We start from the raw sequence: 277,822 nt of genomic DNA, 5'->3' as shown, positions 1-277,822 counted from the left end.
CGCACCTGTAAAAAATGCCTTTTCAAAATTTTTGCCAAAAATGGATGTGGCAAAATGAAAATTGCTGCACGTCCATTTTGGATCTGAGACCTTACCGCCAGCCATTTACCTAGCAGTAAGGTCTCACGCGGTGACCGGACAGTAATGGTCTATACGTGTAAAATGCCGATTACCACCCGCACGCTAGAAAATAAAAATTTTTACACACTGATGCTTACCACCCAGTTAGCATGTGAGACCTTACCACTAAGTCAATGGGTGTCATAAGGTCTCAGGCCGAAAATGGATGCTCGCTGGTTTAAATTTTGCCGCATGCCCATTTTCGGCCACAAAAAAATACTTTTTTTCCAGGCACGCTGAAAAATGGACCCGTGCACATCCAAAACATACGCCTACACCAACACAGCCCACTTTTCAGTGCACCTTGGTAAAAGGGCCCCTAAATAAATTTAATAATAAAACTAAATCAAAGTAAAAATTATGTATTTATTTACTTTATCTATTTTTGGCTTTGTTTACTAAGAGGCATGTTTACTAAGGTGCGTGAAGAAAAATAGCGCGTATGTAGGTAGTGCATTTGATGCACGTTAATGCCAAGAACAACGCATACTGGCAATAGCGCATGGGGGTGCTAGTATGGTGGTGATGCGTTGATGGTGGCATTACTGACATTGGCGTGTTAAACCATGTGTGTGTCAGTAAAGCATGTCAAATATATCAACGTGTGTTAATGTAGAAAAGTATTCTTGGAGAGGAACTGGTGTGCTAGGAAAGCTGTGAGATAGGAGTGAATGCTCTATGGGTGGCATCCTGTCACCCAGGGTTCGTTTTACAAAGCTGTGGCAAAAGGGGCCCTGCACTGGTGTCAGCACCTGTTTTTGTCGTGCGCTGAGGCCCCCTGTTACTGCATCAGGTAAAAGGAAAGTTTTACTATTTTTTTTAATGTCTGTGCAGCAAGTGACTCAGTTGCCGTTTGGCCATTGTGAGGGGGAGGGGGCATATACTGCCACCCATTGAGGTGGTAGTAGGTAAGGTCTCCTGTGCTAAGCTGCTAATGTGTGTGTTTTCTATCTACATGTATACTGTAGTACTTTGAACCATCCCCTACTCTTCCTTTGCATGTTGGATGTAGACCTGAGTTGAGATAGTGATGGAGGTGGGGATGGATGCACTGCATTATACCTTTGACCCCCCCCTACATTGTGATCCAATAATTAGATATATTTATATCACTGTCTCTGGGATATATTTCTACACAGGATGGAAGAGACTTGAGTGCGAGAACTGATACTCAGGGATGCAGGGGTCACATGTATGAATATAAGTGCATGCAATGCTGACATAACTGACATAGCTCATTCATGGATATTTCTGGTACATAGTATGTCTGCAGCACAGGCCACATTGCATCACTCTACTGTTGCCTACTACACTGGAGATCTGTGAGCTGACCTGTTCTGCACTCTCATATGGTTCCACAGTAGCTGGCTATTGGCCTTCTCCCGTACATACCTCCCTCCACCCCATTTGTGCAATCACTCTAGTGCCATACTCATCACAACCCGATAGTCATATTTGAGCCTCTTTGTAAAGTGGACATGGAATATCATTTTCACACACCTACACAGGCTGACGCTGCATAGCCAGTCATATCAATAAAAACCCAAGGAAGGGTTGTGGGCTATTGGGGAGGTCTACATCTTGTTTATTGGGACACATTCAAATGCCACATTATTCCTGGCCTAACCTGCCAATGCCTCAAACTCCTGCCAAGCAGTAGGGGGCTACTCGTGATCTTTGCACAGTTGGTAAGTTATGTACATTCTTAACCATCTGGTGTGTGAGTGAAATGTACTAGCAATGTTATATTACATCAACAGGTCAAGGGTGTGAAAACCTGGATAGTCCACATGTAACCTGAGAAATAGTGTGGCTTTTGCAGTGGAAAATACCAACAGTTGTACACTGTAGGAACCGCCAGCCCACTTCAAGATAGATGTCTGCATTTGTATGGTGTTACAAGCTGAGACCTAACCTAGATTTAGCTGTCATGGGACTAGCCCAGCATAGGGAGCTGCTACCTCAGGAGGTCTATGATCCTTGAGTGTCTACCACTACAGCAATGCAATTAGCATTGGTATGCTGAGTATAGGATAACCTCTGGACTCACACTGTCCCCAGTGAGTTGCAGATAACCTCAACAAGTCTAGTACTGCATAGAGGACATCAGACTGGCATTGCACACAGTTGGCTGATGCCACACTGGACAAAATGTGTCCCTGAGGTGCAGAGAGGGCCACAGGATGCCAACTATCCCACCCAATGTGTGAGACTTGTCAGTCTTTTCCCTACATCATGTTCTGCACAACATGAGCCTACCATATGTTAAAAGGGCCTGAGTACAGAAGACACTGTTACATACCACAGTGCTTTTCCCTGCAGCACTTGCCATTCCTATATTCACATATATATTTGGGTGACAAAACTGAGGCAGAGCTCACAGTTGCCATCACCGTCTGACCGGGGTAGACCAGCCATCACTAAGCAGGGAGGGAAGCATACTGAAAGCACCTCTGCCCTTCCCACCTTATTGATATGTGGCAGTAAGGGCTTCTGCCACTAATGGCCACTCACAAATGTGCAAATAGCCACACTGGTAGACATATTTGCCACACATAGTCATTTGCATGCCATGCAACAGAGTAGTATGGAGCCAGACATTGATCCAAGTAACAGCCAGTCTGTAAGTTACCTTATGGACACAAAATATGTATATTGTTTCTGCCAATTGGTGTTCATAAGAAGGAAAGATAATGGCAATTTGTAACTTGAATGATGTCCTATGTGATTTCTGTGCAAGGACTATATTATCAGACTGGGGGTCTGTGGTACACAACTGATGCCCTAATGATCAGAAGCAAAGGCAAGCGGTAGAGGCCAATAGTGCCATAGTAACACCCACTTGTGCTTCTGCACAATGATCACAGCCAACAAGCAAGTGTAACAATACATTCACCAGCTCTGACTGCAATGAGCATTGCTTGCTATACAAGGTATTACTTAGTCCTCCCCAATGCTCAATGGGCAGAGTGCCAAATATTGGGACTGCTCCCACAGCAAACCCTACACCAGCTCAGAGCTGGCATTAGGGTTTACAGAGCATTGGGGAGGGATGGGGAGCCCTGCACAGCATAAATTTGCATGAATGCAAAACAAACCCCTATAACAATAGTGGCCCTGATGGCTAGTGCCCCCCAACCCCCCTGACACAGCAACAGGAGGTTTGGGGGACATCAAGCCTCTGCCCCCCCCCCCCCACAAGGGTCCATGGGAGGCTAGAGATTGGGTGGATCTCCAGCCACCCTCACTCCCCCAACATCCAAAAAAGAAGCTCTGGTGCTCCAGGTGAGCTGCCACCCCAATCCCCATCCTCCCTGGTGGTCTAGCTGAGCCCTCCTGTCCCAGTACCTTTTAGTTGAAGGAGAAAGTAGCACACCCCCGCCTCATTCAGCGCCTCTTTCAAAATTGTGCCACCCTGCCCTTCACAGTGCATCCTGGGATCCACAGGCTGCACTTTCCCTACCATATAGGGAAGGCTTTCCCAGCACATTCCAGGATGCATTGGGAGGGCATGGCAGTGTCATGATGAAGGGGGCATTGGATAAGGAGGGAGTGTGGTACTTTCTCCACTACAAAGGTACCAGGGCGGCGAGGAGGGCTCAGAACACCAGGGGGGATGGTGGTTGGGGTGGCAAGCCAACTGGGGCACCAGGGCTTATTATTTGGGTGTTGTGGGAGGGTTAGGGGGGCTTGATATTCCCCCGATCTCCAGCCTCCTGGACCCTCATGTTGGGGTGGGGGGCTGGTCGTCCACCAGACCTCCTGCCCCCATGTCACTGTCCTGGAGAGGGGGGGGGGTTTGAAGGTTGGGGGGCAGTAGGTCACCAGGCTGGACCTGTAAACCAAGTGTAGCAGGATTGCTCAGGCACAGTCCTCCTGCACATGTACACTTATGATCCTAAATGATAATGTGCATGCTACTACTTTTGCTCATAGAACCATTATAGCCCCTGCACTGTCCCAGCGTTTCATGCACTGCTTGTAACAACACGGGACATTTCATCATTGAGTCCTGAGAGTCTATACTTGATGTGACTTTTGGGACACCAGCAATCCAGCCTTTACCTCTTTCATGGTGCATTCTAATTGTGTGCATATCGAACATTCCATCACTATTATGCTTACATTGTATTTGCATCTCTGTTATTTGACTTCCCCTGCTGTTAAATGTGTATACATAGGATAAAGTGTCATAGCAGTCCTATTCTTTGGTTTCACTTTGCTCTATTAAATTCATGCAAGGGGAGCAGACTCAGTATTTTTTCACAGAGAGGGTGGTGGATATGTGGATGCCCTCCCGCGGGAGGTGGTGGAGATGAAAACAGTAATGGAATTCAAACATGCATGGGATAAACACGAAGGAATCCTATTTAGAAGGAATGGTTCTGTGGAATCTTAGTAGAGATTGTGTGGCGACGCCAGTAATTGGAAACAAAGTGGGAGCTGGGCAGACTTCTACGGTGTACGCCCTGATCGTGACTGAATAGAAAGGGATGGAATGGAGTGTACATTTTAAGGGGCTTCGATGTTAGCTTCAGAACTTAGGGCTAGATGCACTAAACCTTAACGACCCTCTAACGAAGGAAATTCCTAACCATTGCATGCGTTAAAGGCCTTTTTCCTAGGAAGCAAGCAGCTAACGAAAACGGAATGCAAAGGAGAAACTACCATTGAAATGTGGACAATTCAGAATGCACTAACCATACCAACGATTGCAATGAATCATTTACCGTCAGAAATTTTACGTGCGCTCAGACCTGTCGTTAAGGCCTGAGCTATCATCGCCCCGCTGCCCCCTGCACCATCAAAATCCAAGCCAGCATGTTTAAAAAGAAAAGTGAGATACAAACACGTGGCTCTCCGCTTTCCCCTGCATCATTACAAAACAAAACATACTGCTTCTCCCTGCAGCTTTGAAAATTAACACTCTGCTATCCCCTGAAGCCAATTTTCCCAGTACTGTAAACAAGCTGCAAAGAGGTCTTTTGTTACAAAAGGGGATTTACGAGGGTTGTTCTTTTTAGAGTTATCTTCAACTGCACTCTTCTGCTAGATCAGACAGCTAAAAGACTTGCAGGTCGGGATCCCCCCCTCGCACGCCCCAGTCTGACGTAAGCAACCTATGTAGGTTTAATAGGTTTGTGGCTGCTCTGCGCATGCTTAAGGAGCAAATTAACGACGGGGATTACGAGCGCTTGATACATTGTACTTTTCAATACCGCACCGAACATTTCTGAGCTGTTTTTTTTGTGCATTCTTCGTTGTTTCAAATTCATTAAGCACTTTTACGATTTAGATTTTTTTAAACGTTTGGTTGATGCATCTAGCCCTTAGTACAGGAGCAAGACTGAGCAGACTTCTAAGGTCTGTGCCCTGAGAAAGGCAAGGACAAATCAAACTCAGGTATACATAAAGTATCACATACCATGTTAATCTTGTTGGGCAGACTGGATGGACCGTACAGGTAAAGACCTTTATCTGCCGTCATTTACTATATTAAAGCTTTCCTCTTTCCTTGTATTAATGTTTGTACTTATTCATTTTCAAGCTGTGAACAGGACTGTATATTGGATGTTTATTGTACCTGCTGAACACCAACTTGGGTGAATTTCTGTGTAAGTGGGGGGGGGGGGGGAATAATCCCTTCCACCCCCCCCCCCAAGAAAACACACACACCATGGTCAAAAGTGACAATCCAATCACTATGTCCCTCACTAGTAAATGCACCCTTTAATGTAGTGCAATTATACAATGGAGCCACAATGACACTTGTAGGCCACAACCTACCTCACGCTTCATGGAGCCCTTCCAATTAAAATGGATCCACCACCTCCTGTGGTACATACCTTAAGATGACTCCTTTTGCCTTTATTCTAATATTATTCACTACTTTAAAAGCAAACAACACTCATACAGTGAGAGCCCCAAGGAGTTGGATTTGAACCTAGTATGCTAAGCTCAGAGACCAGTGCATTATCCATTAAGCCACAGTTGCAGTACCAAATTGCAGCACTGATGAATGTAGTGCAAACAGATACTGGAGGGTCATGGGCCATGCAATGCTGCAAAGGTACGTTAGATTCCCACTTTGTTCTTGTAATCGTGCTCAAGGTACTATTTTTCCATTTCAATTACTCCCCTCCCCCCCCCCCCCCCCCCCCCCCATATATGATGTGGACACCACTGCACGTTAATTCATGCTGAAGAGATATGAGGTTGTACTACAGTACACATATTGTTTTGGAAGAGACAGATTGTAGTTTTAGGTTTGTGCAGACCTCTGCAGTCCAGAACAGTGTTTGACCTTTTAATATAAGATATTCTGTCGACCGCATACAACTTATTCGACAAAGGTTGTAAAACTGGGTTTTGTATAAAGCTGCTGTACATGAGAGATGATTCATTCCAAGTACTCTACACCTTAAATATCTGATTTTCTATCCTTACAACAGCAAAGACAGTGAAAACACAGCCCAATCTACCTTGAGATTCCAAACCATGAAGTAGGGATGATAACGCAGATGCCCTATTAGGCTACTGCAAAGTATATGTGTGAGGTAGGCCATGGTTCACAGAAACATTATAAAGCTGTATCTTTACTACAAGGTGGCCTACATTACTTTTATTAGTGCTGAGCCTAGTCTAGATCACTGACTTAAGTGCATGCTGCTGGAAGTTGTGATTGTGGGTTTGAGGCTGCTGAATTTGGCCCTAGAAGAATCACACAGGGATTGTCTTGTAATCATAATATGGGTTAGTATAACATTTTAATGCTGGTACATAGCACCTCACCTACTCCCAAGGGCATGACTTACCAAGCTGGCTGTTTGTGTCCAAACCTGATGGACTGTGCAGAAACCTGTGGGCCGTGTGCTGTAACAATATGTGTGAAAGCTAGTGACCCTTCAATTGTACACTTTCACAATAATGAAGTGCCGTGACTAGGGTTACCATATGGCTCCAGAAAAAGGAGTATACCTGTTCAATGGCTATATCAAAAAATCAACTCTTCAACGGTCCCACTGTCATACAAATGCAGAACGATATAAAGGTTAAGGGATCCAACTTCCTACTCATATATTTCTTTCAAACAATAGCTTCAACGTTACACTGTCAGAGCTGGCGCTAGATTAGATCGTAGGGGAGGTTCTTGAGACAGCTCCTATTAGAGCGAAACATGCATGTCGGGCAGTAGAGCCCCTGGATCTGATTCTTGAGATAAGTTTCATTATTAAGTATAAGAATGAAAAGAAAAGTTTATTTATAATATATTAGTTGGGTGTACCGATGACGAAGTTTGCGTCGTTGATACTGCCATATGAATTTTAGTGTTGGCAGTAGACGCTACTGAGGTACCCTAAGAAATGAATGCTGATTGAAGAAGAGGGAATGTGTAACGTTGAAGCTATTGTTTGAAAGAAATATATGAGTAGGAAGTTGGATCCCATAACCTTTATATCGTTCCAGAAAAAGGAGGACAGATTGAGCCAGTCTGGGTTTTACTTCCATTGCTTTCAATGCCATGACAGTGGTTCAAGTGAGGGTAACGGCTCAGATCACCATGTTGTGGGGACAAAGGGAATGGTGTGAGAATTACTTGCTTGCATTTTTATACAATTCATGGCCGTGATTTGAGAAATGTTGTGGCTTACTGGATATATATATGTACCTGGTGGGCCTACTTGACTGGTGGCAGCCTAGGTTAGACCGTTACACGTTTCAGATGTCAGGAACCACAAAGGTGCAGGCGTTCTGCTGCTAGTGTGGGGATACCACATGAAAGAGTTCCAACAATATACAAACGCCATACAGTACACCCATAGAAGCCAACTTTTCAAAATGATTGGGGGTGCTGAAATGTTTTTGGTTTTTTTTACAAGTGGTGCATTCCCCCCCCCCCCCCCACCCTCTCCATTCATATCCAGCAGTTCTCCTCTCTCCCTTGCCCTCTCCTCCATTCATATCAGCAATTCTCCTCTCTCTCCTCCTCTCCCCTCTCATTCATGTCCAGTGACTTCTCCTTTCTCCCCTGCCCTCCATCCATGTCCAACAAGTCTCATCTCTCCCCTGTCCTCTCTTCCATGTCCAGCAATTTCTCCTCTCTCCCCTCCCCTCCATGTCCAGTAACTTGCCTCAAACACCACCTAACCCTTTTTAGCCCCCCTTTCCTCCGAGTTCCAGTCCCATCCCCAGCCTGACCCCTTCTCCCACAACAGTCCCACCCTCATTTCCTGTTTCTGTGAGGGCGGGACCAGAGCTGAGAGAGAAGGGAAGGCTGAAGCCGAGCCTGCTCACCTTTCACTGCTGCCGGGACCCGAGGTAAGATGAGTTTAAATTCTGGGCAGCAGGATGGTGAGGACAGAGGACTGTTGAGGGAGAAGAGGGCGGGCAGGTCGCGCTGGCTGGGGTTGGAACCGGAACTTCCAACAGTGGGTTAAAATATTGGGGGTGCTCGAGCACCCACAGAGTCGGCACCTATGAGTACACCCAGGCCCTGATGTGAGCTACCTTCTCCATTGGCACATCATTTCTATTCACCCTCTCTTCTGTAGCTGACATGAGCCCTATATGGTGGCCACTGCGTTTTACCCACTGGAGGGAAACATATTAGGAAAGGGCCACAGGAGCATTGGATGGGGTGGAACTGGCAAAACTGAAGTACTGACAGGTGCAGAAATGCGATGTGTGCTACACCAGCTGTAGTCACATGCCCTTTATCATATACACATAAGCATCGCCATGCTGGGACAGACCAAGGGTCCATCAAGCCCAGCACCTTGTCACCGACAGCAGCCAAAAGAACAAGCAATTTGTCCCTCCCATCCTAGAAATAGTGTATTATTCCCTCGTCTATTCAATAACATTCTATGGCCTTTTCCGCCAGGAAGCTATCCAATCCTTTTTTGAAGTCCGCTAAGTTAACCGCCTTAACCACTTTTTCCGGCTACAAATTCCAGAGTTTAACTACGCGTTGAGTGAAGAAAAATTTCCTCCGATTCATTTTAAATTTACGACACTGCAGCTTCATCGCATGCCCCCTTGTCCTAGTATTTTTGGAAAGCATAAACAGACACTCCACATCGACCCATTCCATTCCACTCATCATCCTATAGACCTCAATCATATCTCCCCTCAGCCGCCTTTTCTCCAAGCTGAAAAACCCCAGCCTCTTCAGCCTTTCCTCATAGAGAAGCCTTCCCATTCCCTGTATCATCTTTGTCGCCCTTCTCTGCACCTTTTCCAATTCCACTAAATCTTTTTTGAGGTGCGGCGACCAAAATTGAACACAATACTTGAGGTGCGGTCGCACCATGGAGCGATACAATGGCAGAATAATAACCTTATTTTTGTTTTCAATCCCTTTCCTAATGATACCCAACATTCTATTTGCTTTCCTAGCCGCTAAGCCACAGCAGCACATTGAGCAGAAGTTTTCAACGTATCATCAACGATGGCACCTAGATCCCTTTCTTGGTCCTCTTTCCCACATGCATCACTTTGCACTTGTTCACATTAAACGTTATCTGCCATTTAGACGCCCAGTCTCATAAGGTCCTCCTGTAGTTTTTCACAATCTTTCCGCAATTTGATGACTTTGAATAACTTTGTGTCATTGGCAAATTTGATTACCTCACTAGTTACCCCCATCTCTAAGTCATTTATGAATCTGTTAAAAAGCAGATGGCCCAGTACAGATCCCTGAGGGACCCCACTAACTACATTTCTCCGTTGCGAATATTGACCTTTAAATCCTACTCTTTGTTTCCTATCTTTCAACCAGTTTTTAATCCACAGTAAGACACTACCTCAGATCCCATGTCCCTCTAATTTCCTCTGTAGTCTTTCATGAGGGACTTTATCAAACGCCTTCTGAAATTCTAGATACACAATATCAACTGACTCACCTTTATCCACATGTTTGTTTACCCCTTCAAAGAAATGCAGCAGATTGGTGAGGCAAGACTTCCCTTCAGTAAATCCATGTTGACTTTGTCCCATTAGTCCATGCTATTTTGTGAGGAGGCGTGGCCAGTGCTCATCAGCCAGCATGCACCTATCATCACACAATGCCCAATAGCCAGTACAGTGGGACGTGACCCTTTACCGTCTAGTGTGTGGTAGGACAGAGGGACAAACACAGTATTAGCCACATAGTAATTTGTACATTATGCGCAGGCATTGCTGACAGCAGCAATACATTCATCATTTGATCAGTGGAGGAGTGGGCTAGTGGTTAGGGTGGTGGACTCTGGTCCTGGGGAACTGAGGAACTGAGTTCAATTCCCACTTCAGGCACAGGCAACTCCTTGTGACTCTGGGCAAGTCACTTAACCCTCCACTGCACCAGGTACAAATAAGTACCTGTATATAATATGTAAGCTGCATTGAGCCTGCCATGAGTGGGAAAGCGCAGGGAACAAATGTAACTAAAAAATAAATCACCAAAGGGGAAACTGCTGTAGGCATGTGGCAATCCCATACACCCAGAATATTGCAGAACACCTCTTTCTCCCAGCTTGTGGGCCCTTTTACAAAGCAGCAGTAAACCCAATGAAGCCTTACCACTTGCTACAACTTAAGTACCACCAGACTACCGCAGCAGCCTGCAGTTGCTACCCCCAGCGCGTGCGTGTTTTAAGATCAAATTACACAGTACATTGAGATATTTAAATAGTACATTTCAACAAGGAGGTTTTTTCAGCCAATGAAGACCTCACCCCGTAGATCAGAACGTAATAAATTATGGACCAGGGATACAGAGGCTTTTTCCTCCATCACATAGTGATAATTATTGCCACATTGTTTGCAACCACCGTTTGAATATTAAGTAATGCTTGTATTAAATATTGTGGTTGAGTCCCATTGGTAATCTGGAAATGCAACATGATATTCTACCAGACCACAGGATCTCAAACCTGTCCTAGGGGAGAACCAGGCAGTTGGGTTGTTGGGATTGGCTACATGAACAGCCATGAGTTTAATTTGTATGCCTAGGAGACATTACATAAACATTGAAGTGATTAGTTCTTAAGATGCTGACATCCAAACTAACTGGAGTTTCCCCAGGATAGGTTGAAGATGATCTGTACATTATATGTGAATATGTCAAAAGGATCTAGCAATTAAGTAGGACGCAGGTGAGAAATAGAGGGTTACAGGTGTACAAGAAGGGGATCCTATCTACTATATTCACAGTCTACAGGTTCACAAAGTAGATTCAAACACATTCCTTTCCTGGACCTAAAGGAGCATGTAGAACATGGTATCAGGTACTGTGTCTGAGCCTACCTGTCCCCACGCCCCAACTAACGTGCAACTGTCTGCTAGTCAAACAAGTGAAATATAAAATACAGTCCTCAATAAGTCACAAATGTCCCTGACTCTATGTCCTCTTTGTACAGTACTTAAAACCCTGTTAAGTGATGTTAGTGAGGTGACACAAAGGGTGCCTATCAGCCATAGTAGACAGATACCCAGGCCAGTATTCCCAATGGAATGAGCCCACCCTGCCATAATTGGTATGCTATATTAGCTTCCTCTGGTCACAAAGATCAGAGGCCTCATTATCAAGGTGTAGTGGAGTGTACCTGCTCACCTTCAACAAAGGGTAGTTGCTATACACTTTGACATTAAAGGAGAGTGGAATATGTGAACCACCACTAGTCCTTCACATGTATCGGCTTACCAGGTAAATATCCATATGCTGCATCATCTAAAACAACTATATAATGTGGTTTCAGGTTCTCTGTGGCCTTAAGCACCTTCTGAGGTCACTACCTCAACTTTGCCAAGGAGTTGGAAACACATTGCTGGCTTGGGGGGGGGGGGGGGGGGAGTGTTCTTTATAACCAGTTAGGCCTCTGGATCATTGGCCAAGAGCTATCTCTGAAAAAAAAAGCCATTTGCACCAGTAGAAATATAACTATTTCTAGGATTGATCTTATTCCCTATTGCTTCTTGCTGGCCTGGCACTGCAACAAATGGTGCTTAAATGAGTGAGTGATCAGGCATCATATCAGGTGCTTTCCTTTGTCAATGTGATTCATTTTGTTATAGAGAACTACCGTGTTCCCTATGAAGTTCACTATATTAGGACTGTAGTAGAGTGAAATTGAGGTTTCTCCTTTTGATGATGAATAAGAAAAAAAAGCATGTCAAAGCTACATTGCTGGGCATAATGTGCATTCATATCTAGTAAGAAACAATAATTATTTAATAACCATTAACCCTTTCCCTTGTCTTTTAAGGGGTCTATTTATTAAGATGCACTGTAAGGAATAATGTATGTTATGTGCAAAATAAGCTTTATTTCTAGCAGATAACACATGTTAACACAAAATAAATTTCAACAATGTGTGTTAAATAATAATGAGCTGCAGAGCATATAAATGCATATAAAGCAGTTCTTTATTACGCATAATGAATAATGCAGCTCAAGTTAAACTTTTACAAACTGCATTACTGATTTAAAGTTAACAACAACTCAAGAGAGATTGCTAACTTCCCTTCAGAAGCATCTGTTTCTAACATACGAGTCAATTTTCCTGGGTGTTCTCTCAAATGTTCTGGTAAAAAGAAACTAATAACTGTAAGCCATTAAAAGCGCACTCACCCCCCCCCCCCCCCCCGAACAACCCCTGTCTCCCAGTACCCAATTCCAATATCCAGGTTCTAGATTGAGGCATGAGCTGCCCTTCATGATAATCATTATCATTAATTTTGATATAATTTAGTGGATAAATCCCTTCAAAATGGTTTACAGCATAATAAAACAATAAATCAGAAAAATAAAGAAAAGCAAGACACAAAAGTTTACAGATTGTAGCACTGTTCATCCAATACCCTCTTAAGGAATAAATCCTTACGAACCAACTTTATTTGTTCCAATTTCAATAACATACCAAACATATTACAACTGTATTGTATTTCTTTTGTCATACAATAATATCACTTGATATATAAATTAATTCTCACATCTAAAATCCCCTCTCACCTTTCCTCTTCCCCCCCCCCCCCCCCCCCCCCACAACATCCCTCAAACCATCATTGTATCCTGGGAAGTTATATCATTTTTCCAACTGTCATAAATCTAGCTATGAGTTCATGAATGAACTCTTGTGTTAGTTGTCAATGTCTTTGGGAGCTCTACAAACTATATGAGTCCCATATTTTATGATAATGCAAAATCCTACCATATTTTCTAGCACTCAACTTAGACATTAAACATGTATAGTCTAACTTTAAGAGAACCGCCTCCACTGGTGGGGTGCATGGTTGTTTCCAACATTTTGCTAATGTAATCTTTGCAGCAGTAAAGAGGTGAGTTTCCAGCTTATGGGTCTCTTTCAAAATTCCACCCACTTTATGATGAAGCAAACTACCCTCTGGATTGTGGAGATATCATATCATGCCTGTAAGATGGTGTCCAACATAGTTGAAAAGGAGGCATGGCCATGGATGTGGAATGGGTGGGTTGTGGGTGTATTTAAAATCTATGCATGTTATAGAATATACCCACTCCATGCCTAATTTAGACACAGGATTTACACCAGGTTTTACTTAGCATAATTGGCCGCAACTAAATTTAGTCATGTGGACCAGCACTCAGCATATTCTATAAACCACATGGAAATTTAGGCTTATTCTATAAAGTATGCCTAAATATGCTTAAGCAAATTTAATTTTGCTGCCAAAATTTTAGGCATGATATATGGAATCTAGTCCTGCATGACAATGGCAGGGTATCAGGATTCAAGCTAAATATGGATGTCTAAAATTTTAAACATTAATATAGAAAGACTGCAGTCCAACAACTACTACACCTTTTTCCATTTTATTGGGCACAGAAATGCTATTTGGGCATTTAATTGTTTCACCTTCAAAATTACACAAGCTTAACTTCCTACCAAATTTGACTGACTGTACATTTGTCCTTTAGATTGTAAGCTCCTTTGAGCAGGGACTGTCCTTCTATGTTAAATTGTACAGCGCTGAGTAACCCTAGTAGCGCTTTAGAAATGTCAAGTAGTAGTAGTACTTCTGGAACTAGAGCACTGTGAAGGCTTAAATCTATCCTGCTTGGAACGGATTAATGCCCTAAAAATGATTGTGCTATCAAAATTGTTATATTTCTTCATGGTTATTCCTGTTGTTATTTATCTAAGGGCTGTTTTCACTTATTATATAGAAAAGCTTTTCTTTATATTTGGAAAAGAAAAGCCAACCAGGGTGAATAGAGTCATACTCCATCAGATAAAACAGGGTGAGGCGTGGGGGTCCCTGGCCCTGCACTTTGCCCTTTCTCATGTAGAAGCACAGCTCCAGATTATAGCTGAATGGCTGCAGGGATTCCAGAAACAATGGAGTCATAGAACAGAACATCATCAGGGAGATACCCCTGTGGGTGCTACCATAGTTGCCTATGCAAAAGCTGTGAAGGTTTTTACCCCACATACCCATTTATGTGAGAGACCTCCTTAGCCACACGGCTTGACAGCGAACTAAGTTTTTTACTTATTGAAGACATTTTCTATCTACTCCTATTATATATGCCCAGGGTTTCTACCTGGGACAAGAAGATATATTTGCCAGATGGACTACAGCTTTATTATGCACCTTGGGGCAAGTACGGGAGGAGGAGGGACTATTAATCTTGGATGATCTTAAGGAAGAATATGGGGTTGACACAGCATGAGGCTTTTCAATAACAACAATTAAGAGGGCCCAAGAGGATCTGCGATTAGGAGATACTGCTCTAGAAAAGGTGATCCGTATGGGCATGGGTAGAGGGGGAATAAGTAGAATATATATAGCTCTACTAGCCCAGTGTACGTCGGTGTCTTTTTATATTAATAGATAGGAAAAGGAATTAGCACATTAGTTTAAAGATCAGGTTAAGATGTTTAATTCTTTGCTTAAGGTATCAGTGACAATTAGCATGATTGAAAATGGCTACAAAATGTTTTACCAGTGGTACTACACCCCGGTTCATTTAGTCAAGATTTATAAAATTAATATAAACAGTTGTTGGCAGAACTGTGGAGAGTGAGGCACTTTTCTGCATATATTTTTATTTATTTGTTGCATTTGTATCCCACATTTTCCCACCCACTTGCAGGCTCAATGTGGCTTACATTATGCCGTAGTGGCGATCGCCATTTCCAGAGTGAGAAATACAAAGTGGTATTGCATTAGAGTTCATAAATGATAGAGTAAATTATAGAGTAAGTTAGACAGTAACTTATAGAGTAAGTTAAACAATCAAATATAGAAAGTTCATTCCAGCATGAGAAATAAAGTGGTAGTGCGTTAACATTCATTAGTGACAGAGTGGCTGAAGCAATCAAGTGTAGAGAGTTCGGTTTTGTCTAGTTTTGGTAGAGTTTCATTGTCAAGTATTTAGGATGGATCCTTGTGGTATGCCTTTTTGAAAAGGTTGGTTTTCAGTAGTTTTCGGAAGATTGTTAAGTCGTGCATTGTTTTTATGACATTTGGTAGTGTGTTCCATATTTGCGTGCTTATGTATGAGAAGCTAGATGCATATGTTGATTTATATTTAAGTCCTTTGCAACTGGGGTAGTGGAGATTCAGGAATGTGTGTGCTGACCTTTTTGTGTTCCTGGTTGGTAAGTCTATAAGGTCTGACATATAGACCGGGGTCTCACTGTGAATGATTTTATGGACCAGGGTGCAGATTTTGAATGCAATTTGTTCTTTTAGTGGGAACCAGTGTAGTTTTTCTCTTAGGGGTTTGGCGCTTTCATATTTCGTTTTTCCAAATATGACTCTGGCTGCTGTGTTTTGGGCAGTGTGGAGTTTCTTAATGATTTGCTCTTTGCATCCGGCATAGATGGTGTTGCAGTAATCTAGGTGGCTTAGTACCATTGATTGTACCAGGCTGCGGAATATTTCCCTTGGGAAGAAAGGTTTAACTCTTTTGAGTTTCCACATTGAGTGGAACATTTTCTTTGTTATATTTTTCACATGGCTTTCTAGTGTGAGATTTCGGTCAATTGTAACTCCGAGAATTTTCAGGCTGTCCGAAACAGGAAGGGTGTAATCTGGGGTGTATATAGTGGTGGGTTTGTTCGTGTTATATTGTGATGAGAGGATGAGACATTGTGTTTTTTTCTGCGTTTAGCTTTAGTTGGAATGCATCTGCCCATGAATTCATTATTTGGAGGCTGTGTTTGATTTCATTTGTGATTTCTGTTAGATCATGTTTGAACGAGATGTAGATCGTGACATTGTCTACGTAGATGTAAGGATTGAGGCCTTGGTTGGATAGTGATTTGGCTAGGGGTGTCATCATTAGGTTAAAAAGGGTTGGTGAGAGTGGTGATCCTTGGGGTACTCCGCATTCAGGTTTCCATGGTGATGATATATTCAAATTTGATATCACTTGGTATGTTCCTGCGCTTAGGAGGCCATTGATCCATCTAAATACGCTTCCTCCGATCCCGAAGTATTCTAGGATGTTCAATAGTATTTTGTGGCTAACCATGTCGAACGCGCTGGACATGTTCAATTGTAGGAGGAGTACACTATTGCCAGTTGCAATTGTTGGTTTGAATTTGGTTAGGAGAGTGATTAGTACTGTTTCGGTGATGTGGTTGGATCGAAATCCTGATTGTGATTCATGTAGTATTGAGAATTTGTTTAGGTAGTCGGTGAGTTGGTTGGTTACCATACTTTCCATTAGTTTGACTGCCAGAGGGATAGATGCTACCGGGCGGTAGTTGGTTATGTCATTTGCTTTTTTCTTTGAATCTTTAGGTATTGGAGTGAGAAGTATATTTCCTTAATCCTTAGGGAAGAATCCATGTTGTAACATGTAGTTTAGGTGTGACGTGAGGTCTGTTATGAAGCGTTGAGGGGCGGATTTTATTAGGTTGTTGGGACATATGTCCAGTTTGCAGTGGGATTTGGCAAACCTGTTGATTCCTTGGGTGACGGTTTCGTCGGTCAGTAGATCAAAGTTTGTCCAGATTCGGTCTGCTGGGTATTCATTGGGTATTAGGTCTAGGCAGTCAATGAATTTTTCGTGGTCGGTGGTATTAAGTGGTAACGTGAATCGTAGTTTTATAATTTTCTCATTGAAATATTTAGCAAGGTTGTCTGCTGATCGGGTGTCTGTGTTGGTTGTGGTAACCGGTGTAGTGTCTAGTAGTTTGTTCACGAGTTGGAAAGGTTTATGTGTGTCTTTGTAGTCTGGCCCTATTTTGGTTTTGTAGTATGACCTTTTGGTTTGTCTTATTGTATATTTGTATTTTCTTTGCATTTGTTTCCATGTGTTAAGTGTGTATTCATCTTTCATTTTTTTCCATGCTTGTTCAAGGCTCCTAGCTTGTGTTTTTAATTTTTTTCAGTTCTTCATTGAACCATGGTACCGAGATGTGTTGTTGTGAGGTTCTTGTTTGTAATGGTGCAATTTTGTCTAATGTGCTCCTGCATCTGTTGTCCCAATTTAGGAGGTAGTATTTAGAGTCTGTTTGTGCTATCCATTCATTCTTGTAGATCTGTTGCCAGAATGTAACAGGGTCAATTTGGCCTCTCGTGGTGAAGGTTGTGCATTCTTGCTTGTGGTATGAGCCTTTTTTTCACCATTGTAGGGCAAGGTTTAGTTTGTGGTGGTCTGACCATGGTATGTCTGTCCATTTTGTGTCTGTTAGTATTAGGTTTAAATCTGAGGACAGTTTGTGTGTCCTTTAACATGGGTTGCTTGCATATTAGGCCAGTTGAGGTACCATAGTTGGAGGAAATCCTTGCATTCATGTGCATTGGTTGTGTTAGGGTCTTCTAGGTATAGGTTTATGTCCCCTATTATAAGTAGAGTTAGATACACAGGTATTCGATATGAAATCCATGAAGTGTGGTTGGTATTATTGCCAGTTACCTGGTGGTCTATAAAACAAGACAACGTTTAGGTGGTCAAGCAAGGTAGTACAGTGGATTCTAACTGAGGCGATTTCAAGTTGTGGTGTTATAGACTCGGCTGTTGTTACGGTGAAGTGGGATCTATAGATTAGTGCAATGCCTCCTCCTCTTTTTTTTTTTTTTCTTGTCCAGTGAGTGATTTTGTAGCCTGGGGGACAAAGATCTAAAATTCTGGGGTCCTTCTGATCGTGGATCCAGGTTTTGCTGATGAATAGTAGATCGAGGTTGTCTGCCGTGATCCAATCTGTTATTATTGTTGTTTTGTTGACTACTGATCTGGCATTTATGTATCCCGCTTGAATTGTTTGGTAGGGGTCAGCTGGGTTTGAGGTTGTGTTGATTTTCGTTAGTTGTCTATTCTCCTGTAGTGTGGGTTTATTGTGTCCTTTCTTTCCTTTGTATTGATTTTGTCCGCGTATGGTAATTCTTCCATTGTTTTGGTGGTTGTTATTCTGGTGAGGTGTATTGTATCTGGGTAGTCTGTTGAGATTGTGTAATGTGGGAATGTTGTTGGTGTTCATGAGGGGGGTGGTTAGTGTGTGGTGAATTAGGGATAGTGAGTAAATTATTAGGAGCAGTTTGGTGGTGTTCATTTTGGTATTATTTCGCTTTGGGCTGTTAGATGATAGGGTATGATGGTTGTGATGTTGGTCCTTGTTCATAGGATGGCGTTTGTGTGGTTTGGAGTGGGTTTGTTATTTTGTGGTGATGTTGAGCAGGTTGACTGATTAAGATTAACTGATTTACTCACAGTTCGATGTGCGGTCCTAGAGCTGTATCAATGGTCAGGTGTAGTGATCTCCAGGGTAAGCAGATAGCTGAGCAGGTAGGGGCAGTTCAGGGTTAGGATGAGCAGATAGTCGGGCAGGTAGGGGCAGTTCAGGGCTAGGGTCGTCCTCGGCATCTGTCCCAACATTGGATCACATGCTTATTCATGCATTTAGTTGTTTAGGGTTGTGTTGGTGTTAGCTCAGGGTCGAGCACTGTCCCTCTCCCTTCCTTGAGTTTATGCACAGTCAGATGTACAGGAGTGATGCCAGGGTGTAGAGACTCTGTGGTTCTGGATGCTGTGTCTGTGGTTTGGGTGGGGGTTAAGGGAGACCCCAGGTTCTGTCAGATGTGTGGAGGAGTTTCCTCAGGGCAGGATCTCTTTGAATACTGAGAGCTGTGGCAGCGGAGGAGGTAGGGTTCTGCTTAAATATTTCCTGTAGCGACAATAGGAGCTGAGGAGAGGCAGTAGTTTTGGCTGTGCCTCGTGCTCCGGGCCTCGGCAGATGGCCTCAATCTCCTCCACCACATTGCTTCCGCTTCTTCACTCCCCCTGCATCTCCAGTCAACCCGGGTCACGGGTGCCGTCAGCCAAATCCTTGGTGGTCCTAACAGTCTCGTTCAGGTCGGACATGATCACTTGATCCCGTGCTGCTGGCCAGGGTCAGGTAGACAGGCGGTGAAGTGGTAGTGCCTGGCGCAGGGCCGGAATCGTGGGGCCGGATGGAGCACAGCATGGAGCGAGCTGGTCTTTTCACTTCATTCTGGATGGGCAGGCGGGTGTGGAGGAGGGCTGGTTGGGCGAATGCCGCTCCGGGGTAGTTAGGGAATGGAGGTGGTCGCTTATCAGGCTTCGGCTGCTTCTAGTGTCGCTGCAGGACCGCTCTTGTGCCGAAGCTGAGTTATGGTTAGGTCGCAATCGTGGTCACCGGCTCAGACTGGCTCGTTCACCTCCCTTACCGCAGTCGGACTGACAGGCGGGTTCAATTTCAGGTGGCCAGTCAGGCGGGAGGTAGAAATGGGCTGTGATTGCCATCAGGTAGGCCTTGCGTGGTCCTCTGAGGGGAGAGGTTCGCTTGCCTCTCCCTGCTCCAGAGGTACGGCGGTGTCACCCGATGATTCCACCCGTTTTTCACTGGTCAGAATGTTTATGATTGCCGCTTTGCTGCTCGCCCCCTGGCTTTGTTTCACCAGGTCCAGGTCCTGAGCCTGGGGCCTGGAGCTCATTCAGATGCGACTAGTCCGGTTGCCATTATATGGTGGAACTGCCCAGTAGTGCAATTTTTTTGAATAGACAGTTTTGGAATATGTGACTTAGAATTTACATGCACCATGTTACAGAATACGCTTAGCAAGTACTGCGTGTAAATTCTAATTAATACCAATTAGTACAAATTGGTTAACATGCAATTATCAGCACTGATTAGCTTGTTAACCAATTAGCTTCTGTGCATTTTTATGGAATATGCATTGATTTTCACACAGAAATCGTGGTGCGATATATAGAATCCAGGGACAGTGCCTCAACCACATAAGCAAGGGACATCTCTGGGTTTCTTAAAGTTAACAAGATAGCATCTGTGAACAATAAAATTTTATGAGTTTGTTCACCATATCTTATGTGTTGTATGTCCGGTGAAGGTCTTAATTGAGCTAAGGGCTTGATGGACAGGGCAAATAGTAGGGGAAATAAGGTACATCCCTGATGGGTGCTCTGAAGTAGTTCAAAAGCATCAGTGTAGTTACCATTAATTTTCAAGGATGCTAGGGGCATTTTGTATAGAGACTGAACCCGATGCAGAGAAGGGCCTGTAATGCCCAACTTACCTAAGACCGCAAGCATATAGGACCAGCTGACTCTATTGAAAACCTTTCTTTACATTAAGTAAAAGTATCAATGATGGGTTCCTTGTGCCCCTAGCCTGTTCCACTAAGTGAAGTTCTCTACAAATATTATCAAAAGTTTTTCTTCCCATAATAAAAAGCCAGTTGGATTAAAATGAACTAAATTAGAAAAAGCCTTTTGAAACCAAGCTGCTGAAACCTTTGTAAAGATTTCATAATCTGTGCCTAGCAGTGAGATGGGTTGATATGAATCACATAAAAGCAGGTCTTTCTCAGGCTTAGGTATAGTAGTGAACTTTGCAAGGCACCAGGAATGAGGCAACTCTGTATGTTCATCAATAGAATTATAAACCCAAACCTGCACTAGAACAGGGACCAATATTTTACACAGACACTTATAAAACTTATTACCAAAGCCATCCAATCCTGGCACCCTGCCATTTGGTAATTCTTTTATTAGAGCCCAAAGCACCTCTTCTAAGACAATTGAGGCCAACAGTAAATCATTCCCTGAGGGGGAGAGAGAAGGCAACTCAATTTTGGAGAGAAAATAAGATATTGCTATCTCAGTGGGTTTCATCTCAGGTGTGTACAATTTAGTTTAAAAAGTCACAAATTCTTGCTGAATAGCCAGGTTATCTACCTGACATTGACCTTTAGAATCTTGGATCGCAAAAATGGAGTTATGCAACTGTTGTCTATGTAGATTATAGGCTAATACTAGCTCTGTTATTAAATTCAAAATACTCTTGTTTAACAGAATTTAATGTCTCTAATATCATTAAACTGAAGCTCATGAAGTTGTAACTGAAGTTCTCTTTGAATCTGACTTCCTTTTTCCCTTTTTACTGGAGGCCTCTAGAGCAGATACCTTGGCCCTTAACTTTTGTTCTTTCATCCTTTTTGATTTATTCATTCAGGGCTGCAGGGAAATAATATGGCCTCTTATTACTATTTTTATTAGCAAACCTTTTTTTTATTGAAAATGTCAATAAACACTCAACTGAACAATCCGAATTCTAAATTTTGATTTTAAACTCAACCAATCCCACCTGTACATCCCCGTCCCTTCAAATCCCCTCCCTCATCTTGACCTTAATGGTCACATTATGGAAAACAGTAACAAGGCAATATCCAACATTGATCAAGACCCTCAAGCGCCGTACGATACCCAAATCCACAATCTCCTCCCTTTATCCCCAACCTCCCACTATCCCTATAACCCCAACTTAGAATCGAACTATTAAAAAAACCCCACAACTTTATCAACTATCCTTTCCAGAAAGCCAGAAGTCAAAAGTTGGATGATTCAATTGCCTAGGAGGTGGTCCAGCCCCTGATACCAGAAACAAGAAAAGGTCTGTACTCTTATAACTCTCTCCTCAGTCAAAACAGACTGATTTTAACAGAGATCGTCTTCTGGGTTTCTGCCATTAAAAAAAAAAAAAATGTACACATCCTACATTGGAGTCCCTGGTGTGAGTCTGGCCAACATTCCAATAAAATTTAGAGGGAGTTCATAACAAAATTCCGGGCTCTGGGAGATAATGAGAAAAGATATGGATCCCATATAGACAAAAATTTATTTTTCCATTTTAATGATGTGCCTACGTGAAGGTTTTCCAGGAACATATGGTGATGGAGCATATTGCACCAACCCCAGTAAGAAGGAGCCTCTGGTACTGTCCATACTTTCAAAATAGATTTTTTTTGCCTAATAAAGCCACTTTACGAATAATGAGATGGTGGCCCCCGCTCTTCAAACAAAAAAACTTCTTGGTGGTCCAATAGGAGACCCACCGTGGATAGCAGAATAGAAGAACCTAGCAGGCCCTCCAGAAAGTGAACTATCCATCACCAAAAATACAGGATAACCATGCATTCCCAGAAAGCATGAATGAAAGAAAGAATTATGTAAATTACTGCATTTATGGCACACAGGAGAATCAGTGCCACCCACATGAAACAATTGAGTTTGTGAAAAATATACCCTGTATACAATTCAAAACCGGCATTCCCATAGATCAGCCAAAAGAGTCAGCTGTGGAATTTGTGATATCCAGAGAGATATATCTAATGACTCCGGAGATCTGTGTAAATCTGTTGCCCATTTAGCTTGAATATGTGCTAAGGATTTTTGCAAGGGAACTTGTAATGGAAGTACTGAGACCAATAAACGGTTCCTGTCTTCTCAGCACAAGAAAGACTGCACGTTCAAAGCATGACCTTTAGCTAATGCTGTCTGTTACAGAGATATTATTTAGTGGTATAATTGATTGTATGCAAAGTAGTGTCCAATTTGTGTAAGGTCCCTCCTCTTAAATTTGGTAATGGCAAAAGTGATCTATCGGGTGAAAGCACGATAGAGATATCTGATGCCCAAATCCCCCCCCCCCCTTAAAGGCAGCATTATCAAAAACTATATGTTTACTTCTCATGTATTTCCACTATTCGTGATGTATTGTAAGCCACATTGAGCCTGCAAAGAGGTGGGAAAATATGGGATACAAATGCAATAAATAAATAAATAAATAATGTGCTCTCTCCAATCTTATGGTAGCAGGAGCCACTGATGTATCAGCATCAGAAAGTAGTGTACTCACAATTTGCTGCACTACTGATTCACAATTTATATAGTCTGTAGTTTCTGGAACCCCCCCATAAAGCGCAGGTTGTGTTGCCTGCTGCAATTCTCCAAATCTTCAACTTTGTTCAATAGAAACTGATCAGTAGTTTTACATTCCTGTAGAGAGAAATTCAGGGTAATGACAGATTCCATATGCTGCTCCAAACGAGCTTCTTTATTGAATAGTCTACGGCCCAGTTCCGCTATTTCTCCACGGAGATCTGCAGCCAATGTACTTAGTTCAGTCCGAACCTCTTTCAAATCAGTTTTAATTTCCTGAAGGAGAACTCAAAATTCCATAAGCAGACCTCCATCCATTGTATGATCTGGTGATAATTCCATTGTAGGAGGCTGCATCACTGGTAGGCCCTGCTGACCACCAGTCTCCTCCATCTTAACTTTATCGCAACTTGCAGCTCTAGCAGGATGGTATGCAAAATCTTGCAATATATGATGAGAGGAGAGTGAAATACTCATGTCTCCATGTTCTTCAAATGTTTCTCTATAAGATTAACAATCTCCGTATATGCAGAACTGCCCAAATGGAGGAGATTTATGTTGAAGTTGAATCATGCTATGCAAGGATAAAAGCTCTGCCAACCATCTTGGTCAGTGATGTCACTTCCTCCGTGGAAAAAAGGTTTTCAAACCTTTGCTGAAGGATAACACTAAGCAATTTGGAGTAAAAATAAATAGAGCCTAGCTCCCAATCCAGCCCCACCCCTGATCCCATATAGAAAAATGATAATTGTACTGCAACAGCACCTACCAGGGTTTGGTAGTGGGGGCAGAAATCATTCTTGATCACTCCTGCCCAGTGACCGTCTTAAAAAAATAAAGTCTTAAGACTCAAGCATAGCAAAATAAGGGAGCATTCCTTTCTTCCTCTAGAAGGAACCTGAACCCTAACCACTACCCTAATGCTAAACCTAAATCTAGCATTAACTGCAACCTAACCCAAAACTTTACTTAAATTTTAACCCTAATCATAAATTGAACTGCAAACGTAACCCTAACCATAATGCTAACCTTGAACTTATCTATAACTGCAACTTTAGCCCTAACCTTAACACTCAACCTAACTGCAACTCTAATCCTAAATGCAAACTTAACCCCAATAACAACTTTAACTCTAACTAAACAAAAAATTAACATTAACCCTATCTCTAACTGCAAACCACATCCTCATCCTAACCCTAACTAAAACCACAACATTAAACTTACAACATATCCTAACTGCAATCTTAATCCAACTTTAAATGCAGCACTAAACCTAATGGCAACTTTAAAGCTAACACTACTTAAGGACTACATATATAAATTACTATAGGAAATTACAGGACAATCCTCATATAATTAATTCCTTAACCTTCAACAACTAAAAACAAACAAACAAACAAACAAACAAACAAACAAACTTAAGTAACATTATCTGGCCAAACAGGTTTGTCCTGGAGGAAAGTATCTAAATGAGTAGTATCTGAAAAAAAAAAACCATATCTATTATTCTCAAGCGTGACAAAGCATTTGCAGGGAAATCTAAGGAAAAATGTAGCTCCAACTAGAGAATGACATGGAGATGGGGACCCACAGTAACCGTGGGGATGGGGACAGAGCCCGCGGGGATGGGGATAGATCCTGTGGGGACGGGGACAGATCCCACAGGGACGGGGCGGGGATGGGGACAAACTTTGTCCCCGTATCACTTTCTACTTTGAAGCCTGTTAATCAACTGGACTGTTATTTATGTTTGATTGATGCAGACAATAATATTTTTTCTATTTGTAATTTAAACACAACAGTTACACAGCATATTGTTCCTTTTTATACTTTAATAAAAGATTTAAATATAAAATCATAAGTGTTCGAGGCTTCTGCAGATGAGAACAGAGCTGACAGGGATGGGGACAAAACCTGTGGGGATGGGTTGGGGATAGAGACAGAACCCACGGGGATGGGGCGGGGCAAATTTTATCCCCGTGTCATTCTCTAGCTCCAACTGCTAAAATCTTCAGGGGTTTTCAACCCAGTCCTTGGGGCACACTTAGTCAGTCGGGGTTTTCAGGATATATTGATTTCAATGGGGATATCCTGAAAATCCCGACTAGCTGGAGGTAGTGATTACAAATTTATCCCATGCATATTCATTGTGGATATTCTGAAAGCCTGATTGGCTGGGTGTGTCCCGAGGACTGGGTTGAGAACCCCTGCCCTAATCCTAACTACAATCCAAATTCTAAACCTAAATCTATCCTTAACTGCAAACTTAACCTTAACAGTAACCTTAAATCTAATGCTAACCCTTATTGAAACACTAACTTATACCATAAACATAACCTTTATTTCAATGCAAGCCCTTACTATTAACCTTTGCTTGCAACCCTAACAGAGCCTTTACCATTTTCCCTATCATCAATGTAAGCAAATCTCTAACCCTAACTGCAACCATAACCCTATCCTCAGCCCTAACTTTAACACTAAGCCTAAACCAATCTTCAACCTAACCCTAATCGCAATCCTCAGGCAAACCACAAACCTAACCCCATATCTACGGGGGTAATTTTATAAAGTTATTTTCATGCAAATGTTACCTGTTATAAAATTTCAGTGGGTGCAAAAGTACATGCATTGGAGTGATGTATGCACTTTATATGTAGATGATAAAATATGCTGTCAAGCAGGTGTAAATGTCCGTATCTTGAATGTAGGCATGATTTCTGCTGCTTCTGTTAGTATTTTGTAAAGACATATAGAGGCATATTTTCAAAGCACTTAGACTAATGAAGTTACGTGTGGCACCCCCTTATAAAATTACTCTCCATATGCAGCACTAACTCAATCCCTAACCTTATTCCTAATCTTAACTTAAACCCTAGCCACAACTGCAACTCTAACTCTTCCTCCAACCCTGTGGTCATCAGAAAACCTAATTTTGAAGCTTGATTGTGGAAAGCTTTGAAAGGAGTTTAAACTAAATGCATTGTTCTAGCCATTTGAGGCATACTAATTGTGCAGAGGCTAATGGAAAGGAGCCCTAGCCAAGGAGCAAAGTTCTGTTCAGTGCCAAGACCCCTTACTTATAAGGAAACTGCAGATTAGCTGGATGATGTAACAGCAGGGGAGCCCACCCTGGAAAAGCATAAGAGCTAAGAATTCTGCTCAGAGTCTACTAGAAATGCCATTAGAACATCAGCAAAATGGAAGAGACAGTGGGATGCAATGAGGAGAGAAAGCCCAGTGGTCTGCTTGCCCCCCAAGAATTGAGAGTAATGATGAAATCTGCAAGGATGGTTTTAGGGCCATGCCAATCTCCTTGCCTGTTCCTTTTTTGCTTATACCTGCAGTAATTACATTGAATGCTGTATGGACAACAGTTCTAACTCTATATGTTTATTAGGATTTGCTATACCACCTTTCATAATAGGACATCAAAGAAGTTTGAAATAAAAAAATAGAGGAGAAGGGGTTGGTTGGGGGGGGAAGTTTGTATAAAACAAGTTATGATTATTGCGTTTCTGTAACAATGTGATATCTTTTTGTTGCAATAAAAATGATTTACCATAAAAAAAAAAAAATAGAGGAAACTGGAACTTCATAAAATTGACAGGATTACATTATAGTGTAGAGCAGAGAGAGAGAGAGAGAAGAAAGGAAGACAGACATAACAGGACCACTTACCATGATGGTTTAAGGGCCTTTTTACTAAGGTTTGGTAGACCTAATGCAGGCCTACCACATGCTAAAAGGGCACTACTGAAAATATTTTTTATTTTCCTGTGCGGGAGGCATGCCCTTGGGCCGAGAGTAGGCATGACTGCACTAATCAGGTAGCACGGGCACATTACTGTGTGAAACCAAATCAGCACGGGAGTAGCGCAGGAGCCCTTACCACCTCCTAAATAGGTAATAGTCATGTGCTAATGAGGAAATTAGTGTGTGGCCATTACAAGAAAATATGACAAGGTGGCCATTTCCATGCAAAGAAGTAGTGAGACCAGCAAAGCACCTCCAATAACATCAGGAAGACGGAGATACAGTAGAAAAACTCTCTCTTCCTGTTATTGGAGGTGCTTTGCTGGTCTCACTACTCCTTTGCGTGGACTCATTCATAATGGGCCACAGTCTCCTGTGGCTCTCCTTTTCTCAAGGTGGCCATTTTACCAGCACACTAAAAGTGGCTGCAGCACATAGAAAACTCACACGCTGACACTAGCGCTGGCCACTTTTTAATGTGGCTTGGTAAAAGGACCCCTTAGTATTATATTGCTAGGGTTTGTTTGTTTTTTTTTGTGAGATGGCTGATTCCATTGTATGGGAATGGTGCTTCAATATTGTGTTTTCAATCCCTAGGGGACAGGCAGGTTCCCTGGAGTCCTGCAGAACTTGCCTGTTCTGTTTGTATACAAATAAAATACAAAGAAGTAGATCTTCAAATCTGTGTCCCAAAGTTATTGAATGCGTAACTAATGGTTGCTCTAGTACCTTCTTTTTAAAGCACTCTTGTGTTCAATAATCCTGGTGTTGAATTTCCTCTATTTTACCTATGTATACTAAACCATACGGACATAGAACTGCATAGATCACATTCTTAGTTTTTGCAATTTGAAAACTCTAAAAGTTGTACTGTTTTGTTTGAAGAGGGAACATGGAAGACTTTAGTCTTCGTATTAACCTTGCAGACTGAACAGGAACCACAGGGATAATGTCCTGTACGTAAATGTCTTAATGATTCAATGTCCTTATGTAGTGTGGATGGAACTAACCTGTCCTTCAAGATTTCTTTCACGCTTACATGCTACAAGAAGTTCCTTACTGGCAAAGGAAGGAACCCCTTGTAACAAATGCCAATGTTTCCTTAAGATTTTTACTATCGAATTGGACATATGGTTGAAGGGTAACATACATACTTATCTTGTCATTGTTTCTTTTTTTAGCTGGTTGCAATAATGTGTCCCTAGACCACTCTGATTTGAAACCCTTTATTGATATACTTCAATGGGTAGCCTTTCTCTTGGAATCATCTCGTCATGTCAATAGACCTAAGTTGGTATGGGCGTGGATCAGAACACAATCTGCTTAGTCATAAATATTGACTGTATGGTAGATTTTTCTTTAATGACGAGCTATGGCAACTAGTATAATTCAAAAATTTGTTGACATCCGTTGGTTTGCGATAAATATCTGTTATAAATCAATCGCCTTTGATACCGATATCCAAAAAAGGTATAGTCTTCTTACTGTAATTCATTTGGAACTTGAGATTAGAATCCAAGGTGTTTAACCATAGGAAAGGCCTCCAGGTTACTCATCGTCCCCTTCCAAATTACAAAAATATCATCTATATATTGCTTCCAAAGATAGATATTATCTACATAAATATGGTCTAAAAGGTACTTCTCCTCAAAATTACCTACATATAAGTTAGCTATAGAGGGTGCAAACTTTGCCCCCATAGCGGTACCTTTGACTTGCTGATAAAAACTACCATTAAATGCAAAAAAATTCTTTGTTAATGCAATAGTTGCCAATTCTACTATAAAATCAGTGGGTATGCGATGATAAAAGTCTCTATTTGCAATGGTTCTCCTAATGATTTCTATAGATTCAAACTGAGGTATATTCATGTAAAGGCTATATGCATGCTGGATGGAGGAGGCAAGAGAAAGAAAGATACTGGTCAGAGGAGTGAAAATAAGAGAAAAGGTGCTGTACAGAAAGGTGGAAAGAGAAAGAGAAGGTGCTGGAAGAAAGGGGGCAGGGCACATTAGCAAAAACTGAGGAATAACAGGATGAAGAATGTGAGGGCTGGGGTGAGATGAAAAGCTGTAGGTAGATGTGGTAAAATATTGAAAACTGAATAGTATGAATAAATGAAATCTGAGCAGATAGACATGCAGAAAAAATAAATAAAGGAAAGCTGAAAGGAAAAGATTTAAGTCAAAGATGCATATAGGAGAGGAAGTGACAAAAACAGGAAGGAAGAGAAGTGGATGATGGACTGGAGATCTTATAAAGAAAGTTAAAGACAGAGGAAAGCAGAAACTGGAGACTGAAACACACGATTGGAAAAGACAAAACAAACATAGAAAGAATTTTATTAAGTCAGTGAATGGAAAATGTCAATTTTACAGTAAATTTACACGACTTTCTTTATATTTTACAGACCATATGGTGCTGTTTCTATTTCTCTAGTGTTGCATTGCATGCAAAATATGGCTTCTTGGAGTTTAAAATTTTGTCTATGTACTTATATTTTAACTTTGTGCTCACTTACTGTATCTGGCAAAGGTCTATTTCTGTTCAATGTTTAAGACCGATGCCAGGTACTCTGTTTACATGGAGTTTCTATTTCAGCATCTCTAATAATTCAGCTTGTTCAGTTTCCCAATAAACATATTGAAGTTGTAGGTCAAACTGCAATATTTACTGTGTTGCATTTTTCTAGGTAGGGTCCTTGTTCTGTTACTTCTGTAAGTTACTGGTTTTATGGTAAAGTAGATTAGTTCTGTATGTCCTGAGCGATTTTTGTACGGTTTGTATTACAGGTTCTTCATAATATGCTTGTGACTGGAAAGGGTCTATATTACACCAAAATCAACTTGTTTTGTATGGCAAGTTCCTGGGGAAATGCCTTTTCTGCTTTGCATCCATTCTTAGAGAAGGAGCTATGGGAGGTTTCTGTGGATGTAAAAAATATGTTTAACAGCTTCAGGACTGGTCTTAGCAATTGCGGGGCCCTGTGCAGACCAGTTCGGTGGGGCCCCCTGCCCCTTATCGACAAGATGTGTTTTAAAATTTTTTTATTTTAAATAAAGACAAATCAAGCAAAACTTGTACAGAAAAACTAATTCAAATAAGCACAATGCTATCATAGGAAACCTTTGGGTTTAAAAAGCGAAACCATGTGCATGTAAGGACTAGATAAATGAATTAAAACAAATGCCCTTTATATGTTATACTGGTAGCAATAATAAAACAGTGATGAAGCATTCACATAGCAAGCAGCCTGAGCCAACAGATTTATTTTCCACTTGATTTGTTAGCTCCATTATAATTTTCCCAACCTTCTTCTCGTCAATATAAACCATGGTAATCACCATGGTCTTTGATTGCTAAAGAGACAAGTCCACTTTCGCTTCTGGTATAAATCTAGAACTTCCACTTTTCCAGACAATATTATAAAATTCAGCAAACATTGTATACCTCAATTACTCAGTTAAGAAAACCTATTGTTCTCATCAGACAGCCTGAAAATCCTCGGTGTCACAATAGACCACTACCTAACACTAGAGAACCAAGTGGCATCCACAACGAAGAAAATGTTTCACGCAATGCGGAAACTCAAACGCGTGAACAATACTTCCCGAGGGAAACATTTTGCAAGCTGATACAATCAATGGTACTAAGCCATTTAGACTACAGCAATGGAATCTATGCAGGATGTAATGAACAAACCTTAAAGAGACTCCAGACCGCTCAGAATACGGCAGCCAGATTTATCTTCGGAAAAACCCGATACGATAGCGCAAAACCCCTCCGCGAAAAACTACACTGGCCCCCAATTAAAGAACGCATTGCTTTCAAGATCTGCACAATGGTTCGCAAGATTATCTACAGTGAAGCCCCGGGATACATGACAGACTTGATCGACCTACCTACGAGATACACATCCGAATCATCACGAACGTACCTAAACCTGCACTACCCAAGCTGTAAAGGACTCAAATACGTATCAACCTACGCAACCAACTTTTCCTACATAAGCATCCAATTGTGGAACACATTACCAAAAGAGGTTGACAATCACTGAAGAAAACAAACCTCCGCAATGGTAAAACCAAGAGAAAGGCACAGCAAAGGTGACAAGGTGGATGATGTCGATAAAACTACTACTGGACTCGAAAAAAGTTCACAGCAAGAGTTTACTGATAAAGACTGGACTCGACACGAATCGTGTTTTGGCCGCTCTGGCCATATGGAGCCTGCATGGCTACAACTGGAACAGGACTTATTGCTCCTCTTACTATGAAAAATGTCATTGTGCCAAAGACTTCCAAAAACATTCAGGATCACACCATCTTACAATCCACTATCTTAGTCTTAACCCATGTTGATAGAAACAGTGCTGTTCCTATTGCCCATTCTCATTTTATGCCATTGTGGAATAAGCCTGCTATTAAACTAATTCTTGCAGATGTTGGACTGGATAACAAAGAATAAACTGCATAAAGGATATTATGCAAGAGAGAGAGTCCAGCTTTTATAATTATTTTTGGGCCATAGAAGCTGAAGTCACATGGTGTATAGAACTTTTGCGTTCCAAGACGTATGAAGAGAGACTTGCTGACCTGAACATGTATACCCTGGAGGAAAGGAGGAACAGGGGTGATATGATACAGACGTTCAAATATTTGAAAGGTATTAATCCGCAAACAAATCTTTTCCGGAGATGGGAAGGCGGTAGAACGAGAGGACATGAAATGAGGTTGAAGGGGGGCAGACTCAGGAAAGATGTCAGGAAGTATTTTTTCACAGAGAGGGTGGTGGATGCTTGGAATGCCCTCCCGCAGGAGGTGGTGGAGATGAAAACGGTAACGGAATTCAAACATGGATGGGGTATGCATAAAGGAATCCTGTGCAGAAGGAATGGATCCTCAGAAGCTTAGCCAAAATTGGGTGGCGGAGCAGGTAGGTGAAAGAGGGGTTGGTGGTTGGGAGGCCAGGCTAGCGGAGGGCAGACTTATACGGTCTGTCCAGAGCCAGTGATGGGAGGCAGGACTGGTGGTTGGGAGGCGGGAAGTACTGCTGGGCAGACTTGTACGGTCTGTGCCCTGAATAAGGCAGGTACAAATCAAGGTAAGGTATACACACATGAGTTTGTCTTGTTGGGCAGACTGGATGGACCATGCAGGTCTTTTTCTGCCGTCATCTACTATGTTACTATGTTATTACAGTCTTTTGCTGAATTACTTAAGAATTATGGTCTACCTTTCTTTGCTTGTTATAAATGGATACAGCTCAGATATGTTCTAAAGCATATACTCAGAATAAAGTGAGTGCCCAGGAGCCTATGCTTTTTTCATTATGTGCACAAATACAGGTACTGAAACATGAAGCATCCCATTGGTACAAGATTATTACAATGGAAAACAAAGAAAAAAACCTACAGGACTTGAAATCAGTATGGGCCACTGAACTAAACACTGATATAACAGAACAACAATGGAAATATTGATGTACCTGATCTGCCTCTATATCACAAGCTATGTTCTACATTGGACACAGATGCATTTGGACACCTATTAAAATTCACAGAATGTACTCGAACAACTCCAATAAATGTTGGTCATGCCAAACAAATACAGCCAAGGTTTTTGCGGCGGTGGTGGTTCAGCTGGCAGGGGTTGGGGATCCCTGCCAGCCAAGATGCAAATGTGCCCCCCACTTTGGGCTCTGGCTCCCTACCACCTCGAGGTCTGGCTACGGGCCTGGCATGGCCACCTGTCAAAATTAATTAAAGATCCACTAACGCTTGACAAATGCTAGTGAGGTATACTACTTCCTCCCCTTGAGATCTCTTCATTACTCTATTTTCTTCGTTTGGCTTCTCTTGGTGCAATTTCAATCTACCTACTTTTGATTCAAGAAATTGCTTTTTTCAATAAAGCGAAGATACTTATCTGTAGCAGGTATTCTCCAAGGACAGCAGGCTTCATATTTTCATGTGTGGGTAAGATGCTGCTCTGCATTGTCCGGTCCTAACATTGTTTAAAAAAAAAAAAAAAGAGCTTTAGTGAAGCACGAGCCGCGCTCCACAGTGCATGTGCAAGTGCCTTCCTGCCTACTGAGGAAACGCGGTCCTCTCAGTTTAATTTCAAAGCAAAGGAATAAAAATAAAATAATAGAGACAATTCCAAGGGGAGGTGGGCAGGATTGTGAGAATATGAAACCTGCTGTACTCAGAGAATACCTGCTACAGGTAAGTATCTTCATTTTCTCCAAGGACAAGCAGGCTTGCATATTCTCATGTGAGAGGAATCCTTAGCATCCAGGCTCACCCAAAACAATGGCGAGGACATAACACAGATTAACCTGAAACTATATACAATCTGAATGAGAGTGCAGCCTGGAACAATATAAAATGGGCCTAGGAGGGTGGAGTTGGATTCTAGATCCTGAATGCCCAAACTGACTGTCATGCTGGACATCCTGCTCAAGGTAGTAGTGAGATGTAAATGTGTGGACTGAAGAGAACGTTGCAGCCTTGCAAATTTCTTCAATGGCGGCTGACCTCAAGTGAGCCACCGTCGCAGCCATGGCTCTGACATTATGAGCCATGATGTGACCCTCCAAGGCCAGCCCAGCCTGGGCATAAGTGAAGGAAATGCAATCTGCCAGCCAAATTGCGATGGTGTGTTTCCCGATGGCGACCCCAATCCTGTTGGAATCAAAAGAAACAAAAAGCTGGGTGGACTGTCTTTGGGACCTTGTCCGCTCCATGTAGTAGGCCAATGCTCTCTTGCAGTCCAAGGTGTGAAAGCTGCTTTCGCCAGGATGGGCACGAGGTTGGGGAAAATATGTTGGCAAGACAATCGACTGATTCAGATGGAACTCTTACAAGACTTTCGGTAGGAACTTAGGGTGCATATGGAGGACTATTCTGTTGTGATGAAACTTAGTATAAGGTGCATCCACTACTAAGGCCTGAAGCTCACTGACCTTGAGAGCTGAAGTAACAGCCACCAAGAAAACGACCTTCCAGGTCAAATACATCAGATGGCAGGAATTCAGTGTCTCGAAACGAGGTTTCATCAGCTGGGTGAGAATGATGTTGAGATCCCATAACACTGGCAGAGGTTTGACAGGGGGCTTTGACAAAAGCAAACATCTAATAAAGCGAACTAAAGACTGTTCAGAGATGGGCTTACCTTCTACACATCAATAAGCACTAATTGCACTAAGGTGAACCCTTACTGAGTTGGTCTTGAGACCAGACTCTGACAAGTGTAGAAGGTATTCAAGCAGGGTCTGTGTCGGACAAGTAAGGGGGATCTAGGGCCCTGCTCTTACACCAGATGGCAAACCTCCTCCATTTAAAAGAGTAACACCTCTTAATGGAATCTTTCCTGGAAGCCAGCAAGACCCGGAAGACACCCTCCAAAAGACCCAAGGACGTGAATTCTAAGCTCTAAACATCCAAGCTATAAGAGCCAGAGACTGGAGGTTGGGATGTAGAAGTGATCTCTTGTTCTGAGTGATGAGGGTCGGAAAACACTCCAATCTCCATGGTTCTTCGGGGGATAATTCCAGAAGAAGAGGGAACCAATAAGGCGCCATCAGAATCATGGATCGGTGGTCTTGCTTGAGTTTCAACAGTCTTTCCTTCTAGAGGTATCGGAGAATAAGCATACAGGAGACCTGTCCCCCAATTGAGGAGGAAGGCATCCGGAGCTTGTCTGCCTTGGCCTGAAGCCTGGAACAGAACTGAGGGACCTTGTGATTGATCTAAGTGGCAAAAAGATCTACCGAGGGGGTGCCCCATGCTCGGAAGATCTTGCGGGCTATGCCCATGTGAAGAGACCACTCGTGTGGTTGCATTATCCTGCTCAGTCTGTCAGCTAGGGTGTTGTTTGCACCTACCAGATAAGTGGCTCGGAGAAACATGCCGTGAAGGTGAGCCCAATACCACATCCGGACAGCCTCCAGACACAGAGGGCGTGATCTGGTGCCCCCCTGCTTGTTGATGTAATACATTGCAACCTGATTGTTTGAATGAGAATGATTTGATGGGACAGCCGATCTCTGAAAGCCTTTACAGCATTCCAGACCGAAGCTCCAGGAGGTTGATTTGAAGATTGGTTTCCGGAAAGGACCAAGTTCCTTGACTGTGGAGCCCATCTACATGAGCTCCCCATCCCAGGGGAGATGCATTCATCGTCACCACTTTTGCGGCTGAGGAATTTGAAGTGGAAGTCCCAGAGTCAAATTGGATCAAACTGTCCACCATTGAAGAGCGCGAACAAGCTCTGGGGACACTTGGATGACATCTTCCAGACTTCCCGAGACTTAACACCACTGAGAAGCTTGTCCATTGAGCTGATCTCCTATCGAGATGTGTCATGGGTGTTAAACATTGTGGAAACCATGTGGCCCAGCAATCTCAACATTGGCCGAGCTGTGACCTGCCGAGAGGCTCAAACCTTGGAGGCCAGCAAGACAAGGTTGTCTGCTCTGGCCTCCAGGAGGAAGGCTCAAATCTTCTGCATGTCGAGCAGGGCTCCTATGAATTCCAATCTCTGGACAGGGTGGAGATGGGACTTGGGGTAATTTAAAACAAACCGTTGTAGCTCAAGCACCCGAAGAGTCATCCGCATGGACTCCCGAGCACTATCCTCTGAGGTGCTCTTCACCAGCCAATTGTCAAGATAAGGGAACACATGGACTCCCAGTCTGCTCAGCAATGCTGCGATTACCGTTAGACTCTTGGTGAAAACCCTGGGAGCTGATGCGAGGCTAAAAGGCAACACGCGGTACTGAAAGTGATGTGTTCCCAGCCGAAATTGAAGATACTTTTGGTGAGCAGGAAGTATCAGGATATGAGTGTATGTATCCTTTAAGTCGAGAGCATAGCCAATTGGTTTTCCTGAATCAGTGGGAGAAGGGTGCCCAGGGAAACCATCCTGAACTTTTCCCGGACTAGAAATTTGTTCAGGGCCCTTAGGTCTAGAATGGGATGCATCCCCTGTTTTCTTCTGCACAAGTACCTGGAATAGAATTCCTGCCGTTCTGTCCTGGTGGAATGAGTTTAATCGCATGGGCCTTCAGAAGGGTGGAGAGATCCTCTTCAAGTACCTGCTTGTGCTGAGAGCTGAACAAATGAGCTCTATGTGGGCAATAATGCCAATTGAGGGTGTATCTGATACGGACTAAAGAACCCACTGGTTGGAGGTTATGAGGCCACCTATGGTGAAAAAATGTTAACCTCCCCCACAACTGGCAAGTCACTTTTATTGCGACTATGCTCTGCTGGAGTCAGTTAAAAACTCATCCCTTGCTTTGACTGGGGAACAGCAGGAGCCTTAGGCGAACGCTGTTGACGAGAATGAGCATGCTGGGGCTGTGCCTGGGCAGGCTGATGAGCCGAAGGAGTGTACCTACGCCTAGAGTAGTAGTAGGGGGCAATCCTTGACTTGCCAAAATACCTCCTAGATGAGGAGGCGGATGCAGGTGTCCGGCGGGAGACAGAAGAGATAGTATTTGTGTGTTTCGTAATCTGGTCAGTGACCTCTTCAACCTCCTCTCCAAAAAGATTATCCCCCTGGCAAGGGACATCCACCAACCTCTGCTGAAATTCATAGCATATTAGATAATTGTTCAATTGCTCTTTTAGTTTCATTAGACTTGGCAGCATTCGATTTGGTCAATCATTCTCTCTTATTGCATAGATTGTCTTCTAGAGGTATTTCAGGTAAAGTTTTTCATTTCCCCATGATCCTTCTTTCTCAGTTACTAAATTGTCCTGTAATGTCCACTTTCCTATTATCTTGTGGTGTTCCTCAAGCATCCATTCTGTCACCTCCTTTGGTTAACAGCTTTCTGAGTCTTTTGGCAACTTTTAATCTTCTGGTATGTCTACATATGTTTATGCAGATGATATTCTTTTGACCTATTACACTAATGAAGCCTCGATTGATCGCCATTCTTTTTTTTTGTATAATCTGTTTATTGGAATCCAGAACAATTTACACAATGCAAAACAAAACCAAGTAATAAACAACATAGGCTGGATAAAATTTTATATATATACCTATTTTCATTACACCTTACCCCCCCTGCCATCCCTTCCTTCTACTCCCCCCTTGTACCCACCCTCTATCCCACCCAGACCTACCCGAACCCGTTAAACCTAACAATTCAAAATTTTACTTCTGGCTACTGGAGTGAGAGTATCCCAAAATGGAGACCAAGACTTGCAGAATATGTCGCCTCTCTTCGAAGCTAGATCTCTGATTCCTCTCTTGTCCAGTGAACAGCACTGAATCATGGCCATCCTCCAATGTGCCACACTTGGACCTTCAACCTCCAACCACTGTTGAAGTATGGTGCGCTTTGCCACTAAGGTAGCAAATTTCAAGAATGATTTGTACCCTGGTAGTGCCGGCCGCTGCATCTTGAAGATATCAAATAGTAGATCTGGGGATGGACTCCATTTGCAGGACCACATCCGTGAGACATGTAAACACAGTGACTTCCAAAAAAATTGAATTCGCGGGCAATTCCAGTACATGTGGCCCAAGTCGGCACCACCCCTCCCACACTTCGAGCAGTTGTCTGATTGATCTCCATTCTCTACAGGTTTGTCTTGATAGTGTAGCTAACTGGTTAAAAGATAATCAACTAATCCTCAAAGCGGAAAAAACCACAACATGCTGGATTATAGATCATAATCCTCCACCATCTCTAATTCCAACTATTTTTGGAAAGCAGACATTTCCAATTAAGTCATTTCATTACTTAGGTGTTGGAATAAAACTCTCATTTAACATTTTTTTTCAGCAAATATCTTTGGTTTTAAAATCAGGTTTTTGGGGGGGATGAGCTGAAGCTCAGAGAACAAGTACATGGAGAAGGAGAGTGAATGTATGATACAACATGGTGTGTTAGTGGAAGGATGAGCTGTGTAGGAGGAGGTAGGAAATATGAGGAACGGAACTAAGTTGTGGGGGGATGAGCATGAGTGCATGGGAAAGGGTTTTGCAGAATTTCCAAACATACTAGGCTTACTGAAAAAAATAAAAAGCTAGAAAGCACTAGACTACAGTTGAGAAGATCCCAGTTGGGAAGGAAAGATTAAAAAAAAAATATCTGGCGGGTAAACTGTATAGAAAGCATGCACTAATTTTATTAGCAAGGACTCATTGTCTGGCATTGCTAGATTTTTGATGCATATCAATATTTAGACTGTACCTGTTTTAAAATAACAGAAGATAATGAAAAATTACATGTAGTGCACTTAGGGGTCCTTTTAGCAAATGGTGGTAAAAGGGGCTCTGCAGTGGTGTCAGTGCATGGGTTTGCCACATGCTGAGACTCTCTTTTACTGCCACCAGAGTAAGATGATTTTTTTTCCAGAGGGACATGGCTGTGTGCTCATTAGCAAGTGGCCATTTCCTAGGGAAGCCCTTACTGCCTTCTATTTAGGAGGCGGTAGGGACTCCACTGGGCATACGTTCTAGAACATACAAAAGTATTTTCTAGTGCCATATGGCCAATTTGGCATGTGGTGGTACAGCTACCGCTGCTTCATAAATGGGCCCCCTAGCTCTTAACTAGAAAATGCCATAGGCATGAGGGAATTTACACAATTTGGCACTAAAAGAATGTTTTATACCCAAGATTCCAGAATCTTAGGAATAACATTAAATACATTACCATGATCCCAAAATATAAAGGTATACACATTTTTGGAGGTTTTACCAAATTTTCAAATGATAAAAACAAAAAACTTAAAAATGCATGTTTGCTAACATTCTGGTTAGAATTGTTGCAGTATATTTGCTTCTTTCTGTATTCCACTAGAATATTTTTACTGAATGTAATCCACTTTGATGGTCTAACCCTAAGCGCATAATCAAAATAAACGAAACAAAACCTTGAAACTGGTTGAAATACAGATAAGCCCTTGCAAATTTAGAAAAATGCTCTTTTTAATCAAATTTGCCAAGAAAGCATTCTTAAAATTCAGATTTTTTTCCTTTGTTAAATAACACCACACACTTTATTTTCTTATTTAAGCAATGTCTCACTGGTAGCAAGTCCAGAGAGAAAGTCTTTATTGACCAAAATATAATGCCACAACAGATAATGTTCTTAAACAGAGAAATGCCCGAGTCAAACTATAGCGTAATAAACTGCAATATGCACAGAAAAACATAGGCTGTTAAGGGTTAATTTCTCATTTATTGAAAAGTACACAAATATACAGTTTTCTTTTAATCAAGCATTTGTGAAGCTTGTCTGATTCGGACAAATGGACTCAACAAAAAACCTTAGATTGCCAGTCATTGTAAAAGTTTGCATTTCTACAAATGTGTTCAATTTCTCCATGTACATTTCCAACATATCATTGCTTGTATACCCTTTATGCCCAACACAACAAGAAATGCTGTTATACAGCATACCAGTTAGAAGTAATATGACAATACAAATAGAATGTCTTCTTTTGGAAAATAATAGTTTCATGAAAATGTTATAACACACATACACATTTAAAGCTCAAGTGCTTTACAGAGTGTTGAGATGTTTCTAAATGTAATAGGAGATCCTTGCTCCACTTGAACATAAGTAATAAGCTCTAAATAAATCATTACACAACATTTAATTTCATATGACACTTCCTTCTTTTTAATTCTCCAGGTTTTAAATCACTGTTTTTTGATGGATCATGTCAGAGTGCTGTAAGGTTCATGAACGCGTTCTTTGGGTTTGATGATCCAAATATAAATATTAAATAGGGTGGCAGGATATTATGTTTTCAATGTGCTGGTATTCCACAAAGCCTCTTAAAACAAAAATATTCTATGTCTCCCCCAAAACAAGGCTACCCTGACAGACCTGAAGATGTTTATGGCAGGACTACCAGAGGTATATGTAGAAATCATCCTTAACAGAAGTGTCCAAAACTTTGGTGCCCTTTTACTAAGCTGCGTGAAGCAGCAAATGTGGGTTTTACCGTAAAGATTAGCACAAATGCATGCTGTCTTCTGTGCTAAAAAGCAGAGCATGTAGTACAAATCCCGCAGTTACTGTCACCTCAAGAGGAGGCAGTAGGTGCAGCTACACTACTGGCAATCTGTTAATGCAGCCGCTGTAACTTAAGTGCCATGGTGCTGCTCCCCCTGTCCTTCCAATTGCCCGTGACACCTCTGATCCCATTCTCACAGTCACAACTCCTTTCCAATCCTGTCAAAAATTCTGCCCGAGAACATGCCCCATCTTTCTAGAGTCAGACTCTGCCTCCTGGGACAAATCCAGGGGTCTCTATGGTGGTCAAGTGGTACCTGGGCAGCTGCCACCCAGGAATGCACTAGGATCCCAAAATTTTGCTATTACCCCCAGTGGACATCTTGTGGTACTACTGCAGTACTGTGAGATATGGCCACTGGCGGTAATGGTGGCCATTTTGGATCTCAGTGCAGCTTGGGAGGCAGCAGAGCATCTCTACTGCTGCCGGAGTACCAATGGATCACCATGGAGATCCCAAGATAGGTCCTGGGGAGGGGTGAAACTCAGGGTCTGGGAGGGAGGGCAGGATCAGGAGTGATACGAGGAGGGGGAGGGGGTCACCACTATGGCAATGGCACTAACATTTTTCTTCTGGGACCACACCACATTACATGGTGCACCCACGCCAATCTGCCACTGCATGTAATCCAGTGCCATGTCAGGCAGTAAGCATCTGCTCTGGGAGGTAAATGAAGACAAGATATTGGACATACTCCAACATTTTCTGCAAAGGCTTTGCATTTACCACACTATTTTTGATGTTAACATGTGGAAAGTACAGAACTTACCACACTTTAGTAAAAGGGCCCCTTTAAATTTTAATACACATTAAAACCAGCAAATTGCAATATTTAAAAGATCCCATGTTTGGGTGTAGTTTGAGTGTCCAACAATATTGGTGCCAATTCAAACTATACATGAAACCAATATGTAGTTGTATATTCTGGCTTTATTTGATAGAAAAGACTACATTGGTCATTTTCAATATGTGACTTTCTAGCAAGTGAAGGAGACCACCTGGAGAACAATATGAGAATTTTATGTCAGGGATGTACATATCCAATCCCCAAGGTCTGCAAAACAGTATGGCTCTCAGGAAAGCCAAAACACAAAATGTACATGATTTCTGAACCAAATGTATGCAAATATATCTGAACATTTATTGTGGACATGCTGAAAAATCAGACCATTTTGCAACCATTGAGGGTTGGCACTTCATAACTAGAGTTCTGCTACAATGGAAAAGAAGAGAGCATATTTGGATATTTAAGGGTTAAGGAAATAATTTTCAGACCTCAGATATATTTGTTAAAAAAAAAAAAAGTGAAACATTTCTCAACACACAGTATTGCATAATTGTAACTTCTATACCAACTATATCAAATAAAGAGAAATACATGTTCCCTGACAAAAAAAAAAAAAGAATTAAATAAGCATATCTATGAAAATATACATATTATAAAAACAAAACAAAACCCATTTAGGGGCCCTTTAACAAGCACAGTAACTATTAGCACATAGCTATAGGAAAAGTTACTATTCTGGCATGACAATATGTGCTAATTCACACCATAAGTTATGGGGCAGGAAATGGGAGGTGTTACGGCAAGAAAATAAGCGTGGGCGGTGTATTGCAGTTAACACACGTATCTGTTTCATCTGACCTTTCAGTGTCTGGGAGAAGGGTTGTAGAGCAATTGCCCTTTTACCATGCTATTTTTTTTCAAGATACCTTTGTATGAATGTCCTGCTTTCCTATTTGATACTGCTCAGTTTCATTTTCTGTTATTTTTGTTTTACCTTGAGAACTGCTTTGATCTGTCTGCCAGTGAAGGTGGTATATCAAATCTGTAATAAATTAAACTCTTATAAACTAATATACTTACTGCATAGTATAGATTTTTTTTTCTGTCTACTAACTACCCCTCCCCCCCCCCCTACAATGCCACGCTAGTGGCTGCCGGTGCATTAATGCCGACGAAGTCCTTTTACATTGCCGTGTGGCTTTGTAAAAGGCGGGGGGATATATGAGAAGATACTGGAAATATCCTAAATAGTTACGCACATGCTTTTTACCTACTGCATGTTAAGTACAAAACTTTACTGTACTTAAGAGGGCCCCTTAATGGAAATACACAACAGCTTTAATATGGCTTAATAAAATCAACATGCAAATACAATATTGCACAATTTTTTTTTGTTATGCATAGGTAATTGACGCTTGAATATTTAAGAAATAAATGTGTAAACCAAAGACACTGTAGGTATCATATAAAACATGGATTGATATTTACCCAATTTGTTGTCAAAGCAACCACAGCTCAGAACAATGTCCGAGAAACCTGTCATATTTACTTGTTTGGCTGCTAATATTAATGATAACCATTGTTACAACTGTTAGCAAACTAGCTAAAAATACACATTCATTCTAATTTAACAAATGCAAAATATTTAAAATCTAATGTCATTTACTTATAATTTTACATAATTTCAAAACTATTTCTGACAGATTATAGAGTTCGCTAATGGATTTAGTGCTCACTAATCATTAGCGTGTGCTAAATGCTAAGACACCCATAGGAATATAATGGGCTGCATGGCACACCTTAGTAAAAGGAGCCTCTAGTATCCTATTGCTCCATCTTTTTTAATTTCCTTTGGGTAAAGTAAATGTACTAGAGGGCATGAATGAAAATCCTTGCTTAAAACCCCCCCTACCACAAAATATCATGCAAAACCAAGCAGTACTATTTTCACTAAAAGTTCGGGACCCACATGTGGTTCTTCAGGGACTTCAGTGTTATTCTTCTCTACCATACTTAAATATGTTATTGAATCCAAATGGAGACAAGTACATTTTTGGGGCTATGAGAACATGACAATGGTGATTGCTTGAGAACCAACATACGAGTAACATTACAGTACGGCTTCTGAGAGGTTGTCCCTTTTCAGTTAATAAGCAAGAAAGATTTTAGATTATTTCCAGTCAAGTACCAATATTTTTATTGGTATTTTTAAACAGTTTAATAACTCTTGCATTATTTTAGAAAAGACTATTTGCTAGCTAAACAAACCCTTTGTTCTCAATGCAACAAAGCAACAGACTTGCTTGAAAATTTGATCCTGCTGCTTACATACTCCTGCTTTGAAAAAAAGATTCTCTTAAAATTCGAGGTACGCCTTACCTTCCTTGTTCATTCCGTGTACAAGACAAGAGTTTTTGCTACTGGCATAGTAATATCCAATATTTAACAGCACACCATCACAAAAATTTGGACAGCACTCCCCACCTGGATAAATATACTTTTATTGGAGTCAAATAACAACCCTGAAAACAAACACCTGTGAGGAAATTACCTTTTGCAACCTTAGAAAGATGTGCCTAAGAATATTTAATGATGGATAATTAAAAACCTTTTGGTAAAAATATGCACAGCACATTCTGAACATTTTTATACACTTTTTCATACTGAGTGCATCCTATTCTTTTAATTTCTATTGATTGCACTTTTGTCAGTGTACCTGGTAATCTGCCTTGCACAAAAACATTCATTTCTATATATGCTTCATTAGTCATTGCACTTACAAAGCAAACCCCCATCTAACTCAATGGCCTCATTTGTTACAAAAGTCCCTTCTCTCATTCTTAATACATATCATTACAAATGGCTTGTCTTCTATACATCTAAAAATACAAGCACCAAACACCCTGGAAGTAGAAATAATTTCTACAATGGTCATACAAAAGCTGAAAGATGTGTATTAATGCTAACTGGTGCTATACCTTTAGCTCTTCAGAACTGAAAATAGCTACTGGCAGTGATGGATTTAACCTTTCAGCTGTACCTAGGTAGATGGACAGCTGGCTGCCTCCTTCCTACTGGGGAAGGGAAGATGTCCATTCAAAATCACAAGATGTGGCAGCCTCACAACAGTTCCCCTAATTGCTACATTAACCAGCCAGTGAGGCAGCCTGCCTAAAATAAGAATAGGCCACAAAAGCACCAATTCCAGCGACAGGAGTACACTTTTGGTAGTGGGGTAGCTGCCTCTAGGCAGTGGCTTATTCTGTCAGTTGGAAAATCTATCGCTGTTTACTGGGCCAAGTATAAAAGTTTAGCATTAAGTGGATCCTTAAGTTCTGCAAATATGCCACTGCATGTGAGGACCTAGCAGGTGAAGTCTGTTGACTGAAGAAATCTAGAAGCTGTATTATACTTCCATACAGGAATAAAGATCAGTCTTGTAGTTGACAAATCTGTGCTTTAAGGATCTAATACTTTATAAATTCTAACTTTGGTTTCTCTGTTCCTCAACTTCCTTCCCAGCACTGTCCTCATTATCTTCTTCTCCCTTTTCCTTCTTGAATTATATCCAATATTCCTGATTTCACTTTCACTTTTTACTACATGCCCACCCCTTCTACAACTTTCTTGTTACATTACAGTAACCCAATAACTTTTCCCAGGCTTTGTTCTTGCATTTGTTCAACTAGATGTCAGGTAACCTCTCACTATGATCTCTTTTAAGGTGCTGACTTTTGGTGAGGATGTGCAAACTGGTGGTGGCAGACCACCTATCAAAGCTGGAAGACTCTGGTTCCTCCTCAGTCCACCCATCAAGCTGCTTCCTGTTCCAAGAAAAACAGTAGAATCCTGCTTTTGTAGTTCAGTTTCCAATGTCTGACCCTTGTTGTGCTCTCCAGAATCAGGTGGTTTTACTACCCTGGCAATCCCCAGTCTCTTCAACCTTTCCACAAGATTCATCTTTAGCTTCCCTAAGTCAGGAGGGTTACGGACGGTTTTCATTCCATACATTTCCTGTAGAAATGTCTCAGCTGGTCGAGAGGCTAGAAAATTCTCAGAAAGAGTTGATCGTGACTCAAAAGGCAAAGGAGATGAGCAAGGAGAGAGGGAGGGCGAATTTGGTGGTGTGGAGGGAATGGTAAAGGTCCTTGATGCCCGCTGAAACAGTGGTTTCTCAAATGTGGGGTTGCTGTAGACCTTGGCCGAGATTCCCTGTTCCTGTAAGAGTTTGGTTAAATTAGTGGTGCTACTAGAAGTGGGAGTGAAATCTCTTCTGTCGGTGAAGGATTCTCCAAGGCTAAATCTGCAGGACATTGCAGGAGAGCTCACGACTGTACTGGTAATGCAGCCACTGTTATTTCCAAAGGACACTGGATTATACATGGAGCTGTAAATTAAAAACAGAAAAAAAAAAACAAAAAAGACTAATACATAAGTGAATCCTACTCATATCAGAGGGCAGTAATGGTGAGCCGATGACACAAAATAAACTTTTTAGCCATGATCTCTGAGGGATTTGGAGGGGTGATTCTGTAAAGACACATAGGAGCTTGTGTCTATATAAAACAGGTGCTACAAACATAACAGAAAAATCTACATAAACTCAAAACTTCAGTACAAGTCAGAATCAGTATTTAGAGGGTGTGTGTACTGTTTTAGTTGTCTTTTCACTTGTGGTGCAGCAGCACAGTTTTGATAATTGAAGTGACAACATTCACTCAATATGTTGTTTCTCAAACACTGAGTACCCCGTGAGTATGTGATGAAGCTGACCGAATTCATTATTTGGAATCTCCAGCTGCTTCATTGCTATTTGATCAAACCTGACACTGATTCTTTAATACCCTGTATACTGGTCAAACCACCTTCAACTAATTCAGAATGCTTCAGCCTGACTGATAGAAGGCTGCAAGCGGCATGACCATATCACACCCTTCCTGCAAAAACTACACTGGCTACCAGTAACTTACAGGGTTAAATTTAAAACTCTGATTTTCAAAGTCCCTCAGAATAAGTTAGACCTCTACATACATTTGAGACTTCTAAGGTCCTCTCAAGGAGCATCACTATCTGTACCTTCATCAAAAGAAATTGTACAATGTGGCACCTGCCAGTGAGCCTTTTCAGGAGTAGCCCCCACACTTGGGAACTTATTTCCAGAAGGACTACATTTAACTTGAGACTACCTCTACTTTAGGAAGCAGGTTGACAGCCCGGCTCTTCTCAGAAGCCATTAATACATAGGGTGACTGACTATACATCCATTCCACACCTGGACTAGCTTGCTGCACACCCTGTAACTTAGACCAGCTCCTCAGATCTTGTTTACCATACAAAGACTTTGCCTTGAGTTTAACCACCCATCTATTTATTCCAATAGACTATGCACAACCCATCTTGTCCCCATCTATACATCTGCACTTGGCATTAGCATCATATCTATGATATTTGAATGCTCTATTGCGTTGCTTATTATGAGTTTCATTGGTATTATGGTGTTATTGTATTATATCTATATTAAAATATTCTTCCATGCTGTCTATTATGGTATTATTTGAATTGTACTGATCATATTTTCAAGTTTACCTCATTTATTGTATTTATGTTTATATTTGTTCATTTTACTATTATGTTCAGAGATGGGTAGTAACAAAGTACTTGTGCTTTGTTACAGAACTGAAGTACAACTGGCAGTACTATTACTTGTAACGAGTTAGAAGTAAAAAATGTATTGCAAAAAAAATGAGTTACATTTAAGCTGTACTTTTGTACTTGGTAACAAAGCACAAACTTGGAAAGTAGTTTAAAAAAATATTTTCCACCCCTCTGCTTCTCCTCCTCTACAGGCTTTCCAAGTGATGTCAGATGCAGCTTGCAGCTGATTGGCCTTAAACTTACAAAACGAAAGTTCAGGCACAATCAGATGCAAGCTAGGGTCTGTCATCACCTGGAAACCCCAGTCCCCGCCCTCTACACCTGCCCAGAACAGCTGTTGATTGGCTATTTGTTGTCAGGCTCAGCTGCCTCCCCAATCTGAGCTGTGCCTTCACTGCATGCAGGGCCCGCTCCCTCTCCCCTCCTATTCACCATGGCCCCGCAGCACAGTCTTGCTCCCTCCCTCCCATTGCACCTCTACTGGGCTCGCACTAAAACTACCATGGAAACACACAGGCTTTCTGCAGTGCCGTTAGTGCGTCCTGCACCAAGCCTGCCTCCTCTGATATAAAATTCCAGGTCCGGTACAGGAAGCACTAGTGGCGCTGCAGAGAGAACATGGCAGTTTATTAGTGAGGGCCTGGCAGAGGTGCAAAGCCGGGGGGGGGGGGGGGGGGGGGGGGGGGGGGGGGAGAGAGATGGGACTATACTACTACTACTAATTGACATTTCTAAAGCGCTACTAGGGTTACGCAGCGCTGTACAATTTAAACATGGAAGGACAGTCCCTGCTCAAGGAGCTTACAATCTAAAAGACAGGTGTACAAGCTAGAAGACAGGTGTACAATCTAAAGACAATCTAAATAAAATGGGGGGAGAGAAAGAGGTATGGGCTGGACGGGAGAGAGAAATTGGGCAAGACTGAATAGGTGGGGAGGGAGAGAAAAACAAGGCAAGACTGGATGAGAGGGAGGGAGGGAGTGACAGAGAGATGGGGCGATACTGAATAAGGGGGGGGGGTGTGAGAGACAGAAAGCTATGGGTTGGGGACAGTGAGAGAAATTTGGCAAGACTGGATAGGTAGGGACATAGAAGTCAACTTTTCAAAATGATTGGGGGTGCTAAACCCAATAGAAATTATCCCTTCCTGGGCACAGTCAAATTGTTCAATATTGTGGGTGCTGAAGCACCCACAGAGTTGGAACACATCAATACTGGAGTTATAGTGGAAGAGGTGAAGACAGAAAGCAAATGGGCAGAAGAACATAAATACACATGGACAGGAGACCCTTGAAAAGAGTTAAAAGAAAAAAGAAAAGTAGCAACCAGAGACAGGGACCAACACAATTAGAAACATTAAATGGGTAGACAGCACAGATAAAAAAAATGGGAAAATTAGGTTCTTACCGTGATAATTTTCTTTCCTTTAGTCATAGCAGATGCAGCCATTACAGATGGGTTGTATCCATCAACCAGCAGAGGGAGATAGAGAGCACACTTTTTTCAGTGCCTCATACCAGCTTGCTCCACTGTCTCTCTTCAGTATTTGAAGCTTCCAAAGCAGTATGGCAAACCGCAATGGGAATAACATAAGCTTTCCTCACAGCGAATGATGGCCCTACAACAAAGGGCATTAACTCAGAATGGAGGGAATGAAACATCCTCCCGGAGGGCATAAACTCATCCTCCACTGAGACGTAACTGGAGGGAATAACTCATCCTCCAAAACATGAAACTGGAGGGAATTAAGTCATCCTCCTTTAATTGAACAAGAATCCCGAAGACTGTTTTCCGACTTTCTCCCAAGGACGGAATCTCCAGGAAACACGAACAGAACCTGAAATAGATTTACAGCAGATAGCATCAGACAGGGAGGGATCATGGCTGCATCTGCTATGACTAAAGGAAAGAAAATTATCACGGTAAGAACCTAATTTTCCCTTCCTTGTCATCAAGCAGATGCAGCCATTACAGATGGGATGTATCAAAGCAATCCCTAGATAGGGTGGGAACAAGCCACACCACACGCCAGCACTTGCGCTCCAAAATGTGCGTCCCTCCTGGCAGCCACATCCAGCCTGTAATGTCGGGCAAAAGATAGCTTAGAAGCCCATGTTGCTGCACTACAAATCTCTTGAAGAGAGAGTGCTCCAGTTTCAGCCCAAGAGGAGGAAATTCCTCTAGTGGAATGCACCTTAAAGGCATCAGGCGGAGGCCGGCCAGCAAGCAAATAAGCTGAAAAGATAGATTCTTTAAGCCAGCGGGCAATAGTGGCTTTAGACACTGGAGACCCTCTGCGAGGACCTGATAGCAAAACAAACAGATGATCAGAGGTCCTGAAAGAGTTAGTAACTCGCAGATACTGCAGCAGAGTCCTGCGCAAGTCCAACAGGTGCAATGCCCAAAAGATTCTGGAAACTCCTCCTTGACAAAGGAGGGCAAGAAAATAGGTTGGTTTAGGTTGAAAGCTGAAACCACCTTAGGCAAGAAGGAAGGCACGGTCCGAACCGTGACCCCGGACTCTGAAAACTGCAGAAAAGGGTCTCTACAGGACAGCGCCTGGAGCTCTGACACCCGTCTCGCCGAAGTAATGGCCACTAACAGGACGGCCTTCAGTGTCAAATCTTTCTCTGAAGCACGCCGAAAGCGGTTCAAAAGGGAGCACCCTGAAGGGCCTTCAGCACTAGCCCCAGGTTCCAAGCTGGACAAGGTGCACGCACGGGAGGACGGAGCCGAAGCACCCCTCTAAGAAAACCGTGCCACATCCGGATGAGCAGCTAAAGACACGCCTTCAACCTTGCCACGCAGGGAGGCCAATGCTTCCACTTGCACCCGCAGGGAATTATAGGCCAAGCCTTTTTGTACACCATCCTGCAAAAAGTCCAGAATCGGCGAGACAGGAGCCCGCAGGGGTGTGATCTCTGTGGAAGCACACCAGACTTCAAACTGGCACCAAATCCTGACATAAGCCACGGAAGTGGAACGCTTGCGGGCTTGCAGGAGAGTGGTAATTACTTTATTGGAATAGCCTCTGCCTCTCAATTGCGCCCTCTCAATCGCCAGGCCATAAGACCAAATCAGCCGGCGTCCTCCATGGTCACCGGACCCTGTGACAACAGGTTGGGAACCAGAGGTAACTGAAGGGGACCTCCACGAGCATCTGTCGGAGGTCCGCATACCAAGGCCTCCTGGGCCAATCCGGGGCGACGAGAACCACTTCTCCTGATGCAGCCGAATCCGCAGGAGCACTCGCCCTATCAAGGCCACGGAGGAACACATAGAGTAGGCCCGGAGGCCAGGATTGAGCCAAGGCATCCAACCCCGCCGCGCGAGGATCTCTTCGTCTGCTGAAGAAGCACGGGACTTTGGCATTGGACCTTGTCGCCATTAGATCCATCACGGCCTTGCCCCACTTGGCACATATCTGCAGGAACACTTCGTCTGCAAGTTCCCACTCCGCTGGATCGATCTGATGCCTGCTTAGATAATTGGCTTGCACGTTGCTCTGACCTGCAATGTGAGCTGCCGACAGAAACTGTAGATGCAGCTCGGCCCAGTGGCAAATTTTTCGGCCTGCGTGGCTAGAGCTCTGCACTGAGTGCCGCCTTGTCGATTTATGTAGGCCACTGCTGTCGTGTTGTCAGACATCACTCTGACAGCCAATCCTTCCAGGGTCACTTGAAAGGCCAGAAGCGCCTGAAACTTTCAAAGGTCCCTCGGGGTCAGCCCATTGAGCCGAAAGGTAAAATTATGTATCATACCTGATAATTTTCTTTCCATTAATCATAGCTGATCAATCCATAGACTGGTGGGTTGTGTCCATCTACCAGCAGGTGGAGATAGAGAGCAATCCTTTTGCCTCCCTATATGTGGTCATGTGCTGCCGGAAACTCCTCAGTATGTCGATATCAAAGCTCCATCCGCAGGACTCAGCACTTAGAGAATTACACCCACAAAGGGACACTCTGCCCAGCTCACCACCGCCGAAACGGGGGAGGGGAATTAACCCAGCTCATCCCCACACAAGTGGGGGAGGGGAATCCGTCCAGCTCATCCCCGCGGAAGCGGGGGAGGGACACCACACCCGCCGATGCAGGGGGATCTGGCTTATCCTGCAACCGCAACCGCGGGAGGAGCTGACTGACCCTAACACCGCCGAAGCGGGAGGGGTACAAAGCTGCCCTACAGCCGCACGAAGCGGGAGGGAGTGCCGGCAGAATTTAAATCTCAATCCAGCCCCGTAAAACGGAGGGGAGAGGAATGCAGCAGCTCACTGTAACACAAACTCGTCTCAACTCTTGAAGAATCCAAGTGAAAAAATAACTTGAACACGAAGTCTTCCTGAATAGGAACTGAAGACTAAACTTGAATCTGAAATGCAACCAGAATATAAACAGTACAGATATCTGGGAGGGACTATGGATTGATCAGCTATGATTAATGGAAAGAAAATTATCAGGTATGATACATAATTTTACCTTCCATATCATCATGCTGATCAATCCATAGACTGGTGGGTTGTGTCCATCTACCAGCAGGTGGAGATGGACACAACCCACCAGTCTATGGATTGATCAGCTTGATGATATGGAATAAGCTCTTGGATGGAGTCATGCAAAGGAAAGGCTCGAGCAGGCTTTTTGGTACTAGCCATCCTAGGATTCACAGAGGAGGCTGTGCCACTGGCAGGGTCCTCAATAGAGAGAGCCTGCAGGGCATCAGAAATAAGCGCTGGCAGCTCATCACGGTGGAAAATCTTCACCGCGGAGGGATCGTCCAGATCCTGAGTCACTTCTGCACCAGACTCTGGCTCCTCAGACCATGAAGGCCTGCCAGAGTCCTCCGAATCCTTGCAGCCCGACCACAGGGGGGAAAAAAGGAGGTGCAGCACTCTCTGAAGGGGAATGAGCCCTTCTGTGCTTCATATTCTGCCAATTATCAGTGAATAACGCCTCAGAGGGCATACCCAGGCTAGAATCCACCGGGGGGGGCATTAGAAGAGGCCCGTGCCGGGCTTTGTGGGAGAGCTCTTTTAAGCATGTATGCTTTATGCATTAATAAGACAAAATCAGGGGAGAAAAACCCACCATGGGCACCCGGATCTCTGCCGGGGTTAGTAGCTCCCATATCAGCCTCACTCCGAGGCCTCCCCCTGGGCTCAGGACTCTCCGTCTCAGCGGACGTCGCGCCATGTGGTAAATTAAAAATGGCGCCCGCTGCCAGCTCAGAGCGCGAAGAATCGTTGCTTGCCATGCTCGGGCCGGCTCTAACGTCTGTACAGCACGATTTACAGAGCCCCGCTGCTGATCTGCGCTTGCCACACTTGGAACAGCGCTTTACTGTCTCTGCAGCCATCGCCGAAAACGGCGGTAAAATTCAAAATGGCGGTTCGCGCCAAAATCGCCCCGATCGCGGGCCCACCCCAGAGGAGTCAGAAAACACTCTTACCTCACTGGACCGAGTATCACAGCTCCGGTCCCACAGAAAAAGGCAAGGAAAAACGTCTGTTCCAGTGTCTAAGCGCCAAAGCACGACGCGACTTTTTTTTTTTTTTTAAAACACTGTGAGAAAAGCAGAGGTAAATAGAACTCCGGAGGATCAGGTGAGTGGGAAAGGCAGGGAAAGGGCGAACCTATGTGCCTGCATCCACTGTTGGTGGGGAAGGACAGGGAAAGCTAAGCAATGTGTCCACATCCACGGAGGTATGGGTAGGCAGGGAAAGGGCGAACCTATGTGCCTTTAAAGTGAAGCTGCTATAGCCTCCAACACCCCTGCTAACAACTGGCAAAAGCACAGGAGCAACCTCCAGGCAGATTTTAGATGGCGCTCGAAGAAGCTGCAGCCACACTGCTAGGGGAGATAGAGAATACTGAAGAGAGGCAGTAGAGCAAGCTGGTATGAGGCACTGAAAAAAGTGTGCTCTCTATCTCCCTCTGCTGGTTGATGGACACAACCCATCTGTAATGGCTGCATCTGCTTGATGACAAGGAATCTTTTATTTTTAATCTAGGATGAAGTAATGCAGTAGCCGTGTTAGTTCACTTTAAAAGTTAATTAATTAAAAAAAGAAAAGACAACACCTTTATTATTGGACTACATACATTTTTTGACTAACTTTTGGAGATCAAAACCTACTTCTTCTGGTCAGGACAGTATACTGCTGTAATAGTATTTTTGTCCTGACTTAATGAAGGAGGTTTTCGCTTCCAAAAACTAGTAAAAAATGTAACTAGTCCAATAAACAAGTATCACCTTATTTTCTGTTTTATGTGTTAATTTTTAATTTAGCAATTGGAATATGTAAGTTTTTGAAATTTAAATCTTTTCTCTTCATATTTTGCACTGTACAAAGGGATGTGTCATTGTTTTGTTTCTTTGGGTTTTCCCTGTGTGCAGAGTATGGCTTCCTGGGAGTTCAGTTTAATTTTTCTCTACGTTTCTATTTTTAGTTTGTGGTTATTTATTCTATACTTCATGAGGGGCTACCTCTGTTCATATTTGAAAAAGGCCGGGTATTCTAGCAGCATCAAATGTCTATGTAGGAATAATTTGTACTAATTCAGCTTGTTTTGTTTTCCAATAGGTGTATTAAATGTTCTTCTGCCCATTGTTTTTTTTTTTTCTGGGAAAGACCTTATGTGACTTCTGGAAATTGGCTTGTAAACATACTAGATTATGTGGTCCAACTTTTAAGAATATTTGTTACTTTGTAGTAAAAAAAAAGTAGTTTTAAGAGCTGTACTTTATTAGTTTTTTTTTTACTTGAGTATTTTTTTTTTTTATAAGATTTTCTACTTTTACTTCACTACTTTTGAAGTCAGTACTTCACTTTTTACTTAAGTACTTTTAAAAAGTAAAACCTATTTCTGGTTTCGTTATTATCAAAATTGTAAGTTTCATGTTAAACTGGACCTGCTGTACACTGCCTTGGGTGAATTTGTTCATATAGGCAGTTAATAAATCCAAATAAATAAGCCAAAATTCATACAGCAGAGAACGAAGACACTGCAGACAAAGAAATCTGTGGGAAAGCTCAGTATAATGCTGAGATGTTTTCTGTGGGTATCTGCTGAAGGTGCTCATAGATTGCCCATAGAAAACGTATAAATTATTTTCAACGTTTTTTATTGATGACTTCACAACAGTATATTCATTACATATCCAGCTATACAAAGCAATGGCCGCATCAGATCTGATACATTGTCCATATGGTGAGATTTGTCATCATCTTTTCCATTTCCACTAGTATAAATTAAAAGGAAGAAACTCTTTTCTCTCTATTTGCTAAAGAACTTTGCAAGGCCAGATTAAATAATCTGTGCTGGAATGCAGCCAGGTTAATGAGATTAACCTTTTGAAAATATTGTTTCTAGGGATTAAGTAGTTTCTGTATGACAAGGTAGCCGTCTCCAGTGTTGTGAGCAAACAGTTCTTACCTGGGGGTAACCTGAGTGACATCAGACGGATGCAGGATCCTGCAGTTGGTAAAGGTGAATGTAGAGTTTGTAAAGGACAGACACTTCCCTGGGTGTGAAGCTGAAAAATAAAAGATTCAATTAAACTGGAACAGTCATCAGCAATCACACAAAAAACTATGAGTGAGTCTACCTTCTTCTCTTTCATTCTATGCAGCAGATTGTCTAGAAGCAAATAGCACAAAGCATAATCTCTGGATTGGATAGGAGACATGATGAAAAATATACTGGGGGTGACATTCAAAAGATCTGTCTAGTTAACTTAAACTGGATAAATATTTATTTTTGAATTTCTCACCCTGACCACAGGGTAGCTTTTGGCTAAAGCTAAAAGCTTTCCAGCAAAGAGGACAAAAATTAACCAAAGAGCATCACTTGGTAGCCCTATCTGTTTTTCCAGTTAAATCTGATTTAACAGCTGTGCTATAGCTAACTGGGGGGGGGGGGGGGGGGGGGGCTTTTACTAAGCTGTAGTAAAAGGGGCCCTGTGCTAGCGGCGGTGGCCATTTTTGCTGCATGCTGTGGCCCCTTTTACCACAGCAGGTAAAAAGTCCAAAGACAGAAATGGCCATGCAGTAAGTTCACATTTGTCGCATGACCATTTTGGAGGGAGCAGTTACCGCTACCCACTGAGGTGGCAATAAGGGCTACCATGCTAACCCGGCAGTGACCGCTGCCCAATTACTGAAAATGCCACATGCTCGTTGGGGGGGGGGGGGGGGGGGGGGGGGGGGTAGAAGAACCACAGGTGCCTGCATTGGGCCAGCAGTAGTTCGTGATTGCTGCGCAACAACCCTTTAGTAAAAGGGCCCCGAGATAACTTATTGAAAACCTAAGACTTTTTTTTTTTTTAATTTAAATATCTTTACCCAGATAAGTAATTAGATTATTTTTAACTAAATAAGCCCTGCTGAATATTGGCCCCACAAAGTCCAAATGATGAATTAAGAAACACCATGGAGCCCTTTCACTAAGCTGCGCTAAAAGTGGCCTGCACTATTTTTAGCACGTGGGTTTCCCATGCACAAGGCCACTTTTAGCACAGCTGTAAAATGGCCACAATTTCTTTTTCCCCATGAATGGCCACACACTAATTTCCCAATTAGCACGTGGCCCAACTAGCACAGTAGCTCTTACCACCACATATTTTGTAGGCAGTAGGTGCTCCTGCGCTAATTGGTCAGTGCATGCCAATGCCCTCATGCTAACCGATTAGCACAGTGCATGCCTACTCTCTGCCTCCAAAATTCCTCTCCCGGCTAAAAAAAATAAAATCAACTTTTTAGCACTTGGGAAGCGCATGCCAATTCCAAAACTACCGTGGGACACCTGATGCTTATAGCAGCTTAGTAAAAGGACCCCTATATGAAGTGATTTCCAAAGCTAGAATGTTACACCAGGAATTCATGCAGAACAAGATTAAAAACAACTGCCATTCTGGGTCAAATCAAAGGTCCATCAAGCCCAGTATCATGCTTCCAACAGCGGCCAATCCAGGTCACAAGTAGGTACCTGGCGGAAACCAATTAGTAGCAACATTCTATGTCCAGTCCTGGGGCAAGCAGCGGCTGCCACCATGTTCATCTCAAAAACCTTAACAGTCTGTGAACTTTTCATCTAGGAACTCATCTACACATTTTACCACATTCTCTGACAATGAATTCCAGACCATAATCAGGAACTGAACAAAACCATTTTGCAATTTTTAAAAAATGTGCTACTTAGTAACTTCATGGCAGGCCCCCTAGTCCTTGTACTTTTGTAAGAGTAAAATAAACGATTCATGTCTACCCGTTCCACTCTGCTCAGAATTTTGTAGACCTCTATCATACCTCCCCCTCAGCTGTCTCTTCTCCAAGCTGAAAAGCCTTAATTTCTTTAGCTTTTCCTCACAGGGAAGTTGTTCCATCCCCTTACTAATTTGGTCACTTTTTCTCTTTACTAATCTACTAATCTGGTTATACTTTGAGATGTGGTGACCAGAGCAGCAAAACATTATCAGTTTTATTCTCCATTCCTTTTCTAATAATTTCTAACATTCTATTTGCTTTCTTGGCCACCGTTACTGCACACTTAGCATAGAATATCAACATATTGTCCATGATGCCTAGATCCTTCTCCTGGATGGTGAATCCTAATGAGGAACCTTGCATTAAGAGAAAAAAGAAAAAAAAAGTATTTCCGGAGAGAAGCATAAGTTTAATGCAATCAATGAAAGGAAGCACAAACCATAAGAAACTATAGTCAGACATTGGCGATTCATCTTACCAGTGCTTGGCACGGTGGCTGGTGTAATGGTTGGCAAGAAAATCCCAACTGTTGGCTTTGGCACAGAGGCTTTCCCTTCCTCCAGAAAAGAGGACTGTTGCACCTCAAATGATATACCTTCTTCCTCCTCATCTTCTTCCAAGTCCCAGAGATGGCAGACAGTATCCTCAGGAAGAGATGTGAAGCCCTTCGTCACTACACCAGGTCGTGGATCTAGAAGGGTTCCCAGGTTAGGCTGAGCAAGCTGCTGCCAGTGGTGGAGAGTCTGAGATCCTGGTGAGTCAAAGCAGGTAACTCAAAGTTCTGAAGTGTAGTCTTTGTTAAAATGTGGCTCTTACTCTAAGAAATGTCAAGTGTGATTAAATATAAGTATATTCAGGACACATTTCTGGAGAAACTAAGTTCCAATAGCAGCCTTTCTGAAGACAGATTTCATGCTTTGAAGTAGCATCGCTGCAATAGAAGGGTGCAATTTGTGGGTTTGGCTAACTTAATTGCCCATCCTAAGAATCACCAAATTAGGTGGCATGACCACAGAAAAATTCGATCTTTCACTGTTTGTAATTATATTTGTTACACTGTTCTTCAGACTCCCGAAACCACTTGCTGTTAATAAAGGAAGGTGAAATTTTGTGTATTCTAGAACTTTAAAGGTCTTCTTTAACATAGCAATTGCTGGAACTGTTTAAAAAGACAAATCTAGACGATCACCAGATGTACACAAAATGGAGGAACATTAAAGACCAAACTGCTGGTAGGCACTGTACTGCTATAGGTAGAATTCTCCAATGGATCCAAGAGATCACCTAATCTGTCACTAGTTAAGGGTAACTGTAGCACCCAGGACTGCCCAATGATAGGGGCTGCTTGCAGTTTCAGCCTCCCCTTGCAAGTCCTTCCTCTGACCCTGCACAGGTTCATTGTTTCTCTATCGCACATCCTCTCCGCCTGCACTCCTCAAAATGCACAGCGTATGGCTGGCAGAAGCAGCGGTGTAAGCAGGCTGTCTCCGGCCAGCCCCATCAGAGTCTTTCCTCTGCTGCATCCTGTCCACAGGAAGCTACATCAGAGAGGACAGCAGAGCAAAGGCCTCAGTGGGGCCGGCTGATGACAGTTTGTATAAACCACTGCATGTTTCAAGGATTGCTGGGGGAAGGTGGGGTAAGGAAAGAGATGCTGGATCTGGGGGTGGGGGGAGGGATAGAAACTGGACCAATGGAAGGAGGGAGAGAGAGATGCCACACCAGGGGGGGAAGTGTACAGAATAGGAAGAGTGGGGACAAGCTACACATGGGAAGGCATAGAAGAGATACTTGGTATAGAGGGAGTACAGGGACAAGGACATAGATGGGGGATGCTGGAGACAAGTGGATAGGGACACAGAAAGGGATGTTGAATATGGGAGGATAGAGGACACACAGGGCACATGCTGAACACTGGGGAAGGATACGGACAGAGACACAAAGGGGAGAATGCAGAGAAAAGATGGATGTTGGACATAGAAGAAATGTGAAAAGGACAGGAGACCCTGGAAAGAGAAAAGCAAAAGAGACACTGGGACCAAAGCAATGCTTGGACAACAAATATAGAAACAGATTTTTAAATTAATTGTAATACGTCAGCTTTGGGAAATGTGCATCTTTCATTTTTTGCATTTCGTTTATATTACTGTGACAAGTTTTCTATAAAGGTCTGGAATGTGTTTGCTTTTTACGGGGTTTGTTTACTGGAACTCTGAAGGGATTCCTCCTCCCTCTACCCTACAGTCCTCACTACTCTGAGGCCCATTCGGTCCTAGATATACCACAAACAGTATCTTGTTAATGTCTTCAAACCCTTGTACATTTTTCACATTTTGCTGTCTGGAACACACAATGCATTAAAGCAAATGTTTAATTCATCTATACAACAAGACTATACATTTTCAATAGGAAATAATAGAAAATCATCAAAATGTAATTAAGAAAAAGAAACCAAAAAGGTTTCATTACAGAGATCTTCACACTGTTTGACTCAGTACTTGGTGGAAGCCCCTTCTGTAGCAAAAGCCATGAATTGTTTAAGATAGGCATATGTCAGTTTTGCCCAGTGAGACAGTGCCATTTTTGCCATTCTTCATGGCAGAATAGCTCAAGCTCCTTTAAGTAGGTGGAGGATTGTCTGTGGACTGCAGTTTTCAAGTTTTGCTACAGATTTTCTATTGGATTCAGGTCTAGGCTTTGATTGGGCCACTTGAGGATTCACTTTTCTCCTGCTGAGTCACTCCACTGCTTTGTGCCTAGGGCAGTGTCTTACTGAAAAGTGTCTTCTTCCCTGTCCCACGGTAGGCTGGACAAAGGTTTCCTCCAGGATCTGCCTGTACTTTGAACCATCTATTTTTCCCTCAGTCTTCACAAGCTCCCTTTATTCTTGCTGTTGCAACATATTCCCACAACATAATGCTACCACCACAATTTACTACATGGATGGTATTAGCAAGGTAATGCCCTGTGTTTTAAGCCATACATTACTTAGCATTGGGACCACAAAGTTCCACTTTGGTCTCGGACAATAAAACCTTATCTCACATGAATGTATTGTTCCCTAAATGTTTCTCTGCACTCACTATGTGGCATATGCATTTTCTTCAATAGAGGCTTCCTCGTAAATCATTGCAAATTATTAATTTGATATACTGCGTCTCACAGAAGCATTAAGTGGCTTACAATAAAAATACAGTTATTGTCAACAGATATTCATACTCACATCCCCAACAAAAATTAAAATACAATTAAATATTTATAAAATCAGTTTACAAGTAACTCCCATATAGGCCATATCTATGGAGTAATCTTGAAACTGTTAGACTCGGTAAAATGTCGACCGTTCAAGAGACCTCTATCTGTTTAAAAATAATCTTAGGCCTCACACTGACTTTCTTTAGCAGTTTCCTTAAAAACAGCTATGGACTTTGGAGGGATAGCCATTATCACTTTACAGCAGGAGTTCTTAATCCAATCCTTGGAACAAACCTAGCCAGTCAGGTTTTCAGTATATCCACAATAAATATGCATAAAATAAATTTGCATACAATGGAGGCAGTGCATGCAAATTTATCTCGTCCATATTCTTTGTGGGTATCCTGAAAACTTGACTGGCTAGGTGTATCCCAAGGACTGGGTTGAGAACCCCTACTTTATAGTGATGGACCTGATAGTGCCTCAAGGTACATAAAGCATAGATTGGGGGAAACAACGAACACTGTCTTCTCCCAATCTGTACCTTTGAATAACATTATCCCAGGTCATATTGGTAGTTTCATAGCTGACATGTTTAGACCTTTACTTCAGATTTATTTCATACAACAGAAGTACATAAGTAATGCCACACTGGGAAAAGACCAAGGGTCCATCAAGCTCAGCATCCTGTCCACGAAAGCGGCCAATCCAGGCCAAGGGCACCTGCAAAGCTTCCCAAACGTACAAACATTCTATACATGTTATTCCTGGAATTGTGGATTTTTCCCAAGTCCATTTAGTAACGGTTTATGGACTTGTCCTTTAGGAAACCGTCTAACCCTTTTTAAAAGTCTGCCAAGCTAACCGCCTTCACCAAGTTCTCCAGCAAAGAATTCCAGAGTTTAATTACGCGTTGGGTGAAGAAAAAGTTTCTCTGATTTGTTTTAAATTTACTACACTGTAGTTTCATCGCATGCCCCCTAGTCTTAGTATTTTTGGAAAGCATGAACAGACGCTTCACATCCACCTGTTCCACTCCACTCATTATTTTATATACCTCTATCATGTCTCCCCTCCAAGCTGAAAAGCCCTAGCCTCCTTAGTCTTTCTTCATAGGGAAGTCGTCTCCCACCCCCACTATCATTTTAGTCGCCCTTCGCTGCACCTTTTCCAATTCCACTATATCTTTCTTGAAATGCGGCGACCAGAATTGAACACAATACTCAAGGTGCGGTCGCACCATGGAGCAATATAACGGCATTATAACATCCTCATACCTGTTTTCCATACCTTTCCTAATACCCAACATTCTATTCGCTTTCCGAGCCGCAGCAGCACACTGAGCAGAAGGTTTCAGTGTATTATCGACGACGACACCCAGATCCCTTTCTTGGTCCGTAACTCCTAATGTGGAACCTTGCATGACGTAGCTATAATTCGGGTTCTTTTCTCCCACATGCATCACCTTGCATTTGCTCACATTAAACGTCATCTGCCATTTAGCCGCCCAGTCTCCCAATCTCGTAAGGTCCTTCTGTAATTTTTCACAATCCTGTCTTGAGTTAACGACTTTGAATAACTTTGTGTCATCAGCAAATTTAATTACCTCGCTAGCTACTCCCATCTCTAAATCATTTATAAATATATTAAAAAGCAGCGGTCATAGCACAGACCCCTGAGGAACCCCATATTAATTTTTTTAAAATTAATAATTTTAACACCCACTAACTACCCTTCTCCATTGTGAATACTGCCCACTTAACCCCACTCTCTGTTTCCTATCCTTCAACCAGTTTTTAATCCACAATAGGACTTTTCCTCCTATCCCATGATTCTTCATCCAGGAGCATTTGAATCAGCTCAGCTACTAAGGCTGTTCACAGTTGGGCTCTAACTTATTATGAATCTTGTTAAGGCAATTTTTGAAAACAGAGCTAATTTGGGTTTGCTATGATGAAAGATGTACAGACGTTTTTGGCTCTTTATTCTATAGCTGTTGAAGGTGCAGAGAGTAGGTTGTGTCTCTCAGTGAAATAAACTCCTATTTTAATGCAGTTTGAATTCTGTTTTTTAAACCACCAAATGTGAAAAATGTACATGTGAAGACTGACATGACACTGTTTTAAACTACCCTTAATGGTCCATTTATTACAGAAGCTACAGTGCCAATGTTCCAACCAAAGGAAGAGACAGAAAAACATCAATAATGCTTCTCCAGCGAATAGCAAATGGATCTTACATTATACACAAAATCATCACACTTTTTCCAGACTGCATATTTTGAAATAATAAAAACAAGATCCCATGAGCATTTCCAAAATCTCAGCTCTAATAATATGCAGGGATATTGAATTGATTGAAATTTTACTGAAAAGTTATGTACTTAATTTAAATTCAAGGTTCAGTATCTGTTCCTGCATACAATGGTCAGCCTAGAAAACCTGGATTTCAGAAATGTCTCATGCTAGCTGTATATGACATGGAGATGCCGGTGGCAAAAGAATGCTTTCTAAAGGAAAAACGGTGAACCACCTCTGGTTTTACGTTAGTTCTGAAAGCTTTATATGGAGAAGATTAAAGTAAGTTTAGGAGACAGAGAAATTTAAACCTCTTCACAACTCCTTCTTTGACTGTGTACAAATGATACTGCATTCTGGCATGGGGGAAGCTTAGCAAAACCTTGCTCTTTGGAAAGAATTCCAATAGCTTTCAATTTACCTTCGAGGGGTTTAACAATCTGCAATTTCTCTGGCAGGAGAGAACGGAGACAGCTGGAGGACCCAGAGAAATCTGTAAATTCTGACTGGTGGGTTGCCAAAGAGAGGAAGCTTCCTGTTGGTGAGTTACAGCCACTGCTGTCATCCTTTTGGTCCTCAAGTAGCTTCAGCTTGCGTTCCCGCTCATCCTCAAAGAACTGCTTCTCGCATAGGTAGTTTTGTTGGCGGAGGCACAGCCTATGCAAGGCCATTGCCAAATCATTGCCTTCAGGTATCCTTGGCTGACCCTGATTTAAGGGGTCTCTGTAGCACATAAGTAAAAACAAATCTTCAACATATATACATATTTACAACGGAAAACCACCATCTCCACAGAAGAACGGGTTTAGCAAAATAGAATTCCCTTTAAAGCAGTTATTTCAAATTACGGGCTAAAAGATGACTAGATTTGAAATGATAGTTAAAATACAAATCACAATCAAGTTTTGTACAAATCTTTTTATAATAAACCCTTTTTTGAAGGGAAGAGCTCCGAGGATTAATCAAACAGAATTAACTTTCATGCTTCTAATATCAACTTCACGCATCAGTCTGAAATACCTTTTACTGAAAGTATGCTCAAATTATTTAAGCTTATTAAACAACAAAAAAGCCCTCTCAAAGAATCAGTGCACATAAATCAAGACACATCCAAAGCTGGCTAGCATTTTGCTACTGCTTCTTTAGCGATGTCAGTATTTGGATATACATCAAATTCAGTCTCAAAACTTTTACATCATGACAAATTATAGAGGACTGTTTTGTAAAGTGGAAGCCATGGGTAAAAAGCAAGATCCTTTCTAAAGAGAGAGATGACTGCTTGTCACAATGTTGAAATTGGAGGCTGAATTTGATGAATAGCCAGATATTAAAGTTACACCCAACGAAGCTGTAGCCAATATTGGATGTGTCTGGATTTATGTGTAAAGGCTCTAGTCAAAAGAGAGAGCAGAATGAGCAGCAATCAGAAAGAACCATTTTAACGAGTACATTTGTAAAGTTCAAGGGAAATCAAGCTTGTCAAGCAGCTTTTGTTTGTGTGTGTGTGCATTTGCTAGGTGAACTAAGGCTAGTGAGATGGAAGTAGAAGCTGGTTAAGGTTTAGAAAAAGCAGCACACAAACAGCAACACAGCAGTTTCCTCTCAAACAATCATGAAATGAAAACTAATCTTAAATGTAATCTGTTTGCATTTACAGATCACCTTTTATCCAAATAAGATGCCAACAAACTTTCCAAGGACAGCTCTTCCAAAATACACAGTTTGCTACCTCAGACTATCTATCTGGCAACTAATTTTTTTTTACATCTGATCTGCATTGTAAGTGGAAAAATGTCTTAAGATTTCAAAGCAATTACAGGGCGATAAGATAAATTACCCTAATGTTGTACAAAAGGACAATGGCAGTGCTATGATCTAGCAATGTGATTCTCTAATCATTACAAACCAACCTAGGTTCAATACCTGGGGCAAGTCTTCCATTCCAACCACTGCAGAAAAATGATACCTAGTGGCTGGACACAGGGCTGCAGGACTCCAGAATATAGTCCCACCCCAAGGGCTGTTCTACAATTACTGGACAGACAAGTAGGGAGGAAATATAAAATAAGGGAAAACTCTTACTACTACTACTCATTTCTATAGTGCTACTAGACGTACGCAGCGCTGTACATCCGGGAGAAGCAAATGAAAGTTATCATGTGCAACTCAGCCCCAATACTTTTCATCTCCCTGTCCTCCCCCCCCCCCAAACAAAAAATATCACCTACCCACCTCTATCAAGCATATTTATCCACAGCTTGAACTGAGGGGATCCAAGGAACATTGTTTTCTTGTAAATGGAATTTAAAAAAAAGAAAAGAAAATTCTCTTTGCTATATAAAGACCTCAGTGATACAGAACAGCATGCTTGTGAGATTTTTAAAATCTGTCCTGGACTTGCAAGGATGGTCAAGAGATGCTGCATTCACCATGTCTCAGACTGCTTTTTTTTTTTTTTTTATCTCCCTTTCCTCCCAGAGCCTCTTGAGAGCATGGCTACCTGTTGCAGAACATCAGAGGACAAATGTCTGCACACAAATGCCCACACACAAATTTACACTAAACCAAAAAAAGATATTAATACGCGTGTATGCTCTAGGCATGTATCCACATTTTATAAAACAATCATGTACATTGCAACTTCATCTCTGCTCTATCCAAACTATGCCCCTGCGGACACCTCTGTGAATATCTCCTAAAGCAAAGTTACTTACCAGCAGCAGGTGTTTTCCAAGGACACTTATCACCCCCCACCACCCTTCCTCCTAGCACGGGGGTGCATGGAGCAGAGCTGTTGGCTCTGCCGGTTCCCTGCCCTGGAACAGGAAGAAACATCAGAGGGGGAAAAGGACTGGCAGAGCCGACAGCCGTGCGAGTGCTCCGTGCACCCCCTTTGCTGCTTGCCTCTGGGGTGGACCACCCCCACCGTCCCACCTTTGGTATGCTATTGGTGCGGACGCTGCCCAGCACAACCTGTCTTTAAGAGGCTTTTAGCAGAAGACCCACCTTGTGTGTGTGAGTGCCTTCTCAATGTCTGTGGTCCGGGAAAAAAAATGGACCAGGGATGATGTTTGCGTTAATCCAGAGAATCAATTGTGCATTACTTCTGAGTATTCCAGTTTTAATAGCAACGTCGTTTTTCTATCTTCCCACCAAGACCCGCTACCAGCATTGACCGATTTCAACTTAATCAGCCCGAGCTGGGATATAGGTAACACTTGCAGCATTCTAAGACTCCTGAGGCAGGCCCTTTGGCCAAAACACGCCTGTGTCAAGTCTGTACATTGATCAATAAACTCTTTATTCAAGAGCATTGTCCAATCCTCTTTGAATCACCTTTGCTGTGCTCTGTTATCACCCATCTGTGGTAAGCTCATGACCTGCTTGTCCTCAGAGAAAGCAATCTTTACACACCTGAAAAGTTTTATAAAATTGCCTTCTAAATATATACATATAATAATGATGTTCTATTAATTATGGTGGACAGGAAAAACAGCCTTTTTCTTTTGACTTGGCAGTTTCTTCCTGCTGCTTTGTACTTCCATCAACACTGAAACCAAGACTAAGATCTGAATCACTGAAGTCTGGAAACAGGATTTGATGTACACCCAGATATTAAATTATCCCTGAAGAAGCTGTAGTGAAATGCTGGCCAACACTGGATGTGTCTGGAATTTCACACACTGAAGCCTTAACACTTTAAAAATCAAGACCATAGCAAAGTTGACCCTAAAGTAACTAGAAGCCAATGTAGCATTTCACTTTTACTAGTAGAATACCGATTTTGTCCATGATTCAAAATTAAATTAATTTTTTCCTACTTTGACAGTTCCTTCTCCTCCTTCAAGCTGCTCTTTTGATTCTTCTGCTTCTCCTCTAGCTGTACACCAGATTCAAAAGGTTTTGCTGTCATAACAACACCTGAACGATTAGAACCTGGGATGGGACGTGGAGGAGGAAATGAGGCAGAGCGACTCCGAACAGCATCATTGGCAACTTTAACGGTATCAAAAACTCGTTTTTGCTGGTTCCTGGAAGACAGAAGAATTATATTAAAAAGATACCATAAAGAAAAAAACTTGAAAGAACAGATATTGGTGTGCTTTCTTAACAATTACTACTAATTGAATCAAGCTGGGAGAAATGTAAGTCACTTAAATGAATCATGTCAACAATTTAGATTTTGGTAATAGGACCAACTGCGCAGCTTGACAGCAGTGCCACTACATGAGACCAGACTGTACTCATGTACAGTGGGTCTCAAGTGAATTATTGATATAGATTTTTGGGAGGGGGGAAGAGAGGTGAACAAACCCCTAATTAAACTTGACTGTTGTGAGAATATACATATGTCTTCTACTTAGTGGGCATACAAACAGCAATTTTCAAAGATTTTCTTGCAAGTAAATTCAACTTCCAATTGGTATTTGCTGTCCACATCCCCCAGTACCTTCAACAGAAACCTCATGTGGGTTTCCCTTTGAAAATATGTTTGCAGTCCTACAGGTAGAGCTTAAAAAGTGCCCTAATTATTTACACCCAGGGTTGCCAGGTGGAAAATTTTTTTCCCACCCAATCCAGCCTAAAAACAGCCCAAAACCCGCCCAAACTCAAACCCCGCCCCTGACACCCCACCCCCGCGTCATCACCCCGCCCCTGCCGTCATCAACCCCGCCTCACCTGTCATCGGCCCCGCCCAGAACGTCACTAACCCCGTCCACAAAGTCACTAACCCCGCCCCCGCGGCCGAAAAAACCGCCCGAAAACCGCGAAAAAGAAAAAAAAAAAAGAAGCCCAAAAAACCGCGACCCGCCGCGGGCAAAAATTTCCCGCGGCGGGTCGCGGAAAACCGCCCAATTGGCCGGTAAAACCGCCCACCTGGCAACACTGTTTACACCGTGAGGAGTACTACTAAGTAATATATCTCACTGGCTTTTGTCAATCAGACAGCCAATCAGAAGTGACCACACGCCCAAGCCATGCCCCTATGATGATATCGGATGTGATATCGTAGCCCCACCAGTTTGGAATAACCCAGTCCCAAACCCCACCTTTTTACATAATCCTGCCCCAAACCCACCCCTTTGGTGATGTCATGGGAAGTGACATCATAGCCATGCTCCTTTCCCCAAGATGGTGGCTACTATGTCACTTTGTTTCCACTATTGGCCGCAATCTTGGATGGGGGTCACATAATGGGAAGTGATGTCGAAAAACTCAGACACCACCCCCTACAGCCTTGGAGGAATATAAGCAGCTTTACATTTTTCTCACAGGAAAGAAAATAGGCATTTTTAGCCCTGGGCTCACCGTTTTCTTTTTCTCTTTCAAAAGGATAACTTGTGCTGCTGTACAAAGCTTCGTCTCACAAGTCCTACTTTTTCAAGAGATCGTTACATCTCTGTATGAGCTGTTTGCTTTGTAAGCATGTTCTTGTCTAAGGTCAATCAGTCTATAGCTTTCCCCGCAACCCCTCCCTTTCCCTAGCCATCAACCCAATTTTGTCGGCAACTTCTCTCAACCCCCCTTTCCCCTTCCAAATCATCCTACATAGAAAGAACTAATGTGAACCTGCTGTGCTGTTCCTCTCTGCTTTTCAAGAGATCGTAACAGTTCAGTGTGAGCTAATTTGCTTTTTAAGACCACATGCCCCCTAAAAACAAACAAAAAAAGAAACAGCTGCTGTTTTCTAGTTTGGAAGTTAAGTTGGTGGTTACAGCATAACTGGGGAGAAAAGTTAGAGATAAGCAAACTTTTTCCTTTTTAAATGCTTTATTTTGCTTTAGTAGTGTTAACATAAGAAACGCACAAGTTTTTTTTTGTAAAAGTTAAGTAAAGCACCAGAAACAGCAATGAAAACAGTGGCAGAACAAATGCTTTTTATACAGGGATTGCTATGCCCTAACAGTATTCACCTAGGAAGCACACAATGTTTAAAAAAAAGTTAAGTAAAGCATATGCAAAGAGCATGGACATAATTAGCAGCATATTAAAATTTTGAATCAAGACCCGTTTATCATACACGACCCTTTGAATTTTTTTTTTTTTTTTAAGTACACAAGATTCAATGAGCCATGATCTCTTGAAAAAGCAGGACGGTTGCGGTCTCTTGAAAAGCAGGGAGAAACAGCACAACAGATTCACACTAGTTCTTTCTTTTTTTAATTTGTATGAAGTCTTTATTGGTCAAATAAAGAAAAGATATCAACACAATAGCTCTGTGAGCGACTAAAACATTTCAATGTTACATTTGGTATGCCAACAGTCAAACTTGTCCAATACACACTAGTTCTTTCTACGGATGGCGCCTTAGAAGGGGAAAGGGGGGTTTTAGAGAGTCTGTAGACAAAATTGGGCTGATGGCTAAGGAAAGGGAGGGGTTGCAGGGGAGGCTACAGACTGATTGATCTTACACAGACAAGAATAGTGTGCTTGTAAAGCAAACAGCTCACACAGAGATTTAATGATCTCTTCAAAAAGCAGGACTGTGAGAGAAGGCTTTGTACAGCACACTAGTTCTTCCTGTCATTCTTAAAAGCAGATGGACCTAACTCAATCCAGCTTAAAATAAACACAAGGTATCCTTTTGAAAGAAAAATGAAAATGGCGAGTCTGGGGCTAAAATCTATTTTCTTTCCTGTGAGAAAAACGTTAAGCTGCGCACATTCCTCCAAGGCTGTGAGGCGGGGGGGGGGGGGGGGGGGGGGTGTCATTTCCCATCACATAACCCCATCCACAATAGGGACCAAGGATAATATTCTAAGTTATTCTGAGCTGTCAGCAGAATAACTCTGAATATATCCTTGGTCCCTATTGTGGACGTTTATTTGATCCAAAGATTCGTCATTCTATGGACTACAACTGCTCTGGTTGATATATCCAGTTGAAGAATTCTTTAAGGCACCGCAGCTTTGCCGCACTTGAACATTGGATTTATAAGCACAGGAGAGTTTGTGATATCCCTCTGGAGACTTTGCGGTTAAAGATCTCCAAAATTAACATACTGGTGAACATTTGAAAATCGATGTATTTAATATAAGCAGGGAGACTGTACACTGTGAAGCATAATAATAAAATCCGGAGTGGATTTATGGCAATAGGGGGTTTTAAGCAAAGTTTGTAATAAATAATGCACAATTTTGTGATATATGTTGTTTAGTATTTTATTCTTTTTTTGATTGAATGACATAAAAATGGGACCACAAATTTTTAAATCGGATACTGACTTTGTTTAAAAATGGAACATGATTCTAAACCATTGCTCTTTGGATCGGATGCTGTTTATTATAGAAAAGAGTAAGAAAGAATTACAGTAAGAAAGAGCAAAAATGGAGGAGGAAATAGTATGTTTAAAATCAGCTCTTGGATTGGAAACTTTCGAGAAACAATTTCAAGATACTACAGTTAGTGCCTTGTTTATTAAGGTGCACTAGCAGTTTTAGTGCACGCTAAATGCTAGATACACCCATAAATTCCTATGTGTCTCTCTAGCGTTTAGCATATGCTAAAAACACTAGCATGCCTACAGCGCGGCTTAGTAAATAGGGCCCTTAATGTGGATAAATACAAAGAGTATCTTAAAAATACAGAAAAGGAAAAAATTTACAAGGGACAATAAGGACTATAGTTATAACCAAGTTTATCATTGGATGTACACTGAGTCCAAAACTTCATCGTGTAAAAAAGTAAATTTTACTGTCTCTACATCATCTTCAGGGTCATTAGATGAATGTAATTCTAGGAAGGATTTTTTGGAGAGAGAAAAATCCTATCGCAGAAGAGGGAGATTCAATCAAAATCAGCAGGACAACTGACCAAACACCATATTGCAAGGGAAAAAGAAGAAATAGTGTTCAATCTGTCAACCAGAAACTTGACGTCTGCTGAATATTTATTGTTATTGAAGACTATCATTTGTACCAAGCAATACATTTGATATGTTTCAACTGGATTTAGAAGGATTTGTTAGAACATTGCTTATTCACAAAAAATATTTTCAGTGACCATCTTCTGCAGACAGATCTATCTTTAAGAAAAAATCTACATGGACACCAACAGGTCCTTTGGTTGCCACATTCAAACGATTACTATTGCAGAATGTTTCAAAGTAATGTGTTAATACAAAAATATACAACTTGACCAAAGAAAAACGAATAGCTTTGGAAAGTTTAAATACTGGCCCCTCAATTATTATTCGACATGTGGACAAAGGAAGTGTATTTTGAAGAGGAGATAAACCGTCAACTTAGAGATGTCATTACATAAAGATTCCCTTAAGCCTCCAAGTCATCCAATAGTTTCTTCCTGTAATTCGGTATTGGAACAGTTATCGAAATTCATTGATTGGTTTTTAAAACTATTGGTAGCAAACAGTAATTGATTTGAGAAACCACCCATGTTTTTGAACATTCAAGAAACTATCCCTAAAGAGGATTTTCCATTTACAATGGTTACCATGAACATGGTACCTTTATATACTTTATTACCACAAATAGATTGTTTAGAAATCATATCAACAGCTTTGGAGACAAGACCTAGACCCCTTTTAATTCCAACAAGTTTTTAAAGACCTACAGAAGAAGTTGCACTTACTTACAATTTTTTTTCTGTTTAAAGAAAAGTTCTATTTGCAAAAGAAGGGAGTTGCAATGGGAGCAACTTTTGCTCTGTCGGTGGCATGCCTCTACATGATTTATTTTGAACAACAATGGTTGCAAAGAAATAGATGGTCAACTTTGATCTACAAATGGTATTGATACATAGAAGTATTTCTTCTATGGAAAGGAAACATTATCAACTTGAAGAATTTGAGTGACATCATCAAATAACATCAAATTTACGAAGTAATCTTCAAATCAAATACTGAATTTTTTTGATGCTTCCACTTAACAAGAAACTGAATGCTTCTTTACTGTAATATTCACTCAAACCACTGACAGGAATTCATTATTGCAACCTGATAATTGTCATTCGATGTCATTAAAAACAAGTCTTCCTTTTTTCACAATATTTAAGACACCGACACATTGTATAGATACTAAAGAGAATAAAGAGAAATCTACAAATTTAAATACCAAATTAATGCAGCATGGTTATCCTAAAAAGATTTTAAAACAAGCTAAATATAATCATAGAGAATTACTGCTAGCACCTAAAGATAATCAAAACAAGGAACAAAAAAAGAAACTTGTGTTATGCGCTTTACACAGGGAACCATGCAAGCTGCTCATATATTGCGGAAACACTGATGCAGAGTGCAAACATATCTGTTTTATGAACAACAAAATATTAAGATTAGCGTTATCCAGAAATAAAAAAAAATTAAGAGAACTTTCTCAAGGTAGATATAACACTTTACCTACAGAACCACAATCTCAGCTAGGTCATTTTAAATATAGCAGCTGTAAGACCTGTTTGATAACACTACAAACAAATGAATTTCAAAATCCAAATGACCAAAAAAATATACAAGCTTAGATACAGAACAGCTTGTAACAGTATGTTTATGGTTTATATACTCATTTGACTTTGTTTGAAACTTTACGTGGGCAAAACTACAACTCAAAGACAAGAATGAATGAACACAGGCTTTGTTTATTACATCAAAAGAAAGAAGCACCAATAGTAACTCACTGTATGGAATTTTCCGATAAGTTTCAGGATTTAAAGTGTTTGGTCATAGATCATGTTAAGGACAATATAAGGGGTGGCGATAGGGGAAGAAAATTAGTACAAATCGAACAAAGATGGATTTATAGATTAGTCTTTAACCTCTAAAGGGTTAAATGTCTGTATAGAATGGAAAATGTTCCTTTAATAATAAATGCTTTCTTTGTAGTCAGTTTCATTTTGAATTTTTACATCCAGTCATAGTACATTGTATGAATACTAGCAAATTGATTGGCTGCAGAATGATGGCATCTTTTACAAATAGCAGGCACCATGCTGAATCCTATATTTAATTGCTGAAGTCAAATGCACTTTGCAGTCTTAACGTAAAGGTTTTCATTTTGATTTGATACACAAAACTCTTAGGCTTGATTGCTTAGATGGAGCCAAACAGTAATATTTTATTGAATCCAATGTCTTTGTTTTAAAGGGCAGATGGCTGGGCAACAATTGGTGTAAGCTCCTGACAAAACAGACGTGAAATGGCAGCACTCTGTTGAGCAAAAGGCAATAAAAAGCTAAGTTGCTATACTTCAAGTTACATGATTATATTGCTATTTAAAAAATCTTTTCACAATAATTTGGATTTTTTTATATAACCTTAAAAACCTGAAAAATTGGGTTAAAAAGTAAATACACTAGAAGATAAAATAAATATTATCTGGGAAGTTTTTCTGACTCATGCAGAAGCTGCTCAGTGAAAGGATAGATATCCAAGGATTCATATAATCAGACTGAGCTTCTGAAGTCTTCCTCCCATTTTGTATATTTTTGATAAACAGTGTCACTAACTAATAGTTATTTTTACAACTTGCCATTTTGAGTGTTGGCATAAAAATGGGCATTTCTAAATGCAGCACTTCAGTACATAACTAACAGCATTCTGTAAATCAGTATGTAAATGTTAGTCCCGCCTATGTTCTGCCCATGCTCCTCTCATCTGCGCACCCCTCTTGGATTTATGTGCTAAGCCATTTGCATACACCAGAATAGCGTTGAAATCTCGGCTGGCGCTTAACATACAAGAGTGTGCATGCAACTGTGTTAAGTGCTAGCATTCTACAAATTTAAGAATGCAATTGGCAGGCACTCTGTTAAAGGATCAGGGGGATAGAGGGTCATTAACAGGCCTCCTAAATTAGGCAGCATAAATGTTTAGGTTCACTCACAACACACCATCATAGAGCTTTTCGTGTGCCAATTAACTCAAACCTTTGTGAGAAAAACTCTTTGGTTTCAAATCTTTTAACTTTTAAAAGACACACACATACTCACAATCACTGAAAAGTAACAGTATTTATAATAGTCCTTCTAAGATGCAAACAATACTCCAATAACTAAAGTTCATCAGTGGGTGCTCAAAACAGTTCAATAAAGGTGCACTTATCTTCAAGTTGCTTCCCGAAACTACTTCATCAAGAGACACCACTGGTCCAACAGAGCCCAGTTTCAGAGGAACAAATCTCCTTCGCGAACCTGTACATTACTTTGCCTCCCCTGAAGAACAGCACTTCCAACTGTTTTTTCCTCACAAGGGTTTGAGTTAATTGGCACATGATGGTGATGGTGAGTTTGATTGTGAATCACAGTGCAGTAATTACTATAAAAAAAATTAACTTTCCACTAGGTCAGTGATACTGTCTATCAGTACTAGGTAAAGCATTACATACCCTTGAGTCGGCTTTTCATGAGTTACCTTCAGAATTTTAAAAGTGGTCCACATCCGCCTCTTCCCCCTGGCCAGGCTCCCTGCTCCCCAGTCAGACTGCATGATCACAAGAGCTGTGCTTACTGCACAGCTTTTGGCACAAGTGCTGGGCACATTCCCCCATCTTTATTTCCTAATGCTGAATGCTAACAGTGCACCTATATTTGCATGCCATTAGCATTAAGCATTAGGGAGCTCTTATGCGGCAGTGTTCTGGTGCTGTGCTGTACAGCGATGCAGTTTTGAGCATCAGCCCCCAGGTGCCTCATCTGCAACATCAATCTACAATGAATGTTCAAAGAGATAGTTCCTGGATATACTTCAGCTGGTGGTGGGGGATCTCTCCCTGGAACCAAAAGAAGTCTGGGGCGCTGCGCTGTACACCCTTCTTCTATGTGACCAGATAACAGAAGTGAAGGTTAGAGCTCTTACCCTTCCCCTTTTGTCACCATTTTGGCACAAGAGTGACTATGCCACCACATAACTTGCTCAGCAGTGCAGCTGTGGCAACATGGTAGAGGCTTTAACAGTGCCCTTAGATATAAAAGAGATCCAGACAGTAATCAAATCCCTACCATCGGGGTCTGCTCCGGGACCTGATGGATACTCAGGGGAATTTTATAAGATGCTACCCAGTTCCTTCTACCCTTCTCTATGTGATTATTTAGACCAGGCTGTTGGGGGGGGGGGGGGGGAACAGTTCCCATTATATTCAAACTCAGCCCTGATTACCCTGATTCTGAAGCCAGGACGTCCAGAGAATCAAGCAGGTTCCTACAGACCCATATCCCTTTTAAACGTAGATCAAAATATATTAATATATTAGCAAAGGTGCTAGCCAATCGGCTGGCGGAGATTTTGCCGAGACTGCTGGGTGAGGAACAAGTAGGATTTATCAGGTCAAGGCAAGCAGCAAAAAATGTGTGTCGGCTCTTGCTAGCTATGGCTACAAGGCAGCTGACAGAGACCCCAACTAACCTTTACTCATTCGATGCTGAAAAAGCGTTCGACCAGGTGGGGTGGAAATACCTATTTGCAGTTTTGAGTCATATGGGGTTCAGTGGCTGGTTTTATAGAGCAGTACAGACCCTTTATACAGAACCTATGGTTACCATACTGGTGAACGGGGTAAGAGCTGATCCTTTCAAGATTCTAAGGGGTACCAGACAAGGCTGTCCGCTCTCCCCAGTGCTTTTCATACTATCGCTGGAGCCCCTGTTGCGAGTTTTAAAGAGCACGGGAGGAATTCCAGGGGTACAGGTAGGGGGGAAGGTAGTTAAATCACTAGTCTTTGCGGATGACTTAATGGTAGTCACAACGCATCCATACAGCTCCTTGACCCGGGTGCTGGAGGTGACGCAGGAGTTTGGGCACCTCTCGGGGTTTACATTAAATGCCCAGAAGTCCCTGGCTATGGAAATACACCCAGATAAAAATAAACCAGACAGTACTGGCTTTCCACTCACCTGGGCGGGAGATAAGCTTAAATATTTAGGAACATACATAACTCAAGACATGTCTAGGCTATACAAAGAGAATATTGATCCACTGATGGCCGCAACAAGTTCAAAGCTGAGAATGTGGGGAAAACCTCCCTCTGTCACATATGGGTCGCATTGCAATATATAACATGATGATAGTGCCAAAGTGGCTGTACATCTTTCAGACTTCGCCACTCTATCTTAGCCGGGAAGACGAACAATTATTAAACAAGCAGGTCCAACGATTCCTCTGGAGAGGACGGAAGCCACGTATAACAAGTTCAACTTTACAGATACCTCGTGAATATGGAGGGATGGGCCTTCTAAGTATTCGTCACCTCACGGTGGCTAGTGGAGTGCGACGTATCTCAGACTGGTATAGGTCAACTTCGGAATTCTCGGACACGGAGCTGGAAACCTCCTTACTGCAGGGAATTCATTTTAGCAGCCTACTGCATGGTGGAGGCGGGCAAATTCCATAAGTATTAAAACGCTCATGCATCTTCCCTACAGCTAAAGTGGTATGGCAGTGGATTTGCAGGTATCATCACTTTTCTGGCAAAGTCACACCCTTCTTGGCTATTTGCGGTAACCCCCAATTCCCACCTGGTCGACTTCATTATGCTTTCCGGCGATGGCAACAAAATGGCCTGGAGTACATTTTACAGGTTTTGACCGAGGAAGGACGGATCAAACCTTTCAAAGAACTTCAAAGCAGGTTTTTCATGCAAGCAGGAGACTATTTTCATTATGTGCAGCTTCGTCACTATATAGCCAGCTTGCCTTGGGAATGCCTCACGGAGGATGTACAAGAGGAGCTTTCACGGAATTCAAACATGCATGGGATAAATATAAAGGAATCCTGTTCAGAAGGAATGGATCCCCAGGAGCTTAGCCGTGATTGGGTGGCAGAGCCAGTGGGAGGGAGGCGGGGCTGGTGGTTGGGAGACAGGGATAGTGCTGGGCAGACTTATACAGTCTGTGCCCTGAAGAGGACAGGTACAAATCAAGGTAGGGTATACACAAAAAGTAGCACATATGAGTTTATCTTGTTGGGCAGACTGGATGGACCAAAAAGAAAACTTCCTTTGCCTAAAGTTATATTATACTCCACCAAAACTTTTTCTCTCTAGTTTCAGAACATAACATAAAAAAATACATAACTACACGTTGACAAATCAGAAGAACTCAGACATTTCCCTCTTTCCATGTTTGCAATAAATTGTAAAATGATATTATAGGTAAATGTTGATAAGATATAAATTTACATATGTTTTGTTATTTTTCTCTAGACCTTAAGGATTTTAGACAACAATATTGCCTATACAAGTGGAATCAAATTAATTGATCTGTCTTGTTCTCTGGTTTCAGAATATATAGATATGTCGTTTTTATCCAGTGCATTTTCTTCTTTCCTCTTGTCAAATAAGGTGAAGACTTGAAATCTGGGAAAAGTTTCATAAAAGTTTCATAAACACTCAGCATCAACTATGGTGTTCAGAGCTCTGTAAATTTCAAGAATCAGAAAAGGCAGACCCCCGCATCCCCTCTAGAAGCGCTCCAGCGATCCGGGGAGCGACCCTTTGCGCCCTCGCCCTCCGACGCCATATGCCACGAGGAGAAGAATCGGGGAACCCCCTGCCCGCTATAAAAAGGTAAAATTACCTGCTTGCCGCTCCGAGCTGTAACGAACTGGTGTCCCAGTGAGTAGCTGCAATGAACGTTTAAAGAAACGTCGAATTAAACGCCTTTAAAGACGTTTAAAATTTTTTTTTTTTTTTTTTTTAAACGGAGCCAGCGGGAGGGGGGAGAAAAGGAGGGACCTGGCACCACCAGGTTTGCACTTGCTCAAAAGAGCCCTCAACCCCAGGCCTCAACAAAACCTAAGGATTAGGCTTGGAGGCCTAGCCAGAGCTGCTGCTGTGTGTGACCACCACCTGCTGAGATAGAGAACATACTGAGGAGTTTCCGGCAGCACATGACCACATATAGGGAGGCAAAAGTTTGCTCTCTATCTCCACCTGCTGGTAGATGGACACAACCCACCAGTCTATGGATTGATCAGCTTGATGATATGGAAAACGCTTTTAGGTAGAAAACAAACAAGTTGAACTTACTTCTTTTCACCGAAAGAGGACTCTTCATTCATAAAGAGCTCCCTGCGCATAGTTCCCTCAATTTCAGCAGCCAGGGAATCCTGGGAAAGTAGGCAAAGATTTTAGCACAGGGTATATCTAAATCTATCAAGGGAAATCTGGGGCTACATCCTCCCTATAAGTAATACAGCTGAGCTTTATTCCCAAATGGCACATTACACTTTCATTGGTACAGTGTACAGCATTTTTATACATCTAGACAAAAATGCCATCCCTTCCATTTATAACTTAAACAAGCACTGATTAGATTTGTCTTATCAAATAATTGTCTTTACCCAAAGCATTTTTTTTGTCGATTCTAAGCCTATATTATAAGACTTGGCTTCATTACTCAAATATTAAAAATGGATCAATTCCTAGAGCTATCAGGTAACATGAAATTTTATTTCACCTCTTTACCATTTAATTTTCAGAAATATTTTTGCTAGACATTGGCAGGTTTACAATATTGCATCAAGAAAGGAAACTGAGTGGTCTAGAAAGGCCTCATGTTAATTTTATGCTTGTCTGTTAATTTTGGGCTCCCAGGACAAAATTTTGTACACCCTCTCCTCTTGTCTTCTGAATGTAAGTTCAAACCTGCCTGCTCGCCTCTTCTTTCTCCGTATATTGAATCAGATTCTTTTGCTTTCCCTTCTTTAACACAGGTGTACATTCATTCTAACACTATTAGAGGCTCTTCAAATTATGCTAATTTCTCAATTCTCTTGGTCCTTCTATACTCTTTTTAAAATTCAGTCTTTTGTCAAAATAGTCAACACATAATGTTTACAAAGTTCGTGTGTGCACCTTTTGTTCTAGACTCACCTCTCAATTTTACACATTTCCTTCTCAGTTCATTATTCAGTTTACAGTTTAGTAAACCTCCCTGCTCCACTAGAGTTGTGAAAGGAGAGCTCATCTCTATGACTCTTGGCACACACAAGTCACTAATGTTCCTAGTTGCCCTCAACCCGTTTTAGGGTATCAACTACATCAGCCACATGGATACCTGAATGCGGAGTTCCACAGGGATTCCCCCTCTCACCGCCCTAATTCAACTTAATGATGATACCCTTGGCCAAACTACTATCAAACCAAAACCTCAACCCATACATATATGCAGACGACGTAACAATATACATCCCATTTAAACAAGATTTAAAGGAAATTTCCAATGACATCAACCAGAGTCTACATATCATGCATTCATGGGCGGATGCATTTCAGTTGAAACTCAATGCAGAAAAAACCCAATGCCTAATACTCACCTCTCAACACAACACGAACAAATTCACCACCATTAACACACCAAAACTGAATCTTCCAATTTCGGACACCCTAAAAATTCTTGGAGTTACTACTGATCGACACCTAACACTTGAGAATCACGCGAAAAACAACCAAGAAGATGTTCCACTCAATGTGGAAATTAAAAAGAGTAAGACCTTTCTTCCCAAGGACCGTCTTCCGCAACCTGATACAATCAATAGTACTCAGCCATCTAGACTATTGCAACACTCTCTATGCTGGCTGCAAAGAGCAAATAATCAAGAAACTTCAGACAGCCCAGAACACTGCAGCTAGACTCATATTCGGAAAAACAAAATAAGAAAGTGCTAAACCCCTACGAGAAAAACTACACTGGCTACCACTTAAAGAACGCATCACGTTCAAAATACGTACCTTAGTTCACAAAATCATTCACGGAGACGCTCCAGCCTACATGTCAGACCTGATAGACTTACCACCCAGGAACGCTAAAAAGTCATCCCACACATTCCTTAATCTTCACTTCCTCAACTGCAAGGTCTAAAATACAAACTAACGCATGCTTCAACCTTTTCGTACTTGAGTACACAATTGTGGAGCGCGCTGCCGCGCAACTTAAAAACAATCTATGAACTAACCAACATCCGCAAACTACTGAAGACCCATCTCTTTGACAAGGCATACCACAAAGATCAACAAATGTGAACCCTTACACATATATCCAGAACTGCCTCACGATATTTGCTTGTTATTCTATCATCCTGCTTTATCATTTTCATTTTACCCAAGATCCTTATGCAATACTAAATGTATATTTTCTTACATATTTCCACTATTCATGATGTAATGTAAGCCACATTGAGCCTGCAAAGAGGTGGGGAAATGTAATAAATAAATAAATAAATTTTCTTGTGCAGTGTATAAATAACCCTATTAAGTTGCCAGGCAAGCGTGAAGGGGTTTCTTATACACAAATGTCTACCACTACTATTCCCATTGTACCATTTCCTAGTGCACATAAAAAGTATTTTATCGTTTTAAAATATATTCTCTGCTTTTCCTGAAATTCTTCCAAAATAAGGGGAGGCTCACTGTATTTTAATGAGAGGTAAGTTTGGAGATTTTCTAAAATATACCATTAGTTGTTTAAAGGAAGAAAACAAACATTCTAATCGGGCAACACTTGATCTTAGGCTGTCCAGGGCTGGGAACACCGCAGAAGGGTTTATAGCACCCTAATGGAAGAAGTGTCAACCACTGTATGACACTGCCACCTAGTGGCCAAATCCTTTATTGGTTTTATAAAACACTAAAACAGACCTATAATAAGATATGCTTTTATGCCTTTATGGACTTTTCACATGATAACTGTTATAAAATCAGTTCCCAAATGAAGATGATTTGTACATGTGGCCCTGAATCAGATCATTCCCTGATCTCGGAGTGGATGCTAACTTGCAAGAGTGTCTGAAGAGAAGTGTTCTTACCACAGGAAACCCTGAATATGACTGGGGGCGTTGGAGGATAGCTGCAGGGCTGGATTTACTTCGAAGTGTTTTTACTTCCTCTTGTGACTCGTTTAACATCCCCAAGCACTCGGCATTCCGATCCTGCAACTCATGCAACTGAGGAGCGAAAAAACACTCTTATGAATAGTCTGCTTCATACTGAAGAACAAAAAGAATGCTGAAAGCAGATGTGTAATCAAATTTTACAGTATTTCAAATGCGTCACACAATTAAAACAAAGGTATGTGCAGCTGCTTTGTGACCTTAACTCTATGAGCTCAGTTTTTTTCCTTTCATCAAATTTGACTTTCCTCTAATCTCAATTACTGCTCAACAGATACAAGTTATGAAGATCCAGCTGTGCTTGCTGCCTGCTACATTAGCAAGGACTGATATTTTAGATAGCAATATCATGAACTACGAAGTAGATTTTTTGAAAAGATGTGTCTGGATACTCTATGAATCACCCAGACAAATCTATGAAGTTAAAAGTCCCCTATGTTCAGTATTTACATTTCGCTGCTCCCAAACAGGGCTGCAGAAGGCATTCTGGGAACATGGTTTTTTAAAAAAATTATTTATTTATTCGATTTTCACATTACAAGTATACAAACTTGTGTTAAGAAAAATTGAATAAAGAAACAAACAATATTACAGGAAAAAAATTATTGCATTCATAAGTTTCTTCACTCCAATATAAGTCCACATTGGGGAGTTCAAGTGTTGAAGAAATAACTGGGAACATGGTTTGACTAAAGTTCAAGTGGATACGACAGCTGTCCTAAAGGTAAGCAGATACTTTTATTCAGTTAAGTTCAGCAACATTTAAGTGCCACTGAACATGAGGGTAATGTTAACTGGATAACAATATTCTGTTAAATTTCTGTGGACTGTGCAATTCAAATATGACCTTATAGAAATAGAAATATTTTCAGGCCAGTTTTTTAAGAACTCTTTTCTTATGAACCAAACTGACAAGATGGAAAAACAAAGGATTTCTGAAAGAAGTTCAAGCTGCTGCCCATGCCGCTGCTGTCACCGAGCAGAGTTGGGGCTGCAGGGGGATGTGGGCGGCAACCAAGCAGCTGTTTTTGCTGTAGCCCAAGGCTATTGTTTTTATATAGAAATATCTTTTTTTGTCATCAAACAAAAATAAAGGCATATAGCACAGCACTGAAATGCACAATACAGCACTGCAAATAAAAAAGCAAGCTCTTGAGCAATGTCAAAAACATTTTAACTATAACCCTCCTCCCCTTCAAAGGCCCCTCGAAAACTCCCCAACCCCCACAACTCCCCTTACATCCCACTGATCCCCTCCTAACAGAAAGAATGAAAAACAATATAAACCTCACAAGTTTGCTATTGTTTTCAATAGTGAGTGCTATTGTTTTGTTCTGACCAATATGGCGGCAAGTTCCACCCACTGCCTTCAGCCCAGTAATGGGCCAGATAGGCTCATGCTATATCATGTCACTAAACCTCCTTGGCAAGGATAAATTCAGAACACACACAACAATCTTAAACAACTTGCTAACCTAACACTAACCAGACGAGCAAATATGTGTGAACCTCGAACTGGAAGTGATGGCCCAGCGCTGCAAAATGTAGAAACCTCTTATGCAATGGCCATGTTTACACAGACTGTGAAGAGTATCGTACTGTCACATATTGACTATTGTATCATCATCTATTTAAGTTGTAATAATACTACTTTAAAAAATGCTTCAAACAATATTAAATACCACCGTATGACCAATATTTAAGGTTTCTTGATTTGATAGAATTTCCTCACTATGGTTATGGATGCATTGGTTGCTAGTCAAGGCACGGGTGGTACTTAAGCTCTGTTGTCTTGTTTTTCAAATTGTGCACAATGAAGCACCGGAATATATGATAGGTCTGGTACGATTATCTCATCAAAATATTATGCCCAGAGCTAGATTTTTTACTTTTACAGTATCCGGACCCAAAAACGGGTTGTTTATAAACAGGTCTTTCTGGGTACATTGGCTTTTTAGCTGGCAATTATTGCAATGAATTACCCATTGAGCTGAGAAGGCAATCAAACTATATGATCTTTCAAAAATTGTTGAAAACTTTTTTTTATTTAGGAAATTTTTAATTTGATTCTTTTAATTTTTTTAAATGTTTAGTTGCTTATTATATGTATTATTCCTGGAGTTGGTCCAGTTTATTATTTTGTTAACTTTTATTTGCTGCATTTGTACCCCACATTTTCCCACCTATTTGTTGGCTCAATGTGGCTTACACTATGCTGCAAAAGGTATAAACATAAACAAAGTAAGAGGTATGGTCTAATCTAATATAATAAAACGCACCGTGAACGTTCTGAAGACAACGTTCTGTGAAGCTGGAAGCTTGAAGCCGGAAGCCTGAAGCCCTGAAGCCTTGAAGCCATCTGACGTCACTCCCAGGCTGAGGCTGAAGGGTTCGTGGATTCGTGGTGTGAAGCCTTCAAGCCAGCCAGCCGTCTCTGCCCCGCCCTCGCGACAAAACAAACAAATCCGGAAGCGAAACGTCAGGGAAGGAGGCGGCGCTCCCGACGTCTAGCCTTCCCTTCGCTGTGTTCCGCCTTAAAAAGAAGGCGGAACACAGCGAAGGGAAAGCTAGACGTCGGGAGCGCCGCCTCCTTCCCTGACGCTTCGTTGCCGGAACCACGGAGGTAAATTGAAAAAGAAGAAAAAAAAAACCAAAACGATGCATGGATGCGAAGGGGGGGGGGGGGGGGAGAAGAGGGCGAGCCAGGCTGGGACATGGGAGAGAGAGTAGCATGGATGCGACGGGGGGGGCATGGAAGGGCGAGAGGGGACTTGCTGGAAAAGGATGAATGGAGGCGGCAGGGGACAGAGGAGCATGGATGGGTATGGATTGGGAGGGCAGGGCACAGGGAGAGAGGGGAATTACTGGAAATGGATGAAGGGAGGGGGCAGGGGACAGAGGAGCATGGATGGGCATGGATTGGGAGGGCAGGACTCAGGGAGAGAGGGAAATTGCTGGATAGGGAAAAATGGAGGGGCCAGGTGACAGATGAGCATGGATGGGCATGGATTGGAAGGGCAGGACTCAGGGAGAAGGGAATTGCTGGATAGGGATGAATGGAGGGGACAGATGGGCATGGATGGATATGGATTGCAGAGCAGGCCTCAGGCAGAGAGTGGAAATGCTGGATAGGGAAAAATGGAGGGGCCAGGTGACAGAGGAGCATGGATGGGCATGGATTGGAAGGGCAGGACTCAGGGAGAGGGGAATTGCTGGATAGGGATGAATGGAGGGGACAGATGGGCATGGATGGATATGGATTGCAGAGCAGGCCTCAGGCAGAGAGGGGAAATGCTGGATAGGGAAAAATGGAGGGGCCAGGTGACAGAGGAGCATGGATGGGCATGGATTGGAAGGGCAGGACTCAGGGAGAGGGGAATTGCTGGATAGGGATGAATGGAGGGGACAGATGGGCATGGATGGATATGCATTGCAGAGCAGGCCTCAGGCAGAGAGGGGAAATGCTGGATAGGGAAAAATGGAGGGGCCAGGTGACAGAGGAGCATGGATGGGCATGGATTGGGAGGGCAGGGCTCAGGGACAGAGGGGAATTGCTGGAAAAGGATGAATGGAGGGGGCAGGGGACAGATGGCCACTTTCACTCTGACTCTCAAACACTCACTCTCACATACACTCTCCCAAACATACACACTCAGAGGAAAACCTTGCTAGCGCCCGTTTCATTTGTGTCAGAAACGGGCCTTTTTTACTAGTTTAACATATTACTGTGTAAGAAATTAGGTAGATAGGTTAGCAGAATTATTTACATAACACAAAATAAAACAGGTAAGATATAATGACCAATAGTGATAATGTGATTAACATAATCAAATTAGAAGGGATCAGTATTAGTTGGTTTAGATGTAGAATGGAATCAAGTCATTAAGGAGGATTTTTATTGTAAGTCTCTTTGAACAGGTGCGTCTTCAATAACTTCCGGAAGGTTGTCAAGTCATGCGTTGTTTTTATAGCATTCGGTAGTTTATTCCATGATTTTGTGCAGAGGTATGTGAAGGTAGATGCGTGTAGTGATTTGTATTTGAGTCCTCTACAATTGGGGTAGTGGAGGTTTAAGAAGGTATGTGATGAACTTTTGATGTTTCGTGCAGGTAAGTCAATTAGGTCTGACACGTATGATGGAGCTTCTCCATGGATAATTTTATGGGTTAAGGTGCAAACCTTGAATGCAATTCGATCTTTTAGTGGAAACCAATGTAATTTTTCTCTGAGGGGTTTGGCGCTCTCATACTTCGCCTTTTCCGAATATGAGTCTAGCTGCGGTATTTTGGGCAGTCTGGAGTTTCTTAATGGTTTTTTCTTTGCATCCTGCGAAAATGGAGTTACAGTAATCCAGGTGGCTCAGTACTAGCGATTGCACTAGTTTGCGGAACACTTCCCTTGGGAAAAAAGGTTTCACTCTTTTCAGCTTCCACATAGCAAAAAAAAAAAATTCTTTGTCACATTCTTCAATGGCAATCAAGGGTGAGATTTCGATCAATAGTAACACCCAGGAGTTTTAAGTTATTCACAATAGGGAGAGTGTGGCATAGTGTATTAATATTGGCGTAATTAGTCTTGTTAAACTGCGATGATAAGATAAGACTGAGTCTTTTCTGCATTGAGTTTAAGTAGGAAAGCATCAGCCCTTGAGTTAATGATTTGGAAGCTGCTTTTAATTTTTATCTGTAATTTCTGATAAGTTGCTCTTGAATGGAATGTATATTGTGATGTCGTCAGCGTAAATATATGGGTTTAGGCCTTGATTGGATAGTGATTTGGCTAGTGGCAACATAATTAAAAAAAAGAGAATTGGTGAAAGCGGCGAGCCCTGAGGCACTCCACATCCAGGTCTCCATGGTGACAAAATGGTCAACTTAGATATCACTTGATAAGATCTTACAGTTAGGAATTTGTAGAACCAATTCAATACGTTTCCACCAAGTCCAAACTATTCAACGATGTTTAATAGAACACCATGGTTAACTATGTCAAACGCACTAGACATGTAGAATTGGAGGAGTAGAACATTATTGCCAGCTGCGATAATTTGTTTGAATTTAGTTAGGAGTGTTATAAGAACTGTTTCAGTGCTGTGATTAGCACAAAATCCAGATTGGGACACATGTAATACTGAGAATTTACTCAAGTAATCATTAAGATGTTTAGTTACTAAGCTTTCCACTAATTTGACTACAAGAGGGATGGATGCAACTGGGCGATAGTTAGTTATGTCATTTAATTTTTTCTTCTGGTCTTTGGGGATTGGAGTAAGTGATATATTACCTTTGTCAGCAGGAAAGGATCCATGTTGGAACATATGGTTTAAATAGGAGGTGAGATCGATTAAAAAACATTGAGGAGCAGATATTATTAAATGACTAGGGCAAGCATCTAGTTTACAATGGGATTTGGTAAATCTATTGATCATTTGGGTGACTGTATCCTCAGTTAGGGAGTTGAAATTTGTCCATATTCGGTCAGCTGGATATTCGTCAGTAATTGGGTCTAATAATCAATAAATGTTTCGTAATTAGAAGAGTTAGTTGATAAGGTGGATCTTAATTTGATGATTTTTTGATTGAAATAAATGGCTAGATCATTTGCTGACGGAGTATCAGAATTAGTTGAGGTGACCGGTGTAACATCTAGTAGGTTATGAACAGATTGGAATAACTTGTGTAAATCTTTGTAATGTGGTCCAATTTTGGATTTATAGAATGACCTTTTAGTCTGATGGTGTATTTGTATTTCCTTAACATTAGTTTCCACGCGGTGAACGTTTGTTCATTTTTCATTTTATTCCATGCACGTTTGAGTCTTCTTGTTTGAGTTTTTAATTTTTTCAGCTCATCGTTGAACCAAAGAAGAGAGTTATGTCTTCGTGATGTTTTTATTTGTAATGGTGCTATTGCTTCAAGTATGTATTTGCATCTGTTATACCAATTTAAAAGGTATTGGTTGGAATCAGTTTGAGTAGTCCAGTCATTCGCATAGAACTTCTGCCAAAAAAGTTATCAGATCGATCTGACCCCTTGTCGTGAAGGTTTGTCACTCCTGCTTCTGGATCAGATTTTTTATCCGCCAATGCATAGATATATTTAATTTAAAGTGATCTGACCATGGTACTTCAGACCAATTTGTATCTGTTATTGTAAAGGTATGGTCAGAAGAGAATTTGTATGTGAATAGGTCTAATGTGTGGCCTTTAACATGTGTTGCTTGAGTATTAGTCCAATTGAATTCCCATAGTTTGAAGAATTCCCTGCAATCTTGTGTGTTCTTTGCATTGAGGTCTTCAAGATGCAAATTTGTGTTTCCCAATATGAGGCGATTAGAATTAGACACGCAGGCATTCGAGATGAAATCCGTGAGATAAGGTTGGCATTCTTACCAGTTTCCTGGTGGTCTATAAAATAAGATGATGTTTAGATGATCAAACAAGGAAGGATGTTTAATAATAATTGAGGCAATTTCTAGCTGTGGTGTCATGGAATCAGATATAGTTGTTATAGTGAGTTGTGACTTGTAAATTACTGCAATGCCTCCTCCTCTTTTTCCAATTCTTGGCCAGTGAGAAATGTTATAGTCTGGAGGGCAGAGATCTAGTAGTATTGGGTCATTGAGATTGTGGATCCATGTTTCATTTATAATCAGTAGGTCTAGGTTGTCATCCTTGAATCTGTTAATATTGTTGTCGGCTGATCTTGCATTTGTACATCCTATTTGGATTATTTGATAGGGATCAGTAAGATCAGGGACAAGGTTGATTTTTCTTAATTGTCTATTGATTAGTAGTTAAGGTTTAGTGCGCTCATTTTTTCCTTTGTTTTGATGTTGTTCAAGTGAGGTATGAATTCCATTTTTTGATTGTTATTATTATTATGGCGAAGAGCATTATGCTTATAAGGCTTGTAAGGTCTGTAGATAGTAGGAATGCTGTTTGTTTCTGGTAAGGAGGTGGTCAGCATGTGGTGAATTAAAGTAAGTAGATAAAGAAGAAGAATTTAGCGGAATCCATCTTGATATTACAACTCTGAGGAGGTTAGACTAATTATGATACATCAACTGATAGTAGAGTGCAGCTTTAGGAGAGAACAGTCATATATATCTGAAGCAACAGTCCTTGCACATCAGCTGGTTATGTGTTGAGAGAACAATCATAAATAACTGAATCAACAGTCCTTGCACGTCAGATGGTTATGAGTTGAGGGATGTTTGGAACAGAGACCTGAAGGAGGTTCACTGCACTAAAATAGCAAGAAGCTAGGCATCCATCAAGTCAGAGATTCAGTTCAAGTAAACTCCAGGGGCTCTGTTGAATAGGGACCATTATGTGTTTTTAGTTAGAAACTTGTCGTTTTTTGGAAACAGAAACCTGAAGGAGGTTCACTGCACAGTTATAGTATGAAAGCGCAGCATCCGTCAGGTCCCAGAGATTAGTCCGAGTAAACCCGGGACAATGTTGGATAGAGACCGCACGTGTTGTTAGCTAGAAACTGCAACTTAATTGCCATATATTGTCAGTTAGAAACCGCTACTTAATACTGTTCAATCGTAATAGTTCATTTACTTGCTTACTTTAACAACAGCACTTCTTTAAGGGTGTAATGCATAATTATGCTACTAATAATCAGTGCTTCCTTGTATTATAGAGTGCTATATCTCCGTTTAAGATCGTTTGTATAGTTGCTATATCTGGTAGAACATCATTGATCTAGTTCTATGGAGAATTACGTTGTAAATAGTTGTAAAGATGATGGCTGAGGAAAGCCTTCCCCAACAGCAGGCTACAATAAAGGTTGGAGCTCAGCAGCTCTAATAAAAGTGTAGAACACTGTAAAAACGGGGGCTCAGCAGTACCAATAAATGTGTAGACTGCTGTAAGAGTGGGAGCCCAACAGATCTAAAGTAAATGCAGGCCCAGAGTGAGAGTGGGAGCCCAGCAGCTCCGATGGGAACACAGGCCCACAGTGAAAGTGAGATTTCAACAGCTCTGACAGAAGCAGAGCCTCAGAAGCAAGCTGCTTATTGTGGGAGGTGCTTACTGGTATCACCAACTGTCTGCCTGGTTTGAAATTACGTTGTGAAAGATGATGGTTGAGGAAAGCCTTCCCCAAGAGCAGGCTACAATAAAGGTTGGAGCTCAGCAGCTCTAATAAAAGTGTAGAACACTGTAAAAATGGGGGCTCAGCAGTACCAATAAATGTGTAGACTGATTAGATTGTAAGCTCTTTGAGCAGGGACTCTTTCTTCTATGTTTGTGCAGCGCTGCGTACGCCTTGTAGCGCTATAGAAATGCTAAATAGTAGTAGTAGTAATGTAAAAGTGGGAGCCCAACAGATCTAAAGTAAATGCAGGCCCAGAGTGAGAGTGGGAGCCCAGAGTGAGAGTGGGAGCCCAGCAGCTCCGATGGGAACACAGGCCCACAGTGAGAGTTGAACAGCTCTGACAGAAGCAGAGCGTCAGAAGCAAGTAACTGTGAGTAAAAAAATTTGACATATTATTATTATATGCAAGTACATCTCCTTGAAATCGAAAGGAGTAAAAAATTCTCTTATTGAACCGAGGCTATGACTACTCTTAGCGCTTCCATGTAAAAGCGGGACACTCAGGGGCAGTGGTTTATACCTTTGAGATCTAAGACTGGACAAAAAGGTACCATCTTCTTTGGGACAATGAAGAAGGTGGAGTATCTGCCTTGTCCCTGTTCAGCCTAGGGAACTGGAACAATGGCCCAGAGGGCAGCAAGAAATCTATGGTGGCCTGCACCCTCAACTGCCTTGGTTCTCTTTCGACAAGAAGACTTCAAGAAGAGAGGAGTGACTAGATAAGAGAAATCCAACTTGTAACTTGTGAGAATATCCAGATCCCACTAATCTGATGTGATTTTGGCCCACCTCCTGAAGACATCCTCCTGTAGCATGATATCATGATTTTACAGTTATTTGTGCTAGATATAGAGATATAAAAATGGCTTGCAAAAACTCTGTGGCTGTAACTTGCTCAGACAGCAGATTTGGCCCTCTCCTCCTCCTTCAGACCACTGAAAGCCTGAAGCAAAAGAACTGTTAAATGGTCAACCACTGCCTAACAAAAGAAGGCTGGGTTGATACAGAGGAGTTAATTACCACCATTCTCGAAAAACAGGATATGTATATTGACAGCAATCAAAGAGGCTGGATAACACAACAGAAACACCATCTACCTGAAACTCCCAAACAATGATTCTCTTAATCTTGTCAAGTACATTCTAGGATGTGTACTTCAGTACCTGGTCAGCCAGGAAGCATGTAACCAGCTAAACCAGCTTTTCCATGCCTCTATCTCCAAACCCAGAAAAAAGTTTTTTTCAACTATCCATGTATTGTGATTGGGTAACTACTATACACCATGTGACTTCAGCTTCTATGGCCCAAAAATAATTATAAAAGCTGGACTCTCTTTGGACCTTTGGTGAACTCCTCATCTGAACCCAAGTTAAAAACTTTTCCAGGTTCCACTCCCATCAAATCTGCAAATAGAAGACTTTTCTTCCAGTAAGGGTCACCATCAAGCTACATATACAAGACCTCCTTCACCACTCCAGCCAAGAGCAGAAACAAGAAAGAATACATATGAGCCTCAATCAGTAAGTTCATACCGATCCAGCATAATTGATAATTCAGGTTTTCTAGCAATATTTATCTTGTGGCACATTTCCCTTGTATAAGATTCCTAAACGGAGTACTTATATTAATGTATTACCTGTACAGTACTGTAAATATACTTGCTCTGTACCTGAGAATAAGAATCTAGTCCTTCCTTAATGTTCTGAGTATATTTCCTTAAACATTGTACAGTGCAGCTTAGTGCAGTTCCCCAACACATATTACATTCCTCTTGCATAATTAAAATCTATCAAAAAAACATTTCACTCTCATCAGAGAACCAGCCTCGTATTATTGTGACGCTCAGGAGGCATTGGGCACTTTAGCTGACTGAGAGGAGGACTTCCTGTCCGCTGGAATGGAAGATTGGCGTACCTGAAAGTGGGACTTCTGACCATATTGCCGACAACCAGTCCGGTACCATCTGCTGTCTCAAAACGAGATTGAGAGTGCCCTGAAGATGGATGGCCAGAGGCTTTTGGCTTATCCTTTGGCAACCACTGTAACTTAGTTTCCCCCAGATCTTTCAAGTTGCTAAGCTCTCCAAACAGCCACTTGCCCCGAAAGGCCAGTTTAACTAGACATGATATTGATGCTGCATCTGCTGCCCAATGCCGCAACCAGAGTTGCAAATGACTGTGACAGCCAAAGACATACTGTGAGCCAGTGAGCCATAACATGTCAAATAGCATTCACCAAGTAGGTCAACCTTCCTTCCAGCTGGGCATTATGGAGCTCATCTTGTGTTGTAGACTGCTGATGCCACTTCAGGCATGCTCTAGCCATGAATGAGCTGCATACTGTCACTTGAAGGCCCAAAGAAGCCACTGCAAAGGCTTGTTTTAGCAAGCCTGCTAGCTTTCCATCCTGTAGGACATTTAGGGCAATGCCCCCTTCCAACAGCAAGATAGTCTTAGTCACCGCTGTAACAAGGGAGTCCACCCTAGGAAGCTGTATAATCAGGTCTTGAATGTCTGGGATGCATTGGAAAAAAACGTAGAAGGACCTCTAAGCCCAATCATAATCAATGAAGCTGGAACTTCTGACGCTGAAGCAGAAGTTCTCCTCAATGGACAAGCACCACTAATGCATCAAAAATAAAGTACCGAGTTCCTCTTTATGAAACAACCTCAGTTGTTGTACTTTCAGGTTCTCTCACTCCTTTAATGGCTCCTTCAATGATGGCTCCTCTGAAAAGACAGAGGCCACATCAGAGGAGGGAGAAGCAGAAATAGACTTCCAGGATTAGGTAGATGAGGCTAAACGAGATCTCTTAGAAGCTGGAGAGGATGTGGGGTGAGAACTGAAGCACCTTGCAGGAACTCCTACTGTCCCTGCTTTAGTAAATAGGCCTGGTGTAAAAGCAATATAAACTCAGGAGAAAACAAAAATTCCGATGGAAGATGAATGCTCTTGTCAGGCCCTGAGGTTGTAAGATGGTGGCTGTGCTCCGTGTGTGATCAGTCAGAGGCTGTTTCTCACCACCAGTCAGCCCTGATAAAATGGTGCCCGTTTCAGTGTTCTCCTGAATCAAACTGTGCACCAGCCCTGACGGAGAACTCAAATTCCCTGGCATATTCGGATGCTGCCGCTGACCATTTCCCCCAGGATTCCTAACTTGCACGCACTGAAATGCCCTGACGCCAACCAGTGGGTCCCACAGTGGGAAAGCTGGGAGTTGCCATTCACTTGACTGGCACAAGCTCAGACCCAAGTGGTGAGACAGGATCCCACAGCTGAACCAAGTGGAACTTGCAGCCCTCCAAGCGGTTCTGAGTTAGTTGGACTTACCACTGCCGGCTGCTCCCCCAAAGCTCGCAGTCTCCACACGTCTTACCCCAGATGAGAAAGAATCAAGACCAAATAACTGATACTCTGTCCCATGCTCTCCAGAAAAACTCTTTCCTTCTTTTTTTTTTTTTTTAAAGGTTGTTGTGCTGGAAAAGGAGAGCTCCACAGGAAACGGGAGAGGTGAAGTAAATTCACGGGGCACCAGACAGAGATTTGAAGACCACCAGATGTGACTCTGCAGGCCCAAGCCAACCGCAAAGCTCAACTGGAGACTGGCTGACCAACTGGACCAGGAGCAAATCACTCAACATTAGAGGCTGAAAAGTGTCTCCATCCAACTGGTGGAGATAGAAAATACTGAGGAGCTGGACTGGATGCCAAGAGAGATGTATCTCAGCTCAGTTTTCAGTTCTCTATTTCAACTTGCTGGTTGATGGACACAACTATCCCCATAGGTCCTAGAATAGTAGGAAGCTATGTAATAGAATTCAATAGAAGTCCATATGATCTACCAACCACAGGCTGTAAAGATTTGGGTTTACTTTCTTAATGGTGATAAGTTGTTAAATCACAAGAGGATTGTGAAAAATTGCAAGAGGACCTTACAAGACTGAAAGACTGGGCATCTAAATAGCAAATGACATTTAATGTGAGCAAATGCAAAGGTGATGCATGTAGGGAAGACAAACCCGAACTACAGCTACATGATGCAAGATTCCACATTAGGAGTCACCACACAAGAAAAGGAATTAGATATCATCGATGATATACTGAAACCCTCTGCTCAGTGTGCAGAAGTGGCTAAGCAAGCAAGTAAAATGTTGGAAATTATTAGGAAAGGAAAGAAAAAAAACCCATAAACATATTACAGAGCCTTTGTATTGCTCCATGGTTGCAAGACTCTCCTTCTAGATCTGATCCACTCTATTTGGTATCTCTGCATAAATATCACAACCAGAGGCATCATGACTTTGTTCTGAAACTCAGAGCAAACCTGGAGATGATCAGTTTGCAGTTGGGACTAAACATGAAGCCATGGGTCTCCTCTTTGATCGTGGGTCCAAATATAACAAGCAGATTACTTACTGCCAGAAAATGTGAAAAGCCCTTTAGTACTTCTAGCTTAGTATGAGGAAAATTGATGAGGTAAAATCGTATTTTCTGTTCACGAGTATCCTAAAGAGAAGAGAGAATCACGTGTTCTGCTAACAAAGTTGCACTAAAGACAAAAACATACAAGTTAGCTCGGGAGAAAAAAAAACAACCCCCCCCCCTCCCAAACAAACAAAAAAAACCACAAGAGGGAAACTTTAAAAGTACCAAAAACCCTAATTAAAGCAATTCAGGTGGGGGCTAGGCAAAGAGCCTGATAAAAATACTTTGAATGCTTCACAGTTGAAGAAAATATGTAGGATGGTCTTGGTGGATAAAAATGAACTGAAGGGAGCCATAGGAAAATGCATGAGCAGTGAAAGGTTTTTACTCCTTTCCAGAAAGCTATGGAAGAATTGGTCCATTCAGTGCCAAGCACAGTCACATGATCCATATGAGAGACTATGGTGGCTTGCTGGTCTTCAAAAATAAGAATTTGCTACCTTGCCTTCTCCACCCTTTCCAACCATTCATTTCAAACTGCTGACCAAGAAAAGACTTCAATACCTCTGCTGTCAGTTGTCTCTGGGCACCTTTGGAGGCCTGTAGGTGAAGTTTCAATTCTTCCTTTTCAATTGCATACTAAAAAGATACAATCATTATTTTTATTTATTAGGATTTATTTACTGCATTTTTGAAGGAATTCACTCAAAGCAGTGTACAATAAGAATAAATCAAACACGAGCAATAAACAATTACAGCAGTAAAAATATTCAAACAACAATACAAAGTCTGCCATAGTATGCTAGCATTAACTACTCAACTAAAGACGGCATTCTAAATATTTACCAAACAATTAAGAATTTTAAAAACTTCATATAGCCATGGGTGGGGTGGGAATTAGTTTCTCAAAAATGCAAACTTGCCTTTCAAATAACCACTTGGCTCACATTAGACCAACCACCATATCTACGCACCTCTTTCAGTTTGTGCTGTAGGTCAACAATCTGGGTCAGGAGGGTTGCAATCTCCTCCTGGTAGCGAGCCAACTCTTCATTTTTTTCAGATAGCTCCTCAGTAAGCCTTCCAATCTCAGCATTTGATTCTCCTTAGGCAAAAAGTAAACCATGAAAAATGTTGTCAGGTTGAAGACAGACAAAATTAAGGGATAAAGACGTAAAAAGAAAAAAGAAAAAAGAAAAAGCCAGTAAGGCCTACATACACTGCTGAAGCTGAATATCTATAATCACAAGAAAACTATTCTATGTCATCACAGCTAATAATTAAGAATGTATAAAAATACCATCAATGGAAATAGAAAGCTTTATTTTAAGAGCAATCCAAGGATATATCGAGCATATATCCAGGTAATTCCAGAAATTTACACTCATACAGGATACTGTCCAGCTCATTTTCGAAAGTGATTGCCGCTCATCTTCCGACACAAATCGGGAGATGGGCGGCGATCTCCTGAATCCGCCCAAATCGGCATAATCGAAAGCCGATTTTGGGTGGCTTCAACTGCGTTCCGTCGCGGGCCCGGCGAAAGTTGAAAGGGGGTGTGTCAGCATGGTAGCGAAGGCGGGACATGGGCGGGACGGGGGCGTGCGTTGAGATGGCCGGCTTCACCAGATAATAGAAAAAAGAAAGCTGGCCGTCAGGAGAATTTGGTCCGTTTTATTTGGACCCTTTTTTTTTTTTTTAGGTCCAAGTCCCAAAAAAGTGCCCCAACTGACCAGATGACCAATGGAGGGAAGTGGGAATGACCCCCCCCCCTTACTCCCCCCACCCCCACACACAAAAAAAAATAAATCTGACATTTTTTGCCAGCCTGTATACCAGCCTCAAATGTCATACCCAGCTCCCTGACAGCAATATGCAGGTTCCTGGAGCAATTTGTAGTGGGTGCAGTGCACTTGAGGCAGGTGGACCCAGGCCCATCCCCCCCTACCTGTTACACTTTTGCTGGTAAATGGGAGCCCCCCAAAACCCACTGTACCCACATGTAGGTGCCCCCCCTTCACCCCTTAGGGCTATGGGAATAGTGTAGAGTTGTGGGCAGTGGGTTTTGGGGGGGATTTGGGGGGCTCAGCACACAAGGGAAGGGTGCTATGCACCTGGAAGCTAATTGTGTTTTTTTAATTAATTTTTTTAAGTGCCCCCTAGGGTGCCCGTTTGGTGTCCTGGCATATCAGGGGGGCCAGTGCACTAGAAATGCTGGCTCCTCCCACGCCCAAATGCCTTACATTTCGCCGGATTTGAGATGGCTGGATCCGGTTTCCATTATGGCTGAAAATCGGAGTCGGCCATCTCATCTAACCCTGGCGAGCGATTTGGATGGCGCCAAGTGTATTTTGAAAATACGGTTGGCTCCGCCCCTTCACGGAGCCAGCCCCAAAGATGGCCGCCCATCGATTTGGCCGGCGCTGTTCAATTATGCCCCTCTGTGTATCTTTCTCTCACATCTAAATTCATCCATAGTTCAAAAAATGGAATTTTCCAGTCTCGGATTAGATTTCTCTCCTAGCAGTCATAAATACACAACTCATAAAATATACATATGAAGTCAGATATTCAGAAAGGAATGTTAACTTTCTGCTTTAACTTGCTGTAACTAGGAGTTAAAGCTGTTCTTTAAATACACCAATTTGTTGCTATAATTTTATTAACATGCTGTGAAGGTAGTTTTATAATATTAATAGAGTGCTGACCTGAGGACCATATTATGGCTTTTTAATAGTTTAAGCTCTTGTTACTGTTATGCTTCCACGAAAGATTAATGACAAAGTGTAAGATAAAGCTTTCTAGTAAACTGTTAGCACCACTACTCTTGATTTATTTTCTTTTCCCTATCTGGATCACAATGCAGTAGGAGCAAAACAAGCACTATGAAGCACTATAAAAATTCCTACATAACAAAGATATCAAAAGTAGCCTCCATGCTCTGTATAACTCGAGACTACCTCTACTTCAGAAAGCAGGTGAAAGCCTGGCTCTTATCTCAAGCCTTTAATATATAGGGTGACTGACTATACACTCATTCTGTACCTGGACTAGCTTGCTACACACACTAACTTAGATCAGTTCCTTACCTTGCTTAACTATACAACAAATGCCTTGACTTTAACTATCAAATTATCCCAGCTGACTCTGTACCAAGTATCATGTTCCCATCATATATCTGCTCTTGGTCCCTTAGCTATATGGTAAGCCATATTGTATAAATTCTTTAGCATCATATCTAAGTTAGTTGAATGCCCTAGTGCATGCCTATTAGATTTATCATTAGTATTATGCTAACATTGTATTGTACTATACTATATCTCTGGTATTTGAATTCCAGTGCTGTTAAATATGTATATTTCTGATACTGTTTCACTGTAGTTCTATTATTAGGTTTCAATTTACTGTTCTCAAGTTTATCTCATTTATTGTATTTATGTTTATGCTTGATTATCTTACTATTGCTATGCTGTTATCAAAATTGTAAGTTTTATGTTGAACTGTACCTGCTGTACACTGCCTTGGGTGAATCTCTTCATAAAGGTGGTTAATAAATCCCAATAAATAAGGTATTATAATACATGGCACTATCCAGCATTAGCAACCTGACCTTAAGATGCAGACTGAGTTATTCCAACTTTTGTTGCTAAAGCCTGTTATTTGCAGAAACCGCGACCTTACATATAGACGAAGACTGCTGACAAGGGTCCCGATGTGCCAGAACAACAAGGTTGTTATCAGCATCGATGTCATGGTCAGAACAGCCAAGGACTCTTGGAGTCTCCCCTGTAGCTGAAGATGCGCTGTGGCTGGCACACTGTTTATGAAACCCCAGCTTCTTGTCAAGGTGACCCCATCAAAGTGGAGCCCAAGTCATAACAACAGGGATAACAGTGTCATGCATGCATCACCTCAGAGGCCACTCTATTCAACCTAATGATGATACCCTTAGCCAAACTATTATCAAGCCAAAACCTCAACCCATACATATATGCAGACGACGTAACGATCTACATCCCATTTAAACAAGATCTAAAGGAAATCTCCCATGACATCAACCAAAGTCTCTGGATCATGCATTCATGGGCAGATGCATTTTGGCTGAAACTTAATGCAGAAAAAACCCAATGCCTAATACTCACCTATCAACATAACAAGAACAAATTCATCGCCACTAACACACCAAATCTGAACCTTCCAGTTTCGGACACCCTACAAATTCTTGGAGTCACCATCGATCGACACCTAACACTCGAGAGCCACGCGAAAAACACAACCAAGAAGATGTTCCACTCAATGTGGAAATTAAAAAGAGTAAGACCTTTCTTCCCAAGGACTGTCTTCCGTAATCTGGTACAATCAATGGTGCTCAGTCATCTAGATTACTGCAATGCACTCTACGCCGGCTGTAAAGAGCAAATAATCAAGAAACTTCAGACAGCCTAAAACACTGCAGCTAGATTCATATTCGGTAAAACAAAATATGAAAGTGCAAAACCCTTATGAGAAAAACTACACTGGCTCCCACGTAAAGAATGCATCATGTTCAAAATCTGCTCCTTGGTCCACAAAATCATTCAGGGAGATGCACCAGTCTACATGTCAGACCTAGAGGCATATTTTCAAAGCACTTTGGGAGGCTAAGTTCCATATGTTTCTATGGAACTTTGGGAGGCTAAGTGCTTTGAAAATAAGCCTCCTAATAGACTTACCACCCAGGAATGCCAAAAGATCACCCCGCACATTCCTTAACCTGCACTTCCCTAACTGCAAAGGTCTAAAATACAAACTAATGCACACATCAAACTTTACCTACTTGAGCACACAATTATGGAATGCATTGCCGCGAAACTTAAAAACGATTTACGAACTAACGAACTTCCACAAACTGCTGAAGACCCATCTCTTTAACAAGGCATACCACAAAGATCAACCAATGTGAACACACACTCCTCCACATATATATAGAACTGTCTTACTATATCTACTTGCTATACCACTATCTTGTTTTATCATTACCATGTTGCTCTAGATCCTTCTGTAATACTACATGTCTATTTTCTGTTATATCTCCACTATTCAAGATGTATTGTAAGCCACATTGAGCCTGCAAAGAGGTGGGAAAATGTGGGATACAAATGCAATAAATAAATAAGCACAGCTGCAGCCCGTGATTTCTGTATAAGAAAGGGGTCAAACACACTAGAAATGTAAAAAAAACCACTGACTTTATGGACAGATTTTTAGAGAGAACACGGCATGAGATATCAACCGCTGGATCAAAATCTACTCGTGACAAGAGGAAAGGCAGCGAGGATAAGACGGCGGATGCCAGTAAAGCCTTTACCTTCACTTTTACAACAGATCAACTGGCTCAGCTAACCGCAGCAGCTGACCGAGCGTTACAGCCTAAATTACAGTGCCTTTCCACGCAGCTTGACACTTATCATTCACTTATAGAGACACTCAACATCACGAGCTGAAGAGTTGGGAGAGAAACTATCAGCACTCGAAGATGGACCCCACACCCTGGCCCCCCGGGTGGCGCGGCTTGACAAAACACTACAGGCGCTTAAAGAACGCTTAGATGAACTTGAAAACCGTTTGCGCCGGAATAACATTTGCATTATCGGCCTCCTGGAACAAGTATCAGAGCAATCCTTGCCTACACTTACGGAAGATTGGCTATCAAAAGAGCTCAGGCTTTCCGGGGAACATGGCCCCCTAATTCTGGAGTGTGCATATCGGTTTGGGAAACCATCGGAGGATTGTGCTCGCCCTCGTGCAATGGTGGCAAGAATTCTTAATTATTGTCATAAGTGGAGTTGTTTAAAAATTATTGTTCCTGACGAGACACGTTACAATATGATGGCTTCCCTAGTAAACTTTTCCAGGATTTCTCTATGGCACTTCAAGATCGCATGAGGAAATTTCACCCTCTCTGCTCTACACTAGCCATAAAGAATATTCGTTTCATGCTAAATTTACACTGCCACTCAAAATATTTTTACAGGGTTGCTGGACATCCTATACTTCAGTTGCAGAAGCACAGGAATGTGTGCAACAATTAAACACAAGAGACTTCACTTCTCAGGTTGTCTCTGTATTAGCTATAAGTGAAAAATGAGCACTGAAGCTTACCGATGCTCCACGTCAATGCTGATGATGCCTTTGACCTCAATGCCAATGTCGAGAAACTGGACTTGGCTCCAAAAATCCTCTCTCGTTGAGCCTCTCCAGAAACCTGGGTCCTCTTCTTCATGCAAACATAAAGAACACAGTTAGTGGGGCTATGATCGGCTCCAAGGCACTGTAGACACCAAGAATGAGTGTCCTTCTCAGAGACTGTCCGATTGCACCGGGTACAGCGCTTAAAGCCACTGGGAACCTTTGTGAACATGGAAGGAAAAACTTCCTCAGCTAAACTAAAAGAAGCGATGGTGCCTGAAAAAGGGGCAAGGCATGGCAAAAAGAGAGGAAACGTCCCAGCTGAAGTCAAGGCCTAAAAGCAGCCTTTTTGACTAAAAAAAACAAAAAAGAAAACTTAAAACCGGGGAAAATAAACTAAAAATATAAGGAAAAAGAAATGAAGGTAGTTCCAACAACTGGGAACACAATGAAGCACGAAAAAAAATCGTCAAAAGGCTCAAAAAGCTCCTTTGGACCGAGCAATGTGAGGAGATGGTAAAAACATATGCCCCCCCCCCCTCACGGAGGTAGAAAAAGAACCGAGACTGCGTTCTCGAGGTAGGCGATAATGCACTCGCGCACTCGTGGTAGAGCCTATGTCATGCTCCACAAAGCTCTGATTAAACTTTTATAAATTCCAGACCGGATGAAGCGGGTCAGCGTCACCCACTTGTGAGAATAAATAAGCCTGCTTGTCCTTGGAGAATCATTTTTATGCCCTTAGGAAATTAAGATCTATTAGAAAGTTCTTTAACTGGGATACATTTAGGATCCTACTTCAATCTCTGTTATTGTCTCGATTTGATTACTGTAACCTTGTGTTGATTTGTTCCAAAACACTAATCAATTGCTTATAGTTAATATAGAACACAGTTGTCAGATTAATTCATGGTTTGCCAAAATATGAATTAGATAAAAAGTATTATTTGAAATTACATTGGTTGTCAATTATGGCTCGTTTTTACTTTAAATTGAATGTTATAGTTTTTAAAATTTTGTTTGGTGAGGCACCATCCTATATGATGAATATGTCTACACTGTTGCAGAATGAAAGGTCTAGGTATAATAATCAATTTTTTATTGTGTTTTCCGAATAGAAGTGGGATAAAATTAAGGGGGGCGCTGTGAGCTCCGAGCGGCATGGCAACATAACAACGCAGTTCCCAATTCCTAACTACAGAATCCTTAAATTACTAACCTAACAATCTACATTTTCAGCCTTTTTTCTTTTTATCGAACCTGCTTGAACTTCATCTGCACATATGGCAGGTCGTCAATCCAAAATAGACCCCAGCTCGGTAATGCTTCGGCCTAAACAAGACTCACGTTCTCCGTCTAAGATGGTGACTGAACAAGCACCTGAAGTCTCCCTTTGTGCACTTATAGGGGAAATCCTCTTGATTAAAGGTCTCCTTCAGGACAACCAAACATCACTTGCAGAAATTAAAAAACTAGGGGATATGAACTCAAATCACTGATCTAGTTACAAGACTATCCAAGGTGGAAAATAAAAGTGAAATGCAATCGGAGCTAATTCAAGACCTACAAAAAACAAAGATGATTGACTTTTAAAAAAAGACTTAGAAGACTTAAACAATTGTTCTGGTAGGAACAATGTCTGGATTACCAGCCTGAGGGTATTGAAGGTGCTAATCCAATAGAATATCTTACCAGGATGCTTCCGAAGTTCCTCAATATTGACCTGGAGCACGAGTTTGAAATAGAGTGTGCACAGAGAACACCTTCATTTAAATCTTCATCTCAGTCCTACCCAAGACCAATAGCCTTAAACTACTTCGCTATCCCCAAGCCTGGTATATCCTTCAAAAAGCTAAACTGCAATCTCGCATCTGCTATGAAGGTATGAAACTTTTTTTTCCCCTAATCTGAATAAAACTACTATACAGAAAAGAAAGGCCTTCTTAGTAGTCCATGATCGCAGGAAAAAAAACAGATGCTCAATATGGGCTATTTTACACCGTTCGAATGTGGGTAACCTACCAGAACACAACCTGCAGTTTTGAAGATCCTGCTCAACTGGGTATATTTTTGGATTCCTTCAAGCACTGATCAATTACCTAATGATCTCCTTTATGATTTATTTCACACAAATATGTTTCAAAGGCTCTTATTCGTCTTAATCTGCAATTACCTGATGTGTGATATCTCTCAGACAAATATGCTCGAATTTCTCAATAATAACTGCATTGTCTGTTTTAATTGTTATGGTTATGTCACTTTGAGCAATCTTCACTTACATATGTAGGCGACTACTCATTTGTTTAGAGCTGCTTGCAATATCATCCTTAATTAATACAGTTATACCATTAATTCATGGCTGTCTTAGTATTACTTACCTATTCTAATAGTGATAATTGCAATCAAATGTATCAAATTAATACTTGTAAAGGAAATCACAATGTTAATTTGTGTAAATTTCTGAATTATTCTTCATTGTTTAGAAAAGCTAAGGTGCAGTTAACACATTGCTTTCAATTTCCTCTCCAAACTGTTCTATATTCTTTAAAGGTCAATTTTCCACTATCTAATTTTTCATATTTTTGGGCTGGGTGTTTTGCTGTCATGTTCCCCAGCTCTCCTCTCCCATGATCTATTTCAGCTTAACTCCTTTGCTTTTGCTGTTGGTTAGCACTGTTTGTGTTTTTCCTTATAGTTCCTGGTCATCTTTAAACACGTATACAATCTTACTGAGTATGCATCCTTCTTACAAAGGGGTCACGGTATACTTCTATTGCATATGTAAAACTATGTTCAATAATTATGACTCATACACTTAAAACCCCTATATTGAAAATAATATCTATTAATACCCAGGGTTTAAATAACATTATTAAAAGAAAAAAAATACTTGTATCCTGTCACAAACTGAATGCAGATAAAATTCTTCCTCAGGAAACCCATCTCAATTCCCCTGATAATAGCAAAATGCAAGACGGAAACTATCTATGTGGTCCCTCTTCACAAAAGTGGTGACAGAGAAGAAGCTGGAAACCACAGACCGGAAAGCCTCAATTTGTTTATTGGAAAAGAAATGGAAGCGATGCTGAAGGAAAGGATAGTGAATTTCCTGGAATCCAATTAAGTTGCAAGATCCAAGACAACATGGTTTTACCAAAGGTAAATCGTGCCAAATGAATCTCATTTAATTCTTTGGGTGACCAGAGAACTGGACTGAGGACATGCGATAGATGTAATCTACTTAGATTTCAGCAAAGCCTTTGACATGGTTCCTTATAGGAAGCTCTTGAATAAACCTGATAGGCTGAAGATCCAAAGTGGGGAAGTGGATTAGGAACTGGTTGATGGACAGATGCTAGAGGGGGTGGTTAATGGAATTCACTCGGAGGAGGGAATGGTGAATAGTGGAGTGCCTCAATGATCAGTGCTGGGGCCGATTCTGTTCAATGTATTTGTGAGTGACATTGCCAAAGGGTTTGAATGTAAAGTTTGCCTTTTTGAGGATGATACCAAGATTTGTAACAGAGTGGACACCCCAGAGGGAGTGGAAAGCATGAAAGGATCTGCAGAAGCTAGAAGAATGGTCTAATGTTTGGCAATAAAAATTCAAAGCAAAGAAGTGCAAAGTGATGTACTTAGGGAGTAGAAATCCACAGGAGACATATGTGTTAGGTACTGAGTCTGACATGCACAGACAGGGAGAGGGATCTTGGGGTGATAGTATCCGAGGATTTGTAGGTGACAAAACAGTGTGACAAGGCGGTGGCCATAGCAAGAAGGATGCTAAGCTGTATAGAGAAAGGTGTAACCAGCAGAAGAAAGGAGGTATTGATGCCCCTGTACAAGTCGTTGGTGAAGTCTCACCTGGAGTATTAGTTTTGGAGGCCGTATCTTGCTAAGGATGTAAAAAGACTTGAAGCGGTGCAAAGAAAAGCTATAAAAATGGTATGGGATATGCATTACAAGATGTACGAGGAGAGGCTTACTGACCTGAACATGTATACCCTGGAGGAAAGGAGAAACAGGGGTGATATGATAACAGATGTTCAAATATTTGAAAGGTATTAATCCACAAACAAAGCTTTTCCAGAGATGGGAAGGCAGTAGAACTAGAGGACATGAATTGAGGTTGAAGGGGGCAGACTCAGGAAAAATGTCAGGAAGTATTTTTTTCATGGAGAGGGTGGTAGATACTTGGAATGCCCTCCCACGGGAGGTGGTGGTGATGAAAACGGTAACAGAATTAACAAATGCGTTAGATAAACACAAAGGAATCCTGTTCAGAAGGAATGGATCCACAGAAGCTTAGCAGAAATCTGGTGGCAACACTGGTAATTGGGAAGCAAAGCTAGTGTTGGGCAGACTTCTATGGTCTGTGCCATGAAAAAGGCAAGGACAAATCAAGGGCAGGTATACGTATAAAATATCACATACAATGAGTTTACTTTGTTGGGCAGATTGGATGGACTGTACAGGTCTCTATCTGCCGTCATCTACTATGTTACTATCTAATGGGGTGTTTCTCTCCTGCACTTCACAAGCATAATGGGGGTGGCCATATTGATTGGTAAAAGTTTACAATCTAAAATTATAAAGCAATCATGTGATAATAGTGGCAGATGGATATTGTTGGAACTTGAAATTTCACAAACCCGACTTGCCATACTTAATATTTATGCTCCTAATACTGATTCCATCTTAAGATGAGAATTCTGTACAATTCAGACGTGAAAAAAATATTAGAATACCACTCCTTGCATCCTTTTTCTGATTACAAAGCATATAATTTGATGGGATGCCCTTAAATCCACGCTAAGAGGACATATTATTAGCTACTCCTCTGGTAAAACTAAAGAATGGAAAAGATGTAAGCTAAATCTTGAATTCAAAATCAAAGAGTTAGAAGAGAAGTTTTTAATTGACAACAATCCGACTTCTCTACTACCGCTTCAGAATTTAAAATATGAATTTAATTCAGCAATCACTAAGGAGGATCTAGAATTAATACACCTGCAAAATTCAACTCTCTATGCTGAAAATAATAGGGCCAGTAACCTACTGGCACAATTCCTTAAATACAAAATTAATAGATCCAGGATCTCACAAATAATTGATGATGACCTCTCCCATATTACTGACTGAAATTACTAATCAATTTCAAAACTATTATAAAATAACCTATATACATCTGAAATTCAATTCTCGTCTGCATTTCACAAGTTTATAAAAGACCTTCATCACCCCACTGTTTCAAACTCCCCAAATTCTGCACTAGAACTAGATATTTCCACCTATGAGATTTTGGAAGCCATTAGGTCCTTATCAAAAGGAAAAGCCCCCGGCAACAACGGATTTTCAGTGAAATTTTATCAGGCTTTTGCAGACTTACTTGCCCCTGATCTACACCTTCTTTATCAATCATTATTATATGACTGAACAACAAGGTTCCTTTTTTCAATCCACCATTATAGTGATCCCTAAACCCAACAGGAATCACTCTAAAGTCGAAAATTATAGACCTATTTCACTTAACATTGATAACAAAATATATGTGAAAATTCTAGCTCCAAGATTACAGAATATTCTCCCTACCCTAATTCACAGAGATCAAAATGGCTTTACCCTTTTGAGACTGGCTTCTGATAACGCAAGAATTTTTTGGAACATATCTCACACTGAAGACTCCGATAAACAATTCCTTGCAGCTTCACTTGACGCCAAAAAAAGCTTTCAACCCTATTGAATGGGATTGTTTATTTCAAGTAGGCCAATGGTTTGCCTTTCGCAAACCACATGATTAAACTTTTATACAGTAATCCACAAACTGCAATTGCTGTTAATGGTACTGTCTCCCAATTTTTCAATCTTAATAGAGGTATTAAACAAGGGTGCCCTCTCTCTCCTTTACAATTTAATATAGCATTGGAACTTCTTACAACAGTGATTAGAGTACATCTTACTACTACTTGACATTTCTAAAGCGCTACTAGGGTTACGCAGCGCTGTACAATTTAACATAGAAGGACAGTCCCTGCTCAAAGGAGCTTACAATCTAAAGGACAAATGTACAGTCAGTCAAATAGGGGCAGTCTAGATTTCCTGAAAGGTATAAAGGTTAGGTGCCGAAAGCAACATTGAAGAGGTGGGCTTTGAGCAAGGATTTGAAGATGGGTAGGGAGGGGGCTTGGCGTAAGGGCTCAGGACGTTTAGTCCAAGCATAGGGTGAGGCGAGGCAGAATGAGCGCATATCCAGCAGATAGCCAAGACCTGTCCCATCTTTCTCTTTAACATCAGCAAAATTCGCCCTTTCCTCTCTGAGCACACCACCCGTACTTTCGTCCACGCTCTCATTACCTCTCGCCTTGACTACTGCAACCTACTCCTTACTGGCCTCCCACTTAGCCATCTATCCCCCCTTCAATCTGTTCAGAACTCTGCTGCACGTCTTATATTCCGCCTGAACCGATATACTCATATCACCCCTCTTCTCAGGTCACTTCACTGGCTTCCAATCAGATACCGCATACAGTTCAAGCTTCTCCTTCTTACCTACAAATGCACTCAGTCTGCAGCCCCTCATTACCTCTCTACCCTCATTTCCCCTTACGTTCCCGCCCGTAACCTCCGCTCACAGGACAAATCCCTCCTCTCAGTACCCTTCTCCACCACTGCCAACTCCAGGCTCCGCTCATTCTGCCTTGCCTCACCCTATCTTAATATAACCGGTATTACCTCAGGTACTGACTCATACAAACTTTCAACTTATGCCGATGATCTAGACTCTCTCCCACTTTTACTTGAGGTAATCAACTCATTTTCACCCATTTCAGGTTATAAAATAAATTGGTCTAAATCAGCTGTAATGCCTGTCTCCTCATACTCTCAAACACCACCTGGCCCATCTACCATTTGCCTGAGAACCTATGAAAATAAAATATTTAGGGATTATTTCAATTCTGTTGCTAAATCATTGAATTCAATTAAAAATTCGACTTTCTCCATCACTACTTCTATACTTGACTTATGGTCCCCTTTATTTCTCACTTGGTGGTGTAGAGTACAGGCCATCAAGTTGGTCATAGCCCCTAAATTAAATGTTCAGTTTGACTCCTCTCCCCTTCCCTAATAGTCTTTATAAAAAAAATATGATACCTTTACAAATAAATTTATTTGGAAACAAAACCCTCCTCAAAAGGCCTTTAAAAAAACTCCCTAAATCTGAAGGTGGGATGGGACTTCCTGATTTTAAAACTTACCACATAGCTTTTAAATGCGCTCAAAATGTATTCTGGTATATAGGGAAGCATAACGATGATACACCAAAACGTCTCTCTTTTGAGGCCTCTCTTGTGCACCCATGCCCTTTACACCTCCTTCCTCTTATGGATAAATTTAATTATACCAAATCCCTGAGGATCCTAAAAGCTTCAGCTGGTTCTCTGAAAGAACTAGGCACTGTTACTAACCATAAGATAGAATCTTTGTCAGATGTTCCACTTTGGTACTCCTCTCTGTTTGACTACACTAAGTCAGCTTCAACAAGAATGGGAATCTAAAGAAATATGGTCACTATCTCAACTGTACATTGCTGGTAACCTCTTTATCACCTGATGCTATATCCAGATTGTATAATTTTTCACTAACTGCTTTTTTCCCTTGGAAACAGGTCTCCTGTCTTCTAGTGCCTGCATACCCTTTGTCATCACACACACAACCCCAGACTTTTCATCTTACTGCCTTGATTTACAAGGTGAATGTAAGCGGACCTCCATTCTTTATAGAAAGCTTGTGGACACCTTCAAAAATTGTGTACTATACATAGAATCCTTCTGCAATTGCCCCACCAACCTAAATACTTTATCACCCACAAAACTATCCCCTTCCCTGCCCAACTACACCACAAAGTACTCTCACAACTGCTTCATGCTCAAACACTTGCCCCTGCAACTGTACTACTTCCCTAATTGCCCGCATATAAAAATATGCCCATGCAACTGCCCCAACACACCACTAAATCCCCCACCTCCAAAAGCTATTGCTGCAATTGCCACCCACCCCACAAAGCATCCCTGAAACGGCCTCACCCCCATAATTTACCTTCCTCAACTGCACCACCACCTTGCAAAATGCCCTACCACTAAAAACTACCCCGGCAACTATCCCACCACCACCCTATTTACCCCACATCCAAAAAAATACTCTTTCGATAGCTGCTCCCACCCCCGAAACATCCTTCACACAACTGCCCTTCCACTGAAAGTGTCCCAAATGCCCTCCACACAGTCCCCATCTCAAAAACCTATTCCTTTCAACCACCCCTGAAAATTGGACTATTGCCCCAGCTAGCCCCCCCCCCCAATATACTACATATGCTGTGTCTGCACACAACAGAGACACACACAAACACAAAGGGGTTGAAAAGAATATTATGAGCCATGCTCTGCCTGCTTTCTCTATTTGTCTTAGATTAACAAAATTTGTCAAGTGATAACTGTTTGGGGTTAATGCAGTGCGACTGAATTTCCTACCTATTAAATATCCTGTTTGCCCCCCTAACATTAATTGAAGAGCAGGTTAGAAATTAAAATTAAAAATGGTTAGGCAAAAGAAAAGTCACTCTCCAAAGATAAATCATACAATCACTTCATACAACAACCTTATTCTACCACTATTACACCTTGTATTTTTTCATACCGGAACTGGCGAACGCCATTACGGTACTATGTAAGCCACACTGAGCCTGCAAATAGGTGGGAAAATGTGGGATATAAATGTAACAAAAAAATAAATACTACCTCCCAACCGCACTGAGAACTTAGTAATTCATGAAAACAATTTCTTGGATTTAAATTCACTGTCTAAATTTGTATACAGTATTTAGAAAAAAAAAAGTATAAGGACAAAACTTCTTTACTGCTCTCACAGAGAGCTGCCATGTGGATACTCACGGATTTCATTCACACACTCTATCACCAGCTGCTGCTCCTTCTCTTCATAAGTAATGGTTTCTGTCTTCAGATGACAAGCCTAGAAGGAAATAAAACAGTTACTTGTAGAAGGTATTCTCTGAGAACAGGAGGATACAAATTCTTATACATGGGTGACATCATCCAGAAACCCTGTGCAGGAATTTTCCCCAGAACTGAAGACAGAGCTTTTGTGATTGCTCAACTATACAAGCATGCTTTTTCTCCATTTGCTGCTATTGCACATGCCCATCAGTCCATTAAGACCTTTATTAAAATACAACTCCTTGGGGAGATGAGAAGGTTTGAGAATTTGTATCCTAATGTCCTCAAAGAACACCTGCTACAGGTAAGTAACTTTTCTCAGAGGACAGTCAGGATACTAAAATCCTCATACACGAGACTCCCTAGCTACAGTGTCTTTAACAGAAAAAAAAGAAGCAGTGCAGCTGCAACAGGCAGATATCTAAACTATTTTTGCCAGAAAGACGCCTTGTGTTTTATAAGTTTGTTTGATTTATTTATTTTTTTGTAAGGCAGCCTGGAACTAAAAGAACTGGCCCTAGTTGGATTTAATTCATAAAGTTTCCTGAGGGCTCTGGGCAAACCTATTATGTCGGAGTCCCCAAGTAATAAGGTGAAGTGAATGTATGGAGCAAAGTCTACGTTGCGGTCCTGCAAATCTCTTTCGTGGCGGCTGACCTCAAGTTGGCTACTAATGCCACCACAGCTCTGACACTGAGCCACGACATGAATCTCTAGTGTCAGGCCTGTCTGACATAGTGAGGAAAGGGCAGTCTGCTAGCTAAATGGAAACAGTGTGTTTTTGCCAGTGACAGCCCCCATCATCCTGTTAGGGTCAAAGAAACAAAAAAGCTGGATGGATTTACTATGGGCTTTATTCTTCTCCAGATAAAATGCCAAGGCTTACTTGCAATATAGAATGTGCTTTTCCCTTTATGGGCATGAGGTCTGGGGGGGGGGCGAAAAATGTGGGTAAGACTACTGACTGGTCAAGATGGAATTCCGACACTACCGCGGGAAAGGGGAGCAATTGCTTGCCCTGGGATTGGTAGCATGGAATCTTACCACTATTTGGGATTCTGCAAGGTACTGGTGGACCTGAATTGATCACTGTTGGAAACAGGATACTGGGCTAGATGGACCATATGGCTATTCTTATGTAAAGATCATCAGATGAATGCACAGTACCACTCTATTGTTGAAAAATTTAGTGTAAGGTGGATTAGTTACTACAGCTTGAACTCTGTGCTGAAGATACTGTCACCACCAAAAACAAGACCATCTAGGTCAAGCACTTCAGCTGTTGGATGTCAGCTGGCTCAAAAGGAGCTTCCATCAGTTGGTTAAGAACACTGAGGTTCCATGACACAGGACGATGTTTGATAGGAGGCTGTACAGAAATAGGTTTACCTTCTAAATAAGCTGCTCCAATTGCACTAAGGTGTACCCTAAGAGTTTATTTTGAGGCCTGACACCAAGAGATGTAGAAGTTCTTGTGTGGGACAGGAAAAAGGATTTAGAGCCTTACTGGCACACCAGGTGGCAAGCCTCCAACTTAGAATTGTATGTCCTCCGACTAGAATCTTTTCTGGAAGTTAGTAAGATCTGAGAAAACACCATCAGGCAAATCCAGAAAAGATAAAGTAAATCTCTCAACATCCAAGCTATGAGGGGCTTTGAACTCGATGCTAGGATGTAATAAAATTCTCTGATCCTGTGTGATCAGTACTGGAAAACAGTCGTGTGTTATTAGAATTCTGATGGAAAGATCCAACAGAAGAGGAAATCATATTTACCTCCGCCGATACAGGGCTATAAGAATCATGGTTCCCTGGTCCTAAGCTTCAGAAGAGTATTATTAGAGAAATTAGAGAATATGCATAGAGAAGACCTTCTCCCCAGGGAAGAATGGCATCTGAGGCTAGCTTGCTGTGTGTCTCTATCCTGGAACAGAACTGAGGTACCGTACTGAAAGGAGTGGCAAGATCTATCATGGAGGTGCCCCACTCTTGAAAAATCTTCTGAATGACACCCTCAACCAAGGACCACACATGAGGAGGAACTGGGCTCAGTTTGTCCACCAGGACATTGACCTTGCCTGCCAGATATGTGGCTCTGAGGAACATCTCATGATGCCCATTTCCACATTCTGACAGTTTCCCAGCATGGTAGGTATGATTCTGTTCCACCTTGCTAGTTCACAGAATACATGGCTACATGGTTGTCTGTTTGAATTAGGATAACTTTGAACAACCAATCTTTGAAAGCTCCTGCCCCGACTCACTACTAGCCCACCAAGTGGTAAGATGAGGGGGGAAGAGGGGCCTTTGAGTGGGTCCAGGAGGGGGCTGCTTCTGTTTAGGAAAGGGAGGAAATGAGGGCGGAAGCTCTTTGAAAGGGGGGGGGGGGAGAAGGAGAGGTGGCAGCAGTGGAACAGAGAGGGAGAGAGGAAGGGGAAAAACTAGAACATAAACCCCTAGTTTATATTTATATCCCCCCCCCCCACTACACACACACACACACACTTTTTTAAGGGATTTATATTTCAGTAGATAAGCCAAAGTAATCTTGACTCACTAATCCACTACATTTTTTGAAGGTGTAGATATGAGCCAATCAATATAGTACATTTGGATTTTCAGAAAGCATTTGACTAAGTCCCTCATGAACAACTCCTGAGAAAATTAAGCCATAGGACAGCAGGCAATCTCCTACTGGGCATTGGGAACTGGTTAAAAGATAGAAAATAGAGTAGGGATAAATGGTATTTTTTCAGTGGACAAAGGTTAATACTGATCGCACATATAAACGATCTGGAAATTAGGAAAATGAGTAAGGTGGAATAATTTTGTCATCTGAAAACGTGTTCAAGTTGTTAAGTCACAAGCAGGTTGTAAGAAACAGCAGTAGAATCTTGCAATATACAGAAGCTTTAATTGATAATATCCTATACCAGAATGGGCAACATTCTGGTATAGGATATTATCAATTAAAGCTTCTGTATATTACACTGATCTGCTGTTTTGTGTCCACATTGGAGTTTGCAGATCATTTGCCTTGTTGTTTTCTGGGACCCGCAGTAGAACCTTGCAAGACAGAGTGGACATCCAGATGGCAGATGAAATTTAATGTTGAAAACTGCAGATGGGATGAATATAGGGAAGAATAACTCGAATTATACGTATGTGACGGTAGGTTCCACATTAGAAGTCATTGCCTAGGAAAAGGATCTGGGCATCATGGTGGCCAATATGATAAAATCCTCTATTCTGCATGTGGTTGTTGCCAAAAAAAAAAAAAAAAGCAAGCAGCAATAAAACAGAATCCTTATAATGTATCTGTATTTCTCCATGGTAAAATCACATCTTGAGTAGTGTGTGCAATTCTGGTCACCTCATCTCCAAAAAATAGCAGAATTAGAAGAAATAGAAAAAAAAAAAAGATAAAGGGAAGGGCAATCAAAATGATAAACTGGATGGATCTCCTCCCCCCCCCCCCCAAAGAGGAAAGGCTGAAAAGGTTTGGAGATGGCTGAGGGGGAGATATGATAAAGGTCTATAAAATCATGAGTGGAGTGGTATGGATATACACAAATCAATTGCTTACTCTTTCAAGAAACAAAGACTAGGGGACATGACATGAAGTTAGTAAGTAGTATGTTTAAAATAAATTAAACTGTGAAATTTATTGTCAGAAGATGTGGTAAAAGCAGTTAGCATAGCTGGGTATTTAACAAAAAAAAAAAAAAAAAAAGTTGGACAAGTTCCTGGAAGAAAAGCCCATAAACCATTACTAAGGTAAACTAGGGGAAAATCCACTACTTATTCCCATAATAAGCAGCATGAAACCTTTTAGTCTTGAGTTCCTGCCAGGTACTTGTGACCTGGACTGGCCAATGTTTAAGACTAAAGACTCATCAAGTTCAGTATCCTATTTCGGACTCAGTATGACAATTCTTCCACTGAAGCAAGTTAAAATTAATTAAAGGTTATACATTGATGAAATCATTTGGTGATGTGCACTCCATTCGGGGGTTTTGTTCACATCTTACTTCTAACTGGAAACAGCGACCACTGGGGCTACAGACACAGGCAATAAACTGCTAAGTATCCATGATACTTAACCAATTTTATTAAGGAAATTGGTTTGCTATAAATACCATCTAAAGTGTGATCTCTATATAAATTCAACCTAGTGCTGCTGCCTTTTTAATAATTTTAAATTAGTAAACATTTTAGAAAATTTAATGGAACTCTATAGGGAAAAGTTCCACAGGAAGTTATGTTTCCCAGCAGCCAGTAAATGTTTATTTTCTTTACCCATAGATAATTACAAAGCTTTATAGATAGCGCCACGCTCAAAATGTGTCTGACCACTGTGGTTCTATCTGTATGGTGGAGAGACAGGAAGGATGCTGGAGTAGCAGTATTGTCTACAGAAGCTACACATTTATTTTCAACATGTATGGTAGTGCTGGTGGTCAGTGTTTACCACATACTTCAGGACCACTGAATGAATACATATTATTAAATGCTGGAACTTAAATTAAAATGCTGACTGCCAACAGCAAATATTACCCCCCCCATATAAATTAATGATAAATACTGTAAGGCAAATATTGAACTGCAATTTTTATTCACTCAAAACCATAGATGTTTACCTTTTTTCAGTTTTCTGTTGTATACTACCACATGGATTCAAACTGCTCCCATGTACATTGTAAGCAAGGAATATCATGGAATCAGAGGTCTATGCTTGCTGGGGCAAGAAGGAAGAGCTACAAATTGTGGTAGTTCAGGGAGCAGTATGGAGAAAGGGGGAGGGGAAACAGACTAGATCTGCAATGAATACAAGGAAAAACTAGTTACAGATCGTATGTTTGCAGCCTTGCAGGTGGGCGAGACAAAATCAGCAACAGAAGTTGTCACTGCCCCATGCCAAAGAGTAAATATACACGGATGAAGTAGAGCTCTGGAGCCACAAGGTAAAATTATGTATCATACCTGATAATTTTCTTTCCATTAATCATAGCTGATCAATCCATAGACTGGTGGGTTGTGTCCATCTACCAGCAGGTGGAGATAGAGAGCAATCCTTTTGCCTCCCTATATGTGGTCATGTGCTGCCAGAAACTCCTCAGTATGTCGATATCCAAGCTCCATCCGCAGGACTCAGCACTTAGAGAATTACACCCACAAAGGGACACTCTGCCCAGCTCACCACCGCCGAAACGGGGGAGGGGAATTAACCCAGCTCATCCCCACACAAGTGGGGGAGGGGAATCCGTCCAGCTCATCCCCGCGGAGCAGGGGAGGGACACCACCCCGCCGATGCGGGGGGATCTGGCTTATCCTGCAACCGCAACCGCGGGAGGAGCTGACTGACCCTAACACCGCCGAAGCGGGAGGGGTACAAAGCTGCCCTACAGCTGCACGAAGCAGGAGGGAGCGCCGGCAGAATTTATGTCTCAATCCAGCCCCGAAAACGGAGGGGAGAGGAATGCAGCAGCTCACTGTAACACAAACTCGTCTCAACTCTTGAAGAATCCAATTGAAAAAACTTGAACACAAAGTCCTCCTGAACAGGAACTGAAGACTAAACTTGAACCTGAAATGCAACCAGAATATAAACAGTATAGATATCTGGGAGGGGCTATGGATTGATCAGCTATGATTAATGGAAAGAAAATTATCAGGTATGATACATAATTTTACCTTCCATATCATCATGCTGATCAATCCATAGACTGGTGGGATGTACCGAAGCAGTACTCACCCAGGGAGGGACATTGAAATCCCTGACCGCAACACTGAAGCTCCAAACCGGGCCTCCGCCCGAGCAGCCACAGTCAAGCGGTAATGCCTGGAGAAGGTATGGGCCGATGCCCAAGTTGCCGCCTTGCAAATCTCTTCCAAGGAGACGGACCCGGCCTCTGCCATCGAGGCTGCCTGAGCTCTAGTGGAGTGAGCCTTCAGCTGAATAGGCGGCACCTTCCCCGCGGCCACATAAGCCGCTGCAATGGCTTCCTTGACCCATCTTGCCACTGTAGGCTTAGCAGCCTGCAGACCCTTACGAGGACCTGCAAACAGGACAAACAGATGATCCGATTTCCGGAAATCATTGGTCACTTCCAAGTATCTGATGATGACTCGTCTCACATCCAGAAATTTGAGAGCAGAGTATTCCTCTGGGTAGTCCTCCCTACGAAAGGAAGGGAGACAGAGCTGCTGATTCACATGGAAGCGAGAAACAATCTTGGGCAGGAAGGAAGGCACTGTGCGAATAGTCACTCCTGCCTCAGTGAACTGCAGAAAAGGCTCTCGACATGAGAGTGCCTGGAGCTTGGAAACTCTTCTGGCTGAAGTGATAACCACCAAAAAGACTGCTTTCAACGTCAGGTCTTTCAGAGATGCCCTCGACAAGGGTTCAAAAGGCGGCTTCTGCAAGGCTCTTAGCACCAGGTTGAGATTCCACGAAGGCACCACTGAGTGCAGAGGAGGGCGCAGGTGATTAACTCCCTTGAGAAAACGTACCACATCTGGCTGCGAAGCCAGGGAAGCACCCTTCAGGCGGCCCCTGAAGCAAGCCAGAGCCGCTACCTGGACTTTAAGGGAACTGAGCGACAGGCCTTTCTCCAGACCTTCTTGCAGGAACGCCAGCACTGAAGAAATTGGAGCAGTGAAGGGAGAAAGTGAGCCTGCTTCACACCACGCTGCAAAGGTACGCCAAACCCTGGCGTAAGCAGAAGTAGAGCGCTTCCTCGCTCTCAGCATAGTGGCGATGACCTTGTCTGAGAAGCCCTTCTTCCTCAGACGCTGCCGCTCAATAGCCAGGCCGTAAGACCAAAGGGGGAGGGATCCTCCATCACCACGGGACCCTGATGCAACAGGCCCTGCTCCACTGGCAGCCGCAGAGGGTCGTCCACTGAGAGCCTGATCAAGTCCGCATACCAGGGACGTCTGGGCCAGTCCGGACCCACCAGGATTATTCGGCCCTGATTTTTGCCACCCGGTCTAGTACCCTGCCCAACATGGGCCAGGGCGGGAACACATAGAGAAGCTCCTGTGTCGGCCACTGTTGGAGAAGAGCATCTACTCCCAGAGATCGAGGGTCCCGTCCTCTGCTGAAAAAGCGCGGCACTTGGCAATTGGCCGATGACGCCATCAGATCTAGGCTCGGCTGGCCCCAGCGCTTCGTGATGTCCAAGAACGCCTGAGCCGATAACTGCCACTCTCCGGGATCCAAGGTATGGCGACTGAGAAAGTCCGCCTTGACATTCATGACTCCGGCAATGTGGGCCGCTGACAGCTGTTCCAGGTTCGCTTCCGCCCACTGACATAGATTCATGGCTTCCTTGGCTAAAGGGGCGCTCTTGGTACCTCCCTGGCGGTTGACATAGGCCACAGCCGTGGCATTGTCCGACAGGACCCGTACTGGCTTCAACGCCAGTACCAGGAGAAACTCCAAAAGCGCCAACCGAATGGCTCTGAGTTCCAGGAGGTTGATAGACCACTTTGCCTCTGCAGGAGACCAGAGCCCCTGTGCTGTCCTTCCCAAGCAGTGGGCTCCCCAGCCCGTCAAAGAGGCGTCCGTCGTGACGACAATCCACTCCGGGGTCACAAGAGGCATCCCTGCGGACAACTTGTCTGTCTTCAGCCACCAGCTCAGCGCCTTGCGCACTGCTGGGTCCAAGGGAAGGCGCACAGCATAATCCTCCGACACCGGAGTCCAGCGCTGCAGCAGAGAGTGTTGTAGTGGTCTCATATGAGCCCTGGCCCAGGGCACTACTTCCATCGTGGCCGTCATAGAGCCCAACAGCTGCACATAGTCCCAAGCCCGAAGCGGAGAGGCTACTAGGAACTGGTCCACCTGAGCCTGAAGTTTGACAATCCGATTGTCCGGCAGGAACACTCTGCCCACTTGGGTGTCGAATCGAACTCCCAGATACTCCAGGGACTGAGTCGGGCACAGCTGGCTTTTCTCCCAGTTGATGATCCACCCCAGGGAGCTCAAAAGAGCAATCACCCGGTCCACAGCTTTGCCGCACTCTGCATAAGAGGGGGCTCGGATCAACCAGTCGTCCAGATAAGGATGGACTTGTACTGCTTCCTTTCGTAGGAAGGCCGTGATGACCACCATTACTTTGGAGAAGGTCCGCGGAGCAGTAGCCAACCCGAACGGGAGGGCTCTGAACTGGAAGTGTCGGCCCAGGACTGCAAAACGCAGAAAGCGTTGATGAGGAGGCCAGATGGGAATATGCAAATACGCTTCCTTGATGTCCAAGGATGCCAGGAACTCCCCTGCCTTCACTGCCGCTATAACAGAGCGGAGAGTCTCCATGCGAAAGTGCCGAACTTTCAAGGCCCGATTGACCCCTTTGAGGTCGAGGATAGGCCGTACAGAACCTCCTTTGGTACCACAAAGTAAATGGAGTAACGTCCCTTGCCAAGCTGATTTTCTGGCACCGGAACGACCGCACCCAGGCGGATCAGATTGTCCAAGGTCTGCTGCACTGCCACAGCTTTGACCGGAGACTTGCAGGGAGAGAGTACAAACCCGTCTCTTAAGGGTCGGCAGAACTCTAGCTTGTAGCCGTCTCTGATGACTTCCAGCACCCAAGCGTCTGAAGTTACCCTGGTCCACTCGCCCAGAAACGAGGACAGGCGTCCTCCAATCTGCACTGGGCCATGGACCAGGACCCCGTCATTGGGTACGAGACCCTGGGGGAGGACCGAAGGGCGCACCTCCGGGACGGCGGTCTCTGCGAAAGGAATGCTGTTTGGGGGAGAAGTTCCTCTTGAAGGAAGAGGGGGCAGAGGAGCCCGACTTGCCCGGGCGGTACCGACGGGCTTCCTGAAACCGTCCTCTGGAGTTACCGGGGCGAGCACTGGCCCGAGCCCTGACCTCTGGTAACCTCTTGCCCTTAGACGTGCCGAGATAGGTCACAATTTTGTCCAGCTCGACCCCAAAGAGCAGCTTGCCTTTAAAAGGCAACTTAGCCAGGCGGGACTTAGAGGCGTGGTCCGCAGACCAATGTTTCAGCCAAAGCCACCGCCGCGCAGAGACTGTCTGAGCCATACCTTTAGCCGAGGCTCTCAAGACATCATACAGTAAGTCTGCCAAATAAGCCAAGCCCGATTCCAGGGCCGGCCAATCAGCCCTCAAGGAAGGATCCGAGGGGGAAGCCCGCTGCACAATCGTCAGGCACGCCCTGGCCACGTAGGAGCCGCAAACTGAGGCCTGCAAACTTAAGGCAGCCGCCTCGAAGGACGCCCTTAAGGCCGCCTCCAATCTTCTGTCTTGGGCGTCCTTTAGGGCCGTGCCACCTTCCACCAGTAACGCCGTTTTCTTAGTCACCGCAGTGATTAAAGAATCCACGGTAGGCCAAAGAAAGGCCTCCCGTTCACTTTCAGGCAAAGGATAGAGGCGGGACATAGCCCTAGCCACTTTGAGGCTCGCTTCCGGGATATCCCATTGAGCCGAAATTAAGGTGTGCATGGCATCATGCACGTGGAAGGTTCTAGGCGGGCGCTTCGTCCCCAGCATAATGGCGGAGCCAACAGGGGCTGAGGGAGAGACGTCCTCTGGAGAGGAAAACTTCAAAATGCTCATGGCCTGCGCTAACAGGTTGGGCAAATCCTCTGAGCGAAAGATCCGCACTGCAGAGGGGTCATCCGCTCCATCCGAGCGGGAATCCGTCTCCTCCAAGGAATCCCCAAACGACCGTTGGGAGAACTCAGATACGCTGCCCTCATCTACATCAGAGGAAACAGAGTCCTCTAAGGCCTGGGAATCCACCCGAGGGCATTTACTTCCGGGGGCCTCAACCCCTTTATCGGACAAGGGAGAAGGGGCAGCGTTTTGCATAAGGAAGGCCTGATGCAGCAGCAAAATAAACTCGGGGGAGAAACCCCCAGACTGTGCACTTCAGCAGCCTGGGCCACAGCCCTAGACGCACCCTCAACCGGCTCTCACAAGAGCGGGGGAGAAACATGCTGCGCATCCAAGATGGCGTCCGGTGCGACACTCCGCGAAGGAGCCGCGCGGGAAGAACGGCGTTTAACTTTAGCCGCTTTTTTGCCGTCGCCCAAATCAAGGGCGGCCATGGCATTAACATCTCCCAGCTCAAGGGCGGCCCAAGAAGAAGCCGTCCGAGCAGAGTGGCCGGCCAAGATGGCGGAGGCGAGCAGCGGGGGATGGGCGTTTATGGCGGGAAAAACCGCCGCACCGGAGGAAGACCCGGGACACTGACTGGTCTCCGAACTGACACCCAACAAGGGCGAATCAGACTTTAAGACCCCCGCATCCCCACTAGAAGCGCACACGCGGTCCGGGGAGCGATTATTCTCGCCCTCGCCCTCCGACGCCATAGGCCACGTGGAGATCGATCGGAGAACCCCCTGCCCGCTATAAAAAGGTAAAAATTACCTGCTTCTCGCTCCGAGCTGTAACAACCTGGTGTCCCAGTGAGTAGCTGCAATAAACGTTTAAATAAACGTCGAAATAAACACCCTTAAGGACGTCCAAAAATTTTTTTTTTTTTAACGGAGCCAGCGGGAGGGGGGAGAAAAGGAGGGACCTGGCGCCACCAGGTTTGCACTTGCTCAAGAAGAGCCCTCAACCCCAGGTACTCAACAAAACCTAAAAATTAGGCTTGGAGACCTAGCCAGAGCTGCTGCTGTGTGTGACCACCACCTGCTGAGATAGAGAACATACTGAGGAGTTTCCGGCAGCACATGACCACATATAGGGAGGCAAAAGGATTGCTCTCTATCTCCACCTGCTGGTAGATGGACACAACCCACCAGTCTATGGATTGATCAGCATGATGATATGGAATAGTCAATTAGCAGCAGACAATTCATGTCCAAAATCAAAGTCTAGATATTGTGTCCTGAAAAAATAATGCCAAGATAAGAATCGTATTATATAATATAATCAGATTTAAAACCAAGGGGAAGCATATCAGTGCAATAACTGCTCAAATTACACTGTAGAAAAAAAATCATAGTATTTCAGATGGAAAGGATGCTGAGATAAAACTGAATTATGTCCCTAAATATTCACAGCATTAAGTTGTGAAACTACAATTTTTTTCTGATTTGCCCATTTTCACTGGTTTCTTTCAGCTTCCAGTTCAATTAGGACCTTGCACCATTAGCCTTCATCTGCACCTACCCAAGATTCCTGACTAGTTTACCTTGCAGACATTGGAATAACACTCCTTGGCTGGAGGCCACATTATCAGGACTCCTTCTGGAACTGTGTGATCAGGGGCCCTATATATTTGGCCACAAGGTGTTGCCCCTCCTCACAGGCTCTGAACACTGCCTTTGCAGTGAACTTACCTCTTCTTGAACCCATGGACCAGCCAGGAAATGAACCTTAGTGAACTCTGTAAGGCAGATAGCACTGTCACTAAGACACAGGCCAGGCCAGCCCTGAGGCTGTTACTAGGATTCCTTGGTAAGAGAATAATGAACCCAATCAATGAGGCTATCTGATAGGAGCTAGACTATCAGTTTCTGCTTATCTCAAAGGCTTAATATACAAACACAACCTACAAATAAACATTTCTCCAGAACTTTATCACTGTGGCATAAAGGCTCACACTGGCATACTTCCATATATATTTCAATTTAAAAAAAAACAAGATCAAATCAAAGAAATAAGATAAGGGTCTATTTTAATCAAAGAATTTCTTTAATTTTGCACCTTTAGTCAGATCAGATCCATAAATCTGGTAACTGCATTTGGTTGTATAATAGTGTTTATTGTAACTAGGATCAACAAAAAGTATCTTTCAGATCTTTATATATCATAAAAAAGTGCCATGCTGCGTCAACCCAAGATCCATCCTGTCTCTAGCACTGGCCAATCTGGCAACTAGAAAGACCCTGACTCATCACAAAGTAGTCATTTCATGTTGCTCATACCCAGGGATAACCTGGCTAACTACTGTTTGCTGACTTTCCCTCCAAGAATGAGTCCAAGCTCTTTTTTTAAATCATGCTAAATGCCTTTACCATACCTTCAAACAAATTTCACAGCTTGAATGATTTGTTTTGAATCAGCTGTATATTTGTTTTATGGAATGCTTTCTAGCCCTAGTACACTTTGAAATGAAAAATAAACTTACTTAAGAGAAATACCCTGCAACATTATTTTTTCATGGTACTAAACTACTTATAATGCTTGTAGACAATGTTACTGTTCTATCTATTCTCCTCAGAAACTAATGTTCTACCTGTTCAAACTATATGGATTCCAAACATAGGGGCCGATGCAGAAAGGTACTACGGGCTACAGCACGCCTTTGTTAAAGGCTGCTGTATGCTAAAAGAGTTTCTGTGCTCCCACAGTAGACATCAGCACACAGCATATTAAAATGCATGCTAAAGAGAGCTGATCAGCTATCCTGCAGCATGCAAGGCTGTGCGCTGTCTACCGCGGGAGCTCAAGGCCAGAAAACTACTGCTAGGTCCGAGTTTGGTGTATAGTCCCTGCAGTCAGCATCGGCACCATCTCATTCCCCTCTGCCCCACTCCAGCACCATCCAATCCCCCTAAATCACTCAATCCAGTTCTCTCCCACCCCCCTCCATGATATTTAATCCCCCTCACAAACCACCAAATCCTGTGGCATGCCCCCCTCAACATGACCAGCCCCCACCCTATGTCTGGTGGCACCCCTCCGCCCCCTCAAAAACATGCCTGGTGTCTAGTGACAACCATTACATCCCAACCCCCTTTCTAAGCTCTCAGTGAACCCAAGTACCTTGAAAGGAGGCAGCAGCGATGGCCACTCACTTCTGTCTCCAGGCCATAAACTCCAAAATAGTGGCTCCTACCCTGCACAGTGCATCCTGGGGATGCAATGGGCACAGCCAGTTTGATATAAGAGAGAGAAATTTCCTTATATGGCAGACTAGCCCTGCCCAGTGCATCCCAGAATGTACCACGTGGGCAGGGGATGCCACTTTGGAGATTATGGCCCGGAAGCAGGAGCAAGTGGGCATCGCTCCTGCCTCTTTCAAGGTACTTGGGGTGGGAGGTGACTTGAAAAAGGGGGTGGGGTGGATGCCACTACATAACAAGGACTTTCTTTTTTAAATTCTGGTTAAGTTGGGGTGGGGGTGCCACTAGATACTAGTTTTAAATAGGGAAGAGGGGGCCCGATCGGTCCGAGTTGGGGGAAGGGAGACTGGATGATGGACTAGAGCTGGTCCTGGTCCCGTCAGGGTGTAGGAGTGCCAAATATCAGGAAGGCACCCATTCAGTTGGGCAGGAGGGGAGTGAGATTGGGGCTTATGCAGACCGTTGGCTTTTTTTTTTTTTCTGTCAGTGAGCCAATCACAGTTCAGGCACTCACAAGAAGGCCGACATTTGGCAATGAGCTGCAGATTACTGCCATGATTTTAACAGTCAAAAAGGCAAACAGGATGATAGGAATTAATAAAGGGATGGGAAATAAGACTAAGAATATTATAATGCCTCTGTATCGCTCCATGGTGCAACCTCATCTTGAGTATCGTATTCAATTCTGGTCGCCGTATCTCAAAAAAAAGATACAGCTGAATTAGAAAAGATTCAAAGAAGAGTGACCAAAATGATAAAGGAGATGGAACACTTCTCATATGAACAAAGGCTAAAGAGGATAGGGATCTTTAGCGTGGAAAAGAGACAGCTGAGGAGGGATATGATTGAGGTCTACAAAATCCTGAGTGGTGTAGAGCAGTGTTTCCCAAGTCCAGTCCTGGAGTAACCCTTGTCAATCAGGTTTTCAGGATATCACAATGAATATGCATGAAAGAGATATTAAAAAATAGAGGCAGTGTAAGCAACACTGGCGTACAACAGGTAAAACAATCAATTTTTTACCCTTTCAAAAAATTACAAAGACTAGGGGACACTCAAAGTTACATGGAAATACTTTCAAAACAAATAGGAGGAAATATTTTTTCACTTGATGAACATTTAAATTCTGGAACTGGTTACCAGAGGATGTAGTAACAGTGGTTAGCATATCTGGGTTTAAAAAAAAAGATTTGGACAAGTTCCTGGAGGAAAAGTCCATAGTCTGCATGGAATGTTGCTACTATTTGGATTTCTGCCAGGTATGTGTCACCAGGATTGACCACTGTTGGAAGCAGGATACTGGGCTAGATGAACCACTGGTCTGACCCAGTATGGCTATTCTTATGTTAAGATTGCCTCTCCCTGTCTTAGATCAAAATCAGATGGAGATACTATTAGTGAAAAGAGTGTGATTGATCTCAACTATGAAACAGCACTGTTGAATTGAATACTCTACCCCTGGAGCTTAAATTGGAGACCAATTATATTTTATTTTAAAGGAGACTAAAAACCTGGATTTTTAATGAAGTATGAATTGAAAGTTCATTCTACTATAATAACTTATGAACTAAAATTGATTTGCTGTTGGTTGGTTTCTATATTATTTCTGCTTCATTTACAAACATTTAAACTTTGCTTTTTTGTATTTGTCTTTGGTATGTATAGGTAAGTTTTTATATAGAAATTTGTATAGGCATTCTTGTTGTTGAATTGTACCCTGTAATCCTTCTAGTTCTCCTTTCTTGGGTACAACACTGAATATAATAATTTAATTAAAGCAGATTGTAAGATAACATAATGAGCTGCGACAAAAAATAGAATGTACTGGGATTTGAAAGGTTTTTGAAATAAAATTTCATGAGATCAACAAAGAGTAAGATATTGCAGCTTTATAGCCATGGTAACAAAATTCAAATTGGTGTTTATGTAACACAAAGTTATCAATAATGTTGCCTGGCTGTATCCCAAACCTTCACTGAAAGGTGTGGCTGACAGGTTCTATATACCTGAGATCGAAGTGCAAGATTCTCTTCCTCCAGTTCCCTGAGTTTCCCTTGTAGACTCTCCAGCTGCAATAAACCCTGTGACAGATTAAAGGATTCATTGGAACGAAGTGGCGTCGAGCAACTGGAGTCGGTCTCACTTTCTTCTGAGGCAATGGAGACAACACGAAGTAACTCATCTTTCTTGGAGAGCTCATGTTGCAGCTGGTTCACCTAAATTTAACACACACAATTATCTGACAAATGCTTCTTGCCTTCCCAATTCCAAAGCATAGAAAACAAAATGTAGCTTGTATCCAGTTCAAAAGATGAGAATGAGAGTGTAGTTTACCAGGTGTAAATGTAATTTTAGGACCCCGATCTGCAATTAATGTAGTGTATATTGTGACAAAATTTGAGACAAAAAAAAATAATTTCAGAAGGATAAAAAAACACCTTGAGGTCAAAATTCAAAGCAATTTAACCATCCAGAAACAGCTCCTGGCCAGTTAAATTGTCTGTTCACATCTAACTGCTCATCTTCAGCAGCAGTTAACTGATTAGCGCCAAACTGAAAACCAGCTATTCTGGGGGCTTTCCAGAAGCAGAGTCAATACTTGGCCAGTTAAGTGCCAATATTCAGCACTTAACCGGCCAGGTTAACCACATAAATAGGACTGCATAAAAGTCAGTCCTATCTTTATGTGGTAACCCATAGCTGGTTAAGTACTGAATATCGGGCTCTTTGTGTCAATGATCGCACCATACCACAGAATAATAAACAGAACAGCAGTATAAGCTGGCAAGAACCAACTGTTTTGGACAAACATCATACAGATATGCTGCACACTGGTATGATATTTTATAATTAAAAAAAAAAAAAAAAAAGATAGTTAAATGCAATGGGCTATATTAATAAATAAAAAAATAAAACTGTACAGAAGTTAGTCAACAACTTTACATTTGGACCACTAGCAGAATTACTACTAAACATTTCTAGAGCGCTACTAGGGTTACGCAGCGCTGTACAAATTGACAAAGAAGGACGGTCCCTGCTCAAAGAAGCTTACAATCTAAAGGACGAAATGTCAAGTTGGGGCAGTCTAGATTTCCTGAGTAGAGGTGTAGTGGTTAGGTGCCGAAGGCGACATTGAAGAGGTGGGCTTTGAGCAATGATTTGAAGATGGGCAGGGAGGGGGCCTGGCGTATGGGCTCAGGGAGTTTGTTCCACGCATGGGGTGAGGCGAGGCAGAAAGGGCGGAGCCTGGAGTTGGCAGTGGTGGAGAAGGGCACTGAAAGGAGGGATTTGTCTTGAGAGCGGAGGTTACGGGTAGGAGCATAAGGGGAGATGAGGGTAGAGAGGTAAGGAGGGGCTGCAGACTGAGTGCATTTGTAGGTTAGTAGAAGAAGCTTGAACTGTATGCGGTACTTGATCGGAAGCCAGTGAAGTGACTTGAGGAGAGGGGTGATATGAGTATATCGGTTCAGGCGGAAGATAAGACGTGCAGCAAAGTTCTGAACGGATTGAAGGGGGGATAGATGGCTAAGTGGGAGACCAGTGAGGAGTAGGTTGCAGTAGTCAAGGCGAGAGGTAATGAGAGAGTGGATGAGAGTTCGGGTGGTGTGCTCAGAGAGGAAAGGGCGAATTTTGCTAATGTTAAAGAGGAAGAAGCGACAGGTCTTGGCTATCTGCTGGATATGCGCAGAGAAGGAGAGGGAGGAGTCAAAGATGACACCGAGGTTGCGGGCAGATGAGACGGGGACGATGAGGGTATTATCAACTGAGATAGAGAATGGAGGGAGAGGAGAGGGGGGTTTGGGTGGGAAGACAAGAAGTTCGGTCTTGGCCATGTTCAGTTTCAGGTGGCGGCTGGACATCCAGGCAGCAATGTCGGACAAGCAGGCCGATACTATAGCCTGGGTTTCCACAGTGATGTCTGGTGTGGAGAGATAAAGCTGGGTGTCATCAGCATAAAGATGATAGTGGAAGCCATGAGATGAGATCAGGGAGCCCAGGAAAGAGGTGTAGATTGAAAAAAGAAGGGGTCCGAGGACAGATCCCTGAGGTACTCCAACAGAGAGCGGGATAGGGGTGGAGGACAAACCATGAGAGTGTACTCTGAAGGTACGATGGAAGAGATAAGAGGAGAACCAGGAGAGGACAGAGCCCCGGAACCCAAAAGAGGACAGTGTGTCAAGAAGTAGGTTGTGATTGACAGTGTCAAAAGCAGCGGATAGGTCGAGGAGGGTGAGGATGGAGTAGTGACCTTTGGATTTGGTGAGGAACAGGTCATTGCAGACTTTAGATAGTGCCGTTTCTGTCGAGTGTAGGGGGCGAAAGCCAGATTGAAGCGGATCGAGGATGGCATGAGAGGAGAGAAAATCAAGGCAACGGCTGTGAACGGCAAGTATCTTGGAGAGGAAGGGTAGGAGGGAAATGGGGTGGTAGTTGGAGGGACAGGTAGGGTCAAGTGATGGTTTTTTGAGGAGCGGTGTGACTACAGCATGCTTGAAGGTGTCCGGGACAGTTGCAGTGGAGAGAGAGAGGTTGAGGATATGACAGATGGGGGGGGGGGGGGGGGGGGGGTGATAGTAGGAGAGATGGTATTAAGTAGGTTGGTGGGGATGGGGTCTGAGGAACAGGTGGTGCATTTCGAGGAGGAGAGAAGATGGGCGGTTTCCTCTTCGGTGATATCAGGAAAAGAAGAGAAGGAGGCCTGGGTTGGTTGGTTGAGGGAGAGGGTTTGTAGGTTGAAGAGGAGGAGAAGGTTTAGTGGTGAATTCGAGGTAAATGTCCACATTTTTTGAATACTTCCAAGTTGTGTCTGAGTATCACACATGTAGCTCTGGATAGCTACTCAAGCTAGTGGTCTGAAGGAATGGTTTTCCTTTTGATAGCCTGATGCAATTTTTGAAAACACTGAATATACTGATATGTCATATGAAACAAAAAGTGAGGAAAATAAATGAGGATACCAAAAAATGCTTTGTTATATAATAAAATGCTGTATTGTATTAAAAAACGACCTGACAAGGCCGTGTTTCAGGCCAAAGGCCTGCCTCAGGGGTCTTGAACAACCTCTGATGATATGGTGTAAGACTTACACTGTTGAAAATATACTGCAACAAAAGCTTCTTTGGTCTCCTCTCTTCCAAAAAAGATAAAACATCAATGCCAGGAACAAGCTTGTTCTGCGTCTCTCCTAAGGGAACATGTGTACACTTGCCAACTGGCATTGATGTTTTATCTTTTTTGGAAGAGAGGAGACCAAAGAAGCTTCTACACGTTGATGGTAAGCACTAATTGCACTAAGGTGAACTCTTATGGAGTTAGTCTTAAGACCAGACTCTGATAAGTGTAGAAGGTATTCAAGCAGGGTCCATGTAGGATAAGAAAAGGGATCTTGCTGTCAACATCAGACGGCAAACCTCCTCCATTTAAAATAACACTTTTTTGTGGAATCTTTCCTGGAAGCAAGCAAGACTTGGGAGACACCCTCGGAAAGACCTAAAGAGGCAACTTTTAAGTTCTCAACATCCAGGCCCTGAGAGCCAGAGACTGGAGGTTGGGATGCAGAAGCGACCCCTCGTTCTGAGTGATGAGGGTTGGAAAACACTCCAACCTACATGGTTCTTCGGAGGACAACACCAGAAGAAGAGGGAACCAGATCTGATGGGGCCAAAAAGGTGCAATCAGAATCATGGTTCCGCGGTCTTGCCTGAGTTTCAGCAGAGTTTTCCCTACTAGAGGTATGGGAGGATACGCATACAGAAGGCCTGTCCCCCAATGTAGGAGAAAGGCATCTGACACTAGTCTGTCATGGGCCTGAAGTCTGGAACAGAATTGAGGGACCTCCGCACAATTGACGGCCCAGATGCCGTCTCAGCAGTCGGCACAGGAGGCGCAAGCACCTCCGACACCGAGGCAGACTGACGAAGCAATCCTTCCAGAAGTTCTGGAAGAAGGGCCTGAATGCGCTCATCGAGAGCTGCCATCGGAAAAGACTGTGGGGCCGGTACAGGAGCCGATGCCAGAATCTGAGGGGGTTTGAGAGCCAGTACCAGGCTGCCGGACAACCGACGCATCGGCACCTCCTGAATGGAGGGTGAGCGGTCCTCCCGGCGCCGATGCTTCACAGGTGCCGACTCCCTCGGCTCCCCGGAGCCCTCGGTACCATGTCTGGAAGGAGATTGATGACGGTGCTTCTTCGCCTTCGCTCAACGCCCATCATCGACACTCCTTGGCACCGAGGAGGACGTGGAATCCTCATGCCTCCTTGGGGCCGGGTCTGACTCAGGTCGGTCCCGGGGGGCCTGCATAGCAGTAGGCCTCGAGACAGGTGGAGACCAACTCGATGCCTCGCTGTTCCCAGCTTGACGTGGTCTCTCGGTAGCCATTACCTGGACTCTCGGTGCTGCTTCCCTCGACGTCGACGCCACCGACTTCGGTACCGATGTCGAAGGACCGGACCGATCAGAAAAAAGTCTCTCGCACTGAACCTCTCGAGTCACCTGGGTCCTTCTCTTCATTAACTTACACAGCTTACAAGCAGCTGGAAGATGATCCGGCCCAAGACACTGGAGGCACCACGCGTGAGGGTTGGTACTTGAGATGGTCCGGTTGCAGCGAGTACAGCGTTTGAAGCCGCTGGAGTCTTTGATGACATGGGCGGGAAAATAGCGTCCGCGAAATTAAAAGGCTCGATTGTGCCTAATTAAAAAGGCACCAAAAAAGGGAAAAAAAGACGCGGCCGCAACAAAACAGAAAGGAAACTTGAAAAATTTGAGGAAAAACTAAAGAAATAAGGTGAAAACAACACTTTTTTTTTAAAATTTTAAAATAAGAAGAAAACAAGAAGAGGGCACGATAAACGCGAAAAAAGCGTTCTCCTGGGCCAGCAAAAACAAGGTGCAGCGATACATACAACTCTCTCGCAGCGCAGATAAAAAAAAAAGAACTGGTTTAGTCAGGTTCGCGTCACGGGCAGCGGCTCACGCGACAGAGCATTCTACAAACTTCTAGTTTTTTCGAAAGAAAAGTTCCGGTCTCCTGGGCCGTTGCATGTAAGAATATGGAGCCTGCTTGTGTTCGGAGAACAGCATCTACAATCCACAGCACACTTTTTTTTTGCTCTCAGTGAGTTTCACTCCAAAAGAATTCACAACTATTCAAAACATAGAAATGAACAAATACCTTGAACAAATAACTTCCTATTGAAATACTAATATAATGGGGTTGCCTAGCAGAGGCAGCAGAACAGCTTTTAGGTTAGAGAGGCAATGTCTGCCTGCCCCCCCCCCCCCCCCCCCCCCGGGTCTGATTTGCTAATGCCGGAACTTTCCTCTGTCGCGGCACACCCTTGCGGAAGAAAGAAGTTACTTCAGAAGGTGGAAGGCCGCTCAATAAAATGTTGGGAAAAAAATAAGAAGGGACAGGCCGCAGCAAAGACACATTCCAGTGTCAGCGGCAGACGGCCAGTGTAGCTCACGGTGCTCTGCCTGCATGGAGGAAAGGACAGGGTGGTTTGGAGAGGGGAGTGTCCTATACCCGGAACCAGACGGAGGGGAGAGAGCGCTATCGGGCATATGGAAGGGAAGTACTAGACTCCCCCACTGCCCTGCACTGCCTGGTTGCCCGAATGGTCAGTCCGCCCCTGGGGGAACACAGTGTGTAAGAATAAGACAACAAATTTACTGTATATTATTGAATAAAGACTATATATCTTGCATAGCTATCATAAAATGGTTTTGACTCATAAAATGCATTCTAAGATTAATGTGTCATATGCAGATGGTATCCCTTTATTCCTATAGGGTGACCTAAGATAAAAGGGAGAAAAAGTATTAGGTGGAGACAGGGATGATGCACATATACCTTGTCAAAAACAGATGGGCACAGCTTCAGCAGTATGCTGAAGTTTTAACTCAATAAATCACCAAATCCAGAGCCATATTGTGATCCATTTTAGTCCACAGAAAGTGGAGTCTAAGTATAAATAAATCTTGTTTAGGGTGGAGATTAAGGGATTCTGAAACTCAAGTGGGATTATTGCAATCTCTATTTTGAATATGATATTCTAAATGTGTTTTATAATTTTTATATTTGAAATATGATGCAATTTTCTTAAATACTGCTGACTGCCTTGTCCAAACTTTTTTTTGTAACGTGCGGATTAAAAATAAATGCTGACTGCCAAAGGATGACTTAGGCTCAAGATTTCAGTGCCGGTCCCTATCCGGGTACCAACACTGAATATACTGGAGTTTCACCAACGCAAAAAGTTATCTGGATCCAGCCAAAATTCAGTGCTGGTTTCCAGGTAACTATCCATACAAGTTAGGACAGGGGTGAACAACCTGCAGCCCAAACGTGGCTTGCCATTGAATTTTATGCAGCCCATGGGAATATACACAGAAAGCATCATTAACCAGAGTTGTGGCAAGTTTAAAAACTGTATTTTAGAAATATTTTCAGAATAGCCATTGTAACAGTTTATTTCCATCATTTTTAATTAAAACCGTATACACACAGGGCCACATGAAAGCGAATGCTACATACCTGTAGAAGGTATTCTCCGAGGACAGCAGGCTGATTGTTCTCACTGATGGGTTGACGTCCTCGGCAGCCCCCTCCATCGGAAAGTTTACTAGCAAAAGGCCTTTGCTAGTCCTCGCGCGCCCATGCGCACCGCGCATGCGCGGCCGTCTTCCCGCCCGAAACCGGCTCGAGCCGGCCAGTCCAGTATGTAGCAAGACAATACACTTCAAGGGAAGACTCAACTCCAAAGGGGAGGCGGGCGGGTTTGTGAGAACAATCAGCCTGCTGTCCTCGGAGAATACCTTCTACAGGTATGTAGCATTCGCTTTCTCCGAGGACAAGCAGGCTGCTTGTTCTCACTGATGGGGTATCCCTAGCCCCCAGGCTCACTCAAAACAACAACCATGGTCAATTGGGCCTCGCAACGGCGAGGACAAACTGAGATTGACCTAAAAAATTTACCAACTAACTGAGAGTGCAGCCTGGAACAGAACAAACAGGGCCCTCGGGGGGTGGAGTTGGATCCTAAAGCCCAAACAGGTTCTGAAGAACTGACTGCCCGAACCGACTGTCGCGTCGGGTATCCTGCTGCAGGCAGTAATGAGATGTGAATGTGTGGACAGATGACCACGTCGCAGCTTTGCAAATTTCTTCAATAGAGGCAGTCTTCAAGTGGGCTACCGACGCAGCCATGGCTCTAACATTATGAGCCGTGACATGACCCTCAAGAGCCAGCCCCGCCTGGGTGTAAGTGAAGGAAATGCAATCTGCTAGCCAATTGGATATGGTGCGTTTTCCTACAGCCACTCCCCTCCTATTGGGATCAAAAGAAACAAACAATTGGGCGGACTGTCTGTGGGGCTGTGTCCGCTCCAGGTAGAAGGCCAATGCTCTCTTGCAGTCCAATGTGTGCAGCTGACGTTCAGCAGGGCAGGAATGAGGACGGGGAAAGAATGTTGGCAAGACAATTGACTGGTTCAGATGGAACTCCGACACGACCTTTGGCAGGAACTTAGGGTGAGTGCGGAGGACTACTCTGTTATGATGAAATTTGGTGTAAGGAGCCTGGGCTACCAGGGCCTGAAGCTCACTGACTCTACGAGCTGAAGTAACTGCCACCAAGAAAATGACCTTCCAAGTCAAGTACTTCAGATGGCAGGAATTCAGTGGCTCGAAAGGAGGTTTCATCAGCTGGGTGAGAACGACATTGAGATCCCATGACACTGTAGGAGGCTTGACAGGGGGCTTTGACAAAAGCAAGCCTCTCATGAAGCGAACAACTAAAGGCTGTCCTGAGATCGGCTTACCTTCCACATGATAATGGTAAGCACTGATTGCACTAAGGTGAACCCTTACAGAGTTGGTCTTGAGACCAGACTCAGACAAGTGCAGAAGGTATTCAAGCAGGGTCTGTGTAGGACAAGAGCGAGGATCTAGGGCCTTGCTGTCACACCAGACGGCAAACCTCCTCCAATGGAAGAAGTAACTTCTCTTAGTGGAATCTTTCCTGGAAGCAAGCAAGATGCGGGAGACACCCTCTGACAGACCCAAAGAGGCAAAGTCTACGCCCTCAACATCCAGGCCGTAAGAGCCAGCGACTGGAGGCTGGGATGCAGAAGTGCCCCTTCGTCCTGTGTGATGAGGGTCGGAAAACACTCCAATCTCCACGGTTCTTCGGAGGACAACTCCAGAAGAAGAGGGAACCAGATCTGACGCGGCCAAAAAGGAGCAATCAGAATCATGGTGCCTTGGTCTTGCTTGAGTTTCAACAAAGTCTTCCCCACCAGAGGTATGGGAGGATAAGCATACAGCAGACCCTCCCCCCAGTCCAGGAGGAAGGCATCCGATGCCAGTCTGCCGCGGGCCTGAAGCCTGGAACAGAACTGAGGGACTTTGTGGTTCACTCGAGATGCGAAGAGATCTACCAAGGGGGTGCCCCACACCCGGAAGATCTGTCGTACCACGCGGGAATTGAGCGACCACTCGTGAGGTTGCATAATCCTGCTCAACCTGTCGGCCAGACTGTTGTTTACGCCTGCCAGGTATGTGGCTTGGAGCACCATGTCGTGACGGCGAGCCCAGAGCCACATGCTGACGGCTTCCTGACACAGGGGGCGAGATCCGGTGCCCCCCTGCTTGTTGACATAGTACATGGTAACCTGGTTGTCTGTCTGAATTTGGATAATTTGGTGGGACAGCCGATCTCTGAAAGCCTTCAGAGCGTTCCATATCGCTCGTAACTCCAGAAGATTGATCTGCAGATCGCGTTCCTGGAGGGACCAGCTTCCTTGGGTGTGAAGCCCATCGACATGAGCTCCCCATCCCAGGAGGGACGCATCCGTGGTCAGCACCTTTTGTGGCTGCGGAATTTGGAAGGGACGTCCCAGAGTCAAATTGGAGCAAATCGTCCACCAATACAGGGATTTGAGAAAACTCGTGGACAGGTGGATCACGTCCTCTAGACCCCCAGCGGCCTGATACCACTGGGAGGCTAGGGTCCATTGAGCAGATCTCATGTGAAGGCGGGCCATGGGAGTCACATGAACTGTGGAGGCCATGTGGCCCAGCAATCTCAACATCTGCCGAGCTGTGATCTGCTGGGACGCTCGCACCCGCGAGACGAGGGACAACAAGTTGTTGGCCCTCGTCTCTGGGAGATAGGCGCGAGCCGTCCGAGAATCCAGCAGAGCTCCTATGAATTCGAGTCTCTGCATTGGGAGAAGATGGGACTTTGGATAATTTATCACAAACCCCAGTAGCTCCAGTAAGCGAATAGTCATCTGCATGGACTGCAGGGCTCCTGCCTCGGATGTGTTCTTCACCAGCCAATCGTCGAGATATGGGAACACATGCACCCCCAGCCTGCGAAGTGCCGCTGCTATCACAGCTAGGCACTTTGTGAACACCCTGGGCGCAGAGGCGAGCCCAAAGGGTAGCACACAGTACTGGAAGTGGCGTGTGCCCAGCTGAAATCGCAGATACTGTCTGTGAGCTGGCAGTATCGGGATGTGAGTGTAGGCATCCTTCAAGTCCAGAGAGCATAGCCAATCGTTTTGCTGAATCATGGGGAGGAGGGTGCCCAGGGAAAACATCCTGAACTTTTCTTTTACGAGATATTTGTTCAGGGCCCTTAGGTCTAGGATGGGACGCATCCCCCCTGTTTTCTTTTCCACAAGGAAGTACCTGGAATAGAATCCCAGCCCTTCCTGCCCGGATGGCACGGGCTCGACCGCATTGGCGCTGAGAAGGGCGGAGAGTTCCTCTGCAAGTACCTGCTTGTGCTGGAAGCTGTAAGACTGAGCTCCCGGTGGACAATTTGGAGGTTTTGAGGCCAAATTGAGGGTGTATCCTTGCCGGACTATTTGCAGAACCCACTGATCGGAGGTTATGAGAGGCCACCTTTGGTGAAAAGCTATCAACCTCCCCCCGACCGGCAGGTCGCCCGGCACTGACACTGGGATGTCGGCTATGCTCTGCTGGAGCCAGTCAAAAGCTCGCCCCTTGCTTTTGCTGGGGAGCCGCGGGGCCTTGCTGAGGCGCACGCTGCTGACGAGAGCGAGCGCGCTGGGGCTTAGCCTGGGCCGCAGGCTGTCGGGAAGGAGGATTGTACCTACGCTTACCAGAAGCATAGGGACCAGTCTTCCTTCCCCCGAAAAATCTTCTACCTGTAGAGGTAGATGCTGAAGGCTGCCGGCGGGAGAACTTGTCGAATGCGGTGTCCCGCTGGTGGAGACTCTCTACCACCTGCTCGACTTTTTCCCCAAAAATGTTGTCCGCACGGCAAGGCGAGTCTGCAATCCGCTGCTGGAGTCTATTCTCCAGGTCGGCGGCACGCAGCCATGAGAGCCTGCGCATCACCACACCTTGAGCAGCGGCCCTGGACGCAACATCAAAAGTGTCATAAACTCCTCTGGCCAGGAATTTTCTGCACGCCTTCAGCTGCCTGACCACCTCCTGAAAAGGCTTGGCTTGCTCAGGGGGAAGAGCATCAACCAAGCCCGCCAACTGCCGCACATTGTTCCGCATGTGTATGCTCGTGTAGAGCTGGTAAGACTGGATCTTGGCCATGAGCATAGAAGAATGGTAGGCCTTCCTCCCAAAGGAGTCTAAGGTTCTAGGGTCTTTGCCCGGGGGCGCCGAAGCATGCTCCCTAGAACTCTTAGCTTTCTTTAGGGCCAAATCCACAACTCCAGAGTCATGAGGCAACTGAGTGCGCATCAGCTCTGGGTCCCCATGGATCCGGTACTGGGACTCGATCTTCTTGGGAATGTGGGGATTACTTAATGGCTTGGTCCAGTTCGCAAGCAATGTCTTTTTCAGGACATGGTGCAAGGGAACAGTGGACGCTTCCTTAGGTGGAGAAGGATAGTCCAGGAGCTCAAACATTTCAGCCCTGGGCTCGTCCTCCACAACCACCGGGAAGGGGATGGCCGTAGACATCTCCCGGACAAAGGAAGCGAAAGACAGACTCTCAGGAGGAGAAAGCTGCCTTTCAGGAGAGGGAGTGGGAGAAGGAAGACCCTCAGACTCCTTGTCAGAGAAATATCTGGGGTCTTCTTCGTCCTCCCACGAGGCCTCACCCTCGGTGTCAGACACAAGTTCACGGACCTGTGTCTGCAACCTCGCCCGGCTCGACTCCGTGGAGCCACGTCCACGATGGGGGCGTCGAGAGGTAGACTCCCTCGCCCGCATCGGCGAAGCTCCCTCCGCCGACGTAGTCGGGGAGCCTTCCTGGGAGGTGGCCGCGGTCGGCACCGCACGCAGTACCGACGTCGGGGACCTCAACCTGGGCGATGGACCAGCCGGCGCCACGCTCGACGGTACCGGAGGCGCAAGCACCGCCGGTACCGGAGGGGTAGGGCGCAACAGCTCTCCCAGAATCTCTGGGAGAACGGCCCGGAGGCTCTCGTTCAGAGTGGCTGCAGAAAAAGGCTGAGAGGTCGATGCAGGCGTCAACGTCAGAACCTGTTCCGGGCGAGGAGGCTGTTCCGGGCTGTCCAGAGAGGAGCGCATCGACACCTCCTGAACAGAGGGTGAGCGGTCCTCTCGGTGCCGATGCCTGCTGGGTGCCGAATCCCTCGGCGACCCAGAGCTCTCGGTGCCGACACGGGGAGGAGACCGGTGTCGATGCTTCTTCGACTTCTTCCGAAGCATGTCACCGGAGCTCCCCGGCACCGACGAGGAGGACGTAGAATCCATCCGTCGCTTCCTCGGGGCCGAGACCGAAGAGGGTCGATCCCGGGGGGGCTGTACCGCAGGAGCCCTCAGGGTAGGAGGAGACCCACCCGAAGGCTCACCGCCACCAGCAGGGGAATGGACAGCCCTCACCTGCACTCCTGACGATGCACCTCCGTCCGACGACGACAGCAGACGAAGCCTCGGTACCACCGACGTCGATGCAGTCGCCCGATGCCTCAGCGCCGATGCAGAGGTCCGATGCCTCGATGCAGTCGATGGAGCGGCAGCCAAGGAAGATGGTCCGGACGCTGACGACGTCGATGCACTCGATGCCTCCGGTGCCGATGTCGACGAAGAGCCCGAGAACAAAACGTTCCACTGGGCTAATCTCGCTACCTGAGTCCGCCTTTGTAACAGGGAACACAGACTGCAGTTCTGAGGGCGGTGCTGGGCCCCTAGACACTGAAGACACGCAGAGTGCCTATCAGTGAGCGAGATTACCCGGGCGCACTGGGTGCACTTCTTGAAGCCGCTGGAAGGCTTCGATGTCATGGGCGGAAAAATCACGCCGGCGAAATCAAAGGCCGAAATGGCGAAAATTGAAGCACCAAAATTTAAAGGGAGAAAAATCTCGACCGAGGCCAAACTAGGCCTACCCCGACCACGAAAGAAAACTTACGGGGCAAAAGTTGAGAAAATTACGGGAAGGGCAGAAAACCCGAAAGGGTCTTCCGGAACACTTCCGGGGCGCTTCCCGAACTTTTTTAAAAGAAAACAAGGAAAAAACACGTCGAAAAGGACGCGCGAGGTCGACTCTCTGGGGCACGAACGGCGTAACACGACCGTACCGAGCGCGGACGAAAGAAGACTGGCCGGCTCGAGCCGGTTTCGGGCGGGAAGACGGCCGCGCATGCGCGGTGCGCATGGGCGCGCGAGGACTAGCAAAGGCCTTTGCTAGTAAACTTTCCGATGGAGGGGGCTGCCGAGGACGTCAACCCATCAGTGAGAACAAGCAGCCTGCTTGTCCTCGGAGAATGTCAGTACTATCCCTAGCCATCAAAATGCCCAGGCCAACCCTATGGTAGAGGCCCACCTACAGCTCAATCCTGCCTTCCTCAACCTGCCTAGGTCCGGTACCTCTCACCTGTCCACTGGTCCTCCAAAGGCAGGGCCTTTTCTCTCTGATGCAATTTCCTTTGGGTGAGACATGGTAGGGTAAAGGCCACGACTGTCAGAGAGGGGCAGCATTCTGAGTTCTCTGCCATGGCAGAGGGGAGGAATAGCAAAGAGAGAGGGAGAGAGAGAGACACACACCCTGGGCCAAGGAAGGAGGTGGAGAGAGAGAGAGGGAGAGAGAGAGAGAAGATGGACAGGATGGATAGGGATGCAAAGGAAAGATGGATAATGAACACAGAGAGAAGAAATGTCAAAAGGACAGAAGACCCTGGAAAAAGTAAAAAAACAAAGCAGGAGACACTGGGACCAAACCAATGATCAAGACAACAAAGGTAGAAAAAAATATTTTTTGTCTCTGAATTTAACTGTAATATGAGGATTGGCCGCTGTCGTGGACAGGATGCTGGGCTCGATAGACCTTTGGTATTTTCCCAGTGTGGCATTAATTATGCACTTAACTGGATAATTTCTCGTTCTGCCCTGACTTTGCCCCTGGACCACCCCAGCATTAAACAGTGTGTGTTGCAGTGGTCAGATCAGATATTCAGTGGTACTTTCTGGTTAAGTGCTACTAAATATCTGCTCCCAGCCTGGTCAGCATGGTTTAACCAGTGCCTCATTAAACCATGCTCAATATTAACCCTATGGAATTAATTAAAATTATGCATTATGGACGCTTTTCAAAACAGTGGCAAGAAGGTGCAGAAGAGGAAGGCTGCATCCAGTTTGTCTGATGCCTAACACAAGAAGATGTGAAAACTGCTTAAAGGTCCCCAGCTTCCTGCTGGAGACAGAGGGAGAAGAGGATATGCTGGAAAGGCCGTATGCATGATCCATACCCATGACTCCACAAGAGCAAAACAACATTTCAGATACTGTTGTAAAATATGCATCTTTATAGTACATTTATTAATTAAAATCATATGCCCATCCAAAATGACTCTGGTGAATTACGGAGTATAACAAAATATACAATATGACAGACCAGCACTGTGAATTCATCAGAATCTGAACAGTAATGAGATGCAATGGCTCTGATCCCCAAGGATCAGCAGTGGATTTGTTGAATTATAGGTATAGGAAAGAAGGCAAAAGGACCGGGTGGGTAGATGGGAAAGGCTGGTTGAATGGGAAGAAAAGGGAGCATATAGCCCCTGGGGTTGTGCAAGCCAGAACCCCTAGGGAAGGGTGGCTATCACTACCACTACTACTATCAGTTGCCTAGGGCTGGGGGTATTGGTAATAAGAAGCAGCTGTTTATCCCAAATCCTGTTTTTGTGTGAGCTACATGGTATTAATGCATACCAGGATAGGGTGCCTATATGTGTTACATCTTTTAAATCAAGAAGGGAGCTCTTTGTGGTACAATGCAAGTACTACGGAAAGGCGAGTAAATGTAAAAGGACAGAGATTATAATCCACAAACCCTGGAGTATGAGAGTGCAATTCATTAATGTCATGGTATGTGCATTTTCTGATAGTGTCTCTGAGGGGTCCAGTAGGTGTAGAGTACTTCCAATATGAAGCAACCTCTCATTTGTGCCCAGGGAGGACCAGTTTATGTTGTGTCTGACTTGCTTAAATCATTTTGACATGCTGGGAGCTATGGAGCCACATCTGCCCCACTCTCTGTGCACCTGGATGATTGAAAAATGAAGCTGAGGTCCAGCGGAGGGGCCAAGGGCAGTTAGGAGGGCAAAAATCTCAGCCATTTAAGGCAAGTTGGCATCAGAGTGGAAACGTTTGAATTGATACAGGCTAGATCCCCAGGCCTCTGTGGCAGAGACTGTGTTGATTATTCATAGCCTGGGTTTAGTACGGTGAGAGGTTGGTCTGGGTGGGCACTGTGAAGCAAGTGTGCATGTGTCAGAGGTAGAGGGGAGACACAACAGTAGAGAGACGTGGGCACCAAGAAGGGTGTGACCTTGAGCTGCTGTTTGGCAGGAGTGTAGACATGTGACCAAGATGAGTGGGGAATGTAGAAGTGCAAAAGCTGTGTACACCAAGAGTCACATCTCCTCCAGAAAGTGCTGCTTGACACCCAAGAGCACCACTGGTGCCAGGAGGGGGCAAAGGGAACCATGTAGGGGTGGTGCTGGGAGCACCAGTGGCAGAACCTTGGTGCTGTGCTCTCTCACACCGGTAAGCCGCTGTCGCCCACTGGGAGGGTTTTTGTTGGTTTCTTTTGTTTTGCCACTGTTTAATCATAAAGAAGTGAAACATGCGCAGACTGCCAGATATAACTCTGGCCAGCAAGTTGGGCAGATTGAATTGATTGTACAGACATTCATTACTATGTTATCAAAACAGTAAAATTTTAATAGAACGCCATAAAAATCACACCAAATCAGGCAAACCACAAAACAAAATTCCTATTATATTCTCAAATTAATCTTCCTCCATCCCCCAAAGCATGAGAATAAAACTGTTTCCAAAGTCTATGCAATTCTACCTAATCTAAATCTCTCAGAACTTTATTCCAAAGAGAATCATCAATATAAGAAAAGGCTTTCTTTCTGGTCTTCACTAGTCTAACCTCTCTTAGGTTTGAGAACAAAAAAGGACATCAAAAGACAAGCAAACTGGCATTCATACTGAAAGAGTTATAACCACAATTCATTAGTACTAATCTATAAGGTACCTTAATCTTACAACAGATCACTTTTCCCACCTATATTCTGCACATTACTTACTTGGTCTAGGGCCCGAGCCAGCTGTTCTTCCACAGACTCATTCTGTTCTGTCAAGATATGGGTCCTCTTTAGAAGAGCCTGTCCAATCCGAGCAGCAAGCTCCAGATCCCGGTCTTTCTGCTCGGAGATACATAATTTGTTAATTTCCCAGTGAATAGTTGTCCTCTAAGTAAACATGTTTATTTAAGGCCTCTAAAAACATGAGGAGGGTGCTTATAAAAAAATTCACACAAGTAATGTATGCCTCATTGTTAATGGCAACTTATCGGTGTAGGTGGCTTTATAAAATAGGCTTCCACAACTAGCCCAAGTAGTGCATAATGGTCTTGTACAATTAATACCTGCTTCAAGGTAGAACAAACTATGTGCACGTACTCTTTGTGGGTTCATAAATATTTTACTAAGTACACATATACCTTGCAAATCCACTCCAACTCTGACCAAAATAATGCCCCCAGAACATTTACGTATGCTTCACATAATAGTACACATACTCTTATCAGAACTTGCATCTTCATATATAGGTGCATAATTTTATAAAACCCATTTCCTGAGCATTAAACAGGCTTTAAATGTAGAAACTGTTATAGCTGGATTTAATAGAAAAATCATGTTTCCTATTTTTCAGAGTCAAACTGAGTGGATAGAACTTTAGCTTTAGATATAGCTTGTTCAATGTATTTGTTTTTGATCCCAAAGGGATTTCAAAGCATATTACATAGTCATAACATTTCACAAGTCTGCCATTTAAGTAAGGTGAATCCATTCTACTATATGAGATTATTCTCATTCTATATAATAAAACGCACCTCCAACATTCTGAAGCTGACTGCATGGCTGAGGCATTCCTGCTCTCTGTATCTATCTCCTGAATTGACATCACGTACTTCCGGGTTCGTCACAAGCAGAAGTGACCAACCACACGAGGTTTCTCAGCTTCAGAATGTTGGAGGTGCATTCTATTAAATAGGATTGGTCAGTTCCTTGAAGCACAGCCAGAGCTCAGCGTCCTGCACAGTAACGCTCAGACACCAGCGAGAGAGGGGGGGGGGGGGGGGGGGCCTGACACCAGAGAGAGGGAGAGGTATCTCTGTCATACACACACACTCTCTCTCACAGTCAATGTCTTTCTCTCTCTCACTCTCACACACTGTATCACATTCACTCTCTATGTGTCACACAGTCACTCACACACTCAGTCTCACAGAGAGTCTGTGTCTCACACACACTCTCTCTCTCTCGCACACACTGTATCTGTGTGAAACACACTCTCTCACACTGTGTCTCACATACGCACTTGCACACACTCTCATTCTCACAAACACACTCTCTCTCACAGACACACTCGCACCCAGACTCACTCTCTCTCTCACACACAGTCATTCTCACATACACTCTCTCAAACATACTGTATAATTATGGTACAGCCAGAGACCCCCCCACTGGAATGGTGGCGGGCCCAGTTATAGAGCTCAGGCTATTACAGACCTTGGCTGAGTCAGAAATCTGATGGCTGACATAACTGGGAGCTTACTGGAAAAGTATGGCCTAGTTTGTAGCCCGGATTGAGGCCTAAATAAGCTAAATTAGGAAAAGTTAGGTCAATAGATATGGAAACAAAATGGAGGATTTCAGCACAAAATGGAAGCCGTATCTGTTACAAAGTGGAATTTTCTCTAATGTAAGTTAGAAAAACAAGTTGAGAAATGAGACTTTCCTGTGAGCAGGATTGTGATCAGCCATGGTGTGAGAAAGGAAAGGTGTAGCTGGATGCAGAGTCTTGCTTAAGATTTGTGGTCAAGCGAGCTAAAGACAAAACCATGTTAGCAAGATAGAAGCTACTCATTAGCATGAGCCAATCAGTGACAACCATGACATTAGCATAGATCCAATCAGGTATATCTACTGTCATATTATCCATATCCTGAGGGCACCTATAAAAATCAGGGTATTTCCTGGTTTAAGTTAGAGAGAAAATGGTTGCCTCTCTCTCTCTCCAAGGGAAACCAATGTGTCCAGCAGAATTGACAAATTACCTAATTGCTTTCCCTTGTAAAACCTCTAATTGGTAAAAGAAATTATAAAAGATTAGGAATTAACACCTGTTTGCAGCTGGATTATTATATTCCTATAATTAATTGATTGTACGTGCCTGTTGTCAATCACTGATTTGACTTGTATCTTGGTAAATAAACTCCTCATTCCAAATGATGATTTGTGGGCTTCACTTAATGATGAAAGGCTGTAAGTATAAATGCTTTTGCTGTATCAGGCTATCTTTCACTGCATTGTATAACTTGTAATCTAAATCCAGTTTGTCATAAGGCTGGTATCTTTTTCTTAGACCTAACGTCTCTCTTAGTGGCAATTCCTTTTAGAACTTCATAACTCCTTGATTACCCCGGTACTAGTGCTATTTAGAGATGGAGTCAGATCTAAGGCCACTCCAGCCTTCTTGGGGGGCTCTGGACCCCTAAATTCACAACAATACACACTCCGAGGAAAACCTTGCTAGTGCCCGTTTCATTTGTGTCAGAAACGGGCCTTTTTTACTAGTAACATTATAAAACCCTCAGGGTGTAAGTGGTATTACAGTTCTTGCACTGAATTTCTGCTCCTTGTACATCTCTTGGCTGCCAGAACTCATTCTATGTTCTTCACATATTTTCTGTAATGTGCATGGCACAGACCCTTTAAGGTCAACCTTGGCAAGGAGGAAGCTGTTGAATTCTAAGTGGGTATTATGCACTGCTACTCCTTCTGTGTGTTTCTTGGATTTTCAAAAATATCGATAGCTGAAACAAATGTTCAATTTTGCTTTCCTGCTTGAGTGTCAATTACAAAAATTTCCATATTTAATCATAGGGATTCTAGGACAGTTAAACTTCAAAACTAAAGAAGCTAAACTCTCTTACATTTAAGAGAACTTCAAAAAGGTAGTGGCTTTGGTCATAAAAAAAATTTGTTTTGAAGCCTAATGACCCAGTATTTTCCTTGACAAAAGTACTGTATTCACAGGCCAAGTAAGAGGCCAGAGTCAAGTTGTAATGGAATATGGAATTAAGTCAGAGGGTACTGAGGGAACGTAGGGAAGTTCTAGCAGCTTCGCTGGCTGACCTTTTCAATGCTTCTCTAGAGTCAGGAGTGGTCATAGAGGACTGGAGAACAGCAAATGTGGAGGGACCCCCTGTATGGGAACTGCCACACTGAGAGAGAAAGGAAAACTTTGGGTAACACAAGCAAAATGTGCTGTCTTTAAGACAAGGTACATCCCTAAATTTTGTAAGGTGTCCCTAATGGCTCACTTCTGGCTTCGGCCTTGACTGCCATGTGCCCTGAAGGCCCAACTACTTTGAAGACCCACCATCCCCAGAAGACTTCTGCCTCCAGTGAATCCCATGGATTGAAGCTGCATTAGGCAATTCTGATTGCCTCCTCTCCTCATTTTGTTACCTCCTGATCTTTTTCTTTCTTTTCTATTTTTTTTGTTAATTAAATCTTTTACTCCTTAAACTGTCCAAACAGGAGGCGCTTACTATAAAAGAGGTTCCTACTGTATACCTGAGAAACAGCAGCACTAACCAGTTTAGTGCCGCTGAAAAATGCAGTTGGTCCCGAACAAGTGATTTAACTAGCCAGGAGTGGTTTCTGGCTAGTTAAATTGCTTTGAATATTGACTTTTTTTTTTTTTTTTTATTAATTTAAATGGGTGCAGACCTTGGGATACAGGAGGATTGATATATCTGATATTTTATGTTATGAGTTTTATGTTTTGAATGTTTGTTATGAGCTATGATGTAAATCGCTTAGATCTTTGTAATAGGTGGTATATCACATTTAATAAACTTGAACTTGAACCCCCACAGGCCCTGGGCTCCAAGCTTCAGTTACATAGTCTCCTTATCTAACTTGAGCCTGTGTCTGTGTTGCACTAGCCAGTACTCCCTGGTAGAATCAAAGCAATAATGACAGGCTGCCCTGTTGCACCAGAATATATAGGGAAGATGAGTAGATCTGCTAGTCTCCATCTGCTAGGAAGAAGAAAAATCCCACTGCTCTGGACTGGTGTGGCACTGATGAAATGGGTTATAATTTTGTTTCTGAATGCTCTACATGATTACAACAGATCAAAAATAGAGTGAAACCTCGGTTTTCATCGAAAACCGAGGCACCATGGCAGCGCGAGCAGTCTTCACGCAATCCTGGCCCCTATCTCTCAATCAACGCTGCCTGTACGCAAGGAGTTCCTCTCAACGCAAAGGCGGGGTTTTGTTCGTGTGTATGCAAAGTGAAGGAGCGTCGGAAGTTCCCCGGATGTTGTATACTCGTCCCAGCCCTTGCTATATACAGTATATAGAAATTATTGAGGTTAACGCCGACGAAATCCGAGGCGACCGACGAAAACCGAGACAAAAATTTCGCGAAACAAATCAATGATAACCGAAAACTATGAAATCCGTAGTCGACGAAAACCGAGGTTTCACTGTAATCCTAAAAAATAAATATGGCAGGTGCAAAAGTTTGGAGACCCTTCAAGTTGATTCATGGTGAAATTTAGTCATACCTGCTAATTTCCTTTCCTTGAGTCTTGCTAGACCAGTCCCGATTACTAGGTTGAGTCCCCCTACCAGCAGACAGAGGTAGAGATACTGAACTATTCCAGTGACATCACCAGTATGAGGGCTGGTGCAGCCAGGAATTCTCCAGTATGTTGCTACCAAAGAAGCATTAGGGCCAAACCTGTCATACACCACATTAAATGCCAGCCCAGAAAACTGAAACTACCTAAGCCTACATCTACCCAACTGCAAAAACACCATCTACAAAACTACCTACACAGCAGGATTTAGCTACCTGGGCTCCAAATGGTGGAATTCAATACCAAAAACCATAAGAAGAATCACAAATCTCCTCCAATTCAGAAAAGAAATGAAAACCTACCTCTTCAAAATATTCTACAGCTAATCACAAAGATATCATTGCCTTCCTTTCAAATCTACCACTTCAAAAACTATATGAATAAATATCACCAAAACTCTACAACTGAACATAAAAGCTACCACTACCTTTTCCTCTTCAGATCTATCTCTTCAATAACTCTATGAATAACCACACAAACTATAGATGCTCTCTCCACATTGCACAATACTATTGTAACTCCACCCCACTTTGAACCAAAACTTGCTTTTGGATAATAGCGGGATACAAGAATGCATAAATAAATAAACCCCATCAAAACTGCTGCAGGGTATATCATTAAACACAAATCCAAATGAACTATATACAATCCCAGGGAGGAGGCAGATAATACCCCTTATGCCATAATCTTCCAGGGCGGGTCCTAGACTGGTCTATCTGTAGCACCTCAGAGTTTGATTTGACACCAAGCAGGGAGCCATATATTTTTCCCAAACTGCTATTTATTTCAGTCAAAAGAGGTAGCAAAATGTAACAGAAAGGATGCCCAAAAACTTCGGCACCTGCTGTTTTCACTGTTTTCTTATTTCCAGTAAATTAAAGTCAGTCTGACTTGAGAATGGAGGTGTTACAGAAAGGCAGTCAAAAACGTATTATGTTAGTCTAATACAAAAGGTATCAACTTTTCTTCTTTGTTTTTATTTATTAACTTTTAAAGTGCTTTAACATGGCAATCATACCAGATTAAGCAAATAAAGAACATACTACGCTTAACTCTGCACTACACAAAGTGCAGAGTTAAGCATAGTTAGCTTCTGTACACTTAGGGATTCAGTAAAATATAAAATTTGAAAAGGGGTGCCTAAATTTTTACATACAATTGTATCTGAGTAATTCAGCTAGACAAGCCAAAGCTTGCCTAAATATACTAAGCAGTTAGTTCAGGTGGACGCTGCCAAACTTTAAACAGTTTCAAAGTGCTAACTCCACCCCAGCTCTTATGCTGCAACACATTATAAATGGGCAAATCTGGCTCTTGAAGTGCTTCATACTAGCAAGATATCCAAACTGAATATGAACATTACAGTGGGTATCAATAAGAGAATTATTTGCATGCATACCAGGGAAATGATCAATCCAATGTCAGGCACGCAAAAAGTGAGAGTTGTAAATGAAGGATGTATATTTTTTCCTATCCAAAAATTCAGACTTTTCAACCAACTACTGAGCAAAGTGAATGACTTTCACCCTGACAATTATAGCACAGTATAAAAATAGGAAGTAGAGGAAATGATTTGATGTCTGTTAAAAGACCAACTATATCCTCTTGAGATATTTTTAGCACAATAATCTAAGCCATACTTTAAAAAATCCTTGGAAATCCAACTCTCACATAGTAATAAAAATGTCAGTCTATCAAATTTCTATAGACTAGAATAGCTTTGATTGGACATAGCAAAGTAGAGGTCACTGTTGTAATTTTAATACAAAACCCATATTCTGTGTATATAGAAATATGTTTATATGAACTAAAATATCTAGCTATGCAAATATACAATATATATAAATATATATATATATTTTAGTTTAACCTCGGCCAGTAGGTGGGTAACCATGTCAATGTCATTGTAGGCTTTGTTCATCTGTGTCACTCTCTCTGTCCCAAGAACTGAAAAACAAATACAAATTAGTTACCACAATATATAGGCAAAACTACAGAAAATCACAATAAATATATAGGAAAAGATTCCAGAAAACCAGGGGAGATTGGAAGAATAAGGACCACAAGAAATGATCAAAGAGAAACAAGGACATATATTTTCTAGGGTTCTAATACATATTTATAAATGAATGAACTATTAATTTTCTAGACTCACTAGATAAAAATATTCTGGTTATCTAGTGTTGCTCAAAGATGATTCTGGTTTCTGATTATTTATCTGAGAAGTTTCCTTCAAAGAACACAAGAAAACTATCAAAGAGACAATTGGGAAATAAATCCTTGGAAAACTCTGAGGAATACATAGTCAAGTAGCTATACTGATAATATGCTCTGTATTATGGGGTACAACACTTGCTGTTCTTATGGTAGAAAACAACAAATTCTAGGGAAGAGAAGAATCCAGAATTACCTGGAGCTAAATTGCTGGATTTGTGAGATCCATCAAGAGAAGAAGGAAGTTCAGCAAAAGCTAGGATAGGATGAAAGCAGAGAGAGAGAGAAAACACACCAGAATACGTCAATTATATTTTGTTACCAGACAGTGTACATTAGAGGGGTGATTTTCCAAGTATCTGCATTACACACAGTTTCTTTACAACAGAAAGCAAAAATAATGTGAACTTCTGTTTGTAAACTTCACAAAATCTTTGCCACTTAAACATCTGGTGGATGCATATTAGGAGATCTGCCTTTCTTTGATTTTAGAATACTCTATGAGGGTAATCTTCAAAAGCATTTCTGCAAGTAAAACAGTGCTTTACAATGGAAATAGGTTTTCAAAACATTGCACACCTGATATATGGGTAAACCTATGTACTTACAGCTTGTATCTTTATTTTGTTTACCTAGACTGAGCAGAGGTATTCTTGGGAGTAAAGATGGGAAGGGATTTGCACGTATACACATACTTTTGAAAATTCAAGCACATACATATAAAATTTGAACATTTACACTTGATCAACAGAGTGCAAGCACATAAATTCCCTGGGCTAATTGCCAAAGCAGAAGTATACACATGCTTTCATTAGGAAATTTGAAGTCTGCACAGAGAATAGGATAGAGGGCTAGCTAAGGACTCTCTTTCCTTAGGTGGGGAAGGGAGCCCCTATCCAGCTCTCTATCCTTACATGAACAGAAGGGAGCCAGGGAAATTCCAGGACACCCAACAACCCTCCTTGCTGCCAAGGCTTTTTGAAAATCATTATTGATTGGCAGAGAGTGGGAACGAGGAGGGAGAAGTGAAAAAACAGCATCCAGCACGACCACATCGCTACCTTGCAAACGTCCTTGGGCATCACTGCTTGGGTATCTGCCCAGAAGTCATCTGTTCTTGCATGGAATGCGCATTCAGTTCAACCAGAACAGTTTCTAATGAAGGATGTATGCTGCTTCAATCATCACTTTAATCCAATGCGCTATGTTGAACTTAGAAGCTACTCTCCTTTACACAGCCCTTAAAATAATATGAAGAGTATCAGAATTCTGGAAGAAGTCTAACTTCCAGTTGTAACACTTTGCAAACATCCAATTTGTGGAGCATCTGAGCAGGTTCCAAGTCTCCCCCTTCTGCAAAGGCCAGGAATGCCACTACCTGATTCACATGAATGAGTGAAACCACTTTAGGCAAGAATGACGGAACTGTATGAAGGGAGACAACCCCATCTGCAAAGAATAAGTAATGATCCTTACAGAACAAGGCCTGCAACTTGGACACCCATCTGGCTGAGCAAATGGTGACTAGAAAGACTGCTCTAATTTATTTATTTAGCTTAAAGTTTAAAATTGCCAAAGCTATCAGAACAAAATATCTATATAGCATATAGCAATTATTTACAAAATGTTTTTCTCCCAACAGCCCCACAGATCCCCTCCCTACCCCTTCAAAAAGCCAAATGCAAAAACACATACAAAAAACCAACTATCATCCCCTCCTTCCAGGTGTAATCCAATGCCTTGCTTCTCACTGTCCAGCACTCTTCTCCACATTTTGCTAATACCAGTTAAGAAAGGAGTCCCAAGTCATTTGATATTATTGATAAGTATGTCTCTGTAAGGCAGTAATCTTACATATAATATGCAGATCTCACAATTTTTCTTGCACAGTCAGGCCAATGCCTTCCATCTTTGTTTTCAATGATGTGTAATCTAACTGCAGTTACTCCAAAGGCTACAAAATATTCCAAATGTATATTCTTTATGTCAGAGAGATCACTTTTAGTGTGAGGTCCTTCAAGGAGGCCAATTTCAAAGGCTATCAAGACATTGAGGACCAAGTTATGGTACCACTGTGGCCTAACAGCCTGGAGAGCAGGTGAAAGTGATTTACTCTCTGCAAAACCACCCAACACCTGCATCATTGGAGAAGCTCCCTGGACCTTGTTCTTCCACCAAGAAATGCCACCTGAATCTAACCCCCTCTGCAAAATTTCCAGAATAGAAAACAAATCCTCTCGCCATGCAGAAATATCGTGCTCAGTGTACCACTGTTCAAAAACCCATTACACCCAGACAAACGCCAAGAACGCAGACTACCTATGGACCTTGATTGAACTGAAATGACTGAAGCTGAATAACCTTCATTTCTTTCAAGGGCCAGGCTGTAAGCCAGAAGGGATCCATCATGACTGGGCCCTGCCTCAGCAGCCCCTGTCCCCCACAAAATAGGCAGAGAGGATCCTGCCAACAGACAAAATCAGATCTGCATACCGTGTGTGATGGGGCCAGTCCAGAACCACGAGGATCATGAGAAACAGATACTTGGCTACTTTTGTAGAACCCTGCCACATCAAGAGTCAAGGTGGAAACACAAAGAGGCTTCTGCTGTGGCCAGGGCTGCCATTGCCCACCATGCTGAACTCCTTCCTGTGACTATCAGATCAGCCCCTTTTAATGCAGATTAAATTTGGCCATATACTGGTTTATACGGCCAAATTTTGCCCAGTGACTGTTGTGGGAAATTCAAAGAGAAGTACTTATGTTAATGGCACTGGGTGCTGACCATGTAGGTGCTTCCGAGTATCAGGACCAAAATTACTGGCCTTATACACAGAAACCACTTAATGGGAAAGGACTTAGAAAAGAACATAAGTATAGCCATACTGAGATACACCAATGGGTCCATCTAGCCCAGTATCCTGCTTCAACAGTGGCCAATCTAGCAACATTCCAAGCTACCAATCCTGGGGCAAGCAATGGCTTCCCCCATGTCCATCTTAATAACAGACTATGGACTTCCTCCAGGAACTTGTCCAAACCTTTTTACCAGATATGATATTGATATCTTTTAATCTGAGTACTAGATTTAAAAACTGCTATAACTCTGTATTAGATCTTTTTCCTTAGCTGAGCCCTCCCCCTCCCCCACCTAATTTTTGTAGACAATTTGTAAAGCTTAGGTGTGGCTAAAGCTTCTGCTTGCGAGGGCTGCAGGCAACCACGAGGTCTCTTCTTGACTCCTGCCTGAAGGAAGCTCACAGATAAGACTTGTTCTGGCATTATTTCTGGTTATCTCTACCTTAGAGCTGTGGTTTTGGGCATTTCTGGTGCATTTCTTAACCTTGTCTTCCCCTAATCCCAACCAGCTGTGTAGATAAGTGGCTTAATACAGCTCTAGAGATAGGTTTTACAGCACACACATTCCACAGGTTTTAAGTGGGGTATGGAAGAAGCGCTGTGGGTTAAACTGGAAAGAGGGAAAGGAAAATGTATCTATATCAGAGTGATATATAGACCTCACTCACAGCTGGAGGAAATGGACAGGGGCTTAATTGAAGACAGCAGCAAGATAGCTACGAAAGGGGAAGTACTACTGATAGGTGACTTCAATATGCCGGATGTTGATTGGGGTGTCCTGGCTGAGGGGTCATCTAGAAGCAAAGAGATCTTAGATTCCCTACAGGAAGAATTGTTCCAGCAGTGGGTAATGGAACAGACGCGGGATGGAGCTGTTCTGGACCTGGTGGTTACAAATGGCGAGTGCGTTTCTGACGTCAAGGTGGCGGACCATTTGGCATCTAGTAATCATCGTATGGTATGGTTCAATATTAAAACAGAAGAGAGGGCTCATTCGAGATTGAAGGTCCTGGATTTCAAAGGAACTAACTTTGCCGAGATGGGGGAATTTCTAAAGGAACAGTTAGCTGGATGGGAACAGCTGAAGGATGTAGAACAGCAATGGACAAGACTGAAAGGAGCCATATTAAAGGCAACTAACATTTATGTTAGAAAATTACATAAACGTAAGAGGAAAAGAAGGCCTCTCTGGTACTCGAATGCAGTAGCTGAAAAGATAAGGGAAAGGAGGGACGACTCAGAAAGATGAAAGGAGAGAATACCTAAATAAGCGAAGAGAAGCTGGAAAAGCTATCAGGACAGAGAAGCGGCAAATGGAGGAAAAGATAGCTAATACGGTAAAATTGGGGGACAAGACCTTTTTCAGATATGTAAGTGACAAGAGGAAGTGCCATAATAGAATTGTGAGGCTCAAAGCTGAGGGAGAGAAATATGTGGAAGATAAGGATAAAGCTGAACTGCTTAACAATTATTTTAGCTCTATGTTCACGAATGAAAGATCGTGGGTAGGGCTGCAGAATACAAAGGCTGAAGGGGATGGATGTATGGTAGACCAAGACCCGTTTACGGAGGACTGTGTTTGTAAGGAGCTTGCCAAACTAAAAGTAAACAGAGTGTTGGGGCCTGATGGGATACACCCGAGGGTGCTTAAGGAACTCAGAGAAGTTCTGTTGGCTCCGCTGACGGACCTCTTCAATGCTTCCTTAGAAACTGGAGCGGTCCCGGTGGACTGGAGAAGGGCGGATGTGGTTCCTTTGCACAAGAGTGCAAGTAAGGAAGAGGTTGGGAATTACAGACCTGTCAGTCTGACCTCGGTGGTGAGTAAGCTAATGGAAACGCTTCTAAAGAGGAGGAATTGCGACATTTTTTGAACTACATGGAATGCGAGACCCGAGGCAGCATGGCTTCACTAGTGGCAGGTCGTGTCAGACGAATCTGACTGTCTTCTTCGACTGATGACCAGGATGTGGGAGGGGCGCTTGATGTGGTGTACTTGGATTTCAGCAAAGCCTTTGACACGGTCCTAGGGCCGGCTCTTTTTAACATCGTTGTGAGCGATATTGCGGAAGGGCTGTCTGGTAAGGTTTGTCTCTTTGCAGATGATACTAAACTCTGCAACAGGGTGGACACCCTGGAGGGTGTGAATGACATGAGAAAGGACCTAGCGAAGCTAGAGGAATGGACCAATATTTGGCAACTAAGGTTTAATCCCAAAAAATGCAGGGTCATGCACTTGGGTCGCAAAAATCAGAGGGAACGGTACAGTATAGGGGGTGTAGTGCTTCAGTGTGCGAAGGAAGAGCGGGACTTGGGGGTGATTGTGTCTGATGACCTTAAAGCTTTCAAACAGGTAGAAAAAGCGACGGCCAAAGCCAGAAGGATGCTTGGGTGCATAAAAAGAGGCATGACCAGCAGGAAAAAGGAGGTGACAGTGCCGTTGTATAAGTCTCTGGTGAGGCCTCATTTGCAGATCTGGAGACCGCACCTACGGAAAGATATAAACAGGATGGAGTCGGTCCAGAGGGCGGCTACAAAATTAGTAAGCGGTCTTGAATGCAAAAATTATAGGGACAGGCTTATGAACCTCAACATGCATATGCTGGAAGAGAGGAGGGAGAGAGGAGACATGATAGAAATGTTTAAATATCTCAAGGGCATTTATGTACAGGAAGAGAGCCTTTTTCAAATGAAGGAGAGCTCTGGAATGAGGGGGCATATGACAAAGTTAAGAGGGAATAGGCTTAGGAGTAACCTAAGGAAGTATTATTTCACAGAAAGGGTGGTGGAGGCGTGGAATGGCCTCCCGGTGGAGGTGGTGGAGTCGAGGACTGTTACAGAATTTAAAAAGGCATGGGATAAGCATGTGGGATCACTTAGGAACAGGACGAATTAGGGGTTACAGACTGGATGGGTCATATGGCCTTTATCTGCCGTCATGTTTCTATGTTAACCGCTGTTACCACATCCCCTGGTAATGAGTTCCAGAGCTTAACGATTCTTTGACTGAAAAAATATTTCCTCCTATTTGTTTTAAAATTATTTCCATGTAATTTCATTGCGTGTCCCCTGGTCTTTGTACTTTTTGAAAGAGTGAAAACCGATTCACTGTTACCCGTTCTACACCACTCAGGATTTTGTAGACCTCAATCATACTGCTCCTCAGCCATCTCTTTTCCAAGCTGAAGAGCCCTAACCTCTTTAGCCTTTCCTCATATGGGAGGAATGCCATTCCCTTTATCATTCTGGTCACTCTTCTTTGAATCTTTTCTAATTCCGCTATACCTTTATTGAGATACGTGACCAGATCTGAACGTAATACTTTAGGTGAGATCACACCATGGAACGATACAGAGGCATTATTATATACTTGGTCTTATTTTGCATCCTTTTCCTAATAATTCCTAGCATCCTGTTTGCCTTTTTGGCCGCTGCCACAGACTGAGAAGAAGATTTCAGCATATTGTCTACAATGACAACGAGATCTTTCTTGAGTACTGACTCCTAAGGTGGACTCTAGCATCCGGTAACTATGATTTGGATTATTCTTCCCAATATGCATCAACTTTGCATTTGTCCACATTAAATTTCATTTGCCATTTGGATGCCCAGTTATCTAATTTCCTAAGGTCCTGCCTTACCAATTCATTATACTATTTTTTTAATGGTTAACAAGCTCATTTACATCTACAGCCATTGTTGACAACATCCAAAATTGTGCCTATGCATTCTCTAGGTTTACGTCTTAACTGTCCATCCTAAAAATCTTTTGAGAGACTCCTCAGAAAATATATATGTAAGTGGTGTTGCATACATGGATGTGTCCCACAGTTTATAGAATCACTACTTACATATGCAAATGATATGTATACGATATGTAGATATGTTCATGATCTGTAAACGCATTTTTGCTTTTCTGAGCAGATTTCACTGAATCTTTTATAAAATATTTGCCTTTTCTATGACTCAACTTAGGCTCAGCCTACTTTAGGAAAATAAATCATGACTAAGGAAAATTTTATCTTTGATAATCCAGCAGTTGTCTCCTGGTTCTTTGTACTTTCAGCTTAGTCAAAATCAGGGCTCAGATTTGCAACCAAGAACTTTCATTTACAATTACCTGGGCATTTTTATCCTACTTTATACCACTCTCCCCCAGCATATCTTGTCTGATTGATGCAGTGACAGCTCATGGTTGGGGCTCATACACAAGTGCTCCTTCTAGAACCCTGCAATCATGGGCCATGAATCCACCCACTAGCCACTAAGGTTATAGGAGTGTTCTCCTGTATGGAAGTAAGGAAGCAAATACCATTAATGAACCAATATAAGTATTACTGGTTCACAGAGGCCAGGATGCCGCAGCACCGGAGGTTCTCTGGTCCAGGGCCTCCCTGTGCAGGTGGGCTGGGGGAGGAAAGCTCCTTTCTTTTCCCACTTGAACCAGAGGAGGTGGGAGTTGCTAAAAAGTAAGACTGGCATGGGAAAATTTTGCTGTACTAATAGATAGAACAGCTGATTACATCAAACCCTATGCATTACATTCCAATACATGTACAAGAAAGGTCATAAAAAGCAGTAGGAGGATCATCTCAAAAGACAACGCTTCTTCAAGCCACAAGGAACCAATAAGGGCTCTTGGTGCTGCTCAGGCAGACTATACGGGATGGAGAAGAGCAGTGATTAAAAAGGCAAGACAGAATAAGTCAGAAGAGATTTGATAGCCTAACAAATTGCCATGATACTCAAATGCTATGTTATACATACAGCTGGCACGTTATCAGATCCAAGCATTTTTCTTCTCTGATCAATTGTAATATTGTACAGACACTAAGGACTGGAAATACTCAGAAGTTTCTCTCATTTTGAGTCTATGACATGCTGGATTGTTTGCCCACTGGGGGGGAATAAAGGATTTTCATGCAAAGATCTAGTTATATTAAGTTTCTGAAAGCACTTTTACATAGTCAATCCCACCATTATTAATTTAATGTACTAAACAGGCTACCCTTGATTTCAGGTTCTTTTTGAAAGGCTGTAACTAGGGGTGGATGTTAGGTACAACTGTCCAGGACAAAAGGTCCCCTTGGGATAGGGAAATGACTCAAACCCAAGTGTTGGCCAGAAGCAGATAAAGAACTAGTAAGAGTCACTAGTCCCTTACCAACTTGGTAATAAGGAAAAAAGGATAGAGGAGAAAGGACTAAAGATCAAGTTGGAAGCAAGGGAGCACAAATATGCTTGCTAGCCTTGATAAACCTCTTATCAAAATTAATCTCTGCAAATAAGACTATCATAGTACTTGACTCCCTCAATTACTCCCTTCTTTAATTGTGTACCACATTAGCTCATTTTGCATTTCATGCTGTATGCTGCCTTGGGCATGGCACCAAACTCTGTAAATAAATAAATCATAACTCCTTGTGGGCAGAACACAGATGCAGATTAAAGAAAACCAAAGCACAAACAGAGTGTGAACAAAATATAAGCAGCACACTATTCAAGGAAGTGTACAAAACAGAAGTAATATTTAGAACAAAAACAAAGCTATCTACAATCAAGTGCTGAAAAATGCCTACTTGATATGCTGAAGAACCAAAGTAATACTGCTGCTTTGCACAGAAGGACTAGAATGCTTTCATTTGGAAGCAGGATTTTGAGCCCGGGTCAGTTGACATAATAGAGAAGGGTTTAAATCAGTACAGAGTTCGTGGCAGATCTCATACTAGCAAACTAAGGGACACACCCCGTTTAAGAAAAAATTGTTATAGTGAGAGTCTACAGTTTGTCCCAAGCACAACAAAACATGAATACGGTGAACAGACAAAATCTTCAGAAATCTTCACTTCACGTACAAAGTTTTAAAATATTTTTTAAGATCAACCCTCTAATAATGGATCAAAGTTCTAATGCTGTTGTAGAAGCTCTCTAAAGAGGAGACGCAACAGAGGGTAATACTAGAAGTCAAAATAATCACAAAGGTGAAATTTGGACTTAGCATTAAATATCCTGTACAGAAAAGCAGATTATACTCTCATGCAGCAGGTGGAGGCAGAGAAAAAACTACTATCCCGTCTTAAGTCCTTAGCATATTAGGTGTAGCCAAGCTGAACAGCTAGAAACCTACTAACACTAAAAACTACATTAATATACTATACAAACAACCCAACCAACCAAATGCACTTATATATTCCCTAATCTTTCTAGCTTGGTTGTCTTTCTCCAAATCCTTTGAGCTCCTAGGTGACCCATCTCTTGAACAGTTGCTGGGACTGCCAGTGTCCAGGCCCCCTCAAACTATCCACCACTCCCCGCTTTTCTAGGCCAGGGACACTCCTGGGCAGACCACTCAGACTTGTGCTCCAGTACTGACTCATCTGATGGATTTTACTTTTGACCGATTTCCTAATGTTTCTCACATGCTCCAACTACCTAGGTGGATACTGGACTATTCTGACAGAATTCAAGGAAAGGAAATTAAATTTTGCCTTCCTTTACATCATGCCAGACCAGACCAAATGGGACATATCCTAGCTCCCTTAACCTAGGTGAGAGAAGGTCCAAGCTGTCCAAAGAAGGGTGTCCGCAAAAAGCCACATCTCCTTTAGCCTACCCATCCAGCAGGGAATATTTGGTGAATGAATGTAGAAATGACTACACCACTGATAGGCATAGATCCTCAGAAGGAACCAACTAGTACTCTACCCTTGAAGTCTCCTGTGCTCTGTTCATGGGCATATTCCTTCCAGTATCTATAAACCTTTTACAATATATGTTACACTGATAGCTGCCTAACCCATCCAGAAATGAACCCTTGATGATATGACAAATTAAATCTGGAGAGAAAACAGAACAAATACCTTCAGTAGAATGCAACCCCAAAGCACCTGCTGGTTAAAACAAAGGCAGTTCAGTTATCACTGAGATGGTGAGAGGTTATATTTGCACCTAAAACTACCACAGAACTTGTGGTTTCTATGGGAGGTCTCCAATGCAGTTCATCAACCTGTGAGGTGTAGATAGAGGCAGAACGTGGATCTACAATGGTCGCCAATTTCATGGAAGGTGAAGAATTGTGGGTTGGGTAATGACATTGTTCAGCAACTACTGAGTCTTCTTTGTTTAGCTGCTTGGTATGCATGGCTGTCACCAGGATGCCGCCTGTCCAACCTGAGCAGAGTGCAAACTCATTTTTTCATGAAGGAGCACAGCCAAAACACAGTAGTCTGCAACAATGAGGTGCCCACCCCAGTCAAATCTTCTGTCCTAGACTAACTTCCTGAGGAAAGGAGGGAACTGCTGAATACTCTCAGTTTGGTCTCTGGAATTCCAGGACTTCTTCAAAAGATAGTTAACTCTTGCAGAGGATGAAATTGCATAACCTGTTCAAGATTCCTGTATCTGCTGCTCTGTGTAGGAGCTCTTGAAAAGCATGGCTGAAACATTAAAGTCCTATTTCGAACTAGCTGAGCAAGCAGTATGGAGGATCCAAGCAAAAGAGATCCTAGCACTACTTACCTCCATCATTGAAGACTCACTTAATCTATCCAGGTACTGTTAGGTCCTGCATAGCGATGTTTAAATTTTATCTGTATATTATGACCTGCAGGATGGTCGCAGCATGGCCTGATCCAAGGGATACTGGACCCAACACAGGACTCCGCGATCTGCACATAGCTACATGGAATGAGGGAGACTAAAGATAGTTTAAACAGAGACTCAAATTTTTCTATAATGGAGGTCCCTTAATGCTCTGTTTTCTAATTATAATTCTAGAAAAGGACAACCCCCCCCCCCACTAGTTGACCGAATACCTTAGTCTGTTTCACCTGAAAGAAAATAACATCCTTGCTCTTAGTCACTTTAAGGCTAGAATCAGGTTATCACAACCTGAGAAAACTAATCTTTAGTTGATAAATGTACCAGAGGGTGGGGGCTATAACCACCTAGGAATATAGGATCCTCCTATACATTAACATTTCTCATGGCACATCCAAGAATTACCCAGAAAAAAAAGTCACCATTTTGCGTCTCCCACAGTACCTCCTCACTAAGGCCCTATCCCTTTCTGAGGAGACAATTTCCCTCTGTCTGTTGAGCAGGTTATCTCCTTCTCTTGCTACAGTCAGTGGAAGGCTCTAGCATCTGAAGCATTGCCAAAGGCAATCTTTGATTCCTTCCACGCAGGGACACAAAGAGGGATAGAAGGGCTCAAAGCCTAATCCAGCCTTAAAGCACACACTTGGGAAGCTTCACCAGTTCTGCAAGCTGTTCCCACTATTGCTCTCCTAGCTGGGACAAAAAATAAAGGACCCAGCATGCAAAGAAGCAATAAAAAGGCTGAAGAAATAGATAATACTTGCCAGATCTTACTCCACGTACATCGCTCAGGCTACAGCTCAGTCTGGGGAACCTCTCCAGCTTTTCTTTTGGCTGAGTGCTAAACACCCACCCACCTGGCTCCTACTTGTCTGAACAAAAAGAAACCTGTAGGGGGTGGGGGGAGCTCACAGGAGTCTGAGTTATCCCCCTCTTCCGATGTTACATCTAAAAATGTGCCCTGAAAATTATCTCAGGTATCTGGGTTGAGCCCGCAAGAAAGGCTGGTGTTTTGGCCTAGCTGCCTGAAAGTACTACTACTACTACTACTATTTAGCATTTCTATAGCGCTACAAGGCATACGCAGCACTGCACAAACATAGAAGAAAGACAGTCCCTGCTCAAAGAGCTTACAATCTAATAGACAAAAAATAAATAAAGTAGGCAAATCAAATCAATTAATGTGAACGGGAAGGAAGAGAGGAGGGTAGGTGGAGGCGAGTGGTTACAAGTGGTTACGAGTCAAACGCAATGTTAAAGAGGTGGGCTTTCAGTCTAGATTTAAAGGTGGCCAAGGATGGGGCAAGACGTAGGGGCTCAGGAAGTTTATTCCAGGCGTAGGGTGCAGCGAGACAGAAGGCGCGAAGTCTGGAGTTGGCAGTAGTGGAGAAGGGAACAGATAAGAAGGATTTATCCATGGAGCGGAGTGCACGGGAAGGGGTGTAGGGAAGGACGAGTGTGGAGAGATACTGGGGAGCAGCAGAGTAGCTCTGCTGCCAGCCCAAAACACTCAGCCTATCACACCAGTGTCACGTCTATGGCCGTGACTACCCTCAGCCTTACGTTGTTTCTGGGGGTCAGCATCTGAACTGGCTCCTGTCTGTCCTGTCTGAGCTAGCTCTGCCTCTGTATGCTGGCTGCTTCCAGCATAGCTCTAATTGCTTCACTACACTGCACCTGTGGGTGTTGCCTGAGTTAGCTCTAGCTCTGCCTCTGTATGCTTTCCTGCCTGGCCAGCTTCCAAGATGGCTCCTGTCTGTCTTTCCTATGTGCTCCAAGCCTCTCTCTGGTAGCAGTGTGTTCCCTGCTCCTGTCCTGCAGTGGATGACATCATCAGGGAGAGCCTTGATAAGGAACTGCTGTGCTGGCATTCAGGGCCTTTGCATGGTGTTATGCCTTTAGGCCAGGTCAGGTTAGTTAGTGTTCTGCTGCACTACTGCTTAGCCTTTCTCTGGGTTGTGGCCCAGCTTCTCTTTGTGTCTGTGGACTGCTAGTCCTTCCGTGGGGGGCTCTGCCTTGCTATTCTGTGTCTGTGGACTGCTTGTCCTTCTACTCCCTTGCTCTGTGTTTGGAGTCTGAAGCCTTCAGCCACTCTCCCTCGGTTTGTAGTGGGAGTCATATAATTACATAAGTAATGCCACACTGGGAAAAGACCATCGAGCACAGCATCCTGTCCACGACAGCAGCCAATCCAGGCCAAAGGCACCTGGCAAGCTTCCCAAACGTACAAACATTCTATATATGTTATTCCCGGAATTGTGGATTTTTCCCAAGTCCATTTAGTAGCGGTTTATGGACTTGTCCTTTAGGAAACCATCTAACCCCTTTTTAAACTCTGCTAAGCTAACCGCCTTCACCACGTTCTCCGGCAACGAATTCCAGAGTTTAATTACACGTTGGGTGAAGAAAAATTTTCTCCGGTTTTAAATTTACTACACTGTAGTTTCATTGCATGCCCCCTAGTCCTAGTATTTTTGGAAAGTGTGAACAGACGCTTCACATCCACCTGTTCCACTCCACTCATTATTTTATATACCTCTATCATGTCTCCCCTCAGCCGTCTCTTCTCCAAGCTGAAAAGCCCTAGCCTCCTTAGTCTTTCTTCATAGGGAAGTCGTCCCATCCCCGCTATCATTTTAGTCGCCCTTCGCTGCACCTTTTCCAATTCCACTATATCTTTCTTGAGATGCGGCGACCAGAATTGAACACAATACTCAAGGTGCGGTCACACCATGGAGCAATATAACGGCATTATAACATCCTCGCACCTGTTTTCCATACCTTTCCTAATAATACCCAACATTGTATTCACTTTCCGAGCCGCAGCAGAACACTGAGCAGAAGGTTTCAGTATATTATCGACGACGACACCCAGATCCCTTTCCTAACGTGGAACCTTCTGTAGCTTCAGCCTGACTCTGCTAGTTCCTGGTGTATTCTATCGTCTGCTGCCTGTCTCTGACTATTGCCTCAACCCCGATATTCTCTGCTTGCTGCCTGCCTCTGACTATTGCCTGAACCCCGATAAGTACATAAGTAATGCCATACTGGGAAAAGACCAAGGGTCCATCGAGCCCAGCATCTTGTCCACGACAGCAGCCAATCCAGGCCAAGGGCACCTGGCAAGCTTCCCAAATGTACAAACATTCTATACATGTTATTCCTGGAATTTTGGATTTTTCCAAGTCCGTTTAGTAGCGGTTTATGGACTTGTTCTTTAGGAAACCGTCCAACCCCTTTTTAAACTCTGCTAAGCTAACCGCCTTCACCACATTTTCCGGCAATGAATTCCAGAGTTTAATTACACGTTGGGTGAAGAAAAATTTTCTCCGGTTTTAAATTTATTACACTGTAGTTTCATTGCATGCCCCCTAGTCCTAGTATTTTTGGAAAGTGTGAACAGACGCTTCACATCCACCTGTTCCACTCCACTCATTATTTTATATACCTCTATCATGTCTCCCCTCAGCCGTCTCTTCTCCAAGCTGAAAAGCCCTAGCCTCCTTAGTCTTTCTTCATAGGGAAGTCGTCCCATCCCCGCTATCATTTTAGTCGCCCTTCGCTGCACCTTTTCCAATTCCACTATATCTTTCTTGAGATGCGGCGACCAGAATTGAACACAATACTCAAGGTGCGGTCACACCATGGAGCAATATAACGGCATTATAACATCCTCACACCTGTTTTCCATACCTTTCCTAATAATACCCAACATTCTATTCGCTTTCCTAGCCGCCGCAGCAGCACACTGAGCAGAAAGTTTCAGTGTGTTATCGACGACGACACCCAGATCCCTTTCTTGGTCCGTAACTCCTAACTTTCCCACATGCATCACCTTGCACTTGCTCACATTAAACGTCATCTGCCATTTAGCCGCCCAGTCTCCCAGTCTCGTAAGGTCCTCTTCTAATTTTTCACAATCCTGTCGCGAGTTAACGACTTTGAATAACTTTGTGTCATCAGCAAATGTAATTACCTCGCTAGTTACTCCCATCTCTAAATCATTTATAAATATATTTAAAAGCAGCGGTCCTAGCACAGACCCCTGAGGAACCCCACTAACTACCCTTCTCCATTGTGAATACTGCCCATTTAACCCCACTCCTATCCTTTAACCAGTTTTTAATCCACAATAGGACATTTCCTCCTATCCCATGACCCTCCAATTTCCTCTGTAGCCTTTCATGAGGTACCTTGTCAAACGCCTTTTGAAAATCCAGATACACAATATCAACCGGCTCCCCTTTGTCCACATGTTTGTTTACTCCTTCAAAGAATTGAAGTAAATTGGTCAGGCAAGATTTCCCCACACAAAAGCCGTGCTGACTCGGTCTCAGTAATCCATGTCCTCGGATGTGCTCTGTAATTTTGTTTTTAATAATAGCCTCTACCATTTTCCCCGGCACCGACGTCAGACTCACCGGTCTATAATTTCCCGGATCTCCCCTGGAGCCTTTTTTAAAAATGGGCGTTACATTGGCCACCCTCCAATCTTCCGGTACCACGCTCGATTTTAAGGATAAGTTGCATATCACTAGCAGTAGCTCCGCAAGCTCATTTTTCAGTTCTATCAGTACTCTAGGGTGAATACCATCCGGTCCAGGAGATTTGCTACTCTTCAGTTTGCCGAACTGCCCCATTACGTCCTCCAGGTTTACCGTGAAGTCAGTAAGTTTCTCCGACTCGTCCGCTTGAAATACCATTTCCGACACCGGTATCCCACCCAAATCTTCCTCAGTGAAGACCGAAGCAAAGAATTCATTCAGTCTCTCCGCTACGTCTTTGTCTTCCTTGATTGCCCCTTTTACCCCTCGGTCATCCAGTGGCCCAACCGATTCTTTTGCCGGCTTCCTGCTTTTAATATACCGAAAAAATATTTTACTATGTTTTTTTTGCCTCTAATGCTATCTTTTTTTCGTAATCCCTCTTGGCCTTCTTTATCTGCGCCTTGCATTTGCTTTGACACTCCTTATGCTGCTTCTTGTTATTTTCAGATGGTTCCTTCTTCCATTTTCTGAAGGCGTTTCTTTTAGCCCTAATAGCTTCCTTCACCTCACTTTTCAACCAGGCCGGCTTTTTGCAGTTCCGTCTTTCTTTTCTAATTTGCGGAATGTGTATGGCCTGGGCCTCCAGGATGGTATTTTTGAACAGCGTCCACGCCTGTTGTACAGTTTTTACTCTCTCAGTTGCCCCCCTAAGTTTTTTTTTTACCGTTCTTCTCATTTTATCATAGTCTCCTTTTTTAAAGTTAAATGCTAACGTATTTGACTTTCTGTGTACAGTTACTTCAAGGTCGATATCAAAACTGATCATATTATGGTCACTGTTATCAAGCAGCCCCAGTATCATAACATCCCTCACCAGATCATGCGCTCCACTAAGGACCAAGTCTAGAATTTTTCCTTCTCTCGTCGGCTCCTGCACCAGTTGCTCCATAAAGCTGTCCTTGATTTCATATTCTCTGCCTATTGCCTGAACCCCGATATACTCTTCTGCCTGCTGCCACGCCTAAGACTCTGTTAGTTCCTGGTTACTCCTGTTTGCCTGACGAGTTTGTACCCTGCTTGTATATCCTGAGTGTGTATTTCCTGGGTGTCTATCCTGTATCCTACCTCTACCTAGCTAGTGGGCTTACCCTGTGGGTATTCCCTGAACCCCGTTCTGCCTAGCACGCTGCGTGCCCTAGTCCTTGCTCCTCTTACACTTTTGTTCGTCTTGTCTCCCTGGTCTGTCTTGTGTTCCCTTGCTAGTGGCAGTGCAGCAGCTTTCAGTCTGAGTCTAGTAGTTAGTCTAGCTTCCTCATGTTCCCTGACCCAGGGTGGGCCCTCTGGATCTCCAGTGCTGGCCTTGTCCTGAAAGTCCTGCCGGCCACCCGCACGCTGGAGCTCAACTCCAGTGGAACGGTGGTCAAATGCAGGTGAAGCTGTTCCTGTTCTGCCGGTTCCAGTTGCCTGCCTCAGTTCCGACTCGTCCAAAGGTCCAGTCCTGTCCTTCCGTGTATCCAGTTCCAGGGTGGTCTTGCCTGCCGCTGCCGCTCCTCGGCGGTGGTCCAAGGGCTCACGTATTCCGGTTCTGCCTCGAGGACCTGACAGATGCAAAGGCCCTCGAGAACCCGACAACCAGCCCCTTTGTGTAAGTTGTTTCGATCTTTGCAGATATCTTACCATATATATGCTGACGAAATCCAACCACTGATTCAGTATCAGATATGGTATTTAAATTGAAGACTATATTTGATGTTTTAATTAATTGGTTGGAAAGGAACCGTTTGAAATTGCATGTAGCAAAAACACAATTACTTTATGTTAGTGGAAGTTCATTGAGTGCTTTTCTGAAACTATTATATCAGAAATTCCTGTTAAAGTGGGTACCTAGTACGTAGTTTAGGATTAATATTCGCAATTCTCTTTTAAACCCCAGATTCAACAACTGGTGTGCAATTCTTATTTTAAGTAAGTTGAAAAGACTTCTGTCAAAAATGGATTTAGTACGAGTGGTTGAATCTGTGTTTTTGAGTGGCATTGATTATTGTAACATAGCCTACTTGGGTATACCTGTTACTGGTATCAAATCTATCCAGACGGTACAGAATTCAGCAGGTCATTTGTTGTTTGATTTGCTGAAATTTGAATATATAACAGTATTTTTGAATAGACTGAAGTGGTTGCCAATTGCTTATCATATAAAATTTAAGCTATTTTTGTTGTTACTTAAAGATTTATATCAGGAATCTTCTATGTATTTAACACATGCTGTACAAAACTATGTACCATCTCGTCAGTTACTATCACTGATGTCCTGTGATCTTTAACTTGAGTACATATGGTCCTGACCAGAAGAGGACCTTTCTCAATAACAAGACCATCTTTGTGGAATAAGTTACCTATATATCTTAAAAATGAATGTCTAGAACAAACATTTAAATGCCAACTGAATGCACACTTGTTATGCCTGGCATATTCTGTGCCTGCAAATATTATGTTGTGATCTATTTGACAGGAACTGGACATTTTTTGTGTGTGTGTACCAAGAAGAATTTGTACTGTATATTTCTTTTATGTGATTTTATGTATGTTGCTTTTGTAAACCGCCCTGGTTAAGAGAGGGTTAAAAATAATAAATCCAATCTATCAAAAAATAGGAAAACATCCCTCCTCATGGTGCGGTACAAATTCCCACCTGTTTCCACTAACTGGTATTGTAGCCTGGAACAAACGCTGCAGAGACTGAAGCTCTTTTAATGTTCTGAGGTGAGGAAGCAACTTCCCATCCAATTATTTGGACCTCTTCCAGAGGAAAAAAGAAAAAAAACCAGCAGTAAAATAAAAGATGGAAAAAGAGGGAGAAAGAACTCAGACTCCTCAGAGTATCATTCTTGCTCCAGGTTCAATTGTTTAATGCTTTTTTTTTTTTTTTTTAATGGAGCTTAAAACTTAAAGTGAAGTACTTCCTTGCTCAACTGTTGCCCAATACTCCAACTAGGTCAGGAGATGCCTTACACAATCTACGAGCTGAACGGTCCAACCATCAGTATCCGTTCAGAGGACACAGCTCACATCAACAGGCTTCCTGGGAGCTAGCCCCAACTCTCCTTTTAGTCACTGCTCTTCTGTCAGCAAGCGTTATTCTTAGTAGAGAAGGCAGAACAAAATAGCGTCGGGGAAAGGAGGAAGAAGAACCCAGAACAACCAAGTTTACCCATAAAGGACCAATTATGCTGCAATATCAGTAGCCCTTCTCCATAGAAATTTCTTGGTCCTATCCCCCTAACTTCTGATAACTTCTGAAATGGTTGATGACTAGTTTAAGAGTAAAATACAAACCAGAGCCGCATAGCAACTATCTATCACCTTCTGCAGATAGAAAAATACTGAAATGTCTGGGCTGCAGACAGGGTTCTATTAAGGCATAGCACAATTCTGTACTCTCTCCCATCTGCTGGTAGACGACGAAAACAAGTCCTGGACTCATCTGGTATACATAACAAGGAAATCAATCAGATTTAGAACTGTAACAGATTTTGCCCAGTCCTAATTCATAAAGTCATCCTTCACAGCACAGCAACAATCCACATTACTAGTAGAAAAACTAAGCTTAATGTACTCTTATTCTCAACAACTACTAAACTCCACGCTAAAATCTATATGGAAATTCACCTATCTGGGTTTACCAACTCAACTGTGGAGTTTTCACCCTAATCCACCTTAATTCTACACCTTGATCCACTCTCAAAACTGTCAAACAGAAATGCCTACCTGCAATTTAAATGTCCTCTCAAATGATACATTAAACAGCAGATGATAATTCATTATTCCTCAAATCTTCAATAGTAACCGGTTCCAAACACATGGTGTAAATGCTCTAATAGCTCACTGTCTAGTAGAGGCTAATTACAAATTCTTTTATTAAAGCTTCCACCAGCAAAGCACCTAGGGATAAGCAAACAGCTGATCTTGACCTGTACTAGAACAGCCTCTCTCAAAACACTAAAAGGCTAAAAAGTACACCAGTAACCAACTATAACCTTTCTAACACTGGGGTCATTCTTTCCCTAGGGCTACAATGCATAATTATTTGAGCTCCTGTATTCTGTACTACAGTATTTGTACTACACTGATAAAAATTTTAGGCAGATCAGTCTAGTAAGACATGAATATCTTTTAGGCATTTGTTAACACCGACTTTAAATGCAAAAACAACTTTGCACCATAGAATAGATCTAAGAAACACTGTCAACTTTGACTGGTTTCCCCACCTGCGTTTTCACTGGGATAACTGTCCCATCTAGCAACTTACAGGTCTCAACCTTTTGTACCTTGGGTTTACAAATATGTTCTCAGATTTCAATAAATTCAGTTTTAGCATACTAATTGCCAACCAACTGCTGACTGGAAGTTAAACATGTTATCAGATTTTGTAGCTCTCTCTTGTTCATTCCCCAGAGAGAACTACAGCTAGACAACATCAACTGGACATAAATTAGATTCTCAAGGACAGTCATGTTAAACAGATTCAGAGCAAGCACAGAACTTTAGTACCCTCAGCTAAACAGGGACGTGGCTTGCTGCTCATTGTTAACTTAAATACACTACCATCTCAAATCAGTAGTTGTTCCTGACATGTCTGAAACCTTTCACACGCTTCTTCGTATAAATATGGGGTATAAAACATTTCAGAAGTTTGGGCACAGAGAAGTGCAAGTATGTATTGTTGTGTTCTTTAGGAGTACTGCATACAGACAAGCCTTAACCACACACAAGGAGGCAAAATCTAATACTATAGGAACAGCACAGAAAACCTGGCATACGAGCAAGGTTTATTCTTATCATGGAACATGCATAACTAAACAGTAGTATATATCTGTTAACTTTAACTAAGAAACCCACAGTAGCACATTCAGATTTTGCATGGAACAAAGAAGAGGTTAGTCAGCCATTCTCTTGTGTCACCAACAAGCTCATTTTCAAAGCACTTAGCCCCCCAAAGTTCCATAGAAACCTATGGAACTTAGCCTCCCAAAGTGCTTTGAAAATATGCCTCCAAGTATCTCACTTCAACTATCTGAGAATAGTGTTATACCCTACAGACTACACAGTACATAATATGCACCAAAGCTCCGTTTATTATTAAAACATTCCCCTGTCACAAATGTTTCCAGCGTACTGATTTGCAGGTGATTTAAAGGTACCTTATTAGCTATCACCCTCTCACCTTGCACAGTAAATGCTGCTAAAAGTTCCTCATTTTGGTTAATGGCACTATGAAATAATGCCATGTTTCCTCAGTGCGCATAAGTGCAGGTGCAAGTCCAAATATCGATGCCCGTTCTCTGTTCCAGCAAGGAGCTTGTAACTGGCTACGATGCATTGCATGATATGAACTGTGTTGTACTCTGTTATACAAACATTCCTTCAGGTACCTACTCCCATAAATGTAGGAGGAGCCCAATTGCTATTGCAGTGACAGGAAAGGCCTGTCAGAGCTCACTCTATATGGATTTACATGCTGTGTGAACATGATCAAACACATGGTAATTCCTCCAAGCAGAAGTCACAGATTTAACCTCTAATGCTCATTAGTACTGAGCTAGTCTGCAGAGTAATCAAACATTGTAGCAAGTAAACATACTTTAAGTCTCCCACTGTGTAGTATTTAAGCAAGTCCAACTTTTAGTAAAAGTCACAATGAATAAGAACCTACATACAGAGATGCAAAATAAGGTCACATCCATCTACTGAAAACTATGTAAACACTATAACACTGTTAAGGCAAGAAACATTGATATCACAACCATGACAGAACTGTAGAGAATGAAGAAACTGTGGAGTGGAGGAGTGGCCTATTGGTTAGTGTGGTGGACTTTGGTCCTGGGAAACTGGGTTCGATTCCCACTGCAGACACAGGCAGCTCCTTGTGACTCTGGGCAAGTCACTTAACCCTCTATTGCCCCAGGTCCAAATAAGTACCTGTATATAATATATAAGCCGCATTGAACCTGCTATGAGTGGGAAAGCGCGGGTTACAAATGTAACAAAAATAAAAAAAATAAGCTGGGACATTTTCGTTCCCACTGCTGAAAAGCTCAATCAATGCAAGAAAAACGGAATTTACAGTAAAAGAGGGAAGCACTAAAACAGTATCGCTTATAGAAACATTGGTACAAAGTAACTAATGGAAAAGGGACATCCTCAAACCCCAACAAATGCAATAAGAGACCCAAGAAAAAGCAAGAAGAATACAGACATTGTCTCTACTGCAATGGATGCCAGTGTCCCAATTTATAAATTTCTAAGCACACTTTGATAAGTTGCCTGTATACATTAAACCTTAGGGATTCCAGGAAGCAGCTTGCTCTGGCACAAGTGCTAAGATGAGCATTAGCAGCGATTCTGAGAGATTGAGATCATCTCCAACATACCCTGGCATAGGAATAAGGTTCATTCCTGTTATGATATCTGCAAAACTAACCCATTTGGAGCTATCCTATAAGAAGCAGCTATCCCTTTTATAGAAGCAGTTATGTCACATGCAGGATTACTAAACATATTATTATATTAGTAGACTAGTAAAAAAGGCCCGTTTCTGACACAAATGAAACGGGCGCTAGCAAGGGTTTCCTCGGAGTGTGTATGTTTGGGAGAGTGTATGTGAGAGTGACTGTGTGAGAGACAGAGTGAAAGTGTGAGTGTGTGTGTGTGAGAGAGAGAGTGAGTCTGGGTGTGAGTGTGTTTGTGAGAGTGTGTGTGTGTGAGAATGAGAGTGTGTGCAAGTGTGTATGTGAGAGTGTGTGTGTGTGTGTGTGTGTGTGCGAGAGAGAGAGTGTGTGAGACACAGATTCTCTGTGAGAGTGAGTGTATGAGACCAAGCGAGTGTGTGAGTGACTGTGTGGCACATAGAGAGTGAATGTGATACAGTGTGAGACAGAGTGTGTGAGAGTGTGAGTCAGAAAGACATTGTATATGAGAGAGAGTGTGAGCCCTGCCCTCCCAATCCATGCCCATCTGTCCCCTGCCCCCTCCATTCATCCCTATCCAGCAATTCCCCTCTCTCCCTGAGCCGTGCCCTGCAATCCATATCCATCCATGCCCATCTGTCCCCCCATTCATCCCTATCCAGCAATTCCCCTCTCTCCCTGAGCCCTGCCCTCCCAATCCATGCCCATCCATGCTCCTCTGTCACCTGCCCCCTCCATTCATCCCTATCCAGCAATTCCCCTCTCTCCCTGAGCCCTGCCCTCCCAATCCATGCCCATCCATGCTCCTCTGTCCCCTGCCCCCTGCATTCGTTTTCCAGCAATTCCCCTCTCTCCCTTCCATGTCCCCCTCCTCGCATCCATGCTCCTCTCTCTCCCATGTCCCAGCCTGGCCCGCCCTCTTCTCCCATGTCCCAGCCTGGCCCGCCCTCTTCTCCCCCCCCCCCCCTTCGCATCCATGCCCCCCCTTCGCATCCATGCTGTCGTTTGTCCCCTGCCCTCCCGCTCCCATTGTTCAACTTTACTGCCCACCCTCTTCTCTCCCCCCAACATCTCTTTTTGTTTTTTTTTTCTTTTTAAATTTACCTCCGTGCCGGTTCCGGCAGCGCAGCGTCAGGGAAGGAGGCGGCGCTCCCGATGTCTAGCCTTCCCTTCGCTGTGTTCCGCCTTCTTCTGACGTCATCCTTGACGTCAGAAGAAGGCGGAACACAGCGAAGGGAAGGCTAGAGACGTCAGGAGCGCCGCCTCCTTCCCTGACGCTCCGCCCTCGACGTCAAGTTTGACGCGTGAGCGGGGCAGACACAAAGCGATCTCACCCCCTTCACTTTTGGAACGTTGGGTAAGTGAGGCTTCATTCGAACGTTGGAGGTGCGTTTTATATAGAGAGATTTTAATGTAGACCAAATTAGGCCAGGATCTATCAGCTAGATTTTGTTTAATTTATGTCATGTTTAGGCTCATATTGCAAGACACTCATTAGATCCAATTTTTACTCATAAAGCGAAGTTACTTACCTGTAGCAGGTATTCTCCGAGGACAGCAGGCTGATTGTTCTCACATGTGGGTTGGCATCCACGGCGGCCCCAGGAACGGAAGATTTTCTAGTAAAATCCAGAAGCTTTGCAACAGTCCATAGGACGCAGGGCGGATGCACCGTGCATGCGTGGCCATCTTCCCGCACACGTCTGTTCCCACCTCAGTTATGTGAAAAGCAAACAAAGAACAACAACTCCAAAGGGGAGGTGGGCGGGTTGCTGAGAACAATCAGCCTGCTGTCCTCGTAGAACACCTACTATTGGTAAGTAACTTTGCTTTCTCCGAGGACAAGCAGGTTGCTTGTTCTCACATGTGGGGTATCCCTAGCCCCCAGGCTCACTCAAAACAACAAAGAAAGGTCAATTGAGCCTCGCAACGGCGAGGACATAACTGAGATTGACCTACGAAGCAACAGCTAACAGAGTGCAGCCTGGAACAGAACAAAAAATGGGCCTAGGGGGGTGGAGTTGGATTCTAGACCCCAAACAGATTCTGCAGCACCGACTGCCCAAACCGACTGTCGCATCGGGTATCCTGCTGAAGGCTGTAATGAGATGTGAATGTGTGGACTGATGACCACGTTGCAGCCTTGCAAATCTCTTTGATAATGGCTGACTTCAAGTGAGCCACCGACGCTGCCATGGCTCTAACACTATGAGCTGTGACATGACCCTCTAGAGTCAGCCCAGCCTGGGCATAAGTGAAGGATATGCAATCTGCTAACCAATTTGAAATGGTGTGTTTCCTGACAGTGACTCCCTTCCTGTTGGGATCAAAAGAAACAAACATTTGAGCGGACTGTCTGAAGGGGCTTGTCCGCTCCACATAGAAGGCCAATGCTCTCTTGCAGTCCAATGTATGCAACTGACGTTCAGCAGGGCGGGTATGAGGACGGGGAAAGAATGTTGGCAAGACAATTGACTGGTTCAGATGGAACTCCGACACCACCTTCGGCAGGAACTTAGGGTGAGTGCGGAGGACTACTCTGTTATGATGAAATTTAGTATAAGGAGCATGGGCTACCAAGGCTTGAAGCTCACTGACCCTACGAGCTGAAGTAACCGACACCAAGAAAATGAACTTCCAGGTCAAATACTTCAGATGGCAGGAATTCAGTGGCTCAAAAGGAGCTTTCATCAGCTGGGTGAGAACGACGTTGAGATCCCATGACACTGGTGGAGGTTTGACTGGGGGCTTTGACAAAAGCAAAACTCTCATGAAGCGAACAACTAAAGGCTGTCCAGAGATAGGCTTACCCTCTACACGATAATGAAAAGCGCTAATTGCACTAAGATAAACCCTTACGGAGTTGGTCTTGAGACCAGACTCTGACAAGTGTAGAAGATATTCAAGCAGGGTCTGCGTAGGACAAGAGCGAGGATCTAGGGCCTTGCTGTCACACCAGACGGCAAACCTCCTCCATTTAAAAGAATAACATTTCTTTGCGGAATCTTTCCTGGAAGCAAGACTCGGGAGACACCCTCAGAAAGACCCAAGGAAGTGAAGTCTACGCTCTCAACATCCAGGCCGTGAGAGCCAGGGACTGGAGGTCAGGGTGTAGAAGCGCCCCCTCGTTCTGAGTGATGGAAAACACTCCAATCTCCACAGTTCCTCGGAGGACAATTCCAGAAGAAGAGGGAACCAAATCTGACGGGGCCAAAAAGGCGCAATCAGAATCATGGTTCCGTGGTCTTGCATGAGTTTCAGCAAAGTCTTCCCCACGAGAGGTATGGGAGGATACACATACAGAAGGGTCCGTCCCCCAATGAAGGAGAAAGGCATCTGACGCTAGCCTGTCGTAGGCCTAAAGTCTGGAACAGAACTGAGGGAGCTTTTGATTGAGCTGAGTGGCAAAAAGATCCACCGAGGGGGTGCCCCACTCTCAGAAGATCTTGCGTACAACGCCCGAGTTGAGCGACCACTTGTGAGGTTACATTATCCTGCTCAATCTGTCGGCCAGTTGTTTACGCCGGCCAGATACGTGGCTTGGAGAAGCATGCCATGCTGGCGTGCCCAAAGCCACATCTGGACGGCCTCCCAACACAGGGGGCGAGATCCGCTGCCCCCCTGCTTGTTGACATAGTACATGGCAACCTGGTTGTCCATCTGAATTTGAATAATTTAATTGGACAGCTGATCTCTGAAAGCCTTCAGAGCGTTCCAGATCGCTCGGAACTCCAGGAGATTGATCTGAAGACCTGATTCCTGAAGGGACCAAGCTCCCTGAGTGTGGAGCCCATCTACATGCGCTCCCCACCCCAGGAGAGATGCATCTGTGGTCAGCTCCTTTTGAGGCTGAGGAATCTGGAAGGGACGTCCCAGGGTCAAATTGGATCGAATTGTCCACCACTGAAGAGAATTGTGAAAATTGGTGGACAGCTGGATCACATCCTCTAGAGTCCCCACAGCTTGATATCACTGGGAAGCTAGGGTCCATTGAGCAGATCTCATGTGCAGGCGTGCCATGGGTGTCACATGAACTGTGGAGGCCACATGGCTGAGAAGTCTCAACATCTGCCGAGCCGTGATCTGCTGAGATGCCCTGGCCATGGAAACGAGCGACAGAAGGCTGTCTGCTCTCGTCTCGGGAAGATAGGCCCGAGCTGTCTGAGAGTCCAGCAGAGCTCCTATGAATTCTAGTCGTAGAACTGGAAGAAGGTGGGTAATTGATGACAAACCCTAGTAGCTCCAAGAGTCGAATAGTCATTTGCATGGACTGTAGAGCTCCTGCCTCTGAGGTGTTCTTCACCAGCCATTCGTCGAGATAAGGGAACACATGCACTCCCAGTCTGTGTAGCGACGCTGCAACTACCGCCAGGCATTATGTAAACACCCTGGGCGCGGAGTCAAGCCCAAAGGGCAGTACACAATACTGGAAATGTTGTGTTCCCAGACGGAATCGCAGATACTTCCTGTGAGCTGGAAGTATCGGAATGTGAGTGTAAGCATCCTTTAAGTCCAGAGAGCATAGCCAATCGTTTTTCTGAATCATGGGAAGAAGGGTGCCCAGGGAAACCATCCTGAACTTTTCTCTGACCAGATATTTGTTCAGGGCCCTTAGGTCCAGGATGGGACGCATCCCCCGTTTTCTTTTGCACAAGGAAGTACCTGGAATAGAATCCCAGCCCTTCTTGCCCTGGTGGAACGGGCTCGACCGCACTGGCGTTGAGAAGGGTGGAGAGTTCCTCTGTAAGTACCTGCCTGTGCTGGAAGCTGAAAGACTGAGCTCCCGGTGGACAATTTGGAGGTCTGGAGATCAAACTGAGGGAGTACCCTAACCGGACTATTTGAAGAACCCACCGGTCGGAGGTTATGAGAGGCCACCTTTGGTGAAAAAATTTTAACCTCCCCCCAACCGGTAGATCGTCCGGCACAGATACATTTATGGCAGTTATGCTGAGCTGGGGCCAGTCAAAAGCCCATCTCCTGCTTTTGCTGGGGAGCTGCAGAGGCCTGTCTGGGTGCACGCTGTTGACGTGCTGGGGCTGTTGACGCACTGGGGCTGAGCCTGAGAAGGCTGTCGAGAAGGTGGATTGTACCTACGCTTATTGTAAGCGTAGGGAGCATTCCTCCTTCCCCTGAAAAATCGTCTACCTGTTGAGGTAGATGCTGAAGGCGCCCGGTGGGAGAGTTTGTCGAGGGCAGTTTCCCGCTGGTGGAGCTGCTGTACCTTCTCGCCAAAAATATTATCCCCCCGGCAAGGAACATCCGCAAGCCACTGCTGGGTCCGATTCCAAGTCAGAGGCACGTAGCCATGAGAGTCTGTGCATCACTATACCTTGAGCAGCGGACTTGGATACAACATCAAAAGTGTCGTAAGCACCCCTGGACATGAATTTGCGACACACCTTCAGCTGCTTGACCACCTCCTGAAAAGGCCTGGCATGCTCCGGAGGGAGCTTATCCACCAAATCCGCCAGTTGCTTAACATTGTTCCACATGTGGATGCTCGTGTAGAGCTGGTAGGACTGAATTCTGGGCACGAGCATAGAGGACCGGTAGGCCTTCCTCCCAAAAGAGTCCAAAGTCCTAGTTTCTCGCCCCGGGGGCGCCGAGGTGAAATCCCTAGTACTCCGGGCTCTCTTGAGAGCGGAATCCACAACCGCAGAGTCATGAGGTAACTGCGACCTCATCAACTCAGGTTCCCCATGGATCCGATATTGGGACTCTGCTTTTTTGGGGATGGTGGGATTAGAATAAAGGTTTCATCCAGTTCCTCAACAATGTCTCCTTAAGGACATTATGCAGCGGGGCAGTGGACGACTCTTTAGGTGGCGAAGGATAGTCCAGGACCTCGCGCATCTCAGTCCTGGGCTCATCCACAGTTTCCACAGGGAAGGGAATGCCCACAGACATTTCCCGGACAAAGGAGAAGGACAGACACTCTGGTGGAGAAAGCTTCCTCTCAGGTGAAGGAGTGGGATCAGAAGGAAGACCACAAAACTCCTCAGAAGAGAAATATCTGGGGTCTTCCCTTTCATCCCAGGAGACATCCTCCTCGGTATCAGACAAGAGTTCACGAACTGCAGTCCGAAACCAGGCCCGTCTCGACGCCGAGGAACGATGTCCTCGATGGCGATGCCGAGAGGTCGACGCCCATGCCGGTGGCAACGAAGCTCCCTCCATCGACGGGGAGTCGACCTGGGTGGCAGCCAAGGCCAATGACGCAAGCGGTACCGGCGTCTGAGACCTCACCACAGGCCCTGAGCCAGCCGCCACTTCCGTCGTCGGTACCGGGGGTGGAACAGAACGCTGCAGCAGACCTTCTGGAAGGCCTGGAAGAATGGCTCGGATGCTCTCCTCCAAAGTCGCTGTCGAGGAAGGCTAAGAGGCCGGTGCAGGAGTCGACGTCAGAATCTGTGGAGGCCTGGTAGGCGGTACCGGGCTGTCCGGAGATCGACATGACACCTCTTGTATGGAAGGGGAGTGCTCCTCCCGGCATCGACGCTTTCCGGGTGCCGAATCCTTCGACGCCCCAAAGCTCCCAGTACCGTGCCTCGAAGGAGACTGGTGCCAATGCTTCTTAGCCTTCACTCGAAGCACGTCACCGGTACTCCTTGGTACCGACAAGGAAGACGTAGAATCCACATGCCTCCTTGGGGTTGGATCCGAAATCGGTTGGTCCCGGTGGGCCTGCACAGCAGGAGCCTTCGAGACAGGTGGAGACCCACTTGACGGCTCACTGCTACCAGCTACAGGGGAAGATCGGACAGCCATTACCTGCGCTCCCAATGTCGATGCTATCCCCGGTGCCACACTGGGAAAAGACCAAGGGTCCATCGAGCACAGCATCCTGTCCACGACAGCGGCCAATCCAGGCCAAGGGCACCTGGCGAGCTTCCCAAACATACAAACATTCTATACATGTTATTCCTAGAATTGTGGATTTTTCCCAAGTCCATTTAGTAGTGGTTTATGGACTTGTTCTTTAGGAAACCGTCTAACCCCTTTTTTAAATCTCTGTAAAGCTAACCGCCTTCACCACATTCTTCGGCAACGAATTCCAGAGTTTAATAATATGTTGGGTGAAGAAACCTTTTCTCCGATTTGTTTTAAATTGACTACACTGTAGTTTCATTGCGTGCCCCCTAGTCCTAGTATTTTTGGAAAGCGTGAACATACACTTCACATCCACCTGTTCCACTCCCCTCATTATTTTATATACCTCTATCATGTCTCCCCCTCAGCCGTCTCTTCTCCAAGCTGAAAAGCCCTAGCCTCCTTAGTCTTTCTTCATAGGGAAGTCGTCCCATCCCTGCTATCATTTTAGTCGCCCTTCGCTGCACCTTTTCCAATTCTACTATATCTTTCTTGAGATGCGGCGACCAGAATTGAACACAGCACTCAAGGTGCAGTCGCACCATGGAGTGATACAACGGCATTATAACATCCTCACACCTGTTTTCCATACCTTTACTAATAATACCCAACATTCTATTTGCTTTCCTAGCTGCAGCAGCACACTGAGCAGAAGGTTTCAGTGTATTATTGACGACGACACCCAGATCCTCCCTTTCTTGGTCCGTATCTCCTAACGTGGAACCTTGCATGATGTAGCTATAATTCGGGTTCTTTTTTCCCACATGCATCACCTTGCATTTGCTCACATTAAACGTTATCTGCCATTTAGCCGCCCAGTCTCCCAGTCTCGTAAGGTCCTTCTATAATTTTTCACAATCCTGTCGCGAGTTAACGACTTTGAATAACTTTCTGTCATCAGCAAATTTAATTACCTCACTATCTACTCCCATCTCTAAATCATTTATAAATATATTAAAAAGCAGCGGTCCTAGCACAGACCCCTCCTTTTACCTGTTCTTTTAGTTTTCTCTCACGCTCTCATATATATCAGAATTTCTCCACTTGAACCTTTGTTCTTTCTATTGCCCTCACTTTCTCCCTTTGTTTTTCTTGATAGTTCTCCTCTGCCTGTGTGATATTTTCATTATTAATCTTTGTGCTCTTAACCTTCCCTACAACAGAACTGGCTATCTGTTCTATACACCTCCCAATAACTGCCTTTGAATGTTTTGGAAATTATCTTATGCTAGGTCACTTGTATACAGATGTATTCAGACACTGTGTTCACCTTTATTTTTCATTTCTCTAGCCAACTTCTGGACTTTGTCTAATCCTTTATATGGTAGTCAAGTTCCGCCCATTGCATCCCAGGATGCACAGGACAGGGCACTGCCATTTTGAGGAGGCACCTGCAGGAGAAGGGAATAGACGCCATCCCTCCTCCTTCAACTTCAAGGTAGGTCAGTGGTTCCCACTGGACCACCAGGGCTAAACTCCCTTGAGGGGAGGCTGGGTCCCGCTGGATAACCAGATTTAAATTTTATTTCAGGGACCACCAGGTTAAAATTTTATTTTGGGGGTAGGCGGGGCCCTGGGGTCCACCAGACCTTAAGCCCTGACCTGTCAGACCAGGTTTGACAGGTCAGGGCTTTTCTCCTATGCTTTCTTGGCATGCGCTCAAGAGCTGTGCCTAACACAGCTCTTGAGCGCATGCCCAGGTCCAATTTGCCTGCAGTTGTCCTTCATGCTCAAAGCTATGACCACTCTTAACTCTGCATGCCATTAGCACTGAGCATGAAGGAGCTGATCAGCCACGCTGACTGGGTGGTAAAACTCACGCGGGAGTTTTGAGCATCTGCGCCTAAGTGCTTTGAAAATAAGCCCCAATGTTTTATTTTGCATTCTTACTACAATATATTAATTGTAGTAGGGCTGCATTCCTGCCCTGCTCATAGATTTAGCAGAGTACTGAATTTGAAAAATGATAGGGAATACTATTCTAATGATTACAGCATCAGGCTGAGAACTAGACAAGACTCAAAATCCTATTTAACCTAATGCCCTTGTGACCTTGGGCAAATCACTTCACCCTCCACCCACACACTATCAGCTCAGATTGTAAGCCCCCTGGGGAAGGAATTACTTACTATACCCAACTTTCTTCAAGTTTAGATTTGGAAAGGTGAGCAAGTCTAAAATTTAAAATATATTTATATTAAAAGATACGAGTGCTATCAAAATAATCATCAAGATTAAAGTCAGTGATTGGGAGAAGTGCTTGCCTTTAAGAGTTCAGTTATTTGCCACCAATGTCAAAAGACTTGCCGTTTCTGTCTTTTCTCAAGGTCCATTGCTGCTGCGTCAGTTTATGTAGTGAATACTATAGTAGAGGCGGGACAGAAGAGAAACTATTCTGAACTGCTTGCCCCAAACAAATGAGATCATAAAAAAAGCAAACACCAAGAAGTGCACCACTATAAAGGTAAGAATTTAAAGTCCAAGTATGTCATTTTCTTTGAGAGAACATATAAAACACTAACTGCTGTGCTCCACCTTTTTCTATTAGTGTTTGCCTTTGGTAACTTGTCTCACCATTTTGAAGGAACACACAGGGTTAGTTTTTAACCACATCCTCTTAAGATCATATCATGTAAGCTCATAGCAAAGTTAACATACAGATTGTAAATATACCTAGAAAGTTTTCTACATATCACTTTCCTTCTGAAACAACTTTGCAAAGCATATAGAAGTACAGCATCTAGGTGGTAACAATGCAATGTAGAAAAAAAAATGGACCCGATTCAAAATATTTTAAAATCATGCTTGGATTCAACCTTTTATGTGGGTGTTTAGCAAAATAGCCACTTTTCTGGCATTTCCATTAGAGGTCAGAAAAAATATATATATTTTAAAGAACTTCACTCATCAGGAAATGGGTGATCTGGAGAAATCTGTGTATGATGCAAAATGAGCTGTGATTTCTTCTTCTGGGTGCTGGAGACACATTGCAGTATCTGAACATGGATTCTGTGGTGGGATAACCACACTGTAAGGCTCTCTAGTAGGGGTGAGCAACCTCAATGCTTGAGGGCCGCAGACCAGTTCAGGATTTCCCAATGAATATGCATGAGATTTATTTGCATGCACTGTCTATCCTTGCTCTAAAGGGATCATTCACTTTGTCTCTCAATAAGACATTTCATACACTCAAGTGTTGCTCAAAACCAGAAAGTAAGTCCAAAATTAACAAAAAACAGTACAAAAAGGCTGAAAATCACTGGAAAGCAAAGTTCTGACGACAATAGGATATAATCCTCATGCATGGGTAATGCCATCTGACAGAAACTGGTGAAGGTAAACAAATAACTAAGCTCTTGAGTTTTGTACAGCTTTCCAGCATATTAATCTACACATGTGTAGGACTTCCCAAGTGTCGTGAAATACATAGTAACATAGTAGATGACGGCAGAAAAAGACCTGCACGGTCCATCCAGTCTGCCCAAGAAGATAAATTCATATGTGCTACTTTTTTTTATTTGTACTGTCCTCTTCAGTGCACAGACCGTATAAGTCTGGCCAGCCCTATCCCCGCCTCCCAACCACCAGCTCTGGCACAGACCGTATAAGTCTGCCCAGCACTATCCCTGCCACCCACCACCGGCTCTGGAACAGACCATATAAGTCTGCCCAGCACTATCCCCGCCGCCCAACCACCAGCCCCGGCACAGACAGTATAAGTCTGCCCAGCACTAGTCCCGCCTCCCAACCACCAGCTCTGCCACCCATTCTAGGCTAAGCTCCTGAGGATCCCTTTCTTCTGCACAGGATTCCTTTATGTTTATCCCACACATGTTTGAATTCCGTTACCGTTTTCATCTCCACCACCTCCCGCGGGAGGGCATTCCAAGCATCCACCACCCTCTCCGTGAAAAAATACTTCCTGACATTCTTCTTGAGTCTGCCCCCCTTCAATCTCATTTCATGCCCTCTCGTTCTACCGCCTTCCCATCTCCGGAAAAGGTTCGTTTGCGGATTAATACCTTTAAAATATTTGAACGTCTGTATCATATCACCCCTGTTCCTTCTTTTCCTCCAGATTATACATATTCAGGTCCGCAAGTTCCTCCTCATACGTCTTATAACGTATGAATCCCATACCATCCTCGTAGCCTTTCTTTGCACCGCTTCAAATTCTTTTTACATCCTTAGCAAGATACGGCCTCCAAAACTGAACACAATACTCCAGGTGGGGCCTCACCAACGACTTGTACAGGGGCATCAACACCTCTTTTCTTCTGCTGGTCACACCTCTCTCTATACAGCCTAGTAACCTTCTAGTTACGGCCACCGCCTTGTCACACTGTTTCATCGCCTTCAGATCCTCAGATACTATCACCCCAAGATCCCTCTCCCCATCCGTACCTAGCAGACTCTCACCGCCTAACACATACGCCTCTCTTGGATTTCTACTCCCTAAGTGCATCACTTTGCATTTCTTCGCATTGAATTTTAATTGCCAAACCTTAGACCATTCTTCTAGCTTTTTCAGATCCTTTTTCATGTTTTCCACTCCCTCCGGGGTGTCCACTGTGTTACAAATCTTAGTATCATCCGCAAATAGGCAAACTTTACCTTCTAACCCTTCGGCAATGTCACTCACAAATATATTGAACAGAATCGGCCCCAGCACCGATCCCTGAGGCACTCCACTACTCACCTTTCCCTCCTCCGAGCGAACTCCATTCACCACCACCCTCTGGCGCCTGTCTGTCAACCAGTTCCTAATCCAGTTCACCACTTTGGGTCCTATCTTCAGCCCATCCAGTTTATTTAAGAGCCTCCTGTGGGGAACCGTGTCAAAAGCCTTGCTGAAATCTAAGTAGATTACGTCTATAGCACGTCCACGGTTCAATTCTCCGGTCACCCAATCAAAGAATTCAATGAGATTCGTTTGGCACGATTTCCCTTTGGTAAAACCATGTTGTCTCAGATCTTGCAACTCATTTTCTTCCAGGAAATTCACTATCCTTTCCTTCAGCATCGCTTCCATTACTTTTCCAATAATCGAAGTGAGGCTTACCGGCCTGTAGTTTCCAGCTTCTTCCCTATCACCACTTTTGTGAAGAGGGACCACATCCGCTCTTCTCCAATCCCACGGAACCTCTCCCGTCTCCATGGATTTATTACACAAATCTTTAAGAGGACCCATCAGAACCTCTCTGAGCTCCCTCAAAATCCTGGGGTGGATCCCATCCGGTCCCATGGCTTTGTCCACCTTTAGTTTTTCTAGTTGTTGATACACACTCTTTCGTGAACGGTGCTATATCCACTCCATTCTCAAATGAACTTTTGCCAGTCCATCGTGGTCCTTCTCCCGGATTTTCTTCAGTAAAAACAGAACAAAAGTATCTATTTAGCAAATTTGCCTTTTCTTCATTATCTACATAGCGGTTTGCATTATCTTTTAGTCTCACAATTCCCTTTATAGTCATTCTCCTTTCACTAATATACCTGAAGAAACTTTTGTCACCCCTCCTTACCTTTCTAGCCATTTGTTCTTCCGCTTTCGCCAGACGTACCTCTCTCTTGGCTTCTTTCAGTTTCCTCTGGTATTCCTCCCCGTGTTCCTCGTCTTGAGTTTTTTTGTATTTCTGGAATGCGAACTCTTTAGCCTTTATTTTCTCAGCCACTTGCTTGGAGAACCATAGCGGTTTCCTTTTTCTCTTGCTTTTATTTACTTTCCTTACATAAAGGTTTGTGGCCCTATTTATAGCTTCTTTCAGCCTAGACCACTGTCCTTCCACTTCTCGTACGTCCTCCCAGCCCATCAGCTCCCTCCTTAGGTATTCCCCCATTTTACTAAAGTCAGCATGCTTGAAATCCAGGACTTTTAGTTTTGAGTGGCAACCCTCCTCTTCAGCCGTCATATCAAACCAAACCGTTTGATGGTCACTGCCGCCTAGGTGGGCACCCACTCGGACATTTGACACGCTATCCGCATTTGTGAGCACCAGATCCAGCGTCGCTCCCTCCCTCGTGGGTTCCATGACCATTTGTCTGAGCAGAGCACTTTGGAAAGCATCCACAATGGGACCACCTCAGTTCCATATCTAGGTATAACAATATATAAAAGCATGAGACTCCAACTCTTGGAAGAGGTGAATGAGGACTTGTATAAAAATGTACTTGGGAGATCATTTGCTGCAGGTAAGCAGCCCTGCTTTCTTTAATATAAGCAGGATATAAAGTCTTTATATATGGGAATCCGTAGCTACCAGGTTGCCGTTAACAAAAAAGGGGAATGGAAAAAACACATATCAAATGGGCAACAAATTTGTCTATGTTGGCAAAAGATTTTTTGCATATTTTATTAAACTGGAGAATAAAAAAGAGAAAAGGCCTAGAGGGGGTGGGGAGATTATACATATCAGAGATTCCAAAACACTCTGACCAAACCTGTTGCATTGGGAATCCCCCTCCAAACAATAATGTGATGTGAATGAGTGGACAGAAGTCCACATCATGGCTTTGCAGATCTATACAGAAGCTGACCTCAAGTGGGCCACAATACCTCCATGACGCCAACGTTATGAACCCTGACATGCCATTCCAGAGAACCTTCCTATCAGGGATTTGTAAGGTTTTGCTTAATCTGTTGGCCCAGATTAATCTCAGACACTTGGCTCTCAGAATCATACAGAATGCATGCAAACTGTGTTTTTGAAAACCCTGTGAAACTGTCCACTGAGTCTCGTGGTCCAACTCTTAGTATCAGAAAGTACTTATAAAGGAATGTTCCTTCCTCTTAGAGATCACTGTGGCTGAATCATTTCCACCAGGGAAAAGATGCTGGGTTCCCCGATTCTCCAAGGACATTAGTCCTGCTCCACACCTAAGGGGCTTGAACAAGTACTGGATGATATAAAAGAAAGATGCTTTACCTGGATACCTTAATTCAATTTCTTCAAAAAGGAGACTGTCTATGCTCCCTTGATATAACGGAAGCTTAAACACACAAAGAGATTTTCTGTGACTTGGATGTATCTCAGATTATAGGATTACAACACTTCCAGTAGGTAAAACATAGAAAACAGAGTACGCTTAAATGGTCTGTATTCCCAATGGAGAAGGGTAGATAGTGGAGATCCCCAGGGGTCTGTGTTGGGACTGCTGCTTTTTAACATATTTATAAATGATCTAGAGATGGGAATGACTAGTGAGGTAATTAAATTTGCTGACAACACAAAGTTATTCAAAGTTGTTACACCGCAAGAGGATTGTGAAAAATTGCAAGAGGACCTTATGAGACTGGGTATCCCAACAGCAGATAACGTTTAATGTGAGCAAGTCCAAAATGATGCATGTGGGAAAGAGGAACCCAAACTATAGCTACATGATGCAAGGTCCACATTAAAAGTCAGCACCCAGGAAAAGGATCTGTGTGTCATCATTAATGATACATTGAAATCATCTGCTCAGTGTTCAGCAGTGTCTAACAAAGCAAATAGAATGTTAAGAATTATTAGGAAAGGAATGGAAAACAAAAATGAAAATGTTATATATGCCTTTGAATCATCTATGGTACGACTGCACCTCGAATACTGTGTGTGATTCTGGTCATCGCATCTCAAAAAAGATATAGTGGAATTAGAAAAGATACAGAAAAGGGCAACTAAAATGATAAAAGGGAATGGGACAACTTCCCTATGAGGAAAGGCTGAAATGGCTAGGGCTCTTCAGCTTGGAGAAGAGTTGGCTGAGGGGAGATATGATAGAGGTCTATAAAATACTGAGTGGCGTGGAACAGGTAGACTTGTATCGCTTGGCAAAAGGTGGGGAAGAAACGTGGTGAAAAGATCAACATTGTAGAAGTGAATGGCCTCCCGGTGGAGGTGGTGGAGTCGAGGACTGTTCCAGAATTTAAAAAGGCATGGGATAAGCATGTGGGATCGTTTAGGAACAGGAAGTATTAGGGGTTACAGAGGATGGGCAGACTGGAAGGGTCATATGGCCTTTATCTGCCGTCACGTTTCTATGTTTCTATTTACTCTTTCCAAAAATACTAGAAGGCACAAAATGAAGCTACTAAGTAGTAAATTTAAAACAAACCGGAGAAAATATTTCTTCACTCAACATGTAATTAAACTCTGGAATTTGTTGCCAGAGAAGGTGATAAAAGCAGATAGCTTAGCAGGGTTTAAAAAAAGGTTTGGATAATTTCCTAAAAGAAAAACCAATAGGCCATTATTAAGATGGACTAAGGAAAATCCACTGCTTATTTCTAGGATAAGTGGCACAAAATCTGTTTTACTGTTTTGGGATCTTGCCAGGTACTTGTGACCTGGACTGGCCACTGTGGAAACAGGATACCAGGCATAAGGGACCTTTGGTCTGTCCTAGTATGGCAAACCTTATATTCTTATGTCCTGAAACGCACACTTCCTGGCCCAACCCCTAAACAGGCTATAGGTCCTGCCCTCTAGAAGATATATATGTATATTTTTGTTTCCTGCGCTCCTTTGAACAATGCCTGAAGTTTCTCTCAAAAAAAGAAAAAAAAACCAAAACATCATTTAAAGGGCTGCCTACACAATGAGCCCTTAAGAGGTCAAGTCTGCAAGCTCAACGCTGGCGCCACAAAGTACTTTAATAACCCCACAGGTACATCATTATTCTGCATCTCCAAGGGGTCACCCAATTTTATTTGTTTTGCAATCAAAGGTCACAGGCACAAAAAGATTGGGAAGTACTGGACACTGGGTGGATTTCTTCAAAAAGGCGGTAAATAAGTCCTAATAAATAAAAAAAATAAATTTGTACCCTGGTATCACAATGTTCCATTGATTATCCTCTTTCCACCATTTCTGAGATGGCTATTATGTCTACCTCTTCATTTAGTACTATATACTGTAGCTCTCCCATCTTATTTTTTAGGCTTCTAGCATTTTTATACACACACTTCAAAATGTGTTTGTTTGTATCGACAACAAGTTTTTCAGTTAACAGGGATAATTTGAAATCTTTACTTTGCCTGCCCTTCACCTAGCTTAATTTTGCCGTTGTTGTAACCTCTGTCAGGATGTCCTATCTTCCCTGTTCCTTCAAAGATACCTGACTCTGAACCACGTGCTCCCAAGCAACTGTCAAATTTCAAGTTTATTATATATTTGATTCCTCTGCCCAAGAGAAGCCTTTCAGAGCAGTTTACAATGATTATAAAATTCAGTTTGTCAAAGTAAAAAAGAAATACATTTTTGGATAGGACAGCATGAGAGCACAGTCAGCCTTCCCCTGAATTCTAGTTTAAAAGCAACTCTATCCCCTTTTAAAACATTTACACTAGCAGTCTGGTTCCTACCCAGTTAAGGTGGAGCCCATCTTTTCTGAACAGATTCCCCCTTCCCCAGAATGTTGTTCATTTCCTAACTTAATATTCCTGTTCCCTGCACAGTTCTTTTATCTATGTACCAAGACTTCAGAGTTCTGCCTACCTCCTGGGTCTTATGTGGGCAATGGGGAGCACTTCTGAAAATGCTACTATGGAGGTTCTGTATTTCAACTTTCTAACTAAAAGCCTAAAATTTGCCTAGAGCCTTCCTCCCACACCTTCCTATGTTGTTGGTACCCATACGTTCCAAGAGAGCTGGCTCCATTTTACATGCATAATCATAAATATCTAACAGGCAAGCATCAAACATCCAGATTATTTAAAACAAATGCTTTAAAAACAAACACTCAGAACAAAAGTACCTAATAATAAACTCAAGAGTCACCAAACGTCTTGCCAAATAATCAAGCCTTGAGCTGTCTACAAAAGGCCCCACACACTCATTCATGCTTCGGAGCCATTCTACAGAACTGGACCAGCCACAGAAAAAGCAAACTTCCTCTATATTCAGCTGAGCCTTCTTTAGTGAGGATCCAATCAACGTTCTCGATCCCACTGATTGTAGAGGATGACTGGAAATAAATGGTATAAGACAGTTTCTTAAATAGCTAGGATTATATCCTGTAATGTCTTATGTTAGAACAGTCTTCCGAGTATCTAGAAGCCAAAGGAATTTTCAAAAGTTAGGGTGAAAATTCTTGAAAGCCACAGCTGTTTACCAAACACACAGAGGAATTCTATACTAATTGCAGAAGCTGCACGCAGTTGATGGTAAGCCCAAATAAAGGGAAAGGAAAATGGGACTTGATATACTGCCTTTTCTGTGGTATTTTGCAACTACATTCAAAGCGGTTTACATATATACAGGTATTTATTTTGTACCTGGGGCAATGGAGGGTTAAGTGACTTGCCCACAGTTAAAAGCAGCTGCAGTGGGAATCTTACCCAGTTCCCCAGGATCAAAGTCCGCTGCACTAACCACTAGGCTACTCCTCCACTCAAAGACCATTAGAATAGTCAAATTAAGAACTCGCATCACCATGAAGAAATCCTGAGACAACAAACATTGAAGCTTACAAACAAAAACAAAAAAAGCTAGAAAAAAAACCACAGCATTAATAACGTGAAGAATCAACTATATGAGTCGCATTAATGAGCTAAATTATAAGGGCCCGCATATGTAGCTACTGTATAATATCGAATGACATGATACAGATGGCTTAAGAATGTACTGTGAAGCATTAATTTCTCCACTTTATCTCAAATTTATCCCAAGTCTGTGAGGGTAAAATTTGTAGCTATAATGATTATTTAGTTCTGGTTGCAAAGACTGTTTCCAAACATCCTATATAATAATTTGCACCTCCCAACGTTCCATCGCTGTGTGGCTGCCTGGGTTTGTAACATCTCATGACATCAGCCAGCCTCCAGCGTTCTATTCCCCCTCACTGCCCCACCCTTGCGTCAAAACGTAATGACGTCAGAGGGCGGAACAGTGAGAGGGAAGGGAATGCTGGAGGCGAGCTGATGTCAGGATGTTACCAACAGAAGGGAAACCAGGCAGGCCAGCCAGAAAATGATGAGATAAAAAGGAAGAGAATCACGGCACATCAAGGGGAGGGAAGGGCAGGTCAGAGCAGAATCGATGGACATGGATGGGATGAGAGTAGAGGACAGGAGAGAAGAGAATCGCGGGACACGGATGGGAGGTCAGGGAAGAGGAGAATCACTGGACATGGAGGGGAGGGGATGGGATGGGAGGAGAGGGACGGGAAGAATCGCTGGATATGGAGGGGAGAGACAAAAAAATCGCTTACAAGAGAGCCTTCCTAGGGCCCATTTCATTGTTAGGAAACGGTCTGGGTTCCACTAGTCTTTAATAAAGAGCCCAAAAACAAAACATTTTTTTCCATTTGAGTTTCTGAGGTTAATGACAGTCAATTCAGGTTATGACCACACCTTGCAGAATAGATAACTACTCAGAGAAAAAAAAAAAAGTTTCACTGTTGCTGGAGGCAGCAATCAAGAATGTCTAACCAGCAAAGCAAAGCAATTAAAAGGTATGTGGCAATATTTGCATAACCTTCACATTTAGCTATGACTAGCAATCAAAGCTGAAATTACACTTTAAAAAATATATGCTATGGCAAAGCAAAATGTTATAAAAATGATGGGTTAACACAACAAAAGAACAGATGGTCTCAGTTTAGACTAAAATACAGAATTATACAACCCTCGTTTATAATGAAGTAAAGCATTAAATTGAGGCAATGCATTATACAGGAGAACTTTCATCTTCTGAAGACAAGTGGAAGCACAAGTCAAAGGTGTAGGAGTGATACCACACAGGGCATTCAACCATTCTGAGCATCGATGGTAGTTCTTATGGTCCTACAGCATGCCTCAGGTTTTTTTTGTGGGTTTTTTAGGCCAACAAACATGGACCTTTTCTCATTAAAGGAGCAGCAAACCCCTACCGGGGTGGGGGGGGGGGGGGGGGGGGAGACAGACAGTCGCTCAAAAGTGCATGGTTTCGGGATAAGGTATCTTCCAAACATATCACTAAAACAGGGAAGATAGGGTATCTGATAGTGAGGTTGCAAAAGAGACCGTAGTAGATCAGGTGTCCTTAAATAAAAATCAGACACAAGATTGCAAATTAATACTGTCAAGTACTAAGCATGATGTAAATAGGAACAACAAACAGTTTAAAATGTCTATATGCGAATGCCAGGAACCTAAGAAATAAGATGGGAGAGTTAGAATATGTTGCACTAAATGAAAAATTAGATATAATAGGGATCTCTGAGACCTGGTGGGAGGAGGATAACCAGTGGGACACTGTTATACCGGGGTACAAATTATATCGTAGAGATAGGGTGGATCGAATTGGTGGAGGGGTAGCATTGTATATTAACGAGAGCCTTGAATCAAATAGATTGAAAATTCTGCAGGAAACAAAACACTTCTTGGAATCACTGTGGATTGAAATTCCATGTGTAAAGGGGAAAAGGATAGTGATAGGAGTGTACTACCGTCCGCCTGGCCAGGATGAACAGACGGATGCAGAAATGTTAAAGGAAATTAGGGACGCAAACAAACTGGGCAACACAATAATAATGGGTGATTTCAATTACTCTGATATTGACTGGGGTAAATGTAACATCGGGCACGCTAGGGAGGTAAAATTCCTTGATGAAATCAAGGACAGCTTATGGAGCAGCTGGTACAGGAGCAGACGAGAGAAGAAAAAATTCTAGATCTAGTCCTTAGTGGAGCGCTTGATCTGGTGCAGGAGGTAATGGTCCTGGGGCCACTTGATAACAGTGATCATAAACACTAACGTATTTGATTTCCTATGTATACTTCAAAGCTAATATCAAATCCGATCATATTAACTTTAAAAAGGAGACTATACCTCTCTGTACAGAATTAATGTGGGGCCACTGTTGGAAAGTACGAAGCATAGATTGTCTCTGTGGCAGACTTTGCCATTATCACTATGGGGGCGTATTGCTCTCTTTAATATGCTTATAGCCCCGAGATGGCTGTATCTCTTTCAGCAATTACCTTTGTACTTGAAAGGAAAAGATGAGAAAGCCCTAGATAGACAGATTCAGAGGTTTTTGTGGAAGGGGAAGCGCCCCAGAATGCCGATGACAGTGATTACAACCCCGAGGGAACAGGGGGGGATGGGACTCCTGAGTATACGAAACCTATCAATTGCCAGTGCGATGCGCCATATTAATGATTGGTATCGGGGCACCCAGGAGTTTTCTGTCACTGAGGTTGAGACTTCCATCTTTCCTCGGATACACTTCAGTTATTTGTTACACTCGGGTAACCGATTACCTACACTAGCGTTTCAGAAGCACCCCTTGTTACAATCACTTAGAAACACATGGCGGTGGATGTGTAGGAAACATCATTTCACGGCAAAAACCACTCCTTTACTATCCATTAATAATAATCCTGACTTCCCACCGGGACAGGGTAACAGCATCTTCAGACAATGGGCAACGAAGGGTATCCTTTATTTGTCACATGTAGTTAATGAAGAGGGGAAAATAAAACCTCTCCCGACATTGGCGGAGGAATTCGGTATACAGGGGAGGCATTATTTTGAGTATTTACAGTTGAAACATTATATAGCATCCTTGTTGTGGACCGACCTAACAGAGGATGTAATAGACACCCTAACAGAGACATACACACTGGGTGCTCAGTTATCGGTTCCTCTCAGATTTCATCACCAGCAATTAAAAGATTCTACCTCTGAAATAGATTATGGGTGCTTGGCCTGAGATTGGTCAAAGGATCTGGAAGCTGCAATCACGACCGACATATGCAAGGAGTTTATTAAAAAATTGTATCGGTTGCAATTGTCAGTCACATAGTGCGAGAGACTATACAGATTTTTATTAAGAACATATATGCCACCTAAGAGGGCTGCACGTGTGATAGAATCCTGTGATGGGACCTGTCCTAGATGTGGTGGAGGAGAGGCAGGTTCAGGTCACATGTTCTGGATGTGCCCCTTAATAATGGAGTTCTGGGGGGAGATCACTCAAGCATTACAACAAATGTGGGGGTGCACCGTGGTCCGTGATCCCCTCCTATTGTTCTACAAGTACAAATTTTCGGGAATACCACCTCCGGGGCCTCAAGCGTTTTGTGTGTTTGGCGACATTATATGGGATCTCCACCATTTTAAAGTTCTGGCTGTCTGACTTGAAACCATCACTGGCATATTGGAGAACACAGCTACTTTATCAAATGAAACTTGAAAGATGTGGTGTCCACTCACTGGATTCTGAATCGGGTGAGAAATTCCGCATACAATGGGAACCTTTGTGGCTGACCATGCCTTCCAGAGGCCGCAGCTATATTCTGAACATCTGAACAGCTCATAAAGGGGAAGGGGAGGGGGGAAGGGGGGGACAGTTACATGAGAATGTGGGTTCTATTGTTTGTACAATTTTTAAGTTAAGATGTAATCATAGATAAAGCCAACAACAATTGTTAATCAGCCGGAGAGGGGCGGGAGAAGGGTAGTCTTGGAAAATGTTAAATGGGATGACGTGCAGACAATTGCAAATTTTGCTCAAGGTGATGTTATTGATATATATCTTGTACTTGATTAGAAGACTGTATTGTTTCTTGTCTGTGCAATGTCATCAATAAAAACTATTGAATATAAAAAGGAGACTATGATAAAATGAGAAGAACAGTGAAAAAAAAAACCAAAAACTTAGAGACGCAGTTGCGAGGGTCAAAAATTTACATCAGGCGTGGATGCTGTTCAAAAACACCATTCTGGAAGCCCAGGCCAAACATATTCCACGTATTAAAAAAGGAGGACGGAAGACCAAACGACAGCCGGCATGGTTAAAAAGTGAGGTGAAGAAAGCTATTAGAGCTAAAAGAAAATCCTTCCGAAAATGGAATAAGGAACCGACTGAAAATAATAAGAAACAGCATAAGGAATGTCAAGTCAAATGCAAAGCGCTGATAAGGAAGGTTAAGAGGGACTTCAAAAAAAAGATTGCGTTGGAGGCAAAAACACATAGTAAAACATTTTTTTAGGTATATTAAAAGCGGGAAGCCGGCAAAAGAAATCGGTTGGACCGCTAGATGAAAGAGGAGTAAAAGGGGCGATCAGGAAAGACAACCCCGTAGCGGAGAGATTAAATGAATTCTTTGCTTCGGTCTTCAACGAGGAAGATTTGGGTGGGATACCGGTGCCGGAAATGGTGTTTGAAGCTGACGAGTCGGAGAAACTTAATGAATTCTCTGTAAACCTGGAGGATGTAGTGGGGGCAGTTCTACAAACTGAAGAGTAGCAAATCTCCTGGACCAGATGGTATTCACCCCAGAGTACTGATAGAACTGAAAAATGAGCTTGTGGAACTGATGTTGGGAGGTGGGGCTGGTGGTTGGGAGGCGGGGATAGTGCTGGGCAGACTTGTACGGTCTGTGCCCTGAAGAAGACAGGTACAAATCAAGGTAGGGTATACACAAAAAGTAGCACATATGAGTTTATCTTGTTGGGCAGACTGGATGGACCGTGCAGGTCTTTTTCTGCTGTCATCTACTATGTTAATTGTTAGAAAAATGTAATTTATCCTTAAAATCGAGCGTGGTACGGGAAGATTGGAGGGTGGCCAATGTAACGCCGATTTTTAAAAAAGGTTCCAGAGGACATCCGGCAAATTATAGATTGGTGAGTCTTATTGTCAGTGCCGGGCAAAATGGTAGAGACTATTATTAAGAACAAAATTACAGAGCATATTCAAAAGCATGGGTTAATGAGACAAAGTCAACATGGATTTACTACTACTACTACTTATTTCTAAATCTTCTTGCCTCACCAATCTACTACATTTCTTTGAAGGGGTGAACAAACATGTGGATAAAGGGGAGCCGGTTGATATTGTGTATCTGAATTTTCAGAAGGCATTTGACAAAGTACCTCATGAAAGACTCCAGAGGAAATTGGAGAGTCATGGGATAGGAGGAAGTGTTCTATTGTGGATTAAAAACTGGTTAAAAGATAGAAAACAGAGAGTAGGGTTAAATGGTCAGTATTCTCAATGGAGAAGGGTAGTTAGTGGGGTTCCTGAGGGGTCTGTGTTGGGACCGCTGCTTTTTAACATATTTATAAATGACCTAGAGATGGGAATAAACTAGTGAGGTAATTAAATTTGCTGATGACACAAAGTTATTCAAAGTCGTTAAATCGCGGGAGTATTGTGAAAAATTACAAGAGGACCTTACGAGACTGAGAGACTGGGCATCTAAATGGGAGATGATGTTTAATGTGAGCAAGTGCAAAGTGATGCATGTGGGAAACAGGAACCCGAATTATAGCTACGCCATGCAAGGTTCCACGGTAGGAGTCACGGACCAAGAAAGGGATCTAGGTGTCGTCGTTGATGATATGTTGCAACCTTCTGCTCAGTGTGCTGCTGCGGCTAAGAAAGCAAATAGAATGTTAGGTATTATTAGGAAAGGAATGGAGAACAAAAATGAGGATGTTACAATGCCTTTGTATCGCTCCATGGTGTGACCGCACCTTGAATATTGTGTTCAATTCTGGTCGCCGCATCTCAAAAAAGATATAGTGGAATTAGAAAAGGTGCAGAGAAGGGCGATAAAAATGATAAAGGGGATGGGACGACTTCCCTATGAGGAAAGGCTAAAGTGGCTACGGCTCTTCAGCTTGGAGAAAAGGCGGCTGAGGGGAGATATGATAGAGGTCTATAAAATAATGAGTGGAACAGGTAGATGTGAAGCGTCTGTTTACGCTTTCCAAAAATACTAGGACTAGGGGGCATGTGATGAAGTTACAATGTAGTAAATTTAAAACAAATCGGAGAAAAGTTCTCTTCACTCAATGTGTAATTAAACTCTGGAATTCGTTGCCAGAGAATGTGGTAAAGACGGTTAGCTTAGCGGATTTCTGGTGTGGAGAGGTAGATCTGAGAGTCATCAGCATCATCAGCATAAAGATGGTACTGAAAACCATGGGATGAGATCAGAGCACCAAGGGAAGAAGTATAGATGGAGAATAAAAGAGGTCCCAGGACAGATCCCTGAGGTACACCAACTGACAGTGGGATAGAAGTGGAGGAGGATCCACTAGAGTATACACTAAAAGTACGATGGGAAAGATAAGAAGAAAAACAGGAAACAACAGAGCCCTGAAATCCAAGTGAGGACAGCGTATCAAGGAGTAGGCTGTGATCAACAGTGTCAAAAGCAGCAGATAGATCGAAAAGGATGAGGATAGAATAGAGGCCTTTGGATCTGGCCAGGAACAGGTCATTGGGCACTTTAGGAAGTGCTGCTTCAGTGGAGTGAAGGGGGCGAAAGCCAGATTGAAGTGGATCAAGAATAGCTTGAGATGGAAGAAAGTCAAGGCAACGGCAGTCAACAGCACGTTCAAGTATCTTGGATAGGAAAGGGAGGAGGGAGATGGGGCGATAATTGGAAGGACAGGTAGGGTCCAATGAAGGTTTTTTAGAGAGTGGTGTGGCTACGGCATGTTTGAAGGCATCAGGAATAGTCGCAGTGGAAAGTGAAAGACTGAGGATATGACAGATAAAAGGGATGACAGTAGGAGAGATAGTGTTAAATAGATGGGTGGGAATAGGATCGGAGGAACAGGTAGTTAGTTTTGCGGAGGAAAGAAGATATGTAGTTTCCTCTTCAGTGATTTCAGAAAAGAAAAAAAAAGGAGGCAGGGGTTGGAGGGTGAGAGAATGGACTAAGGTAAAGAGAGGTGGAGGTGACCTGGTTGAGAATTCAAGTTTAATCTTGTGAACCTTATCGTGAAAGTACTCAGAGTCTGGGGAGAAAGTGACGAGGGAGTTGGAGGTGAAGGCACTTTGAGGAGAGAGTTCAGTGTGGCACAGAGACGTCGAGGGTTTGAGCCAAGAGAATTTGACAACTGGATGTAATAATCCTGTTTGGCAAGTAAAAGAGCAGACTGGAAAGAGGTCAGCAAGAATTTGTAAAAGAGCAGACTGGAAAGAGGTCAGCAAGAATTTGAAATGTATGAAGTCAGCATGGGCACGGGATTTCTGCCAAAGGCGTTCGGCAGAGTGGGAACAGAAACGTAGGTAGCGGATTCTAGAGGTCAGCCAAGGCTGGGGTTTGGTACGCTTTACAGGGCGGGGAATGGGAGGAGCAAGAGTATCCAGAGCAGAGGAGAGAATAGTATTATAGGAAGAGACAGCCTCATTGAAGGACTTGGATAACACAGTGGTAGAGAAGAGATTTGAAACACTGGAGGACAGAGTAGAAGGGTCAATAGCCTGAAGATTTCTAAATGTATTGGTTAAGATTGGACAGGACTGGGGAGGAGGGTGTTTAAGTGTGAAAGTTATCAGATGATGGTCAGAGAGGGGAACAGCTGAGGCACAGAAGCTGGAGAGTGAGCAGTTTGACAAGAGGATGCAGTTTGAGAAGAGGATAAGATCAAGACAGTGGCCATTCTGGTGAGTGGGGGTAGTGGAGCACAGTTGAAGATTGAAAGAGGATGTTAAAGCGAGAACCTGAGAAGCATTACAGTCAGAGGGATCATTAACATGAATGTTAAAATCCCCAAGAATGAGGAAAGGAGATGAAGGTTCAAGAAAGAAGGAAAGCCAGGAGTCAAAGTCAGTGAGAAAGGAAGAAATGGACTTATCAGGGGGGACGATAAATGACTGCTACTCGGAGAGGCAGAGGAGCGAATAGACAGATGGAGTGGGCTTCGAAGGAAGAAAAGTAGTGAGAATGAGGTGGAAGAAGAGGTTGAAATCTACAAGAGGGTGAAAGTAGTAGCCCGACACCACCTCTGCGGCCAACCGGGCAAGGAGTATGGGAGAAAAGATAACCTCCATCGCATAGGGCCGTGACTTAACCAGAGTCTTCAGGAAGCCAAGTTTCAGTTAGGGCAAGCAGATGGAGAGAACGAGAGATAAACAGGTCATGGATGTAGGAAAATTTGTTACAGACAGAGCAGGGATTCCACAGAGTACACAAGAAAGGCAGGCAAGAAGTGGGGAAGAGAGGAACAGAAATTAGATTGGAGACATCACGGTGTGACCTGCACAAATAGGATGAGAGCTGATGTGGAGGACCAGGATTGGGATTGATGTCCCCAGCGGAGAGCAGGAGAAGGCGCAAGAGAGTACGGAGAAGAGTGGGAGAGGTATGATGACAGCGACGAAGGCAAGATGTACTCAGATAGAAAGGAGATGGATGAATGGAAGGAAGGAAATGTTGAAGGTTGAGAGCTGAGAATAAGGAAGAGGACAAAAGAGATAGTGAGATGATGAAAGCAGAGGGTGGGCAATGTGTTCATGCATTGTACAGTGGTTTCAGATGGAGAAACAGATTAGGAAGGGACAGTACGAGGAAGAGAAAGTGTACTGGAGCCATAAGTAGTAACAGGGAGAAAATATGAATGTAAAGAGAAAATGCCCTGGTGTGCGGCACCTAGAGCGGAGGCCCTGAGTGGATCGGAGTGGACCCGGGAGTCACTCCAGAGAAGGCTGTGAGGATATGCAGATGAGCTGCAAGTCCTCCTCAGCACCTGAAAGGCAGCCTGTGGGAGAGCTGGGCACCTCTCAGCCAAGGAAAGGCTTACCAAGGGTTAGGCCAAAGCCAGCATGCCTCCCCCTGAGGGTCACCTGACCTTAGCCAAAAAAAGCACCTGAAAACCCTGGGCACCTGGAGCGAGGAGCCTGGGAAGATCGGAGTGGACCTGGGATTCACCCCAGAGAGGGCTGTGGGGATATGCAGAAGGACTGCAAGTCCTCCCCAGCACCTGGTGGGAGGACTGGGCACCTAGAGCGGAGGCCCTGAGTGGATCGGAGTGGACCTGGGAGCCACTCCAGAGAAGGCTGTGAGGATATGCAGATGAGCTGCAAGTCCTCCACAGCACCTGAAAGGCAGCCAGTGGGAGAGCTGGACACCTCTCAGCCAAGGAAAGGGTTAGCCTTCAAGAGTTTTTCCGGATTTCTGTGATGAGCTATTGTTGGCATATTGGTTACTACTGGTATTATGGAGATGTGGTTGCTTTTTCTTCTCTGCATCAATAAAAATTGAATGATTAAAAAAAAAATTAGGTATAGTTCAGTTCTCTTATATCTGAATTTTACCTGTGCTCATGTATACCAAAAGAACCAGGAGACCCTGGCAAAAGAGTAAAGAGAAGACAGAAGAAAGTGGAAGCCAGAAACTGGGACCAACATGATTATAAAAACGAAAAGACCAAATAACGAAAGGTAGAAAAATGATTTTATTTTCTATTTATTGATAGTAGCCTTAAAGAACTGAATCAAATAAAAAAAAATCCATATGAGTGAACTGAATCGAATACTTTTTGGCTGAATCAGATAGCACTACTACAGATTCCTCAGTATTATCGTAAAAATCTCAGCTGTCACCTGGAACAGAGTACTCAATGCTTACAGTTTTGGATAAACTAACACTAAAAATCTTTTGTGCTTTGGAATCACAACCAAGAAAGAGCTCTCAGTTTATCAGATTCTTCTTCTGTTCTTAAACGGGTAGCAGCAGCAACAACAATTAAACTGTAAATCCATTGATTATTTTGACTAGAAGGAAATAGTCATGTGTCATTTTAAACTTCTGGACTATTTTGAAGTCAAAAGACACAATCTATCAGGCTCAGTACGGAGTACTGAATCAGCATCATGGATTTGATATACTGTCTTTCTGTGGCACAACCAAAGCGGTTTACATTATATGCAGGCACTCTCTCTCTTCCTAGTGTACCCGGTCCTATGGAAGGTTAAGTGACTTGCACATGATCACAAGAAGCCACAGTGGGAAACAAACCCAGTTTTCAGCCCACTGCATTAACCATTGGACTACTCTATAGACTGATAAAATTTTTCAGTGCCAATATCTGCTTCCTATGACAAGGACCTCTGTACTGTGATGTTTCATGGTCTCTTCTTTCAGGAGTTGTCATCCTTTGAAGGATGTTTTTAACATGCCTCTTTCTCAGTCCTTTGAGGCAGACCCACCCCTAGAGTACAGTGGCATCTCCATTCTCCTTACACAGGAGCAGCTTGGGATCTCAAATCCTTGGGGACACTTTTCCTCCTTGTATTTCTTTGAAGATATAAGGGAATCAGAGAGGACTACAGGTCTCTCTCACTTGGAATCTTCTGTATTTCTTGCCCTTGGCAACGCAGCTGGGACATTGTGGTCCAGTCCTGAGCATTAATAGCACTTCTGTGGATAGAATATACCTGTTTGGGATATCCACCAGAAACACTGCTTGAAGCCTTCTGGCATAAAGAAGCAGTTAGCAAAATCAATTTTGGGGTCAACTTTTTTTTTTAAGGGGGTTGGGCCTTGGAGGAAAGCAAAATACAAAGGAGGATAAAGTTTAAAAAAAAAAAAAACCCAACCCATACACATAAACAATGGTGAACAGCTGATGAACATGCAGGGAAAGTGTACACTGTGGACAAAAATAAACTGAGGAGACTTGTGGTGCTGTCAGATGACATCCCCCGGCTAAGTGGCTAATTCATCCTACAGTACTTGTAAACGGAGAACTTGCAATTTTGCTGGTCATTAATACTTTTGCAACACCATGTTTACATCAGAAATACTCACTCATGTAACGAAAGGTCTCGTCAGCAAGTATTGGGGAGAGTGAGCTAGCAGCATTTTTCTGGGGTGAAGGGGAGTCAATCCAGTCCTGGTCATTATAGAGATATAGGGAATCCACACGCAGCTGATACTGGGGTAACTGATCTTCCAGAAGGCTCACAAGTTCCACCTCAGGAACATCTTCACTGGCGCACACTGCTGCAGAAAACAGCCAGATTCTTAAAAATGGAACAGCACATATAGTATACAGTAAATTAATTAACTGGCTCATGACCCTCATTATTCAGCTCCAAACAAGATATTCACTTTCAGATTTGAATATAAGTTCATAGATTCAAAATTTTTATCATCATCAAACCTAATTAATATTTATAAAACATTTTTCAGTGGAGTTTCTATACTGTGTAAGTGTTGAGTGTCAGAAAAGCGGAAATCAATGTGTGGCGAAACAGGGAATTTTCCTGCTTGTAAATTGTATAGCTATTTTTTATGATGTGCGTTTCCCTTGTTTGGCCAGCAGATGCTGTCTGTCCTTTGTAAAGTTGTTACAGAAGTGAGTTTCTTCTTCCTGCCTAAGCTGAGAAGTAATCTGCACTGCTGCTGGTCAGAAGCCTCCGTGTTTATGCTCTCAGATCCGACTGATTCTGCTGGAAATCTTTAGTCTCATAGTGGGAGTGTGGATGGTACAGACCTCTATACTGAGACCCTGTTCAAAGACTGTGAGCAGCTACATTTTCCTAAACTCCCCAGGTACTACTCAGGTAGTGAATAAGTGTTCATTTAGTTTAATATTGATTCCTGTTTAATTTACCTGTTATTCTCTACTAATTACACCCTATTCATCCGTTCATTGTTCTAACTTGTTCGTCCTAGACTAAGAATCCTGGTGGTTTGTGTTTTGGGTGCTTTCTAGGTACTGTGGGACCCCTGGAAGTGTGGCCCCAGTATCCTTAGAAACCACTGGGGAATTAAGTTGCGGATGGGAGACTCGCCCAGAGGCAAATATAACCCAGCAGGTGGAAGGAAGGGTATGCCACGTGCCCAGGTGGTAGTGGTCCTGAGCAGTGATGGGACAGATCCTCTAGGTGGCCACAGGGTTAGCCCCTGGTTGGCCACCTAGAGGGCGTTTCGTGACAATGAGCTTATATGCTGATGCAACAGAAGAATAAACTGGACTGGTCACTTGGCTTTAATTCATCCATAGCTTCCTATGTTCCACATTTTTCCACCTTACAATTTATAAGGAGAAATTAGATCTTACCTGCTAATGATTGGTATTGGTGATATATGTGATCAAGGAAACATTTGTTAATGATATATAGCAATGTGTTAAATGTTTTATGTTTAGTACATCATATTTCTACTTTATAATTTTTGAATGTTACATTTTGAGCTTGATTTTATTGTAACCTGCTTAGAATTTTTGATAGGTGGGCTTTCAGCTTTTTAAATAAACAATTATTTCCCTTAGTCTTACCAGACTAGTCCAGACTAGTCCAGGACCTTTGTGTTATATCCTTCTACCAGCAGATGGAGACAGAGAAAACAACGTAGTTCTGCATGATTTGCCCAAAGGGCACCATGCAGTCCTAGAATGCTCAGTATTTTGACTGACAAAGCAATGAAACATATAACCTTCTTTCTTTCTTGTGCATTGCTGTATCGGTACTACACCTCTTAAGCTTCAGCAAAACTAGAGAAAGTAGTGAAGAGGCAAGTTGGAAGAGATCTGAATTCTCCCAAGTATTCCTTAAAATTCACACTGTTGGGCCTCTTTGATATTTGGCGAGACTGTAATGTTAAAGAGAATGGGTTACAGTTTTATTCTGTACCGCAAAGGATTTATACTAGGAGTGGAGGAGTGGCCTAGTGGTTAGGGTGGTGGACTTTGGTCCTGGGGAACTGAGGAACTGAGTTCGATTCCCACTTCAGGCACAGGCAGCTCCTTGTGACTCTGGGCAAGTCACTTAACCCTCCATTGCCCCATGTAAGCCGCATCAAGCCTGCCATGAGTGGGAAAGCGCGGGGTATAAATGTAACAAAAATAAATAAATAAATAAAATTAATTACATATTTGTAGCTTATCCCTTGCAGAAGCGGGTGCTATCCTCTCACCAACCATATTCAACCTAATGATGACACCCTTGGCCAAACTACTATCGAATCAGAACCTAAACCCACATATATACGCTGATGATGTAACAATCTTCATCCCATTCAAACAAGATCTAAGGGAAATCTCCAATGAAATCAAGCAAAGCCTACAAATCATGAATTCCTGGGCAGATGCATTTCAGCTGAAACTTAATGCAGAGAAAACCCAATGCCTGGTACTCACTTCGCAATACAACAAGAATAAATTTACCACCATCAACACACCTAAACTAAATCTACCAGTTTCGGACACCCTAAAAATTCTTGGAGTCACCATTGATCGACACCTAACACTTGAGAATCATGCGAAAAACATAACTAAAAAGATGTTTCATTCAATGTGGAAACTAAAAAGAGTTAGACCATTTTTTCCAAGGACTGTCTTCCGCAATCTGGTACAATCATTGGTACTCAGTCATTTGGACTATTGTAACTCACTCTACGCTGGCTGCAAAGAGCAAATACTCAAAAAACTCCAGACAGCCCAGAACACAGCAGCCAGACTAATATTCGGCACATCAAAATACGAAAGCGCAAAACCCCTACGAGGAAAACTACACTGGCTCCCACTAAAAGAACGAATCACGTTCAAACTTTGCATCCTAGTCCATAAAATCATCCATGGCAATGCCCCATCCTACATGTCCGACCTAATAGAACCACCACCCAGGAACGCAAAATAATCTTCTCGCACACTCCTTAATCTTCATCCTCCCAAGTGTAAAGGTCTGAAATACAAATCAATGCACGCATCTACCTTTTCCTATACGAGCACGCAGCTCTGGAACGCGTTGCCACGTAACCTGAAAACGATTTATGAATTGACCAATTTCCGTAAACTATTGAAAACCTCTCTCTTCGACAAGATATATCACAAAGATCAACACGTGTAACTGTATAATCTTTAAAATATCCAGAATTGTCTTATAATGTCTTTGCTTTAACACTATCATGTATTTCACCACCATGTAACACAAAACCCTCTGTAAACCAAATGTATATTCTCTTCTATTTCCAGTATCCATGATAAATTGTAAGCCACATTGAGCCTGCAAAGAGGTGGGATACAAATGCAATAAATAAATAAATAAATAAGATTGTTAGCATAATGCTCTCTGATCATGCTTGTTGGCTCCCCGTTGGCTTTATGCGTTTCAGATGTTACCTTTGTTCTTAAAGAGGCGGGAGGAGCAAGTGTTGAAGAGGGCATTACAGCGTTTTCTTTGGAAGGGAGGACGCCCCAGACTTCCTTTATCCACTTTGCAGAAGCCTAGGGCCCATGGGGATCTGCGGCTTCTCAATATCAGATATCTATCACCTATTCCACGAGACATTTTAACGACAGGCTCAAAGGAATGAAGACAGTTTCTGTCACTCCCTTAGAAACTTCTTTCTTCCATGACACATATTAGTTGGCTTTTGCATACTATCCCAGGCTGAACAGATCCTGTGTTACATCATAATCCACTTTTACTTTCTGCGAGAGCTGCCTGGAGGTGGTTGTGTAAACATAATCTTTTATCTGCTCCAGCAACACCTTATTGGTTCTTTTTCACAACCCTAATTGCCCTCCCAGCACGGATTCTCCTATTTTTGCCCAATAGTGAAACGTGGGAATACATTATCTGTTTCAACTTCTGAATGAGGAAGGTAAATTGAAAGTCTTGCAGCAAAAATATAAACTGCCCACTGACTTTTTTTGCTTATCATCAGCTGACCCATTATGTCACTGTATTGGGGTGGGTTAACCTCAGTGAGGATGTGCAGGATACCCTTAATACAGCACTTACATTGGGCTCTCAGAATCTGGTGCCCTTGCGTTACCATCACAGATTTCTCCTTGGCTCAACTGAGGACCTTGATTACAGTAATTGTCATACTTGGTCTGCGGAATTGGCTGTGAAAGTGACCTCAGATCATCTCTCCCTCAAGAACATTCCAGGCCTCATTTGGCCGCACTGGGGCTTGTCCAAAATGCCACCATGACCCTGCCACATTAAGTCACATGTTTTGGACTTTCCCCCGGTTATCCACTTTTGGTCCAAATCGATGTTGGAGAATGACTTGGACATAGTTGCAGTCACAGAGACATGGCTCAATGGTTCCCATGAATGGGATGTAAACATACCAGGCTATAATCTTTTTAGGAAGGATAGAGAGGGACGTAAAGGTGGAGGAGTAGCTCTGTATGTGAGAAATGATATCGCAGCAACTGAAATGACAGGGAAGTGGGGAAAGGAAGAAGCGATATGGATCACCTTAACAAGAGAGGATAAAACCTTGGTCCACGTGGGTGTTGTCTACAGACCCCCGACACAATTGGAGGAACTGGATAAAGATCTGATTGCTGATATTCAAAAGTTGGGGAAGAAAAGAGAGGTGCTGTTGTTGGGAGATTTTAATCTGCCGGATGTAGATTGGAAGGTTCCGTCTGCAAAATCGGAAAGAAGTAGAGAGATTGTGGATGCTTTCCAAAGTGCTCTGCTCAGACAAATGGTGAACGAACCCACGAGGGAGGGAGCCACGTTGGATCTGGTGCTCATAAATGGGGATAGTGTGTCAAATGTCCGAGTGGCTGCACACCTGGGAAACAGTGACCATCAAACGGTTTGTTTTGATGCAACGGCTCATGTGGATGGCGGCCACTCTAAACTCAAAGTCCTGGATTTCAAGCGAGCTGATTTTAACAAAATGGAAGAATACCTGAGGAAGGAGCTGATGGGCTGGGAGGACATACGAGAAGTGGAAGGACAGTGGTCCAGGCTAAAAGAAGTAATAAACAGGGCCACAGACCTTTATGTAAGGAAAGTAAATAAAAGCAAGAGAAAAAGGAAACCGATATGGTTCTCAAAGCATGTGGCTGAGAAAATAAAGATTAAAGAGTTAGCGTTCCAGAAATATAGAAAATCTCAAGATGAGGAACACGGGGAGGAATACCGGATGAAACTGAAAGACGCCAAGAGAGAGGTACGTCTGGCGAAGGCGCAAGCGGAAGAACAAATGGCTAGAAATGTAAGGAGAGGAGACAAAAACTTCTTCAGGTATATTAGTGAAAGAAGAAAAACTATAAAGGGAATTGTGAGACTAAAAGATACAACAAAACGCTATGCAGAAAATGATGAAGAAAAAGCCAATTTGCTAAATAGATACTTTTGTTCTGTTTTCACTGAAGAAAACCCTGTGGAAGGACCGAGAGGGACTGGCAAAAGCACACCTGAGAATGAGGTGGATAGAGCGCCGTTCACAGAAGAGAGTGTGTATCAACAACTTGGAAAGCTAAAGGTGGACAAAGCCATGGGGCCGGACGGGATCCACCCCAGAATACTGAGGGAGCTCAGAGAGGTTCTGGCAGGTCCTCTTAAAGACTTGTTTAATAAATCCTTGGAGACGGGAGAGGTTCCGAGGGATTGGAGAACGGCGGAGGTGGTCCCTCTTCACAAAAGTGGGGATAGGGAAGAAGCTGGAAACTACAGGCCGGTAAGCCTCACTTCGGTTATTGGAAAAGTAATGGAAGCCATGCTGAAGGAAAGAATAGTGAATTTCCTGGAAGCCAATAAGTTGCAAGATCCGAGACAACATGGTTTCACCAAAGGGAAATCGTGCCAAACGAATCTCATTGAATTCTTTGACTGGGTGACAGGAGAATTAAATCAAGGACGTGCTATGGACGTCATCTACTTAGATTTCAGCAAGGCTTTTGACACGGTTCCCCACAGGAGGCTCTTAAATAAACTAGACAGCCTGAAGATAGGACCCAAAGTGGTGAACTGGATTAGGAACTGGTTGACGGACAGACGCCAGAGGGTGGTGGTAAATGGAGTTCGCTCGGAGGAGGGAAAGGTGAGTAGTGGAGTGCCTCAGGGATCGGTGCTGGGGCCGATTCTGTTCAATATATTTGTGAGTGACATAGCCGAAGGGTTACAAAGTAAATTTTGCCTTTTTGCGGATGACACCATAATTTCCAACAGAGTGGACACCCCGGAGGGAGTGGAAAACATGAAAAAAGATCTGAAGAAGCTAGAAGAATAACGTTTGGCAATTAAAATTCAATGTGAAGAAATGCAAAGTGATGCACTTAGGGAGTAGAAATCCAAGGGAGACGTATGTGTTAGGCGGGGAGAGTCTGATAGGCACGGACGGGGAGAGGGATCTTGGGGTGATAGTATCTGAGGACCTGAAGGCGACGAAACAGTGCGACAAGGCGGTGGCCGTAGCTAGAAGATTGCTAGGCTGTATAGAGAGAGGAGTGACCAGCAGAAGAAAGGAGGTTTTAATGCCCCTGTATAAGACATTGGTGAGGCCCCACCTGGAGTATTGTGTTCAGTTTTGGAGGCCGTATCTTGCGAAAGATGTTAAAAAAATGGAAGCGGTGCAAAGAAAAGCTACGAGGATGGTATGGGATTTACGTTCCAAGACGTATGAAGAGAGGCTTGCTGACCTGAACATGTACACCCTGGAGGAAAGGAGGAACAGGGGCGATATGATACAGACGTTCAAATATTTGAAAGGTATTAATCCGCAAACGAAACTTTTCCGGAGATGGGAAGGCGGTAGAACGAGAGGACATGAAATGAGATTGAAGGGGGGCAGACTCAGGAAAGATGTCAGGAAGTATTTTTTCACGGAGAGGGTGGTGAACGCTTGGAATGCCCTCCCGCGGGAGGTGGTGGAGATGAAAACGGTAACGGAGTTCAAACATGCATGGGATATGCATAGAGGAATCCTGTGCAGAAGGAATGGATCCTCAGAAGCTTAGCTGAAATTGGGTGGCGGAGCAGGTGGGGGGAAGAGGGGGTGGTGGTTGGGAAGCAAGGATAGGGGAGGGCAGACTTATACGGTCTGTACCAGAGCCGGTGATGGGAGGCGGGACTGGTGGTTGGGAGGCGGGACATACTGCTGGGCAGACTTATATGATCTGTGCCCTGAAAAGGACAGGTACAAATTCAATTCAAGGTAAGGTATACACATATGAGTTTGTCTTGGGCAGACTGGATGGACCATGCAGGTCTTTTTCTGCCGTCATCTACTATGTTACTATGTTGGCTATGATCCATGTACAATGGGGCTGTCCTGAAGCCTTACATCCTTTAGTGCTTTTTGAAGTTGGCGTGAGTATTTTGCTCCTACAGTTGTAATACCAACCAACATAAATTGAGGGAGTGCTGGCCAAACTGCCACTGCTATTACTTGAGGAGAAAGATAAAGTAAATAACTGCTGAAATCAGACCAAGGATATGTTGCTAGAGTGTTTCATCTATTTACTTACAGTATCTATCTTCAATTAGGCAGTTTACACATTTAGAAGGCAATCTATGAACTAGGGAATCACCTAGTGGCGGCTCTACCATTAGGCCAACTGAGGTGGGGACCTCAGGTGGAACTCTACCCTTCTCTCCTCAACCCTCTTCCCCATGTTTACCTTATTTTTTCCAAAAGGCAGCAGTGGCAGCGATTCCCATAAGCTGCCCTGCCGCCAACACCGGCCTCTTCTCCCTAATGCAGCCTGCCTCTTGATATAACTTCCTGTTTCCTCAGAGGCAGGACACAGAGTGAAGAGGCTGGTGCCGGAAGCATCGTGGCAAGGCAGCCTATGGGAATCACTGGCACCTTTTAGAAAAGAAAAAAATAAGGTAAATATGGAGAAGAGGGCTGAGGAGGGAAGGGGAGAAATGCAAGACTGGGTGCTGGCGACATTTCATCCCTGCCTCTGGCAGCATATTGCCTTAGGCCGCCCCTGTAAGGTAGAGAGAACATAAGAAGAAACTAACAGTGCCTGGCTAAATCTGAATAAGTCACAAATTTATACCACTATGCATTCATGAAAATCAACTAGCTAGCCTTTCACAAAGACATAGCAACTGCACAAAATAACTAGCCTGATCGCTAAAGTGAAGCCATGTAGACCTACAGCACAAAAATTAATTTTAACAAAAATAATGGGTGCCAACTGAACACCAGAAGGCAGTCTAGTGTAACACGAATCAATATTCAGGAGGGCAGTGGCAGTTGTGCCTAAATACAAGCATAAAGTATTCATAGGGCATAAACATAGCAGAGATATACAAAACCAAATAAGTTACCTTCAAGGCTTAAGTTCTTACGTCACACAGTGCTGCCAACTGAAAATGCTAGCTTCTGTGAAGCACCATGTGCCACTCGCATAGTGCTATACGTTAGCTTCCATAAAGTACTATGTCACCCTCACAGGGCAACACAGAGTATCTGAGCCTATAATATCCTGCCTGGGCTCCAGCTTCAAGCTACGCTGCTACCTTGAGCAATAACTGAAGAAAAATCTGCAGAAGGTGAAGACCGCATTAGTGGCACTTCCGTCCCTGTAAACTCTGCACCTCGGGCAAACTAGTTCCTGCAACTATGCCCAACTCTGGCATGGAAGAAGGAAAACAACTGGCTGTCATTCTTACGCTCTCTGTGAAAGGAATGCAGGACAGCATGACTGATTCCAAAAAAATATCCAAGCTGAGGAGTAAAGCATCATCTTGCATGAAGGCCAATGAAATTTTTACTTCTTCAATCACCATACATTTCACTGTTTGAAAGTGCCCCAAAAGCCACAACAACTATAGTGCGTTATTATTATTTGTGTGAATGACTTGTGATGTGTTCTTTTTTTTTTTTCCTATTTATAAACAGCATTCCTTTTTATTTGGTTGTTTTATTTTACTATTGCTTTGTGAACCGCTTAGACCTGACAAGATGGAGCGGTACATCAAGTTTCATTAAACTTTCTCTACGTTAGAAGGCAAATGAGCTCAACTTCACCAGTAGGAACAGTTTGAGGAGCATATAAGGCCTATTTGGAGCCTACATGGCATATCGTCACTATCTGCTGGAGACAGAGAAATACTGAGATTCTTCTATAACTACATGGTGCCCCTTGAGGGGTTAATCACAGAACTACTTTGCTTCTTTGTTTCCATCTGCTGGCTGAAAGACAACATAACCCACAGGTCCTGGACTGGTCTGGTAAGGATGCTAAAGAAGAATGCTTTTTTAAATTAAAAAAAGTAAAAAAAAAGTATTTCAGTTTGTGGGAAGATTCAAAGACATCTTACAGAAAAGCAAACATTTTCTATTCTTGTACATTTCTCTTTCTATAAGAAGATATACACGAATTAGTAAAGTCCAAATTAGTTCCTTAGAATAATTCGGAAACTTGGGTCCTTCATACAGGGAACTGAGACCTGTGCTTGGAAAACTTATAAAAAGGGTTTATCTGACAGTCAGCTGATCTCAGTACAGAACAACTTGACCAGCATTTAATCTACTCAATCTCTGAAATGAGTGATATTTTATACCTTTACCGAGTCTTCTTCACCTTGGTAAAACAAAAATAGCAAAGCTAAATAAACACAACAGTATCAAAAATAAACCATTTTAATTAAAATGTCTTCATAGAACAGAGGCAAGAAAAATAGAAAATAACCATAGAACATACAAAAAAACTCAGACTAGAGCTGAAGGGAGATGGGTAGGTGGAGTAGGAGTTGGTGGTGAGAAAGGAGAATCCAAACAAGGCACCAGACTCAACTTACTCAGACTACCATTTATGTCACCTTAGACCAAAGAAGATCTCTCATTTTCTGCCATTATTGTCTCTCTCAAAATTCTTAAATTTCATCTTTAACTCTCTAACTTTCTAATTTATTGTTAAAATCTCTAGTCAGAATGCTAAAACTAATATCCTGCTTTTTTGCAGATTTGCTTCTATTTACCACTTTAATTTTGTTTTGATATATCAAAATCTGTTGGCAACGTGAGGCTTAGATATGTCCTTTGTCCATTGGACAGTACCTCCAGTTTCAGTGACAGCTACCTCAATAATCATTCAATATCTTCTTTCTGAGGACAATGAGGGGCATAATCGAACGCAAACGCCCATCTCCATGGGCGTCTATGTCTGAAAATGGGTATGTGAAGAGGTGGGACAGACTGTATTTTCGAAAAAGATGGGCGTCCATCTTTCGTTTCGAAAATACGGTTTGGACGGACCAAATGCCATTGATTTGGTCCTGAGATGGGCGTTTTTTTTTTTTTTTGCGATAATGGAAACTAAAAACGCCCAGCTCAGAAACGTCCTATTCCAAGCCATTTGGTTGTGGGAGGGACAAATGTATAACACTACCATAGCTCTTAGGGGTGAAGGGGGCAACTACATGTGTGTAAAGTGGGTTTTAGAGGCCTCCCATTTACCACCACAAGTATTACGTGTGGGGGGGGGGGGGGGGGGGGGAGGAATGGGTCTGGGTCTGCCTGCCTGAAGTGTACTGCAGTACCCACTAAAAGTGCTCCAGGGACAGGACTTGTTGCTGCTGTATAACTTTGGCACAGCAGTTCACACCTGAAGACTAATCTCGCTGAAAACGTCCTGTATTTGAATAAGCACCTTTACTCACAGTTAACTGCAGATCAGAGGTTGTGCCCCACTGGCAACGAGTCTCCCTGGTACTGAGATTAGCAGTAGGCCCGAGCTGGCAGAATGGTGTACAATGCCCTCTTTCAGCAACATTCAAGGTAAGAATTAAGTGCTGTAACGTGGCTAACACATGAAAGGGATCTAAAAGTGTCTTACACAAATGGCCACTACCTCATGGACTACCGGAAACAAAACAGGGCACACTCAGACCCAGTAAGCGGAGGGAAAAGCACCATGGGAGTAGAGCCTACCAACTACCAACATCGTGAGCATTTAACACAAGCTAGTGGAATCACGGAGCCCAATACCCTACACCCACCACAATGCATTGCTGATGTGACTCTGCAGTGCCCTTAACAGAAAAGTTGTCACACTCACCCGAGACCCACATCAGAACCAGGGAAAGGTTGTCATGACATTCTGCTGTCATGGAGGTGGGTACAGCATTTGAGGCTGGCATACAGGCTGGCAAAAAAAGTTTGTAAAGTGGGGGTTTTTTGGTGGGAGGGGGTTAGTGACCACTGGGGGAGTCAGGGGAGGTCATCCCCGATTCCCTCCGGTGGTCATCTGGTCAGTTGGGGCACTTTTTTGGGACTTGGACCTGAATAAAAGGGTCCAAATAAAACGGACCAAATTCTCGTCAAAAATGCCCTTCTTGTAAAGACACCCATCTCTCCTCGGCCGATAACCACGCCCCAGTCCCGCCTTCGCCATGCCTCCGACACACCGCCGTGATCTTTGTTCGTCTCCGTGACGGACTGCAGTTGAGGACGCCAAAAATCGGGTTTCCGATTTGGGCGCCCATGGGAAACGGACGCCCATCTCCCGATTTGGGTCAAAATATGGGCGTCTCTTTCAAAAATAAGCTGGAATGTGGTTTCCCAAATAAATGAGTCAAGTTGGCATGTGTCAAGAAAATTTGATAAGAATTAGACCTTTATGTCCATTATTGAATGCTGCAGAGCCAAGAGAATTCCTTGTGGACTATTGAATCATTAAAAAGCCTAAGATGCGGAAAGGATCAAGATGGCGGCGCTAACGGCTGTGTGAGCCCTGGGCTCCGCGGTTCCAGCGAACGTAAAAGCTGACAGAAGTTCTCTTTCCGATTTTAAAAATGGGAAAGAGAAAGGGGAAAACGCAGGCCCCTACCTCCATGGTGCCAACATCGACTCCAATCTTGAGGCAAACGACGTTGGAGAGCTTCGGAGCCAGGACCCCGGGCGAAAGAATGCCTACTTCAACGGGTTCGACTCCTTCAGGAACCGAGCGCAGCGCTGAGGGAGTGACGCTGAGTCCTCCCGATTCCACCCCCCCTCCACAACCCGGAAGTGTGATGGCGCCGGCAGGACCGCAGCAGCTGGGGAATGCAGCCTTGCTGTTTGCGGAAGGAGGATCTTTCGGCGCACAGACTCCTGTGAAGGAAACAACGAGTCGGGGACAGACGCTGGACGCTGCCCCTAGAACCCAGGATCTACCTTCCGAGGATATTGGAGGTATGAAGAGACCAATGAGGGTGACAATGGAGACATTGTGGGAAGCAATCCAGGGGGTGAACAAGACATTACTGCAGATGAATGTTTCTCTTACTGGCGAAATTAAGGACTTAAAACAATCCTATCAAACATTGACTAAAGATGTTCAAGAACATAGAGGGCAAATTGAGGTGATTGAAAATGAAGTTAAACAATTAAAGAATTTAACAACTACTTTGATTAAAGATAAAGAAACCCAAGAGAGAAAAATAGAATATCTGGAGAATAATGGGAGGATAAATAACCTGCGGTTTTTGAATTTTCCCAAGTCACCCTTAATTTCAGCAGTGGATATGCTCAAGAAGTATTTCAGTGAAATATTAGGGATTCCTATGGAGGGATATCCCCCTATAATGAGGGCCCAATATATTTCAGGGATAGTGAAACAATTGAATGAACAACCACAGGTAACCCCAAGTTTAAACTTGACTGAGTTTCTTGAAAACTCTCTGGAGCTTGTAACAGAGAGAACCACGCTGATTGCATCATTTGCTCTTGAACTTGATAGAAACAATACTTTGAGACTCTACTTTCACCATTTAAATGAAATGTTTTTGGGACAAAAAGTTCAAATTTTTCCTGATATGGCAAGAAGTACACAGAAAAGGAGGAAAGAATTTCTCTCTTATAGATCTAGAGATGTTAAATTGGGTGTTACTTTCTTGTTAAAGTTTCCCTGTAAATGCTTTGTAACTTTTGAAATGAATAATTACATTTTTTTTTCCCCTTTGAAATTGTTAGAATTTCTCTCATCTAAAGAAAATGTTAAGTCGCCAACTGTTTTGCCTCCCTAATTACAGTGCTGTAACGTCGGCTGTAGACATCCGTAGCCCCTCCCGTTTTAATTTTTGATTTATTATATAGATTTAAATTTCCTAGTGTCTTGATCCACCTATTGGGGACAAATGTAAACTTTTTTCCTGTACAATTTAACCTGCTTAGGTTATAGTAATTTGATTACCTTTATTTGATTGCTGATATTTCAAGTTTATATTATTGGATGTAAACAAAAAATTTATAAATAATTAAAAAAAAAAAAAAGCCTAAGAAGCTCAGTTCAAGATATAGACTAACTAAAAATTGGAGTGCTAAAACTGTAGGTATTCTCCTAATGCACAAAGGACATACTGAAGCCTCACATTACCAACGAGGAAAAAAAAAAAAAAAAGAGGCAAAGCCAACAGCAACAAAATAAAACAAACAACAAAGGGGCCCTTTTACCAAGCTGCACTAAAAAGTGGCTGGCGCTATTGTCAGAATGTGGGTTTTCTGCACACTGAAGCCACTTTTAGCATGGCAGTAAAATGGCTGCATTTCCATATTATTCTTTAATGGCCACGCACTAATTTCCCAATTAGCACGTGGCCATTACTGCAGGAGCCCTTATGAACACCTATTTTGTTGGCATTAAGGGCTCCCGCACTAACCCAATGGTAATTGGGCAGCATGCAGCAACGTGCCTGCACTACCTGATTAGCACAGGACATGCCTACTCTTCCACCCATTGTCACGATTCCTGCGCTGACAAACAAAAAGTATTTTTCAGCAAGTGCTGATGGCAACACTACCACAGAGTGTCCCATGGCAGTGTTTTCTACTGCACGGTAGGCCCACACTAATGCCTATCACAGCTCAGTAAAAGGGGCTCCAAAGGTAACAAGCAGAAAAGGATAAAAAATTGATTTAGTTCCTCCATGACTGGGTTACGAGGGTGGACACCTTTGAACTTACAATGTTGTATTGGTGCCTGCCTGTACTGCTTCTATAAATAAGTTTGCTCATTTGCACATTTAAACCTATATTTATCATTATTAGGAGCTAGATTTTCTTTCAGAGATCAATTGAGTGATTGTTAATCATTCCAACAAAACATATGGTTATGAGTTAAATCTGTACATCTGGTCACTTGGTTTATATTGGGATGCTGGCATATCTGCTGAAACATTGCCAGTTTGAGCTTTTTTCTTTTTGGTTTCTGTTTGTCTTGCCTCTATTAAGAATCTTTTTTTTTTTTGTCTATGTGTGTTTGTTTTTAAATGTTTTGTTATTGCCACTATTTTCAATACCATTTTGCAAGTGGCTTTGCCTTGTTTTGTTTTCCTTGTAGAACTGTAGCCCCCATGGTATACCTGGCGTTCACAATCTTATCCAAATATCAGCTCTGTCTTTTCATCCATGACACTGTAAAACCTATTACCTACAGCCTTACTGCCTCTCCTCCCAATGTCAATATTTGCAGACTTCCATTCTAACTCACTACTCAGATTATCTGATAGAACTCTTGTAACTTTATTCAGTTCATCTATTTCTCTAACAATGTTGTGATCGAGCTTTGGGTGTGCTACTTATAGTGAAAACTATGCAGGAACTTGAATAAATAAGACTGACCATCTCTCTGTTCTTTATCATAAATGTCCATATGTGAACCCCAGTAACTTACAAGTTTTGAAGAGACTGTGCAAACACATTAACACATACAATACAAAGTTAACAAAGTTGCTTGATCTGTAAACAGGTGTCCAAGCAGAGCAGGCTAGAAATCCCCTCAGATGGATAATGTCCTCTGACAGAGACCAGTGCCGTAGAATGAGTAGCTAGCTTGTGAATTTGAGAGAACTTTGTAGCATAACTGTACATGTGCAAGAATTCCTACATCATCATCACAGAATCACCTAATTTTTATACCAAGGTAATAATTACAGTTTGATTTTGAGGAAATACAAGTCCTAGAGAAGGTCAGTGGGTACCATAAGGATTTCTATCCTACTGTCCTTCGAGAACACCTGTAGCATTTTCTCTATAGACAAAAAAGAATATGAAGTTCTCAGAGATGAGAACTAAAGAAGGGAATATAGAAAAAATAGTTCCAGGGGATATTAACTTGTTTTGTTGGCACCAGGACTTTTGCTCGTTTTAGATTTGTTGCCTTCATAAAAAAGAAAAATAAAAGGGGTAGGGCTTTATGGTTTGGAGTCTATTTCTCAAAAAGAATCCACAGGACAGAGAACATAAGTTTACTGCTGTACTGGAAATTCTCCAGACAACAATGGGATGTGAATGTGCTGACAGAAGTCAACCCCGTAGCCTTGCAGATCACTTCCGTGTGTGCCACCAACATCATGGTTCTCAAATTGTGAGTCTTGACATGCCTTCCAGGGTCAAGCATGCCTAGACATAAGGAAAAGATATCTGTTAGCCAGCTGGACTGTGCACTTGATCACACCAGTTCAGATTTGTTGGGGATCAAATCAAGCAAAAATAAAGACAAAATTTCCAAGCACTTTGGTCAACTTCACATAGAAGGATAAGGGGCTCTTTTTACAATCCAATGTTAGAACAGAGCAAATAAATACAAAGCCCATGCTGGTTATTTGAAACAATTTGTAAACTACCCTCCTGATACAGTTCTCAGCAATGTACATAAAAATAGGAAACATGGGGTCACGTGACGCCATGAACAGGAGCGGCTGCTGAAACTCCCGCTCCTGCCAGCTTACCCGCTAAACCCTCAAAAACTGGGGAATTAGCTCGCAGCGAACCACCAAATCCACACCTACAGCTCAGGAACTTACGGTGAAGAATTTAAGTTGGCCAAAATGACGCGAAACCTTATGGCGGCGAAGAGTCTCCGTAGAGACAAAGAAAAGACGCGAGGCGGCGAGGAGAAAATGGCGGCTCCGCCGAGCCCGCCCGCGCACAATGTGAGTTCGGTGTGGGTGGCGGAGGTGATAGCGGAGGTGACGAGCGCCATGGAGCCGCTGTTAGATAAGCGTCTGGGGCCCATCGACAATAAATTATCTCTGGTCCTGGAAAATTTGGGACAGATAAACAAGGAGCTGGCGGACTTCCAGCAGCGACATGGGGCCCTGGAGGATAAAGTGCAAAAAATAGAGGAAGAAAATAAGAAACTCAGAACCCAAGTGGAGGCCTACGAAGAGAAGCTGGAAGACCTTGAGAACAGGTCTCGTAGAAACAATCTGAAATTCTTGGGGTTGCCTGAGGCTATAGACACTACTAACCTAAGAGTTTTTATAGAAACCTGGCTATCAGAACAGCTGCAGCTCCCGGAGGATCTCAGTGCCATTCAGGTGGAAAGAGCGCATCGGGTGGGACCCAAGCACTCAGACAATGCGAGGCCGCGAGTGGTAATCTGCCGTTTATTGAATTTCGCACATAGAGGCTATATTGCAGGCCTTGAGGAAGGACCGGGAGCTGCGCTATGGAAACAAAAAAGTGCTCTGCTTTCAGGACTACTCTGCGGCAGTGGCGATGCAACGAAGGAAGTTTTCCCCGATTTGTACGAAGTTGTTTGAAAAGAAGATTAGATTCGCCTTACAGTATCCGGCGAAACTGCGAGTAACTTACCAGGCGGCGACAAAGACCTTCACTGCCGTGGAACAAGCGCAGGCCTTTCTGAGTTCTCTAGAGGAGCACTGATCGTGAAGGCGCCATGGAATTCATAAATGACCTATGGAGGAGTGATGGAGGCACTACAGCCTTACAGGGCATGGATTACAAATTGTTTCTGTTAGAATTTGGATTACTATTGACTGTTTTAGAAGCAGTACATTGCATGTTAACTGTTGGTTTCAATATGCAGGCTTAGCAGTTGCTCATATATTAAAAGGGAGAGTGCAGTTGCACCATTGAATAAAGTACACCTACCATATGTTCGTCCCCAGGGGGAGTTAGCATGGAAACTGAGAGACCTGAGGTGACTACAAATGGGCCTCGCCAAAGAGAATGGACTGCCAGTTTCTGTGGGGAACAGATAAGACGACTATTGCTCAAGATGTACCGGATCAGACGGACTGAGATAGCTGGTGGAGCCGCAGGACTTTCGAGGTACCCGGAGGAAGTGGTTGCTGCCCTACAGAAAAGCGGAGATCTGCTGAGGACTCAGATGCAGAGGTTTCGATGTTTATAAGTTATTAATATATAGGTTATGTGAGCAATTTTCTATCTTCATATGTTGCTGTTATAATTGTAGGGGAATCTCAGGGTTGGGCGGTTGAGGTGGTAATGGTTTACAGGAGGGTGAGGGGGTAAGGGGCGTTTTATGTGATGGTCCCGTTTTGGGGCTGGGGGAGTTTAAAAGGGGGGTTTGGGTTAGTGGGGGGGGGGGGTGGCTGGGACACCCCTCTTCAAGGCAAGAGTGGTATAGATCTCAAGGACTGGTATCTTACGAGAACTGGGATCCCTGAAAGTTGTGACGTGGAATGTAGGAGGGATCACGTCTCCCATTAAGCGTACTAAAATACTACAACAACTGCAAAGACACAAAGTAGACATAGCCCTGTTGCAGGAAACCCACTTATCAGCTGTGGAACATGCGAAACTGCGTACCTGGTGGGTGGGGGAGTGCGTCTCTGCAGAGGCTCGGGGGAAAAAAAGGAGGGGTTGCCATCTTGTTCAGAAAGGGGATTGTAGACAAATTGGAAGTACGATTCACTGACCCGGGAGGAAGATTTTTGATCTGTGAGGCTACCATAAACCGTCAAACAGTGCTGTTTGGGAATGTATATGCACCGAACCAATATGACCGGAAGTTTTATAGGATGATTACTTTAAGATTGTTACGACATAACCCTTTGCCCATAATACTGGGTGGGGATTTCAACATAGTGATGGATCCTTTGATGGATAGTACAGGGGCCAGGAGGCAGATTCTCGGCCAGGAGAATAAAGGGCTGCCTAATCTCTGTCGGCAGATGGGGCTGGTGGATGTTTGGCGGACCCTTGACCCGCAGGGGAGGGATTACACGCACTTATCTCGAGTTCATGGAACGCAAGCGCGAACTGATTATTTGCTGATTTCGGAGCAGCTTTTTGGCTCAGTGATGAGCTCGGTTATAGGCGCCACTGTGATCTCGGATCACGCCTGGGTGGAAATGTGCTGGTCACCCGGGGGGGGGGAACAGAGAGGACATGGTAGATGGGCGTTCCCAGTGGAGCTCTATCGGGACCCAGCTTTTAAGGCGTCCATACACCAAAGTTGGCGAGATTATAAATTACATAATGGAATACACGCTGATGATCCAATTCTCTACTGGGAGACAGCCAAGGCAGTGCTCCGTGGAGAAATCATCAGCTATATGGTACATAAACGTAAGGCCCAACTTAAGGAAATATTACGATTAAGTCAGCTAGTGTGCAAGGCTCGGAGATGTTATGGTCGCCAGCCTTCCCTAGAGAATAAACAACATTTACTGTCCCTGCAAACGGCATTAAATGAAATCCTTCACCAAAAAGCTGTGAGATCACAGAATTACTACAAGTATCAGCTTTATAAGCACGGCAACAAAGGGGGGCGTCTGATGGCACGGTTGATCGTGGCTAAGCAAGGGAAAACTAGGGTTCTCACCATGAAGAGAGGGCAAGATACAAGAGTCTCTACGGATCAAGAAATTAGCGAGATCTTCTATAACTATTATAAAAGGGCTATATGGAATCCCGCCGGACGAGGGTTTGTCGGGGGACATGTATTTAGAGCAGTTACAGCTGCCAAGTCTATCTCCACAAGATGAGCAGAAGCTCAACAATCCTATTACATCAGAGGAGGTGCTGCTGGCCATTAATCAAAGTCAGCTGTTTAAAGCACTGGGGGTGGACGGTTACAGGGCGGAATTTTACAAAATAATGGGGGAAGAGATAATAGATCCTTTAACTGCAATGTTCAACACTTTAATAGATCAAGAACAGGTGCCTCCAGATTTAAACACCGCCTGCATTATCGTAATCCCCAAGAAAGGAAAAGACCTGGAATTAGCTGCATCATATCGGCCTATTTCACTCCTAAATTTTGAGGTCAAACTAATGGCTAAGATCATGGCGAACAGATTAGCAAGGATTCTGCCGGAATTAATACATGATTCCCAAGTAGGGTTTGTAAAGGGACGGACGATTGCAAAAAACGTCCGTAGAGTGTTGACCTCCTTAGAAGCTAGCAGTAGAGGGAATAAACATTCTTTATTAATAAGCTTTGACGCAGAAAAAGCGTTTGATCAGGTCCATTGGGATTTTTTATACGCGGTCCTTCAGAACTCCGGTAGATTTCTGTCAGGGGTTAAAGCATTATACTCGAAACCGAGGGCCCGCATCTCGGTCAATGGGCTTGTAACACCAGACTTTGCCATAGGCAGAGAAATGCGACAAGGCTGCCCTCTATCGCCCCTATTATTTGTGCTAACGTTAGACCCCTTATTGAGAGACATAATGAGGCAGCCTGCAGTAGCCGGAATGAAGATAGGGAAAGAGGCATTTAAGGTGGCGGCTTTTGCCGATGATATTTTGGTTCATTTGATGAACCCGCAAGAATCTTTGGGTGCACTACTGGAGATCTTTTCCGAATATGGAGACTATGCGGGGCTCCGGTTGAATCTTGACAAGTCAGAGGCTTTAGCCTCATCAGAGGAGGTTTGGAGATGTTGGAGAGGTGAATTTCCTCTGAGAAGGGCGCAAACCTCTTTTTAGTATTTAGAAATTTTGTTGCCTATGGATACCTCTCGTTTACACGAGCTAAATATTAATTGGTTGTTGGAGGAGACCCAGAAGGTGTTACAAGGTTGGCTGGATCTGCCTTTATCACTGCTGGGTAGAATAAATCTCATAAAGCTGGTACTATTTCCAAAGTGGCTTTATGTCTTGCAGACAATACCAATCTAGTTATATCAGAAAGATCTTCAGAAATTCTATACACTAGCATCGAAATTTTGTTGGAGGGGTAGGAAACCACGGATTCGATTCTCCCACCTGATTGGCAGTTGGAGCCGCGGTGGGGTGGGAATGCCTGACCTAGCGCTATATAATCAGGCATGTCAGTTACGTCATCTGGGAGATTGGTACCTGGGTACACAGCGCTATACCCCTATAGCGCTAGAGAAGGCATATTTTGAACCTTATTGGCTTTTTTCATTGTTACATCATAAAACTGGTAATTTACCAGAGGGATTACGTAAAAGCGTGATGTTGCGACCACTCCGAGAGGTGTGGAGAAGGCTTGTACGCCGGCTTGGAGGAGATCCGACAGTGACAGATCAGCTTACTATATGTGGGAATAGTGAGTTTTTACCTGGGATGTCGAGCCGACATTTTGCTGACTGGGCGAGTCGGGGTGTTACATGTTTGGCACATCTGGTGGACGGAGATGGGCAGCTCCTCTCAGCTGTGGACTTGCTAAGTAAGGTGGGGGGATTCCTGGGGTAATAGATTTGCCATAAGACAAGTACAACACTATATGGCTTCACTGCCGGGGGCTTCCTTATCCGGTCAATTGGGGGGCAAGCTCCAAGAATTTTTCAACTCAGTGAGCGAGGGAGAGGTCACTGTCTCCTTGCTCTGTAAGACATTAACTAGATGGCAACCCCCCAGAGACTATGGGCCCCTGAGGCGCGCGTGGGAAAGGGAGCTGGGCATGGAAGTAGAGTCTTGGAATATATCAAGGGCAGTGGCGCGCATTCCCCTGTTGGTATCGGATGCTCGATTGAGAGAATGTGCATACCGATGTATCCATAGGGGGTATGTGACAGCGACTCAATTAGCACACATGGGAGGGAACCGTAGTCCAAATTGTCTCAAGTGTGGAAAGAGTCCAGGTACGCTGCTGCATATGTTTTGGAGCTGTCCTGCATTGCAAAGATTTTGGACTCAGGTTCGAGGCTTTTGGGAAGGGCGACTTGGAATTAAGATTCTGGGAACTGTTGAACAATTAATCTTAGATCTTCCGGGGTCATTTAGAGGTCAGAATTGTTTTGCAGTAATGATGCTTCGCAAGATGTGTTTATTAGCTAGGAAGTGTATTTTACAGTATTGGACGGTTAAAGACCCTCCCGCATACTGGCACTGGAGGAATCAGTTGCATCAGCTGGTTTCTTGGGAGGCTGGCGAGATTAGATCCTCGCAGAGAAAGAGTGGCGTTTTTGGCCCTCTGGGGTCCCTATTTACGCATCCTAAGCCCTAGAGGTCGGAGTCTACTTCTTAATGCAGGGTGAGCTTTAAATGTTGATTAGGTTCAGATCCTTCAGGTCTCGGGACGGGAGGGGGGGGAGGGGGGATTAGTAGGGGGGGGCTGTTGGGAGGAAGGGGTGAGAAGATTAGGATGGGGGGAGGGAGAGGGTGGGGGGTTGGGTAGGGGGGGTTCTAGAAGGGCGGAAGGGGTCCTTGTTAATAGGAAGGATCATTTTTGTAATCACTAGAAATTTGATTTTCCATTTTGGTATAATTGATAATTGGTGATATTTTGTTACTTCCTCCATAAAAGTGTTGGGAATTATAATTTGATGACAATGTAATTATAGGAACACTCCAGATGTATTTGGTGGATGCACTTTTGCTACCGCCAGATGGTTGTATAATGTTACTGTATTGTTTTGTCATCAATAAAAATCGTTGAAATATAAAAAATAGGAAACATTCTCAACAATGTACATAAAAATAGGAAATCTCTCTGCAATATATTATCAGGCCAATATTCACAACAAGTCATATGTTCACCAGCAGCTGAAAAAGTGTACGGTACTGTGGAATTTGTTCTGATAATTTCCAAATAAAATTTATTTTCATTGAGATCTGCCAAACCAGTCCAGTCCTATGGGTTATGTCCCCTTACTAGCAGATGGAGGCAGGGACTTGATTTCAGTGACATCATCAGTAACAGGTGGTGTTACCAGGAACATTGCAATGTGCTATGCCTACGCCACTCAACAGAGAAACCATAACAATTAAGAGGAAGAAACAAAAGAACCAAATTCAACCCAGAAGGAAGGCCCAAATCCCTTATGCTTACAAGGCAGGTCCTAGACTGGTCTAGCAGGGCTAAAGGAACGGAAATTAACATAAGAACAAAATTTTACCTTCCTTCTCATCCTGCTGGGACCAGTCCAGACCTATTGGATGCACCAAAAAGCACCGTCCTGCCTAGCCCAAACATCAAGCACGTAATGTTTGACAAAAGAATAGGAAGAGGACCACACTGTGACCCTGCAAATATCTTTCAAGGCAACAAAACCTGCTTCAGTCCAGGACACACAGCCTATGACCTGGTAGAGTGAGCCTTAAGGTCCCATGGAACCTCTTTTTTTCTACAGAAAGTAGGCCGAGTCACAAGCTTACATAATCCAGTGGATCATCAAACACTTTGAGGCTATGTCACCCTTGCAAGGATCACAAGCGATTACAAAAAGATCCAACAACCAAAATGGATGTGACCTATCAGTAGTAGATAAGCACTCTCTGAATGTCCAGCTCATGGAATGTCTGACAATCTCAACACCAAAGACCTCTGAAAGGCAGGGACAGAAACTATGATTCAAATGAAAAAGGAGAAAACTACCTTTGGAAGAAGAGGAGTGGGGTGGGGAACAGCACACAGCCAGACAGAATAAGAAGGACAAATAAAGGTCCTTGCAAGAGTTCCTGCAGCTCTGAAATCCTTCTAGCTGAACAGTTGATCATATGGAAAACTGTTTAAAGAGCAAGCTCTTTCATAGAGGCCAGCTGAAGGGGTTGAAAGGGAGGTCCCATAAGGGCCAAATCCATCTGAGATCCTACTGGGGTACCATCACCTGAAGAAGCTGAATTAACTTAACCACCGTCAAAACATACAAAATCTGGCTGGGCTACAACAGAAGCCTAACAACTTTTACCCTGAAGGCAATGAGTGCTGCTACCTGGACCTTGAGTGAATCAAAGCACCAGGCCTTGATTCAGACAGTCCTATAAGAATGATGAGTGGAATGTCCGTCTGCAAGGGGGATACCCCCAAGCCAGAGCACTAGCCCTCAAATCACAAACCCTGACTAAAGCCAGAGATGTGGAGGATTTCTGTGCCTTCAGCAGTGTGACAATGAGTGAATAGACCCTTTTTTTTTCTCACGTGTCAGCTTTCAAGGAATCTGATTTTCCATGAGAACTGGCTATTGGAAAAGAAGTTCCAGTGCTCTCAACAAGGGAAGAAGAGGACAGACAAGGAGCCAAAGCATATATGCATACCAAAGGTAGTAAGGCCAATCTGGCACAAATCAGAATGTCCAGAAATAGCTGACTCTCAACCCTGCATGTTACCCAAACTATCAGGGGCCATGGGGGAAACATGTACAGGGGCTGACACCTGGGCCACTGCTGTACTACAGCATCCAGCCCCACTTGGACTTTTTCTCCTCCAGCTGAAGAGCCAAGAGCATTTCGCATTCTGGCAACTCACTATCAGGTCCAACACTGGGACTTCCCAGTACTCCACCATCAGGGTGAAGGCTGCCAGACTGAACTTCCAGTCCCTGTAGTCCAGCATGTGGCAGCTGAGAAAGTCCTCCTGAGAATCCCAGTAAGTACAATTCCGCGTATGTACATAGCTCATCCAACTCCAGGGAGACCGCTGCACTCCAGATAGCTGTTTGCTGACATACACCTCAGCCATGGCACTGTCAGACAACACACACAATGCTTGACCCTGAACCACAGGGAGGAAGTGAAGCAAAACCTAAAAAAAATAGTTCTCACCTCCAGTTGATTTACGGATCACTCTGCCTTCTGGGTCGACAAGAACCCTTGCGCCATCCTGTCTAAACAATGGGCTTCCCAATTTCTGAGACTTGCATTTATAGTCACCACAATAAAATCTTGCAGGTCCAAAAGGAACTGCCCTCAATGAGTAGTGGACTGTCCACAAACTCTAGATAACCCCAGATCAATGCTGGCAGGGAGAGCCGAGCCTGGCGAGATTGTGGGTACTATGGAACATAGCATACTGCAGAGGCCATATTAGGGCTCTTGCTCATAGAACAACCTCCGAAGTCACTGCCATGGAACCTAGCAACAACAGGAAATCATAAGCTCTATGTGCTCCCAGCTCCAAGGTTAGGAGCAGTGACTGAAGCTTGCTACTCAGGATTGCCAAAGGAGGACCTTCCCTAAACAGGTATCAAACTGTATCCACAGATGCTCAAGCAACTCAACTGGCTCCAAGTGACTCTTGGTAAAGTTTACCAACCAGCTGGGACCCCACAGGAAGGAGACCATCTAAGCTATTGCCCTCTAGGATTCCTGCTCCAAATCAGCCCATCATTGAGGTAGGAGTGCTCTCTGATCTCTTCATTGTGAAGAAAATGGCAACCATGACCATTACCTTGGTAAAGGTCCAAGGAGCTGTGACCAGACAAAAGGCGAGGACTCTAACCTGAATGTACTACCCAAAAAAACACAAAACTGTAAGCAGGTGTGGGAGTCTCAAATAGTAATGTGGAAGTACACTTCTGAAAGATTGAAAAAGGCCAGAAATGCCCTGGGACATACCACCAATGTCACTTAGCATAGAGCCTTCACCTGGAAACATGGGACCCTCAGGAAAACATTAACCTCCTTGAGATCAAGAAATGGCCACAAAGTCTTCTCCTTTCTTGGGGACAAAATAAATTGAATAACGGCCCCGTCCATACTTTTTTGACAGAAATGGCTTAACAGCTCCCAGAGTAAGCAGACAATGCAAGATCTCCCTTACTATGAGTTGCTTTGGATCTGCCCTGTAGGCAGGCACCACAAAGGTGTCCGAAACGGGTTTTATAAACTTGAAGGCACAGCCCAGGGTCCATTACTAGTGAAACAGGCACAGTCTGCCCCCCCCCCCCCCACCAGTTCCACCACTGAAGGGACCTACTGAATCTCAATGGGGTCACTGACCCCTCTGGGGGAGAAGCCTAGGTACCCAGCCTTCTTGTCTCAAAAGGGCTGATCTTTCTGTGAACCTGATGAGGTATTGGGTGGGGGGGGGGGGGGGGAACAAAAACAAACCTCTTCTTACTGGAAGGGGTGACTGTCTCTATGCCAAATCATACCCTGAGATACCCCAGAGGACCATGTCCAGATCCTTAATCTTCTCCAGATCCTTGCCAAAGAGCAGATGCTCACATAAAGAGTTTGATAAGGCATGCCTTAGAGAGGTCATTAGCTGACAAGTTCTGAACCACAGCTATCTATGAGCTACCATGCCCAAGGCCAGCAAGCATGAACAGATATGAATACATCCACAATAATGGCTGCCCCCGACTCAAGGGCCACATGTAGAGGACGCTGTTGGACCCAAACACAGAACTGTCCAGGCACGATGAAAATGGTAACTTTACAAATCATAGTAACATAGTAAATGACGACAGATAAAGACCTGAACGGTCCCATCCAGTCTGGCCAACAAGATAAACTCATTTTACATGGTATGTGTTACTTTATATGTATACCAGAGTTTGATTTGTCTCTGCCTTTCTCAGGGCACAGACCGTAAAAGTCTGCCCAGCACTGTTCCTATACTAAAAGTTCTAAAGCTAACGTCGCAGCCCTTTAAAATCTACACTCCAGCCCATCCATATCTATTAAGCCATGATCAGGGCGCAGACCATAGAAGTCCGACCAACATTGGTTTTACGCTCAAATTACAGGCATCGCCACCCAATCTCCACTAAGATTGCATAGATCCATTCCTTCTAAACAGGATTCCTGTGTGTTTATCCCACGGAAGTTTGAATTCCATTACAGTTAGCTTAGTGGGGTTTAAAAAAGGTTTGGATGGCTTCCTAAAGGAAAAGTCCATAGACCATTATTAAAATGGACTTGGGGAAAATCCACTGCTTATTTTTAGAATAAGCAGCGTAAACTGTTTTGGTATCTTGCCAGGTACTTGTGACCTGGATTGGCCACTGTTGGAAACAGGATGCTGGGCTTGATGGTACCTTCAGTCTGTCCCAGTATGGCAATACTTATGTACTTATTGTTGTTTTGCAACATTTAGTTAGGTGGTGTCAAGAACTTTTTCCTCTAGTTAAGTCTGGAGATAGAAAAAAAAACAAAATATTCACCAAGACCCTACACAAACAGGGAAGTACAGGAGGAATGGATATGACAGCACGAGGGAAAAATTAGGGGATGAACAGAACAGACTAGTGACAGAACTCATTCCCCAGAACCCGGCACCACTATGGATGGATCAGGATCAGATGCACTTGATATATGATGACCTAAATGTTCTTGGAGAAGAACAATGAAATTAGGATTAGCTTTAAAAATGTGGAACCAGGGTCTAACACTTTGTGGGTGATGACCAATATCCTCAAGGGGATCCTGTATGTAACAGGAAAGGAAGCAGATATGCTGGAAAAAAAAAAAAGGAAAACAGCAATCTTAGAGACCTTGAATAACCTTTGTATAAACTTGTTCATCAATCTAGTCTTCCTGAGAATCAGGTTAAGGGCTTCTCATTCTGCCAGCAGCAACTTCAACAGAGCCTTGTGGAAGGGAATAGCTTTCGTAGGCTCCTTCAGGCTCTTCAAAATAGGGTCCCCCCTCTAAAGGTGGACTCTGCCACCACCGAGGGTATCATGAAGATTGCCAACACCTGATCTAAGAGAAGACAATTCCTTTTAATGAAACAAGTGCAATATCAGGGATGCAGAATCCTTGTGAGGAGAGATCTCTCCAGAGGAGAACCTCTCCATCCACCAAACATTGTCTTGGATGAGTCAGCAGCTCCTACCATCTCTTGGGACTGTAGCTACTTTATCTAGAGACCAAATGTCCCTGGGAACTTCTGGGATCCAATCTCTGGGATGGAAACACCGCTTGGAGAGTGCATGCTTTAGTCAGAAGGACTGAAAACTGGGGCCCCAACAGGACCAATGGGCCCGCTGAAGGCTCCTCCCCAGTGACCCCGTCCAGCAGAAGGGAGGGCCCCCAGCTGACCTGCCCCCCCCCCCCCCTCCAATCAACTCGAACCATGTGTGCACAAAATAAAGTCTAAGAACAAAAAGGTTATTGCTACCACCAAACCTGCCCGAGTGTGTGCTCCTGCCCCTGGGGAGACTCCTGGGTGCTCTCTGCAGCTTTCCCTTGTAATACAATTCCATCCCTGTTGGGAGTTTGACTGGCACGGCAAACTCCAAACAGCACTGAACCTGTGTAGCTGCAAAATGTGCAGCCGTCCTCCTGCTCCCCAAAAAGGCAGTAATGGCTGTCCTGGGTCTAACTGGAACAGGTCTGACTCCTGCCTGGGCAAGGCTTGGAAGACTTCTGTGCCTTAGGATGACATTCTGCACCCTATACATGTAATTCCCCCCCCCCCCCCCCCCAACTGTATTCCCTGTTGGGGAAGAACTAACACCATCCCCTAATGCATTCCCCTCCCCCTAATGTTTGTTCCCACAGGCCCTAATACAGCCCAACACATGGTACAGGCCACTGAAGAGGAACAGCCCTCCTCTACCTTGACCAGTGGTCCGGCCATAGCTCAGATCCTACATAAAACTGTTAGGTTGGTGAGTTCCTGTGCTGTCATTGAAGTAAGAGGCCCAGAGTGGACAGGGCTCTGTTCCAAGGCCAGCTGTCGGGCTACTTGAGTGCTTCACCTGTGGTGACCGCTGTTCCCCAGTGGTTGTGCCCCTGGGTGCAAGTGGCCGAAAGAACTTGGGGTTCCGGGTGCTGGAACAAGAAAGAAGCTGGAAAAGATCAGAGGACAGGAACCAGGAGAACTAGCAGAGTAGCATCAAGGTTAGTGTTTGGGCGCAGGCAGCAGTCGAGAGGCGGGAACCCCAACCAAGCGAAGAGCTAGACTAGAGGCAGGCAAAGGCAGTGTCCGGGTCCAGGCGAAGGTCTAGGCAGGCGGCAATCAAGGGCGGTGTCCGGGTCCAGGCGAAGGTCTAGGCAGGCGGCAGTCAAAGGCGGTGTCCGGGTCCAGGCAAGTGGCAGTCAAAGGTGGTGTCCGGGTCCAGGCGGCAGTAAAAGGTGAAGAGAGCAGACTGGGAAGTCAGAAAGCAACCGAAGTTGTAGCTGAAGCGCTGAGGGACTAGTCTGGTTAAATATTGTCTGCGTCTGATGTCAGCGGGTCAGGACCAGAAGTGCTACCAGGTGAGCCAATAGGAGAGGCCGTGGCAGAAGGGACCCCATCCAGAGGAGCTGCGGAGAGGCAGGCAAGCCACAGTCGAGGGAAGAGGGCAGGGCCACGAAAAGAAGTAACGTACCATGCCATCCCAGAGGCGCCGTATGGAGTCGCTGCCGTGCGACCCCCAGCACCCTGCTCCCATTATAGTGGAGGCACCACCGCAGAAACGTCACCTGAAGTAAGTACATAAGTATTGCCATACTGGGACAGACCAAAAGTCCATCAAGCCCAGTATCCCATTTCCAAAAGTGGCCAACCCAGGTCACAAGTACCTGGCAAGATCCCAAAACAGTACAATACATTTTATGCTGCTTATTCTAAAAATAAGTAGTGGATTTTCCCCAAGTTCATTTTAATAATGGTCTATGGATTTTTCCTTTAGGAAGTTATCCAAACCTTTTAAAAACCCTGCTAAGCTAACTACTTTTACTTCATTCTCCGGCAACAAATTCCAGAGTTTAATTACACGTTGAGTAAAGAAATATTTTCTCCAGTTCGTTTTAAATATATTACTTTGTAGCTTCATTGCGTGCCCCCTAGTCCTAGTATTTTTAGAAAGAGTAAACAAGCGATTCACGTCTACCCATTCCACTCAACTCAGTATTTTACAGACCTCTTTCATGTCTCCCCTCAGCCGTCTCTTCTCCAAGCTGAAGAGCCCTAGCCGCTTTAGCCTTTCCTCATAGGGAATTCATCCCATCTCCTTTATTATTATTTGTTGCATTTATATCCCACATTTTCCCACCAATTTGCATCGCCCTTCTCTGTACCTTTTCTAATTCCAATATATCTTTTTTGAGATGCGGTGAGCAGAATTGAACACAATATTCGAGGTGCAGTCACACCACGGAGCGATACAAAGGTATTATAACATCCTCATTTTTGTTTTCCATTCCTTTCCTAATAACACCTAATATTCTATTTGCTTTCTTAGCCGCCACAGCACACTGAGCAGAGGGTTTCAATGTATCATCAACGATAACGCCTAGATCCCTTTCCTGGTTGGTGACTTCTAACATGGAACCTTGCATTATGTAACTATAATTCGGGTTCTTCTTTCCCACATGCATCACTTTGCAATTGCTCACATTAAACATCATCTCCCATTTAGATGCCCAGTCTCCCAGTCTTGTAAGGTCCTCTTGTAATTTTTCACAATTCTCTTGTGGTTGAAGAACTTTGTATCATCAGCAGATTTAATTACCTCATAAGCACGTAAGTACTGCCATACTGGGAAAAGACCAATGGTCCATCAAGCCCAGCATCCTGTCTCATTAGTTACTCCCCTGGTAAAACTTCAACCATAGAGCCAAGGGCCATAGAACGAGGTTAAGGACGTCTGGCCCAAAAGCTGAGGAAAAAAAAATTAGGAAAAAAAAAAAAAAAAAGAGCAACGGCTGCACCAGTTCACCTGCACCACCTGCCATTATATTAATATAGAAAATATTGGCAGATAAAATCTGTAGAGTCCATCCAGCCTGCCCAAAAAAGGCAGCCAGAGTTGTATCTGCGATTCCATGCAGTTTACTATCTTCATATTTAGAGTTGTAACTGTCACTAGGTGAACATGCCTCTTTTTTTTTGGTTTTATTTATGTTTTCAGGAAGTGTGAAATATATTTAATATTTACTGTGAGTGGAAATGTTTTTTTTTATTCCACTAGGAACCCCTCTGTGTTTATCCTATGCCTTTTTAAATTCCATCACTGTTTTCAACCCCACCACTTCCTGTGGAACAACATTCCAGGCATCTACCACCCTCTCCATGAAAAAGTATTTCCTGATGTTGCTTTCAAGTCTCCCTGCTTACATGTCGTCTAGGTCTATAGCCTCTCCACTTTGGGAAAAGGATGTTCAGTTCCTTACTATTTTTCAAGAATAGAAATATCCGCATATCTTCTTTGTCCCTTCTCTCCTCCGGGGTACACATATTCAAGTATTCAAGTGTGTTCTCATATATTTTCTGGCACAGACCTCATACCATTTTGGTCACACTCTACTGTTAAAAAAAAAAACAATTTTTGTTTAAGGAATTGGGAAAAAAACGTTTCTTGGCCAGTAAAAAAAAACCACCTAGCCACATGCTCCCATTTGGAACACCAAGCACTAGGCTCTCCGCATCAGAGATCTGTCTCTCTCGCTGCGTTCTGCAGTTCTCTTTCCTCCTACATAAACCCATTCAAATGGTGGTGTTTCCCGCCAAAATCAGCGCCGGAGAGGAAGACGCGACTGGCGGCAAAACAATCGAGTCGGACCCCCCCCCCCCCCGATGGCACCAACGATACACCGAAAAAAAACAGCACCCTGGTACTCCTTCAGAGTTATACAGAAACGGACCACACAGCAGCCCCTAAACCCCGCCGCTGAAACCGAATAGCGATGGAGTTCCCTTACATTGGTAAAACAAATTAAACAAGAAACAACTGATCAGTTAACAGCTGATCACTACGGAGCTGCCCTGCTCGTTTTTTACTGCCCAGAAATGGCTCTGCTTACACAGCAGACTGGGAAGCTAGTCATTTTTTTTTTAACTGAGTAGCTGCCTCTCCCTCCACGAGGGGCTTGAGGTAAACCTTCTATTGCTGTAATAAGCAAATCAGGCTAGCAGAGACAAATTAGCCAGCACCAGGGAGGATAGGGGAGGAGGGACCCGACCTTCCGAGTGTGGCACCCCCCGAGGCTCTGAGAGACCCCCACGGGCCTCAGCCTCCAAAGAGCAGGTTTTTTTTTTTTCAAAAAGCACAGGGAAACAAGAGAAAATTACAACACCCAAGAAAGCTTAAAGCTAAAAAGAGAAAAGAATAGAAAAGTCTGAGACTGAAGGGCTCACCACCTTCCACCTGCTGGAGACTGAGATTACTGGGTCTCTCTCTAAATGGCAAGGGCTCTTATTGGCTGGCTAGAGTCACAACTTTTTTTTCTCAGTCTCCACCTGCTGAAAGGCGTACACAACCCATCAGTCACATTCTGGGCCGGTCCGGATGGACACTAAGGAAACATTTCTTGGCCAGATCTGAATCATTTAGTCACCATGAAAGGAGTCCCCGAGCTGAAGAATTATTTAGATAGCATCCTGTAAGCTTTATGTGTGAGCATGTACAGTCTACTGGGCTTGCCTCTCATACAGGAATGCCAAGAGGTCTACATGCACTTGTTTGAATGTGTGGCATGTTGCGTCTCTAATCAAGTACTTGCAGCAATCCAAATGATCTATCCTCATCCCCAGGCCTACTAGGTCTGCCCAGATTTCCTGCACTGGTTCTTTAATATTAGTGTTCATGGATGATATCTCAGTTTAAATTTCACTCATCCACTGCTGCAAGGCGGCTTTGGTGACTCCTAGCAGCTCTGTCAATTGTTTCACACCCATCCCCTGCTCCCTGGCATCATGCTCTACAGACACTACACTCTTGGGATTTTCCTTTATATGGGCCACACTACGTGGCCCTTGGGGCACCAGCTGCTCGATAATACTGGGTGCCAGTTTACTGCCTCACATTTCTTAGAGGCCATCCCAGAGTTGTGTGATCCTGTTGCTCTCACACAACTCACTCCACTAACAAGGGAAAAACACACTAATGTCAGCACAAGTAATTCACTCTGACTCTTTCTTGAATGTGTGCCATATTGTTGTCTGCTGAAACATTTTGTCAATTAGGCCCAAGTTGTCTAGGGGGAGGTGACAGGATTGAGGCAGCAGAGAATAATGTGCACAGAACTACTTCCATGATACCCCACTTGAGTACCTTCTAAACGAAGAAGTTGGGTTGGAGGTGATCACAGAAAGTCTTAAAGGCTGAACAGTGAACCTTTATCTGAGCCACTGCTTCCTTGATTTTGTCTCCCAAGAGATTGGAATGCAGGTTATGTCAGCAAGCTATGAGTGTTTACAGGCAACAATACTAGTAAAAAAAAAAAAACCACCACCCACATGGTCCATTCATATAATGATGATTTTGAACACTAGCTTGCAAAAGATTCTTCATAGCTCTTTATGAGTTAATACGAATCATCTTTTGCAAGCTAGTGTTCAAAATCATCATTATATGAATGGACCATGTGGGTTGTTAGCTAACAAGAAGCTACGCAGGATGGGCACACAGCATTCTGATAAACGTTCCTTCCAAGAAAGTCCAGCAAGGCACTGAAGAATAGTTTCTTATCCTCTTCAGAGCAGATGCAATTACCACATTTTGGTGTGTTAACTGTTGTTTTTCAAATCTAGGAGCCTTTTGGACTCAATATAATGAGTCCACTTTCTTCTTAAGAGGTTGCATGAGGAGGGATACCATCTTCTCAACTTTATATCCTCTGACATACTGTGAATAGGCAGTCACTTCTTCCTTAGGTGGCTCAAGAAACTCAAGGATGACCAATATTTTATCATCTTTCTCTAAAGAAAACGGAATGGTTTCAGTCACTTCCAGTGCAAAGTCTGAAGAATAGGTTTTCAGGTTGGGATCTTCTCTTTTCCTGTGAAGAGAAGTTTGAGGGGGGGAGGGGGAGGGAATCAGATGACAATGCCTGTTCAGAGCAAGCTACAAAAACCAGGAGTACTTAGATTCTGTATTTGAGAGATATTCTGATAGAGAAATCTAAATTTAGGCCCTTAGCAGACAAATCCTCTATAACGCATCCCTTGTCATTTATGTTCATGAAGGAAAATCCTCCAAACAGCTTCCTGCTCTGATTCACTCCACATGAGAATCAAGGCAGCTAGTACAGAAGAAAAAGCATCTGTTGACTTCAAAGTTCTAGGCAGAGCATGATGCAAGAATTGGCTACATCAGAGCCCGCACTAATGTTGATGCAAAGGAATCAAGGTAGCACTGACCTAACACATTATCGATTTCCTTCTCTAAATTGTTCTTAAAAGACTGCTATGATTGAGACACTGGGTGCTACAGGAGGGGGGCAACTGACTTCCTGGGTCACTTGAGGTGAACCAGCGGTATAAAGCAGGACCCATGGAGCCATACATACCTCTCATGAAATGAAGAAGGATGAATGGCAATCTCCCTCATGCAAGTTTCTCACAGAAGAAAAAATGGATAATGTGGATCAGGAGACAGCTACTAGGCTCTGCCAGTGGAAAAAAAGAAATAAGGTGGCCCTATGTGATAGCAAAAAGAGTTTTCTAAAGTTCAGAAACTAGTTACTCATTCTACTGAGCTCCAGACTGTCTCCCCCCCCCCCCCACACACACACACCTGTGAGGGCTTTATATTCTTCTTATCCTCTGAGAATAGCTGTACCTTTTACACCTCATGCCCAGAAAAAAAGTTTAATGAAATTTGATTGTATTTATTATGGGCTACTTCATTCATCTGACTGATTTACTATCTTCATGAAGTGTCTTTATGCTAGGTGGTACTTCATTGACTTACCAGTGATAGTCTGTAAGTCTCTCTGATTGATATTCATGAGGTTACTTTAACACTCTGTTTGTCTGGAAATGGCATCCCATGATCCAGTTTAGATCTGTCCTTTCTTCTTCTGGTACTCCTGCATGAAGACGGTTCCAGGCTAGAGGAGATAGCATCCAGCAAACAGCCCCATGCAACAATATGTTCTGTTAAGGAGGATGCCTCTTGGAAGTTCACTCGCACTTTGGAGTTCTATGCTGACAAAAGGTGAATCATGCACCTGAACACAGTCAAATGTTTGAGGCTTGGATTTTATGTCTTGAACATGACTGACACAGAAGTTCACATGCTGGTCCTTCTTTAACTACACAACACCTAAAAACAAACACATGGCAATTAATAATAATAATAATAATTTTAGTTATATGCTACTCTTAAAGGTAAATTCAGTGCTTTGTATAGCAATACACAGTATATTTTTAAAAAATGAAGTTACTTACCAGTACATGTAGCAGGTGTTCTGAGGACAGCAGGATACATATCATTGCATCTGACAGAGCCCTGTGCAGGAACAGCTCTCCAACTTTACTCAAACCTTTGAGTACATTCTACTGCGCCATGTGCATGCCTTCTCACCTGCCACCGTCATACAAGACCTCACTAGTCGAGTCTCTAGCTAACAGAATTCAACTCCAAGGGGAAAATATGTGAGGAAACGTATCCTAGTATCCTCAAAGAACATCTGCTACAAGCAAGTGCAATACAAATATCCTCACATGTGGACTACTTAGCTACAGGCTGTCTTCAATAAAAAAAGGAAAAAAAATATTCATATATATATATGCCTGCAACGGAAAATAAGTAGGCAAAGGAGGATGCAGCTGGTTTCTAAACTGCCTGCCACATCTGGAGTCTAGTTCCAAACAATAATGTAATATGAAAGTATGTAACAAAGACCACATTGGAGCCCTACAAATTTCCACATTCTGTTTCTTGACACAAGATATATGAACATGTCCCTCCCTGCTTGTTGATGTAATATATTGCACCTGGTTATCTGCCTGAATTAGAATGATCAGATTGGATGACTGATCTCTGAACATCTTAAGTGTGTTCAAGAATGCTCTTAGCACTAGGAAGTTTATCTGAAGGAATTCTTCCTGAGCAGACCAAAGACCCTGCATGTGGAGCCCATCTATATGAGCTCCATAGCCCAGGTCAGAATTATCTGTCGTGAGTACTTTCTGACTTTGAGGATATTGGAAGGGGATTCCTCTCACTATATTGGAATGAATACGTCAGGTCAGAAAGTCTTGGCGAGAGCCAAGTTGTTTGGGTAGAGCGGGAGGGTGGAGGATACCTATGCCTATTTGAGTTATAAGATCTCCATTGCCCTCCATTGGAAAACCTTTTTGAAGGGGAGGCTGGGTCAGAAGTAGGCCTGGAGAGAATCAAAGATAGTCTAAGTGCTGCTTAGTAAGAGTAGCAGTCTCATGCACTTTACATCCAAAGAGATTCTCTCCACAGCATCAGCAGGTTTTTGTAGCCTGCTCTGAACAGGCATTGTTATCTGATCCCCCCACACCTGGGGGGGGGGGGGGGGGTCGAGAATGGGTGAATATCTAACCTTTTTACCCTGTAATCTTTTAGCTACCTCCCTAATAAAATTCTAGATGAGAGGCATCTGATGAGAGACCAGTGGATTCCTCCTCTTAGAAGGCCACTGGTTGTTCAGATATCCAGGAATGCTCAGCAGGAGATGTCTGAATCTGTCTGCCGAACAACTGACCTTTTGATTAGGCCTGGGCCCTCTGTCTCAGCGAAGCTTCCTTCCTCAACTGACTAGAAATCAACTCCACCATAGTAGGCATCGACCCTGAATACGAACATCTTTGAGACCTTAGCATCGATGCTTCTCCTGCGGGTAGCGAATAGGTCTCGAGTATCGGCTGGATTACTTAGAGCGTTGACACTGACACCATCAAAGAAGAACCTACAGGCAGAGAGAAAACTAACAACTTATAGCAGCAGCTTCAGAGAGCATTTTCCATCTCACAGATAGGCTGCAGAGAATACCTTCTCCTGCTTTAGACTTAGCCTGGCCTCAGAATGACATCCTATAGTATATCTCCTATCAAACTGAGCTCTCTTTTTCATCAAGCACTGCCATTTCCTCCCCTCCCCCTCCCCACAGCCAGTTTGAACTTCGTGGGTGTGGCTTGGATCTCTTTCAGGGAGAGAAAACTAACAACTTATAGCAGCAGCCAGTGTTGCCAGGTGGGCGGTTTTCCGCGACCCGCCGCGGGAAATTTTTGCCCGCGGCGGGTCGCGGTTTTTTGGGCTTCTTTTTTTTCTTTTCCGCGGTTTTTCGGGCGGTTTTTTCGGCCGCGGGGGGCGGGGTTAGTGACGTTTTGGGCGGGGCCGGTGACGGCGGGGCCGGGGTGATGACGCGTGGGTGGGGGTGTCAGGGGCGGGGTTTGAGTTTGGGCGGGTTTTGGGCTCGTTTGGGTGGGAAAAAAAATTTTCCACCTGGCAACACTGGCAGCAGCTTCAGAGAGCATTTTCCATCTCACAGATAGGCTGCAGAGAATACCTTCTCCTGCTTTAGACTTAGGTTATATTAGGAGCTAGGTCTTGTCTCCGTGGAACACGTCACACCACCTTCTAATACCATGGAAGCTGAGTGGGCCTCACATCAGGAGCATTTCCAGGGCACCAGTGATGTCAGTGTCCTCAGCACCATGCTCTGAAGGGGCTAGATACCAGTGCAATCTAGGCTCCGCCTGACATCCAGCATTCTTGCCTCTCGGTGCTGATGAAGATGAGGATGAATTCTTCTTCTTTGGGTGGGAATTGAACAATAATCAATCTCAATGGCCTCTATTAATGCTCAAAGTTAAGGGTATCCGATATACTCAATGTCTATGTGTTCCCAGTGTTCAATGCAGCTCCTGGAGTCAATGGACCACTCTTATTAATGCCAAAAATGCGTTTGTGCTGCTTCTCATGAATTCTTTGCTGTGACATCTGTGAACATAGAATACAATGAGAAGGATCATTATTGGGACCTGGGCATTGCAGGCACCAGGAAAGGGTATCCATTATGAATATGGTTCCTGCCACACCTGAAACGCTCTTTATGTTTAAATCGTTTTTATTAGCATTAACAGAAACAACATATGTTCTTTCAGAATGTACAATAATTAGCAGTCATTATACCACTAGATCCACATATTTTCCATTATACATTTCCCATGAGACCATATTATAACCCCTTAGCCCCTATGTAACCATCTATCTTCCCTACCCTTCCTTAACTTCCCACCCATCTCTCCCTATCCTTCCCCTATTCCTCAAGTTCTGGGATATACTCAGTTAGTTGATCTAAAAGCTACTAGTATTAGAAATTCAGCAGATGACTCCTAGAGGCAGGGGGTAATGTCTCTAAGAATGGACTCCATCTCTTTAAGAATTGTTGCAAGTCCGGCTCAGATTTACCCTGACACATCTGTCTTTCCAAACGCATCAAGGTCACCATTTGCATTCTCCACTTCTGTGCTGAGGGACCATCAGGAGAGAGCCACTCTGTAAGAATAGTTGCCTTTGCTATAACAGTAGCTCGTTTTATAAAGGCTATGCATCCCCCTGGGACTGGGGGGCTCAATTCAGGTTTACCAAACAACAGCAATGGAGAATAACGCCAGACTATGGCCCACAGTTTAGAGATCTGTTCCAAAATACTCTTCCAGAATTTCTCCACCTGTGCACAGCGCCAGAACATATGTCCCAAAGTCGCTCCCTCTCTCCCACATTTGGGGCATGCCCCATCTGGGGAAGCTCCCATATGGAACGCTCGCCGTGGGGGGATATGAAGTCTAAGGGCAAAGCGATACTGCATCTCCCAGTGTGCCAACAGCGGAGAAGTTCGATGGATGGTCAGGATATGATTTTTGAACACTTCGGGCGTAACAGCTACGTTCAGATCTTTCTCCCATTCCCCAGCATATTTTGCATATTCCAGCTCCAATTTATGATCTTTAATATGTCTGTGGTGGTATTTCAAAGGCACCTTTTGTTGGGAGTTAAGTGAAAACGCCTCCGCTACTTCCACTTGGACATCTTCTGCTAGGTCTTCCCATTCCAGGCTAGACACATAGTGTTGTAGTTGCCAGTAGTGAAAGTAGTCCCTCGGAGTTAACAGTTTTAACCTTTGAAGTTCTGCGAAGGCTTTTAGTCTCCCTTCCTCTGTAAGTATTTGTTGAAAATAAATTATTCCTTGTCCTTCCCAGCGCTTGAACACAGCATATAAGTCTCCAGGTGGGAAGTCCGGGTTCCCCCTCAGTGGTAGGTACGGAGTAGTTTTATAGGAGAAATGATGCATTTTGCAAATCCACTTCCAGGTTTTTTGCGCAGTTTGTAAAATGTTAGTGAACTTCAAAACAGGGGAAGTTCCTCTATCCAAGCCATGCAGGGCACTGCTAAAATGAAGGGGGTTAAGTAAGTTTTTCTCCATTTGGGTTGCCGAGAAATCTGTAGTATTGCGGAACCAGTCATTAATATGTCTCATTGCACATGCTACCGTCATGTGCCGCATGCTTAGCAAACCCATTCCCCCATACTCCTTTGGTATCTGCATCACTTCCAATGACAATCGTGGTCTTTTCCCCCGCCATAAGTATTTTCGTAACATTACATTCCAGAAACGCTCTTTAAAGTCACTGTGAACTCTTTTCTGGAAAGATAGCCACAGCAAAATTAAATGACTCGATGATGAAAAGGTACCCGATTAGCTTCTTGAGGTCTACTGCAGCCACAACCAAGTTGATGAAAAAAAAAAAGGAAAAACAATAAAGACATCCAAACAACCTAACCAAGGTGGTTAACGGGAAAAAAAAGATTGTACAACAGTGGCAGGACCAACACAATATTAAGTGAGATAAGAAGAAATAGGAGAACGTAAAATTGGAAAAAGACTAGATACCAGGATAGATAAAACAAAAAGTTTATTCTTCCAAAATGAGCAGGGTGTCCTCAACACAGGCCGTGTGTTGAGGACACCTTCACTTTGAAAGAATAAACTTTTTTTTTTTTTGTTTTACCCCACCCTGGTATCTAGTCTTCTTCCACTTCTACGTTCTCCTGTTGGTTTTCCTCGTGGAAGTCTCTGGCTTCTAACTTCTTGTGTTAGATAAGAAGAAATAACTGAGAACAAGTTTCAAACACCAGCTACAAGGGAGTTCAAGTAAACTGTGATCATTGAGCTCTGCAGAAAAATGGCAACTGGCAGAAAGACATGCTCATGCATGATGGAACACTCTCAAAGGTTTAAGTAAAGCTGAAGAGCTGTTCCCACATAGAGCTCCATCAGATGACGTCACATGTGAGCTTATTCAATCCTGCTTGTCCTTGGAGAATCACAAAGGTAATACACCTTAAAAAGAAAACCTTCAACATATAACATGTAAATATTTAAACCCTTGTCAGCATTTGAAAAAACACACACATATATAAAGTAATATAGTAGACGATGGCAGATAAAGACTTGTACGGTTCGCTTCCCAATTATTGGTGTTGCCATCTAATCACCACTAGGTTTGTTTGGTTCCACGTCTTCTATACAGGATTCCTTTGTGTTTAATCCCAAGCATTTTTTAAATTCCGTTACCATTTTCATCTCCACCACCTCCCATAGGAGGGCATTCCAGGTATCCATCACCCCCTCTGTGAAAAAGTACTTTCTGACATTATTCCTGAGTCCACCCCCCCTGCAATCTCAATTCATGTCCTCTAGTTCTACCACCTTCCCATCTCTGGAAAAGGTTGGTTTGTAAATTAATACCTTTCATATTTGAACACCTGTATCATATCAATCCTTTTCTCCAGCACTATAATTTATTGAAACTATTTGCATATATTCAGCACTGCTATACACATAGTCAGCAGTTGATTTGATGTATATTATGAACCATTCTCTACACTTTGGTTCAGGGTATGAAAAAGATGGTAGAACTGACAGGCCAAAGTCTGAAGTGACACTAACTTGAACTCCAGCAATGGAAAGAGTTGAGACACCCTTAAGGTGATGAGAATGAGGAAGGCGGGTTGAAGGTGCAAGGCCTGCAAGTATAAATTAGCATTGTGTGGCAACCTGGTGGTGCAGGTGTTCGGAGAAATGCAGAAATGGAAAATTCCCCTGAAAGATGACTGTGCTTACTAGGAACAGTAAAGCTAATTTAGACTCTCTCAGAAATAATAACCAACATATTAGCCTAGCACGGTGATGGCGAACCTATGGCACATGTGCCAGAGAGGGCACGCAGAGCCCTCTCCCTTGGCACGCGCGTATCGCTGGTCCACCCACTCTCCCTCCCTCCAACCAAAGAAGCATCAGGCCACCCGCCCGTCCTCCCTGCCAGCACCAGGAACCCCCCTCCTCCTCCTCTGAAATTTAAAAAGCGTACCGTCCTACTCCTCAGGGTTAAGGCGGCGTGCGTCAGCAGCAGCATCAAAACGCGTGTTCTTCGTGCGGCGCGCCTTCGGCCTTCCTTTCTGTCTCTCATGCTCTGGTCCACCTATGGGGCGGGACCAGAGCTTGAGAGACAGAAGGGAAGGCTGAAGGCACGCCGAGCGAAGAACACGTGCTTCGCTGCCGACGCACGCCGCTTTAACCCCGAGGACGGCACGCTTTTCAAATTTCAGAGGAGGGGGGTTCCTGGTGCTGGGAGGGAGGGCAGGCGGGCGGCCTGATGCTTCTTTGGTTGGGAGGGAGGGTGAACTGGTGCTGGGTGGGTGGGAGGCTTCATGCTGTGTGGTGCTGGGTGGGTGGGTGGGAGGGAGGCCTGATGCTGGGTGCGAGGGTGGGAGCCCTGATGTTGGGTGCTGGGTGGGAAGGAGGCCAGCCTGATGCTGGGAAGGCCTGATGCTGGGTGCTGGGAGGGAGGGCAGGAGGAGAGGAGGGTGGCTGGAGGGGAGATGAGGGTGGCTGGACATTTGTGGCTGGAGGGGAGCGGAGGGTTGCTGGACATGGATGGAGGGCAAGAAATGAAGAAGAAAGGAGGAAAGTAAAGAAATAAATGGAAAGGAAGCCCTGGAAACGGAGTTCAGAGGACAGATAGCAGCAGAATCGGATACTGGGCCAGCATGATCAGAAAAACAGAGTCACCAGACAACAAAGGTAGAAAAAATCATTTTATTTTCATTTTAGTGTTTGGAATATGTCCAATTTGAGAATTTACATCTGCTGCCTTATTTTGCACTGGGTATACTGGAGCTGTAACAGCTTACAGAAATGATTTATAATGAAAAAAAATGTTATTTTTTTCTCCTATACTAGTATAAGTTTCAATGATGTCTGTTTATATGCGCCACGGCTGGTGTAAGGGGTGTGGCTATCATAGGTGTGGAGTCATATGTGGTGACCCCACACATAATGAGTACCGGCACTTTGCGATAAATAATTCGATTTTGGGTTGCTGTTTGGGCACTCAGTCTCTGAAAGGTTCGCCATCACTGGCCTAGCCAATTAGTAAAAACCACTATATTATACTATCCAATAGGTACTAACCACTGCATTATAATATGTATTAACTGTTACCTGTATAAAACTGCATGTACCAGATCTTATCTGGGGGAGTCTCAGATACAAGCATAACGGTTGTGTTGTGGCTCTGACTCCCCTCCCCTCCCCCCCGTGAGAAGTTAAAATTTGTAATTGTAACTTTTTCTTGGTGAGTAATAAAATCTCTAACTTCACTCATATATGTGGCCTTGTATTTTCTCTCTCTAAAGCTGTTATATTATATATGATAGCTTAGAGAGGTGGTAAAAATACTAACCACCACTGGTCTTTTTCACTCCACAATACTGAGTAGTGGATATTTGGAACACTGGAGTGAGAATGGAAAGACAGTGCTATTCCTATAAAAATGCTAAGCTATATGAATAGCAATTGAAAGCTGCCAGCTACCAGTATAGTGGTGCGGAATGCCTATGCAATGCCCTGACCCTACCCAGATAGTACTAGGGTAGTTTATAAGAATTTTCAGCAGCACAATAATTTAGTGTCACTGAAAATTCAATGATAAGGCTCATATAGCAGCAACAGCTAAATGTGTAACTCTTGCATAACAAGCTATAAAAGTGCATCCTGAATATTCTGTAAAGCTCAGGTTGGGTATACAAAGCCATGTTTTTAACAAGCAATGAAAAAGTTCAGAGTCCTTCACCTGCCTGATATTACATTGGCACAGAATTTTAAAGGGCTGCTTACTGCATATTAAAAAGATCTAAATTCCAGCCACCAAAACCATAACATGAATACAGTTTGATAAGCTAATTCATTACACCTACAGTAGAAGTCCAAAAATCCGGACCAAGAATCCAGACTCCCTCCCTCCCGCTGCCACCCTCTCCCCTTACACAGTCTGGCATCTCAATCTCCCCTCCTGGCCCTGTCTGCAGCTTCCCCAGTGTACAGACATTTTCAGAAGTCTTTGGTGCTGCAGCACCAGCGGTAGACTTACTCACAGGCTGCCTCTGGCCTGCACCGTGCCTTTCCCTCTGACCCGTCCAGTCCCTCTGAAAACAGGAAGTTGCATTGAAGGGGCAGGATGGATCAGAGGGAAAGACACGGTGCAGGCCAGAGGCAGCCTGTTAGTAAGGCTGCTACTGGTGCTGCAGTACCAAAGCCTTCTGTAAAGGTCTGTACATCGGGGGAGATGCAGGTAGGGCCAAGAGCCACGCCGGACCATGTGGAGGGGGGGGGCCTTCCTTTAGAAAGAGAGAAGTAGAGACATGCTGGATGGGGAAGAGAGATGCTGGAAATGGATACAGTGAGGCTCATTTTCAAAGCACTTAGCCTCCCAAAGTTCCATAGAAACCTATGGAACTTAGCCTCCCAAAGTGCTTTGAAAATATGCCTCAGTATTTATTCACTTTTTTTTACTTGAGCTTTTACAGTATGCTTTTCCTGTTTTCTGTATTTGTTAATGAATAAACCAACAAAATTTGCCTTAAATTTGAATTTTAAAAGTACTCCCTGAGAATCCAGAAAATCCAAAAATCTGGACTGATGCAATCCCCAAGCAGTCCGGATTTTTGGACTTGTACTGTACTTCAGAAAATGTTAACTTTAGTACAAAATTATAGACAAAGCAGTAGTGAACTGCAAATATTGACTTGCGCTCACGTACCTCTGAAGCCTGCACCCACAGCAAAGGACCACTGCCTTGAATTTGGGTTTCGCCATTCGTTTTTTTTTTTTTTTAAGAGGCAGGAGAGAAACACAGGCAGGTACCAACTCCCAAAAGGAAGGAAACAGGCTGGTGGGGGGAGAAGGGCAGGGAGGGACCTGGCACCACCAGGTGTAGCCCCAAATGTGCCACACACCCCTCCACCCCAAAATAAGCTCAACAACCCCCGAGGGAACGGGATAGCAGCCATGTCACCACAGAGCTGCACATCATGTCTCTTCACCTGCTAGATAGAGAGAATACTGAAGTTAGGCTGGCTGCACATGCCCTCTTGGGGCGAACTTCGGTGTTCTATCTAACCTGCTAGTGGAGGGACATAACTCACAAGTCTCTGGATTGATCTGTGGACGTAATGGAATTTCTGTTTTGTTGCAGGGAAAGTCTGGAGAACAGACATCTCCAGCACTAATTTCAGCAGATAAGTAGGAATCTGTGTCTGCTATAAAATGAACGGGAAGGGGTCAGACTAAGTTGGACACAGAAAATGCAAAAGGCACTGGTTTGATAACAACCCTGAGGTGGGGGTGCACAAAGTCATTGGCCCGACTTCTTAAGATAGCCAACTCTGCCTTAATGTGGTCAGCATATATGCAGAGGGATGATAATGTGTCAGTGTCAATATACTCCGTACTCATAGCCATACCACTAAAATGCATTGTTTGATGCACCGATTGGTATTGTAACTCCTGACATGTCCAAGGTATCAACTAACGGTCTGAGATTACCTATCCCTACCTTAAATACTGCCAGTGACATAGTGGTGGGCCTCATAAGAGGCTGGTTCCTCAGTGAAATAAGGTGATATACAAAAAAACAGTGAAACCACCACCATATAATTACATTATAGGATAAGGAAAGAAAACAGAGAGAAAGAAAAGATTACGTAGTCAGTGGATCCTCTGATAGCCATTGGGGGGGAGCCGGCAGCAGCAAGGTGAATCAAGTAGGCCTTCTCAAATAAGTTAGTTTTGAGAAGGACTCTAACTTTAGGATAGAATCGCTCCAATTAATCATGGAAGGGAGAGAATTCCAGAGTGAGGGGGCAAGTCAGAAAAAGGCTCGGGTTCTATTGGTCTCCTACTGGGCTTGTTTCAGAGGTGGGAGGTGGAGGCGCTTGTCATTTAGGGAGCAGAGTAGCCTTGGAAGGGGGGCATAAGGGATGACCATGGAAAACAAGAGGGGGGGAAGATACATGAATAGAGTACTTTATATGCGCGACAGTCAGGATCTTATATTGGATCTGATAAGAGATACTGAACCAATGATGCTAAAAGAGAAGGGGGGGAGGTGACACAATCAAATCTGGAGTTTCAGGCAAAATTGTGAACGGTAATACTTTGAATAGGGAGTGCTGTGGTAGGCCAGAGTACGCGGTTACAATAGTCAAAGCATGACAAGATCAAAGCATAAAGGAGTCATCTGTGATGGAATTGTCCGACAGCACTCTGACCACTTTCCCTTCCAAGAAACTACTGCAGAGCCAGATGAACTGCCCGGGTACCCAGGTGGTTCATGGACCAGGTGCCCTGAGACACACACCCAAGACAGCGAGCTCCCCAACTGGGATGAGCAGCAATGAGGAAGTGGAGGTAGGCCCTGGGAGGTATAGGGAAGTTGAAAACTCCCCAGCTGCACCGAGGCAATGACAGAGAAACGTTTCCATCCAGAAAGGAACCACCCCTCTTCAGGACCATGAAATAGATGTAGTACCTGTCTGGGCTATGATCCACCAGCAGAACTGGTTCCACTGCTCCTATATCGCAGAGCTGCTGAAGGGTAACAACAACAGCCTGGCACTTTAGGGCAGCGCCGTGGGTTGGGCACTTTTTCACTGACTTGGTCGCAGGGCACTCTGCTGCTTGCCCTCCTATTGGTCCTAATTGGGCCAATAGGAGGACAAGGGAGGCGGGATCTGGCCCTCTTACAAATGGATGTGCGCCAGCACACTCACTCGTCAATGTCGTGACTCGTGGTGGTGGCCTTGTGGCGTTAGCAAAAGAACATGAGCCAGAAAAGTAACCAGACCTATGTAAAGCAAGTTGGGGGTCTTCTATGTTAGAGGAAAGAAAACGGATGAGAATTCAAGCCTTAGGGGGTGGGGGTGCAGAGAGAGGGCTGATCTTGGAAGGGATAAGGTGGGGGTCAAATCAAAACGGATGAGGTCTTTTGAGTCTGGAGGAGGCTGAGGGAGACGGAAACAACATGTGTATATGCTGGGGGAGGTCAAGTCAAGGGAAGGATAGAGATAGAGTGATGGAGCCAGGAGAACAAGATCAGGATTTATGATGGGAGGAATTCTGCACAACATTTTTTAAAACATTTTGCATCTTTGAATAACATCTTTCTATATTGCATCTTTAGTGAGTTATTACTGAAAAGCAGTGATTATATTGTGTTATGAAAGCAAAGTCTGCAGAATTCCTCCAGGAGTATCTGTGTCCAATGATCTGGCAGAAGCATTGAAATCGATCTCCAACTGGCACTACCTGTGGTAGATCCACACAGTGAATAATAAAGTAGAGGGTAAAATTAGGCCCTTTTCGAAAGGAAAACCAGCACTCGAAAGAAACCAAGTTAGTAAGATATTACTTCTGCTTTTTATGTCATCTCAAAGGAAGTCTTTCAAGTTTTAATTTCATTTAATAAAATGTCCCTTTCAAACATAAGACAGGACAAGGCTGTTTAGGGCACCTAAAGCAATAACCAAATAATACACTTAAAAGCACATCAAACTATTAATCCTGCAATAATTCCCTAAATCTTTTGCCCAAAGTCGTTATGGGAAAATTAGGTTCTTACCTTGGTAATTTTCTTTCCATTAGTCATAGCAGATGAATCCATTACGAGTGGGTTGTGTCCATCAACCAGCAGGGGGAGATAGAGAGCACTGAAAAACCATAGTGCCTCAAGGCCAGCTAGCTCCTCTTCAGTATTTGAAGCTTCCAAAGCAGTGTAACACCGCAAAGCATAACAACATGAACTTTCCTCACAGCGGATGAACGCCCCAAAACTGGAGCTATAACTCCAAGGAGGGAATGAACTCATCCTCCTGTAACTGAACAGAAATCCTGAAGACTGTTTTCCAACTTCTCCCAATGAGGGAACATATCTACAGGCATAGGAGCCAACTTTTCAAAATGATTGGGGGGTGCTGAATTTTTTTTTTAACAGGTGGTGCATTCCCCCGCCCCCTCTCTCCCCTCCAAGTTCCAGGCCCCCCTCCTCCGAGTTCCAGGCTCCCCTCTCCTCCGAGTGCTAGTCCCAACCCCAGCCTGACCTCTTCTCCCACAACAGTCCTCCGCCGGTCCATCCTTGCCTTCCTGCATACCACCCAGAATTTTAAAACTCATCTTATCTCGGGGTCCCGGCGGCAGCAGTGAAAGGCGAGCAGGCTCGGCACTTCAGCCTTCCCTTCTCTCAGCTCTGGTCACGCCCTTGCGGAAACAGAAAATGAGAGCGGGACCAGAGCTGAAAGAGAACGGAAGGCTGAAGCACCGAGCCTGCTCGCCTTTCACTGCTGCCACCGGGACCCCGAGGTAAGATGAGTTTTAAAATTCTGGACAGCACGCAGGAAGGCGAGGACGGACTGGCGGAGAACTGAGGGAGAAGAGGGCGGGCACCGGGCAGGTAGGGTGGCTGGGAAGGGAACTTCCAACTTCCGGCGGGTGCAGAGCCGGTCCTAGGGTTTCTGGCGCCCTCCTGCAGCCTATTAGTCGGTGCCCCTACCCATCCAGGGGTGGAATCACTATGGCTCCGCTCCATGGCGTCATTGAAAATATTACACCAGTATAAAAGAAAAATAACTTGTGGTTTTTTTTTGTTTTCATTATAAATAAGTTCTGTAAGCTGTTACAGCTCCATTATACTCTGACACAAACCAAATTAGCACACAGACCATGAATTCTGAGAACAGTCTTGCCAACTCTGAAAAACAATGTGTTAGCAAAATCTCAGAATCTAACAAACAGATCCCTATTCAGACACTTGGCCTTGCAGTCACACATGCAGAACAGAGATAGCCCCTCTTCAAATTCTTCAAAAATTAACCTGAAATCCTAAGAAGTTAGACCCTGCATGCAGCACAATACCAGACAAACAGAAAGAAACACATTGCTATACATTGCAAAATAAGGCAGCAGATGTTATCAGATGTAAATTCTCAAAGTGGACATATTCCAAACACTAAAATGAAAATAATTTTTTTTTTCTACCTTTATTGTCTGGTGACGTTGTTTTTCTGATCATGCTGACCCAGTATCTGATTCTGCTGCTATCTGTCCTCTTAACGCCATTTCCAGGGCTTTCTTTCCATTTATTTCTTTACTTTCCTCCGTTCTTCTTCATTTCTTGCTCTATATCCATAAGTAAAAGCTGGGTCCTCCGCAGACTTGACTGTCCAGTGGATCCAGCTTCTGCCTATTTTCTCCATCCATGTGCAGTTTTTCTCCTCTCTTCCTTTTCCCTCATCTCCTTCCTCTCTCTTCCCTCCCCTCCATCCATGTCCAGCATTTCTTCTCTCTCTCCTCTATCCATGTGCATCTCCTTCCTGTCTTCCCTTCCCTCCATCCATGTCCAACAATTCTCTCCCTGCCCTCCCTTCCATCCGCCCATGTCCAGCAACCCTCTTCTCTCCACTGCCCTCCCCATTACGTTCTATTTCCACTATTCCAGGACAAGTGGGATGTTCAAAAGCAATCCCTGAGAGGGTGGGATAACAGCCCTGCTGCCCTTAAAACTGCTGTCCCAAAGGACGCATCTGCACGCGCAGCAACATCCACCCTATGATGTTTGCTGAAAGAATTTTTAAATATTTTTTATATTTTCATAATTTTCTCATTTATAGACAAGCATCAAGTTTTATAAACTTCATATTTTTTCATATTTTTCATCTATATAATCATTGTTCACCATTTACCATAGTTTCAGCATTTACTTTTAAGTTAAATAAACATATAAATGAATATATGGTTTATTTTTATTTCTTGATACTACTAGATGGCGCACTTTAGACTAAAATTTATATATGAAAAATATACATATTTCTTTACACCACTAGATGGCGCTCAAATCTCATTGTCTATACATTTGATGTTTTTTACACCACTAGATGGCGCTCACCTCATTTTCCACACACTCGTTTTGTAAGTTTTCATTGCGATGACATCATTGATAGCCGAGTAACGACTAAAACTATGTATAAGTTTTTATCTTTGCATATCTCTAATGCAAAGTGATAGAATATTACTTAACTTTTATAATGGAGACTATTTTAAATGGTTTTGAACATTTATTTGGATAGAATGCTCCAGCATACACTTTGACCTTGTGTATTAGGTTTAATACGTTGTAGTCAGCTGGTGGTTTCCCTTCATTCATTTTTCTGTGATAGACATAGATCTACGGCTTTGAAGTGTAAGTATATCTGCTAGACATAGCGCCATAATTATCTCTGGATTTTCAAAACCACTGCTTGCTTCAAATTAGTCAATGTGCATATCATTTATTTTACTACATATGTACTGTTCATAAGCAAAGGACTCTGTTTATATTTAGCCTAATCAAAGCAGTATACTCGGTATCCTCCGTCAGTTGAAAGGTGAATTGAGCAGTTTGAGTAAATTTGCTTTTTGATAATTGTGAACGGCATTCCACTTTGAGATAACATATCTCTGATACACTGTCAAACGTTTGTTGTAGGCCTCTTCTCTTTGAAGTGCCTTCGGTTAAGTAGTTCTTTAATTCCACTTTGCATTTGTGAGTTCAACAAATAGGTAATTTATCTCATTATTTTTCATTTGATTAATCATTATTTATGGTGTGGCCAATCTAATTATTATTGATTTATTTAATATTATCCAATCATCACAAAATGTTAACATTTATGGTTTGTTTTAATATTGTTTAATCATTTAATTATTTCAACTCCACCACTGGGTCAAATAAATTCTTCTTCATTATTAAAAAAAATTTAATCTCAATACTGTTTTATGAAAAAACATTTTAATTCCATAACTTGCTTAAAAAAATTTAATTCCATAACTTGCTTAAAAGTATTATCTATTTTTGAATATTTTCATTTTTAATCTATTTTTCACTTATTTATATTTTATATATTTTTTTAATTTTTTATTCTTTTTTAGATTTTTAAGTGGAAATTATATGATCACACAGATATCCATTAGGTAGGTGTTCAATTTATTAATTTATTTTAAATACACGCACAGTTAGTTTTCTTGATCATTTTGCAGCATATACTTTATTATTTACATTATAACATGTATTTTATGTGCATCACATATAATCAATTTTTTTATTGTTTTGCATTATAATATGTATTTTATTTTATGATATACATATTGTCTATTTTTAGAGTGTATATAATACTCTGCACCCCCCCCCCCCCAGGACCCCTGGAGCTGGCAGGGGAGCGCCCCCCTGCTTCAATAGGAAGGCCTAGTAGAGTAACAAGACAAACTCAGGGGAAAAAGGAACCCCCCCCCCCCCCCCTGAGCAGGGAAGGCTCCTGCAGCGACAGCTGAACTCTCTGCCTCTGTCACAGCATGTTCCCTGCTTGCAGGGAACAAAATGGCCGACATTTCTGCCTCCACCAAGGTGGAACCGCCAACAGCCCTTCCAGGGGAACCCGACTGACGCCCTAAGTCTGCCTTCCCCTGGGAAGCTCCACCAGACTCCCCTCCTCCATTTGGAGATCCTGGCCTGCGCACCATGCAGTGGCCCGAAGAGGAGCGTCGACCCCCACAGGTCAAGCAGCGCTTCACAATCTCCATGGGGACTGACATGCCGCCGTGAATCAAACACCCACTGTTGCTCTGACTCGCTCAGGCGCACAGGAAAAAGGCTAGCCTGCTTCCCCTCTATGCTGTGTCTCTCCCTTTCCTTTTTTTGTCAGCGCTAGCGCTGCAAAGAAAAGGCGCGTCAAGGGGACCCGCGAGCCCGACCGACAACGCTCCACTCACCGCCTGGATCCTGCAGCATGGAGAACTCTCCCACCTCTTCTCCACCCCTGCCATAACCGACACTGCCGGTTCAGGGCCACTCAGCAAGAGCGAACTGAACGCCTTTAAGTTTGTTTTTTTTTTGGTTGCTGTACAGGCACTGCACTAAAGCGACTAGGGAGGGAAAAGAAAGGAAAATAGCCTCCAGGCAGGAGGAAGACAGGGACCCAGCACCACCAGGTATATCTAAATTTTCTTCAGGGTAGACTCCACTGGGAACCAGTCACCAACCGGACCAGGAGACCCCTACTGCCACTCAGAGACAAACGAAGTATGTCCATCCACCTGCTAGAGATAGAAGATACTGAGGAACTGGGCGGCTAGCACGTGGCTAGGTAGTAGGGCTCAGTTCTGGATTTTCTATCTCCACCTGCTGGTCAATGGACATAACTACCCACTTGTCCTGGAATAGTGGGAGTAGAACATAATGGAAAGGTGGTATAGCAAATGCATGACCCAAGACCTAGATTCTCCTGCTTACTTGGGGAATTCCTTATAATAGTACTCTCTGGTGCGGCAATTAAGGTCTGAAAATGTGTACATGCTGGATGTGCCATCTATGAAAGTTATTAGACCGACTTGACAATTTCTTGTTCTGCTTTTTCAGTGGCTGCACCTCACCTATGGAATACGTTTCTATTAAAGATTAGGATGGAGTGTGATTTCAGATAAAGCTAAAAATCTATTTTAATGAAGCCTTTTCATTGTTCAGAGAGTAACAGACATTAAAAATTAAATAAAATTATGTTAATTTACTGAAAACTACATAGGATGGTTTTGGTCAGGCTTGTGGTCAACAAGAGTTTTTAAATAAAAACAAGTATTGAAAGAATGGTCAAGTAAAAAGCATACACTGAAGTACTGATCAGTATGCCTTACAGAGTTTGAAGGGCTTAAATTATTTTCTGTTTTAATCCTGCTTTTCTGGGCAAACATTTTCTTCTTTCTACCCATAATTTACATTAAATTGTTAAATGAAGGTGAAATATATCCCTTCAGGGTAAGCATGATTTATATGAACACTAGTAAAAAAGGCCCGTTTCTGTCACAAATGAAACGGGCGCTAGCAAGGTTTTCCTCGGAGTGTGTATGTTTGGGAGAGTGTATGTGAGAGTGACTGTGTGAGAGACAGAGTGAAAGTGTGAGTGTGTGTGTGAGAGAGAGAGTGAGTCTGGGTGTGAGTGTGTTTGTGAGAGTGTGTGTGTGTGAGAATGAGAGTGTGTGCAAGTGTGTATGTGAGACACAGTGTGAGAGAGTGTGTGTGTGTGTGTGTGCGAAAGAGAGAGTGTGTGTGAGACACAGATTCTCTGTGAGAGTGAGTGTATGAGACCAAGCGAGTGTGTGAGTGACTGTGTGGCACATAGAGAGTGAATGTGATACAGTGTGAGACAGAGAGTCAGAAAGACATTGTATATGAGAGAGAGAGTGTGTGTGTGACAGAGATACCTCCCTTCCTGTGTCTCTCTGGTGTCAGGCCCCCTCCCCTCTGTCTGTGGTGTCTGAGATTCCCGCCACTGCACCCAAGCAATTGGTGTGCTGGAGGAGGGGGAGGGGGGAAGGGTTGGGGGGGTTCAGGTTGGAAGAAGAGGGGTGCGGGGGGTTCAGGAAGCGCTACCAGATGCGAGTGAGAGAGTGTGTGTGTGTGGGGGGGGGGGGGGGGGGTTCAGGAAGCGATGCCAGATGACTGAGTGTGTGTGTGTGTGGGGGGGGGAGGGGAGGGCAGTGGGTTCAGGAAGCGCTGGCAGATGAGAGAGAGAGTGAGTGTGTGTGTATGGGGTTTCAGGAAGCGCTGCGAGATGAGTGAGAGTGTGTGTGTGTGGGGGGGGGGGGGGTCAGGAAGCGCTGCCAGATGAGAGAGAGTGAGTGTCTGTGTGTGTGTACGGGGTTTCCGGACGCGCTGGCAGATGAGAGAGAGAGAGTGTATGTGGGGGGGGAGGGGGGTTCAGGAAGCGCTGGCAGATGAGAGTGAGAAAGTGTGTGTGTGTGTGTGTTGGAGGGGTGTGTGTGGGGGGTGTGTGTTGGGGGTTTCAGCTTGGAAGAGGAGGGGTGTGTGGGGGTGTCTGTAAGTGCTGCGAGATGAGTGAGTGTGTGGGGGGGCGGTTTATCAAGTGTTTCCACATGAGAGTGTGTGTGTGTGGTGGGGGGCTTCAGGAAGCGCTGCTAGATGAGCGAGAGTATGTGTGTGTGGGGGGGGGGGGGGTTCAGGAAGCGGTGCAATATGAGAGACTGAGTGTGTGTGTGTGTGTGTGGTGGGGGTGGGTGGGTTGCCACATGAGTGAGTGAGTGTGTATGTGGGGGGCAGGGATTTCAGGAAGCGCTGCCAGATGAGAGAGAGAGAGAGAGAGAGAGACTGAGTGTGTGTTGGGGGGGGGGGGCGTTGAAGTGTGGCCAAATGAGAGTGAGTGTGTGTGTTTGGGGGGGGGGGGGTCAGGAAACACAGCCAGATGAGTGAGTGTGGGGGGGGGGCAGGGGTTTCAGGAAGCGCTGGCAGATGAGAGTGTGTGTGTTGGGGGGGGGGGCGTTGAGGAAGTGTGGCCAAATGAGAGTGAGTAAGTGTGGGGGGGTAAGGAAGCGGTGCCAGATGAGGATGAGAGTGTGTGTGTTGTATGGTTCAGTTTTTGGGGGGGGAGGGAGGATCCTGCTTTTTAGAAGAAGTAATGAAGCGTGTCCTCCGCGCGATGGCCCCCCTCCTGCCGCCATCCCACCCACAGCAATGCACCCGGTCGCCGCCATCCCACCCACCGTGGCCATCGCACCCACCATCGCGTAGTTTTGCTGGCGGGGGGACCCAAAATCCCGCCAGCAGAAGTCTTGTGTGTGTGCTGAGTGAGTCAGACTCCTCCAGCGATCTTCGGCGTTGCTAGCCTGTGCAGGGTGGGGTTCTTTGCGTCTGACGTTCTGCACGTGCAGGACGTCAGATGCACAGAAGCCCTGGCTGCCTGCACAGGCTAGCAACGCCGAAGATGACGCCGTAGTCAGCAGACAGGACTTGTGCTGGCGGGGTTTCGGGTCCCCCGCCGGCAAAGCAACGCGAAGGTGGGTGGCTTAGTAGGGGGTTGTTGTGGGGGGGGGGGGGGGTGTTGGACCTCCTTCTTTTGACCTGCAGCTTTGGGGGAGGGGGTTGGGGCGGAGGTGGGCGGATCTACCATTATGTGGGTGGGGCTTCTAGTTTTTGACGTTTGGCGTGCGGGGGGGGGGGGGGGGGGGGGGGTGTTGGATGTCGGGACTGTGGACTCCGGAGCATTGGAGGTGTTTTCCCTTTCCGCGGGTGGGTCAGCAGGGGGAGGAGTAGGGAAACACGCGCGTGGGTGCGATCAGTTTGGTTTTTTTTTCCGCCCTCGACGTCATGACTTTTGACCCGAGGGCGGGGCAGAGTCGGCTGGCTGGCTTCACCACATGAATCCACGACCCCTTCAGGGAGTGTTTGAGTGACTTCAGAACGTTGTCTTCAGAACGTTCACGGTGTGTTTTATTATATTAGATATTTCTTGAACCTACAATAGTAAATGTACAAATTAGGAAACTACTATATGACAGAGACATCTAGTGGTAATCATTCACCATTTCATTGGAGACATTCCAATAGAAGCTCAACTCCTGACAGAAAAATGTACTAAATTTACCATAAAATTGTTATATACGAATCTCGCACAATAAAAAATTCCTTACTTATTTGACTGTGCAAAAGAACATACCTGTTAATAAGTTAAACCATGCACTGTGCTCAGCAGTCATTATATAGTCATTATACGCAAGGTGATGCACATTCGTCCAAATCATAGTTATCTGATGCTAGGGTCCACCTTGGGGGTCTGCACTCAAGAAAAAGATCTAGGTGTCGTTGTAGATGATACGCTGAAATCTTCTGCTCAGTGTGCAGCAGCAGAAAAAAAGCAAACAGAATGCTAGGAATTATTAGGAAAGGGATGGTGAATAAGACCGAAAATACCATAATGCCTTTGTATCGCTCCACGGTGCAACCACACCTTGGAGTATTGTGTTCAGTTCTAGTCATCATCTACTATAATAAAACGCAGCCTCAACGTTCTGAGGACATTGACGTCACTCACACACCGGTTCGTGGTTTCATGGTGGTGAAGCCACACAACATCTTCATGCCCCGTCCTCGCGTCACACGTGATGACGTCGAGAGCACAACACGAAAACAACGCTAATAAACGCACGGAGAGCAGTAGGGAAACACGCTCCCTCCCCTTCCAAAAAATCCCAGCCGCCCAGGATGTCCACATCAACCCGGCCCCTTTCCCCACATAGCCCCGCCCCTTAGAAGTTACCACCCCGCCCATGGTACCACACTCACCCTCAGCAACGTCCCTCCCCCCGTCACCTCCCCTCCCCTTCCCTTACGCCTGTCTCCCTGGTGGTCTAGAGGTACCTGTTCGGTGGGGGCAGGAAAGAAAGAGCCCCCTCTTTCCTGCCCGTAGCGGTGGTGGTAGTAGCATCCTTGCTACATCGTGTGGGAGTCCGGCTCTCGGCGTTTCAAAATGGCCGCCGAGAGTTCAAGCTGCATCGCGAGACTTCAACTCTCGGCGGCCATTTTGAAACGCCGAGAGCCGGACTCCCACACGATATAGCAAGGATGCTACCACCACCGCTACGGGCAGGAAAGAGGGGGCTCTTTCTTTCCTGCCCCCACCGAACAGGTACCTCTAGACCACCAGGGAGACACGCGTAAGGGGAGGGAAGGGGAGGGGAAGGGAGTCCCCTGCCCGCTAGCGCCCGTTTCATCGCCGCCAGAAACGGGCCATTTTTACTAGTATCTCAAAAAAAGATATAGCGGAATTAGAAAAGGTTCAAAGAAGAGCGACCAAAATGAGAGAGAGGATGGAACTCCTCTCGTATGAGGAAAGGCTAAAGAGGTTAGGGCTCCTCAGCTTGGAAAAGAGACGGATGAGGGGAGATATGATTGAGGTCTACAAAATCCTGAGTGGTGTAGAACAAATAGAAGTAAATCGATTTTTTATTCATTCCAAAAGTACACAGACTAGGGTAAGTTACATGGAAATACTTTTAAAACAAATAGGAGGAAATATTTTTTTCACTCAATGAATAGTTAAACTCTGGAACTCTTTGCCGGAGGATGTGGCAACAGTAGTTAGCGTATCTGGGTTTTAAAATGGTTTTGACAAATTCCTGGAGGAAAAGTCCATAGTCTGCTACTGAGGCAGACATAGGGAAGCAACTGCTTGAACTGGGATTGGTAGAATGGCATGTTGCTTCTAATTGGGTTTCTGCCAGGTACTTGTGACCTGGCTTGGCCACTGTTTGAAAAACAGGATACTGGGCTAGATGGACCATTGGTCTGACCCAGTATGGCTACTCTTATGTTCTTATGTAACTGCTTGTTTGCACCTGGTTCAGCACGCAGCTCCTCCATATTCTCTGTCACAGATTTCAATATCAGTAGAACGTTGTTCCACCGAGTTGACACACACTGCTTCAGTGAACAGTTGACTTCTGTTCACTTAGGGTCTTTTATCAAGCCGTGTTAGCGGCTCCCAATGCGGTAATGCTGACAAAACCCAATTCACTTTGAATTGGCTGTCGGCATTGCTGTGCGGGAGCCGCTAGTTTGGCTTGATAAAAGAGGCCTTTAGTGAGTGTAACCACCTCCTTGCACAAAGCTATAAGCTTGCTTACCCCACTGGGGAGGTCATTTGGATCAACTTCAGTTTTGATTGCTGGAGTCCATGAGAGAGTAAAAGATTGAGATTGTGACCAGTGCAACCTAACCAGGCATCTCAAAATACAGTTTCTTCATATTAGCTCAATGGAGATTATACTCTGCCAAAATGCTCACTACAAATCAATAAATATTTTCATCAATTTATCAATGTCTCCCTCCTTGCCAAAATTGCTGAACACATGCGCCTGTTATCATCAAGTTGAGCTCTTTTTCACTTTTTGTTTGTTTTTTTTAAGCAGTGTTAGGTGTCAAGTTTCCAAGTAGAGGTGTGCACAGACATACAATTTGGTGCCCATTCACCTTTGATCCATCTCCGCTGTAGATATGAGTTTTGATCCCCATTCCCATGGATTTCTGCGGGTTTCCCATTGTCCCCATCCCCGCGCACACCTCTGGAAAGAATCAAGACAACCTGAGAGGTAAGGAGGAAAAAAAAGCAGGCAGTGTAAAATTCTACAAAAAAGGATTTCAATCCTGTCAACTACATGCCCTTTAAGTAACTGGAGGACAAAGCTGCCTATCAAGACTATTTTTTTCAGCAGCATTTGGCTCTTTGGCAGGATTCCCAGACAGCTTTTCGAGATGCCACCAAGTGTATCACATGGTCAGGCCTGGATCAGTAACTTGTTAAGGAAAACTGATGCACCAGACAAAAAAAACAAAAAACGAACAGACAACAACGAGCAAAAACAGAAGGGGGACCCATGCTTATTATTATTTTTTTTTTAATTTAGAGTTGTATCTGTCAAAAACCTATATACTTATTCTCTAGGATTCTGACATTAAATCTTACTGCTCATTCTCCAAGTAAAATTAATTAATTTCATTAAATTTCCCTGGGCTCATGAAGCTATACCACCATAGGGGATCTCAAGACAGTCAGGTTTCCTTAATATCTACAATGAATATATATGTGATCTATATGCAAATCTTATGCATACTCTTTGTAGATATCCTTAAACTTAACTGGCTATGTAAATATCTGGGCTGAGAATCGTGCACTGAACAAGTACATCTGTAAAGAGTATTTCAGTCCCACTTTTCAATCTTAAGGACAATTTCTCAGCATTTTGGTTACAATTGAACCCCTATATTTTATAGGTTTTAATATCATGTGACTGCCTAGATACTTATGGGAAAATTAGGTTCTTACCTTGGTAATTTTCTTTCCTTTAGTCATAGCAGATGAAGCCATTACGTATGGGTTATATTCATCAACCAGCAGGGGAGATAGAGAGCACTCAAACTTTCACAGTGCACTCTTGGCCAGCTAGCTCCACTGCCTCTTCAGTATTTGAAGCTTCCAAAGCAGTATGGCAAACCGCAATGGGAATCACAAGAGCTTTCCTCACAGCGAACGATAGCCCATCACAAGGGCATGAACTCATAAAGGAGGGAATGCACATCCTCCTGGAGGGAATAAACTCATCCTCCTTATTGTATAAGTGGAGGGGAACACACGCGCCTCCTGGAGGGAATCACACATCCTCCCAACACACTGGAGGGAATGAACTCATCCTCCTATTTATAGAACTGGAGGGGAACACACGCGCCTCCTGGAGGGAATGAACACATCCTCCTAAATTTAAACTGAACATGAATCCTGAAGATTGTTTTCCAACTTTCTCCCAAGGAAGGAACTTCAGGAAATTAGAACAGAACCTGAAAAACAGATTCACAGCATACAGACAATCATACAGGGAGGGCTCATGGCTTCATCTGCTATGACTAAAGGAAAGAAAATTACCAAGGTAAGAACCTAATTTTCCCTTCCTTGTCATCAAGCAGATGAAGCCATTATGTATGGGATGTAACAAAGCAATCCCTAGATAGGGTGGGAACAAGCCACACCACGCGCTAGCACTTGTGCACCAAAACGCGCATCCCTCCTGGCAGCCACATCCAGCCTGTAATGTCGGGCAAAGGAGAGCTTAGAAGCCCTTGTTGCTGCACTGCATATCTCTTGAAGAGAGAGTGCTCCAGTTTCAGCCCAAGAGGAAGAAATCACTCTAGTAGAATGTGCCTTAAAGGCTACAGGCGGAACCCTGCCGGCCGGCAGATAAGCTGGAAAGATAGTTTCTTTGAGCCAGCGGGCAATAGTGGCTTTAGACGCTGGAGACCCTCTGCGAGAACCGGATAGCAAAACAAACAGATGATCAGAAGTCCTGAAAGAGTTAGTAACTTGCAGATACTGCAGCAGAGTCCTGCGCACATCCAAAAGGTGCAGCTGCCCAAAGGATTCTGGAAACTCTTCCTCTGAAAAAGAGGGCAAGAAAATAGGCTGGTTTAAGTGAAAGGCTGAAACCACCTTAGGCATAAAGGAAGGCACGGTCCGAACCGTGACTCCGGACTCTGAAAATTGCAGAAATGGGTCTCTACAGGACAGCGCCTGGAGCTCTGACACCCGTCTCGCCGAGGTAATGGCCACCAGAAAAACAGCCTTCAGTGTCAAGTCTTTCTCCGATGCTCGCCGAAGCGGCTCAAAAGGAGATGCCTGCAGGGTTTTCAAAAGTAGCCCCAGGTTCCAAGCTGGACAGGGTGCTCGCACTGGAGGTCGGAGCCGAAGCACCCCTCTAAGAAACCGTGCCACATCTGGGTGAGCAGCCTAAGACACGCCTTCCACCTTACCATGAAGGGAGGCCAACGCTGCCACCTGCACCCGCAGGGAATTATAGGCCAAGCCTTTTTGTACACCTTCCTGCAAAAAGTCCAGAATCGGCGAGACAGGAGCCCGCATTGGAACAATGGCTCTGGAAGCACACCAAGACTCAAATAGGCACCAAATCCTGGCATAAGCCATGGAAGTGGACCGCTTGCAGGCTTGCAGAGAGTGGAAATAACTTTATTGGAATAACCTTTATCCCTCAATTGTGCCCTCTCAATAGCCATGCCGTAAGACCAAAGCGGCCGGCGTCCTCCATGGCTACCGGTCCCTGAGTCAAGAAGTTCGGTACCAGAGGTAACGGCAGAGGAGCCTCCAGGAGCATCTGTCGGAGGTCTGCTTACCAAGGTCTCCTTGGCCAATCCGGGGCGATGAGGACCACTTCTCCTGGGTGCAGCCGAATCCGCAAGAGCAGGCGCCCTATCAAGGGCCATGGGGGAAACATAAAGTAGACCCGGAGGCCAGGGTTGAGCCAAGGCATCCAACCCCGCCGAGCGAGGATCTCTCCGTCTGCTGAAGAAGCACGGGACTTTGGTATTGGCACTTGTCGCCATTAGATCCATCACGGGCTTGCCCCATTTGGCACAGATCTGCAGGAATACTTCGTCTGCCAGATTCCATTCTGCTGGATCGATCTGATGCCTGCTCAGATAATCGGCCTGCACATTGCTCTGACCTGCAATATGAGCTGCCGACAGACACTGAAGATGCAGCTCGGCCCAGTGGCAAATCAGTTCAGCCTGCGCGGCTAGTGCTCTGCACCTTGTTCCGCCTTGTCGATTTATATAGGCCACCGTTGTCGTGTTGTCCGACATCACTCTGACAGCCAATCCTTCCAGGGTCACTTGAAAGGCCAGAAGCGCCTGAAACACCGCTTTCAACTCTAGGCGGTTGACGGACCACTCCGACTCCTCGGGTGTCCATAGACCCTGGGCATGCTTCCCTTTGCACTGTGCGCCCCAGCCCTTCAGGCTGGCATCTGTTACCACTAGGCACCAAACGGGGAGCGTCAGCGGCATTCCTCGCCGCAGCATGCTGTCCGAGAGCCACCACTCCATGCTGAGACGGGCCGCAGGGAGCCAAGTAAGTCTGCATTGGTGAGACCATCTCCGGAGAAGGGAATACTGTAGAGGTCTCAGGTGCGCTCTCGCCCAGGGAACCACTTCCATCGTGGCTGTCATCGATCCCAGCAGCTGGACAATGTCCCAAGCTCGCGGGCGGGGCATCCTCAGGAGCAGACGGACCTGATTCTGAAGCTTGCACCGCCTCAGCTCGGGTAGGAACACATAGCCCGAGACTGTGTCGAACCTGGCCCCCAAAAACTAGAGATTGTGAAGGGGACAGGTGACTTTTGGCCATATTGATGACCCAGCCTAGAGATTGCAGTACTGAGACCACTCTGGCTGTAGCTTGTAAGCTCTCTGTTGCAGAGTCTGCTCTGATGAGCCAGTCGTCTAGGTACGGGTGAACCCTGATACCTTCTCGCCTGAGAAAAGCAGCTACTACCACCATTACCTTCGAAAAGGTTCGGGGAGCTGTGGCGAGGCCAAAAGGCAAGGCCCTGAACTAGAAATGTTTTCCCAACACCGCAAACCTCAGAAACTTCTGGTGCGGGGGCCAAATCGGAATGTGCAAGTAAGCTTCTTTCAGGTCTAGAGACGTGAGAAACTCTCCTGGCTGAACCGCCGCAATGACGGAGCGCAGGGATTCCATGTGGAAATGCCGCACTCTCAAGGACTTGTTCACTTCTTTTAAGTCCAGAATAGGGCGAAAGGACCAACCTTTTCGCGGCACCACAAAGTAGATGGAGTATCGGCCGCAGCCTTGCTCGGCGGGAGGCACCGGGGTCACTGCCCCTAACTGAATCAGACCTTGTAAAGTCTCCTCCACCGCCGCCCGTTTGACGGCAGAACCGCATCGGGACTCCACAAACACGTCTCTTACTGGGGCGTTGAATTCTATTCTGTATCCATCTCTGATCAGGTCCAGAACCCACTGATCTGAGGAAAACTTGGTCCACTCCTCGACAAAGAGGGAAAGCCGTCCTCTGATGACAGGCATCGAGGAGAGGGCCGGCGCACCATCATTGAGAGGGTCGCCCCTGAACTCCTGGTCTTGAGCCACCAGCTGCGGAACGCTTGTCCGAGCGAAAGGAGTTCCTCTGCTGACCACGGGCACGAGAAGTGAACCCAGCAGAACGCCCCGGGCGGTACCTTCTAGCTTCACGAAAGCGAGGTCTGTACGAGGAGTGGACCGCCTGGCCCTTAGAGGAAGGCCTCTGCCTATCTTCGGGCAAGCGCTGGGGTTTTGGATCACCCAGGCCTTTCACAATTTTCTCTAACTCCTCACCAAATAGGAGAAGTCCTTGAAAAGGCAACTTCACCAACCTTTGCTTAGAGGCCATGTCCGCTGCCCAGTGTCGTAGCCACAGACGACGGCGAGCCGCCACTGCTACTGCCATTTGTTTAGCCGAAGCTCTGACAAGGTCATAAAGGGCATCAGCCAGAAAGGACAAGGCCACCTCCATCCGCGGAGCCACAACCAAAAAGGGCTCCGCTCCATCTCCGGGCTGAGCCACTGCCTGTTGCAGCCAAGTTAGGCAGGCTCTCACAGCATAACAGCTGCATGCAGACGCCCGAACAGTGAGACCTGCAATTTCAAAGGACCGTTTCAACGCTGTTTCCAGCCTACGGTCTTGAACATCCTTCAGGGCAACACCTCCTTCAACAGGGAGGGTAGTTCTCTTTGTCACCGCAGTGACTAGGGCATCCACTGTAGGCATTTGAAAACGAGCAATATGTTCCCCACGCTGAGGGTATAACTGCCCCAAAGCCCTGGAAACTCTCAAAGGTCCCTCGGGGTCAGCCCACTGAGCCGAAACAAGCTCTAGGATGGAGTCATGCAAAGGGAAGGCCCGTCTTGGTACTAGCCATCCTGGGATTACCCGAGGAGGCCATGCCACTGTCAGGATCTTCAATCGAGAGGGCCTGCAGGGTATCTGAAATAAGCGCTGGCAGCTCATCACGGTGGAAAATCCTCACCGCGGAGGGATCATCCAGATCCTGTGGTAAATCCGCACCTGACTCTGGTTCCTCAGACCAAGAACGTCTGTCAGAGTTCTCCGAATCCTCACACCCCGACCATGGGGGGGGGAAAAAGGTGCACCACAATCTGAAGGGGAATTAACCCTTCTGCGCTTATCTTTAGGCCAAGCATCCGGGAAAAAAGCCTCACTGGGCAGTCCCAGGCCAGAATCCATCGGGGGGGGGGGGGGGGGGGGGGCAATCAGAGGCGACCCTTGAGGAAGGGCTCTTTTCATCATGTATGCTTTATGCAGCAAAAGCACAAAATCCGGGGAGAAAATCTCACCCTGGGCACCCAAATCCTGTCCGGTGCTAGCCACTCCTGAAATAACTTCATCTCGAGGTGCCCCACCCGGCTCAGGTCTCTCCGTGTCCACGGAGGCCGCGCCATGCGGTGTAAGCAAAATGGCGCCCGCTGCCAGCTCAGAGCGGGAAGAAACATCGCTCGCCATGCTCGGGCCAGCTCCTACGCCAATACAGCACGATTTACAGAGCCCTGCTGCTGATTTGCGCTTGCCACAAGTGGAACAGCGCTTTACATTGTCCGCAGCCATCGCCGAAAAACTGCGGTAAAATCCAAAATGGCGGTTTCGCGCAAAAATCACCCCGATCGCGGGCCCACCCCGGAGGAGTTGGAAAACACTCTTACCTCAAAGGATCTAGTGTACAACTACGATCCTGCTGAAAATCAGGTCAAAAACCTCTGTTCCAGCGTCTCTGCGTTTAAAAACGCGACGTGACTTTTTTTTTTTTTTAAGCTGTGAGGAAAGCAGAGGTATTGAAGACTCCGGAGGCTCAGATGAGTGGGAAAGACAGGGAAAGGGCGAACCTATATGCCTGCATCCACTGTTGGTGGGCAAGGACAAGGAAAACAAAGCAATATGTCCACATCCACGGAGGTATGGGTAAGGAAGGGAAAGGGCTAACCTATGTGCCTTTAAAGTGAAGCTGCTATAGCCTCCAACACCCCGGTTAACAACTGGCAAGCCAGGAACCACCTCCCGGCAGATTTTTCTGGAGCTCGAACAAGCTGCAGCCACCCTGCTAAGGGAGATAGAGAATACTGAAGAGGCAGTGGAGCTAGCTGGCCAAGAGGGCACTGTGAAAGTTTGAGTGCTCTCTATCTCCCCTGCTGGTTGATGGACATAACCCATACGTAATGGCTTCATGTGCTTGATGACAAGGAAGTATATATTTCAACTGTATTTTTTAGAGTTGAAATAGAAAATTATGTACATACGTACATATTCTGTGATGAACTGCTGCTTCACCTGTGTCTGACAATTGATTTATCTGCAGAGTTCTTCATTATCAGCTTGAAATGAATTTCATTGACAAACTCAAAGGTCTGTACTAAAATTAAAAATGATTTCAAACTGATTTTCACCTTACCTTCAGAAACAGATTTGAAGGCCATACTTTCCAGTAACTCCTCCCCCCTAAGACCGATAGTAGGGCATATACAGGAACTGGGCCTCAACTGTACATGCAACAACAACAAATAAAATGTACAGGAGCAGCATTCACAAGCATAAGGCAACATTGACTGCATGCCTGCACCACTGGATGAAGAAGGAAGTCAGTGGTGAAGGCCAGAAACCGGATGCATTAAAGCCATAGTGGAGGACAGATGCCAGAGCTGTCATTGCAAACACTGCAGAGAATTGAATCCTGCTTGAGGAGGGAACACTGGAAGAGGTGAAGAAAAGGGAAATGAGGGAGAGAGAATGGAGGAAAAAAAAGAGACACTGGATGGGGGAAGATGGGAGATTATAAGGTAAAAAGAGAAATGCAGGGAAGAGAGGAAACAGTGGGGAGATGCTGAAAGAAAAAATATTAAAAGGAGACATTAGAAGTGTGAAAGGAGAGAAGATGCGGTATGAAGAGGTCATTAAAAATGTTCATCTAGTCTTGTCATTCATTTTTAAATTACATGGCCCTTTAAAACAAACAAACAAACAAAAAGATTTAGGTATGCCTGCTCTAGGGTTCCTAATCTGCTTAATGCATTTTTTATGCCTGTGGCTTCTGTCCACCAAAATAAGATTTTTAAAATATACCTACAAAAGCAATTAATCATTTGTCCATTGATTTTCTGCTATTTTTTGTAATAAAAACTGAAACATTACAAGGACAAGCATTTAAAAAAAAAAACGCACCCCTATTTATCTGTCATTAATTTACCTAGAGATCATAGAAGTGGTTAGATTCCACAGGGCAATGTCAGGTTTTCACAATAAATTCTGTATACTAGGGCTGCATTTCAATTAAAATTTTTAATTGCGTGATTTAAGGCGGGACATGGCCAGCAGTCCATTGGGGGGGGGGGGGACACACATTTCCTCTGCCCCCTCCCCCAAACACACATTAGATATCATACCTTTTGCTAGTGGGGATGCCAAAGCCACGCCAGTCAAATAATCTGCTGGCAAAGCAGCCCCCTTCCTCCTTGTGCTGCCTCAGGAAGTCAGCGGGGTGCCTCCAACCACCGATCCCCAGCACTCCCTGACTATGCTCAGTTCATACACAAACTGAACATGCTTGGGGAGCACAAGCGTTGGTGGCTGGAGGAACCCCACTGACTTTCTCGCTTCTGAAGCGCTATGAGGAGGAAGAGGGTGACTCAGGCAGCAGATTTCTTTGGCTGGCGGGGCCTGACCTACCCCACCAGCCACTGAACAGGTACTACTGCTTTGGAGGGGGACAGAGCCCAAAGGAGGGGGCCCCAGTAGTGCTGTCTGATTCACTATTTTTCGATTCATACATAAGTACATAAGTACATAAGTAGTGCCATACTGGGAAAGACCAAAGGTCCATCTAGCCCAGCATCCTGTCACCGACAGTGGCCAATCCAGGTCAAGGGCACCTGGCACGCTCCCCAAACGTAAAAACATTCCAGACAAGTTATACCTAAAAATGAGGAATTTTTCCAGTCCATTTAATAGCGGTCTATGGACTTGTCCTTTAGGAATCTATCTAACCCCTTTTTAAACTCCGTCAAGCTAACCCCGTACCACGTTCTCCGGCAATGAATTCCAGAGTCTAATTACACGTTGGGTGAAGAAAAATTTTCTCCGATTCGTTTTAAATTTACCACACTGTAGCTTCAACTCATGCCCTCTAGTCCTAGTATTTTGGATAGCGTGAACAGTCGCTTCACATCCACCCGATCCATTCCACTCATTATTTTATACACTTCTATCATATCTCCCCTCAGCCGTCTCTTCTCCAAGCTGAAAAGCCCTAGCCTTCTCAGCCTCTCTTCATAGGAAAGTCGTCCCATCCCCACTATCATTTTCGTCGCCCTTCGCTGTACCTTTTCCAATTCTACTATATCTTTTTGAGATACGGAGACCAGTACTGAACACAATACTCCAGGTGCGGTCGCACCATGGAGCGATACAACGGCATTATAACATCCGCACACCTGGACTCCATACCCTTCTTAATAACACCCAACATTCTATTCGCTTTCCTAGCCGCAGCAGCACACTGAGCAGAAGGTTTCAGCGTATCATCGACGACGACACCCAGATCCCTTTCTTGATCCGTAACTCCTAACGCGGAACCTTGCAAGACGTAGCTATAATTCGGGTTCCTCTTACCCACATGCATCACTTTGCACTTGTCAACATTGAACTTCATCTGCCACTTGCACGCCCATTCTCCCAGTCTCGCAAGGTCCTCCTGTAATCGTTCACATTCCTCCTGCGACTTGACGACCCTGAATAATTTTGTGTCATCGGCGAATTTAATTACCTCACTAGTTATTCCCATCTCTAGGTCATTTATAAATACATTAAAAAGCAACGGACCCAGCACAGACCCCTGCGGGACCCCACTAACTACCCTCCTCCACTGAGAATACTGGCCACGCAATCCTACTCTCTGCTTCCTATCTTTCAACCAGTTCTTAATCCATAATAATACCCTACCTCCGATTCCATGACTCTGCAATTTCTTCAGGAGTCTTTCGTGCGGCACTTTGTCAAACGCCTTCTGAAAATCCAGATATACAATATCAACCGGCTCCCCATTGTCCACATGTTTGCTTACCCCCTCAAAAAAATGCATTAGATTGGTGAGGCAAGACTTCCCTTCACTAAATCCGTGCTGACTTTGTCTCATCAGTCCATGTTTTTGTATATGCTCTGCAATTTTATTCTTAATAATAGCCTCCACCATCTTGCCCGGCACCGACGTCAGACTCACCGGTCTATAATTTCCCGGATCTCCTCTGGAACCTTTCTTAAAAATCGGAGTAACATTGGCTACCCTCCAGTCTTCCGGTATTACACTCGATTTTAGGGACAGATTGCATATTTCTAACAGTAGCTCCGCAAGTTCATTTTTTAGTTCTATTAATACTCTGGGATGAATACCATCAGGTCCCGGTGATTTACTACTCTTCAGCTTGCTGAACTGACCCATTACATCCTCCAAGGTTACAGAGAATTTGTTTAGTTTCTCCGACTCCCCCGCTTCAAATATTCTTTCCGGCACCGGTGTCCCCCCCAAATCCTCCTCGGTGAAGACCGAAGCAAAGAATTCATTTAATTTCTCCGCTACGGCTTTGTCCTCCTTGATCGCCCCTTTAACACCATTTTCGTCCAGCGGCCCAACCGACTCTTTGGCCGGTTTCCTGCTTTTAATGTATCTAAAAAAGTTTTTACTATGTATTTTTGCTTCCAACGCTAATTTCTTCTCAAAGTCCTTTTTTGCCCTCCTTATCTCCGCTTTGCATTTGGCTTGGCATTCCTTATGATCTATCCTGTTACTTTCAGTTGGTTCTCTTCTCCACTTTCTGTAGGATTGTTTTTTGGCTCTAATGATTTCCTTTATCTTACTGTTTAGCCACGCCGGCTGACGTTTAGTCTTTTTTCCCTTTTTTCTAATACGTGGAATATATTTGTCCTGAACCTCCAGGATGGTGTTTTTAAACAGCATCCACGCCTGATGCAAGTTTTTTACTCTGCGAGCTGCTCCTTTCAGTCTTTTTTTCACCATTTTTCTCATTTTGTCGTAATCACCCTTTCTATAGTTAAACGCTAGCGTACTTGATTTCCTAGTTTCACTTCCTTCAATGCCAATATCAAAACCGATCATATTATGATCACTGTTTTTCAATTTGATTTGATTCAGCTTAACTGAAATATATGGGCTATAGCCTCAGACTTATACTAATATTATAACAAAGTAACACATGCAATCCAGATCAGTTCCTTGAACCTGTGGGACAAAGAGCCAGAAAGCCATCAATCTTAGGACAGAGAGGAAATTTAAAAATATTCCTGCCAAGAAGCTGCTTCCATCACCCAAAAAGCAGACAAACAAGAAGAGCAGCATGACATTTTTTTTCTTAATAAAAAATCTTTAACACAGAACAACAAAAAGCATGTAAGGACTTGATAAAGGAAGCCTTTCCCTCATTATTCAATAGCTCTCTGAGACCTAGTAGTAGTAATAAAAAAAAGCCACGTGAATTTTTATAATACCACTGCATTCCACAAAACAAAAGGAGCAAGTTCCCACATGCCATCTTTTTCTTTTGATGCAGTCCATTGGTTTGATAACCTACTGTGCCAAAACTGGAAATACAGTGAAACAGAATAGAATTCTGTAACATCCAAAACTTATTAATTAACATTATGGTCACGTGATGCCTGCTTCCTAGGAAGACGTGGATCTGAGCAGCTCCCCTGAAACCTGCTAAAAACTGCTAAAAAATACATAGATCCGGTCGGGATAAACGCTGATACCTGCTCACTAAGGTGCAGAAAGTACCCCCAGACGCATTTGAGAACGCCGGGTGACTGAGGTATGCCCACAAAAGGGCAACGAAAAGCAAAGATAACGCGGACCCTGAATCAAGCCAAGATGGCGACGCCGCAAAAGGCCCCGAGCCCAGACCCAGCTTCGCTCCCGCCCCCGACGCTAGTGCAGAGCGCGGAATGGGTGCAGGAAATCACAAGATCAGTATCGGCGGCACTAGCTGACAGACTGAATAAGTTGCAATCAGCAGTGGAGGAAATCCACGAAAAATTTGACGCCCATACTCAACGAATCCAAGAGATGGAGCAGCGCATAACAACAGGCGAGGAGGAAGCGAGGGCCACGGCGAACCTGGTTGCCGCGTTGCAGAAAGAGGCGGGAGAACTCAGAGAGAGGATTGAGGAGCAGGAGAATCGTAGTCGCCGGAATAATATCCGCGTGATCGGCTTGCCTGAGGCGGTAGCGGGCACTGAGCTGTACCAGTTTTTTGACTCCTGGTTACCACGAGCGCTGGGTTTGGAGGAAGCTACAAGCGCCTTCTGTTGCGACAGAGCCCATCGGATGGGGGTCAAGGGAGACACTAACACCAGACCGCGCACTGCTATAGCCCACTATACCAACTGGCTTTCAAAAGAACGGATCATGAAAGCATTTCGAATGAAGGGAAGAGTGGATTATGAGAATCATCGACTGCTGTTGTTTAACGATTACTCTGCACGTGTAGCAGCGCAACGGAGAGCAATGGCGCCCACGTGCTCTGCACTACATAAGAAGGGAGTGAGATTTGCGCTTATGTACCCTGCTAAACTGCGTATATGGCAAGGCGGACAGACAATCCTTGTGCAGGAGGTGGGGGAAGCTCAAGAGTTTCTGCGCAAGATGACCGCGGCAGCACAAGAGGGGTGAGAAAGCCAGAGCAATGAGAGCTAGAAAGATTTCTGCAAGAAACGATGTGACATATTGAGGATCCTGAGGCACCATAGGGATAAAGAACTTGAACTCTTGCTGTTGATAGGTTTGTTTGCTACTGTTGTTGGGTTGAGTTCCTAATTATAGATTTAAACGGGGAGAAGTTGGGGGATAGAAAGGGTTGTTATTTGACTGGGGGTTCCCTTATGTTACTGGAAGTTCAGAAATGGGAAGGTAACTTTATCACAGGTGGGAGGGGATTTGAGTAATTAAGATCTATGACGGGCGGGGGAAGGGGAGCTGCTGAGAAGATTCTAGGAAGGTGAAGGATGAAGAAGAAGAGGAAGGGGGGGAAGAGGGGGGAGGGGAGGGATGGGAGGGCAGGAGACAGAGGGCGGGAGGGGAAGGGAGGGGGAGTGGGTGAGGGGATGTATGCATGTGGTGGATGTATGGGTATGCACGAGAAGGGCACGGGGGAGGGGGGAGTAAAGATAGCACACATAAAGCGTATCCTACAGATTAGGATACAGGATGAAGAGAATGAAGATGGAGTAATGCAAGAGAATCAGAGAGTGGGAACCTGCCGGTCCAGCTGGGAGACTGGCGGGATTGATGCTAGTATGGCTTTGGAGAGTGCCCTGATGTGTGGTGATGATGGCTAATTTGAAAGTGGTCACGCTTAATGTGGACGGGTTGCACTCCCCGGTTAAGAGAACCAAGGTACTTTCGTGGCTGAAAAAAGAGAGAACAGACATAGCATTTATTCAGGAAACTCATTTAACTGCAAAAGAACACCAAAAACTTAGAAGGGGATGGGTGGGGGAAGTAGAATATGCCTCCTATAATTCCAGGCAGCGAGGGGTGGCTATTTTAATACACAAACAATTGCCTTTCACCACCCACAAAGTGATATCGGACAAGGAAGGGCGATATGTGCTAGTTCTGGGTGACCTATGGGGCCAGAGTTTATTACTGTGCAATGTTTACGGGCCCAATGTGTATTCCCAAAGATTCTATGCAGACTTAGTGGCCAGGGTGGCGCCTTTCCCAGACTGCCACATAGTGATGGGGGGAGATTTTAATTTCGTGGCTGATCAGACAGTAGACAGTAAGCCCCGGAGGTTGAGAGGAGGGAATTGGGATAGCAAGGGGATTAACTTCTTAACATCTGAATTGGGGCTAGTGGATCTATGGCGGCTCTTGCACCCACATGACAGTGAATTCACCTTTTATTCTCATCCCCATAATACCTATTCCCGGATTGATTACCTCCTTACCACTCCTTCGTTGCTTTCCCGGTCTTCTCATGTCCACATAGTGGACTGCGCACTCAGTGATCACTCGGCGGTCACTATGACGGTATCCTTTACAGAGGGGACGAGGGAGCGAGTGTGGAGGTTTCCTTCCTCACTATATCATGACAGGGAATTTCGGGAATACTTAAGAGACAAATGGTTAGATTATCAAGCGTACAACCAAACAGGGGACGTTGACGCAGGCACATATTGGGAGGCCTCAAAGGCAGTGATGAGGGGTCATATAATAGCATACACGGCAGGGAGGAAAAAGAGGAGAGAGGCAGATCTGTTGCAGCTGTCCAATGAGTTCCACAAATTAAGACGGGCACATACGAGTACTATGAACGCTTTAGACCGGGCTCGAATGGCAGAGGTCAGACGCCAGATAGATAACATCCTGACACAAAGAGCACAGAGGGACATATACTTCCAACGTTTTAAGTTATTCAAGTGGGGAAATAAGGCGGGGAAATTGTTAGCCAACCTGGTACGACCATACCGCAAGCGGCAAATCATTACCACTATCAGAGATGACGCTGGTAGAGAGTACACTAAAGAGCAGCACATCACACAACAATTTGTGAAATATTATAGCTCCTTGTACGGGGCTCGAGACTTCGACCATGAGGCTTGTGAGGGTTTTTTTCGAGATATTCACCTTTCTACGATAACGCCCGAGCAATTGCAGACCTTAAATGGCCCCATTGCAGAGCAGGAGATCCGACAAGCTATCAAATTTTTACAACTGACTAAGGCGCCAGGGCCGGACGGCTATGGCCCAGAGTACTATCGAATGATCGCAGACCTGGTAGCAGGCCCTATGGGAGCATGGTTTAACGGGATAGTGGAAAAGGGGCTACCTATACAATATAATATGGCCCACATAGTATTAATACCAAAGCCGGGTAAGGATGTGACCCAGGTGGGCTCATACCGCCCCATATCACTACTTAACCAAGACATAAAACTTTTGGCAGCTATATTGGCTAAACGCATGAATGGGATAGTCCCCTGTTTGGTGCATGAGGATCAGGTAGGCTTTGTCCCAGGACGCTACGCCTCTATGAACATTATGAGGGCTCTTTTAGCTGTCCATGAGTGTAAAGGTAAGGGAGGGCAGGCAGTAATTGCGGGGTTAGATATGGAAAAAGCGTTTGACAGTATCTCGTGGCAATACCTATTCTGGACCTTAAACCGGTTCGGTATTATAGGGCCGTACATCTCTTGGATTAGAGCGCTCTACACTGCCCCAATGGCCAGGCTACTGATCAATGGTACACTTACAGAGAGCTTCCCTTTACAGAGGGGAACTCGACAGGGTTGCCCAATGTCGCCGCTTCTTTTTCTGTTAGCTATAGAGCCGCTAGCCATAAAAATCAGGGACAGCAACCACATACAGGGGATAAGGGTGGGCACACAAGAATTCAGAGTAAACCTATTCGCGGATGACATATTAGTCTATATGGCAAATGGGACCAGAGATCTACCTGGGGTTCTTGCAATAGTGGGGGACTTTGGGAAGTTATCGGGTCTGCAAGTAAATCGAGCCAAATCAGAACTACTCCCGTTGTCGGGAGGCTCCGAGGATTCTGGTCGGCCGGGATTACCAATACCGTATGCTAGGGGAGCCATGCGTTACCTGGGAATTTATCTCAGTGTCAATGCATTAATCTTTTATAAAAAAAATGTAGTTGATTCCTTGGAAAATATAAGGAAGCTTTGTGACCGATGGAAGCACTTGCCGCTTTCTCTAATGGGCAGGATAGCCTTAGTCAAAATGGTCCTTCTGCCAAAAATATTATATCCCCTACAAGCGGCTCCGATTTGGATATTGAGGAGAGATGAACGGTTGTATCGATCTATTATCCGCTCTTTTATCTGGCGGGGAAAGGGGGCTCGAATAGGGCATCAAAAGTTATCCCTCAGTAGGAATATGGGGGGATTGGCGCTACCCGAGCTACGTTGGTACAACATAGCAGCGCTTATGAGACTCATTTTTGAAGGCATGACGGGCCAATATAAGTTTATGCCGGGCAAGGGGCTGGAAGGATGGTGTGCACCATGGTCTTTTACAAACTTAATACACATGAAACCCAGCACTGTATATGACACAGCAGGGAGACTGGCATTTTTGCAACCCCTCCGGAGGGCGTGGAGGTGGTGGAGAGAGCACCAGAACCGGGCACCGGAGGTCTCTCCCTTTTTGGGAATGGTGGGCAACGCGGACTTTCCTGCAGGAATACGACACTCTGGGTTTGATAAATGGAGGGATCAGGGTTGTGTGATGCTGGGTCACCTTATGGAACAGGGGCAGGAACATCTACAATCTTTTGCTCAACTGAAAGACAGGTGGGACATTCCCAATCACCACTTCCTACAGTACCTTCAAGTGCGCCACTATTTTTCCTCACTAGTAGGGGCATATGGGGTTAAGTGGCAATGGGGGCCCCTAGATACGATCCTGCTACGAACACCTTTCAAGGTAAACAGCCTCTCCACATGGTACAAAATCTTACTTATGAATGGGCCCGTGGGGGGGTTGGAGAGAGTGACAGACCAGTGGAATAAAGAGTTAAATATGAACTACACCACAAAACAATTTAGTAAGTTCTTCCACACTATTTATGACATGGTAAAGGTAGCAGATCTGCAGGAAACGCAATACAAGATACTGCAAAGGGCATACATTACGAAGGCTAGGGGAATGGCCATGGGGTTATGGGAGGAAGGCCAATGTACTAAATGTAAGCAGGGATGGGGAAGTCTCATACACTCTTTTCTAGAATGCCCGTCTCTCTCTGTGTGGAATCAGGCATTTCAGGTAATCAGAGAAGTAACAAAAAGGCAGATTGAATGGGATTATGCATCTTTGTTATTGGGGGATCAAGCTATACTCATTGCCCAGGGCCTTTCCAAATCATGCAGGAAATTCATTTATATCTCTCTCCTATTGATAAAGAAAACGATATTACAATTCTGGACCTCCACGGAGAGTGTTCCGGTGGAGGTATGGTATGCTAAAATGAGAGCATTTGGGGAAAATGAGTGTCGCATTTACTCTAACGCATCAAAGCTTGCTAATATACAATATCACAGCATGTGGACGGACTGTTTAAGAGTGTTATCTCTACAAGGGGATGTAGAGGAAGGGGAGGGTGAGAGGGGGTGAATGGGGTATGACTGTTGGGTAATGGAATGGGATAGGATGGCGAGAGTGGAGAATGATTCTGAGAGAGCAGGACAGGAAGAGGGGGGGGAAAAATGGAAAATACAGTGTGGGGTGTGGACTCTGCGGGTAAAATATTGTTTAATTAATAAGGAAGGGTCAGCTTACGATTTCTGTGTCTTTAAGTAAAATTGTATTTTGCCAGTTTAAGGTGCCTGCGAGCACACATTGCTGCACTGTGTTTATAAAAATAAAATAAAAAAAAAAAAAAAAAAAAAACATTATAATTGTATTCACATTTAGGTAATAACTGAGTAAATGCATTAGGAAGCTTGATGTGACTTGGTTAACTTCATCTATATACAAACACACAGCCGGGAGACAAAGATTAACCCCCCTCCCCCCCCCCCCCCCCCCCCAAAAAAAAGCCATTTACAACCAGACTTGAAGAAATAAAATATATTCAAGGAGAGATTTTTTTCTGTGATACAGTATATAATATGTGCTAGGGCAGTGATGGCGAACCTTTTAGAGACCGAGTGCCCAAACAGCAACCCAAAACCGATTTATCGCAAAGTGCCGGTACTCATTATGGGCGGGGGTCACCACATATGACTCCACCCCTATGATAGCCACACCCCTTACACCAGCCATGGTGCATATAAACAGACATCATTGAAAATATTATACTAGTGTAGGAGAAAAAAATAACAATTAATAAATAACACATTAATCACAGTGTTAACCATGATTAACGAGAAGCCCTACTGCATACCAAGGAGGCAACGCATGCAAATCTCTCTCATGCATATTCAATGTGGATATCCTGAAAACCTGACTAGCTGGCTACGTCCTGAGGATTGGACTGAGAAGCACTGCCATAGGGTTAAACAGTAAAGATTAATCTACAGTAAAAGAATATAATCTCTATAGGATACAGATACCCTTTTTCCTTTCAACGAAGACCTTGGGATGCAATTTATATCTTCAGAATACTGAAGACCAACAATAAGAAAACACAGCTGGAAAGAGAAAAGTCATAGAAATGGCGACTTGCATAATCAAAGATTTTCCAATTCTGCTGTTTTAAGAATCTGGACAATGTTAAAAAGATTGCTCTTTTGTAAGACAAAACAGTTGCATCCTAATTCTTCTAGAAAACAACTGGCAAGGATTAATAATCACTGGTAAAGAAAGAACACAGTAGTAGTCAAAGCGGAAAAGTTGAATGTGAAACCTGCAGACAGTTCTTGCTTATCTTTCCAGTATGAAACAGATCATGATGTTTGACTAATCAACATAGCATCCACAATGTGCATTCTACGGCTAAAATAAAAAATAGGAAGGCACTATAATAAGCTCAGGGTGGATAAAAATTGAGGAAGCATCTTTTCTCTCACTCTCAAAAATGTATTAACTTCAAGGCAAAAAGAAAGGCTGTCAAAGGACAGAATTCTTCATTGTCTCAATAGACATCTAGTGGAATCCAGTTAAACCTTAACTAAGGATAAGGCTGACACACCTTTCACAATAACTGTTCTGTTGGTACTAAAGCTCCTTAACACATTCTTTACATTTATTAGGGTAAAGGGATTAGATTTATCTCATGCCTTTCTGAACAGTTCAAGTCGAGTTAAAATACATATTATATCTGAATGCATTGGCGTCTAGTACAGGAGTAGATTGTACTTATATTTTGATTTTTATACATAAGGCATTACAAAAAAAATACTTCTCCTCTGTCTTGAAACTATGTGCCAAACGAATCACCTAGGTCAGAGAGGTCTGTTCGATTGTTTATGCTAGCATCACAAAGCTTTCATTTTAAAAACTGTACAGAGAGCTTTCTCTGTAGCAGGTTCAATAATATGGAAGTCATTAACAACATATCTTTATTTATTTGCTGCACTTGTATCCCACATTTTCCCACCTATTTGCAGACTCAATGTGGCTCACAAAATGTTATAGCAACATGTACACATTATAGGATAAGAATTTCAAAATATAGATACAGATGGGTACGTAGAATATCAAAGCAATCATAATAACGGAATAATAATTTTACAATTATTACAAATAAGAGTGCATAAGTACATCATATCGGATTGGAAGTGGATTGAAAGATCAACTAGATATAGATTGAAAGATATACTATATAGATTGAAAGATATACTAGAACAGCTACAGATACGTGATATAAGAAAGTGAAAGGGGATGGTATTTGATAGACTACCTGTCACGAAACGCCTAGCCATCCACCTGGGGTTACCCCGCAGCCACCTAGAGAGTCTTTCCCCAGCACAGCTCAGGTCTGCCTGCACCTACCGCTTGTGTTCTACACGAGAATCCTCCCACTGACTGGGTCACAACCGCCTCTGGGCGAGTCTCCCGCTCTCAAATTATCCCCAGTGATTTCTAGGTTGCTGAGGCCACACTCCCAGTGGTCCCATAGTTTCCAGAAAGCACTCATAGACCCAACACACAAACCACCAGGATTCTTTATCAGTCCAGACAGGCAGAAGGAACAAACAAATGTGTTTACTCTCAGAACTTTGAACAGTGGACCAAAAAAAATGTGCAAGTAGAAAACGGTAACAATTAACTGAAAAATGGATCAATTAGAAAACTAACTAAACATCTGCATACTTCCTAGAAAGTACCTGGGGAGATCAGGGCATATATCCGTTCACAAAGCTTCAGCAAAGAGATCTATCTCTTCTCTCGGGCTGAAACTGAAGTAACAGGCAGCTATGTTAACAATACTATGTAAGCCACATTGAGCCTGCAAATAGGTGGGAAAATGTGGGATACAAATGCAATAAATAAATAAATAAATAAAATCTGCTGAGTAATTTCAAACTTCAGGCCAATCAGAGCTCAGAACAGTTAAGTTTGAAATAAAAACTGGTTACATCACTATAGACACTTCCCATTATCTGTGTGCCAACTAAAAGAAAGAAGTTGGTCCTTTCAAACAGCTTTAAGCATAAGCATGCACCATCTGCTGGCCAAATAGGAGAAATACACTTCAGAACATAACCCATGCAGGAAAATATCCAATACATTTTACAGGCTTAAAACACACCGCTTCTTCACACTACCTTTCTATGATTACAAAGCAGTTTACATATCATATACAGGTATTTATTTTGTACCTGGGGTAATTGTTGAAGCTTATCATTTATTTTAAAATTTGAAGAAGTAATTGTAGAGTTTTGATTTAACCTAGGGCAGTCAGTGGTGGGAACCATCAAATGGACAGAGGAATTCGATACATTAAGATGGAATGTTCTATTTGACTATGCTGTATTTTTTGTTTTTGTGTAATGTTTACTGATTTGGTACTCAACATGGCGGCTAACTAAACGGTCATGAAACTACCACCTCTCCAGTGACCTTGCTGAAATCGTATGGAACGGGACCTTTCGATTGTTAGTCCTGTTAAGCCCAAACTTGTAGACCGCCACTGGGATTGGGGCATCCCCACTGTACCAGTGGGCTTCCCAGAGTGATCCGGCACCACAGTTCTCTAGGCAGAATACACCGGCCAACCAGGAACGAGACAGACGGACGGACGGCCGACCCTTCCCGCACTGACTGTTGCACGGGACGCTGTTGGCGAACGCGCTCCCAGTGTTCCCCTACCGCCCGCTTGTGTTGAGTCTTGATCTGAACGGAACCACTGTCGCCCGACCACATGGAATGGTAACAGTAGCGAGCTACCATGTGAGCTCAGGAACCATGGTGGCCCGACCACATGGAGCGGTAACGTTCGAGACGACAGGAACAGCAAGAGACCCAAGAGCTGCACCGTAGCAGCACCTCATTGCTGCACTTTCCCCTGACGGGCCCAACCACAGGGAGCGGCAATGTTTGGGATACCAGGAGCAGGTAGAGGCCCAAGAGCTGTGCGAGGGCAGCACCGCAGCAGCACCTGTTTGCAGCACTATCCCCAGACAGGCTGTCGAAAGCCGTTGGAAGCCGACACAGCCTCTTCCTGTGCTGGGCTGCAATACTCCCCACCAGACGGCACCTCCATCAGGCTTCTACTCCCAATCTATAAACAGCTCTACCTCTCTGATCCAGCCTTCAGCCTCAGCTCCAGCCTGCAGCTCCAATTCCTGCCCTGCATCCTCTGCTCCAGCCTACAGCTTCAACTCCAGTTCTGCGACCTCTGCTCATCTGTTCCAGCCTTCAGCCTCTGCTCCAGCCTGCAGCTACAGCCCCTGTACCGCATCCTCTGCTCCAGCCTGCAGCTACAGCTCCTGTCCTGCATCCTCTGCGCCAGCCTACAACTTCAATTCCTGTCCTGCATCCTCTGCTGAAGCCTGCAACTTCAGTACTGTGACCTCTGCTTATCTGTTGCAGCTTTCAGCCTCAGCGCCAGCCTGCAGCTACAGCTCCTGTCCTGCATCCTCTGCTCCAACCTACAGCTTCAACTCCAATCCTGCAACCTCTGCTCCTCTGTTCCAGCCTTTAGCCTCAGCTCCAGCCTATTGCCTCACCTTTGTTTGTGACTGTTACCTAGCGCTTGGGATTGCCTGAGTCACTACATATGGCTCCATTTCACATTCTCCTCCTAGTTCTGTCCCTTCCCAATCTACTCCTTCACCCGAAGCCACTGTGCACTACAGTTATACATTGCCCTTTCGTTGATTTTATTACCTCACCATCTCTCTTGTCCTCTTCCCCCCTCCTTGCTTTCTGCCTTCAACATTCATTGCTTCCATTGTACCTTCCCCATTCTGAGTTCATCTCGCCTTCGTCGCCTTCATCGTCACTCCTCTCCTACTCTCCTCCGCACTCTCTTACTCCTTCTCTCGGCTGGTGACATCAATCCCAATCTTGGTCCCCCTCACCAACCCTCATCCTATTTGTGCAGGTCGCACCTTGACCTCTCCAATCTCATCTCTATTCCTCTCCTCCCCCCCCCCCCCCCCTTCTCTGCCCTTCTCATGCGCCCTATGGAATGCCCGCTCCATCTGCAACAAACTTTCCTATATCCATGGCCTTTTTATCTCTCGTATTCTCCATCTGCTCGCTTTAACAGAAACTTGGCTCTGCCCTGAAGACTCTGCTTCAGTCGCAGCCCTCTGCCATGGTGGTTATTTCTTCTCCCATACTCCTCACCCTGCTGGCCTATTACTCTCACCCTCTTCCAAATTTCAATCTCTTCTGCCACCTCAGTCTCTCTGCTTTTCTTCCTTTGAAGTCCACTCCGTCCGCCTATTCACTCCTTTGCCTCTTCAAATAGCAGTTATTTATCATCCCCCTGATAAGTCCCTTTCATCCTCTCTCAGCGACTTTGACGCTTGGCTTTCCTTCTTTCATGATCCTTCTTCCCCCTCCCTCATCCTTGGCGACTAACATTCATGCTAATGATCCCTCCAACTCTTACTTTCCCAGTTCCTCGCCTTAACATCCTCCTTCAATCTCTATGCTCCACTTCCCCCACTCACCAAAATGGTCATTGTCTTGATCTTATCTTCTCCTATAACTGCTCTCCCTCCAATTCCTTTGCCTCAGATCTTCCCCTCTCGGACCATCATCTAATAACCTTCACACTTAAACTTCCTCCTGCCCAATCCCGTCCAATCTTAACCAAATTATCTAGGAATCTTCAGGCTATTGACCCTACTACCCTATCCTCCAGTGTCTTGATCCTCTTCTCTACCACTGCACCATCCAAATCTGTAAATGAAGCCATCTCTTCCTACAATACTATTCTATCCTCTGCCTTAGACACTCCTGCATCTCTCATGCCCCGTCCTATAGACACTCCTGCATCTCTCATGCCCCATCCTATAAGGCGTACCAAACCCCAGCCTTGGCTGACCTCTAAAATCCGCTACCTTCGTTCCTGTGCCCGTTCCGCCGAACGCCTCTGGCTGAAATCTCGTGCCCTTGCTGACTTCATACACTTCAAGTTCATGCTGACCTCCTTCCAATCTGATCTTTAGCTTGCCAAACATCCAGCTGACTAATTCTCTCGGCTCAAACCCTCGACTTCTCTTCGCCACACTGAACTCTCTCCTCAAGGTGCCTCCATCTCCAACTCCCCCCTCATTATCTCCTCAGACCCTAGCTGAGTTCTTCCACAACAAGGTTCAGAAAATAAACCTCAAATTCTCAACCAAGCCACCCCCACCTCTCCCTCCCCTTGTCCATTCTCTTAACTCCCCCTCCGTCCTTTTCCTCCTTTCCCGAAGTCACTGATGATGAAACACCACATCTTCTTTCCTCCTCAAAATGAACTACCCGTTCCTCTGATCCCATTCCTACCCACCTTCTTAACACTATCTCTCCTACTCTCACCCCTTTTATCTGTCATACCCTCAATCTTTCATTTTCCACTGCGACAGTTCCTGATGCCTTCAAACATGCCGTGGTCACACCACTCCTTAAGAAGCCTTCACTTGACCCTACCTGTCCTTCCAATTATCGACCCATCTCCCTCCTCCCTTCCTCTCTAAGATACTTGTTCACTGCTGCTGTCTTGACTTTCTTTTCTTTCATCTCAAGCTGTTCTTGACCCACTCCAATCTGGCTTTCACCCTCTTCATTCAACTGAAACTGCACTTACAAAAGTTTCCAACGACCTGTTACTACTACTACTCCCACTATTTAGCATTTCTATAGCGCTACAAGGCGTACGCAGCGCTGCACAAACATAGAAGAAAGACAGTCCCTGCTCAAAGAGCATACAATCTAATAGACAAAAAATAAAGTAAGCAAATCAAATCAATTAATGTGTACAGGAAGGAGGAGAGGAGGGTAGGTGGAGGCGAGTGGTTACGAGTCAAAAGCAATGTCAAAGAGGTGGGCTTTCAGTCTAGATTTAAAGGTGGCCAAGGATGGGGCAAGACGTAGGGGCTCAGGAAGTTTATTCCAGGCGTAGGGTGCAGCGAGACAGAAGGCGCGAAGTCTGGAGTTGGCAGTAGTGGAGAAAGGAACAGATAAGAAGGATTTATCCATAGAGCGGAGTGCATGGGAAGGGGTGTAGGGAAGGACGAGTGTGGAGAGATACTGGGGAGCAGCAGAGTGAGTACATTTATAGGTTAGTAGAAGAAGTTTGAACAGGATACGAAAACGGATAGGGAGCCAGTGAAGCGACTTGAGGAGAGGGGTAGTATGAGTAAAGCGACCCTGGCGGAAGACAAGATGGGCAGCAGAGTTTTGAACCAACTGGAGAGGGGACAGTGACTAACTGGGAGGCCAGCAAGAAGCAGATTGCAGTAGTCTAAACGAGAAGTGACAAGGGTGTTGATGAGGGTTTTGGTAGAGTTACTGGCCAAATCCAAAGGTCTCTATTCTATCCGCCGCTTTTGACACTGTTGATCACAGCTTACTCCTTGATACGTTGTCTTCACTTGGATTCCAGGGCTCTGTTCTTTCCTGGTTCTCCTCCTACCTCTCGCTTCGCACCTTTAGTGTTAACTCTTGGTGGATCCTCTTCTACTTCTATCCCACTACCAATCGGTATACCTCAAGGTTCTGTTCTTGGTCCTCTCCTGTTCTCCATCTACACTTCTTCCCTTGGCTCTCTGATATCTTTCCCATGGCTTTCAATACCATCTCTACGCTAACGACTCCCAGATACCTCTCTACCCCTGAAATCTCAACCAGCATCCAGACCAATGTATCAGCCTGCCTATCTGATATCGCTGCCTGGATGTCTCAACGTCATCTGAAACTTAACATGGCCAAAACCGAGCTTCTCATCTTTCCCCCTAAACCCACCTCTCCTCTTCCACCTTTCTCTATTTCTGTGGATGGCATTCTCATTCTACCTGTCTCATCAGCTCATAACCTTGGGGTCATCTTCGACTCCTCTCTCTCTCCTTCTCTGCTCACATTCAGCAGATTGCCAAAACCTGTCGTTTCTTTCTCTATAACATTAGTAAAATCTGTCCCCTCCTCTCTGAGTACTCTACCAGAACCCTTATCCACACTCTTATCACCTCTCGCCTAGATTATTGCAACCTGCTTCTCACTGGCCTCCCACTTAGCCATCTCTCTCCTCTTCAATCAGTCCAAAACTCTGCTGCACGACTCATTTTCCGCCAGAGTCAATATGCTCACATAAGCCCTCTCCTGACGTCACTTCACTGGCTCCCTATCCGTTTCCACATTCAATTCAAACTTCTCTTACTGACCTATAAGTGCATTCACTCTACTGCTCCCCAGTACCTCTCCACTCTTGTCTCTCCCTACGACCCCCCTCGAGTACTCTGTTCTGTGGATAAATCTCTCTTGTCTGTCCCCTTCTCCTCTACTGCTAATTCCAGACTCCGTTCCTTTTATCTCGCTGCACCTCACATCTGGAATGACTTCCCGAGCCTGTACGTCTAGCCCTGTCTTTGGTTGTTTTCAAATCCAGGCTAAAGGTCCACCTCTTTGGCGCTGTTTTTGACTCCTAACCACTACTCACTTGCCCTGTACCCTTTTATCCCCACCTCTTTAATTCCCTTACCTCTTAATTATTCTGTCTGTTTGCCTGTCCTATTTAGATTGTGAACTCTTTGAGCAGGGACTGTCTTTTTGCGTATGGTGTACAGCGCTGCGTATGCCTTGTAACGCTATAGAAGTGATAAGTAGTAGTAGTATGTATGTATGTTTTTTTTTTTGCTCACTTAGATATAGGCAAAATGTAAGTAAATAAGCTGAACTATTGGGATTTATTTACCGTCTTTTGGAAGAAATTTACCCAAGGCAGTGTATTGGCAGTATAAGCCAGATAAAGGCAATAGTCACAACAGTAAACACATTCAAACAATACATAATATGGCTTAGTATGCTACTTGTCAACACACTACACATTAAAACATCTTAAATGGACAGCATAGTAAGTAGAGGTGGATCATATAGACAGCTAAGACAGAGTAACAGTAGTTAGACAGAAATAAAGGTGACAACTTAAGGAAAAATTGCACATAGAATCAGACAAGGGGCAAGAAAACAATTTCAGCTCAAGGAGTAGATTTTAGCCCATTCTTAATTGCTGTTAAACAGGCAGGCAGTTTATTCAGGGCTTAGGTAAACTGGTTCAACAGGTACGAGTAGCTGCACATCATCCACACAGATGATGTAGGACTATCAACAAATCAGCTTGACTAGTGGCTTGAGTTAGATATTAAACAAAATATCTGATGGTATCACAAGATCCTTGTGATACCCCACAGGTCATCGCCCATGGTGGTAATGAGGTGTAGATGAACAGTACGGCCTTTTGCCCGATTCAGATCCCATCTATCAGACAGGCAAGTACTGTGCCACTGATACCTGTTTCTGCCAATTGTGCTAGCATGATATTGTAGTAAAGTGTCAAAAGCAGCTAAGAAAATCAAGCAGTACTAACACTGAGAAAACTAAGTCTCTGTTTCTATGAAAATCATCTAATACGGATATGAAGACTATCTGTCTTCAGAGGATTTAGTTTGGACCTGAGGCAATGTGACTTGCCCAAGATTTGAGCCTGATTTCCCTGGTCTTCAATCCACTACTCTAAGCAATAGGGAACTCCTCTTCTAGATATATATATCTCCCCCCCCCCCCCTTTTAATACTCTGATGAAATGAAGACCACCCCTCCATCCTGTGGACATCATCAATGGCAAGCTTCATTTGAACTGCCCTAATTTTTGTTGTTTCTTTGTACTATCACCACTGGATTGCTTGCATTTCTTTTCAAGCATATTTGCTTATATTACTTTAGCTTAGATGCCTTCAATAAGATTAGACACAGGTAAATTAAAAAATAAGTCTTTCAATATACTGTTCTTCAAATAGCTAACAATGTCTCTATATATGAATAAGGCGGCAGATAAGGACTGTGAAGCTCATTGCTATTTACCAATTTGTTTCCTTTTTTTAATACCAGGCATATAAGATCTCTAATTCCGCTCCACTTTTTTTTTTTAGCAACACATCCTCTCTCTAGCCAATGTCTTAAGTTATGTTACTATTTTTATCCTCACCATCTCCAATTAAAAACAAGTAACAACATTAAGGCAAGTGTCTCACTGAGATTCTCATTTACATTCTTGACCCTCGTGGTATTAATGCAGTAAGAACGGTAGTTGTCATAATGAATCCCATTTCCAATAGTTTTGCCTCACTATAAGGACAAAGATACTAATCACAGGCAAGTATTTTTTTTTAACCCCTTAGTATGCTCAGATTACGGGATGCGGGGGGGTTAAACCACGAGAGGTTTTTCTCCCATTAGCGTTAGCTGCTATATTTAGATCTAACAATAAATATAACTCTTTCAAAAGATTTTATTTCTCCGGGAAACATGAAGTCATGCGACCTAATCCCAAGAAGTGGGGGGTGGGGTCCTTCCGTCTGCCAGGAAACGAGCGGTAACCGCTAAGTTCTAGAGACAAACACAGCTTCCTCCCATCTTTCTCACGCTCAGCTATCGCTGCTGTCTCTTTTCCCCAGGCCTCACTGTCTGCATATTCCCCTTCAGTCTCACCTGCATGTCAGAGACGGACTCCATTCCGGAGGACAGAACGGACTGAAGGTATCTCCAGCTAGCGCCACCTCAGTCCTCGTGGCTCCGTCCTATTACTAACTGGACAAAACCCAACCGCCAGTACTACCCAGCCCAGGCAACTAGTAGTAGTAGCACATTTGAAGCGGGTCGTGTAGTAGGGGCAGAAAGTGGGCCGGCTTCAATACGTCATCTCTGCGTGACGTTTTCAGAGAAAACCAACGGCAGCGCCCCAACGGGTCAAACCGCCAAGGATAACGGGATGACGTCAAAACGTTGAAGCCAATTAGGTTATTCTCCGTTTCCCCTGCCCCACGCAGCCGTCATCCCAGTACACGGAAAACAAAGCTAACAAAAATCTATGAGCTGCTGCATCTACGTTGTCGTTTTTGTTGGTAGCATTTTTATTTAATCTCACTTATATCCAGCTTCTGCAGTCTGCAGTGTACAGATGTACACAGAGGAAGTATAATAACGGAATAACTTTTCATAGGTAGAGTAGTAATGTTATAAATCGTAAACACTGTGCTATTTTGAGGGGCTGGTTATAGGGACACCCTAGCACGTGTCATATTCATGCATAGATTTTTTTCTTCTGGTAAAGGGCCACTAAAACAGACATCATGTTATGAGAATCAGGTGCTCTATATTATTTACCTATTTATGACACTTATATCCCAGATCAAACATTAATTAAGTTGAAACCTGGGAGCATTTAAAATCTTATGTTTGCTGTGCCTAGATCAAAAGAAAAAGATGGCATGTGGGAACTTGCTCCTTTTGTTTTGTGGATTGCAGTGATATATTATAAAAATGCACTTGATATTTTTTATGACTACTATTTAAAAGATAGATATTGAATAATGAGGGAAGAGCTACCTTCATGCAGAAGTCTAAATATGCCAAGATTGTCCAGTTCAGCACACTATTAGCAGCCAAGTTCATAGAAAGTTAATTATATTCTATGGAAAATAAATCTGTTGACTCAGACTGCTTGCTATGTGAAACTTACATCACTGTTCATTATTGCTACCAAGAATTAAATATTAAGGGCATTTATTTTAAACTTTGTTTTAATTCATTTATTTAGACCTTACAGTTTTTTTGTTCAACCCAAAGGTGAATCCTAAGGGTGGTGGAACAATTAGGTATAAACTG

At 43.9% G+C, this 277,822-nt stretch overlaps 1 protein-coding gene and 1 long non-coding RNA gene across 8 annotated transcripts; both read right to left on the bottom strand.

The window, feature by feature from the left end:
* Nucleotides 1-43,372: 43,372 nt before the first annotated feature.
* Nucleotides 43,373-276,832, bottom strand: TRAK2 (trafficking kinesin protein 2). Of its 7 annotated transcripts, none has more exons than XM_030209080.1 (18): nucleotides 276,647-276,832; nucleotides 229,093-229,296; nucleotides 227,325-227,678; nucleotides 193,903-194,097; nucleotides 144,300-144,359; nucleotides 143,760-143,836; nucleotides 137,251-137,367; nucleotides 121,690-121,899; nucleotides 106,785-106,863; nucleotides 92,643-92,773; nucleotides 92,233-92,307; nucleotides 79,052-79,189; nucleotides 76,275-76,354; nucleotides 65,121-65,330; nucleotides 61,721-62,022; nucleotides 56,286-56,558; nucleotides 53,979-54,078; nucleotides 43,373-45,274 (listed from the first exon to the last, which is right to left on the bottom strand). In XM_030209080.1, exons 3-18 carry the CDS (start codon nucleotides 227,359-227,361, stop codon nucleotides 44,569-44,571), a joined length of 2,790 nt encoding a protein of 929 aa, XP_030064940.1. In that variant the 5' UTR covers nucleotides 227,362-227,678; nucleotides 229,093-229,296; nucleotides 276,647-276,832; the 3' UTR covers nucleotides 43,373-44,568. The 7 variants fall into 7 exon arrangements, with proteins under 7 accessions (XP_030064940.1, XP_030064943.1, XP_030064939.1 ...); XM_030209083.1 differs by lacking the exon at nucleotides 229,093-229,296 and adding an exon at nucleotides 226,921-227,019; XM_030209079.1 differs by lacking the exon at nucleotides 229,093-229,296.
* LOC115473901 lies at nucleotides 167,457-172,108 on the bottom strand. Its single transcript, XR_003942773.1, has 3 exons — nucleotides 171,968-172,108; nucleotides 170,560-170,562; nucleotides 167,457-167,467 (listed from the first exon to the last, which is right to left on the bottom strand). It is a non-coding gene; the product is annotated as an uncharacterized LOC115473901 (long non-coding RNA).
* Nucleotides 276,833-277,822: the final 990 nt, after the last annotated feature.

The sequence above is a fragment of the Microcaecilia unicolor genome, chromosome 7 (assembly GCF_901765095.1).
Source record: "Microcaecilia unicolor chromosome 7, aMicUni1.1, whole genome shotgun sequence".
NCBI lineage: Eukaryota > Metazoa > Chordata > Amphibia > Gymnophiona > Siphonopidae > Microcaecilia > Microcaecilia unicolor.
The sequence above is the reverse complement of the archived record's forward strand: the minus strand, read 5'-3'. Positions and strand labels throughout refer to the sequence as shown.

Excerpts from the sequence above, each read along its gene's own strand:
- TRAK2 (XM_030209080.1), bottom strand. The coding sequence starts at position 227,361 with ATGAATATCAATCAGAGAGACTTACAGACTATCACTG. Across the intron at positions 65,331-76,274 it reads TCCTCTTTCGGTGAAAAGAA|GAACCAGCAAAAACGAGTTT; the intron begins GTAAGTTCAACT and ends TCTGTCTTCCAG. Across the intron at positions 45,275-53,978 it reads GTCACTCAGGTTACCCCCAG|CTCCATGTATAATCCAGTGT; the intron begins GTAAGAACTGTT and ends TTTAATTTACAG.